The sequence below is a fragment of the Mytilus californianus genome, unplaced genomic scaffold (genome assembly GCF_021869535.1).
Source record: "Mytilus californianus isolate M0D057914Y unplaced genomic scaffold, xbMytCali1.0.p SCAF_3, whole genome shotgun sequence".
Lineage (NCBI taxonomy): Eukaryota > Metazoa > Mollusca > Bivalvia > Mytilida > Mytilidae > Mytilus > Mytilus californianus.
Genome location: NW_026262679.1, coordinates 19744848 through 20026152, shown reverse-complemented (window position 1 = coordinate 20026152; position 281305 = coordinate 19744848). Strand labels below are relative to the sequence as shown.

General features: G+C 32.1%; 8 protein-coding genes and 4 long non-coding RNA genes across 18 annotated transcripts; 8 read left to right on the top strand and 4 right to left on the bottom strand.

Annotated features, from left to right (window-relative positions):
- The first annotated feature begins 28673 nt into the window (after positions 1–28673).
- Positions 28674–33102, top strand: LOC127733410 (uncharacterized). Its single transcript, XM_052242774.1, has 4 exons — positions 28674–28793; positions 29979–30089; positions 31502–31651; positions 32464–33102. Exons 1-4 carry the CDS (start codon positions 28674–28676, stop codon positions 33100–33102), a joined length of 1020 nt encoding a protein of 339 aa, XP_052098734.1.
- Positions 33103–40104: 7002 nt separating this feature from the next.
- LOC127734086 (uncharacterized) lies at positions 40105–41361 on the top strand. 3 transcript variants are annotated; one of them, XR_007997413.1, is made up of 3 exons: positions 40105–40184; positions 40886–40927; positions 41348–41361. It is a non-coding gene; the product is annotated as an uncharacterized LOC127734086 (long non-coding RNA). The 3 variants fall into 3 exon arrangements; XR_007997414.1 differs by lacking the exon at positions 41348–41361 and adding an exon at positions 41068–41081; XR_007997415.1 differs by lacking the exons at positions 40105–40184; positions 41348–41361 and adding exons at positions 40720–40745; positions 41068–41081.
- A 2306-nt stretch (positions 41362–43667) lies between these two features.
- LOC127734072 (sentrin-specific protease 2-like) lies at positions 43668–53868 on the top strand. Its single transcript, XM_052243698.1, has 15 exons — positions 43668–43827; positions 44121–44195; positions 44541–44618; positions 45679–45912; positions 47103–47222; positions 47620–47697; positions 48256–48342; positions 48593–48723; positions 49202–49333; positions 49660–49728; positions 50593–50681; positions 50968–51088; positions 51930–52032; positions 52372–52433; positions 53121–53868. Exons 3-15 carry the CDS (start codon positions 44615–44617, stop codon positions 53244–53246), a joined length of 1356 nt encoding a protein of 451 aa, XP_052099658.1. The 5' UTR covers positions 43668–43827; positions 44121–44195; positions 44541–44614; the 3' UTR covers positions 53247–53868.
- An 8-nt stretch (positions 53869–53876) lies between these two features.
- LOC127734084 (uncharacterized) lies at positions 53877–62788 on the top strand. Its single transcript, XR_007997410.1, has 2 exons — positions 53877–54148; positions 61508–62788. It is a non-coding gene; the product is annotated as an uncharacterized LOC127734084 (long non-coding RNA).
- LOC127734081 (uncharacterized) lies at positions 55321–60444 on the top strand. Of its 5 annotated transcripts, none has more exons than XR_007997405.1 (4): positions 55321–55409; positions 56390–57507; positions 59688–59967; positions 60108–60444. It is a non-coding gene; the product is annotated as an uncharacterized LOC127734081 (long non-coding RNA). The 5 variants fall into 5 exon arrangements; XR_007997407.1 differs by lacking the exon at positions 59688–59967 and adding an exon at positions 58568–58847; XR_007997406.1 differs by lacking the exons at positions 59688–59967; positions 60108–60444 and adding exons at positions 58568–58847; positions 58988–59025.
- Positions 62789–68825: 6037 nt separating the features above from the next.
- On the top strand, positions 68826–134936 carry LOC127734067 (dual oxidase 2-like). Its single transcript, XM_052243693.1, has 31 exons — positions 68826–68937; positions 79786–79872; positions 84389–84550; positions 86361–86548; positions 87095–87329; positions 88079–88266; positions 89891–89984; positions 91523–91619; positions 92792–92906; positions 95338–95431; positions 95883–96055; positions 97496–97692; positions 102688–102833; positions 104726–104911; positions 112751–112861; positions 115377–115594; positions 115952–116137; positions 117526–117751; positions 118274–118367; positions 119080–119261; positions 119714–119810; positions 122374–122573; positions 124365–124595; positions 125472–125565; positions 125924–125973; positions 127013–127294; positions 127805–128037; positions 128466–128627; positions 129110–129265; positions 129998–130126; positions 132538–134936. Exons 1-31 carry the CDS (start codon positions 68889–68891, stop codon positions 132658–132660), a joined length of 4785 nt encoding a protein of 1594 aa, XP_052099653.1. The 5' UTR covers positions 68826–68888; the 3' UTR covers positions 132661–134936.
- A 7012-nt stretch (positions 134937–141948) lies between these two features.
- LOC127734077 (outer dense fiber protein 3-like) lies at positions 141949–147308 on the bottom strand. Its single transcript, XM_052243702.1, has 4 exons — positions 147161–147308; positions 143578–143688; positions 143096–143209; positions 141949–142568 (listed from the first exon to the last, which is right to left on the bottom strand). The coding sequence occupies exons 1-4, from the start codon at positions 147210–147212 to the stop codon at positions 142087–142089; spliced, it is 759 nt and encodes a 252-aa protein (XP_052099662.1). The 5' UTR covers positions 147213–147308; the 3' UTR covers positions 141949–142086.
- A 38-nt stretch (positions 147309–147346) lies between these two features.
- Positions 147347–203045, top strand: LOC127733408 (uncharacterized). The gene is made up of 14 exons (XM_052242773.1): positions 147347–147461; positions 159274–159417; positions 160179–160340; positions 162444–162524; positions 163630–163775; positions 167513–167621; positions 169047–169154; positions 170355–170495; positions 179548–179601; positions 191978–192012; positions 194059–195108; positions 196411–196578; positions 197031–197238; positions 197530–203045. Exons 2-14 carry the CDS (start codon positions 159352–159354, stop codon positions 197785–197787), a joined length of 2586 nt encoding a protein of 861 aa, XP_052098733.1. The 5' UTR covers positions 147347–147461; positions 159274–159351; the 3' UTR covers positions 197788–203045.
- Positions 203046–204468: 1423 nt separating this feature from the next.
- Positions 204469–211197, bottom strand: LOC127734073 (major facilitator superfamily domain-containing protein 3-like). Its single transcript, XM_052243699.1, has 5 exons — positions 211099–211197; positions 209253–210059; positions 207719–207866; positions 206702–206814; positions 204469–204787 (listed from the first exon to the last, which is right to left on the bottom strand). Exons 2-5 carry the CDS (start codon positions 209944–209946, stop codon positions 204474–204476), a joined length of 1269 nt encoding a protein of 422 aa, XP_052099659.1. The 5' UTR covers positions 209947–210059; positions 211099–211197; the 3' UTR covers positions 204469–204473.
- Positions 211198–214172: 2975 nt separating this feature from the next.
- On the bottom strand, positions 214173–218779 carry LOC127734085 (uncharacterized). Its single transcript, XR_007997412.1, has 2 exons — positions 218311–218779; positions 214173–218016 (listed from the first exon to the last, which is right to left on the bottom strand). It is a non-coding gene; the product is annotated as an uncharacterized LOC127734085 (long non-coding RNA).
- Positions 218780–224352: 5573 nt separating this feature from the next.
- Positions 224353–240457, bottom strand: LOC127733407 (ankyrin repeat and LEM domain-containing protein 1-like). Its single transcript, XM_052242772.1, has 10 exons — positions 240375–240457; positions 233567–233710; positions 231200–231305; positions 230771–230906; positions 230088–230273; positions 228591–229334; positions 227760–227954; positions 226765–226886; positions 225887–226016; positions 224353–224610 (listed from the first exon to the last, which is right to left on the bottom strand). Exons 1-10 carry the CDS (start codon positions 240455–240457, stop codon positions 224438–224440), a joined length of 2019 nt encoding a protein of 672 aa, XP_052098732.1. The 3' UTR covers positions 224353–224437.
- A 4111-nt stretch (positions 240458–244568) lies between these two features.
- Positions 244569–265561, top strand: LOC127734070 (lysosomal acid glucosylceramidase-like). The gene is made up of 10 exons (XM_052243696.1): positions 244569–244635; positions 246908–247114; positions 249055–249195; positions 249702–249844; positions 250210–250382; positions 252147–252384; positions 255091–255318; positions 261120–261283; positions 263245–263352; positions 264187–265561. The coding sequence occupies exons 1-10, from the start codon at positions 244569–244571 to the stop codon at positions 264290–264292; spliced, it is 1575 nt and encodes a 524-aa protein (XP_052099656.1). The 3' UTR covers positions 264293–265561.
- The last annotated feature ends 15744 nt before the right edge of the window (positions 265562–281305 follow it).

Here is a 281305-nt window from a genome sequence, read left to right as displayed (position 1 = left end):
GCTCTTCAGTGATGACATGTTATAACAACAGGAGTGGTTCATGTCACAGAGAAAATCACAACAGGGTCACTAAAAGGTTTTCAGTGATGACATGTTATTACACCAGGAGTAGAACATGTAACAGAGAAAATCACAACAGGGTCACTTAAAGCTCTTCAGTGATGACATGTTATAACACCAGGAGTAGAACATGTTACAGAGAATATCACAACTGGGTCACTAAAAGCTCTTCAGTGATGACATGTTATAACACCAGGAGTAGAACATGTCACAGAGAAAATCACAACAACTGGGTCACTAAAAGGTATTCATTGGTGACATGTGAGGTGTTCCGGATAGAAATCGACCTTATGGAAGTGGCTGTATACATTTGCATGTATAAGACTTTCTTTGATTTTAAAACATTCAAATACATAATAGACGAATTTTGGTCTGTTTTATAGGGTTCTTAAATCAACTCAATTTTCAAACAGTTAAAGACTTTGCATAGAGATTTTTCAACCCGAAGTAAGTAAACAGATGTATTGATATTCATTTGTGTAAGGTCGATTTCTATCCGACACAGCTCATATAACATGGAGAGTGGAATACATCACATAGAAAATCACAACAGGGTCACTTAAAGGTCTTCATTGTTGACATTTTATAATGCCAAGAGTGGAACATATCAAACATAAAAAAATCATAGCAGGGTTACTAAAAGGTCTTCAGAGTTTATATTTTAAGATCAAATTTTTTATCGTTCGCCTTTACACATGACTACTAGTCACAACAAATCTGGTGGTCTTCTGTGGGGCATCCACTGGTCCATATAGCTTCTCTTTGAGTGGTGTTTCTGAATGCCATATCTTATCTCTCAGTGCCTGATGGATCTTGCATGACTGTAAGAGGTGTTCAGTATCCTGCTTGCTTCTCCATAAGGACACATTGGAGATGGAACAACTTTCATGACTTTGTATAGATGTTGATTGAGTCTTTGTGTCCTGTCCTGTCAGTCTGAAGATGGAAATTTGTTAAGATCTTGTTAGCTGGTGGTAACTGTCTTGTTGCTGAGGGGTGTTGAACAGAGATTTGATGATAGTCTTCATCTCTGTGTAGCAGACTGGATTTTTTTCTTCTTCTTGTTCGGCACCATGCTTTGCTAATTTATCGTCTTGTTCATTACCCCAAACTCCACAGTGAGAAGGGATCCACTGCAGTACTGTTGTCAGACTTTTGATGGTATATAGGTGTAATACCACCAAATCATAGTACGTCACATCCGGTTGCATACGAAAATAGGTCGAAAAAAAATATTCCCTTGAATTTGACAGTTGTAGGTAATTGATCCTACATTTCATTGCAGTAAAACATTTCTGGGTCATAAAAATATATCTTGGGTATTTCAAAGCACCATTATTTTTTTATTTGGGGTTTCTATAGAATATTTTGGAAACTTGAGGTTACATGGTTACTAAAGCTTGTACACAGGTTAAGAAAGGGGGAAAATTTGATTGGTTAACTTCCAGTGATGGTTATTTTCTTATATGCAATGAAATGTTATGTGAATTTTTTTCTATAGTACTGGACAGGATAAAACTTTACTCATGCCAAGTATTTCTTTATTTGAAACAAAGATAAATTCTGCACAATTTTTTGAAAAGTGCAAATTTAACAAAGACTAATAGGGGAAAATCAATGGTGGTATTACACCTAATATGGGAAGCTGTACATGCACCTTTGACCTTGTGAGTACTCTCATGTGTTAAAATTTCTTGCTATTTAAGTGAAATATTACAAATAATGAAATATTCTGAGTGGATTGAGTCTCCAAAACACATTTTATGAGAAAATTTCCTTGAAATAGGACTTTACCATGAATATTAGTTTACAGAACAAGCCATACTTAGAGTATTGGGGAGTTTTTTCTCCTTATTTCTTATATTCTGCCATACCAGAAAATTTTTCCTAAGAAATACTTTAATAAATATATAGTTTTAAGTAAATGAAATTATTTTAAAAGCAGTAACAACAAATTATTCACCAAAAGAGAAGCTTTTTATGTCCCTCTCTGGAACGCGGCGTAAATTTAAGTTTTACGTAAGGACTTATTGAAACCTCCTTGGAGACAGTAAACTTTTATACGGATAGTTCATTCAGCTTGAATACTTCAATTAATCATTTATTATAACATTTCTATCATAAATGAGTGAAAGTTACCCCAAAATTTTTATTTATTGGCCTAAAAAGTAGAAATTTTGAGGAAATTAGAGGTATAAATGGACCAAAAGAGACCTTATAAGGAAGACAAAGAGGTCCATTAGTAGTATTTATCATCCTCAAGTCATCTTTTGTATCATATTCAACTGTTTGTAGGCAGATGAGATAAATATTTGATCATTTATTGGTCCACACTATATTCTATCATGATGCGGCTTGGTTTGGATTTTTCGAAGAAATTTTGCTCGAATCGCTGTAGATGTCGTCTTACATTATACTAGATTTTTCTCAAACTATTGAACTGATTATGACAAAACTTGACAGGAATGCTTGAAATAACCAGTATTACAAAGGAAAAAAGTCACATTCAGTTTATTTAACAAAAAAGTCTTCTTTTATAAAGCTTGTTCGAGTTGAGGTAGTTTGTCGTTTGTCAAAGCTTATAGCACAGAGAGGGCACCAGTCAGGAATACTACTTGAGTCGTGTTATCGACTTTGTTTTTGGTGGAGTATGCAGCATGAATAAGGGTTTCTTCTTCAGCTTTGTAGTTTGAACACTGTAGGTCTATTGGTATTGCCTCTGATTGTTGATCTCCGTTGGGGTACTTAATGTATATACCAGCCCCTCCTTTTGTTGTGGCATTTATGGCTGACCCGTCTGTATATACTCTTACCCAGGAGTCTGAAGGATACACGTCTTCAAGCATTCTCATTGTCAGTGTTTTCTTAACAGTACATGAGCTAGATCCGTATTCAAGATGTGGGCGTACATTTCCTTGGTAGACAGATTTCAGGATTTTTTCGTTCACACCCCATTTTGTTCCTGCAAGTTTCCTCGTGATGCTTAGTTTTCTCCTAGCCTTAGCTTCAGCTGATGTTATATGTTGCTTCCACGTCATTCTTTTATCAAAAGTTACCCCAAGGTATCATATGTTTGTTGGTCTTCCATTTTAAGTGGAATATCACCCACAATCAGTCTGACAGATTGGGTTTTGGGAGAGAGTGTGAAGAGTGTCCCAGTTGTTTTTTCTCTGTTGATGGTAACACACCATTGCTCAGCCCATGTGACTACCATATCTAAAGCTGTTTCAGTATTTCGCTGTACTTGCATACTCCTCTGAGCACCAGAGTACAAGATCGTCTGCATAAAGTGCTGATTGTACGCCTTCTGGTAGCTCTGGTACTAGGTCGTTCATAAAGAGTATGAAAAGAGTTGGTGGTAATACTCCTCCTTGTGGGACCCCTTGTTTTAAGAGTACTTTCCGTCCACATTGCCCATTTACCAGCAATCTGGCTCTTCTATTGTACAAATATGATTTGGTCCACTTGTACATTCTTCCACTTATGCCATATCGAAGCATTTTTGCAAGGAGTCCTTCTTCCATACCTTATCGAATGCTCTTTGTAGATCTACAAAGACAGCCAGTGTTACTTTCTTTGATTGGAAGGCATCTTCTTTTACTTGCGATAAATGTATTGTCTGGTCTTCTGTGCTTTTGTATTGTCTAAAACCAGCTTGTTCATGTCCAATGATGTTCACTGACTCTAAGTACATGTGCATGCGCTTGTTTATTATACGGTCCATCAATTTACAGCAGCTGCTTGTTAGGCTTATAGGTCGATAACTTGAGGCTTTTGACTTGTTCTTTCCTTTCTTTAGTATTGGCATCACTATGGCTTCCTTCTAGCTTTGTGGGACTTGACCTTGTCTCCAGCTAAGATTGAATATGTCCAGCAAAGTAGTTAGTGCTGAGTTCCCTAGGTGTTGAAGCATCTCATTTGTGATGTTATCTGGACCTGGAGACGTTTTCTTCGTTAGCTTTCTTATTGATTGTTTCATCTCAGACATTGTGATGTCAATCAGCATGATCTCATGTGTTGGTGATTTCTGTCTTTCTCTAATTTCTGTTCTTACTTCTTTTTTACGTGAAGTTGGAATATTAGTATTGCTTTCTGCCTCATAACCTTTTGCAAATGTATTTGCAGCAGCTTTTTCTGCAGTTGTTCTTCCTTCAACTTCCAGAGTTATCTTTTGGCCTTTACTTCCCTCATCATTTAGTGCTTTTGTCAAGTCCCACAGCTTTTTTTTCCTTCTCCATATTCAGAGATGATGTTTTTTTCTCTCCATCCTCTTCTCTGGCACTCGAGCTTTGTTCTGATGTGTTTTGCTTTGCTTTGTTGGAGTTTGATGTTATTCTCCTGGCTGGGGTTTGATTCAGCCTCATCTCTTGCTCTTGTGAGTGCATCATGTGTTTCCTGAATTTCATTGGTATGGCTTGAAGTCATGAGGCTTGTTTAGGGGGGGGTATCAATATCCCATATCCCATTAAGTTTTTGTCCCAATATCCCATATCCCTATAATGTTTACCCCTAATATCCCAATATTTTTTTTTTACAAATATCCTTTATCCCTAAAACTATTTTGAAATATCCCAAAAAATCATTAATTCATTCCCAAACCCATTTTTGTATACAACATTCGTAAATACATGTTGTGCGTTGTAGTATGGATGTCAAGGATGTGGACTTTTTCACAGGGAAAGAAAATTTAATCATTCAGAATTATCCAGAGACCTTTAAATTTTAATCTACATGTCTCTGGAATAACCAATATATAACTAAGCGTTTGTAACAAATAAAAAGTTACTGTAGAGATAAGCGTGAGCCACCAAATGTGAGCTCATCAAAGGCACGTAGCTAAGAGAATCACCCAATGTGAACTCACAGATGACACGTCGTTTTAATAGAAATGCTAAAAAGCAAAAAATCCAGTTCTACAATAAAAAAAAAAAGAACGGAATGAATATAATATGCAGCAAAGAGCTGCACATGCAAAAAAGCATGTAGTTAATCTATTAAAACGCAAATTATCAAATCAGGAATATATCCTGTTGGCGAAAGGCTTGAAATTTATACCAACGCCATCAAGCAAAAATGCAAAAATGTCTATACTAAAAGACTACAGTGAATTTGCTAGACAACTGCGATGTCGATATATGTTCAGTCATGAAGAAAAAAATTGTAAGGGTTCCGCGGAACCCAGTGTCTCGCCTACTTTTTCTGTTATCGCAGGCTCAACAAAAATGAGGAAAAAAATTAATAAAAATATTCCTCTCGATACTATCTTTTGATTGTAAGAAGCTTCTGTCCAAGTTTGGTAAAAATCCAGGATAGTTTATGAATCTAATAAATGTTTTAAAAACTTTAACTGCAGACTGTATGTAATGTTAACTGGAAGAAAAACTAAGTCCATTTATAAGTAAAATACAGAAAAACAGGTACAAAATTTTAACAAAATTTCCTTCTAGATACTAGCTACTAGTATTGATCATAAACACGCTTCTGTCCAAGTTTGGTACAAATCCAGGATAGTTTAAGAAAGTTATTAAAATTTTAAAAACTTTAACCACAGAGTGAATGTTATATTTCCTGGCAGAAAAACTAAGTCCATTTATAAGTAAAATACGGAAAAAAATTGATTTTTTTTTTACTAAATTAACTTCTGGATACTATCTTATGATCATAAACAAGCTTCTGTCCAAGTTTGGTAGAAATCCAGGATAGTTTAGGAAAGTTATTAAAATTTCAAAAACTTTAACCACAGAGTGAATATTTGTGGACACCGCCGCCGCCGCCGCCGCCGACGACGACGACGGAATGTAGGATCGCTATGTCTCGCTTTTTCGACAAAAGTCGAAGGCTCGACAAAAATTACCTTCATCCATTTCATAGCAATACAGGATATAAACCTGCTTCTACGTGCCATACGTCGGAAAATTATATCGATTTAACAAAGTTTGAATTATCTTTTCTAATAAATAAAAAAAAAACAATCTTACTAAGGGCGAAAGAATAGCAAGTACGCAATTTGAAAAATGATGAAACAATAGTAATAAAAAAGGCAGATAACAATTCAAATTGTGTTATTTCAGACAGACTGGACTACATAACAGAAGTCACAAGACAACTAAATACTCAACATTACTGCCAATTAGATTCATTTAAAGAGGCATTGGTTGTAAATTCATGTTCATCGATTTGACTCAAATTCTCATATTTGATTGAAAGCATACTAAAACATATATCCAAATTATAAAAAGTATAAAATAAACAATTTACAAGGCATGAGCTCGATAATATGTTTCATCGTTTCTTGTGTATTTTAGTCTAGACGCCATCTAATTAACTATCGAGTTGACCTCCGAAGACTGCCGACGGTCATATAAGCGATTTATAAACATAAATATAAATATAAATAGATAGCAAACTCGTGAAATAGGATTTTTCTAGGTCTGTTTAATTTTATATTATAGGTTAAAAATATAGGGACGATGGATTCATAATATATGATGGAACATCAGATGAAATTGCAGATTCTTTTCGTCTAGCAAATAATTATAACCCCTTATTGAAGTCCACCTATGAAATCTCAAACGACAAAATGTCGTTCTTAGATGTTCATGTAATTAAAGGTCAAAAATTTACAACACATGGCATTCTTGACCTTGAAATACATTTTAAAGAAACAAATTCTTTTCTCTATCTGCATAGAAATAGCTGTCACTCACAGCATGTATTCCGAGGATTTATTAAAGGTGAAGCAATACGGCAAATTAGAAACACAAATGACCATAACAATTTAATAAACAATCTTAACTAATTTCAAAGTGAAATTATTAGATAGGGGTTATGATAACGTCGAAATAGATGATAGTATTACTGATGCTTTATCAATTGACCGTACTGAATTATAACAGCAAAATAAATCGAAGGAAAAAGAAAATATTCCGTTAGTTTTGATAACTAAATATAACCCATATATATATATACGTAAAATAAAGAAACGGGCATTTATTACAGTTTGACGAAGATTGTGTATAAATATTCAATGCTGCACCAATAGTTGCGTATAGCAAACATAAAAGTGTTCAGTCTTGCATCTAAGCACTTCAGAGTTCATATCTTCTCTCAATTTTTAGTCGTAAATCTGTCGTCTCATGCTGATAACGGGACAGATAATATTACTTAACAAACAGATGTTTAAAACAAAAAAAAGTTAGTTTCTTTTCAGTAGAGATGATAATTCACAATGTGTCCAGTTTCTGGTTTTACCACTCTAGGACAGGAACAATGAAATTAATTGAAATTTTGTTTATTTAAACATTTTTTTTAACAAATCATTGAAATTAAATATTATAAAGGATGAAGGGTGAAGGAAAGTTTGTGATGTTATATTTCCCTACAGATTAAAAAAAATTGAAATTTTAATTTGTCTTCCTATTCATTAACAAACAAACTCATAATTAAAGTGACAAATTTATTTGAAAATTTTGTGTTTTCTAAGTGGTGTATCTGATAAGCTGATTTTCAATCCAACATCATTTTGATGTGATTTCTTGGGCTTAGTTGTAGGACTGTGTTGGAGATATGCTTAGTAGATCAAAGTTGAAGACTTTAACATAAAATTGACAGTTGAACCCCTGATGATGGCAGATCTGTCATAATAACTAGACCTATTGACGAAGAATTAAAATATCAATATATCAATATATACATGAATAATTTTCATATTCGATTATATTAAAATAATGCATCTAAAATTACGATCCCAAGCCAGAGCCTCTAATCCCAAGCTTTAACTGCCGAAACACTAAAATAGTGATCAATAGTACGTGTTTGATCCTATCATGCAATTTGGGATGCGTGGTTGCATGGGTGTTTTATAATAACAAAACTCAATGAAAATCAACAAAGCACTTAAATAACTTTTTCTAGTAAATTTGTTTTGGCAATTTTATCAAGTGAGATGTAAATATTTCTGTACTTAACTTTTAATTTTCACATTTTTTTTTCATTTTTCATTTTCAAAATTCAATATCCCTAAAAATGCCCCAATATCCCATATCCCATTTATTTTTAGAACAAATATCCCATATCCCTAAAATTAAAATGGCAAATATCCCGTATCCCAATATACCCTATACAAGCCTCAGTCATTTCTCACACCCCTTGGTATTTTCTTTTGCCGCTTTTACTATGCTTGCGTTGAATATCGTGACAACATTGTTGATGTTCTTTCCTTCTGTAACTATGTCCTTTGTAAGTTCATTTGCTCTTGTTTTAAATTTTCCCCAGTTTGCCTTCTCGTAATTCCATCTTGGTAATTGAGCATGAGCAGGTGTTTTTGTTCCTCTGATGGATAGTATAACTGGGCGATGGTCGCTGCCTCCTAGCTGGTCACATACCTTTCTACCGATATTCTGGTGTATATCAACAGTACAGAAAGCTAGGTTCTGTGTAGTTGTTGTGTGCCAGCGACGAGAATAGAATGTAGGTGTATCATTTTGATCATTGACAAGAATAAGATGGCGTTCATCTTGCCAATCTTCTATAGTTTCTCCTCTTTTATCTATTGTGTTGTATCCCCAACTATGAGACTGGCTGTTGAAATCTCCTACCATGAGAACGTTACTGTCTGATATCTTTATGGTATTTAGTGAGAGTTTCTTATCATAAGGACAGTAGAAGTTGACAATGTTATAAGAGCTTTGCCCGATGGTAACTTTGATTTCAAGATATTCTGCTTCCTCCATATATTTTTTAATCTCCCTAGCATTTATGTTGTTTCTTACTAGGGTCATGACACCTCCTTTCTTTCTTTCTTTTCTATCACTCCTGAAAACTTGGTATCCTCTGATTTTAAAAGATTTTCCCTCTTGCAAGTGTGTTTCCTCAATACAACAGAGGTTAACATTGTTTTCATGTAGGAAATGCTGCAGTTCTTCTCTCTTGTTAGATACACCTTCTACATTCCAATGCATGATGTTAATGACTGGTTGTTCTTTCAGCTTTGGCTTGGTGTTTTTTTTCGGTCAGTAGCTCTCCTTGTTCGTCCCCTGACTCCACAAGACGAAACAAGGTACCTCCAGTAGCATTTGATGTGCTCCTTCGAGACAGGGAGCCCGGCACTGCACCTGCCTGGTGTGTCCTCACAGGGCAAGCACCATATCGATTGGTTGTGATTTCAAGTGTCATAATGGCTGTTTGTGGGGTTGACGAGCCCCATCTACCCGAGGCTATCTGGTTTTGCGGCACCAGTGGCTCGCCTTCGCCCCTTCTCCAGTCAGTTGAAACAGTTCCACCAGGTTTGCAGATGATAAACCACACGTGAAGGTTGGAGTTGGACTTTGGTTGTCAGAGGCTGTTTGAGACGCATGACGAAGGTAGCATTTGGGAGCCTATTTCCGGGCCAACTCCACCCCTTGGCTTAACAACTTTTAGAACCACATATTTTATGATGCCAAGAGAGGAACATATCACATAGAGAAAATCACAGCAGGGCGACTCAAAGGTCTTAAGTATTGATAATTTATATAATACCAAGAGTGGAACATGTCACAAGAAAAGTGCAACAGGGTAAATTAAAGGTCTTCAGTTAAAAAAACAATTTATAACAAAAACATGGAGTGGTTACACTGTGTATCATCGCCACCGGAAATTGGGTACTAACGAAGCGGAGAGAAATGGAAAAAAAAGTAAACAATGTAAGAATTCATTCAATTTAAAGTATTTCTACTGATTTGACGAGGGTACCGCTTAAAAAATGATTTTCTGATATATAATTCTTTAAATTATTAGGCCGATAAGTACAAAATTAAGACAATATTTTGTGTTATACTCCAAAGCTTGCCACTTAGTACCTGAAAATTTCGAGGTCGATCGTCCTCTGTCGCCCCATTGACAAGATATTCAACTGTTTTTCATTATTTTTCCAGACACGTTTTTAGATTATGATAGTGTGACATCATATTGACTGAAATCTGCTGTCATAAAGATGTTTTTAAAGGATATGGACCAAAACATAGTTTGTTTATTGTACGGCGAATTGCAGGACGTTGTACGGCGAATTGCAAAATAACAACTTTTGTCTGTACGGCGTCTTGCAATATATTGTAATTTAAAGATTAAATTAATCACTGTTTAGATAATATCAAGTGACGATATTTTGGCTGTGTCAAAGTTTTACTGGCTTACAAATATACAAAAAAACTACTTATCAAATATTATAAAATATATGCCATTAATTTCGTTCAGAAGTCGTCGTTGCGTACCTCTATTTGACTTTGTGTTTTTAAAGACAAAAAGGTTTTTTTTTCAACCATATTATCCTAAATACATTCATATATCGTTATAATACTAACGACTGTTGTCTTATTTGTTGTCAGTGTGAAATTTTGTCAGTTCAATAAAAAAAACCGACCATTCATCTTTTGTTGGTGCTGTTTTTTTTTTTTAAATATAAACAGTGGAGATGTTGTATGATTGCAAATAAGATAACTATCCACCAGGGTCAAATAAAGTGTATGTAAGCAATTATATGCTATCGTTTGGCCTTCAACAACGAAAAATCGTACCTTATAGTCGGCTATAAAAAGCTCCGACGTGAAAATTGTGGAAGGATTCAACAAGAAAACTAACGGCCTAACTCATGACAAAACAATTTACGAAAAATAACAAATATGATAGAGATGAACCAACGACAACCACCAAACTATAGGCTCGTGACTTCTGACAGACACATAAAGAATATGCTGTGTTAAATAGATATAGGAAGATGTGGTATGAGTGCCAATGAGACAACTCTCCATCCAAGTCACAATTTATAAAAGTAAACCATTATAGGTCAAGGTACGGTCTTCAACATTGTTTATTGTTTATTTTTTAAATTTCTGAAATGAATAATTTGTTAAAAGAAAAGTGAAGAAAATACTTTGTTTTCATTGAAAATTAGGAAAAACAAATCACGAATTGTGTTTCGAATTAATTTTCTTGTTTCTTATTGAAAATAAGATTGTATTTTTTTTAGTTTAAGTAAATTCAATCAATCTTTTTATTTACAGGGAAAAAATAATAAAAGACTGTTGCTAAGGCTGTTTGGCCTAAACTTAAATGAGTAGATGAAGGGGTAGTGAAAAGGAGTGTATTCGTCCGAATTTTCATTGTTACAGTAGTACATTTTCATGATTACTATGTATAATATTTCTCAGTAAATTTTAATGTGATATTGTGCCAATTAAAATTATATAATTAATACAAGTAAGACTTGCATTTGCCTTAAAAGATATAGCAGTACGTGATTATTTGTTTTCAAACACACCTTCTCTGTTTTGAAACTTATAAAGGTATGGATGTCGGTCTATCTGTTTGATTGGATATAAATGCGAATTCATAGAGTTTCAAACTCAACAGTAAGCCCTATTTTTGTGTGTGTAAATAATCTAATCTTTAGATAGATGCTAAAATTAAAATCATTTTTCTTAATAAGAAGAAAAAAGTGCAACTTAAGCACGCCTGAATGTAAAAAGGTGTACCCGACTTATTCGTTCACGATAAGAATTTACCGATTTCGGTATTTTAACAAAACTGTTTACGAGGGCAAATAAATAAATGAACGCTATCAAATCAACATTTAAATTTACGTGGATTTTTCCAAAAGAATTTATGGGTATTTCAACATGTCCTTATTAGATCACTGTATCTAAACTACCCCGGCGAAAAATGTTTGGACTCAATAGTATCTAATGTCCGGTACGGTGACGGACAATCAACAGACAGAGAAATGTAGAAATTCTGTTTATTTATATGTTGTTTTAATTATATTGAAGAATATACATACACATATAACTATTCTCGATTGCGAGATGTAATATTTTCTACCACCGTTCTAGATTTATGAAGAAATAAGTAAAAATGCACATCAAAATGGTGAATTGAGTGAACCCTGCCTCGAATGTGTTTAATTTCTCCTTAAATTGAGCACATTGTACGGAAAGAAAGGTACGGAAAGAAAGGTATTAACACGGAGATTTCAAGACTTTTCACTATGATCGCCTCAATATTTGCATGTCTGTGCATGGAATGAAAGAAGTGGGTCATGTCAAAATTGAAGCACCCGGTTTTGTCAATGTGTACGACCCGGTTTTGTTCTTAAATTTCACAAAGCAGACCCGGTTTTGTCATAGAAAATAATGCATAATCGCATGACGAAAATTAAAATATGGCGTTCAACAGCAGTTTGAGGGATCGTTGAAAAACATTTTCTTTCAGAGGATAACTTATAACCTTTTTGAATCCGTAAACACTTATATTTCTGCTATATTAGAACAAAGCAAATTTCAATTTTGTTTTGTATAAAAAAAAAGGAAAAATTAAAAAGAAATGAAGGTTTTGAAACGGAATTAGATTTTTTTTATATCATCTATGTAAATTTAAGTGTTCAAACTTAATTAGTGTACGGCCTTGAAAATTTAAGGACGCACATTTGATATGTGATTTTCTGGGACAAGATGGTTATCTTAGTGTTCCGCTCTACTTAAAGGGAAGACAGTATAATCGTTTGAAAATAAATATTCTGAAACTAAACGTTCATTATAAAGCAAGAGAATAAGACAAATGTATGTGCATGCAGAATCGCCAAGAAAAGGAATTTCCAGGCGGCGCAAAGGATCACAATAATAGTGCGTTAAAAATCTGTTTACCCCTCCTTGTTATAATAATACTAAGTATAAATTAGTATAAAAGTCTTAGGCCATCCGGAAATTGCAATAATGATTATTTGATTACTAATTTTTATAAATAAACGATGTTTATCTCTCTCTCTTTTTTTTTTTTTAACATTAACAAATTCTTTAATGCACTAGTATCAAGTTGTTAACAACTGCCCTATATAGTACAACTATTATATATAGGTTTATCTCTTCATTGTATAATGATTATCGTACATTGACAAATGTTCTACAAGTTAAGCAATTTGGTCAAGTTTAAAATTGTCAATATGCAAGGGCGGACCGAGGCCATGATTTTTGAAAGGGGCGTATTCATAAACGGATTTTATACCGCCGAGCGTAGCAAGGGGAACTTTTTTTAACGATTTTATGCTTAATAAAAAATCATATATAAATCGTAAAAAACATGATAAAATAATTATTTCTAGCCACCAAAAAGGGGGGTCGGCGTACTCCCTCCACTCCCCTGGATCCGCCACTGATATAATGTAACATTATAGTATACCATCATAAAATTTAGTAAAAGACGAAAAAACAGAGACAGCCGCCAATCACATATTTACTATAGGGGCTCTGTAATCAAATGAGTTAAGCCTTTTTCACCTCACTGAATTTTATAGTTTGTTTATATGTTGTGCTGTTATACCACTTTTTTTTCCTTTTTTTTTTGGAGGGGGGCGTGGGGGGGGGGGGGGGGCTTACACGTTCAACCTCGCCATTCTGTATGTACCAGTACCGAATTGAGGAACATGTAAATCGGTTGTTGTCTTTTGTTACTATATATCATACATGTATTTGTTTTTCGTTTTTTATTTTGTACATAAATCTAGGTCGTTAGTTTCCACATTAGTTTTTTTTTTACAGTTTTCATTTCGGGGCCTTTTTTTTAGCTTGCTATGCCGTATGGACGTTTCTCATTGTTGGATGCCATACGGTGTTCTATATTTGTTAACTTTTACGTCATTTGGTCTCTGATGGAAAGCTGTTTCATTGTCATTTTTCACGGGCTAAATTGCCAATTAGGTTGTTCTACGAAGACGAAGACGAAGATATTGGACGTTATAATGTTGCAAACCAACTTTTATTTATAAAAAGAAATAATTCTTTCATGCCATGCTCAATGCTCATTTTAATATAGGAAGGCATTATATTTGTTAAAATTTCTAAACCAAGCGTTAGCCAGGTATAAAATATTGACAAATATAATGCCTACCTATGTTAAAATGAGCGTAGAGCATGGCATGATAGAATTATTTTGTTTCTAATGGGGAAGTTTAGAACATGTGTATTTCGAAGCGGACATAAAATACACGTTCGAAAGGCAACCATTTTGATTGAGATATCCAAAACGTTCTAATAGATATAAGAAGATGTGGTATGAGTGCCATCGAGACAACTCTCCATCCATGTCACAATTTGTAAAAGTAAACCATTATAGGTCAAAGTACGGTCCTCAAAACGGAGCTTTTTCTCTCACTGTCCGTCAATGGATGAACGAATGAGTAAATATATTGTAAACATAGCGTATAGTGTAGTAATGCATACTATCCTTACTCTTTTGATAAATTGATATGGTAACACAATCATTCCACATCTTATTTTTACATCATTACAGTAGTATAGAAAACAAACAAACATTTGTGAGATGTATTTCTATTTGTATCCATCTGATGACTTAAGCTTTTTCAACTGATTTTTATAGTTCGTTCTTATGTTTTACTGTTACACCAATTTCCTAGGTTAGGATCCCGCTAAGATGTTTAACCCCGCCACATTCTGTATAAAATTATATTTACCTGTCCCAAGCCAGGAGCCTGTATTTCAGTGGTTGTCGTTTGTTGTTGTGTTACATATTTGTTTTTCGTTCATTTTTTTGTACATAAATTAGGCCGTTAGTTTCCTCGTTTGAATTGTTTTACACCTGTCATTTCGGGGCCTTTTATAGCTGACTATGTTGTATGATCTTTGTTCAATGTTGAAGGCCGTACGGCGACTTATAGTTGTTAATTTCTGTGTCATTTGATCTCTTGTGACGAGTTGTCTCATTGGCAATCACACCACATCTTCTGTTTTCTACCATAAGGAATTAATGTAAGTACATGATATAAAGTATTTATTTCCATTTAAACTTAGTTCGAAGATAAGATCAATAAGGTATACGTATAGCATTCAAAAATGTCTACTCCCTATTTCGAAAAGTTACCGTTTGAAATATATTTTAACACATGTTTGTATTGCAATAACATCTTTATACCATCTTTTTGACTCAAATATTTAATTTCTTCCGATTGGCAATGTCCTGATCCGTGCTAACGTAGCTTTTCATAAATTTGTGGTTTCAAAACAAAACAAAACCGGGTCCTATACTGAGACAAAACAGGGTCCTTGTGTAATAAACAACATTGACGAAACAGGGTCCTTCCATTTTGATATGACCCATTTCTTTCGTTCCATGCACAGAAATGCAAATATTGAGGTGCTCATAGTGACTAGCCATGTAATTTCTGTGTTAATATCTTTCTTTCCGTACTTTTCTTTCCGTAAAATGTGCACAATTTAGAAAGAAATTAAACAAATTCGTAGCAAGATTCACTCAATTCACCATTTTCATGTGCCTTTTTACTTATTTCTCCATTAATCTAGAACGGTTGTAGAAAATATTACATCACACAATCGAAAATAGTAATATGTGTATGTTTATTCTTCAATGTCATTAAAAAACAAATAAATAAACAGAATTTCTACCTTTTCTCTGTCTGTTGATTGTCCGTCACCGTACCGGACATTAGATACTATCGAGTCCAAACATTTTTTGCCGGGGTAGTTTAGACACAGTGTAGATGTTATTTCATTATAATTCTTTAAACTTACAAGTCGAAGATGCTAGCTTTTGTGAATTGTATTAATAAGTATATAATATTAAGATGACAACCAAAAAAACTTCATACAAGGTCATCTTTATTCTCAAGTAGAAATTTTATATAAGTAGTTTATGCCGTAGCCACAGCCGGATTTGTATCCCTTGTATCGGATTCTTCTTTCATTCTTTCCAAAAATGATTAATCTAAGGTTAATATTTTTTTTTTAATTCAAACAGTGTTAGCCACCGAGCTTATTCATTTCTTACTATATAGAGATGAAGTTTTTTTTTAGAAAATTAATGTTCTTTATTCTAATATATTGGCTGTATCTGCCTTTTACAAATAAGACAATAACATTAATTGAAAAAGGAGACGTGGAATGGTTTTCACTGAGAGGACTTTCAAACAAAGTCCAAATAAAATAGATTTGACCAACTATTGGTTACTATACACTTCACAATTAACGAAACCCATAGCGTATCAAAATTGCCTGATTTATGACAAAATCATAAACAAATATGTCAGGCAGCAACTTACGACAGCCGCTATATTACATGTTCCTGACCAGGGACAGACACATATATATTGAGGCGGGGTTAAACATGTTTGTGAGCACTCAAACCTCCCTTAACATGGTGCCGTGGTGTAGCAATACAACATTTTTTTTTGGCAGAGAATGATAATTCATTTATATTTCATTTTATCTGAAAGTTGAAAGAGAATTCATTCACTTAATGGTTCTAAATATTCAATGCGGAAAAATTATCCTGCCATTACCTCCTTCCTTCCCTCCACCCACAACCCATCCCCGAAATGTTCATCACTTATATGCAAATGCTGACTAATGTTGTATGGTTAAAACAATCTAAAGTTTGTGAACAGAAACGACAGCTTTAGCTTTTTTTCATTTACAAAAGGGCATAACTCAAGAACGGTAACAGTGACGCTACCCAATTTATAACTTGATCTGTGTTTTGTGGTGATAAGCATTTCATGTAAGTTTTAAAACATTTGGTTAAGGCATACTAAAGTTAGAGAACGGAAACCAATTATTGGGACTTTCTGGACGGACGGGAGTGACGGGTCGGACGGACATGGGTAACATTTAACGCTACGTCAGGGGCATAACAACAGGTAAGTAAAACAGTGACATGCCTTTCCGAAAGTTACAATATTTGCCAGCTTTTGTATATGCCGTATTCATATTGTATACATCAGGTATGTAAAAGATGTAATAGGACTGTGTTCAAACCTTATATTGTGTATACATCTTAAATGGTGTCAAGAGAATTGTATTTTTATCAAATGCATAATTAGATATTTGAACCTAATACTTTATTTTCTTTAAAAAGACGGCAAATAAATATTTTGAAATTAGCAAGTTGCCATACAGTTGAAAACAAGTTGCCATACAGTAAATTTGTCAACATGAGCAAGTTGCCGTACCCTAGACTTTATTTTTTATGGTCTATATTCTTTAAAAACCATCATTTTGACAACAAATTTCAGTAAACATGATGCCACACTATAATAATCTAAAAAAGTGTCTGGAAAAATAATGAAAAAACAGTTGAATATCTTGCTAATGGGGCGACAGAGGACGATCGACCTCGAAATTTTCAGGTACTAAGTGGCAAGTTTTGGAGTATAACACAAAATCTTGTCTTAATTTTGTACTTATCGGCCTAATAATTTAAAGAATTATATATCAGAAAATCATTTCTTAAGCGGTACCCTCGTCAAATCAGTAGAAATGCTTTAAATTGAATGACTTCTGACCTTGTTTACTTTTTTTTCCATTTCCCTCTCGTTAGTACCCAAATTTCCGGTGGCGATGATACACAGTAGGTTAGTGTCATCGAGAAAATCATAACCGGGTTACTTAAAGGTCTTTAGTGATGCAGTTTAAGTTAAGAAAGGCGTTTGACATTTGTATGATACAGTTGGTTTGTCATAGAAGGTGTTTGGCGTTTTAATGATACACTTGGTTGTTTAAAGAGGGGTTTACCATTTCAATAATACATTTGTTTTTTTGGGGGGGAAAAGATTGCTTTAAAGCAGTCCTAAGACCTATGCTATTGACTAGCCATTAATATCTACTTCTCAAGACTTTCACGTCAACTGTTTTGTGCTTTACATTAAGGAATAACTCAGGTTCTTCGGTTTGTTTTGTTTAAAAGAGTAACTTACTATATAAATCCTTGAACAAACACACATTGAATTTAAACAATTATCTGTTAAGTTTCTTCTCAAAATCCATATGCTTTGATATTTCCTTTTTGTCGAGCCTTCGACTTTTGTCGAAAAAGCGAGACATAGCGATCCTACATTCCGTCGGCGGCGTCGTCGTCGTCGTCGTCGGCGGCGGCGGCGGCGGCGGCGGCGGCGGCGGCGGCGGCGTCCACAAATATTCACTCTGTGGTTAAATTTTTTGAAATTTTAATAACTTTCTTAAACTATCCTGGATTTCTACCAAACTTGGACAGAAGCTTGTTTATTATCATAAGATAATATTCAAAAGTAAATTTTGTAAAAAAAAAAATCCATTTTTTCCGTATTTTACTTATAAATGGACTTAGTTTTTCTGCCAGGAAACATTACATTCACTCTGTGGTTAAAGTTTTTGAAATTTTAATAACTTTCTTAAACTATCTTGGATTTCTACCAAACTTGGAAGGAAGCTTGTGTATGATCATAGAATAGTATCCAGAAATAAATTTTGTAAAAAAAAAATTCCATTTTTTCCGTATTTAACTTATAAATGGACTTAGTTTTTCTGCCAGTTTACATTACATTCACTCTGTGGTTAAAGTTTATTCAATTTTAACAACTTTCTTAAACCATCCTGGATTTGTACCAAACTTGGACAGAAGCTTGTTTATGATTAAAAGATAGTATCTAGAAGGAAATTTTGTTAAAATTTTGTTCCATTTTTTCCGTATTTTACTTATAAATGGACTAGTTTTTCTTCCAGTTAACATTACATACAATCTGCAGTTTAAGTCTTTAAAAAATTTATTAGATTCAAAAACTATCCTGGATTTTTACCAAACTTGGACAGAAGCTACTTACAATCAAAAGATAGTATAGAGAGGAATATTTTTATTGAATTTTTTCCTCATTTTTGTTGAGCCTACGATTAACAGCAAAAGTAGTCGAGACAATGGGTTCCGTGGAACCCTGACGAATTTTTTATATTTCTGTTTATTTTGCTATACGGAAAATCAGTATTCAGCAAAAATGCATAGATTTCTGAACATTCTTTATATTATATCAACGTATCATCGTCCTGACTATAAGTGTAATAATTGCCATTTGAACGTAGAGAAACCATCTAAGTATCAACCAATCTATAGTTTCCTTTATAATATATAGTATTTATAAAACGTTATGAAATGTATGATTATTTAACTATAAATACCTTTCCCAACAAAGACCTGGTATTATTTTTCAGACATAATTACTAGCAGTAATAATTAGAAATTAATCAAAGTACTGAAGTACTGAACATCGGATGACCACAAGTTCTTGAGGATGGTCAAAAGCACTTGTCTCAGAAAAAAAACAACATATCTCTTTACCTAAAACTGAGGTTAATGTACAGAGATATACTTTTTTCTGAGACAAGTTCGTGCGTGGATGATGAATAAATGACAGGAAATTCAACTTCACCGTAATAACTATTATATTGTAGTGATACAAATCAGTATACACTGCCGGAGTTGTTGTTTATATTATATTAAAATAACAGTTACATATATATATGATTTGAATCCATTTGTATATCATTCTATTCTACTATTATAAAAATAGTGCAATGCAAGTGCATGGTGGACACTTTTCTGTAAAAATTCGATTTTTCAAAGATTGGATACGAGTAGGCATTCATATTTTCCCGCAAAATCAATTACAGAGTTACCGGTCCTTGACGGTATTTTCACAAAACGTTCTTTGAGATATTCTTCCGCATGCTTTAACACAATTTTTCGGTACGTGTGCATTGATATTATCAATGATTTTTTACTTATATATATATATCTAACTACAAAACATTTTCATATTATTAATTTATGTTGTACACAAAAATATTTTTATCAGTATTCATTGAAGAGATGTATTTATATCAAACGATAAGGAATGTTATTTTGCACTCGTTTATGTGCGCGTATTTATCATGTTTATAGATCGGTTACAAACCCAAAACTAATTTACATAATGGAAATCTAGGCGATAGCAATACATCGGGATGACCTCAAGGTCATCGCGATGTAAAAATTAACTCAACTCAAGTCTGTATACGGAAGAACAAAGTCACTTGCTAAAACAGGAAAACACTTATCATATTAACTGACCGAACAAACGGGTAATAACTGTTCATAAACCTTATTAAGACACAGAAGAAGGAAAAGTAAATTCAATTAACAGGAAAGTTTAAAGTACATATATAAAACAATTTCCGGGATATAATTTGTAGTAATTTCTACATTTTTGTACAGTTCTGAAGCATATCTTGCACAGAAATGGACCACGGTATACAGCTGTAACCGATAAAAAGTCCACAGTTTTGTCATGAATTGATAAGGCCTGTTAAAACAGGTCGGAGAGTTATTGATTATAGCATATATATAATAGACACATGGTAATCTGCCCGTGTGTTCGCAAGAGTTGTTATTTTCTATTTTCATAAAAAAATATTTTAAACATGTAAAATCTTGTTTTCGATTTATTTTTGCACTCATAAAGCTTGTCTTTATTCCAACTTTTCATTTATTTCAATGGCAATGTCCAAAATGGTAGTGTGGGTTGTTACAGGTATATTTACACACAAAGGGTTTGTCGTATAGTCAGGGGTCTCAACATATAAATTTGGGTATAACCCCACCCCCCATTAAATATATCAGTTTTGCGAAAATCCCTACCCCTTCATATATTTCAAAGGAAAATAACAACCCATTTATATATATTTCACAGCTATCATGTTTATCATGACATCTTATTTAGACGTTAATCATATTGGATCTGGATCGTTCATATTGTAAGATACAAAGATCAGAACACAGTTTTAACCGACATCTTCACAGAAGATGAACATTTACAACGCATTGACATATAAATTTCTACCGCGATTGATATATTATTTCCATAAAATTGCACCCCATTGATATACTCGACTATCCAAAAAAAGTTTCCCATACCACGGCTGCACGTCTGTGTACACCATTATATATATACTATATTGCGTGAACTTTCTTCTTTAAGACGGGAGATACGACATGAACACTGATTTTATGAAATACACTTAATTTACCTGTGTCGCATTCTTTTTTCGTATTTTACTTATAAATCGGGGAGTAGTATACTAACAAAATATTATGTCCAAAGATAAATGTACTGAGTTTTTTTGTTTCCAGTTAACCTTTATATACTCTAAGGTTAATTTTTTTTTCAGACATCAATAAATTGTAGGAATCAATAACTTTTTCATACTTTCATGGAATGTGTATGACATTTGGTTGATACTGGCTTGGTATGTTATAGAAGGTGTTTGACGTTTGGTTGACACACTTGGTTTGTTATAGAAGGTGTTTCACATTTGGTTTATATATTTGGTTTGTTATATAGAAGATGTTTGACATTTGGTTCATATACTTGGTTTGTTAAAGAAAGTGTTTGACATTTGGTTGATACACTTGGTTTGTTATAGAAACTGTTTGACATTTGGTTGATACACTTGGTTTGTTATAGTTTAAAATTTGGTTGATACACTTGCAATTGGTTTATAGGTGTTTGACATTTGTTTGATACACTTTAGGTGTACACTTGGTTTATTATAGAAGGTGTATGACCTATGGTTGATACTGGCTTGGTTTGTTATAGACGGTGACATTTAGTTGATACTCTTGGTTTGAGATACAAGGTGTTTGACATTTGATTGATGCATTAGGTTAGTTAATTACTGTTATAGGTGTATGACTTTTTAATGATACGCTTTATTTTTCATACAAAATGTTTAACGTTTGGTTGATATGTTTGGTATGTTTATATAGAAGTTTTTTTGGCATTTTAATGAGACGTTTTGTTTGCTATAGAAGTTGTTTGACATTTTATAGATACGCTTAAGGTCAAGTTACAGTAAATGAACGCCATCTAGCGGATTCCGCGAAATGTTGCGACGTTTTGTACGAGTTACGTCCCATTGACTAGATTTAGCAATGTTGCAACCGGCGACTTTCCGACGAGACAACGTTAAATTTGATGGAAAGTATGTTACTTCTAGGAGAATGAACTTGTATGCTAAAATTGAAGATGAAGAAATGCTACATAATTTTGAAAATTAATATGAAAATAGTCATGAAGACTATCTTCAAAATGAAAATAGAGAACTTGACTTGCGTCAGGGAGGTAGGGTGGTAACGTTAAAGCTTGGATATCTCGCCGACCAGTTAAAACAGTGTAAAAACTTCTAGCTCACCACTATTTCTACAAAATTGTGATGAGGAAAACCAGTGTGGTCTCGGAAGTATTCTATATGTAGTATGTTAAAAACGTCACTACAGAAACCCTATATTCACTGGGAAAAGACATCGTCCCGCAGAAAATAAGAAGAAGGGGATGCAAGTTGGGACATCAATACTAAACTTTTAGTCTTGGTAAGATATCCCCTATTTTGAAAATTACCACACCAGTCGGAACAAGTAAAAATATTTCCTAATTCAAGAAAAGGGAATGAACCACATAAAATTCTCAGCTGCGTCAGTCAGTCTTGAAACAGATGACACAAAACGATTTTAAATTAACATTAACCTTCTTCACGATTGCAACAATCATTTAATATTTATACATCACAACTTTTAAGACTATAACACATAAATGGTAAACAAAAAGTTATAGAGATTCATCGCTACAGTTTGTTTTCTAACGATTTTTTGTAATGGTGTTTTCTTTCACGTCCGCAATTTTGTGGAAAGTTTCGAAGCTAAAAATAGAACACAAATTCTTAAATAGATACATGTATAAATAGTATATGGTTTGAAGAGTTATACATGGTATATTTTCCTAATAAAAGAACATCCAAACGGATCCTAAACGCATTTTCTTAGTATTGATTAGTATTGTTATTTCCTCAAGGTAATTGATATATCAATGGTTAAAAAAATAACTGGAAACAAATAAAAATTTGTAGCCAGAAAGTTGCATCTCAAATATAGAATAGAACTGTTCTCAATTCTATTTCACTCATACAACTTGAAGATTAAGAACGAGATTCTGTCGATCATGTCGATATCATACTACTAATATATACATGTGTGTGTATCTACTAAAAAAATATGCACACACACTTTCAGTACCCAAAGTAAAATGAAAATCCCGTAATAAGTCAGTACTTCAGTAAGACAGCAACCAGGCAACAACACCAGGCCACAAAAATGGAATAGGAAAAGACATCTGATGTTGCGCATTTGTGCAGATGGAATTTAACAAGTTAATTTAAAAGACAAAATTTTCAGTCATGTTTCAGTCTGTGATCGCTTTTTTTTTTTTTTTTTTTTAGGGTTGATACGCTTTTCAAGAGCTTCATTAATATAAATTGTTTTGTTAAAAATAAGGCCGTTAGTTTTCTTGTTTGAAGTTATTCACATTTTCAAAATCGGGGCTTTTTATAGCCGACTAAACGACATAGGTTTTTTTTGTCTTTTTTAAGTCCGTACGATAGTCTGTAATTGCTTATATCCACCTCATGTGAACTTTGGTGGATAGTTGTTTCATTTGCAATCAGACCACACCACCTTGTTTTTATATTTATTGGTGTCAAATACAGTTGCTCTCTGATGCACATTAATATTATTGTCACATATAATAAGATTTAAAAGGGGTTTGCAGAATAAAAGATAATGGCGAATAAAGAAATTGAATAGAGAAAAAAGAGCCAAAAAAAAAAGAAAAAAAAAGATAGAGAATGATGGTTCGCAAAAGTATAAAGAATAACAATGGAAAATAAAATAATAAGTTAATACAAGTATAGTAGTTAAAGACATGAACCATGTACAGAATAAAGCAATCATGTAATATAAGAAGAATTTTACAATAAAATCATTTATTGAGGATTTTACAGAATAAGCGTGTAATTAAAAATTCAAGAAATTTGCCATTAAAATTAAAGAATACAGAAGTTAAGGACACACTTCATATAGACCCTTAAATTAATCGTTGTATTATCTCGGTGTTGTTGGTAATAAACAAAAAAAACCGGCACTAGTCAAATTATGCCGAGGGTGTTGTATTTGATGCAATATATTCTTATCTTCCCGTTCCTAATGTATCTTCCATTTTTATTGAAGTTTACATTGATCAAAGCCTTAGTTTAATATAGTTTCATGTTATTACTATACCACCCCTCCCCCCCCCCCGCCCCCCCCCCCCCAACCCCCATTTTGTTGCATTTTGTGTATCGTGTACTGGTTCTATATATACTTCGAGCATATACGTGCACATTTTTGGAGTAATCTTTAACGTTTTTATTTATACAATAAATTTTATACAGAACGAAAAGAAATGATCAAAGATGTCAGTTTGTATGCATGTTTTACTTGTTAACTTGCAGATGTATTAATAACCACACGACACTCTTTCAATAATTTGTAGAATCATTGATATAATGTTTGTTGATATATGCGATGTAAAATTCTATTAAACAATTGTATAAGCTTTGTAAAAACAGACGACTGCACAGACATAATACAAATTGCAGCAGCATATGAGCAGTACACTTTCTGTCGTTATATAGTACCAAATCAAGCTATCAAATGTTCAGCTGGTAAAGTTACCGGTTTTTCAAAAAGTGGCCAAATCTTAAACCGGAACGGAGAAATAATGCAAACAGATGACCTGCAAGATAGTCTACGAGATTTTATTAATTGGTTACATGACACAATTCAAAGCTTTTTCATTCGAGAGTTTTAGTTTATTCCATGGAGAATAATTCTTTCTTTGATAGTTTTGAACAAAAATATAAGGGTTTTGTTGACTCGCTATCTTTGCTGAAAACTGTGCTACCAGAGAGGAAACAAACGGGTAAAGGTAATAACCAGGAGTGCCTAGTATTTGACATTCTTGGTGTCAAATACGACGCACATAATGCCGTTGGAGATGTTCAAGCATTACAACAACTAGTAGAACATGTGTCGCTTCCCACTGAGAAAGTTGCACCACACTCATTCTCAGTGGAATATGTTTCACAGTCTTATGAAAGTGAGGGGTCTGATGGTGTTGCCATTCTCCTATCGGAACTTTTTTTTTTGGAAAAGCCAGAGTCACAAAAGATAAAATAATTATATTACATCTTTTTTTTGAGTCAAGACATTGGGATGATTTCTATTTTTATGTTATTACTATTTTTGCGTTCATGTACTTACAAAGTATTTTCGTCTGAATTAGTAATTGTTTTAAACATGTTTATTGATAATGAACATATCATATTTTTTACAACTGTTATAATTTAATTTGAAATACCTGTCCATAAAAGAGGGTCTGACTGGGGTTTACGGAATACAGAATAAAAGGCAAAAACTGCACAATAAAAGGCAAAAAAGAAAAAAAGAGAACAGAGAATGATGAGGTGCTAAAATATAAAGAATAAAGAATACAGTACTGGTAATACAAAATAAAAATTAATAAATGAAGGACCCTCTATCCAGACCCTTATGATAAAAAGAACCTATCAATACAAAACACATAATCATCATGCGTAATCAACACCAAGAACGTTGGAAATTCATACCATGATAGCTTGACGTTATGTAATAAAAATGAAGACGTCACGATTTTTGATGTTTTTTCCCCAAAATGTTGAGGTTGCGTCGTTTCTAGAGGGAAAACGAAGTCGGTGACCATATTTTTTTTTCACATCATCTTATTTGTTAGACAAAGAGGAAGAAATCATCATTTTAAACAAAAATTCTATGGAGTGAATCTCGTGATTTATACAGGAAACTGAAAAGTGTAGAAGAAAAATAAGGATTTTCCCTATATATTCAATGTAATTTAGTACCCTCTCGGACCATTTTGAAAATGGCTTTTTCTCGAAAACGAAGTCGGTGACATATACTTTTTTTTTAATTTTCTGATGTATATTTTCAAAATCTAATTGAATTCTAAATTTTAAACAAATCTATGGACTGGTCATTTACTGATCCTTGACCTTAATTGGTTTGCTATATAGAAGGTGTTTGACATTATTTGTTAAAGAAGTTGTTTGACATTTTAAAGATACACTTGGTTTGCTATATAGAAGGTGTTTGACATTTTATGTATACGGATGGTTTGGTATTGCGTGAACCCCTGTGGGTTCCCGCATATTAATTAGTTAGAAATATAGTCTATGGAGGAATATTCGGAACCCTAATATTTTGGAAGAGACTTTATACTAACCTCGGTAGCCGTACTAATGCGCACGCAATATAATTAAATAAAAATAGATTTTTGAGGGGATTTCTTATTATCACTTCCGGAATCCAAGCTTTCGCGCTGTTTACAAATACTAGAAAATCTTAAGACTTCTTAAGACAATCAAAATGGTTACTTAATCTTTTAATAATAACCATAGTTATTTTAAAAATGACAGAAACGGTTCCATACCCCGATATTAAAGCAGGTAGGCTATACTGAACTGTACACTTACCCAGAGATATTTTCCTTTGCTAATCTCACTAAAGTAGCAAAGACATATCAATCTATGAATATGATATTTTAATATTTTTATTGATGCTTGCAGGTGCGAATCTTGGATTCTAAAGGGGGACTGAAAAACAATTTTAAGAATGGGACTTGTCAAAAGCCTTGAAAAGGCTATGCATTAATACTTGCACTATATACATGTATGTATCTCCATATTAAAATGATAATTGCATTAATACACCTTATCGCTATTTGTCCGCCATTACTGGACATCACACAAGTTCCCGTAAAATTTTGATGTCATAATAGAAAATATCTGACGCCACAATGGAAAAGTGATTGTTGTATGATGCCAAAAGTTGAGCGGGACTGATTCTCGGGTCAAGCGGGATTAGCGATAAGGTGTATGGGGCCCCCAGATTGATTGATTGATTGATAGGTGTTTAACGCCACAGCACTATTGTGCCTAAGAAGATTATGATTCAGATTGTCAATGAGACAACTCTCTGTCGGACACCAATTGACATAGAAGTTAGCTATAGGTCACGGTAAGGCCTTCAACAATGAGTTAAACCCACACTGCATAACAATTTATAGATATTGATTATATATACACTTAACTCACATGTCCAATGCAAAAATCAGTAAAAAATATCCTTTTCAAATATGCTATGAATTGTTCAAGCTTGATCATGATGTTCTATTATATTCTTATTTACTTACCTACAAGGGTTTAAAATAATGAATTCATTACTTCACGATTAAAGGCTTAAATCCTGCATTTAAAAAAAAACATTTAATAAAAAATATACTGGTAACCTAATAAATGAAACACACTCATGCTAAATAAAATATTGGGTATAAGTCGGTTAAGTAGGAGTTGGCGAATGTACAAATTGTTGTTTATCTTCAGTTTATTATTGGTGGAAGATGCTGGATTGCTTTAGTAGGAAAACTGACTATCCTAGTCAATTGAGATTGGAATCCAGCTCACCTGCCATAAGTGAGCCCCCTAGAAACACAAGATTAGGTGTGAGACTTGCATAAAGTCTATGCATTTTAATTGATTATTATGCTACTAAGCTACTGACCCCCCTAAATAGACCACTTTCAAATTCATGCACTTTCTGGTAAATTTCGTGTCTTTATGCTCATGTAATTAAGTTACAGTAAGCACTGATTGTAAGATGATGTGGTTTATGCCGATTGACCTTGGGTCAGCCGGTGTAACTCATTCATATAGTCAATGATTTCTCTTGGAAATTAACTTATTGTTATACATTATTGCTTTTTACCAAGGTGAGCAAGACACAAATCCAATTACAATTTGAGATCCAAAGGCACTTTATAGCTTGTTTGCTGGCTCAAATTTATTTTTGAAGCAAAGAAGGTATTCTTGCTAGCCCAGTATTATATGTAAAATAAAGAACTTGATCACTCTAGTAGTAAGCTGGGCTATCTTTAAGAAAATCAATCTTGCATCATCGTGATCATTCTTAAGTGCAGTTAGCACTTCCATAAATCAATTAAATTTGATTCACAGGTAGTACATGAAGATAAAAATGGAAAACTAGTTCACCATACAATATCCAGACCAAAAATATTTACTCTAAATTCAGGAAATGAATAACGCAATTTACTGTTTATATTAAGGATAAAAGTGGATAAGTTGTCTGCTTACAAGTTACTTTAATAATCCATGTCTTATTTTTATCAAAAGCTACTGATGCAGATCATGTCAAAAACCAATGGGAAGATTTGTTTCTGGATGACACACGTCCTAATGCATATAATGGATTTGTAAATACGAAAGACCAATTTGAAGAACTGAAATGGCACTATGAAGTAGATACAAAGTCAAATTTTGTAGCTGTAAAGACTTCAGTTAATTTTGGCAACACAGGTAAGAATGTAATTTTAACTATGAATTGTTTAAGATGTTTGGTTATAGCTGATAAAAATAATATACAAATGTCTAGTATTTAGTTTTACGGTTAACAAATTAATGTTTTCAGATATATGTATTAACATGATTAACATGATTTAAAGATGATTCATTGATGTTGCTGTTTTATCCCTGAGCAGCCTTTGTTGGGGCAAAGAACATGAGACACATGATAAAAAATGAACATGAATACTTCCTGCTATGAATTAGACTAACATAATGAGCCATTCTAATTAACAAGTTGACAGTTATACAGGAAGACAGGTCACTCTACAGATATGTATTGCAAGTCTTAAAAAAAAGGGTACAGGGTAATCACACAAGAGCACAACATAAAAAAATGCATGAACTAGGTTTTAATTCAGCATGTGTTGATATTTATTGGTCTGTTTTGTAGATATTAAGAAAAAACAGCACAAAATTCAGTGGATGGATTCTGAAAATGATGGACTTCTGCCTGACAATCCATACATTGTTTTATCAGTAGAAAGATATGAGTGTCATCATGGACCTGATAGAAATAAGGCAAAGAAGAACAAACCTGAAGCTGTAATTTAATATTTTCATCGGTTTATAAAAAGCAATATAATTGTATTTTAAAAAAACAACATTATTTATTTATACAAGCTTGAGAAACAGATGCATGTCTTGGCAGACTTTCCAAACCATAATTTATAATGAGTACAAATTTATGTTAAAATGCAATATCATACAGTACATAAAATTTGATTTGGATTTAGCTACAAAAGACAAAATCAATGCGTTTCAATTCTGTTCTGCAGGAAGTTCAGCTGGTTTACTCATAACTTGATTAATACCATTGAAATGTATTGTTTCAGGATACTATTTATATATACATGATGTAAAAAGCAAAGGATTATATGTACACCTTAATATCTAAATACTTTTAAATTTGTAGACCAAAATTTTTTAGCAGGTTTGTCTCCGAGCCAACCATCGTCTGAAGTATTATATAATAATAAATAGTTAGTGTATGTAATGTACTTTAAAACTTCATATAGTAATTGCTTTAATTAGTGTAGCTTAATTAATTAAACCCCAAATAAAGTTCCGTAGCTGGTTCCTTACGTCTACGTTTTGTAAGCAGGCGGAAATGGTTTTGTATTCAATTTTATGACAACTCAGCCCACGGCCATCTCGCACCTTTCAAACACTCTCACTAATTATAACAACTTGCATCACTTTATCAAACTCGCATCACTCAAAAAAAAAAAAAAATATAACAAACTTGAAGAAACTATCAACATAATGCATCAGTGCATAAAAACAGTGTGAGAAACACGAACCCAAGCTGTGTATCACTATAAACATTTCAAGTTATCCTTCAAGCTGCGCTCATGCAGGTTTTTTTCTAGTATGATGTAAATACGCGTATTGCGACTTATTAAAACCATTGTAGTAGAAATGTGTATTGTCAAATTTAACATTATTAAAGTTTTGTACTATAAGTAGCTTCGGATTTGTTTTACTTAAGGCAAAATACTGATTAAAAATTTTTAGAAGATATTTGCTAAAATTTTCTTTTGAAAATGTGAGGAATAAGTATGAGTTGGTTAATTTATGTACAGTTCAAATGTTGGGAATGTAACGTATAAGTGGTGCTCTATCCACATTTAGCACACATACTCTTAACATTTTAAATGTTATATGTGTTTGTGTTAATTTTGTAACTACAATGCAGTTTTAACAGTAAATACTTTTTTTCCAATTTAGGTTCCTGACCATGTTTATGGGAAAAAAAGATTTTTAATTCAGCCAACCAAGAAAATGGATTGTCCTGCAACAATTATTGCTAAAGAAGTTATTTTTTTCACAGACTATAAGGTATAAATCATTTAAATTTCTGTTGGAAACATTGTTATAAGTGTTGATCAGACAATGAGTTAACTTAAATCACACTTTTTGATATATTTATATATATATATATATATATATACTGATAGAAACCTTCATATAAAAAGAAGAACAGATATGGTGTAATCACACATTAGATTAACCAACCAATTCATATAACAATGACAAACACAAAACAAGATTCACCTGTCTGTAGTGGCATTCCGGATGGCATCACCTACACAATAAAGTAAGCTAATGGTGTCCCTTACAAAAAGTGTATTCATTTCAAATGGCTTTGAACTAGCTTTCAGTAACTGCTAGTATTTTGGTGCTTTGTGTCTATTATGTTTATGTTAGTTGTTATTATGCCTTATACCAATCTTTTGAGTTCAGTCAATTGCAACTGATTTTTACAGTTTGTTCTTATTTTGTGATGCAACATGACTGTCCAAGGTTAGGGGAGGGTTGAGCTTAACCCCACCACAAACGTTATGTGCTTGTCCCAAGTCAGATGCCTGTAGTTACATGATTGGTTTTGTTATGAATTAGGCCATTAGTTTTCTCAATTGAATTATTTCAAATTTTTTATGTCGAACCTGTTATAGTGTATATACAGTATGTGTTTTTCTCATTGTTGAAGGCCATATGGTTACCTATGACTGCTAACATCCACTTCAATTGAACTTTAGTGGATAGTTATCCCATAGGCAATCATATCACATCTCATTATTTTTATATTCATTGGTGAATTTTCATCCAACCTTACAAAAATATTGGGTGAGAGAGGATTTGATTTTTGATTATCAAAATGTGATGCAATTCATCCATTCTTTTTTCAGGGAAAGGGGGGGAGGGTATGATTATCTTTGCATTAATTTTGATTGGCCTAACTTTGGCTGTATTATGTTTTTGAATACATTCAATGTAAAAGGTCTTACTGTTTGCAACATTCATTAAAATTCAATTCACATTTCAATGATTAAATGATCATGTGTCCACATGGTCAGCTCCAAAATTGTTGAATGTGGTAGCCTTAGATTCCAGAAATTTTAATTATTTGAAAAAGGGAAAATACTATCCACAAATAAAGACTGGAAAACTGAGGGTGTAAGAAATTGTTCATTTAAATAACATAAACAGTACCAAATTTTGCTGCACCAGATGCGCATTTCAACAATCAATGTCTCTTCAGTGATGCTCGAGACCAAAATATTTGAAAATTCAAAGCTTATTAAAAGGACGAAGAGCTATAAACAAAAAAGGACAAAAAAGTAAAGCCAAAAGCCGGGCAAATAATCAAAGCTTTGCATGAGGGAGATATATTCCTTAATTTAAAACAATAAAGTTTTATTGCAAACTATGGGAGAACAGGTATTAATTTTTATTATCTGTTATTTCAGACATCTGTTTCAAAGTGGCAGCGTGAAAAAATTTCCAAAGACATTAAAACTGGCATGATGGACGACAAAAAGCTTAATCTGAAGATGGACAAAAGATTAGTGATTAAACTGCCAAAAAAAGAAGAACATAAATTCCATTTACAAGGAGAGGTAAGAGTTATTTCATTAAAATTAATTATTATATATTTTTCAATATTCACTAGAATGTGATATTCATCAGTTTTACTTCAAGAAACTTGCGATGTAATAACGTCAACATTCAACATAATGAATTTTGGATGAATGTTTTGTATAGTAAGGCAATTCATAAGATTAAAAAGCTTTACACTGTATTTACAATTCATATATTTTCATTGCCTTTGAATTGTTGTCAAACATAGAAGTTACAAAAACAAATGAACTTTAGTTCTTTTGTATCGAGGAGCTCTATGTATAGGCAAAAATTGCCGTTCCTGTAATTGAACACACTATTGCTATTGACGTAAAAGACAAAGAAAAATGAATTTGTGACATGCTATAACCATTTACAATAACATAATTAGGGTAGGAAGAAGATAAATTATTATGAAAATGTAATTATTGTGTGTGTTTTGTAGGAAAGAAGGAATTATAAATTTCATCTGTATAGTAAATTGATCACTGAACAAATTTAATTTTAAAATTTTACTTTTATTTAAAAAAATTGACTTTCAACAAATTGGAGTCAACATTTGTTTATGTTTCAATACTTTGTCAACTTTTACATTCGTTCATTTTCCTGTACAATGCTTATGCTCAGGTGCTAATCAACATTAACTTAATCACAAGTTATTGACATAAAGTTAAGTTTTCTAATTTAATTTAAAAAGCCTAGTGTTTATAAGCATCATAGTATTATGTTATTGTTTTACCAGTTCTTCTTTAGAAAATTTTTGAAAAAATTTGCATTTACATTGTATAGCAACAGTATATTCATATTTTAGATAGAAGAAATATCTATGCCAGTTGACAAAAGAATAGTTGCCAAAGTTGAGGATTATGTCACTGAGGGATTCATATCAGCTTCATGTATCCGCATGTTGTTGGACACATTCGTTCGAAAAGAACTTTTTGCTGGACAGAGATCACCATCTTGGACAAACAGACGATTTTTTCCCAGCCAGAAAGATGTGTCAAATTTGATATATTCAACCAGGCTAAGGGCAGTCAAGTCAAAATTCGATCAAGAAAATTTAGTTGGATGTGTTGAGGAATGGAGACGGGAAAACCCAGATGACTTGATTGACTTTAGTCCATCAGATGATACATCAAGACTGTTGTTCATCTATCAATCAAGACAACAGAGGAGATTGCTGCAACGTTATGGCAATGAGATCTGCTTCTTAGATGCTACCTATAGGACCACAAAGTACTCTGTTCCTTTATTTTTCCTTTGTGTCAAAACCAACATGGACTATGCTGTTGTTGCTGTTTTTGCCAGCCAATTTGAAGACACCAAAACCATAGCAGCAGCTTTAGGAAAGATAAAGGAATGGAATTCTGAGTGGAATCCACAGTTCTTCATGGTGGACTACTGTGAAGCAGAAATAAATGGTATTGGAACATGTTTCAAAGGTATTTAACATTATGTTGAAGTCATGCATAACAGTTTATCGTTTAATTCTTTGCATTTGGCAAATGAGAAAAAGAAAACAATAATTAACTTTAAACCTACCAAGAAGGAAATCAATTGTAATACAGGAACAAGCTAAAAGATATTTGTCACCATCTAATCCCAAATTGGTGCCAAAAACTCTTCAAATACACTACTTCTTTTCCTATTCTAATGCATAGTAAAAAATTATAATTGCATTTTGCTGTTAAAATGCCATAAAATTCAAATGATATAAAAATCAGCTAAGTAGAAAATGACAAATTTTTTACGTGGAATAATTCAGTATTTTAGATTTCAAGAATTAATTTGACTCATTAAAAGTTTAATCTTTAGAGTTATGGCATATCAACGTTAGATTGGAAGGAAAACATAAGCCAATAAAAAAAGTGAGATACACCAAAATTGCATTAGAATAAGACAGTCATGACAGGTACTTGTACTGTAAACAGAAATTACATTTAACAAATGAAAAATGGCAGTTAAACAGATTAATTTGAATTTCTAAATATTTGAATCAAATTAAAAGTTAATTTAGAATTTACCCTTTTCTCATTTGCACAGTTGTTTTAAGCATGATGTATGATTGATATGGTCTTGAAATGAAGGGATAGAAATAAGCACTCTCATGCTGGCCTGTTGGAAGTAATTAAACAAAGGGTCAGTAAGAAAATAAAGTAATGTGCTTGCTGGGCTAGCTTATGTCATTATTTCAGGATAAATGAAATGCTTGTGTATTATTATTTAGGCCTGTAGATCTGAAGGTCAGCTTGCTAGCTTGTCCAGTTAAATCTTGAGTCTTATTTCTACCTCTTAAACAATAATGAATCAAATTATGAATGAGCAATTAACACTGTTTCAGCCAGTATTAAAAAAGAGGGCATGGTGCATTTATCAAAAGGGGCATTTAAGCATGTAAAATCATTGGGGGGAAAAAGAAATCAGCATGGCCCTCTCAGTTTGTGTGTTTTTCTCAAATTGACAATATCACCATGAATAAAAATATTTTATAAAACTCAAAACCAGAGTTATTGCATAGACAGAAATTGTTTACCTAATGCAATAAGTTTTCTCCATATTATAACTTAAAGTTCTGGAATGTCTGTTTGAAATGCATAAAAAAATATATTTCAATTTCAAAGTAATTAAAATGTGACAGTGAGTTTTGCTGCAATGTGTAGTGTGTTATTTTTATCATCATTATCATGTTTGCATTTTAGTACTGTTACTTTCTTGTTGGGGACTAGTCATCCTTCATGGGGGTGCACTACTGTTTTCGTGACATTTTCTTTATTTGTATTATACTAACTTTGTACTTCCATGGGGTCTCTTGTCAAATTATTTAATATTGGTACAGACATGGCCATATTCATTTCAGCATTCATATAATTGAAAATTGCAGAAACCATACCCATTCATATTTGGATATAAATTATTATGATGCTAATTCAAAACAGTGAATATTTTAGAACATTGTTTATATATATATTTGGCAAGTTTATTTACCAAATATTGTAAACCAACTTGTTTCGGTGTTTAGCCTTTTTTTTAATGGAATTGTGATAATTTATTTTTCATGATTTTCTAACTTAATTGATGTAATTATGAAAAGGAAGATTAAAGTTCACATATTCATGAGGATTTATAAAAGTGTTATCTTCTTCTTTCTGGCCAGTGATGCAAAAAACAGCTGCTTTTAATTTACAGTAATGTATTACACACCTCATAAATTAGATTCATTCCAGTCTCACATCTGTATCTACCTTTTATAGGAAGGTACCCAGTTTGTTAATTTTTTTATATTGCTTTAACTTAAACATGTTTTGCTTGTTTGTTTTAAAAATTATTATTTCATCAGAATAGCTGTAACAAGACTTCAAATTACCATGGTTGGTCAATATGAAACTCGGAACTGTTTCACCTGAAATCACCTGGCACCTGCAAGGTCATTTTGGGAGGATATGTTATGACATGCCAAAAAAATTCCAAGAAATCAACTGGATGTTGATACAGGTATATGTAAGTAACAAATAAGTCTTATTCTTTTCAAGGTTACAAACTTGCCACCTGTTTGTGGTCTTCAAAAATTTGAACAACAAAATTTAATCGAATAAAAATGACAATACAACAATGAAAATGTACTTTACACGCCTTCTACAGTAAAAGATTATGAAATAATTCATATTGGACATCAGAATATAAATTTTTAAATCATCTTATAATTAGTAGGGTGTATGAGATATTAATGATCTTCTATAGAACAAGATAAGTTCAGGGCATCTAATTTTTCTTTTTAGTGTGCAAAAAAACCATAGAAGAAAATTAAAACTATAATATATTACTTGTAGTGGGTTATCATGAACACTTTTAGCATGTTGCTGCAGTAAATCTAAACAATTGTGGTATTAAATTTAACACAATTTTGTGGTTGATTATGGTAATATAAAAATAAAGAATAGAGCATAAACAAACATGAGACCCTACATCTTATACGCCAAAAAAATGCAAGACTTCAAATAGACAGCTGTAATTGTGAATTTAAACAATTTAGAAGTCTAATAAATAATGAATGCTATTTCATTAAAACATATAAGGTACAATTATCAATTGTTATGAATTATCAAAAGGCAGTTGGGATTTTAAATTTTGAAAAACTTGTTCAAGGTTGTGTTCCACTGAAAAAGTCATTTGATTATGGTTATAAGGTTTGTGAATAAATTTGGTATATTACTTTTATAGATGCTCATCAAAATTTTGAAATGATTTCAACTAGATATACTAGATAATATCTCATATGTTTTAATGTCAAATTCTTAGGTATGCATGTCCCAATGCATGCAAGATAGCAATAGACTATTTTACAGCATGTTGAATGTGAAGAATGAATTGTAGTACTTTAAATGTCTTAAATTTATATTGAATATTGCAGCCTTTCCATTATGGATTCAGGCAATCCTTGTAATTTCAGTTGAAATATATACATATATAGAATAAAGGACTTTTGTTTTTGATACTGACTCTATCATGGTAAATTATCAGGTGAGTCCTTTATTGTGTCAAATTACAACAGATCACATTTTCTGTTTAATAAAGTTTGTTTTAAATTTTGTCACAAATGAAGTAAACATGGAGTTCCCTTGCACAAAGAAATGAAAAATTGATCAGTCTTGGATATGTTTCATAATTTCTGCTTTGAACTTGTCTAAAACAATGCAGAAAACATGGTAACATACAAGTAGGTCTAATATCCATAATATTCAACATGTTTTATGACATGTTGAGACCCAAAAAGTGAAAAAGTGAAAAAAAGCCATTTATTTCAACCTAGACCAGGATTATGAAATGTTGAAGGCTCCAGGGTAAACTGTTTGTACTTTAAATAGTTTATAGATAGTTCTTTCATTGACAATCATACCACATAAACTCATTTTTATTTGGTTATCACACAAGCATTATAGAATGCATGTGTATTTCATATTTTTTGCTTTATAGCTTCTCTCATGAGATGGCTGCACCTTTCCAGTTACTATTTATGTGTTGCATCTAAATATGAATTGTAACACTTTATAGTGACTGAAGAGGTTAAACAAATCCTTCTCAAGAAACAGAAAAAGAAGATGCACCAGCTGACTAAACAGTTCTGCTTATAAATGAAAACTCTACAAAAAGAGCTATAGAAAACACCGCATATATCACTGTGAGTACACATCATAGGAAAAATAAACAAAATACCAATAAATATATATATATATATAACGTCCTCCCCAAACGGGACTGGAACCTGTACTTTTCACTTCTAACTTCTACGACAACACCGCCTAGCATTGCACAGACACTTATCCCCTCCTCTATCAGTAGGTGACAAAAATAAGCTTTCATATATAAAATATTAAAAAATATATATTAGTAAAAATGGTCAAGAAATTCGATCATTAGAATTTGATATTTCCTATAGTCATATAAAAGAAATGCTTCACTATTTTTTTCCAAATTTCAGAATGCAAAGTCCTCATCTGTGATTTTCACAGAGAACAGGCCTGGAGTAGGTGGCTGAAGGCTTATAGGCATGGCCTTCAAAACTGTAAAGACGATGTGATAGCTATCCTAAGGAGAGTAGCCAGGGCCAAAAATGAGGATGAATACCAGCTGTCTATGACCAACCTAAAATCCAGCATTTATTGGCAAAATCATAAAGAATTTCGAGATTGGTTTACAAATACATGGCTAAAGAATGTGAAGGTAAAAAGAAATTATTGAATGAATCAAAACATTACAGATTAATTAGAATTTCACATTTAAGTCAACTCATTATGCCCCTTTTATAGTCAGAGCTTTCATAGAGAAAACTTTCAGAGTCTAATATACATAAAAATTTTGCAACCAAATTATATAAAATGACTATTTTTTCCTCACATGTTGGAACTTGTTATCAATATGTTAATTCCTTTGTTATTGCAGATGTGGTCATGGTTGTTTAGACAGGAACGCCTTAATGTAAAAATAAACACAAATAATGGTGTCGAAAGACAGAATCGCACCTTCAAGTATGACTTCCTTACTAGATTCACAGACAGAACACTGACTGGAATGCTGACAACTGTAATCAAGAGATTTTTACCAGATCAATATAGAAGGTAATTAAAATAGACTTTCAAGACATTATAATTATTAGGACTTATAATATGGTTGACTATCTCAGTAACCTGGCAGTAGGTTCTACACTTATATATAACCATACAACACTTGTTCTCAGTAAAACAAAACTCATATAACATGGTTGACTATCTCTCATGTTCACACAGGTTATGGAGGTTAGTATGGACATTAGACTAACTTCAGTAACCTGGCAGTAGGTTCTCCACTGATATATAACTGTACAACACTTGTTCTCAGTAAAACAACACCCATATAATATGGTTTACTATCTCTCATGTATAAACAGGTTATGAAGGTTAGTATAGACATAAGACTAACTTCACTAACCTGGCAGTAGGTTCTACACTGATATATAATCATACAACACTTGTTCTCAGTAAAACATCAATCATATAACATGGTTGACTATCTCTCATGTATAAACAGGTTATTGAGGTTAGTACAGTCATAAGACTAACTTCAGTAACCTGGCAGTAGGTTCTCAACTGATATATTACCATAAAACACTTGTTCTCAGTAAAACAACACTCACATAACATGGTTTACTATCTCTCATGTTCACACAGGTTATATACGATAGTATAGACATTACACTAACTTCAGTTACCTGGCAGTATGTTCTCCACTGATATATAACCATAAAACACTTGTTCTAAGTAAAACAATACTCATATTACATGGTTGACTAACTCTCATATTCAAAAAGGTTATGGAGGTAAGTATGGACATTAGACTAACTTCAGTAACCTGGCAGTAGGTTCTCCACTGATATATAACTGTACAACACTTGTTCTCAGTAAAAAAAACACTCATATAACATGGTTGACTATCTCTCATGTATAAACAGGTTATCGAGGTAAGTACAGACATAAGACTAACTTCAGTAACCTGGCAGTAGGTTCTCCACTGATATATAACTGTACAACACTTGTTCTCAGTAAAACAACACTCTTATAACATGGTTTACTAACTCTCATATTCAAACAAGTTATGGAGGTTTGTATGGACATTCGACTAACTTCGAAACCTGGCAGTAGGTTCTCCACTGATATATAACCACACAACACTTGTTCTCCGTAAAACAACACTCATATAACATGGTTGACTATCTCTCATGTATAAACAGGTTATGGAGGTTAGTATAGACATAAGACTAACTTCAGTAACCTGGCAGTAGGTTCTACACTGATATATAATCATACAACACTTGTTCTCAGTAAAAACATCAATCATATAACATGGTTGACTATCTCTCATGTATAAACAGGTTATTGAGGTTAGTACAGACATAAGACTAACTTCAGTAACCTGGCAGTAGGTTCTCAACTGATATATTACCATAAAACACTTGTTCTCAGTAAAACAACACTCACATAACATGGTTTACTATCTCTCATGTTCACACAGGTTATATAGGATTGTATAGACATTAGACTAACTTCAGTTACCTGGCAGTATGTTCTCCACTGATATATAACCATAAAACACTTGTTCTCCGTAAAACAACACTCATATAACATGGTTGACTATCTCTCATGTATAAACAGGTTATGGGGGTTAGTATAGACATTAGACTAACTTCAGTAACCTGGCATTAGGTTCTCCACTGATTTATAACTGTACAACACTTGTTCTCCGTAAAACATCACTCATATAACATGGTTGACTATCTCTCATGTATAAACAGGTTATGGAGGTTAGTATAGACATAAGACTAACTTCAGTAACCTTGCAGTAGGTTCTCCACTGATATATAACTGTACAACACTTGTTCTCAGTAAAAAAACACTCACCTAACATGGTTTACTTTCTCTCATGTTCACACAGGTTATATAGGTTAGTATAGACATTAGACTAACTTCAGTAACCTGGCAGTAGGTTCTCCACTGATATATAACTGTACAACACTTGTTCTCAGTAAAACAACACTCATATAACATGGTTCACTATCTCTCATGTATAAACAGGTTATCAAGGTTAGTACAGACATAAGACTAACTTCAGTAACCTGGCAGTAGGTTCTCCACTGATATATTACTGTACAACACTTGTTCTCAGTAAAACAACACTCATATAACATGGTTGACTATCTCTCATGTATAAACAGGTTATGGAGGTTAGTATAGACATAAGACTAACTTCAGTAACCTGGCAGTAGGTTCTACACTGATATATAATCATACAACACTTGTTCTCAGTAAAAACATCAATCATATAACATGGTTGACTATCTCTCATGTATAAACAGGTTATCAAGGTTAGTACAGACATAAGACTAACTTCAGTAACCTGGCAGTAGGTTCTCCACTGATATATTACTGTACAACACTTGTTCTCAGTAAAACAACACTCATATAACATGGTTGACTATCTCTCATGTATAAACAGGTTATGGAGGTTAGTATAGACATAAGACTAACTTCAGTAACCTGGCAGTAGGTTCTACACTGATATATAATCATACAACACTTGTTCTCAGTAAAAACATCAATCATATAACATGGTTGACTATCTCTCATGTATAAACAGGTTATTGAGGTTAGTACAGACATAAGACTAACTTCAGTAACCTGGCAGTAGGTTCTCAACTGATATATTACCATAAAACACTTGTTCTCAGTAAAACAACACTCACATAACATGGTTTACTATCTCTCATGTTCACACAGGTTATATAGGATTGTATAGACATTAGACTAACTTCAGTTACCTGGCAGTATGTTCTCCACTGATATATAACCATAAAACACTTGTTCTCCGTAAAACAACACTCATATAACATGGTTGACTATCTCTCATGTATTAATAGGTTATGGGGGTTAGTATAGACATTAGACTAACTTCAGTAACCTGGCATTAGGTTCTCCACTGATTTATAACTGTACAACACTTGTTCTCCGTAAAACATCACTCATATAACATGGTTGACTATCTCTCATGTATAAACAGGTTATGGAGGTTAGTATAGACATAAGACTAACTTCAGTAACCTTGCAGTAGGTTCTCCACTGATATATAACTGTACAACACTTGTTCTCAGTAAAAAAACACTCACCTAACATGGTTTACTTTCTCTCATGTTCACACAGGTTATATAGGTTAGTATAGACATTAGACTAACTTCAGTAACCTGGCAGTAGGTTTTCCACTGATATATAACTGTACAACACTTGTTTTCAGTAAAACAACACTCATATAACATGGTTGACTATCTCTCATGTATAAACAGGTTATCGAGGTTAGTACAGACATAAGACTAACTTCAGTAACCTGGCAGTAGGTTCTCCACTGATAAATTACTGTACAACACTTGTTCTCCGTAAAACAACACTCATATAACATGGTTGACTATCTCTCATGTATAAACAGGTTATCGAGGTTAGTACAGACATAAGACTAACTTCAGTAAACTGGCAGTAGGTTCTCCACTGATATATAACTGTACAACACTTGTTCTCAGTAAAACAACACTCACCTAACATGATTTACTTTCTCTCATGTTCACACAGATTATCGAGGTTAGTACAGACATAAGACTAACTTCAGTAACCTGGCAGTAGGTTCTCCACTGATATATAACCATAAAACACTTGTTCTCAGTAAAACAACACTCTTATAACATGATTTACTAACTCTCATATTCAAACAAGTTATGGAGGTTAGTATGGACATTAGACTAACTTCAGTAACCTGGCAGTAGGTTCTCCACTGATATATAACCATAAAACACTTGTTCTCAGTAAAACAACACTCTTATAACATGATTTACTAACTCTCATATTCAAACAAGTTATGGAGGTTAGTATGGACATTAGACTAACTTCAGTAACCTGGCAGTAGGTTCTCCACTGATATATACTAATAACCACACAACACTTGTTCTCCGTAAAACAACACTCACATAACATGGTTGACTATCTCTCATGTATAAACAGGTTATCGAGGTCAGTATAGACATAAGACTTACTTCAGTAACCTGGCAGTAGGTTCTACACTGATATATAACCATACAACACTTGTTCTCAGTAAAACATCAATCATATAACATGGTTGACTATCTCTCGTGTATAAACTGGTTATCGAGGTTAGTACAGACATAAGACTAACTTCAGTAACCTGGCAGTAGGTTCTCCACTGATATGTAACCATACAACACTTGTTCTCAGTAAAACAACACTTTTCTAACATGGTTGATTATCCCTTATGTATAAACAAGTTATGGAGATTAGTACAGACATTTATGCTCTTTGTCTTGTAATGCATATTTTTTTGTAGTTATATCTCAAGCAACCTGAAGTCATCCAACCAGTTTAAGGCCTACAATGTAGCCTTGCCACATTTCCTTCACAACAGGCCAAAGGATTTCATTGATCATTGTAGATCTCGAATTAGATCACGGGAGGAAGTTGAAGGAAAGATGATAAAAAATGAAACATCATATACAGTAGAAAGTCTTTCAAAGCCGAATGTAAAATACAATATATTTCTTGGGGATGACACTGAAGTCCCATCTTGTCAGTGTCAAGACTGGAATTCAACCCACTGGCCTTGTAAACATATTCTGGCAGTGGTACTGCATCATCCAGATTCATCTTGGGAACACGTGGCTGGGCATTATCGTGAAAACCCACTCTTCACCATTGATGAGCTATGCTACCAAGATGTTGGACTTCACAATTTTAATGAAGTTGTTGATTCAAATGCAGATGATACTGTTTTTGAAAACATTACAAAACAAGAAGTTTCTGATGAAACAGATGTACATGTAGATTGTAAGAATTGGGGAATAGTGATTAGGGAGGAAATTGAAAAAATTAAAACACTTAGTTACATGGATATTCCAAATGGAATTTTGAGGCAAACAGTATCAAATCTTCAAACAATCAGGAAAGAATTAGACCAGGCAGCTCCATCTGAGTGTAACCTGCCTGTGTTACAGAATAATATAAGTGTTAAATCAGCCACTACAGCGCCATTCAGAATAACATCTTCAAAAGCTAAATTGGGTAACTACTTACAAAATTAACGCTTTACTCATCCAATATTGTAAATTGTGTTTTTGATCTTTATCAATCTCTAATGTTATATGTTTCTTTTATTGTGTTTCAAAATTAGTTTCAAAAAGAGCTGAATATATTCTCTCTTTTAATTATGTAATAAAAACATTATTAGAGCACATCAAAGAGGATTTTGACACCTTATAGTTTTCACTTTGTCTTTGAAAAACAAGACGTATTATGGTATACCAATGTCCGTCCGTCTGTCTGTACATCAACACTTCATACCATAACTTGAATTTGCTTTAACCAATTCTGAGTTCTAGAGTTACAGAACTTTAACTGTTACATTTAAGACATTTTTTTCACAATTTACGCACTAACTCCCATATTCTTGAATTTATTTCCTCCAAACTTAATATTATTGCGAGAATTTAATGAAATGAATCTCCCTTTTGATTTCATAAATTTTCTAGTTTGTTGCTCCAGAGTAACAGAACTTTGATTTTAAGATTTTAATATTTTTTTTACATATTGTACCATAACAGGGTATGCTTGGATTGATTTAGTGTAAACTTTACCTACTTTTTTGTGAATTGGTGAACATAACTAACTGTCGTTTATAAGAAAACAGTATCTTCAGGCATGTTTCTCTACAGATCCATTTTATTGGCTTATGATTAAAAGCCTTGGAAATATCCGATTTTATTCTTGCAACAATTTCAATATTCACAATAAGGGCATATCATGTGCTCCTATTGCAGCTGTTTATTGTTATTGTCTATGCCAATTCTAAGATATTCATCCGAGTGGTATGATACTTTTATTACTTTTGATACATTATATAAAGTTGAACATATTGTTTTGTCATGAAAATGAAAAAATAAATATTTCTTTGTTTCTTAATGGAAAATTAAAAATTTGAAAATTGATTTGAAAATTTGCAGGTTTGAGATCTAAAAAAAAACAAACAGTTTTTAAGGAACTGCCTTTGAGAAGAAGAAAGACAGCAAGAAGACCATTTATTGAAAATGACTTGAAAGGTAGGAATTTAACACACTTTATTCAGCAAAAATCAGTTAACAAGTAATTACTTCAAAACATTATTTCAAAATAAGAGTGACCATAAATTTGAAATATGGTTTATACTTAAAATCCTGATTGTGATGGAAAAAACAGTCCTGAGAATATAATGTTACTTGTTATTACTGTTAGCTTTAGAAAACAGCTTTTAAAGACCTGCTGATTTATTACAAAGCAAAAGTTAAGTAAATACAGTATTTCATTTGAAATGTTATTCCAGAGTTCAATATATCATTTCAATTTTTGTTCTCAGATCCACAGCCTTTTAGTAAACAAACTATTGATGAAATTATATCAGGGACTGCGATTCTGGAACAGACTGAAGCTAGTAAGTGAGAAATTATTAATAAAAAATCAATAAACGATGAGGAAATAGTTTTACCTATCTTAAAATGTACACAAATAGTTTACAAAAAGATTGCAAAAATAGATAAATTTTGAAAAAAAAAGGTTTCACATGCTATTTTGTGGAAAATGAAAATTTGTGACACTGCTATGTTTACTTTGTTGTCAATGTTTATTTTTATTCCTGTAAATGATTTAACTAATGCTTCATGTCAGTAGGGAATAAGTATATAGGTAACAATGCTTCAATGAATGCTTGAGTTTATGTATATGAGTTTGTTGAAGTCATCAAAATCAATAACCCCACTTAACTAATAATTTCTTTTAGCATCTGATTTGACAGATCATAGGAAACAAACACCGAAAGCGAAGTTCAAAGTCCTAGACCTGTTAAATATTGTCATGGGTAAGATAGATAAGTTTCAACAGTACATCGACTTATGATTTTATGAAACTGTGTGAAAGGTGATAGTTTTTGTTCATTTTATAAATAGTTTCATTACCTGTATAGCAACAAAAGCCTAGTAATTGCTGTTTTTAAATGTGATCTTTAAAATTGATTATAAGTTGGCTAAAAATGTTGTTGATTAGTTTGGTATGTGCAAACTACAAAACCAAGAATTTAACAATTAATCTAGCAACCAAATAATAAGTACTTAATTAGAAAATATATTCATTGTGGCTAGGTTTAGATGTTTGTATTAAATAATGAAACATTCTAATGTATGCACTTCATATTGTGACTGATATCTGTAAAATCATACTTTCCTGGTCTATAACTTAGTGTTAAAGTCTTATTTCTGTAAAAACAGTGTTGTATTTGAAGAGTGTTTTGTGTGAAATGGGGATTTGTTGGTAACAAATGCAGTTTTGCTGGTGCCATGCAGTGTTGACAGTAAAACCTACGTTTGCTACAGTCATATCACCAATTGACACCAACAACGCTTAAACTAAAGTACTGTTATTCATATTCCAATACATTGCAAAGTAAAATGCTGTTGCGCTCTTCAACTGATATGATATTCAAATAAGATTACAGGCAAGGATATACCTTTGTAAAATTTTGCTTTTTTATGCAATAATGCAAATTTTGTTTATACAATGAACATTTGCAAAGCAGAACTTCAACATGGAAGGTTGTTTTGATACTTCCAGGCTTGAAATATGGATTAAATCTCAATAAAATAATGTATAAAAGGTAGGTAGTGCTCAATGTTGTTGGTTTTTTTTATTGAACATTTAGGATTTGGAGAATAAAATATGGCAGTTCAATAGGAATTAAACCCTTAGTTACAGCAGGTCAACTGTGGATTTGATGGTAAATATTAGCCAATGAAATAACCTTGAATACATCAAAACTGCATATGAATAGTAATTGCCCATCTGTTAAATATGATAATTTTTCAGAAATCTTACTGTAAGAAAAACATAAGAAAAACTTATTTATCTATGAATTATTATTGCAGAGTATCTGAATACTGTTGATGATAAAGTATTTGAAAAATGGGTAAAAGATGCTGTATCTTCAAGTCATGTTACATTGGACTTGAGTTCCAGACTTGGGCCAGCTGTCATAGATCTATACACAAATTCAGAAGATGAGCATGTCCACACCATCAAAAGTTTGTGTGATTTAGCACCAGACCGTTTACACGAAGCAGCAAAATTTAGACTTACAAATCTTATTTTAGGACATTTAGGTAAGTTTATTATTCCCTTTGCAATAAAGGCAACAGTAGTATACCGCTGTTCGAAAACTCATAAATCGATAGAGATAAAAACAAATCCGGGTTACAAACTAAAACTAAGGGAAATGCATCAAATATAAGAGATGAACAACGACACAACAAAAACACAACATTAAAATGTAACACACACAGAAACGAACTATAATATAACAATGGCCATTTTCCTGACTTGGTACAGGACATTTTAAGAAAAAAATGGTGGGTTGAACCTGGTTTTGTGGCATGCCAACCTTGTGAAGGGATATAGTAAAACCTTTGTCTGTTTGTCCATGTGTCTGTCTTGTAGGCACTATAGGGTTGAAGTCTTACATCCAGTCCACACCAAACTTGGTACAATAGTTTCCCATAAGGAAAGGTACACTGACAAATTGAATGTTCAATGGTGTTATTAACCTTATGTATTATGGAGTTAAAAGTAATGTCTAGATTACTGGAAATTCAGAAATTAATGCATGCATTTATTATTTTGAATCACTGACTTCTGGTAAAATGAAATCTACTTAATGCTATTATATAATTTTGCAAATCAAAAACACTACTGAAATTGTAAATGCAAGTTTTTATTATTGCAAACCTGATACTGTTGACCTTTTTCATTAAATTATAAACATTGCAATGATTTCTTATCTCGATTTCAAATATTTATAAAAATTTATATCCCTTTCAGACAGGGCCTCTTGAATCTTTTCGCATCATGTTCTAATGTAATGCAAAGACTAAGTGTGTTCTTTCTAATTATTTATCTGTTCTTATTGTAATTTTTGGTTAGTCCCACATCTATGTCTTCCAGTTCCTGTCTTCAATTACATTTTTAAGATGATTGACATCTAGAATGAATGTGGCTTAAACTGGTTCTAGGAGTTGTCTTGAAATTGCATGGGGTGTGAGTTGTTGCTTGAAGAGTAAAAGGTGACCGCCACAATTATAGCCAATAGTGCTTAAAGTGGTGCTAAACTCCAACAGTCAGCATTGACAGAATACAATCTACAGTTTAAACAATACCTACTTTGTTCCAGAGCCTTTAATAAAAATGAAGTTATTCCTAATGCATATTGATCACATTATAGCAATCAGGACTTGGAGAGACTTTATAAGTGCGATATATAAATGTAATTAATTCAGTAATTAAACACTTTATTTAGTGGAAAAAGGAAATATAACATTGCCAAAAGAAAAAGACCCCAGAGTTCTGCAAGCAGAAATAGACGAAAGCATGAAAGAGCTTATTGCTGGCATTAAAACCCAAGAAGAAATGAAAAATGGTACATGTATTGTATTACAAAATTAATTAGTGATTTCACATTAGTTTCACTGTTTTATTAAAGTTCTTATTAATGAAACTCATTCTCTACCACAAATTTTTATATTTTAATATCATTGCATTGTAATTATGCCAATACTTAATAACTTATAAAATTTCATGAATTCCTTAGAAATTGTGAAATTTGGCTCAAAGACATTGTAGCATTTTATTTGTGAATAACTTGATTCAAATGTACAAATAATGTTTTAATACTTGAATACCTTTACCATCCCATTAAATAATGTGGATTGTATTTTACATAAGGTTGTGGGGTATATTTGGCACTTGTGTAATTATATTGTATTAGGATTTTCTGTGTTTTGTATACGTTCAACCATTTTCATTTAAATTTATAGGTGGACAAGTGTTTAAAAGAAAGATGAAAACATTAAACATTACAAATACTGGAAAAAAGGCAAGAATAGAAACAGAAGGTAAGATTTTATAACACTCCTATAATTCTCCCCCCCCCCCCCCCCCCCCCCCCCCCCCCAAAAAAAAATACTCAAGATTACCTGACCTGTTTACTCAAAAAGAACGATTAGGAAAGAAAATAGTGACAAGAAATTTTATAACAATGTTATATGGTATTGTGAAGTTCTAGTCTGTATGTGGAATTTTGTTTCCATTTGATAACTTTTATTTTAGTCAATTGGTCTCTCAGAAATTTGAACACAATCATTCTTTTCACAAAAGCAAAGTAGGGATTGAAAATATGGGATTTGTAAAAAAGGGGGCCAAATAATATAGTAACAACCATGAACAATATTTTATAATTCACCCTGCTAGTTGACCAGCCAAAAAGAATTGACTACAAACATATGTAATATACAGTCCGTGACCCAGCAAAGCTTTATTATTGATGTTTTTCCTAACAATACAAAAGGTAAAACTATGGGTTCCTGATATCCAGCATATTAAACCAGTTGGGATACAGACCTCTTGAAATGTTTAGTTAATTTTTTGCTGATTATATATCATATGACTTTCAGGAACTTTGGTATCAAAGGCTAGCAAAATTAAATGGATGGATGGTTTTATGACAGACTTGACAGTCACAGAAATTGATAAACAAAAAGGTTTGCCATCTAATATTTCAAATATGATAAAATTTAAGATGTACTGTATGTCATTAAAAACTCGTTTAAGTATCTTTGACACCTTTAAACTTAATTTTCTGCTTTTTTTACAAAACAATCATTAAAAAAGTATATAAATTATATGTACACTACTCTATTCATTCATCAGTATGATAAAGCATAGTTAAAAGAACAGTTGTAAAAAACAAAGTAATACCAATTGAATCTATAAATGCAGTTATTTTTTCAGTTGAAAATAAAGTTGCAAAGATTTGGGACGAAGATATGGCCAACAAATATTTCATTGCCAAGGTTTTTGGTATTGATATAACATATGGAGACATAAACTCTCTCAAAGACTCAAACTGGCTCACAGACAAAGTAAGTCAATGTATTCAACTAATAATCCATACACATAATATTCTCTTCTGTAAAAATCTCTTCAACACTGAGTATTTGTTTTGTTTTTATACATGCATGCTTTCATTGTGAAATTTTTATTATTTCTAAGAACATCCATAAAATACTCTATAAATTACATGACTTCCTAAATATGTCTTAAAGAAGAACCCAAACCAAACTTTAAAATGAATATATGTATTTCTTTAAAAAGAAAACTTTAAGAACTTGATATCATTACTGATTTTTTTCTTTATGGTGACAGCAAAGTAAAATGACCAAGAAACTGCATCATTATTACATTTGATTTATGAATTCAACTGTTGAATTTTCTAAAAGTATGTCATATTTCCATGTCTTCAAATTGTTTTAAGAAAACCAGTTTTTCTTTTGATGAATATGCAATGTGGTATTTCATTGAAATATAACATTGAAGAATGGCATTGTTTTGTCAATTAAGGTCATGGATGCATACCTGACATATATTGCCCAAACTGAGATGGACAAGGGAAACATTAAAGTTAGACACCAGTTGGTCAGCAGCACAAACAACATAATTAATGGAAGATATGTCCCTGGACGACATGAAAAGGTAAACATCCTGTCACCAAAAAAAAAAACATATAAATTAGAAATTTTGCATAAAAGAGTAACATTTCTATGATAGCCATTTTAGAAATTTTCTTAATACTATTAAGGGTAATTGTAAATAATGCTTACTAGGTTCATTCTGAATTGTCAACGTTTAGTACAGGGATAAAAAAATTTACCAGTAGCAAGATAGACCATTTTATTAAAAGCAAATAATAAATATTGTCTAGCCCTGAATTCCATTATGTTTAGGGAAGAAATTCATTTTTTTTACAATTTTAGGAAAGATTAAAATTATTAGTTCTAATAATAACTCTGTAATTTCAGAACAAATTAATCCCATACGACTTTGTCATTGGAGCCTACCATGAGAGAGGAGGTCATTGGGATTTGCTGGTAATCATTGCTATGGTGTATTTATTTTTCGTTTGTATGATTATATTTGTCTAAAAAAAATAATAAAAAAACTTAAACACTGTATGTATTAGTACTTCTTATGAACACCAAAAAGGTGGAAATACAGATTAAATTAACAAAAACATCTTCATTTACCATATTGTAAAAAAAATATATTGTTCTTAAGTTGTCTCATTAAAGACCGTGAACTAAAACATAAACCCAACAACATAATTATTGCATGTATGAATAAAAAATTTCATGAAATTGATTCCATTTCTCATTTTATCACCAACTGTCATCTATCCAATTTGGAATTTTGTTAGTGAATTTTAGCATAACTTCATTTTACCAAACACATGCAAATGTACTTGCAATAATTATTTTCAGAAACAGCTATAATGGAGTTTTGGTCAACAGAGGGCTGTGTATAGGAAAATTGTCCAAAAATTACAATTCCCTCTTATATGAAAATAGAAGATGTATAAACTTCAGCACATCAAATTTTTTTTTGTGAACATATTTAGGAACTTTCCAATTTAACTTGGATGAATCAGATTCACAAAAAGAGGATGCAGCAAGTCCCTTGTTTCCCTGTTCAACTTGTACTTTTCATCTGTGACACCTTTTTCCAAAATGCAACCCTGTCAAAATGATTTTGACAGAGCTAATACAATTGTTACAGTTAATATTTCATAATATTTTCTGAATCAATTTGCTAGTGAATGACAATATTTGCTCAAAGGACCAAAACCAAAAGGGATTGCATTTTGAATGTCATAAGACATGGCAAGACTGTTGTATTAGTTTTGTTGCCTTTACTTCATACCAGAACAATATAATACTTAATACTTTTTTTTTCAGATTGTTGAACCATCAAAGGGAAAGGTTGTTTTTCTCAACCCTTTGGGAGAAACAGCATACCAAAAGAGAACAGTTCTTTTACATTGGAGGTAAGCTAACTTATCCAGTTAGAAATTTTATATTTATAGCAAAGATGATACCTGCTGACTTATCCTGCAATGGAGTGCAAAAGGAGTCAAATCCTAGATATTTAGTGAGTGAACTGTTCACAAAGTTCTTTTATAAATCTGGTACAGTGATTGAAATAAAATATATTACATTGAAATTTATGTCACTGCAAGATTTTATGCTGATATTTATTGGTACATGTCTGTTTTGTGGTGTTTAATGTGTCTGGAATACTTAGCATGTAACTCAAATAATATTTTTTCTCAGAAAATACATAGGACAGATGCTACTTCTTCATCCAGAGAATGGGTACAAAAACTGGACACTGGAAGTACCTGACCATTCCAAACAACTAGATGGATCCAGTTGTGGCATCTACTGTCTCTTGGTAAACATTAAAATTAATGAATTAAGTTTAAACTGAAAACAGATAATAATCCTTACTCCTTGAGAGGTGTCACTCAAGGTAATCTGATAGTTCCTAAGCCAAAAGCTGAGCTATTTAAGAAATCTTTTGTTTATTCTGGATCAGTGTTATGGAATGGACTACCACACAAAATGCGTAAAGCTCAAAACACTTATACTTTTAAACAAAGTATCAAGAAGTACTTTTACACAGTCCTGATAAGATTATGTTTTCTACAATGTATTTGTATATTTTTTATTTTATTTGATTTTTTGACTACATGTACATCTTGAACAGCTTTATATCTTATCATGTTAATAATATTACATTGAACTACTTGACTGAACAATTAACTATGTGTAAATATCTGTTTTTGATTGTATTGTAATTTGTATGTGAGGGCCTCAGGGAAGATTAGTTTATTGTAACTAACTGAGTTTACCCTCTTTAAATAAAGAATTTATTATTATTATTATTATTATTACATAATGGTCATTTCATCAATCAACGAGTGTTACAAAATAACATATAAACACTTCATCTGTGCATTGAGGTAATGGTAATACACAAACATTGTATAAGCTTTAAATGCTTCCACTAAAAAATCCATACAAAACTCTGCAAATATATACTACATAACTTTATTTTTTTAATTACCCCATCATTATTTCCTTTAGCGGGACTTGTACAGATTATTTATTGACACAAAAATGGTGTAACACTATGATCAAAACAACACATGATTGTTGGTCTGATTTATTGTTTGGTAAATTGCTATGAACTTAATGTCACTATTTTTATTTAATGTTTCTAACTATTGCAGTTTGCTGAGAAATATCTTGCTGGAGAATCTCTGCTTGGTATTACCCAAGAAGAAGTAAATAATAAAAGAGCAGATATAGCACACACATTGATGATGTTTGAAGGTAATATAAAAATTAATAACTGTATAAATAAATACTGAACATACTAAGAAATATATTAATTACAATATTTTTACCCTCTCAATTACATATTTAATCCATTAGTGGGATGATTATTCCCATTGTTGAATACCACAACACTGAAAGAGAAATTATGTTTTGCATTTGCGTATTGTGTGAAGATGCATTTGCGTATCAATGTTTCAATTGAGTTTACCACATATATCCTTTCAGTATAACATATTTTTAAGGAGTATCTTAGGTATTATTTTTGATAATAATAATAAGTGCTTGTCATATTTTTTATATCTCACAGATTTTTATAAACTCCTTTCTTTACAGGACACATGGCGGGATGCTGTCCATGCTGTGGATTTCAAACAAATGTTAATGAAGAACAATTGGTAATCATTTATACTCTATATATTCTATTTTGTATTCCTAATCTTGTCTGAGCTTTCAAATTTCTCATGCATAGAGATCAACAGAATCGTGCATTTAAAGGACATGTGACCTGTCCTTGATGTAATTTTTATTGGTATTAACTTATTACGTTTCATACATTATAGGATTAAACACCGCTTTAAAGGAATTTGTTGGTGTATAAACTGGACCTAGTCACAAACAAATAAAAGTCTTTAAGGACTTTTATGATATGTTTGTGAATGACCTAGTCCAGTTCATACAAATGTAGGATTAATTTTCTACAACTGTCAAATTCAAGGGAATATTTTTTAAACCGTTTTTCGTTTGAAACTGGATGTGATGTACTATGATTTGGGGGTAATACACCTGCAAGGCGATATTTGGAAATCCAAATAGGAAAAAAATTGAGCATTGTAATTTTAGAGGTAAAATCTGTTCTGGTAAGCCAATATCAACTGATAAAGGTTTCCAGTACCTGAATGTTAGAATATATATTTTTTTAAATGATTAAATAACTTTCAGAGAAACTATGGCATGTTTTAAATAACAATGCAATGAAAGTGTGATAAATTTTTTTTTTAACAAAAGCTCTTATATACTTTTTTTTTTAAAGACACATTACTTAAAGGCTTTAAATTAAATTACTTGAACTTTATATTTTACAGATTCAATGCACAATATGCAAGAACTGGTTTCACAAAAAAACCCATTGTGTTGGTGAGGCTTTTGCAGCTAAAACCAGTAATGAAGAATTTGTGTGTGAGATAGACAGAACAACTGAAAAAGAATGAGTTAGATGAATGAGTCAATGTCAAATGAAAGCAACTTAATCAAGTTATTTTTTGAAATTTTGTTTTATTTTAATGAGTACACATGTTTGTATGGTTACCATATAAAGTTGTCTTTTATACACAGACTTTTATCTCAGAAGCAAATACTCCAGCCAGGGATGCATATTATACAATAATACGGGCACAAAATGAGATCACCATTTTTTCTTTAAAAAAGTAGAGGGTGCTCTAATTTGTTCAGTTTTTTCTTCTTCAAATCACTGTATTTGAAAGCTGTATCTCTTATTTTTCGACTTTAAATCCTTCAAATATTTAGTTTTTCGATAAATTACATTACCGATTTACTTTAATATAGAACAATGTGTAAAATAGTTCGGGAAATTTTCGTACTTGCACTGAACTTGATTTAGAATTAAACTTATATTTTTTACTTCTTGCTTATTGAAAAATAGGATTTTACATTTGAATAAAGACAAATTTTACTAATTTTCAATACTGGTATTAATGATGAGTTTATTTAACCTTGAAGGATTTTAGAATTTTTTTTTTTACAATTTCTAACAGGTCTGTACAATTTTTTATTCCTGGAAATTTGGCATACAAAATATGCTAGACCTGTAACTACTGGATGTTCAAACAACTAAGAAGAAAAGTCATTTTTCCAGAATTTTTGAGGCAGGATGGGGTTGGCTATAATGTCAATAAATGTGTGTATTGTAAACAATGTTCTATATTCTTAATCAGTGAGGAACCTACTGCCAGGTTACTGAAGTTAGTCTAATGTCTATACTAACCTCCATAACCTGTTTATACATAAGAGATAGTAAACCATGTTATATGAGTGTTGTTTTACTTAGAACAAGTGTTGTGTGGTTATATATCAGTGTAGAACATACTGCCAGGTTACTGAAGTTAGTCTAATGTCTATACTAACCTCCATAACCTGTGTATTCATGAGAGATAGTCAACCATGTTATATGAGTTTTGTTTTTCTGAGAACAAGTGTTTTGTGGTTATATATGAGTGTAGAACCTACTGCCAGGTTACTGAAGTTAGTCTTGTGTCTGTACTAACCCCCCATAACCTATTTATACATGAGAGATAGTCAACCATGTTATATGGGTGTTGTTTTACTGAGAACAAGTGTTGTGTGGTTATATATCAGTGTAGAACGTACTGCCAGGTTACTGAAGTTAGTCTAATGTCTATACTAACCTCCATAACCTGTTTATACATGAGAGATAGTCAACCATGTTTTATGAGTTTTGTTTTTTTGAGAACAAGTGTTTTGTGGTTATATATGAGTGTAGAACCTACTGCCAGGTTACTGAAGTTAGTCTAATGTCTATACTAACCTCCATAACCTGTGTATACATGAGATATAGTCAACCATGTTATATGAGTGTTGTTTTACTAAGAACGTGTGTTGTACAGTTATATATCAGTGAAGAACCTACTGCAAGGTTACTGAAGTTAGTCTAATGTCTATACTAACCTCCATAACCTGTTTATACATGAGAGATAGTCAACCATGTTTTATGAGTTTTGTTTTTTTGAGAACAAGTGTTTTGTGGTTATATATGAGTGTAGAACCTACTGCCAGGTTACTGAAGTTAGTCTAATGTCTATACTAACCTCCATAACCTGTGTATACTTGAGAGATAGTAAACCATGTTATATGAGTGTTGTTTTACTGAGAACAAGTGTTGTACACTTATATATCAGTGAATAACCTACTGCCAGGTTACTGAAGTTAGTATAATGTCTATACTAACCTCCATAACCTGTTTATACATAAGAGATAGTAAACCATGTTATATGAGTTTTGTTTTACTGAAAACAAGTGTTGTTTGGTTATATATCAGTGTAGCACCTACTGCCAGGTTACTGACATTAGTCTTGTGTCTGTACTAACACCCATAAACTGTTTATACATGAGAGATAGTCAACCATGTTATATGAGTGTTGTTGTACTAAGAACAAGTGTTGTGTGGTTATATATCAGTGTAGAACATACTGCCAGGTTACTGAAGTTAGTCTTGTGTCTGTACTAACCTCCATAACCTGTGTATACATGAGAGATAGTCAACCATGTTATATGAGTGTTGTTTTACTAAGAACAAGTGTTGTGTGGTTATATATCAGTGTAGAACATACTGCCAGGTTACTGAAGTTAGTCTAATGTCTATACTAACCTTCATAACCTGTGTATACATGAGAGATAGTCAACCATGTTATATGAGTGCTGTTTTACTGAGAACAAAAGTTGTACAGTTATATATCAGTGGAGAACCTACTGCCAGGTTACTGAAGTTAGTCTTATGTCTATACTAACCCCCATAACCTGTTTATACATGAGAGATAGTCAACCATGTTATATGAGTGATGTTTTACAGAGAACAAGTGTTGTACAGTTATATATCAGTGGAGAACCTACTGCCAGGTTACTGAAGTTAGTCTAATGTCTATACTAACCCCCATAACCTGTTTATACATGAGAGATAGTCAACCATGTTATATGAGTGATGTTTTACGGAGAACAAGTGTTGTACAGTTATATATCAGTGAAGAACCTACTGCCAGGTTACTGAAGTTAGTCTTATGTCTATACTAACCTCCATAACCTGTTTATACATGAGAGATAGTAAACCATGTTATATGAGTGTTGTTTTACTTAGAACAAGTGTTGTGTGGTTATATATCAGTGTAGAACATACTGCCAGGTTACTGAAGTTAGTCTAATGTCTATACTAACCTCCATAACCTGTTTATACATGAGAGATAGTCAACCATGTTGTATGAGTTTTGTTTTACTGAGAACAAGTGTTTTGTGGTTATATATGAGTGTAGAACCTACTGCCAGGTTACTGAAGTTAGTCTAATGTCTATACTAACCTCCATAACCTGTGTATACATGAGAGATAGTCAACCATGTTATATGAGTGTTGTTTTACTAAGAACAAGTGTTGTACAGTTATATATCAGTGAAGAACCTATTGCAAGGTTACTGAAGTTAGTCTAATGTCTATACTAACCTCCATAACCTGTTTATACATGAGAGATAGTCGACCATGTGAAATTAGTTTTGTTTTACTGAGAACAAGTGTTGTATTGTTATATATCAGTGTAGAACATACTACCAGGTTAATGAAGTTAGTCTAATGTCTATACTAACCTCCATAACCTGTGAATACATGAGATAGTAAACCATGTTATATGAGTGTTGTTTTACTGAGAACAAGTGTTTTATGGTTATTAATTAGTGTAGAACCTACTGTCAGGTTACTGAAGTTAGTCTAATGTCCATATTAACCTTCATAACCTGTTTATACATGAGAGATAGTAAACCATATTATATGGGTGTTGTTTTACTGAGAACAAGTGTTGTATGGGTATATATCAGTGTAGAACCTACTGCCAGGTTACTGAAGTTAATATAATGTATATACTAACGGCCATAACCTGTATATACGTGAGGGATAGTCAACCATGTAAAATTAGTTTTGTTTTACTGAGAACAAGTGTTGTATGGTTATATATCAGTGTACATTCTACTGCCAGGTTACTGAAGTTAGTCTTATGTCTATACTAACCTCCATAACCTGTGTATACATGAGAGATAGTCAACTATGTTATATGAGTGTTGTTTTACTGAGAACAAATGTTGTACAGTTATATATCAGTGTAGAACCTACTGCCAGGTTACTGAAGTTAGTCTTATGTCTATACTAACCTCCATAACCTGTTTATACATAAGAGATAGTCAACCATGTTATATGAGTGTTGTTTTACTTAGAACAAGTGTTGTGTGGGTATATATCAGTGTAGAACATACTGCCAGGTTACTGAAGTTAGTCTTGTGTCTGTACTAACCCCCATAACCTGTTTATACATGAGAGATAGTCAACCATGTTATATGAGTGTTGTTTTACTAAGAACAAGTGTTCTGTGGTTATATATCAGTGTAGAACATACTGCCAGGTTACTGAAGTTAGTCTAATGTCTATACTAACCTCCATAACCTGTGTATACATGAGAGATAGTCAACCATGTTATATGAGTGCTGTTTTACTGAGAACAAAAGTTGTACAGTTATATATCAGTGAAGAACCTACTGCCAGGTTACTGAAGTTAGTCTTATGTCTATACTAACCTCCATAACCTGTGTATGCATGAGAGATGGTCAACCATGTTATATGAGTGTTGTTTTACTTAGAACAAGTGTTGTGTGGTTATATATCAGTGTAGAACATACTGCCAGGTTACTGAAGTTAGTCTTGTGTCTGTACTAACCCCCATAACCTGTTTATACATGAGAGATAGTCAACCATGTTATATGAGTGTTTTTTTACTAAGAACAAGTGTTGTGTGGTTATATATGAGTGTAGAACCTACTGCCAGGTTACTGAAGTTAGTCTTGTGTCTGTACTAACCTCCATAACCTGTTTATACATGAGAGATAGTCAACCATGTTATATGGGTGTTGTTTTACTGAGAACAAGTGTTGTGTGGTTATATATCAGTGTAGAACGTACTGCCAGGTTACTGAAGTTAGTCTTGTGTCTGTACTAACCCCCATAACCTGTTTATACATATATATCAGTGTAGAACATACTGCCAGGTTACTGAAGTTAGTCTTATGTCTATACTAACCTCCATAACCTGTGTATACATGAGAGATAGTCAACCATGTTATATGAGTGTTGTTTTACTGAGAACAAATGTTGTACAGATATATATCAGTGTAGAACCTACTGCCAGGTTATTGAAGTTAGTCTTATGTCTATACTAACCTCCATAACCTGTTTATACATAAGAGATAGTCAACCATGTTATATGAGTGTTGTTTTACTTAGAACAAGTGTTGTGTGGGTATATATGAGTGTAGAACCTACTGCCAGGTTACTGAAGTTAGTCTTGTGTCTGTACTAACCCCCATAACCTGTTTATACATGAGAGATAGTCAACCATGTTATATGAGTGTTGTTTTACTAAGAACAAGTGTTGTGTGGTTATATATCAGTGTAGAACATACTGCCAGGTTACTGAAGTTAGTCTAATGTCTATACTAACCTCCAGAACCTGTGTATACATGAGAGATAGTCAACCATGTTATATGAGTGTTGTTTTACTGAGAACAAGTGTTGTACAGTTATATATTAGTGAAGAACCTACTGCCAGGTTACTGAAGTTAGTCTTATGTCTATACTAACCGCCATAACCTGTTTATACATGAGAGATAGTCAACCATGTTGTATGAGTTTTGTTTTACTGAGAACAAGTGTTTTGTGGTTATATATGAGTGTAGAACCTACTGCCAGGTTACTGAAGTTAGTCTAATGTCTATACTAACCTCCATAACCTGTGTATACATGAGAGATAGTCAACCATGTTATATGAGTGTTGTTTTACTGAGAACAAATGTTGTACAGATATATATCAGTGTAGAACCTACTGCCAGGTTATTGAAGTTAGTCTTATGTCTATACTAACCTCCATAACCTGTTTATACATAAGAGATAGTCAACCATGTTATATGAGTGTTGTTTTACTTAGAACAAGTGTTGTGTGGGTATATATGAGTGTAGAACCTACTGCCAGGTTACTGAAGTTAGTCTTGTGTCTGTACTAACCCCCATAACCTGTTTATACATGAGAGATAGTCAACCATGTTATATGAGTGTTGTTTTACTAAGAACAAGTGTTGTGTGGTAATATATCAGTGTAGAACATACTGCCAGGTTACTGAAGTTAGTCTAATGTCTATACTAACCTCCATAACCTGTGTATAGATGAGAGATAGTCAACCATGTTATATGAGTGTTGTTTTACTGAGAACAAGTGTTGTACAGTTATATATCAGTGAAGAACCTACTGCCAGGTTACTGAAGTTAGTCTAATGTCTATACTAACCTCCATAACCTGTTTATACATGAGAGATAGTCAACCATGTTGTATGAGTTTTGTTTTACTGAGAACAAGTGTTTTGTGGTTATATATGAGTGTAGAACCTACTGCCAGGTTACTGAAGTTAGTCTAATGTCTATACTAACCTCCATAACCTGTGTATGCATGAGAGATGGTCAACCATGTTATATGAGTGTTGTTTTACTAAGAACAAGTGTTGTGTGGTTATATATCAGTGTAGAACATACTGCCAGGTTACTGAAGTTAGTCTTATGTCTATACTAACCTCCATAACCTGTGTATACATGAGAGATAGTCAACCATGTTATATGAGTGTTGTTTTACTGAGAACAAGTGTTGTACAGTTATATATCAGTGAAGAACCTACTGCCAGGTTACTGAAGTTAGTCTTATGTCTATACTAACCGCCATAACCTGTTTATACATGAGAGATAGTCAACCATGTTGTATGAGTTTTGTTTTACTGAGAACAAGTGTTTTGTGGTTATATATGAGTGTAGAACCTACTGCCAGGTTACTGAAGTTAGTCTAATGTCTATACTAACCTCCATAACCTGTGTATACATGAGAGATAGTCAACCATGTTATATGAGTGTTGTTTTACTGAGAACAAATGTTGTACAGATATATATCAGTGTAGAACCTACTGCCAGGTTATTGAAGTTAGTCTTATGTCTATACTAACCTCCATAACCTGTTTATACATAAGAGATAGTCAACCATGTTATATGAGTGTTGTTTTACTTAGAACAAGTGTTGTGTGGGTATATATGAGTGTAGAACCTACTGCCAGGTTACTGAAGTTAGTCTTGTGTCTGTACTAACCCCCATAACCTGTTTATACATGAGAGATAGTCAACCATGTTATATGAGTGTTGTTTTACTAAGAACAAGTGTTGTGTGGTTATATATCAGTGTAGAACATACTGCCAGGTTACTGAAGTTAGTCTAATGTCTATACTAACCTCCATAACCTGTGTATACATGAGAGATAGTCAACCATGTTATATGAGTGTTGTTTTACTGAGAACAAGTGTTGTACAGTTATATATCAGTGAAGAACCTACTGCCAGGTTACTGAAGTTAGTCTAATGTCTATACTAACCTCCATAACCTGTTTATACATGAGAGATAGTCAACCATGTTGTATGAGTTTTGTTTTACTGAGAACAAGTGTTTTGTGGTTATATATGAGTGTAGAACCTACTGCCAGGTTACTGAAGTTAGTCTAATGTCTATACTAACCTCCATAACCTGTGTATGCATGAGAGATGGTCAACCATGTTATATGAGTGTTGTGTTACTAAGAACAAGTGTTGTGTGGTTATATATCAGTGTAGAACATACTGCCAGGTTACTGAAGTTAGTCTTATGTCTATACTAACCTCCATAACCTGTGTATACATGAGAGATAGTCAACCATGTTATATGAGTGTTGTTTTACTAAGAACAAGTGTTGTACAGTTATATATGAGTGTAGAACCTACTGCCAGGTTACTGAAGTTAGTCTAATGTCTATACTAACCTCCATAACCTGTGTATACTTGAGAGATAGTCAATCATGCTATATGAGTGTTGTTTTACTGAGAACAAATGTTGTACACTTATATATCAGTGGTGAACCTACTGCCAGGTTACTGAAGTTAGTCTAATGTCTATACTAACCTATATAACCTGTATGAACATGAGAGAAAGTAAACCATGTTAGGTGAGTGTTTTTTTACTGAGAACAAGTGTTGTACAGTTATATATCAGTGGAGAACCTACTGCAAGGTTACTGAAGTTAGTCTTATGTCTATACTAACCTAGATAACCTGTTTATACATGAGAGATAGTCAACCATGTTATATGAGTGTTGTTTTACTAAGAACAAGTGTTGTGTGGTTATATATCAGTGTAGAACATACTGCCAGGTTACTGAAGTTAGTCTTATGTCTATACTAACCTCCATAACCTGTGTATACATGAGAGATAGTCAACCATGTTATATGAGTGTTGTTTTACTGAGAACAAGTGTTGTACAGTTATATATCAGTGAAGAACCTACTGCCAGGTTACTGAAGTTAGTCTAATGTCTATACTAACCTCCATAACCTGTTTATACATGAGAGATAGTCAACCATGTTGTATGATTTTTGTTTTACTGAGAACAAGTGTTTTGTGGTTATATATGAGTGTAGAACCTACTGCCAGGTTACTGAAGTTAGTCTAATGTCTATACTAACCTCCATAACCTGTGTATACATAAGAGATAGTCAACCATGTTATATGAGTGTTGTTTTACTTAGAACAAGTGTTGTGTGGGTATATATCAGTGTAGAACATACTGCCAGGTTACTGAAGTTAGTCTTGTGTCTGTACTAACCCCCATAACCTGTTTATACATGAGAGATAGTCAACCATGTTATATGAGTGTTGTTTTACTAAGAACAAGTGTTGTGTGGTTATATATCAGTGTAGAACATACTGCCAGGTTACTGAAGTTAGTCTAATGTCTATACTAACCTCCATAACCTGTGTATACATGAGAGATAGTCAACCATGTTATATGAGTGTTGTTTTACTGAGAACAAGTGTTGTACAGTTATATATCAGTGAAGAACCTACTGCCAGGTTACTGAAGTTAGTCTAATGTCTATACTAACCTCCATAACCTGTTTATACATGAGAGATAGTCAACCATGTTGTATGAGTTTTGTTTTACTGAGAACAAGTGTTTTGTGGTTATATATGAGTGTAGAACCTACTGCCAGGTTACTGAAGTTAGTCTAATGTCTATACTAACCTCCATAACCTTTTTATACATAAGAGATAGTAAACCATGTTATATGAGTGTTGTTCTACCTAGAACAAGTGTTCTATGGTTATATATCAGTGAAGAACCTACTGCGAGGTTACTGAAGTTAGTCTTATGTCTGTACTAACCCCATAACCTGTTTATACATGAGAGACAGTCAACCATGTTATATGAGTTTTTTTGTAACTGGGAACAAGTGTTTTATGGTTATATATCAGTAGAGAACCTACTGCCAGGTTACTGAAGTTAGTTTAATGTCTATACTAACCTCCATAACCTGTTTATACATGAGAGATAGTCAACCATGTTATATGAGTTTTGTTTTACTTAAAACAAGAGTTGTGTGGTTACATATCAGTGGAGAACCTACTGCCAGGTTACTGAAGTTAGTCTAATGTCTATACTAATCTCCATAACCTGTGTATGCATGAGAGATAGTCAACCATGTTATATGAGTGTTCTTTTACTTAGAACAAGTGTTGTACAGTTATATATCAGTGAAGAACCTACTGCCAGGTTACTGAAGTTAGTCTAATGTCTATACTAACCTATATAACCTGTTTATACATGAGAGATAGTCAATCATGTTATATGAGTGTTGTTTTACTGAGAACAAATATTGTATTGTTATTATATCAGTGTTGAACTTACTGTCTATAGTAGTACCTCCATAACCTTTTTTAACATTTGGGATAGCAGATCGTTAGTATGTTGCTGACTGTCAATTTTATAACATGTATTCATTTATTAAGAATTTTGCATCTATTTCTGATGATTCTTTGCTTTTGATTTAAACAAATATACAAATGATACATGATTTGTTTGATTTATGAGCCTTTTGAACAGACTATATTTTAAAAATGGTCAACATATCCTGAAAATCATTGAATATTTCAAGACATCTTAATGAATCCCTCAAAGAAGAAAGTTGCTAATTCAATTGCTTCTTATAGAAATAAAGGCTAAGCTAAGCACAGCATGATATGATGGCAGCTATTTGAAGAGGGAATATTGCAAAAGTGTACACTATCATGATTGATATAATATTGATCTTCACACAGCAATTTTTTAGACTCAATGGTATATTTGGTACAGTTACGAGCCTGAAGTACTTAAAATATATACAGTTATTCAATTCAGCTATTAGAAATTGTAATGGGAGAAGAAGAACATTGGGTTTACAAAACAAAACACCTTTAAGTCAAAGTAACAATATTATGTTGTTAACCTAAATGGATAAAGATGGAGTGGCCAGGTTTTGTACTCAGTTCTAGTTGCACCATTTATATGTACTTTAATGTACTTCAAAATTTGTCATGACAGTGAAAAAGCAAATAGGACAGTTGATTTCCTTACTTAGTTGACATTGACTGAACAACATGGAATATGCAAACACACAAATTAACATTTATTGACTAGTGATTGCACACTAGTAATGATAATCTATTGGAAAGACCAAACCACCAAAATTTAAAAAAAGCAGTGTTTCAAATTACAAAAAGGAGACTGAATTCTCACTCCAAGGCTTTAAAGGTATTCAGCAATGGACATGAGTGCAATAGAATATATTGATATTCACCAATACAATAGTTATGATAACATTTATGTCGGTCAGATAACTTAAATCTGTTATTCAGATAAGCTTCTGTTAATTCTTCTTAGAAAAATATTGTAAGACAATTCAGAAAATCAGTTTCCCTCCTCATATTTTTGGTGTTATCATATTTGATTAACTAAATTCAAGTTAAATTATTTACATATATTAATACAATTGAATAATTAATAAGACTAGGAAACTAGCTGTTAACTTATATTCATCCGTTTCCTAATACAAATAGGAACATTTCATATGTGTAATACTCAAGAAGTAGAATGTATAAAATAAATTAAATTATGTTACACTAAATGGAAAACAAACAAATTATATGATAATGTTAACGTTGTGAACACAAGAAGAAGAAAAACAAATCAGATATACCAGATTTATAAAAGTAAAGTGCATGTTTCTATAGTATACCGACACAGGTATTTTAGATATGAATATGTACTGTAGACCTGCTAAACAAGATGTTTATATTAGATACACCTTTAGGGTGTTTGCCCGAATGGGTGTACCTAAGTAACACCAAGACATTAGTGTTAATGCAGAATGATAGTTTTCAATAATTTAGGAAGGAGTATTTCAGCGATTTTTTCATATGTTACTGAAAATGCAGGGTATCCAATGTAACATCTTGGAAAACAATTAACAAACAAAAAAAAGAATAACATTATAGATAAAAGATAAATTAACTAAGTAAAAATTGCAATACAAACAGTTAGTAACAACAAAAAATATGTTTACAGGAACAGTATTCCCCACCCCCCACCACACACACACACTAAAAATATACCCATCAAATCACTGATAAATCAGACTGTTAAATTCAAATTTAATTTAGATTAATTATATATGTATTATCGACAATAAATACTACTAGTTGATGCTACAATACTCTTCTAAGCAAATACGGTGTGATCCGGAATTGAAACCTATCCGTATAAAAATTGTTTTACATTTTCGGGAATATCCCAGATATAAATAGATTTATATATGCGCGCGCAATCGACCGGCTACCGAGGTTAGTATAAAGTCTCTTCCTAATTATTGTTCATTCGGAACATTTATATTTCTTATCTGTATTAGCTTCCTGCAATTAAGAGCACCTCCATACGGACCATTTAAGATATCTAAAACTTGGCAATGAAGAACTTTACACAGATCGCTTAACCTCACTTATATGCTATATGGTAATAAAAGATATAGTTGATAATCTATATAGAAAAAAATAGAAATAGATTCCCATACGTATAATTCTTAAAGAATAATAATGATTCAAAACATGGACACATATGTGCCTCAGTCTTTCAAAAATTCATTAAATTCATCTAGAAATAATTAATGAGGCATTGAGTAATGGTCAACTAGTAGGAGACATTAATTAATGTTCCTTACAACAATAAGTGTAACTTTACCACGAGACGCATTGAGAGATTAAATGATCTAATATAAAACCATTTTTGTAGATGCATAACTTTTAAGTTCAAGATACAAAAGATTTCATTAATAAAACACACGAGGTAAAAAGGGAATGCATTCTTATTGCCTATGATGAAACGTAAATGTACACAAATATGATCATTGATAATTTAAAAGAAACAGTTATCAATGCAGAAGAATTAATTGACACAAAAGAATATCCTTTAAAGATTCTCAACAAAAAAGATTAAACTGCATTTGTTTAATTTATTCCAAGAAACAATAAGTTTGAGTTTAATGGAAAGTTATACAAACAAGTTATAGGAGCGCCCCCTCCATAGGTGGTATATTTTCAACATCATACACATATCTGCATCTGTCTGTCCTATTAATAAATATCTTAGATAAGTTCAAATAGAAAGAAAGCATCAAATTACACTGTCAATATAGAGATGACGGTTTTATGGTCTTCACATGCAAAATAGAGCAAGTAGAAGATTTCTTTAACATAGCGAACAAAATTTCCCCTATACTTAAGTTCACATATGAGGTAGTAGTTGGGAGACTTTTGAAAAGGGACCCATGCTTAAAAAGTTAACTTTAAGCAAAAAATCACAGAACACTGTTAAATTTCTGAATTATAGGCAACAAACATAAGTTGGCAAAAACAGTGTAAAGTTTTGAGATTTATTACGTATGTTAATTTAAGGAACCGCATTTCATAATAATCGAACTATCCTGCGACTGATATGATTATATAATATTTGGTAAACTATGCTTGCCAATCGGAGGGACTTTTCAATAAACATGGCGTTGAATGTTGAGTCTTAGCAAGGCGAGCTAAATGACATCAAATTGACCAGTGTTGTACAAGATATAAATCAATTGCAATATCTTTATACCAAAAAAACCCGAAAAACAGACACGATAATAAGCAAACAAAAAAACAGGCTCCGGATTTGGACAGGTATATTAAGTATACATGTATAAGCAGCAAATTGAATGTATTAGCTGGATCCAAACCCATTTCTAAGGTGGAACAGGATTTTACGGCACAAAATAAAATGGTAAGCAAGTAGATTTTGTCTTATTTGGTAGGAATAAAACTTTCACATTTTACGAAACAAAATATCGTACTTGCTCTGAAATATGTATTTTTAAAAGAAAAATATATAAAATTACTGAGGGATTCTAGTTGAAATATTACCTCTACCAATAAACACCCTAGAAGTGTCATCCATTGGTAGTAGTTTGACCTTTCACACTGGTAAAAATGAAAGCTAACACCATCCAGAAATGAACTATTGAAATTAAAACATTCCTTATCTCCCTACTTTATATTTAACACCACTCTCAACATGCCATAATTGTCCTGATTTACAATAAAAAGAAAATATTATCCTCCACACACATGGTAATGAAAATACTGAGATATAATTTACAATTCAGTTGAAATAATAATTAGCATAAAAAAGTTCTAAGGTTCGCGTATTGACTTTTTTTTTTTTTAAAAGCAACTTGTATTGAAGGTGTTTGACGTTATAATGATACGCTTGGTTTGCTATAAATATAGATGGTGTTTGACATTTTGAAGATATGCTTGGTTTGCTATATAGAAAGTGTTTGACATTATAATAATACGCTTGGTTGTTAAAGAAGTTGTTTGACATTTTAAATATACGCTAAGTTTGATATATAGAAGATGTTTGTATTATAATGATACGCTTGGCTGTTGAGGAAGTTGTTTGACATTTTAATGAGACGTTTTGTTTGTTATAGAAGTTGTTTGACATCTTATAGATACGCTTGGTTTGCTATATAAAAAGTGTTTGACATTATGATGATAAGCTTGGTTGTTAAAGAAGTTGTTTGACATTTTAAATATACGTTAATTTTGATATACAGAAGGTGTTTGACACTATAATAATACGTTTGGTTGTTAAAGAAGTTATTTGGCGTTAATTTTGATATATATAAGGAGTTTGCATTATAATGATACGCTTGGTTGCTAAAGAAGTTGTTTGACATTTAAAAGATACGCTTGGTTTGCTATATAGAAGGTGTTCGACATTTTGAAGATACGTTTTGTTTGCTATATAGAAGTTTTTCGACATTTTAAAGATACGTTTTGTTTGCTATATAGAACGTGTTTGACATTTAGTTGATACGCTTGGTTAGTTATATAGGTGTTTGACATTTGAACACTTTGGTTTGCTATAAGATGTTTTAGACCTTTTAAAAGTTATGTGCTTGGTTTGTTATAGATTAGTTGATACTCTTGGTTTGTCATAGGAAGTGTTTGATATCAAGTTAAAATGCTTGATATGGTGATTTTTCTTCTTCTCAATTTAACGTTTTATTTTATGAGTCGAATAGATAAACATATGAACACAAGATCGAGAGAGCTTTCGGATTCAATGGAGACATGTTTTGTTTTCCACTGAAAATGCAAGCCATAAACATGACTCTTCTATCTTATTTGCATTAGTTTGAAATGAGAGACAAATACTATCACAGTTACAGTCTCAGTTTTAAATGAGTTGTTGTCATGGTTGATTTTTTAGTTTTGGGTTCATTTTAGTATATGCAGATTAAAAAATAGCAAAGATTCTATTTCTCCAGGGTAATTTGTTAAACAATGAAAACCTTTGCATATTTAGTCAACAGAAAAAATATCAAGGCAAGATAAAAATGTAGTTTGATTATAGATTTAGAATATTGGCCGCTCCTGACAATTAAATGCTAATTTCTTGAGTTAATGTTTGTCAGTATCACTGAGATTTGCACGTGTCCCGTTAGATTTGCATTGGTACTGTCTCATATGTCTTTGGAACGAGCATTTTCAAGAAAAAGTGCTTGCACAGACCAGTTCATAAATTATGTTGGACATTCATTTGAGATATGCGACATAGTTTGAAAATCCTATTCAAACAAGGATGACGGTGATAGCTTGTTTCATTTTCTATTTTGTCACTATGATAGAGGTTATTCTCTCCTTTTGAATTATAGATTAAAATCATTTGAGTAGTGAAATCACATACACATTAACATGATCTCATTTGAGTATTTTGATGCTAATTAGAAACATGCGTTACCCCTATTTGTTGTCATTCATACGACCAAACAAAGGACCATTGATTTTGAATATTCATCACTGTAAAAAAAAACAGAAACCAGTTCGTCCCATGAAAAACCCATTAAAGTCAAAGACAGGAGCTTGCAATGAAGTACGAATTCTTTCACCATGAAGACTTTCTAACAACCATCAAAACCTCCCCATTACTCGAGGCGAACACGCTACCAGTAAACCATAGCGGCGGTTTTACGTACGAACTCTTACAAAGCATTAAGATTTATTTGTTTAGCGGTTTTTTTTTACCAGATCATCTGTTTTCATATGATAAATGAATATGTGGAAAAACATATTTTTTTTTTAATTTATATAATTACATTTGATATGACACAGCCATTGAAGCCATTTTTTTATTAAATATACATCCGTTATTTTGTAATCTCTAAAATATCTCAAGGATTTGTGTAAGTTAATAAGTTATTAAGTCATATATTAACGCCTGTTTCATCCGCAAGACATCACGCATTAAATGTTAATCTGCTTTATAATAAATTACAACAGAGAGAAAAAAACTTAATTTTCACAAAACTTGCACGCAAATTAATTAATTGGTTATTCATTGAAAGATTTTTGGTTTATGATTTTTTGAAAACTCTTTATAGGCCGATGTAACATAACAATTTATTTGTATGTACAACATCATACTTATACAGACAACGTTTTATAAGCTTGATAAGATGAGTTAAGTGTGTTGTTCCTGTTTGCTGAATCACAAATAGCGGAAAGGGTACTTTTGACATCCCAGTTTAACTCTGATTTTGGCTGATGGATGCTCTAGTTTGCTGGCTCTTACTTCTCTTGGCTTTCCATGTTGGTAAGTTATCAAACAAACTATTACACGAAAGTGATTTATATTCTTTATTAAAAGCTTAAAATACGATTTTTTTTTCAACTGAATAAGTATACTGCATTTCCTGTTATGGGTTCATGAAGTATGTTAGCGTTGTCATATTATGTCAATTATTACAATATAATTTAAAAAAAAAATAAATATGAGATCAGCTTTAACATCTTTACTATTTCCTTCCCTCTTTTTGTCTTTTTTGTTGTTGTTTTACTTTCGAAAATAAAAATCCATAAATCTATTAATAATTAAAAAATTTGACATTGTGTAATATCGATGATATAGTTTACAGACTGAATCATTGACTTAAATCCGAATCGGATGAGGGAAATGCCATTCGGAAATAATTTTCTTTTTCAAAATTTCCCCCTTGATAATCCAAACTAGATAATTAAGGGTTGACAACAAACAACACTTTGCATGCTAGATTCAGCAAAATAAAGTCATACTCGTTTTTATTGTGGAAACACAAAAACATTAAAGTATAATAGACAATGTCATGGAAAGATATGAAAATCTCTATCGTGTACAATAACCAAGAGCATACTATGCATAGATTCAATACATAACATTTAATTAAAAATAATTGAAATATTTAGTTATTGTTTAAACTACATATAAAATGACTGATTACAATCCCAAAAAGTACAAGACATCATGCCAATATAGAAATACTAATCTATTAGGCTGGTGATACCCAGTGATAGTAATAACATTACCAATTTGAATGTACCATGATCCGGTATTAATGTTCAAGTTGTCATCCAAGCACGCAGTTTGAAATATATGTTTTCCATTTACAAAAAGAGCATACTGTTCTATTATATATATAGAGAAAATTAGTGGTAAAACATCATGAAAATAATACCAAGTCCAACCTTATAAGGAGTGAAATTATGTCTTGTAAAAAAAAATCACTCTGATAAAGAAACATTTCCTTGAAATGGCATCATCAGTATACTTGATTTATACAAATATTTAGTCAATTTGGTGCGTGTTTTTCAACAGACAGTCAGCATCCCTATATAAGACATTGTGTACACCTCTTCTAGTCTACTTGCTCTTTTATTCGTATTGATTTATTGATTGTTGCCTGCTTGACGTCCTTTTTATTCTTATTAAGCAGACTTCATGCAAGCTCAAGAAAAATGATAAGAAGCTAACATAATCCTGGCTATAGCTTCAAGTATCGCTGTATGTGTAGAGAATGTCCTCTCATCGAATAATTTAAAGTTTGGTTACTAATATACTTAAAGCTAAACTTTACCAAAAGAGATGATCCAAATATTCTCATTATGAATTTTCCATTTATAAGTATAACTATGCGTATCTATCATACTAATTGAAAAAGATCGCCTTTTGTCGCTTCTCCGTCTTCCAGATCAAACAATCAATATGGGTTTTGGTGTGTCTCTTCTCCGTCTTCCAGATCAAATCAATCAATATGGGTGTTGGTGTGTCGCTTCTCCGTCTTCCAGATCAAATCAATCAATATGGGTGTTGGTGTGTCGCTTCTCCATCTTCCAGATCAAATCAATCAATATGGGTTTTGGTATGTCTCTTCTCCATCTTCCAGATCAAATCAATCATTATGGCTTTTGTGTGTCTCTTCTCCATCTTCCAGATCAAATCAATCAATATGGGTGTTGGTGTGTCGCTTCTCCGTCTTCCAGATCAAATCAATCAATATGGGTTTTGGTGTGTCGCTTCTTCGTCTTCCAGATCAAATCAATCAATATGGGTTTTGGTGTGTCTCTTCTCCATCTTCCAGATCAAATCAATCAGTATGGCTTTTGTGTGTCTCTTCTCAATCTTCCAGATCAAATCAATCAATATGGGTTTTGGTGTGTCTCTTCTCCATCTTCCAGATCAAATCAATCAATATGAATTTTGGTGTGTCGCTTCTCAATCTTCCAGATCAAATCAATCAATATGGGTTTAGGTGTGTCTCTTCTCGGTACTTATACATCTTCGGATTTCAAATGTTTGTCTTTGAGCGTTCCTGATGAAGGTAAATCCAGAAAAGCGCTTCGGACGCAAGAAATTGTTAAACGTGTTGTTTTCAATTTTTTTCTCCATCTTCCAGATCAAATCAATCAATATGAATTTTGGTGTGTCGCTTCTCAATCTTCCAGATCAAATCAACCAATATGGGTTTAGGTGTGTCTCTTCTCCGTCTTCCAGATCAAATCAATCAGTATGGCTTTTGTGTGTCGCTTCTCCGTCTTCCAGATCAAATCAATCAATATGGGTTTTGATGTGTCTCTTCTCTATCTTCCAGATCAAATCAATCAATATGGGTTTTGGTGTGTCGCTTCTCCATCTTCCAGATCAAATCAATCAATATGAGTTTTGGTGTGTCTCTTCTCCATCTTCAAGATCAAATAAATCAATATGACTTTTTGTGTGTCGCTTCTCCGTCTTCAAAATCAAATCATTCAGTATGGCTTTTTGTGTGTCGCTTCTCCGTCTTCCAGATCAAATCAATCGATATGGTTTTGGTATGTCTCTTCTCCATCTTCCAGATCAAATCAACCAATATGGGTTTAGGTGTGTCTCTTCTTTGTCTTACAGATCAAATCAATCAGTATGGCTTTTTGTGTGTCGCTTCTCCGTCCTCCAGATCAAATAAATCAACATGGGTTTTGGTGTGTCTCTTCTCCATCTTCCAGATCAAATCAATCAATATGGGTTTAGGTGTGTCTCTTCTCCGTCTGCCAGATCAAATAAATCAATATGGGATTTGGTGTGTCTTTTCTCCATCTTCCATATCAAATCAATCAGTATGGCTTTTTGTGTGTCGCTTCTCCGTCTTCCAGATCAAATCAATCGATTAATATGGGTTCTTAAAACCATGCTGCTTAATTAATGCATGAAATGTTATGATTATAAATCCTAATATTTGTTCTACAATAAGGTATGATTGCAATGCAATGAGACAACTATCCACCAGAGACCAAATTACGTGGATGTAAGCAACTTTAGGTCAACGCACAGCCATCAACAATGAGCAAAATTAAACTCATACCGTATAATAAGCTATAAAAGACATGACAAAATATGAAACAATACAAACGAGAAAACCAAAAGTCATGATTTGTGCTTAAACAATAATAAAAAAAAAACATGGCAAGTTACCAACGACTATCACTGAATTACAGAAATTTTTGACTTGGGATAGGTATACATAAAGAATGTAAGCGCTCAACCCTCCCCTTACCTGGAACACTGGTGTAACATCACAACATAAAACCAAACTGTAAAAATCAGTTGGAAAGGTCTTGACTGGTCAGATTGGTACGAAGCAAAAAAAAACAACAAAAAACAACGGACAAAATTAGACACACAGATCTAAGAGAACTCGCAGTTACTGAAAGCTAGTTCAAAGCCAATAACAACTAATAAACAAATCATGTTTCCCAGACTAAAATAGCAATCATTACGTGACATCCAACGAATAATCTGAGAAACCATGACCTTGTGCAGTGTCAAAATATAAGAATTGACAGGAAGGGGGACCATAAGTGTTCATAACTGTATAGGCATTAGCAGTATCTATTTCAGGTTTAAATTTATCAAAAACAAAATCAATGTGAATACAAATAAAGTTCAAATAAAATTGAGAATGGAAATGGGGAATGTGTCAAAGAGACAACAACCCGACCATAGAGCAGACAACAGCCGAAGGCCACCAATGGGTCTTCAATGCAGCGAGAAACTCCCGCACCCGGAGGCGTCCTTCAGCTGGCCCCTAAACAAATATGTATACTAGTTCAGTGATAATGGACGTCATACTAAACTCCAAACTATACACAAGAAACTAAAATTAAAAATGATACAAGACTAACAAAGGCCAGAGGCTCCTGACTTGGGACAGGCGCAAAAATGCGGCGGGGTTAAACATGTTTTTTGAGATCTCAACCCTCCCCCTATACCTCTAGCCAATGTAGAAAAAACAAACGTACAACAGTACGCACAGTAAAACTCAGTTTAAGTGAAGTCCGAGTCCGATGTTAGAATAGGAAACAAAAGAAAATAAACAAAATGACAATAATACATAAATAACAACAGACTACTAGCAGTTACTGACATGCCAGCTCCAGACCTCAATTAAACTGATTGAAAGATTATGTCTTCATCATATGAATATCAGGCACAATCCCTCCTGTTAGGGGTTTAGTATTATACCATCATAAAATATATGAGAAGAACATAACCCGTGTCATGCCAACAACTGGTTTTAGAATAAATATGTTTAATTCCGATGCAAAGACCCTATAAGTGAATCAATATTAAAGCCAAAATATGCAATCTTTTATGACCTGATAACAGTATCGTAACTATATCCCTTCTTAATAAGTCTGTTTAAAGGTTTTATTAGCTTATGAGGTGAATACTGACATTTTTGTGCTTTGTAAAAAATATTACCATAAAAGATTGGATGTGAAATACCCGAACGTATAAGATGCCTGCATGTTGAGTTATATTTACGAATGATGTCCTTATACCGATGATAAAATTTAGTAAATGTTTTGACTAGTTTATGATATCGAAAACCCTGCTGTAATAATTTTTCAGTAATACATAAATTTCTCTCGCTAAAATCTAATACGTTGTTACATACACGAGCGAATCGTACAAGTTGAGATATATAAACACCATAAGATGGTGACAAGGGAACGTCACCATCTAAAAATGGATAATTAACGATAGGAAATGAAAAATCATCTCTTTTATCATAAATTTTTGTATTAAGCTTCCCGTTAATGATATAGATATCAAGATCGAGGAAAGGACAGTGGTCATTGTTAGTATTAGCTTTATTTAAAGTAAGTTCAACAGGATAAATTTCTTTAGTATACATACTGAAGTCGTCATTATTGAGAGCCAATATATCATCCAAATATCTAAAAGTATTGTTAAATTTTTGTATCAGATGTTGTTTCGATGGGTCTTTGCTGATTTTAGTCATAAATTGTAACTCATAACAATACAAAAACAGGTCCGCAATAAGTGGTGCACAGTTAGTCCCCATTGGAATTCCGATAACTTGACGATATACGGAATCTCCAAAGCGAACAAAAATGTTATCAAGTAAAAATTCAAGGGCAGCTATAGTATCAAAGCATGTCCAATTGACATAGCTCTTTTGTTTGTTGCTACTAAAAAATGACCTAAAAGAGTTTGAACATATGTATTCGCATTCCGACTTTTTAAATGCCCATTTAATTAGGTGTGTGAATTTTTTCTTAATAAGAATATGAGGCAAAGTGGTATATAGGGTAGAAAAGGCTACTGTCCATATTTACAAAAACAGTATTTTCTTTAACATGTCTATTTTAAAACAACGTTATTTAAGGGAACGATATGTGTAAATACATTACGGAAATTAAGGCTTAAAGTATATGACATCTTAGGTCCGTACCAGTTTAACCTTTGCTTCACAAAAGTAGGAAAATCCAACTTATACTCCATTATGATTCTGCACACATGATAATATGCAAAAAGATTAATTATCTTGGTTATAAGACTTCAGGCTATTCTTTTTTTCACATAGTTGTGGCTAAAAAATATTATATTGTGCGGTCATTATTGTCATAGTTCATTCTAATCTTACTTTTCTTTGTAAGGTCTTGAAGATGATGTTTCTTACTGAATTATAACACAAGCCCTTTGTCGGGCTACAAATGGTAAAATTAATAGGAAAACTTGTCCAGGTCAATGTGGAATTTATTTACAATCTGAGACTACTATTATAGTAAAGTAGTCTCAGGAACAATCGAACAACTTATGCTCCGATGACCGTCTTCTTGAATCGAGGACAAATAAACTGTGTATCTCTCTTGATTGTCAATCAAAACAAAATCATTGGCTTCTTAGTGTTGATTTACTTAAAATTATATATTATTTTATACACTAACATCTTCCTTAAGATTATTATATATTACATAGTTTGTACATATTTTAAATTTTGGATGTATTTACTTTTTGATTTAAGCGTCAAACAAATACTAGTCCTTTTTTTTTCTATAAATGAAAATGTTCTTGTATTCTAATGACATCGTCCCTGGTGTCAACTGCATTCAAGTTACATATGTTGCTACCTTTTATGCTTTTGATAATGGTAGGATATAGATATATAGATATAGCATACCATTCAGTCTTTAACAAATACTCTAGTTCAGGGAAACAATGCGCATGTGCAAGATCGATCGTGATTTTGCGTTATCGACTGATTAGGTACGAGATTTGATGAACTGGGGGCATTATCGGTTTATTGATTTATCAGATCGGCATCGTTATTACTGTAATCAGATTATTTATAAAAAGTGATTGATTACACTGACAGATTAAAACAGACTATTTTGACTGTTATGTTACTTAATCTTAATTACAAAAGAAACGGTTTGATATGTCACCTGACTTTGCGTGTCACCTTCACGCAAAAATGGACAGATTCATGCTGTGAAGTTCACTTAGCAGATATATTCAATAAGTTACGAATGCTATTCATTACCATATCTTAGGTCATAAAAATAAAAGTCAATCAACACCTAGGCCATATGGTATCATGAAGTTTTACCTTAAACTATGTATCTCACCAGGCGACAGTTGGACAAAATTAATATACCCTTAATAATTATAATCATGTTCTGACAGTTACCGTTAAAACATATGTTCAAAATACTAGCCCTGATTGCATGCGTGTATTAAATTTACATAAAGGTATCGTGCTTTATTCAAATGCATCAGATATTGACAATTTTGAAAGGAGTGGGATCTGGGTCGTTCACCATATCTTGTCTTATCGTGAAGCATACGTAATATAGTATGCAGAATATCTAACTAATTTCAATGAGATTTTATAAGATCTTAAACAGAATAAAAGATACTTTTTATATTTTTTTATATCTTCAGAAAGTAAATTTTCACACATATATATAGTTTGGCATTTGTTTACATAATTTTAGTGAACAGTTCTGTTGTATATTTATTTTTGTGTCAGAAAATTCACGTTAATAGGTAGAAAAATGATAATAAATGTGAAAAATATATTGTTATATTACAATTAGTTTAGAAAAAAGTACACCCCCTCCCCCCGAAAAAAAAAACCGATTGTCGTCTTATCGAAAGCAAGGAGATCTTTTGACATACATCCTTCTTTTTGTCAAGCTTGCGAAATTTATTTTGCGAAAGCGAGACTTGGCGATCCTAGATTTTGTCGTCAGCGTTAACGCCGGCTGCGTCAACATTTAGGTTCAGTCTGCGGTTAAGTTTTGTTTTACATCAAAATCTTTGTCAAACATAATGGAATTTCAGGAAATTGGAACAGAAGCTTCTTTATGACCAAAATACAGTATCCAGGACAAAATTTTGCAAATTTTTATTTTCATTTTCCCGTATTTTATTACTAAATGGACTTCGTTTTTCTTTAACAGTTAAATTCAGGTTTTGTCTAAGGTTAAAGTTTTTCATGCATTCATCAACAACCGTTTTGTTTAATCGTCCAGTTGCAAGTTATATGCATATCCATGCAGGTCAAGATCATGATAATGATATATGAATGTTGAAACTGTTTTGCTCTACATTGCGCTGGACTTTTCACTTATTTGTTCAAGATGCAACAGTCCGAGTAAAGACATTGTATAGCTTATTAGTGGGTGTGGCTTTTTTGCTAAGAGTTTAATTCCATACGACGAACTGTACATAGCTGTTTGTTTTTATGGGAACTTTTTTTATTATGGGTTGAACAAGGAACGTATATACTATTTTAAACGATCAGACTATTTATACAATATTGAAAACATAACATTTATGAAGCTAGAGTTATAGGTTATTGAATACTTCGCATAATATCATTCATGATATCGACTAGCTTTGTGTTATGACAAGAAACAACTTTTCAAAAAGCTCCGTTTTACATGACAATCATATGGTTTAAATTGTTAACCTATATCCGACCGACACAAGCCAAAGAGAATAAATTATGTAGTGTCACCGTTGAATGATATACTGTTTTGGCAATTAATGCCATTACGTCAGCATGTATCAGGAAATTATTCTCAATCTCCAAATATGATATTTCTGCACATAAACTTCCTCGAAGTTCTTGGAAGCTTCCAGGGACTTGTAGGCCCTCGTTCCTTCTTTATCATTTCGTTTTGGTTATTTGCAAGGTAAATTTCAAGTTTCTTTCAAATTTCTTTCCCAATTTTCTCCCGTAATTTTCAAACACTATAGGTCTCGAAATTCTACACAATATTTTTTTTTACTTTATTTAACATAAACATAAACCAAAAAACAGATGACACTCAACGACTTCACAGGTAAACGGGAAAGCGGCGGGCATCCTTAACATCGAATATTAATTTGTACATGATGACTGTGCCCCCAGTTCATCCAAATCTCGCATATTCTCGCATGAATTTTAATTAAACGCTTGACCCACTCAGAATTCTAGGTCGCGAACAAGCTTTCCCTGAACTAGAGTATTCAATCTTCATTTTTAGGAGGGTCGTAATGGGTGTACCTTCATGACGAATAACGGTAAAAAATCTTGCCAAATGACGTTAACGGTAATTTTTGGTGCATGACGATAAATTGTACATTTTCTTTATGACGATAAAAAACAAGAGGCTCTCTTCATGAGAGTGTAATAGAGTATTACTTTCTGTTGAGTGGAAATATGAAATAGAAGTCTATACGTTCTTGCTCAATCCTTTGTCGCTTTGAAGGCGTCATACTGGTCATCCTCTGCCTAAACAATGTGTTACTGTAATTTGAATTTCAAAATGACTGAGTGACGTTTCAAACGTACTGATCAACTCCACCGTAGCGAAACACATGACTGACATAATCAATAATATATTACAGTAAATACGAGCGAAAAATATCTTTATAAGTAAAGAATTGTCGCATAAAAATTAAATACACGGCCGGGAAATGGCAAAGTTCACGAAGTCTAGTCTGATTCATCATTTTACAAAAAAAAAAGTTCAAGCAAAAGGGGGGGGGGGGGGGCGTATGCCCTCTACGCCCCCCTCTGGATCCGCCACTGACAAGTGCCTGTGATCCGATCGCAACAGAAAAGAAATAGTTTCCCGCCTTTTTCTTCATTAGTTCAAGCTATTCGGAAACCATCAGTAACTTTCATAAGCAACTATTAACTGGAGGATCATTTGAATAATATTTTTCACTGTAGTCTGTAAGTATTTCGCACATTTGGTGTTCTCACATCGAACATGTACATAAAACAGTACGATATCATAATACTCCCATGGGAGGCCTGTACTATAAAGGAAGAAGAAGGAAATAAGAATTGAATATCCTTATTTTAAAAGTGTTTGTGATGTTACCCTAGTTATGGTTTTTTTCCCTAAAAAAATATTCTGATCCCCAATTTGATGAAAAAAATATATTGTGGTCAAGCAGATGACAAAAAAAAAAATATTCTGAATCCAGATTTTCCCGATACCTTTTAGTGTTAAATTTTGAAAAAAATAATTGATTGATAGCCTCGAAAAAAACTAAAAAAAAATTCTGACTCGGACAAAAAACCATAACCCCCCTTGAAGTTAAAGGTTTCTCCCTTACTGGCCTGAGTTTATCTTATCAGGTTTATTGGGCAAGGGAGATAACCCAAACTGCACAAATATCTAGATTTATTACATTGGTAGCATTGAATTAAATTGATTTCCCGTCAAATAAAAACCGATAATTTCACATGTGAAATAAACGTGGTTATTTCACTCTCTGACGTCATACAACAATAGGCGTTGTCAAGACGTTGATAACATCGGATCAAAACAAATTGTGAATGGGTAGAAAAAGATATAGTTCCTTACATTTTCTACATTAATTTCATTAAAAAAAGCCATTTGCCAATGTAATAAAAAGAATAACTAATCAAAGAATTCAAATATCGAAAAATATTCAACTCGTGACCGAACAACACTGATAATTAACTCATGCGCTACGCGCATTCGTGAATTAATGTGTTGTTCGGTCACTCGTTGAATATTTTTCTCTATTTGAATAAGATTATAGTTATTCTATAAATATATTTTAATTTTCTAACAGAGTTTATGCTATTCTATGGTTTTTCGATAAGATTAATATCAACTGGAACAGAAGAATAAAAGAAAATACACCAAATAAGTGGCCCAGGATGGCATAATATTATTTGTAGCACAATTATATTCAATCTAAACAATAAACATGAAAAAAAAACCAATAAATCAGTCCGTTAGTTTTGTTTGTTGAATTAATTTACATTTGTCATGTCAGGACCTTTTATAACTTGCTATGGTATGGGGTATGGATTTTGCTCATGGTTGAAAGCCGTATGGTGACCTAGTTCACCACATCACCACATCTTATTTTTATGTAGAGCAGTTTATACTTCATTTTGTATATTTTGTAATATTGACTTGATATGTTATGAAACTTAAGGTGAATAAAATAATCGGTGTGTAATAATGCAGATTAAGCATAGAAATGCAAAATATTTGTAACCAATACAGAAATTATTTATCTACAGCATCTTGAAAAATCTGACTGACAATTTCTTATATCTGGATTCTGATCTTTGATATATAATTTCTTCTCTTTTTTAATTGTGCACAACAATATAAATCATTCAAGTCCGTAGAATCATTTGTTATATCAGCTGCTTCAATAGGAAATGCCTTTATTTAAGTAACTACTTAATATAGTCTACAATTTTATAACACTATTCACAAAAATATAAAGATTGAGCAACATCAACCATTTTAAACAATTATAATATAATTTGGGAATTGCCTTGTTTGCTTTCAGATTGCCAGGAGGAAACGCCTGACCCTGAGCTTCATCCGTTAGATGGATGGTATAATAATCTTATTAACCCAGACTGGGGTGCAGTTGGTTAGTATTTTGACTGTAAGATGAATGGCACATAACAATCATATTAATTAGCCCAGGCTGAGTTGCTGACTTATATGAGTTGTACATAAGGGACGACATCAAAAGTTCAATGTACATGTAGGATAAAAAACTTAATTCACATAGATTTTTCACTGACCCCACCCCCCATCTTAAATTAATTTGGGAAAAATTGATTGACCAATATGGGCATATGCTTTTCAGAGTATACTTTTTGTATCATGGGTCCTGTTTTTCCTCAACAATGTATGTTTGTTCTGTATATTGACTTGGACATCACTTTTAAAAAATATTGGAATAAAGTGATGTGTATTTTTAGTATGCATCAAAAAAGGCATTGTTAAATTATAATTTTATAAACACTACAGTCAGTATGGATTCTGCATTTTTCATCCGTCCACTATTGGCATGGGTAAATAGTGGGTTTATGGTTTTGATTGTTTTTGTTTCTTTTCTCAAATGAATATAAAACAGTTCATTGTTTCATATAAAATATATAGCTTTAAACTAAATAGTGGTCCATTGAAAAGTATGGGGATGACAGGGCAGTGCATTTGTGCCAACTGTGGAGAGAGAGAAAAACACAATCCCAAATGAATTTTTATTCAATGTCTGTTGACCACTGTCATATTTCTCTACTATCTCAAGAAATTCTATATACCGGCAACTTCAAATTTGTATTTGAATTTATATTTCAGTTTTCATTTCAATAATTAAATAATTAACACAATTCATAGAAAATTTTATAGTTTGTTTTTGGAATGCCACCATGCCGTGTGGACCAAAACAATCTGTGTTGATCTGTATATGGTTTCATATCATTCGAAATTCATGATCAATAAAGCGTTTGAAGGACATAGATACTATGATTAATTTCGTCCCAATACATTCGGCCAAAAAATTGCTTTCCGGTACGATTTGATGGCATTCATTTGGTTTAAAAGTCCAAACATATGGTAGGGCCGAACTTGAATCCGTATTTTTCAACCCGAAAATCGATGTTGGATAACAAAACTTGCAACGATTTTTACCCCCCACCCCCAAACTATTTGAATTAAGTTTTTTATCCGACATCGATCTTTTGATGTCGTCAGGGACGATCATATTATCTCTGGTGGCTGTGATAAGATGGATTGCACCTAACAATCTTATTACCCAAGTTTTGTTACCAAGGCATCAATCACCTTGGAAGACTATAAGCAGTTCTTTTATAATTCAGAAAATTATTTAAATGCATGGAAGATAAATGTTTGAATATACAATATAAGTGATTAAACAGAAATGTTTTATTGATCCCAAAAGTGACAATATTTACAGATTATCCATGGTTTTTCAAATGAGTTTGAAAAACAATCGATAATCTGTTTATCGCTATTTTGTATATGATGTCGTTGATGTTTACATTGACAATGTCACGTGCACCCTTAGTTTCTAATGAGAACTTTCTATCTCAAGTAAGTAGCACAAAAGAGATTAAGGGAAAAATACACAAAATAGCGATAAATCATTATTATTATAGCGATATCATCATTGTGCTGAAATTCTTTTTGAGCACCCAAAATTCGCAGACTGTTTAATTCTATAGTGACTGCATAAGGCCTTAATTCACACCTGCCACTCTTTAATTTATAATGAAAGTACACTCTTCCATGAGGCAGTCACCAACATAAAGTCATTTCTCCTACAGAAATTATTATTCTTTGTTTTTTGTTAAATTATTAGGTTCATTGCTGATTGTAGATTTTCAATTCTGAAATCTGCCACACTTGTTCATATGACTGATTTCAACAACATTCATTCAGAAACGTAACAATTTTACACCACAAAAGTAAGAGGCCATTTATAGGGTGAACCTTTAAAAAAAGCAGTTTTAAAAATATTGAAAAAAAGAATAATACCGGTACACAAAATGAGTATAAAATTGTTTAAGAATGGATTACAGCAAAGCCTAACATTTTCCAATTTAAAGCATCACTCTTATATCATAAGGTCACATCAGCACTATAATTGTCTATAGTAACCCTAAATCTTACCATTTTTTGGTAAAAAAAAAAGGTGTTTTTCATGAGAACAACATTTTGCTGAATGTATTTCAATAGCCATGCTAGTAGATAAACACCTATGATAAATAATTATAGATTATTTTTGGTTTTTCAAACGAGAGGGTGTTTCTCAGCAACAATCTCAAGGAAGGGCTAAAGCCCTGAGATTAGATGTGGACGAGAAAAAATCCTCGAGTTTGAAAGACCATTGATAATCTGCTATTTTGCCTATGACGTCGTTGATGTTTACATTGACAAAGTAACATGCACCCTTAGTTTCTGACGATCATTTTCTATCTCAAGCTAGTAGCGTGATATGAAAATTTATCACAAAAAAAGATCATAGAAAAAATACGCAAAATTATAAGCAATAATGCATAATAAATGCCAGGTATGTGGTCTGGCCTTATTTCTATCACTGTATTATTGTGAATTTTTATACGACCGCAAAAATTAAAAATTTTTTGGTCGTAAATTGGTATGACGTTGGCGTCGTCGTTGTCGTCGGCGTCGTCCGAAGACACATTGGTTTTCGCACTCTAACTTTAGTTTAAGTGAATGGATCTCCATGAAATTTTACCATAAGGTTCAATACCACGAAAGGAAGGTTGGGATTGATTTTGGGGGTTATGGTACCAACAGTTAAGGAATTAGGGGCCAAAAATAAGCATTTTTGTAACTTCCAGGCAATAACTTGTGTGTAAGTGTATGGATCTCTCTGACATTGTACCACAAGGTTCCATATCACAAAGGGAAGGCTGTAATTGATTTTGGGGGTAATTGCCTCGAAATTTTAGGAATTAGGGGCCAAAAAAGGGGCAAAAAACAAGCATTTTTCTAGTTTCATGACAATAACTTGTGTGTAAGTGTTTGGATATTTCTGAAATTGTACTACAAGGTTCCATATCACAAAGGGAAAGCTTGAATTGAGTTTGGGGGTAATTGCCCAAAACGTTTAGGAATTGGGGGGCCAAAAAGGGGCCAAAAATAAGCATTTTTCTAGTTTCCAGACAATAACTTGTGTTCAAGTGTATGGATCTCTCTGAAATTGTACTGCAAGGTACCATACCACAAAGCGAAGGCTGGGATTGAGTTTGGGGGTGATGAATAATAAGGGGGTTCAAAAAATTTTGGGGGGGGGGATTTTTTTTTTTTTTTTTTTTCTTTTTTTCCTTTTTTTTATCTTTTAAAATTTTCCAATTTAAGTTGGTTATTTCTGATTTATATTTAAAAGCAAATAATAATGATATGGTAGGAGATACACACCAAACAGGATGTGTAAATTATTATATAATGAGTATTGTGCAATAGCAAGAAATTTTCAATTGCACAGTATTGCACAATAGCAAGAAATCTTCAATTGCACAGTATTGCGCAATAGCAAGAAATCTTCAATTGCACAGTATTGCGCAATAGCAAGAAATATCCAATAGCACAATATTGCGCAATAGCAAGAAATTGTCAATTGTACAGTATTGCGCAATAGCAAGAAATATTCAATTGCACAGTATTGTGCAAAAGAAGATACTTTGTATAAATTGCTTATTTCTTGATCAATTTCAATGGGGTTTTATTCTTGAATTCTTGGGGTTCTTTAATATGCTGAATCTAACCGTGTATTAAGTTTTTGGATTTTGGGCCCCGTTTTTAAATTGGTCCACATTGAGGTCCAAAGGGTCCAAAATTTAACTTTGTTTGATTTCATCAAAAATTGAATTATTGGGGTTCTTTGATATGCCGAATCTAACCGTGTATTTAGATTCTTAATTTTTGGTTCCGTTTTCAAATTGGTCTACATTAAGGTCCAAAGGGTCCAAAATTAAACTTAGTTTGATTTTAACAAAAATTTAAATTTTAGGGTTCTTTGATATGCTGAATCTAAACATGTATTTAGATTTTTGATTATGGGCCCAGTTTTCAAGTTGGTCAAAATCGGGGTCCAAAATTAAACTTTGTTTGATTTCAACAAAAATTGAATATATGGGGTTCTTTGATATGCTGAATCTAACCATGTACTTAGATTTTTGATTTTTGGGCCCCGTTATCAACTTTGTCCACATTGAGGTCAAAAGGGTCCAAAATTAAACTTTGTTTGATTTCATCAAAAATTGAATTCTTGGGGTTCTTTGATATGCTGAATCTAACCATGTATTTAGATTTTGGATATTGGACCATAATAGGTGAATGTCCAATTTAAATTTTTTAAGTTCTTAGACCACATTCATTCTGTGTCAGAAACCTATGCTGTTTCAAATATTTAATCACAATCCAAATTCAGAGCTGTATCAAGCTTGAATGTTGTGTCCATACTTGCCCAGGGTTCGACCTTTGCGGTCGTATCAAGCTGCGCCCTGCGGAGCATTTTATTTTTATTTGTTTCAGTAATAAAAAGATTTACAATAGGTAAATTTATCAGTATTACACATGCCCTGCTAAGGTATGCATTATTTTTATAGATACTCATCTGTTACGAAAAAGTAAAGTTGGTTATGCTGATGGAGTATATCACATGGCCGGACCCATGCGGCCAAATCCTTTCGAGATCAGTAGTGCAGCACTTAGAGGACCAATGGGACTTGGATCACCAAGAGGAAGAAATGCTATGATTACTTATTTTGGTAAGATTCTTGTGAGGATTATGTTAGCATATTTATTTAAATGTAGGTTTATTTTATATTCATTTATACCACATTCAAAATAATTAGTTTGTTAAAAAAGATTCACTTTGTTTCTTTTTTGTGAATAATATTATTCATGTATTCCAAGAGAATTTAATATTAAATGATTCAGGATTTTAGTAGAAAATGCATTTGATTCCTCAAGGAATATATATTACTGAATAAAAAGAGATGTCTTGTATAGGTCAATTAGGCTGCAAACCAACAACACAAATGTTTCAACATTCCTGAAAGACAAATAGAGGCCAACATACAGTAATTAACAATAGGTGTTTATGCAATAAAACTCTAAATCTTCTTGAGTCATCAAAAGTTGTTAATACATATGAGTGGTTTTCTTTACTTATTTTACTGCTCTGATATTTGATTTACCTATTGTTAATATATTTGAGTGATATTCTGTACTCATTTTACTGATCTGATATTTGATTTACCTATTGTTAATACATTTGAGTCGAATTCTTTACTCATTTTACTGCTCTGATATTTGATTTACCTATTGTTAATACATTTGAGTCGAATTCTTTACTCATTTTACTGCTCTGATATTTGATTTACCTATTGTTAATACATTTGAGTGATATTCTTTACTCATTTTACTGCTCTGATATTTGATTTACCTATTGTTAATACATTTGAGTCGAATTCTTTACTCATTTTACTGCTCTGATATTTGATTTACCTATTGTTAATACATTTTAGTCGAATTCTTTACTCATTTTACTCAGCTCTGATTATTGATTTACCTATTGTTAATACATTTAGTGGTTTTCTTTACTTATTTTACTGCTCTGATATTTGATTTTCCTATTGTTAATACATTTGAGTGGTATTCTGTACTCATTTTACTGATCTGATATTTGATTTACCTATTGTTAATACATTTGAGTGGTATTCTGTACTAATTTTACTGCTCTGATATTTGATTTACCTATTGTTAATACATTTGAGTGGTATTCTGTACTCATTTTACTGCCCTGATATTTGATTTACCTATTGTTAATACATTTGAGTGGTATTCTGTACTCATTTTACTGCCCTGATATTTGATTTACCTATTGTTAATACATTTAGTGGTTTTCTTTACTTATTTTACTACTCTGATATTTGATTTACCCCTGAAGGGTCATGGTACTCTAAATTTGTGTTCATCTTTTTTAATACCTTTAGTTGAATGATTTGTCTTGCCTGCAGCAAATGTTGTGTAGCAAGAAATGGGTATTACTTCTTTAATGACATCATGGTCATAGTTGTCATCACTTAATGTTGAGTCCATTCCAGAATAAGTACTTAGGATATTTCATTGATATTTTGTGAACAGGAACATCAGCATCTGTGCATCTCATTTGCTTACAGCATATCAGGCGGCATGATCAGTGACTTTAAAAATTTGAGCATAAAATTTTTTGACATGATGATTAGGCATATTTATAGGATGAAGTATTTATGATATAGCATTAAAAAAATGTTGTGCTGTCACACTCTCTGTACAATGCATACAGCAGGGCGTTTACTGTCATTTAATTAGTGATAAGATAACAGCATCATTCCTAACTTGAAAAATTGGGCTTTTTTCTTTAAATGTTACGAAAACAGAACAGCTGAAAACAAGATCTACTTTGGTGAGTTCCAAATTTTATTCATTACTTCTGTCCTGAGCAGTGTACTATATAAAAATAAGGAGATGTGGTATGATTGTTTTTCCAAAAACGTTTTCATGAACAGTTATTATGCTGCTATAAAATTTTAGGTCAGCAAGTTGTAGAAGAAATCATGGATTCTCAGAGACCTGGCTGTCCTAGAGAATTTGAAAATATTGATGTACCTAAGGGTCATGACCTCTTCGATATAGAGGGTAAAGGCAATGTACAGTTACCATTTTTACGGTCTCGATATGACTTCAGAACAGGACAATCACCTAATAACCCTAGACAACAGGTACTTGTATTACTTACTAATGTATGATAATGGGCATCTCCTTCAGTTGTGCCCATTTAAAAGAAATATCTATCAGATGGTTAAATTCTAACTGCTAGTTGATGTATACTTTCATTTTTTATCAGCAGTATAAAGTTCATTGAGCAGTAATTGGCTCCGAGTTGTTTCTGATTACCAAATGTCAGCTGTTCCAATTCTGAAGAAGGTTACACACTTATGGGATGTGGGATATAGGGGATTAAAAAAATGGGGATGTGGGATATATATGTAGGGAAAAAAAGTGGGATCTGGGAAAAAAGGGTGAAAAGTGTGAAAAAAAATTACAAAAAAGTTGGATTTGGGAAATGAGAACCTCTGTCTCACTCCCTTAATTGCTTTTAAAAATTTCATATGAAAAAAAAATAGATAACTTCAAATTTTAATAGACATAATAATGTTTAAAGTTATAATAAAAGTTTTTAAGGGACCAGTTTGCTAATTTAAGTAAATTTTTTGAAGTGATGTTTTTTTAATTTTATGAAACTAACTTGATAGTGATGTTTATAGATATCTGAAATAACACCATATATTGACGGTCAACTAATGTATGGACCAGCAAAAGCATGGACAGATGCTATAAGGGAATTCCGTGGAGGACGACTGAAAGCATTAGATGATAAACCACATCCTATAAGCATGAGCTTACCCGATAGAAATAACATCAGATTACCATACGCCAATCCACCCAATCCTAGAGAAACAACAAGAGAAACTAGACTCAGAGGTGTTAATAGATTTTGGAGTAAGTGTCATTCAAACCTGTTTTCATGATTGTAGAAGTGCTTCTGGTTATACTTTTATATACTGCAAATTCAGAAATTTTTGTAAGGTTTTTATAATTGCTTAAATAGAAAAGAGATATGTTATGCAAAAATACAAACTTTTATTATTTAAAAAAATTTAATTATATCATTAGAAATGGTAGCATTATTTATATGCAGCCTTACCTTAATTACTATAATTAATCTGGCATTTTTGTCCATGGTTCAACATTTGCATTAATAAATGCAAGCAAAAAATTCTGAATTTACAGTCGTTCATTTATTCAAAAGTTGAATTAATGTTTGCATTCCCATTTATGTGAAGATAAAGTAAGTATAAAAACTGGTATTAATTTCGTAGAGTACTGTGGATACATTATAATTTGTGGAATACCAATAATCATGGATCTGTGGTTATAGGTAAACAAAGAAATCAAATATTCAACTAAGTACAAATATTCTATAGGCATGTATGCAGACTTGGGCAAAACCATGAAATCAAATATCCACGAAGATACAATTTTTCCTCAATCCACAAAAATTCTTATCAACAAAAATAAATGAATTCACAGTAATAAATATGTATAAAATATTTGCCACCGAATGTTTAGCAAACAACAACCTTTTAATTGTTCATGCAGATCAAATTGGACACCTTTACCACTATGTATGTATGTAACTCATCCTGATCAGGTATATTATTACTGACAGAGTATTTATAATCTTTCAGGACTTGGTAATCCTAGAGGTTTTGAAAACCCATTTTTGCTGTCATTTGGAGTACTTTGGTTCCGATTACATAACTTCTATGCCAACAAGACTGCCACCAACAATGGATGGACATCAGATGAAGATTTATTTAAATTTGATGAGAGAATATTTAACCAAGCTAGGAAGATGGTTGTTGGTATTTACCAGGTAGGCACCTTGATTACTGTTCTGTTTATTCTCGCATGCAAACCTCTGTTAGTTTGTCCTTTTGTCTGTTCATCCCTTATCAGGTTTACGATTTGATTTAATTAAGGGAGTTTGTGATCACATCAACTTGAAACTTAGTACATTCATTATAATGTGAACTTTTTAAGATATATGCCAAAGAAGGGTTTTGACCAGATTTCACGGTTTACTGAACCTGGAAATGTGATATTGTAAAATCAGTACATTCGTTGGTTTAAAAATCATCTGTTGCAATTACTTGGCATCTGTTATTGCTTTTGTCCATTTAAATTTGAATAACATCGTCTCCTTTTAAACTTACTGGGCCTGTTAGAACTAAACTTTGCCACAATCATCCTTGGGGTATTTAGTTAAAAAAATATGTCATATGATTTTGTCTGCCAACCAACATGACCCCCAATGCTAAAAATAGAACATAAGTGTAAAATGCAAGTAATTTTTTAATTCCTTGAAAACCGTAATCTGGCATACTAAATCAAGATCTACCTGATGTTCTCTTTGAACAAAATTATGCATCTTGTTATAGAAGTTGTTGCCCTTAAATGATGATTTTTTTTTGCGAATTTTTTGCTTTTGGTATATTATTTTCAAAAACTTTAAATACAAAAAGTCATTAGCAAGACAAGATCAGCAAATAAGTTAACATGGCTAAAATCATCAGTCTACTATTATTTGGAGTTAATGCCCTTAAGATATAATTTTAACTAATTTTTGCAACAATGCTATAATCTTGAAAATTATTATGAACAGAGAGAATCTTAAGACAGCAAAAAGGATCAGCTAGACAAGATCTTCAAATAAGTCAATATGGCCAAAATTTTCTGTCAACTTCCTTTAGGAGTTATTGCCCTTGCATGATGTTTTTATCTCTTTTTTCATTTTTGGCAAAGATGATAAAAGGTAGAGAGATACATTAAAACAGCAAACATTATCAGCAAAATAAGATATAACTAGTAATTAAGGACTGAGATTGTCAGTCAATTCCTTAAAGCAGTTAGTGCTCTTCAATGATAATGATTTTTACCCATTGTTTAGGTATTTGGCAAAAACTATTATAGATAGAGAGAAACTGTAAACTCGAAAAGAATCAGATAGACAAGATCTCCAATTAAGTCAATATGATGGAAATAGTCAGTACATCTTGAAGGAGTGATTTCCCTTCAATATAAATTTTGCAAAAATATAATATATAGAAATCAAGAGAAAATGTAAAAAGAAGATAAGTAAGACGATACCTACAAATAAGTCAATAATCTCTAAACCATCAGCCAACCCCAATAAGGAGTTATTGCCCTTTCAATGACAATTTTTACTCATTTTCTGTGTTTAAAAAAGAATTGAAAGTTAACAGGAAAATCTTTCACTTGGAAAGAATGATAAACTGCATGCTATATAAACAGGGTGTTATTTTATGTTTTAAATTTATAAGGAAATTTAGCCTTCCGTCTGTTATTGTTCATCCTGTCAGTATTATGTCAATAAAACCTCCTTTTCAGTACATGTTGATATGTCATCACTCAAATTTCATCTAAAAAAAAAAGTATCCACTATCTTGAGTATATGAATTTTTACTGTTTTTTTGTAGAAAATTGTGTTTTATGATTGGCTACCAAGATGGTTGAAAATAGAAAGTAATAATCAGACATTCTTTGACCTTTCAGCAAGAATACCATATAGAGGTTTGTAATAATAAGTTCATTTTAAGCACCATTTGTAAACAAGCTTTATTGAGGTGTAATACCACCAAATCATAGTACGTCACATCCGGTTGCATACGAAAATAGGTCAAAAAAATATTTCCCTTGAATTTGACAGTTGTAGGTAATTGATCCTACATTTCATTGCAGTAAAACATTTCTGAGTCATAAACATATATCTTGGGTATTTCAAAGCACCATTATTTCTTTATTTGGGGTTTCTATAGAATATTTTGGAAACTTGAGGTTACATGGTTACTAAAGCTTGTACACAGGTTAAAAAAGGGGGGAAATTTGATTGGTTAACTTCCAGTGATGGTTATTTTCTTATATGCAATGAAATGTTATGTGAAATTTTTTCTATAGTACTGGACAGGATAAAACTTTACTCATGCCAAGTATTTGTTTATTTGAAACAAAGATAAATTCTGCACAATTTTTTGAAAAGTGCAAATTTAACAAAGACTAATAGGGGAAAATCAATGGTGGTATTACACCTTGAGGAAATCTTAATTTGAGATATAAAACTTAAAATCATTTAACCTATAAATGTTTGTACACTTTCAGTGGAAGACTAATTTCTGTTTTCAGCGGAGAACCTATAACCAGTGAATATATTTCAGTACATGAATAACTTGCATGTCCCATTACACAAGCATTTCTATCTTTAAACACTGTCAATATACTGATGTTATTCATGCTTTTTGTAGAAATGATTTGTCATAATAAATTTTGTGTTTTTGGCTATGATTTGACTTTATTACCATTGATAAAACATGACTTTGTTAGCTTTGTTGTGACAACCATTGATAACACATGACTTTGTTAGCTTTGTTGAGACAACCATTGATAAAACATGACTAAGTTGTTAGCTTTGTTGAGACAACCATTAATAAATCATGACTTTGTTAGCTTTGTTGTGACAATGTCAAAACTTTGCTTATGATATGACAAATTGTCTGGACATCAACAAATCTGTTTCAGGACGAAATATTTTGAACCATAAGGAAAATTCATTTTCAACCTAATTTTGGTGAAAAATGTGACTTTTCGTTTCAATTTTTTTTTCCATATTTTGTGGCAAATAAAGCAGAATGTGGATGCACAAAAAAAGAATACTATATCACATCATTAACTAATGAAAAATCTAATATGACATGCTATTTTCACTTTGTTAACAACAGCGTGATAAAATTCTAAATATATATAATTAGTGCAGCCTCAGAAATAATCATATTAATGACTATTACAATTTACATCCAAAGTAAATCCACATGTATCGTAACCTATGTGCAAATCGCTCGTGATAGAATTTGAATATAAAGGCTGAAAATGTGGAAATTTTAAAACAAATCTATAGTTTGCATTAGTTATTTCTTAATCTTAAACTTGATTTAATAATGCCCCAAAAGATATTATAATTAATTTTTTTGTTTTAGGATATTTTCTGATTATACTGTCGAGTCTGGCATTGTGTAACTACATATATTGAGTAAGTTATGATTTGTTTTGTGTTGTAGGTTATGATCCAACAGTTCACCCTGGTATAACACATGAATTTCAGACATCAGCAATGAGATTTGGACATACACTAGTGACACCTGGTCTGTGGAGAAGGTAAGCATCAAGGGAATGTACCCTCCACATAGGAGTAAAATATTTTTTAATAGTTCCAAGAAGTGATGGCCAGAGTTCGTTGATGGGTAATCTTTTTAAAAAAATATTCAGATTGAAACAGGTTAATGTGATTTGAACATGAACAGTGTTAACTCGTTTTAGTCAGTAGGAATATGAATAAGATGATACTATTATCATTTAACAGAACTTTGCTGAAGTAAACAATTCTGAATTTGTATAACAGAGCTGCTTGGAAGTAAATGATACTGCTATTATGTAACAGAGCTTCTCTGAATAAAATGATACTTATAGGTTCCATAACAAGGGAGAATTTGAAATCGGTTGATATCAAATGATATTCTATTCACAGGAGTTGTTAAACCTATTTTTATGGCAAAAATTATCTTTATTGTAGAAAATTTCGCAAAAAAGTTGAAGGCTGTACTTTGACCTATAATGGTTTAATTTTACAAATTGTGACTTAGATGGAGAGTTGTCTCATTGGCACTCATACTACATCTTTTTATATCTATTTTGGTCTGTAAACATTTGATGCCATATGTCTGCTTCTGCTGATGTCAAACGTTAACATCAGGCCTTAAACTAGATTTATAAATTTTTTTAGAATAATTATTGTACTCAGACTTTAAAATCAAACTATCAAATACTGGATTTGGTGTTTCAAGAACAAATTATGTACTCTGAGTACTAAATAAAGTTTTATGACTGAAAGGCCAATCTTTTAAAGCTTTTCGTATGCTTCAGAATGGAATAGAATTTTACATGAAAATGATTTTCAGGTAATAAAATGTGAATGTTATGTTAATTATTGAAGAAATCACATATCAATGTTGTCACAGTGGGAAAGAGGTAAAATAGTCCATTGTAACCTTTGAATGTCATCATTGACCTAACATAAATCCAATCGAAATGTGGCAGTTTTGCATCACATTGCAGGATAGGTCAACCATATTAAAGTATTTTTCATATCATTTATTCGTATCACTCTTGATTCAGTGTGATGCAGGAAGTAGATAACAGACCACAACCATAAGAGAATGTCATTGTATAACAGAGCTGCTCTGAATTAGATGTTAATGTTATCATTTACAGACAGTTCACTTATTTTGCTGAAAAGAGGTGCACTTTCTTAAATGATTGTTATTTTATAGAGCTGCTCCAAGTGGTAATGATCAATGTCCTTGGATTCCAAGTAAGGTTAACATAGCTGGTCAACCAGGAGAGGTTCATGCGTTAAGATTGTGCAATGCCTATTGGAACTCTCAGGTCAGTTAACAAGTAATACAAATGAACAATTTATTGTAAGTTGTCGAACTCTCTTCCAATACCTTCAATTTAGTCAGTTTTTATTCATCATAAGGGAATATTGAACCAAAAATTTGAAGCATTTGCACTTCTATCTATAATAGCCTTTATCAAAGTTACAATATGGGGAGAAGGGAAACAGAACTCATAAGTAAACTTTAATACTCTGTTGTTACAAAAGGAGGGGGTACTGTAAATTCAGAAATTATTGCATGCATTTATTATTGCGATTTTGTCATTTTAGACTAAAATGCGATTTTAATTTTTGCGATACTGAGAAAAATCCTGTTTAATTCATATAAAAAATATCAAAATGTGAGTTTAAATTATTGTGATTATAACCCTGTCGCATTTTTCGCAATAATAAAACATCGCAATAATTTCTGAATTTACAGGATGCTTGCTAATGTCTGTTCATCCTTCTATTTGTTCACCCGTCCCATAATATTTTGGTTTTTTTTTCCAGGTTTTTCTACAAATCAGAGCTCCCTGAAATTTTGTATCACACTTCATGGGAGCAGGCTATGTGATTCATTTTCATATTCATCACTCACCCATTCCTGTTAACAGAATACTTATATATTCTAATAAAAAATGTCCATTATTTGTGTTGTAATGCTAGTTATGTTACAATTTTTCCATAATTTATAGCAGCTTTAGCATAATCACTTTGGCAACAACCCCTGAACCTGATTTTTTGTCTGTTTCTAGGGATTCAATATAAACCTTGGCACCTTTTGATTACATATCATTTTAGATCCTAGGTTACAGCAATGGTTTTCTAAAGCTTTTAGATCCTAGGTTACAGCAAGGGTTTTAGATCCTGGGTTACAGCAAGGGTTTTAGATCCAAGGTTACAGCAAGGGTTTTAGATCCTAGGTTACTGGAAGGGTTTTAGATCATGGGTTACAGCGAGGGTTTTAGATCCTGGGTTACAGCGAGGGTTTTAGATCCGGGGTTACAGCAAGGGTTTTAGATCTGGGGTTACAGCAAGGGTTTTAGATCCTGGGTTACAGCAAGGGTTTTTGATCCTGGGTTACAGCAAGGGTTTTAGATCCTAGGTTACAGCAAGGGTTTTAGATCCTGGGTTTCAGCAAGGGTTTTAGATCCTCGGTTACAGCAAGGGTTTTAGATCCTGGGTTACAGCAAGGGTTTTTGATCCTGGGTTACAGCAAGGGTTTTAGATCCTAGGTTACAGCAAGGGTTTTAGATCCTGGGTTACAGCGAGGGTTTAAGATCCTGGGTTACAGCGAGGGCTTTAGATCCTGGGTTGCAGCAAGGGTTTTAGATCCTGGGTTACAGCAAGGGATTAGATCCTGGGTTACAGCAAGGGTTTTAGATCCTGGGTTACAGCATGGGTTTGGGATCCGGGGTTACAGCAAGGGATTTAGATCCTAGGTTACAGCAAGGGTTTTAGATCCTGGGTTACAGCAAGGGTTTTAGATCCTGGGTTACTGCAAGGGTTTCAGATCCTGGGTAACAGCAAGGGTTTTAGATCCTAGGTTACAGCAAGGGTTTTAGATCTAGGTTACAGCAAGAGTTTTAGATCCTGGGTTACAGCAAGGGTTTTAGATCCTGGGTTACAGCAAGGGTTTCAGATCCTGGGTTACAGCAAGGGTTTTAGATCCTAGGTTACAGCAAGGGTTTTAGATCTAGGTTACAGCAAGAGTTTTAGATCCAAGGTTACAGCAAGGGTTTTAGATCCTGGGTTACAGCAAGGGTTTCAGATCCTGGGTTACAGCAAGGGTTTTAGATCCTAGGTTACATCAAGGGTTTTAGATCTAGGTTACAGCAAGGGTTTTAGATCCTAGGTTACAGCAAGGGTTTTCTAAAGCTTTTAAGTCACAAGAATGCAGAAAATTGACGTATTTTGATATCACCAAAATATGCTGACCTTAGTGCTTATGAAGAGATTTGTTTTACCTAACATTAAAGAACAAAATTGTGACCTCTTTGATATTTTATGATAAAGTTGAAATTCGAGGTCATCTTTTGCCAAAAGTGAACCTTAACCTTCGGTTTAGGGCTTCATGTCAGCCAGAATAAAAAAGGATTAAACTTTTAAAAAAAATTATTTTTATTTTGTTTTCTTCTAAAAATTGAAAAAAATGGGTCAGAGAATCTGTAAACTAACAAATACAAAAACTCTTGCTTAACTAACATAAGGTTGATAAGTCTTGTGAACTGTGGTTTTGTGCAGTAAAAATCAAATTTCAATAAATATGTCAATACCAATATTGATTAATTGTCATTGAGGAGAAATGTAAATCATTGTCAGTCAAGGATTGAATGGTGTGAGGGTTAATATTTAGTGATCCCATATGGTTATTTGTTTATGATGAGATTCTAGATTTAAAGATGGTGTATAAAGGATATTTTTTTATGTTGTCAGGAATCTGTAACAGAGGATGTTGATGCTTTGTTTAGAGGGATGGCCTCAACATTGGCAGAACGAGAGGATAATATAATGGTAGCTGATTTGGCAGGTATATATCAGTGATAGTTGCTTCTTAAATGTAGGTTGTTTTATAGTAACACATCCAGTACACATGTTTTGAACAGAGATTCATACATTCCAGGATATGAAAAAATGAGGCTTTTTAGAAGGCATCTTTTATGATAATAAAAAGATGTACTGTCAGTGATTAAAATTTGGTTATCTTGCTATAGTAATAATATTTTATCAGTAAATGTCAGGTCTCAGCTCTTGTATATATAATAGATCATTTTATTGATGTTGAAATGATAGTATGTAGTTTCAAGTTTTATCATTATTATATAGACACTTTACATTTACTTTGCTAGATTTCACGAACTTTTCTGTCCTTCTAGAATTCTTTTTCTTACACATTAGATGATCATTATGATGGATGGATTACATTAATGAAATTTTAAAAAGTACAACTTTTTTTAACAATATTTTAATATTTTTTTAAGGAGATGTATTTGGACCATTAGAATTCTCAAGGCGTGATCTAGGTGCAATAAATATTCAGAGAGCACGAGACCATGGGTTGCCTGATTATCAGTCAGTAAGAGAAGCATTTGGTCTCCCAAGACTGGAGAGTTTTGAAGCAATGCATAATGGCTCTATTGATACAAACCTTAAAGTAAGATATAATTACCTAATTTATTTGTTTGATTGTTCTTTAAACATTCATATATTTATATGATAATCAGTTTCAAGGAAACTTAGTGCCCAGGAAAAACTTAACATAAAATTTAATGGAATCTTAAAGGAGTAGTTCAATGTTGGGCCAAGTTGGTTAAATCAAATGTAGTTCAAACTGTCTCTAATTTGCAGAATAAAATGTTGGATCTACATACTTTGATAAAACATTGTTATTTTGGTTTAAAATAGAAACCATCTTATTACTATGTACTAGTTATGTTTGTGAAAAGCAAGTGAATTGTAAGTAAGCCATCACAATTTTTTCATTGTATGATCAGTCATTATTATCAGATTGAGTGGCATCATAAGCCAGCCCCTGAGACTATACGATGCAGTGCGGTAAATCTGCCCACATAAGGCTTTGATCGTATGTATTTCTCCTTAATTATATACAAATTGTATCAAATTTAATATAAATCGATTCACTAACAAATCAATTTTGAGGAGTTTTTTTTATCATTTCCCAAAGATATCTGAAATAAATTTTAAAATCAACAAATTAAGTGGGTCATCTGTATTTTAAAAAAAAATTGGTTTGTCTGGTAAATCTACCCATACGCTGTAAATATGTATGGAGGGCCAGTTTATTGCATCTCCTTAACAAAAGGGGATCTATTAATAGACCACTTATAAAGGGATTCCAGACAATTGAAAAAAACTAAAATTTCTAGACAGAAATGAGTTTTGAAAGTAATAATATGATTATCGTTAGCTTCAGGAACTGTTTTATATATATCACTAGATATTTTTGTAATAAAGGATTTTTTCTTTAAAATTTGACATGCAGTGATAATAAGTACAGTTCCAGTTCCTATGAATAAAATAGCAGACCAAATATTCACGGAAGTGACAATTACGAAAGTAAATGGGAGTGGGTGGGTTTACCGGACGGGCGGTATTACCGTACACTACTGTATGTAATCAATTATACATAGATATGTCATCAGGTTTTGTTGCATAGCATGCATCTGAGACTAGCATTTATATATACACATAGTCAGAGTAATCAAAACAAATAATTAAAGGAAATATGAGTAATTTTTTTTAAGAAAAGGGATAACATCTGCTCTTAAATTTGTAATATTATGCAAATAGCATGCTATGGAAGTAACAAATAGACTTCTTTCCAACACAGGCAGGAAAAACATAAGTTCGAAGCTCTTTTGATAATCATTTTAGGTTAGAATTATAATTTGTCACCCTGTACTGTCATCTTCAAATTCTAGTATTTCAACAACAAAAAGTATACATGGAGTTGAATCTGTTAAAGGAAAAATCTTCCTCAGAAGGTTCAGTAATTATGTAGGGAAATAGCTCTACAATGTCTGAAACGTGTACAGATACACTCAACATGACACATCTTCAATTTATTTTGTAGGCTATACAGAATCTTAAAAAACTGTATAAAGATGAGGGTCTCAATGACTCAGCTCCAAATGACGTTGATTTATTTGTTGGTGGGTTGATTGAGACCACATTAGATGGACCAGGACCATTGTTTACAGAAATAACTCTAGATCAGTTCCGTAGAATCAGAGATGGAGATAGGTTTTGGTATGAGAATAGGGATAATGGGTAAGTTTTCACATTATGGTATGAGTATAGGAAACAATGGGTAAGTTTTCACATTATGGTATGAGTATAGGAAACAATGGGTAAGTTTTCACATTATGGTATGAGTATAGGAAACAATGGGTAAGTTTTCACATTATGGTATGAGTATAGGAAACAATGGGTAAGTTTTCACATTATGGTATGAGTATAGGAAACAATGGGTAAGTTTTCACATTATGGTATGAGTATATAAAACAATTGGTAAGTTTTCACATTATGGTATGAGTATAGGAAACAAGGGGTAAGTTTTCACATTATGGTATGAGTATAGGAAACAATAAGTAAGTTTCCACTTTATGGTACGAGTATAGGAAACAATGGATAAGTTTTCACATTATGGTATGAGTATAGGAAACAATGGGTAAGTTTTCACATTATGGTATGAGTATAGGAAACAATGGGTAAGTTTTCACATAATAGTATGAGAATAGGAAAAATGGGTAAGTTTTCACATTATGGTATGACAATATGAAAAATGGGTAAGTTTTCACATTATGGTATGAGTATAGGAAACAATGAGTAAGTTTTCACATTATGGTATGAGTATAGGAAACAATGGATAAGTTTTCACATTATGGTATGAGTATAGGAAACAATGGGTAAGTTTTCGCATTATTGTATGAGTATAGGAAACAATAAGTAAGTTTTCACATTATGGTATGAGAATATGAAAAATGGGTAAGTTTTGACATAATGGTATGAGAATATGAAAAATGGGTAAGTTTTCACATAATGGTATGAGAATAGGAAAAATGGGTAAATTTTCACATTATGATATGAGAATAGGGAAAATGGGTAAGTTTTCACATAATGTATGAGAATAGGAAAAATGGGTAAGTTTTCACATTATGGTATGAGAATATGAAAAATGGGTAAGTTTTCACATAATGGTATGAGAATAGGAAAAATGGGTAAATTTTCACATTATGATATGAGAATAGGGAAAATGGGTGTTTTCACATAATGGTATGAGAATAGGAAAAATGGGTAAGTTTTCACATTATGGTATGAGTATAGGAAACAATGGGTAAGTTTTCACATTATGGTATGAGTATAGGAAACAATGGGTAAGTTTTCACATTATGGTATGAGTATAGGAAACAATGGGTAAGTTTTCACATTATGGTATGAGTATAGGAAACAATGGATAAGTTTTCACATTATGGTATGAGTATAGGAAACAATGGGTAAGTTTTCGCATTATTGTATGAGAATATGAAAAATGGGTAAGTTTTGACATAATGGTATGAGAATATGAAAAATGGGTAAGTTTTCACATAATGGTATGAGAATAGGAAAAATGGGTAAATTTTCACATTATGATATGAGAATAGGGAAAATGGGTAAGTTTTCACATAATGGTATGAGAATAGGAAAAATGGGTAAGTTTTCACATAATGGTATGAGAATAGGAAAAATTGGTAAATTTTTACATTATGATATGAGAATAGGGAAAATGGGTAAGTTTTCACATAATGGTATGAGAATAGGAAAAATGGGTAAGTTTTCACATTATGGTATGAGAATAGGAAAAATGGGTAAGTTTTCACATTATGGTGTGAGAAAACAAAAACTGGGTAAGTTTTTACATTATTGTATGAGAATTCAAAAAATGGGTAAGTTTTCACATTATGGTATAAGAATATGAAAATGGATAAGTTTTCACATTATGGTATGAGAATAGGAAAAATGGGTAAGTTTTCACATAATGGTATGAGAATAGGAAAAATTGGTAATTTTTGACATTATGGTATGAGAATAGGAAAAATGGGTAAGTTTTCACATTATGGTATGAGAATAGGAAAAATGGGTAATTTTTCACTTTATGGTATGAAAATAGGAAAAATGGGTAAGTTTTCACATTATCAGTATGGTGTGAGAATAGGGAAAATGGGTAACTTTTCACATTATGGTATGAAAATAGGAAAAATGGGAAAGTTTTCACTTTATGGTATGAGAATAGGAAAAGTTTTAAATTTTTAGTGTGAGTATAGAGAAAATGGATAAGTTGTCAAAAAATAGAAGTTCCTTTATGATATAACTTCCAAGGGGAAGAAATATTCTGTAGTACTATTTCAGATGGAACAAACATTACAATATTTGTTTTTAACAGAATAAAGGGTATAGAATGTTTGTTCTAACAGGAACAGATATTATGGCATTGTTTATAACAAAGTTTCCACAGAACTTCTGTTTGGACGGAACAAACATCATAACATTGACAAAGTTTTCACATTTGAAAATAAATTGTGTGAAAGTAATAAATTGGGATTAACCTGTTACATATATTTCATGTGATGGAGTTTTGTTTTCAGTAGTAAAGCATATAGACTTTGCTATATCTATATGTCAAATAGATGAGCAGGGATGTGAACTTGGCTCAGTTCACATATTTTTCTAGAATTCTTAAAAGAGAAAAAAACTGGAAAATTAATTGGGTAATTAACTCTGAATTTCTCATAAAATGTTGGCTATCTCCATTTAATTAATAGCTTCTTTGCAACTTTGTCCCAAGTTTTAATTCCTTGTCATCAGCATTTCACTTGTGTTTGTTTGTCTGTTCTGGTTTATTTTTGTTTTAAGGTACAGATCTTAAACAGCTTCAAATCAAATAGAAATGATTTTTTCATTTAGTAGACATGTTATGGATTATAATGAGGTCCATTCAAACAATTGATCACTAAGTTTTTTTTTTGGCTTACATGGGTACAGATACGCAATTCATTTCAGGTAGGCGATAATGGTAGCCTTTTCCTCAATTCCTCTGATCATATCATAAACTTGGATTTGTATGATGGCTTGTTTTGAAGCTGAGACATTTTCACATCTGTGGTTAAATTTTCTGGGTATGAAGTGAGATTCGTTTTTCCCTAATTTAGCAAACCCCGAAAAGTCTTTTGTGATGCGGCTTCTCGAGGTAAAAAATCCCTCTTTCACTCAATATATAAAGTTCTTTGAAAATGTAGTTCTAATGCATACATTTAATAACTCCATAGTTTTTGTCGAGCCTGCGACTTTTGTCGCAGAAAGCTCGACATGGGGATAGTGATCCGGTGGCAGCATTAACTAACTTCTTAAAAGCTTAATATTTCAGAAGGTAGAAGACCTGAATGCTTCATATGTTAAATAAGATGCCTTATGATATGAAGTTTCCGTCTGTTATATGTCCACTGTCCTTGACCTCATTTTCATGGTTCAGTGACTACTTGAAAAAGATTTTTTGTAATGTTAATTTCTCTCTTATTATGAGTAATAGGATAACTGTATTTGGTATGTGCGTACCTTGCAAGGTCCTCATTCCTGTCAGACAGTTTTCACTTGACCTCGACCTCATTTCATGGATCAGTGAACAAGGTTAAGTTTTCATGGTCAAGTCCATATCTCAGATACTATAAGCAATAGGTCTACTATATTTGGTCTATGTAATGATTGTAAGGTGTACATGTCCAACTGGCAGGTGTCATCTGACCTTGACCTCATTTTCATGGTTCAGTGGTCATAGTTTAGTTTTTGTGTTTAATCTGTTTTTCTAATACTGTATGCAGTAGGTCATCTATATTTGGTATATGGAAATATTTTACGATGTACATGTCAGTCTTGCAGGTTTTATTTGACCTTGACCTCATTTTCACGGTTCATTGCTCAATGTTAAGTTTTTGTGTTTTGGTCTGTTTTTCTAATACTGTATGCAGTAGGTGAATTATATTTGGTGTATGGAAATATTTTACAATGTACATGTCAGTCTGGCAGGTTTTATTTGACCTTGACCTTGACCTCATTTTCACGGTTCATTGCTCAATGTTAAGTTTTTGTGTTTTGGTCTGTTTTTCTAATACTGTATGCAGTAGGTCAACTATATTTGGTGTATGGAAATATTTTACGATGTACATGTCAGTCTGGCAGGTTTTATTTGACCTTGACCTTGACCTCATTTTCACGGTTCATTGCTCAATGTTAAGTTTTTGTGGTTTGGTCTGTTTTTCTAATACTGCATGCAGTAGGTCAACTATATTTGGTGTATGGAAATATTTTACGATGTACATGTCAGTCTGGCAGGTTTTATTTGACCTTGACCTCATTTTCATGGTTCATTTCTTATGTTAAGTTTTTGTGTTTTGGTCTGTTTTTCTTAAACTTTAAGCAATAGGTCAACTATATTTGGTGTATGGAATGATTGTAAGGTGTATATGTCTGTCTGGCAGGTATCATCTGACCTTGACCTCATTTCCATGGTTGATTGGTCAATGTTCAGTTTTCCTGGTTAACTTTGTTTCTTAGATACTTTAAGCAATATGTCAACTATATTTGATGCATGGAATGATTTTAAAGTTTACATGTCTGTCTGGCAGGGTTCATCTGACCTTGACTTCATTTTCATGGTTCATTGGTCAGTATAGAATTTCCATGGTTTGGTCTGTTTCTTTTATACTATAAGCAATAGGTCATCTATATTCTGTGTATGGAATGATTGTATTAAAGGTGTACATGTATTTCCGGCTTGGTTTATCTGACCTTGACCTCATTTTCTTGGATCATAAATGTTAATGTGATACTTGTAGAAAACATTTATATGAAGGACTATCAACATAAAATCAATGGTCAGTATAGTAGGCAAGACATTTCAGTGTGTGCACTCTTGTTACACCTTTATGCTATGATCCTCTGCTCTCCAAATCAGCACAAATAGTTCAGCTCAGTCACTTGTTAAGAATTGAAACATGTCCAATATCACTACACCAAGATTTTTTGTTTACGCACAACTTTTGAGGCGCATTAGGGATATTGACCCAGTTGCAATTGACGGGACATACTTGATAGTTAGCACTGAGTTACATTGGCATTAGCATCAAGGTTATAGAATCTTCTTCTCTAAGATACTTATATTTTTCATTTTTTACATGTTTATATTACTGGTAGTTAAAGCATGTTAAAATACTTTTTCCATTTTGTTTTCAGTTTGTTCAGTGATACTGAATTGAATGAGCTAAATTCCATGACATTGGGTGGAGTAATTGCTTTAGTGACAAATGTCAAGGTCGATGGTCAGTCAGGCGTCAATGTCAATAACAGAGAAGTTCAGCAGGATGTCTTTATACACAGCGGTACTGTGGTTTAGACTCATTTTTAGCTCACCTTTCCAAAGGAAATGTGAGCTTTTGCCATCACTTTGCGTCCGTCGTCGTCGTTGTCATCCGTCCGGTGTAAACTATTTCAAACATCTTCTCCTCTTAAACTACAGAACCAATTCCAACCAAACTTAAGATGAATTATCCTTAGGGTATCTAGAATATACTTTGTGTGTTATTTTCTGTTTCGTCAAAAAACATGGCCGCCATGGCTAAAAATAGACCATAGGGGTTAAATGCAGTTTTTGGCTTTTATCTCTGAAACCAAAGCATTTAGAGCAAATCTGACATGGGATTAAAATGTTCATCAGGCGAAGATCTATCCCTGACGAATTTTCAGATGCATCAGACAACCCGTTGGAGGGTTGCTGCCCCTGAATTTGTAATTTTAAGGAAATTTTGCAGTTTTTGGTTATTATCTTGAATATTATTATAGATAGAGATAAACTGTAAACAACAATAATGTTCAGCAAAGTAAGATCTACAAATAAGTTAAACATGACCAAAATTGTCAATTGACCCCTTAAGGAGTTATTGCTCTTTAAAGTCAATTTTTAACAATTTTTCCTAAATTTTTGTGATCTTTTTCAAAAATCTCCTCCCCTTTTAACTACTGAGACAAATTTTACCAATCTTGGCCACAATCATCATTAGGGTATCTTGTTTAAAAAATATGTCCGATGACCCCGCCTACCAACCAACATGGCCAACATGGCTAAATAAAGGCAACAGTAGTACACCGCTGTTCGAAACTCATAAATCGATAGAGATAAAAACAAATCCGGGTTACAAACTAAAACTGAGGGAAACGCATCAAATATAAGAGGAGATTAACGACACAACAAAAACACAACATTAAAATGTAACACACACAGAAACAACTATAATATAACAATGGCCATTTTCCTGACTTGGAAAAATAGAACATAGGGGTAAAAAGCAGTTTTTGGCTTTTAGCTCTGAAACCAGAGCATTTAGAGCAAATCTGACAGGGGTAAAAATGTTCATCAGGGTTAAGGTCTACCTGCATTGGAATTTTCAGACGAATCAGACAACCAGTTGTTGGGTTGCTGCCCTGAATTGGTAATTTTAAGGAAATTTTGCAGTTTTTGGTTATTTTGAATATTATTTTAGATAGAGATAAACTGTAAACAGCAATATGTTCAGCAAAGTAAGATCTACAAATAAGTCAACATGACCAAAATTGTCAATTGACATTTTATTGGAGTTATTGTCCTTTAAAGTCATTTTCTGCAATTTTTTGGTAATTTTTGTAAACTTTTTTCAAAAATCTTCTGCTTTTAATTAAACTACTGGGCCAAATTAAACCAAACTTAGGGTATCTAATACTTTTTATTATGATTTAAACCTTATTTTACATGATTTCCAAAAACACAGTAGATACAGGTGAGCGACACAGGCTCTTGAGAGCCTCTAGTTTTATTTTTTTCAAATCTCAATATTTTAATTATTTTATGAATTGTAAACTCCTCCCTTGGTTCTGTAAATATTTAAGTTCTTCAGAAGAAATCATATCTACCCTTTCATAAATTACAGTTTGTGGAAACTTTCTATTAATTGCATCTTTTCATTAACTGTTATATAATACAGATACTGTAAATTTAGAAAATATTGCGATTGTTTTATTAATGCGAATAATGCGACTGGGTGAGTATTGCAATAATAAGAACTTGCATTCTGATACATATAGCTGAATGCAGATTTTCCTGACAATGCAATAATTAATCTGGCATTTTTGTCCATGCATTAAATGCACACAATAATTCTGAATTTACAGTAAAACAACAGTTCTGCAACACCCACTCCCTTAAGCAATGAAATATCTTTAAAAATAAATTTAATTGCAGGAAACAGTGATCCATGTCCACAACCTGCTCAGTTAAATATAAATACTGCAGTATCTGTTCCACTAAACAATGGTATTAACCGTACAATCATTGAGAACTGTGTACCTTGGCAGACATATGACTATTTCTCTGGCAGTGAAATTTGGTTTCCTTTGACATTCACAGTTCTAGCTCTGTTTATTCCAGGTAAGAAATTTTCTTAGTTCTTACTCTTGTGTCCCAGCCAATTTTTGTCGAGCCTTCGACTTTTGTCGAAAAAGCGAGACATAGCGATCCTACATTCCGTCGGCGTCGTCGTCGTCGTCGTCGTCGTCGGCGGCGGCGTCCACAAATATTCACTGTGTGGTTAAAGTTTTTGAAATTTTAATAACTTTCTTAAACTATCCTGGATTTCTACCAAACTTGGACAGAAGCTTGTTTATGATCATAAGATAATATTCAAAAGTAAATTTTGTAAAAAAAAAATTCCATTTTTTCCGTATTTTACTTATAAGTGGACTTAGTTTTTCTGCCAGGAAACATTACATTCACTCTGTGGTTAAAGTTTTTGAAATTTTAATAACTTTCTTAAACTATCCTGGATTTCTACCAAACTTGGACAGAAGCTTGTTTATGATCATAAGATTATATTCAAAAGTAAATTTTGTAAAAAAAAAATTCCATTTTTTCCGTATTTTACTTATAAGTGGACTTAGTTTTTCTGCCAGGAAACATTACATTCACTCTGTGGTTAAAGTTTTTGAAATTTTAATAACTTCCTTAAACTATCCTGGATTTCTACCAAACTTGGAAAGAAGCTTGTTTATGATCATAAGATAGTATCCAAAGTAAATTTTGTAAAAAAAAAATTCCATTTTTTCCGTATTTTACTTATAAATGGACTTAGTTTTTCTGCCAGTTAACATTACATTCACTCTGTGGTTAAAGTTTTTAAAATTTTAACAACTTTCTTAAACTATCCTGGATTTGTACCACACTTGGACAGAAGCTTGTTTATGATCAAAAGCTAGTATCTAGAAGGAAATTTTGATAAAATTTTGTTCCATTTTTTCTGTATTTTACTTATAAATGGACTTAGTTTTTCTTCCAGTCAACAGTACATACATTCTGCAGTTTAAGTTTTTAAAACATTTATTAGATTGATAAACTATCCTGGATTTTTACCAAACTTGGACAGAAGCTTCTTACAATCAAAAGATAGTATCGAGAGGAATATTTTTATCAATTTTTTTCCTCATTTTTGTTGAGCCTACGATTAACACCAAAAGTAGGCGAGACACTGGGTTCCGCGGAACCCTTACAAATTTTTTATGTTTACTGTTAATTTGGTAAGCAATAAAGTAAAAGTTCAGGCTGTCTGCATGGTAATCATAACATAGTAATTTAGTTAACCAGTATAGAGTTCTTACTGTGCAAGTTTCTGAGAATTACATAGTTCTAGGTGTGTTCCAGTTAATCATTACAGTTCGGACTGTTACAGTTAATCATTACATAGTTCTGGCTGTGTTCCTTATTGAGTAATCATTACTTAGTTCTTGCTGTGTTCAAGGAAATTATTGCATAGTGCCAGCTGTGTTCCAGGTAAACATTAATTAGTTCTGACTGTGTACTAGGTAATCCTTGCATAGTGCCAGCTGTGTTCCAGGTAATAATTACTTAGTTCTGACTTTGTAGTAGGTAATCCTTGCATAGTGCCAGCTGTGTTCCAGGTAAACATTAATAAGTTCTGACTGTGTACTAGGTAATCCTTGCATAGTGCCAGCTGTGTTCCAGGTAATAATTACTTAGTTCTGACTTTGTAGTAGGTAATCCTTGCATAGTGCCAGCTGTGTTACAAGTAAACATTAATTAGTTCTGACTGTGTACTAGGTAATCCTTGCATAGTGCCAGCTGTGTTCCAAGTAATCATTACTTAGTTCTGACTGTGTACTAGGTAATCCTTGCATAGTGCCAGCTGTGTTCCAGGTAATAATTACTTAGTTCTGACTTTGTAGTAGGTAATCCTTGCATAGTGCCAGCTGTGTTCCAGGTAATAATTACTTAGTTCTGACTTTGTAGTAGGTAATCCTTGCATAGTGCCAGCTGTGTTCCAGGTAAACATTAATTAGTTCTGACTGTGTACTAGGTAATCCTTGCATAGTGCCAGCTGTGTTCCAGGTAAACATTAATTAGTTCTGACTGTGTACTAGGTAATCCTTGCATAGTGCCAGCTGTGTTCCAGGTAATAATTACTTAGTTCTGACTTTGTAGTAGGTAATCCTTGCATAGTGCCAGCTGTGTTCCAGGTAAACATTAATTAGTTCTGACTGTGTACTAGGTAATCCTTGCATAGTGCCAGCTGTGTTCCAGGTAATAATTACTTAGTTCTGACTTTGTAGTAGGTAATCCTTGCATAGTGCCAGCTGTGTTCCAGGTAATAATTACTTAGTTCTGACTTTGTAGTAGGTAATCCTTGCATAGTGCCAGCTGTGTTCCAGGTAAACATTAATTAGTTCTGACTGTGTACTAGGTAATCCTTGCATAGTGCCAGCTGTGTTCCAGGTAATAATTACTTAGTTCTGACTTTGTAGTAGGTAATCCTTGCATAGTGCCAGCTGTGTTCCAGGTAAACATTAATTAGTTCTGACTGTGTACTAGGTAATCCTTGCATAGTGCCAGCTGTGTTCCAGGTAATAATTACTTAGTTCTGACTTTGTAGTAGGTAATCCTTGCATAGTGCCAGCTGTGTTCCAGGTAAACATTAATTAGTTCTGACTGTGTACTAGGTAATCCTTGCATAGTGCCAGCTGTGTTCCAGGTAATAATTACTTAGTTCTGACTTTGTAGTAGGTAATCCTTGCATAGTGCCAGCTGTGTTCCAGGTAAACATTAATTAGTTCTGACTGTGTACTAGGTAATCCTTGCATAGTGCCAGCTGTGTTCCAGGTAATAATTACTTAGTTCTGACTTTGTAGTAGGTAATCCTTGCATAGTGCCAGCTGTGTTCCAGGTAATAATTACTTAGTTCTGACTTTGTAGTAGGTAATCCTTGCATAGTGCCAGCTGTGTTCCAGGTAAACATTAATTAGTTCTGACTGTGTACTAGGTAATCCTTGCATAGTGCCAGCTGTGTTCCAGGTAATAATTACTTAGTTCTGACTTTGTAGTAGGTAATCCTTGCATAGTGCCAGCTGTGTTCCAGGTAAACATTAATTAGTTCTGACTGTGTACTAGGTAATCCTTGCATAGTGCCAGCTGTGTTCCAGGTAATAATTACTTAGTTCTGACTTTGTAGTAGGTAATCCTTGCATAGTGCCAGCTGTGTTCCAGGTAAACATTAATTAGTTCTGACTGTGTACTAGGTAATCCTTGCATAGTGCCAGCTGTGTTCCAGGTAATAATTACTTAGTTCTGACTTTGTAGTAGGTAATCCTTGCATAGTGCCAGCTGTGTTCCAGGTAATTATTACTTAGTTCTGACTTTGTAGTAGGTAATCCTTGCATAGTGCCAGCTGTGTTCCAGGTAATTATTAATTAGTTCCGACTGTGTACTAGGTAATCCTTGCATAGTGCCAGCTGTGTTCCAGGTAATAATTACTTAGTTCTGACTTTGTAGTAGGTAATCCTTGCATAGTGCCAGCTGTGTTCCAGGTAATTATTACTTAGTTCTGACTGTGTACTAGGTAATCCTTGCATAGTGCCAGCTGTGTTCCAGGTAAACATTAATTAGTTCTGACTGTGTACTAGGTAATCCTTGCATAGTGCCAGCTGTGTTCCAGGTAATAATTACTTAGTTCTGACTTTGTAGTAGGTAATCCTTGCATAGTGCCAGCTGTGTTCCAGGTAATTATTACTTAGTTCTGACTGTGTACTAGGTAATCCTTGCATAGTGCCAGCTGTGTTCCAGGTAAACATTAATTAGTTCTGACTGTGTACTATGTAATCCTTGCATAGTGCCAGCTGTGTTCCAGGTAATTATTACTTAGTTCTGACTGTGTACTAGGTAATCCTTGCATAGTGCCAGCTGTGTTCCATGTAAACATTAGTTAGTTCTGACTGTATTAGGTAATCCTTGCATAGTGCTAGCTGTGTTCCAGGTAAATCATAATTATTTCTGACTGTGTACTAGGTAATCCTTGCATAGTGCCAGCTGTGTTACAAGTAAACATTACTTAGTTCTGACTGTGTACTAGGTAATCCTTGCATAGTGCCAGCTGTGTTCCATGTAAACATTAGTTAGTTCTGACTGTATTAGGTAATCCTTGCATAGTGCTAGCTGTGTTCCAGGTAAATCATAATTATTTCTGACTGTGTACTAGGTAATCCTTGCATAGTGCCAGCTGTGTTACAAGTAAACATTACTTAGTTCTGACTGTGTACTAGGTAATCCTTGCATAGTGCTAGCTGTGTTACAAGTAAACATTACTTAGTTCTGACTGTGTACTAGGTAATCCTTGCATAGTGCTAGCTGTGTTCCAGGTAAATCATAATTATTTCTGACTGTGTACTAGGTAATCCTTGCATAGTGCCAGCTGTGTTACAAGTAAACATTACTTAGTTCTGACTGTGTACTAGGTAATCCTTGCATAGTGCTAGCTGTGTTACAAGTAAACATTACTTAGTTCTGACTGTATTAGGTAATCCTTGCATAGTGCTAGCTGTGTTCCAGGTAATTATTACTTAGTTCTGACTGTGTACTAGGTAATCCTTGCATAGTGCCAGCTGTGTTCCATGTAAACATTAGTTAGTTCTGACTGTATTAGGTAATCCTTGCATAGTGCTAGCTGTGTTCCAGGTAAATCATAATTATTTCTGACTGTGTACTAGGTAATCCTTGCATAGTGCCAGCTGTGTTACAAGTAAACATTACTTAGTTCTGACTGTGTACTAGGTAATCCTTGCATAGTGCTAGCTGTGTTACAAGTAAACATTACTTAGTTCTGACTGTGTACTAGGTAATCCTTGCATAGTGCTAGCTGTGTTCCAGGTAAATCATAATTATTTCTGACTGTGTACTAGGTAATCCTTGCATAGTGCCAGCTGTGTTACAAGTAAACATTACTTAGTTCTGACTGTGTACTAGGTAATCCTTGCATAGTGCTAGCTGTGTTACAAGTAAACATTACTTAGTTCTGACTGTGTACTAGGTAATCCTTGCATAGTGCTAGCTGTGTTCCAGGTAAATCATAATTATTTCTGACTGTGTACTAGGTACATACATATGAACCTCCCGACGGGAGTACAATAATCCCGTTTTCAGGGGTCTTCTCCCTTCCTCCCGTTGAAGAGAAAAATATCCTGTGTATGAAATATTTCATGAGTGAAAAATTTCAGCCGCCATTTTTGATCATTTCTTACTACGATGTTTATTATTATAGAGGTAAAAACCCGAGAGTACTGAACATATCCGGTGTAACTGACATTACCTGAAGTTATATTTGACCTGAAAATCAAAGAACATGCATAATTATATGGCTTCACTTGCCAGCTTGGGTGTCAAACATACTGGTAATCTACGATTTTTACCTCAGGCTAACTGCCGTTGTGTAATAAAAACTTTGTGTATTTAAAAATAATTGAAATAAATTTTGGGTTACTTCCCTTGTTTCATCCTGTTTTAAGTTACTTTCCTTTAAATAATGTAAATTGTTCAAAGAATATAAATGAAATATAAATTGAACAAATAATCATATAAGGATGGTAATTAAATGGTTTTTAAATGTTATAGGAAAAATAAAAAAATTATAATTTGGAAATTATTTGAGGGTTCTAAACTTCTTTTCAAGGCTAAAATTGAAATTTAAATAAAAAGTATGACCTTTACTTCAGTTAGTATATGATTTCTAGCATGAAGGAATGGTCAATTTGCAGTAAAGATAAAAAAAAATATGTTCTAATTGCAGTGATAGTTTCCTTGAATAAAGATAAAAAGAATAAAACAAAAAGAAATTAAAGAATAATCTAAAAAAAAAAAAAGAATGTTAGATTGAATAAAGATAAAGAAAATTTATAAATATAAGGGTACTATAAACATATTACATTCAGATGGAAAGTTGAAGAAAAAACACTTTAAAAGACAATTTCTACATCACACGGTTACATTTACGACAAAATTTATGTCGATAAAAAACCTCCTGATCTGAGTCCTAATCTCCTGACCAAAATTTCCAAATCTCCTGATCTGAGTTTCACAGTCCATCACATGTATGTAGGTAATCCTTGCATAGTGCCAGCTGTGTTCCAGGTAAACATTACTTAGATCTGACTGTGTACTAGGTAATCCTTGCATAGTGCCAGCTGTGTTCCAAGTAATCATTACTTAGTTCTGACTGTGTACTAGGTAATCCTTGCATAGTGCCAGCTGTGTTCCATGTAAACATTGGTTAGTTCTGACTGTGTACTATGTAATCCTTGCATAGTGCCAGCTGTGTTCCAGTTAACATTACTTAGTTCTGACTGTATTAGGTAATCCATGCATAGTGCCAGCTGTGTTCCAAGTAAACATTAATTATACCCCCGCTTTAAAAAAAGTGGGGGTATACTTTTTTACCTCTGTCTGTCCATCCGTCCGTTCATCCATCTGTCCGTCTATCCATCGGTCCGTCAGTCCGTCCGTCCGTCCCATGAATATTTTTTGTCGCAACTTTCTCAAGAACTACACTACAAGGATTTCTGAAATTTGGTTTCAGGGTTTATATAAGTCAGCTATACCGTGTGATGCGTTTTCAGATTCATCCCTCAACAACTTCCTGTTTACCGTCAAGTATTTGGGCAGAGGTATCATCAGTGAGCTACTGCTCACAGTTTCACTTGTTAGTTCTGACTGTGTTCTAGGTAATCCTTGCATATTGCCAGCTGTGTTCCAGGTATAATTACTTAGTTCTGACTGTGTACTAGGTAATCCTTGCATAGTACCAGCTGTGTTCCATGTAAACATTAGTTAGTTCTGACTGTGTACTAGGTAATCCTAGCATAGTGCCAGCTGTGTTCCAGGTAATCATTAATTAGATCTGACTGTGTACTAGGTAATCCTTGCATAGTGCCAGCTGTGTTCCAAGTATTCATTACTTAGATCTGACTGTGTACTAGGTAATCCTTGCATAGTGCCAGCTGTGTTCCAGGTAATCATTAATTAGATCTGACTGTGTTCTGTATATAAATCCTTACTTATTGTTGACCAAGTGCTTTAGGTAGTTTATCTACATCGATTACTAGCCTGTCAACTCTAAGGTTGTGAGTTTGAACCCTGCCCTTGGGGAGATGTGATCTTAAATGACAATGATTGCCATGTGATATAGCCTTGGTTACTGAACGTGGAGTTAAACACTAACAAACAAACAAACAAAAATCTGGTTATGTTCCAGGTAAGTGTTACTTAGTTATGACTAATGCAGGCAATCATTTCTAAGTTTGTACTGTGTTTTTTCATATTACTGATTTCTGACACTGTGTGCTCCAGACCTAGGTAAAAAAATCAAGATCTGTGTTCTGTGTGTTGTATTTTAAGATAAGCAATACATTCTTGTGTTACTGTGTAAGTTCTATAAGTTACACGTAAGTCAAAAACTCTTGGTTCATAATGTGTTCCATGACTAAAGGTTAACAATGAGATTTAACATTTCAGACTATTTGTGTTTTAGACTGAGGTAAACATTGAATTCTTATTACAAATTCTACTTGTTTCTAATAAGCAATATAGTCTTAGCTCTGTGTTCAAGGTCAGGATTGGTTAGTTTTGTTACTGGGATCTAGGTCTAGGTAAACACAATGTTTCTAGTTGGTTACCATGAGATCCAGGTAGGTAAGCATTGAATTCCTTGATTGATTAATTGCTTGGTGAAAGATTCTTGCCAGTGGATATATATACTGTTTGATCAATGTCAATTTCAAATTATTTTTTTTCTTCATCAATTTTAGCATACCGTATATATATATATAGGTAGAGCAGTATAAATTTAACATGATGAATCAAATTTTGTCAGAATGATTTATTTAAAAATTTGCCTTTGAAATTACACAAAATTGAATAATGGTATGTATTTTATAGCTACTATAGGACTGATGATATGTATGGCTAAAATCAGAGAAAAGAAGTTGGTTAAAGCAAGGCAAAGAATTGTCAAGAGAGAAAAGACCAAAGAACCACACACATATCTAGGTTTGTTATTATAAATCAGGTTAAAAATAGGAATGTCATAAAAAAAAATCACCTGAATGCTGTCAGAGTAGGCAAAACTAGCCTTAAATAATTTCTCCATATGCATACAAAACTCATTAAAGATACCAGACTTGTAACTTTGTATGCCAGACATGCCTTTCCTCTACAAAAGACTCACCAATGACGCATGAATCTGAGTTTGAATTGATAATATATAACTTAATGGTTAGGCAAAAAAAAAAAAAGGTATGTGTGAAGGGTGTTTTGACCGACCCTTATTATTTAAAACATTTTTATAAATATTTTTTCAAAAACTTTTCACAAACATATATGTTGTTGTAATCACTTACTTATATTATAAAAATATGCAACAGAATTGATAAAAAATATGATAAAACTTCACCACTCTGTTCATTCACTAAAACATTACTTAGTTGTAATACTTGTGTTTGATCCATTTGTCATTTTGAACAATAAATTATACTAAATTAATTGACTAATTGCTAATGGCAGAAGTTCTGATAAAGAGCAAACATTCTAGCTATGCCAAAAGAGAGTAGCAGTTCAGTCAAGATTTGCTGATTGGTTTAAGTGGTATGTAACATACCAAAACCAGACATCGTGAAAATTTATATTTTCCAGATTGCAACTATAAAAAAAAAAACAGACGTACCAACCCTATAATTAATAGGAATTGAGGAAACCCTTAACACATATATATTGTATGGCTCTACAGCAGTACTGTACTTTTATTTATCATACACATTTATGAAAAAAGGAAAGCAAGTTTTCTATTGTTTAGCTTAATTATTTCATGTATATCTTAATAAACTCTACACTTTTCAATAAAAAGTCTGATGGAGTTGTCATTTTTACTTTGAATACTCCTGCTATTTGAGTGATACTATAATACTCCATTACTAGCTTACATTCCTAGTTCTGTTACATGAATGATACAGTACAGTACTTGATTACTTGTTGATGTTGCTAGAGAGTGATACTCAACTTGATTACTTGTTGATGTTGCTAGAGAGGGGTACTCTACTTGATTACTTGTTGATGTTGCTAGAGAGGGGTACTCTACTTGATTACTTGTTGATGTTGCTAGAGAGCGATACTCTACTTGATTACTTGTTGATGTTGCTAGAGAGCGATACTCTACTTGATTACTTGTTGATGTTGCCAGAGAGTGATACTCTACTTGATTACTTGTTGATGTTGCTAGAGAGTGATACTCTACTTGATTACTTGTTGATGTTGCTAGAGAGCGATACTCTACTTGATTACTTGTCGATGTTGCTAGAGAGTGATACTCTACTTGATTACTTGTTGATGTTGCCAGAGAGAGTTACTCTACTTGATTACTTGTTGATGTTGCCAGAGAGTGATACTCTACTTGATTACTTGTTGATGTTGCTAGAGAGAGTTACTCTACTTGATTACTTGTTGATGTTGCCAGAGAGTGATACTCTACTTGATTACTTGTTGATGTTGCTAGAGAGTGATACTCTACTTGATTACTAGTTACAAAAAAAAAGAATTGAGTTTCATGGTAACAGAATGTTTACATATTTTCAACAATTACAATCTTGCATATATACTGTGGATTCATTTATTTTTGTGGGTACCAATTTTCGTGGATTGATGAAAAATTATATTTTGGTTGAAATTTGATTTCATGGTTAAGCAGAAGTTTGTTTACAAGCCTACTATAGACATTTAATACTTCATTGTACATTTGAATCAAGGTTTCCCTATATGCACAAAATCAACGAAAATAAGTATCCAAAGAATAATAATTTGTAAGGGTTCCATTGAACCCAGTGTCTCGCCTACTTTTGCTGCTAGTCACAGGCTCAACAAAAATGGGGAAAAAATTATTAAAAATTTTCCTATAGATAGTATCTTTTGATTGTAAGAAGCTTCTGTCCAAGTTTGGTAAAAATCCAGAATGGTTTATCAATCTAATAAATGTTTTAAAAACTTTTAACTACAGACTGTATGTAATGTTAACTGGAAGAAAAACTAAGTCCATTTATAAGTTATAGACGGAAAAACAGGAAATAAATTTTTACAAAATTTCCTTCTAGATACTAGCTTTTGATCATAAACAAGCTTCTGTCCAAGTTTGGTACAAATCCAGGATAGTTTAAGAAAGTTATTAAAATTTCAAAAACTTTTAACCACAGAGTGAATATTTTTGGACGCCGCCACTGACGACGGAATGTATGATCACTATGTCTCGCTTTTGCGACAAAAGTCGCAGGCTCGACAAAAATGAATCCACAATATGTCAAATATTTGATAGTTTGAAACCATGTTGAAAATGGAGTGTGAATTTTTCTTAGTGTGTCTGATTTGTTTATTTACACAAGATATGCCATAGAGAGGTATAAATTGGTCCTTTTCAGATGTATTTCCTGTCAATGCAAATATTATAGTAGAATTTCGATCCTTTCACAATGGAATCGTTGGAACTAAGTAATGGCTATATCTTTAATAATTCTTTTCACAGCAATAGAATGGGTAGGACCAAATGATGGTGAAAGACACATCAAGATAAAATTTGATGAAAATAGAAAAAAAATTCATGTCAGTGATCGTCGTGGGAAACCTTTAAGGATGATAGATCTTAGAAGTCATGGGAGTAAACAAATAGACAAATTACATATTTGGGTATCAGAAGATACAGGAACAGTAATGTCAGTCAGAACTGAGGGTGAAATTGACTTGGTAAGTCATATCTATTAAGAATGCCAAAAGCTACCAAATTTATAAGATGATCCCTGTTAAGTTGAAGGGATATTGACTTGGAAAGTGATGAATGTTAAAATGAATGATTTGATGCATTCTAAATAGGTCCATGAAGTAATAATTTTAATGTTTTCATGTTAGTTTATTTTTGTTACATTATATAGTCATCCAACTTTTTTTATCAGAAGGATAGCAACATTATGCATTTGAAAATTTGAAAATTCTCAAGCTTTTTTCCTGAAGGAACATTGTATGAAAATGGTAGAAAAATTAACACTTCAAGTTCATCATATCATTCTATATGTTTGATTGAATTGTTCTCCGTTCTTTTTATAGGTACTGAAATTTAGTGATGCTATGGACAGACAGGAGTTTATACAGAAGCTAGAACCTTTCCTCCGAGGCATTGGATTATCACTGCAGAAAATTAACTTCAAAGAGGAAGTCATCAAGAAAAATGCCACAACAAAGGAACAAAGACAAAAATTACTAGATAAATTCTTCAGGATAATTTGCCTACAGGTAGGAAGCAATAACTATTAATGGCATACCTACCAGTGTCATGGGGGGATAATAACATTCACATTATTTTTGGTTACTGTGAAAGTACTTTTCATTCGTGGGGTACCAATTTTTGTGGTTTTCGTGAATGGCTTTATCCACGGATTTAAGTGTCCAACGAAATATAACAACTGTTGTCCAAATCAAGACATGGAAAATTATCTCCTCATGAAAGGTTTTACTACATAGAAACGGGCGTATCTTCTAGTGAATATCAGCAAACACACTATGAACTATATATACAACTTATATTTAATCTTTAAAAAAAAACAAAACTGTATGACTCTTAACCTTTTAATTCTTATGAAAAAACAGTTTTTATTGATGAGAGCCAGACTTCCGGTGATGATATGCGATGATGAAGTGGGCATTTTATCTCCTCATAATCCTCATATGAAAAAAAAAAAATTTCATATAGAGCTTGTTTTTATATTTCATAAGAATTAATTCTGCAATTCAAAGTACATTTGGAGTATTTTGTTATGTAACTGTTTTCCTTAAGTGACATGTTTATGGTCCAATTAATGCCTTTGATGATCGTTAATCTGTTGTTCATTCGATCTTGGGTTAATTATTGTCATCAATTCTGATTACATGTGTCCATCAATTAAAACGTTTACTTTGCAATTTCCTTCAATCGAGACAATTTGTAAGCATAGATGAATCAGCTTATATCAAAATCAATATAAAACAATATATGATTATTTTCAAGAATCTTCGATTCTGATGGCTCCAAATTCTTCACTTCTTTTTTTCATCTTCAGAAATCTAAAATCCAAGAATTTAAGAACCCCAGGAACATGTAACTTTTGCTAAAACCACGAAATTTGATACCCACGAATAAAAGTACTTTTACAGTATGTTTTCCCAAATTAGACAAAAACAAACATAGTTCTGTTTCCTGTCTCCCTACCTACCCTAAGTTTTAATGCCTACCCTTAGACATTTAATAGACATTTAAAGCACTGTGAACTGTCCATAACACTACCTACATAATCAATGTTAAAATCATCTTTACTTACCAACCTGTCCTATTTTTTCTGTAAGGAGGATATATATTTTTTAGGGGCCTGATGACAAAATTAGTCTGATTTGTCTAATACCCAAACATAAATATGGTGATGTTACAATGTCTTTCCTTTTGCCATGCAGTCACTGTTGGAATAGTATTAATTTTGCTGTAATATCCTATTTACCTAGAAAAGACTTCAGGGAATAATATATTTTTTTAGTGTTTTATTATTTTATATTTTTCTCTGTATAATGTATCAGTTTTTGAAATAATTTAAGATGTGGGAAGTACTTCAAGTCTTGTTAATGCCTCTACATGAATTTTCCTTTATTTTTAGGCTTTCAAACATACCAACATGGATGCTATGGATTTAGGTGTCCTTGACATTGAAACATCCAAGCAGATAGCTGATATTCAGCTGACTAGAACAGAATTTGCAGAGGCTCTTCAACTTAAACCAACATCACTCTTTGTTCGTAATATGTTTGTATTGGTGGATGCTGACAAGACTGGATTTATTAGCTTTAAAGAATTCTTGGATTTCTTTGTTGTTTTGTCTTCAGGTTATTAAAAATTCCTATTCTCCAATCCCTGTGTACTGTACTATGATTTATTTTTCATTTCACATTTTCACGATTCATTTTCAATATAAATACCAATATCAGATTTATTTCACCTAATTAGTTTGTTGACATCTGTTGTCCCATTGTGCTATGAATGAATGGATTCAACTGATTACTATTTAACTTATATGATAATCTAAAATTGTAAGTGCCTTCTTGGCATATTAGACAAAATATGGTAATTTTTTAGCAACTAGGATCTTGTAACTGATATTTTCTGTATCACCAAACTGCTTTTGTGATCATCAGACTTAGCTATAATATTAAAGTGACGTTAGATTGAATATGACCGGTAAACAGAAACAGCAAGTTTTGAAGGTCACTACAAAAATCTTAGCTCATCCTCTGGCACTCACTGTTATAAATATATATATTTGTTATAATTTCTATCTTGACCTTCAAAGCCACTTTTATGTTATGTTTTCAGCATTTTGTCTAATATGATTTATTTGATTATTGTAGATGATGGTGAAGGTAAAGTAGAGTTGATGTTCAGAATGTATGATACATCCAAACGTGGTGTGTTGACACAAAAACAGTTTGCATTGATGATCAAGTAAGTCAAAAAAGATAAAACAGTCTTGTCAACTTTGGTTTAGTGTATAATTGTTCAATTGGCTTTCAAACCACATTTTCTCAGTTCTTTTTTTGTTACTCTCACTTTACCTTGACCTCAGTTTCAGGCTAAAATAGTAAGGTTAAGTTATAAGGATGAGGTCTGTTCTTTGGTAACTACACATGATAAAGGTCACCAATATTTGACATGTATATATTTTCATGCTCCAGTTTTCAGGATGAGGTCCATTCCTCAGTAACTGTACATGGTAGGTTAACAATATCTGACATGTTAATTGGTTGTGAGAAGTATGTGTCTGCCTGACACATGTCTCATAACTTTTACCTTATTTTCCATGTTCCAGTTTTCAAGATAAGGTATATTCCTCAGTGAATATACATTGTGGCAAGTCCACAATATTTGGTACTGTGGTATCCTTTATTTTCGTGGTATCCAATTTTCGTTGATTTAGGAAACCTGGCATTTTCATGGATATTCGTTTTCCTGGTTTTGTCAATACATTAAATAGAAAATTTATAATTTGTTGAACATTTAAATTTGTGGTTCCCCTGTACCCACAAAATCCAAGAAAATTGATATCCAATGAATAATAATGAATCTACAGTATTTGAATTGGTTGCGAAGAGTGTCATATTTTAGTCATAATATAACATTGATATCTTGTTTTTCAATATATTAACCTCTATTGTAGGTCACTATTAGAACTGTCTGATTCTTCTTTGGAACAGAGACAGCTAGATCAATTAGTAACATCAATGTATCGGACAGCAGGAGTACAAGAGGGAAGTGACATGACATTAGACAACTTTAAGAAGATATTTGCCTCAAAGGAATATGCTCATACGCTAGACAAAGCCACTTTAAATCTTGATGGTGAATAAGTTTGCATTGAAATTTCTTATGGTCATATTGAAGTTATCAAAGCTTTTTTTTTAAATTCTGTGTCAAGAGTTTTAGATTTTTAAAAATGACTATATTAGGTATATGTATGCTTGTGATATTGTGGAAGATAGTTTTTGTTTTAACCAACTTTTCTTTTTTTTATTTAAATCATTTAAGTTTAAGAGAAAATAGAAAGGAGAGTCAGTATTTTATTTACATTGGAAAATTTGAGTTTGCTTAAGGTTTGTACATCCTCAATAGAACAATTGAAAAGACATCAGAAAAATGTCAGTGCAAATCTAAATGTGTGTTTCTTAACAAATAGTTACAACCTCATGTTATAAAATCGGTAGGGTTTTTTTCTGCACAAATTTGTCTTAAAGTATCCTCACCTTATTTAACAAGAAAGATTTGTCATTCTTATTTTCTATATGTCTCTATAGGAATTAGTATGCCAACAAAAGAAGAGGGAACTAGATCTGGGACAAGACAGACATTGAAAGCTAGAGGATCTACTATAGTTAGAGGGTACAATACCATGTAAGTTTTTTTATTTACATCTTCTCATTAATGAATTATACCTGAAAGAAAAATGAAGTTCCTGAAGACACTGCAGTAATGTGCATTTTAAAAAAAGAATTGAATAGCTTCTATTACCCTTTTTAAGTCTTTCAAATTCATTGTGAAGGAAATAAAACCTCTTCCCCAGAAACAGTTGGTGTTTACCTGGCCATTTTAGTTATTTCTGGGGAAAGGTTTTATTTGCTTTGCAATAAATGAATTTCAGTTTCCCTTTAAAAAAGCACTTTAAGGCAGAAGTATCTGGGACAAGGCTAATTACTTTACAATTGAGAGACAAATAATACTGTTCAAATTTGCTCAACTTCACTGTTTACAAAGTATTGACATGTTCTGGTTACATTATACAAAAAATTGAGTACATGGTCTGAGCTTCATATAATGCACCTAATGTTAAAACATTTTGCTTTGCTTAAAATGATAGGATTGTAGTCAAGATGAAACTGTTGACTCTGATGCAGTCCTTGAATTATCAAAAATGGATAAACTGTAACTGTTTTGTGCCTTTAAGAGAATTGTGTATTTCCTGTTTATATACAAATAAGGGGATGTGGTATTATTGCCAATGAGACAACTACCCGGTATCCACCAGAGATCAAAGGTTGGAGGATGTAAACAACTATAGGTCACTATAAGGCCTTCAACAATGAGCAAAACCCATACCATAAGGTGAGCTATAAAAGGCCCTTACATGACCAAAATGTGAAAAAATTCAAAAGAGAAAAACAACGGCCTGATTATGCTAAAAATAAAATAAACCAAAAACAAATGTGGCAGACAACAACCAACAACAATCGTTTTTGCTTAATTTACACAGGAATAATGGAAGGTAGAGACAATTTTCTTTATTGTATGACATTATTTAATTGTACATGATTTCATTTATGATATGTATGTATATATATATATATTGCAAAGTATATTGCATTTATGATATGTATGTATATATATATATATATTGCCAAGTATATTTCATTTTTGATATTTATAACATGTATATATATTGCAAAGTATATTAAATAAATGTGTTCTCAGTCCTACCCATTTTGTCTGCTTTTAATTTAAATATTAAATCCAAACAGAGATATCTACCTAATTGGAAAATAGATTCTATGAAATTGTCTCGCAATAAGAAAATTTTGAATTAATAATATTCTCCAATGTATTATCATGTAGATTTAGTAATTGGCTGTTTCAGAATCTATGCATACTGAATAATATTTTCAAACATGTACTACAAAACAGTGTGATTGGTTAACAAAGTCATGCATAATCAATGGATATGCAACCAATGGCATGATGTGGTTTTTATTTTTGTGTACAAATAATGAAATTACATTCAATTCTTTAGATTCTGAAATGGTGAATTCCTATCATTTTATATATATAATTGTCCAGTGTGTATTCATCAGGTATCACTTCTTGTTTTAGTTTTCTTCTGTAAACAATATACAAAATGGGTATGCTAGAATATTTAATATATCAATTTTATTTATCGAAACCTTATCTAGCTGTAATCTGGAGACAGGTTATTTACCATATGCATATACATCTAAAAAGTTTACAACAATAATATTAAGTAAAAAAAGGATTATTGAATAAATGATGATTATTGTCTCGCCTGCGACAAAAGTTGCAGTATACGAGACATAGGGATTACTATCCAGTGGCGGCACATAACCCCACTCGTTATTGAAAGTATTGGAAAACAGAAAGTAGGTGTCAGACAGATAAAAAAAGTGCAATGCATTGCAACTCATCACATAGTGTCCATATTCCATCAATAGGTAGTATGATAAGGTCTGATTTGTGGTTGCTTTCATTTAATGAAATGTTTTGTGAGAAGCCTGATAAAACAGATCTGCCAACGTTCCTGATTTATGGCAGATTTCCCCGATGAGAGGTGGTGAACCAACATTATAGAAACTAAATGCCTGAAAACAGGCTTTAAAAGGAGTTAAAAAATACATCTTAGCCCATTGTAATCATTTGATACCTTAGAAATTTAGATTAAAAACACTTCTGAGAGAAGAGATGCATTAGGTCCACTTGTGCATAAAATCTCCCATAGAAATTATGAAAAGATTGGGAGGAATGATAAAGTACAATATTGTGATTTGAACACTATGATGCAAATATATGAACAAGTTGAGAAAAGCAAATTTTTCAATCCTAGGAAATGATGTTAATGATTTCCTAATTATATATTATGATGGCATCATCCATAGGTTGAATTGATAGAATAGATAAATATTGTCATATCAGAATTCCAGGCAAAGAAGTTATGTTTTAATTTTAGTTTGAAAAATTCAGAGAAGGGGATTTAATGTAAGGTCAGTTAGTGTTATTATATTTTCTTCTGCATTTTTCAAGAAATATTTAAAGTTAACAATGCAATACCGTGAACATTGCTCACAAGTAGATGTTAGCTACAGCTTTGTTGTTATTTTGCATTGATAATAAAATATTTACAGAAACCCATTGATAACTGTATAAAAACCTTTATATATATTATGCTATTCAGGAAACCTGGAACAAAGAATATTAGTATGAAGAGACAACAGAGTGTGAGTGCTCCAACCAATTTTGCTGTGTATCCTAGGACAGCAGTTGGACAGAAATGGTATGCCTTCTCACAATGGGTGGCTACCTACCAATTACAGATCTTTTGGTTAACACTCTACACACTTGTATTACTTGGAATATTTTTAGAAAGAGCATTTTGTAAGTTTTCTATGTTTTTACCATCTGCATGATTTATTTGTGTAAAGTCATAAATAACAATGAAAACTACAACAATGTTTATATCCCCTTGAAAAGAAGGGTATATAATTAGGCTAATCTGGGTTCTTGGAGTATGTTTATTCAGTCATACAATGGGTAGCCAACACTGGGTCCTTGATGTGTGTTTATTAAGTCCTTCTGCTAGGAGGGGCCTTGGTGGCCTTTCATCTACTGTATCACTAGCCTGTCAACACTGACATGGCAGGTGCATTTCACTGCAATCTTAATTGACTAGGATTGCAACCAGGAAAAAGCCAATATGGCTGAATGTGGTGTTAAACACCAAAAAATCAATCAATCGTTGTGTGTTTATTCAGTGTCTCTGCTAAGTAACAGACACTTTGTTGTTGTTGTGTTTGTTCAGTCCTTCTGTTAGTTAATCAACACTGGGTCCTTGGAGTGCTTTTTCAGTCCTGCGATGGGTAGTCAACACTTGGTCCTTGGAGTGTGTTTATTCAATCCTGCTGCTAGGTAACCAACAGTGTGTTTATTAGCTCACCTAGCAATGTGAGCAATTTTGCTGTTATTTTGAAAACTGTAGGAGTTAGGTTAAAAGTGTATGCAAAAATGATCAGCATGACAAGATCTATCAACTCTGAAAACTTTTCTGGAGTTATTTCCCCTGAAATGTTGATTTTTGTCCCCCGCGTAATGCGTTGCGGGGGACATGGAAATACCTGGCGTGTGTCTGTCCGTCCGTCCTGTCTTGTTAGCGCTCTCACAGGTACGAATTCTTGCCAGATTTTTATAAAACTTATACTATAAGTTAATATCAGCAATATCAAAGTTTTTTAAAAGAGTTATGCCCCTTGGAAATATAAAATATGTGCAACATGGGGACATCGGAACGTGCATTACGTTAATGTTTTTACATTTTGTTTTGTTGGGGCCTTTTAAAGCTTGCTATGCAATATGGGTTTTGATCATTGTTGAAGACTGTATAGTTACCTATAGTTTCTAACTTCTATGTCATTTGATAAATGGTGGAAAGTTGTTTCATTGGCAATCATACCACATCTTCTTATTTTTATATCAATCAATAATGACTCCGGGAAACTTAACTGAAGGGTATATAGTAGGGGTACTATGGTTCCATGGCATGAGTCTGTTCAGTCCTTCATAAACATTGCTTTGTAACTACGATTCAGATGGAATGAATGAATTAGGTAAGAAAAAAGTGGTCAATAGACAACTGTTAGGAAATGGAGTGTACGCATTCTGTCCATTGATATGGTAATAGACAATGTTATAAGACTGTGTCTGTTCAGTCCTACAATTATATAACACATGATGAGGTATTGATGTAATAGATTGGGCTGTATGTTGCTTCCTACGTGGCAGGTGCGCTCGACTTCAATCTTAATTGACTAGGATTGTCAGTTTTCCTACCGAATGTCGGTGGTTCTCTCTGGGCACCCCGGCTTCCTCCACTAATAAAAACTTACCACCACGAAATAGCACAATAGTGCTGAAAGTGGCATTACCAATCAATCAATCAATCAATCAACCTATATAAAATGTATACTTGGTTGAACATTTAAATTTGTGGTTAACCTTTACTGATGAAATCCAAGAAAAATAGGTACTCAAATGATATTGATTGATTCACAGTACATTAATGTTTGTATACTAACTTGGAAATGTAAGAACTTGTGTACAAGAAGTATTATTTTAGCAATATAATTTGAATAGAAAATTGTCTAATTTATCAACATATATAAATATTTGCAGACTATGCCTTTGAGAGAGAACATGCTGGACTGAGAAGACTTGCTGGTGATGGAGTTACTACAACTAGAGGAGCAGCTAGTGCTATGATGTTTACCTACTCAACTTTACTCATCACAATGAGTCGCAACATGATCACGTTTTTCAGAGAGACATTTTTACACAGGTTCTTCCCATGGGATTCTATGCATTTTTTCCACAAATATATTGCTGCTTTGGCTTTAATTTTTACAAGTAAGTGGCTATTCTATCAGTTCATCATATATTCTTCACTGGAAACAAATTATATGTAAAAGTGATGTTATTTAAAATAAAATTAAGTTATCTTAGATTTTGTCTTGCCTCAACAAAGTCCTGGAAACGATACTTTGGCAAGCTGTTAACGGAGGCATCAACAATTTGTAAAAGTTTGATTTTAAGTCAGTTTAAGGGGAACAGCTAATGGTTAATTAATGATATTTGGTATGCAGTTGTATTAGTATTGACACATCTCATGTCCATGGAGATTATATGGCCCCACCCCTCAGTCATGGTCTACCATCTTTGAAACTTTTGCATAATTTACATGTTAAAGTTTGTTATAAGCTAGGTCAGTTAAAGGGGAACCACTTACAAAAGTCAATGATATTTAGTATGCAGTTGTATTGGCATTGACATATTTCATTTCAACTGAGATTATTTGGTCTTACCCCCTCAGACAGGCTTCACTGGCTTTGAAAGTGTTGCCCCGTTTTAATTTCAGCATTTACAATAGATATGCTCTTGTCATTCACAGAAATAAGATGGTTGAATTGATCTATCAACATATATATATATATATCAAGTTTATTACTGGTTGAAGGTTGATGTTTCCCTAATACACAGACTTCCTTTTCCCATAAAAATAATGACCCCAATGAAATTGTTAATGTAAGAAAAGTAACATTATACTTCATTAAAACAAAGATAAAGATCAATTATGATCTATTGATTTAAAAAAAATTACCCCAAATTTGAATGGCATACTGTACTAAATACTATGATTTTTACATCGTGCAGCATATTTCTGTATCTTCTTTGGAAACCTTTCCATAGCAAATTTGTATAGCTTTTAAGATTATTTCTTTACAGTTTTACATTGTATTGGTCATGGGTTCAATTTATACCATATCTCCACGCAAGCTTCTGGCGATCTCAACTGTTATTTCACCGAATACTTCAGAGCGTAAGTATATGATAGTCTTCTTTTAAAAAAGTAATGTTTGTCCTCAAAAGAAAATCTAGAGCTTACTACCTACAAATAGTTTGTCTCAGAAATGTCGTCAGACGAGTAATAAGCAACAAACAAACAAAATTTAAAGAAGATAAATGTTTGAATATACCATAAACTTGAAATCTATTTCTCTAAATGAAAATAAATGCAAAATAATAATTGTCTTACTGAACAGGCATATTGGCTTTTAAAATATCTCTCTATATGAAAATTGACACTTTGAACTAAATCCCATTTAGATCTGTTTGAATTCCTTGAGTGTGGTAACTTTCATAAGTCAAACAATATGTATAACCTGTTTCTTTTGTAGTACTGATGTATTAGCCTCATTCCAATATTGGACTTACAATACAATAACAGGTAAAATTCTCAACTAATCAATTAAGAAAGTAGAGTTTAAAATTTTTAATACATTTTTCAGATTTCTTTTTTTGGTATTTTAGCTTCAATGTGTTATATTTGCTATTACCACTGCTTGTTTTAATCTTCTGAATGACATGACATGATGATGAAGTAGTATGAAAAGAGATGCTGAATGAACGTTCATAGTATAGAACCTACACAAACTACTGTGGATTCGTTAAATGGGTGCCAGTTGCCAATGTCAATCATTGAACATTTAAATTCGTGGTTAATCTGTACCCACAAATCCACTAAATTTAGTATCCAACAAATAATAATGAATCCACAGTAATAGATAGAAATGCATATTATCCAATACATTACCTTTGAATACAAAGATCAGCATAAACAAAAAAAGATCCCAAAGAATAGAGACAATGTCATGTACAAAGAAAACAAAAAAGTAAAAAGGCCTGCACAAACAAATGGTGAAGAAATTTTTTTAACCATGTCAAGTGGCAAATATTTCATGAAATTTATTTGTATTTAGGACAAATCAAACTATAAGTACCATAAAACCTCCTAGCAAAGGAAAAGTCACAATAGAAATTTGCAGAAATACAGCAGTTTCATTTAGAATTGAAACTTCTTTTTTGGTACTTTTTTTGGGGGGGTTTAAAAGCATTGACAGAAGCACATTTTGTATGAAACACTGAAGAGCTTCATGCTGAAAATGTGCACACAATCAACGATTTTAAAACACTTTAAAAGTACAAAAAGAAGCATTCACTTTCCTTTAATGACATTTATATTCCACAACCTTATATTACAAGTTAAATCAAGTTTTTCTTTTCGTTTTCAAATGCATTGTTGTGATGTTGTCATGAGAAGCATGTGCAGTCATCAATGTTGCATTTTATTGAGAAATAAAATATAAATCTGAAATACCTGGTGATTGTGGTCAGCTACTGAAAAGTATGGATACTTATGAAACATACATGTAATGTAATTATTTTAATATTAGACAGTTAAATTACTGTCTTATTTACTATTTCAGGTTTTACTGGTGTCCTAGCAACGATTGTTGTTATCATCATGTATGTGTTTGCTATGCCTTATGCTAGAGCTCATGCATTCAAAGCATTCTGGATAACCCATTCTTTTTACATCATCCTGTATATTTTGATGATACTCCATGGTACAGGAAGACTTGTCCAGCCTCCTTTGTTCCAGTGGTACTTTATTCCTCCGATGATAATCTTTATCATAGACAAATTGATCAGCTTGAGTAGAAATAACATTGAAATTACTGTTAAAAAGGCAGAGTTACTTCCCTCTGGTAAGTGATACACTATATGAAGAAAAGGAGACGTGTGGTATGTGTCAATGAGACAACAACCTAACAACATAAAAATGACAAAACTTCGTCATTAAATGACTGATGTTTCACCAAGGAATAACAGTCAACATGATTGAAAAATGCACACTTGTTATTATTAACCAAATTTAAGCTAATTTCTTTGTTTTAAAAGTCATTTATGAAGGAAATGAATCCTAGAATTAATTAAAGGGAGATAAGTCATGATCTTACTGCAGAAAATAATTGTATGGAAATCCAAGAACAAATCCTAATCCAGTGGAGACAGCCATGTTTTTTTTCTATTTGGCATATTTAATACATGTAAAAACAGCCTCACATAACCATTTGTTCTATCCAGTACTATTTTTATTGGAAAACTCTCATCTAAAGTAGATTACTTGATCTTTTTTTCATTGAACTTGTTTGAAATTACTTAAAATCCAGTACATGAAATGATTGTAAATTAGTTAAAAGTTTGACTTATTGTAGATGTAACTGCCCTAATTTTCAAGAGACCTGCCAACTTTGAATACAAATCTGGTCAGTGGGTGAGAATTTCCTGTTTAAACCTTGGATCTAATGAGTACCATCCATTCACCCTTACATCAGCTCCACACGAAGAGAACTTGAGCTTACACATCAGAGCTGTCGGACCATGGACCACAAATCTAAGAGCTGAATATGATGCGAACAACCTGGAAACTGGACAAGAAATACCTAAAGTAAATTATATTGCATGAAATTGTGTTTTTTGTTTGAAAGAATGGGAATATATATATTTTAGGATGATTATAACTAGTTGATAAATCTAAGATGAAAGAGAAGTAGGTGCTTACTTATGCCAATCATCTTTAGGATCATTAAATATAGCATTTTGTTTTTACTCAGACTTCAGTATGCTCACATTTTGTATGACGTGTCAACTTTACAGTGCAATTTTTTTATTTTTAACACACTATTAAAGTTAAGATTCATTATTATTTATGATGAATTTCAAGCCAACTGAAACAAAGATAAATTCTGATACTTGATATAAAGTCCATTAACTTTAATTTCTTTGCTTGAATTGGACAGACATTTTCTGTTTTAGCTTTATTTAGACAGACAATTTGTGTTTTAGCTTTAATTTGACAGACAATTTGTGTTTTAGCTTTATCTAGATGGCCCCTATGGAGAAGGTCACCAGGATTGGTACAGATACAAAGTGGCCATATTGGTTGGTGGTGGTATAGGAGTTACACCATTTGCTTCCATTCTCAAGGACATCGTTAACAAATCAAAAATTGATGAAATGAGATTCCCTTGCAAGAAAGTAAGTTATATTAGTTTTCTATGTAAAAAACTATAATATTAACTAGGATTCCTTAAAAGTGAGCTCAGCAGTTGTGTGCATTCCTCAGCAAAATCTGATGTCAACCATCAGGAAAAAGACTTATATATTCAGAAACCCTCAATTTGGTTACATAATGTTCCTTATTTTACTAATGGGAAATTGCAATATAAATTTGTTTGTGGAGTCAAACGGATAATTTTTTACTTAAAAGGAAATTTTATGTGTTTGTTTTGTTTTTTATTACGCTTACATTTAAACCTTCAAAATAACAAAAATCAATTACTCCAGTTATGGCACAGTGGTTGTACTTTCTTAAGGTAACTAGACAAAACATTTTATATGGTCTTATAATGCTCAGTATGTAAGAACTTCTTTCTTAAAGTAACCGGAAAACAGAAACATTTGAACTGATAAAAGACATCACATCAGAATAATACTAAAGGATTTGTTTGGTATTGTAGGTATATTTTCTTTGGGTAACAAGAACACAGAAACAATTTGAATGGATGACAGATATTATAAGAGAAGTGGAACAGAATGATGCTAATGGATTTGTGGACACACATATATTCATTACGCAGTTTCAGCAGAAATACGACATCAGGACAACCATGCTGGTATGTTTTAGAAGAAGTATTGAATAATTAAACTCCAATCATCATTAAATATCTAAGGTCATCAACCCTCAATATATGTTAAAATCCCTCTTAATTTCATGCTCTAAATAGGTTAGATTTTGAAAATAATTATCCTGGCCTGATAAGAACTGAAAATAAATAGTCCTACTTAAGACTGGATGGCAATTAATATTCTACAACACACAATGCAGGGAATAATTCTGTACAAAAGTGAAAACAAATTTTCTCGCAGCAAAAAAATAAGCATGCTAAGTAAGCCATCAAATGAAAACAAATATTCAATCTGCAAAAAATTCTCCTGCCTCCCTTTCGAATATCAAATGGTGGTCCCCTAATGTTTGATATATATGTGTTCATCCTTTTCATTTAGAGATCTAATATTATAAAATTATTGTTTTCAAAGCATACTATGGACTCACTGTTCTTCGTGGGGTACCAATTTTTATGGACTTCTTTAATACAGGTAAACCATAAATTTAAATGTTCAATGAATTGCAAATTGTCTATAGGCTTGTATGTCCATTTTGGCAAATCCACGAAATCAAATATCCATAAAAAATGTAAATTTTCATCAATCCACGAAATTTGGTACCCACGAAAATAAGTGAGTCCACAGTATATAGAATTTGGCTTTTTTGGCTCTTTTTGACAATATACAATTATGTTATAATAATATGTATATTTAAAAATTATATTCAACTTTCATTCCAGTACATTTGTGAGAGACATTTCCAGAAAGTAGCTGGCAGGAGTTTGTTCACCGGGTTGAGTGCTGTTACACATTTTGGCAGACCTAAAATGACAGATATATTGAGAAATATCAAGTTGGAACATCAAAATGTAAGGCTATGTAGACTGACAAGATATTTAATGCATTTAAAGTGAATTGTATAATAACAGGTTAACAGGTGGATTGAGGAATATGGGTTAGATGGGACCTTCTATTGGACCCTTTGCATTAGAAAATATCACATATTTGTGATATTTTACACCGATCTTAGAACTTAATCTGTGTACCATAGTAAAGAAATATGGAAATGGACTGTTTGATGCACATTTATATAAAAGTTTTGAAAGTCAATGATATTGTAAACATCTTTTTGCTGATACTTTTTGAGCAATAAACTTGTCTCTTTATGGCATTACAGAGATTTATTTTTACAATTTTCTATTTCCACGTAAATAAATTGCTCTTGACAATTGGTTGATTTACACTTATGAAACTAAAAGTGGTTAAAAAAGAAAGCCAAAGTAGTCTTTGGTCAACACTGCCATAGGATTTTGGAACAATATAGAAATAAGAACATGTGGTATTATAGCCAAACGACAACTATCCGTATATATTTTTTTGTAAAAAATACAATAAATATATATATATATATAATAAAAACTATAACACAATTTTCCATACGTTTCGGCCATTACGGCCTTCTTCATTGGAATAAATTACAACATTGAAACAACAATTACATTGCTTGGATACATTACGTTATAATAACTACATAATATATATAAAACGTCTAGATATTAGTCAATGATCTTTCTTACGAGGGCTGGATCGTTACGAGTAGCGATACCTGCACACAATAAATAAAGTGTACAAAACAACACCAATTTAAAAAAAAAGGAAACATTAAATGTAAGTATCTATAAATATTTTGGATAATCAGATACCGTAAATTGGGAAATTTTGGCGTCAGGATATTTTGGCAGTTTTCACTCGAAAGGCATGTGTTTTATTTTGGTGTGTGTAATTTTGGTGCTTCGTCCAATTGATGTGTTTAATTTTGGAACAAGAGAAGTGTGCGAGCACATTCATATTTGCCCTTATTTACCCGTTTACGTTTATTGACAAAATATCAATGACCTACACAAACTAGAAACACGACAATGTTAACTAAATGAAGGAATCGGATACGAATGCAATTGCAAATAATTCTGTATCTCGGTGTGGAAAGCCAAAAAAAAAGTGATTTTAAATAGGTTATTTATTTTTTACAAAAATCATATGAAATAAATTTTAATCATTATCTCTATTGCAGTACATGTTAATGATTGACTATCAAGGATTTAAATTTTAATCCTTATGCCTCTGGCAGTACATATTAATTAATAGAAGATAAAATAATACAAGGAGTTTTGATATTCTAATTACCAATAACGGCTTCAAATCAGCAAAAGCCTGGCATATTTATGACATGTGTGAATACAACTTCATATTGTGTTTTCTTAACAATTTCAGAAAATTGACAATTAAGTAAAAATTATATAGTGTTGTCAAATTATACCAGGTATTTATTTGCAGATTTGGCTATGTATAGAATTATAGGAAATATACGAATGATCTAATTGCATAAGATATTTTCTACAACAATTAACATTACGATATTGTCGTACCGGTCCGTGATTTTGGCGTTTCAATTTTTAGTGTTTGCTTTATTTTTGTGTGTTTAATTTTGGCACTTTCATTGGAGGCACCAAATAAACCAAAATAACCCAACTTACGGTATCCTTCATTAGTATGTTTATGATGTAAAATGAATCATATCAATCTATTCTGATTTAACTATAACAATCTTTAAATTTATACAATTAAAACCGAACAATGCTTGTACAATTCTAAAATTTCAAAAATGACATAGGTTAGGTATTTACAACAGAGACTGCATAGATATGCTTCTAACAAAAATAGTAATGTGCGATATGAAATGGTACATTTCTAAAATTTCAAAGGTGACCAAAGTTGAGTTATTACAACAAAGACTGCGTAGAAATACATTCCCAATAAATAGGACTGACCCATTTGAGCTGGTATAATACTCAAATTTCAAATTTGACGAAGGTAAAGTAATTACAAAGTTTGTCCATATCGAATTAGATTTGTAAGATCATAGTTATATTTGGTATGATAGTCTGTTAACATGGTACATCGTTGTGCTGCATATGTTGAGCAATGGAGTACAAAATGAGTCATCTTCAACCGAGCCTGACTTGCATATCTTACATAAGCGTCTTTCTGCAGAAATTCCTCGATTTCTAACGGGAACACTCTGCATCTTAGTGGAGCAATCACCGATCTTTCTTGTCGAGAGATGTTCATTTTCACACAAGGTTGCACCCTAGAATTTCAGAGTTGACAAAGGTAAAGGAATAGCAACAGAGACTGCGTAGTAATATGTAATATAACAAAATACATCTTTACATCTATACTATAGGTCACAATGTATGACAATTATTTGTTGTTATTACAGGTGAATGTATTTGGTGTATTTAGCTGTGGACCTGCTCCTCTAACCAGAGGTCTAGACAGAGCATGTGCTGATATGAATAAAATTGAAGGAGCTGTTTTCCATCATCACTTTGAGAACTTTTAATGAAATGACATCTAAGTTTAATCATCCAATAAAATGAGTGCTTTTTATTAATTTCTTTATTAGCTCTGTTGAACAGAACTAAGCATAAGGAACTAATGAATATATTAAAAGTTCAGTGTTATATTCAAACTACCTGTATGCTATAATGTTTTTGACAAATGAAGGTGTTTAATGATTTTATTTCATTAAGTTAAAAATGGGGATTTGATAAAGATTTTTATATGTGATTTAACTCATAATTATTAACACATTTTGCTATAAACATTAAAAAATTGTGTTTTTTGATAAACATGTAATGTCTAGTACAATATATAAAAATTTCCTATTTTGGGGAAATCTGGGAATTTTTATCTCATCTAAGTCATTTATCATAAAATTATGGTAATAATGCCATTGCAAAAGAAGTAAGTGTATAAAGCAGCTTTCTTAATTTTTATCACTATATTTTTTGTCAAATATGTTTCATATTTCTGGACATGGTTTATAATATGGTGAGCTGCCAGTTTATTGATCTGCCAATCAAATTGGCTTCAGACATTTTCATTCTAACTTGTACAGTTAAAACTGACTAAACAGGACCCAACAAGTCCTAAAAAATCAAATGAGTTTACATTTTTTGAGTGTGTTTTCTGGTGCATAGGTTTAGTTTAAACAGTTGTTATTGTTAATAAAGGTACTTATATAATTTTTTTGACATATCTTAAGTATACTTTTTATGCATAATTATATATATATATATAACTTTTTATATATTTTTTGTCTCTTTTTTAAAAAGATTATTTGTTAACTTTTAGGAACAAAGCAAATATACATGCATAAAGCTCACTGGCATGTCACAGAGATATTTTTCAAAATGAACCATCTAAAGACAAGGAAAAAATATTTTATCCAAAAGAAGAAGGTATAATAAGGCCACAATTTTGGCCCACCTGAATAGGAAAATCAAAATAGTATAATATATATATATATATATATTGAGAAGCTACCCCTCTACATTGGGGGCAAACACCAGCTGGTTATAAAGGTTTGCGTCATACAAACTATACAATATATACAGTGTATGTAAAAAAATCACATCACTGTAAAATTAAAAATGTCAATATAATCTTAAAGTACAATAAATCTGCTAAATAACGTCCTTTAGATGTCCATAAGACATTAGACTGTCAATCATCAGTATCTTACATGTTTGCATTTTGGCTTCAAATAATTTGCATTTAGTGCAAAACTGCCAAAATGGCCAGATTTTAAGGTCTTGTTTTTATTGAAATATTATTTAGATATTAGCCAAGGCTTTACCCAAAATTATATTTTGTTACAAGATGTGTTTTACAAAGATGCTAATGTGTGTAAAATATCTTTTTGGATATTAGGCCTTTGCTCATATTTACTTTGACCAAAAACTACATGCAAAAATAACAATTTCAACATGTTTATGATGTCATATTCACATCACAAGGGACCTTTCTGTGCTTAAATATCCAGATAATATCAATAACCAATATTAACATTAACTATAATTTACCAATTAAAGGAACATAAGCTTAAAAGCCTTGAATAATTGTATATTTTTTGCAATTTCAGAGCAAAAAATAATGGCCTTCTCCTTTATACATTATATAATTGTATTTCAATGAAACTTTAGCCTCCTAAATTATGATTAAATGTGTTTTGAAAGAAAATTAATTGTACAAGTAAAAGGTTAGATAGTATTACTGAAAAAGGGTGTGTCACATTTATTGACTTCACTTGTGTAGAAAAAATCCTCTACAATTATAGACTGGTGGTTGATTTGTTTAGTTTTGTATGGTTGGATCACTAACTACAATAATGTCTATCATAGAAACCATTTTTTAATTAATTGTGGAAATATTTTCTTTATTTTTGGGTTGCTCTTAACAAATTATGCTAAATAGGTTTTTGGAATGGTCATTCAATTTCTGCAAGATTCCTGTTACTTTTGTACTGATTTCAATAAATTTTAGGAACGTTTTATTTCAATATTGATTTAAAAAGTATAATGTTGATGGCTTGTCAGCTTATTCAAGGTTTTTTTGTCTCAAAGATATGGAAATTGAGTAGTAAGTGTGGAGCTTATACTCCGAAATGTTACTTAAAATAAAAAATACATATTTTTTATATTTCTTTCCGTACTTCCAAATATATATAAATATATGCAGGAATGTACAAATGTACATTGAATTATTTGTTGTTCATTGTTCATATTGCTTTATTGTTATACTCTCTCAAAATAAAGTTTATTATAATGTTGAGAAGTGTTGGTGTTCTATGAATATGTAAGGCTATATATTCTTCACCTGTCCGTCCATACCTTTGTCACTTTGTTGTCAAGTTTCCATAGTGATTTATTTTGCCCCTAAAATTTTAAAGTGTAATAAAACACGATTCCATAACGGTTTTATTTCCATAACTAGTTTTTTTTTTTTTTACATCTCTTATTCTTTTATGTCCCTGTTTACCAAACCAGGGATATTATGGTGAAACTGCCTTTTTGTTCATGGGTACTCTCTTTTTATCACCAACTCCTACAAAACTGATGGGCAGATTTATATAAACTCAGAGAATCCTTAGTTTCTATGACATGGTGCACATGTTATTTATTTAATTTAAACTATTCTTTGGATGTTCAATTGTAAAACATTTAGATAGCCATATTTATAAAAGTGTGGACCAGGTATGAATTTATGAGCCCTGCTAAAAATATTCCTTTTTGTGGCCTCCTTATTTCCCCAGATTTTTACTTGAACATGCCCTGATATTCCAAATCTTTCTTTTTTTTTTATATATATAATGAATTGATTTATACATTAACTTTTTATTAATTTACTTTGCAGTGCTTGAGATGTCTGTATCTATTCTTTAAGTATGTGATGGGGCCCATATTTGGCCCAAACTGAGAGCCAATTTATAAGTTGCCATACATGATCTTAAATTTGCCTACACATGACTTCTGTAAAAGATGTTCGCAATTTTCCCTTGTATCAACATTTGAGCATATTTGGATTGGAATAGAATGGATGTACCAAAATAACAGCTGTATATTTTTTGAGATTATGAAAATAGCTATGAGAAAGATTTTGTAAATTTCTTTTCCTTTAGATTATTTGGACAAAAAATGGCATTAAAACAGCATTTTGCATTATCATTTAATGCATTTCACCATGTTATGAAAAAAAATGATGTGGTTCTAAAAAGCTTCAATTCCTTAAGCCAAAATGGGTGTTTATACTCCACCTCCGTTATGGATTAATATTAGGGCATCTGAAAGGCAACATGAGCTGTTGTCCTCATTTGACTTCGTTTTAATAAATATATTTTAATCTTATTAAGTTATTTGAGCCATTTGGAGCAAACTAGGCAGCAATGGTAGGTTGTAATTTTTCAGATATGATCAAGATAATCCTGCCTGTCATCCAAGGTGGCAGCATTTACTCAAATAATAAGTTCTACAAAAAAATCAACATGAAGAATCCTGAAATGTCTTATAAAGAGTCAACTGCTACTAAACTTAAGGTAACAGTAATGGCTTGAGGAACTATATTATAACAACTACAGTCAGTTTAAAAATTTGAACAAAATCCGGTTGATCATGACATCATATGCCTTTCATGACTTCTCCAATGAACCCCCAACTCCCTTTTTTCCAAATAAAAACAAGAGGCTCTCAAGAGCCTGAATCGCTTACCTGTATTTCAGAGGAGAAGATTTTTAAATGTTTGCAAACTTGATGAACAAATTGTGTAAAATTGTCTTTAAAGGGCAATAACTCCTTAAGGGGTCAATTGACAATTTTGGTCATATTAACTTTTTTGTAGATCTTACTTTGATGAACATTATTGCTGCTTACAGTTTACATATATCTATAGTAATATTCAAAATAATAACAAAAAACTGCAAACTTTTGTTAAAACTACCAATTCGGTGGCAGCAACCCAACAATGGGTTGTTCGATTGGTCTGATAATTTCAGGGCCGATAGATCTTGATCAATTAAACAAATTTACCCCATGTCACATTTGCTCTAAAAGATTTAGTTTTTGAGATATAAGCCAAAAACTGCATTTGACCCTTATGTTCTATTTTTAGCCATGGCGGCCATGTTTGTCGATGGATACAAACTTCGGATACAATTTATAAACAAGATACCCTAAGGAACATTTAGTTAAAGTTTGAAGGTAATTGGCCCAGTAGTTTCAGAGGAGAAGATTTTTAAATGTTAGCAAACTTGATGAACAAATTGTGTAAAATTGTCTTAAAGGGCAATAACTCCTTAAGGGGTCAATTGACAATTATGGTCATATTAACTTTTTTGTAGATCTTACTTTGCTGAACATTTTTGCTGCTTACAGTTTATATATATCTATAATAATATTCAAAATAATAACAAAAAACTGCAAAATTTTGTTAAAACTACCAATTCGGTGGCAGCAACCCAACAATGGGTTGTTCGATTCGTCTGAAAATTTCAGAGCTGATAGATCTTGACCAATTGAACAATTTAACCCATTGTCAGATTTGCTCTAAAAGCTTTAGTTTTTGAGATATAAGCCAAAAACTGCATTTGACCCTATGTTCTATTTTTAGCTATGGCGGCCATGTTTGTCGATGGATCAAAACTTCGGATACAATTTATAAACTAGATACCCTAAGGAACATTTAGTTAAAGTTTGAAGGTATTTGGCCCAGTAGTTTCAGAGGAGAAGATTTTTAAAATAGTTTACGACGACAGACGACGGACGACGACGGACGCCAAGTGATGGCATAAGCTCACATGGGGCCCTTCGGGCACCGGTGAGCTAAAAACCCCAAAAAACAACCCATCCTTTTTTCACGAACCAATGACACTGGAATCAATTGATCTAAATCAGTTACCGTGACATACAATTGCAATTCTCTACTGCACTCTACATTTTGAAATTGGAGAAACATGCTAAAAACTAGTTCAATGTGATTGTCCCAAGTCGGTGGTTGTTAATAGAAGTGAGAATGGAAACGGGGAATGTGTCAAAGAGACAACAACCCGACTAAAGAGCAGAAAGTATTATATATCTTGGAATTCGTTTCTATGCATTTAAAAAGAAGACAGTGTTACAAGAACCATTAATTGGTCCCTGAAATTGCAAATAAATTAAAAATTGCATTCCTTTCAAAAGTATGTAAATTATATTGACAACTGAACAGGATAATATTCTGTGGACTCATTTAAGTAGCTAAATTGTTGTATATATCATGTTGATAAAGTTTGATATTGGTGCAACTTGAATATAAGATATATATTCACACTTTACAAAATAGACTGGTTGTGTCTCTTAATATTTCTGTACTAAACATGAACTTTGACACCTAGTCAACTAAAACTTCCTAATCAACAGTTCCACTGCAGTCTAGCACTAATAGTTTTGGTTCAATACATTTCTCTTCCATATTAGATTGTTGTATAAGGTCGATGATCTTGATGCTTTACCACTTTCTTTCTATATCAACATTTTGTGATGTTGGATTTATCCGTTTGATTGGTTTAGTTCTCATTTTTAGACGGGAATGTCAAAAAGTTTGATTACAACTCTTTCTTATTGCTTTAGAGGGCGAATCATTTCTATCTTACATACACTTTATATATACCACGAATACCCAACATCTTCTTTTCCCGATCTCTCTGAATCTTTCTGTGATGTGTGAACACTGTAGAGGGTGGAACGCTACCAGCTAGCCCATCACTGAAGTTAAATGTTTCCATGGTTTTGCTTTTTTTGACTGAAAGAATGAAAGCCTGTGAGAGAGTGATTCACTTGACACTGTTATATAAATTGTAATAATGGAAAAAGAATAACTCGGTGTGACAAGCTTTATTATTCGTTTTCTTATTAATTGTTTAGCAAATGCGGAGAGAAAATTATATTTCGAACGAGTTTAATGGTCAAGGTCGAATTGTATCTTAGACTGGTTTAGAATATAATGGTATATGAATAATCCTAATAATAATATATATGTCAAGAAAGTTAGGTGACAACCATAAGATTTTCTTTGATGTTTTTTTTTTTTTTTTTTAGGCGAATGGAATAATAATTTTTATCTGTTTCTAGTATACCTGGGACTATTATACTAACGCAAGGACGTATAACTAACATACCATACGTCCTTGACTAACGTTACGACTTATTTATTTTCGTTCTTGTAAACAGCTATTTCATGCGTTATCCTGCACTTGGTAGGACAGAATATTCATTTTCATCCTCTCTTGGGAAAAGGTATTCAATTCAAAGCAGTTATTACCAGGCCAGAGTATTCATTTCCCAAATCCTCCTTCCAGCAAAGAACGTTAAATGGTCGTCTCATGTTGCGAATCATTGTCGATGTTCAGTCAGATAAGTCGCTTGAAAATTATTTGGTAAATGTAATTCTCCGTAGATTTAATTTTCTGTTCATTGTTGTTAAGATCCTAGCTGGTATATATAGGGGCATAGGTATTCACATTAACGGAAAGGAATTATGTAAACCAATTTAACATTATATTCAACAAGTTTAGACCATGCGCGTAGCTACGTTTACGTCAAAACGCCCGGGCGTGCACATAAATTCTGAAGAAAAAAATATTTTAACCCAAATAAATTAAAAGAACTGATTATAAAAGCACACGAGCCTTGAAATTCTTTCTTCAATGACTTGTAATTGAAGATAAAAGATAAAGTGACGAAATTTACTTTTTAATCAAATTGTGTCATATTATTTTGTTAGGTACTTTTTGTTCATATAGTTCTGCAACTGTTTCAGTTGTTATACATCCTCGGCTTTCAAATATTCGGTTCTGAGCGTTCCTGATGAAGGTAAATCCAGAAAAGCGCTTCATACGCATGACATTAATAACGAGTTGTTTTCATTTTTTACAGCACTGGGTCGATACCTCTGCTGGTGGACTATCAGTCCCCGAGGGTATCATCAGCTCAGCAGTCAGTACTTCGGTACTGTCATGATTTATATCGAACATTTCTAAAACTGTCCGTTTATAAATTTTGAAATTATAAAAAAAACTAAGCTGTCAACTCCCTCAGGCAAAGTTGACCTTAGATGAATTTGGTTGTTTTTAGGTACTTTTTGGTCAGATAGCTCTGCATGCAAATGTTTCGGTTCTTATACAGAAAGTAAATCCAGAAAAGCGCTTCGGACGCATGAAATTTATAACATGTCGTTTTCATATTTTATATTATATATTTGTTCATTTTCTGTAAAAGCCTGAATCTACTGTAAATTCTACTTGCTTAAAGCAATTCATTATCTGCTGAGATACGATGTGGCTTGCATTTTTATGTTACAGTTCGATCAATATTTATTTTTATGTTACACTTGACCATCTATTAAAATTAATTAGGACATGTGTCCATTAACGAAACTTGAGTGTAAAAAGGTGAGTGAATAAGATAAAGTAAAAAAAAAATTAATAGAACTACAACATTAAAAGGGAGACTTGCTTTTTTACTATCTCTATAAAGTTTAGAATTTTTGTCGATTGATTGTTTACCCCACATCTCCTGATTTAAACATATTTTTAAGCAACTGGTTTGGACATTTTTCTCTTAAATAAATGACCATTAGATTTCAAATCAATACAATACATAAATTTAAACATATCATTAAAAAAATAGACTCTAAAAGCGAGGCGAAAGATACCAAAGGGATATTCAAACTCATCAGTTGAAAACAAACTGACAATTCCATGGCAAAAAAAAAACGAAAAACTACGAAAAGGCAAACAACAGTATACAAAACATGACATAGAAACAAAAGACTGAGCAACACGTACCCCACCAAAAACTTGGGGTGATCTCAGGTCATCCGGAAGTGTAAGCAAATTCTGCTCCACGTGTGGCACCCTTCGTGTTACTGATGTGAGTACAAACCCAATGATAAGTCTAATTCGGTAGGTCACATTCGAGGGAAAGAGGACGGGATTGTGGTAATATCAACAATTGGAACATATCCGTCATTTAATAACAATCTGTGAAACATATATTCCATAACGTTCAACCTACTCGTGATGTCGACCGTTAAACTTTCGAAGGGATGATTTCAACTTCACCACTTGGAACTCTTGGTTCAGTAGCTTCCTTGTAAGCAGCAACCATCTATCAAGGAAATGATGATAGGAAATGCAAGCTCTGGAATATCTTATCAACTGGGAGGGTATATACTTTATATATACTGGTGCTGCTGGAATGTTGCTACATAGAAAAGAAAAGTTCACAACTGGAAGCTGAAATCATCTCTTTTGTCGTAAAGTTTTGTTCCTAACCGACCAAGTTTGTTGCTATTGATGAGTTTTAATGACAGATATTGGTCTCTTTCTCAATAACGTGTGAACCTCCGGGGGTTTCGCCCACAACCAGGAGGTCTTCTGCACTGGATCAGCTTAAACTAGGGAACTCAAACCCCTCGATGAGGTTCGGGCGTACACTTAAAAATGACATAGCTACGCCATTGTAGACAGGGTTCATGATCAGGTTGGCTCAGTGATTATGCATAGCATGCCAACAATATTTAGTATGATTTTTTGGGGGTAACAAATGCCATCAACAATATATGCTATATTGTCGTGCCAAACTTTCCTGTCAGTTTACATTGGATCAGGATTACAGTCGGTACTGGGCGGGTAACTTTGTATGCCATGCATGTCAAAAATCTTTTGTTTTAGTGTTCATTATAAAAACTTCATGTCTGTCTGTTATTGAGTTTTTAGGACTTTTTTTAATTTTCACTCTCAACTGGTCATTTGAAAATACTGTCTGCATCTCATAAATTGGTATGTAATATGGGTTATAGTACGATCACCCTGAGGTCCACAATAGACACAACAGAACTGGATTGTATCAGTTTAGTGGTGAAAAAAAAGACGACATACAATGCAAAAACCGAATTTAGCATTGATTCAGATCTTGATTTGCTTCTGTTGAATTCATTCATAAAATTGATCCTTAGATATACCCACACATCCTTGATCGTCATTTTATTCCCATAGCTTTGTCAGACTTTGAGCGATTTGAAGCTTGCTTATGATTTGTACTATTATTTGTTGATAGTCCTATAGATGTATGATATTTGTAGTGTGTGTTGGGTTGTTTCATTTATCAGGACGTTTACCACAAGTCTCCTGTAATTCATGTCTTTCATACAAGTGATACACGGGATCGTGTGGGACAATATTCCGTGTATTAGATTGACACTGCTTTCAGTACTCTTAAATTTTCAATGGACTAAAGAAATAAGTATACTTAAAGAGCATTCACAACTTTTATTTGACTTTTTATATCAAATACATATATACAAGAAATAAAATTCTACAGACATGAAAAGATATATGTATATAAAAGTTCTATAATTCCAAAGATATCACAAATGATTATTAAAAACCTCTTTAACTGTCAAAGCCAATTATGAGAGGACACACATATTCTGTGTGACGTATGCCTAGCGAGTGTTTGGGAGGTATTGCTTTGTTAATGTAGACGTTTTCAGGGTGGTGTGCCCCTGGCCCTGGTTTCATAACCGCATCTGTTGGCATATAACAACGGTATCTTAAAGAGTATTGTGGTGGCTTGACCATTGTATTATCTGGGGGTATAGCATTATATCTTCCGGGTCCAGGAGCACTTGCTAGGTCCTCCAGGTATGAACCAAGAGTTTGACGACTGACCATGGAATAAGCTGGAGATGCCACTTTGTATGACTGGTGGCTACCGAGGACAGGCGGCAGCTGGTACTTGCTAGGGGCAGGGTTAGCATCACGTTTCCTATAACGAGTTCTACCGCCCATTGAGTATCTAGGAGCATGTTTTTCGCCTTGTGGATGTACTTTCTCGGGTGAATATTTTCCAGGCGATGGTGTTTTGAACGTGTCTGCAAAATATAATATCTAACTGTATTTAAAGTGAAACAAATATGTTCTATACAAAAAAGGATGCTTTCTATTTTACGGGAGCTGATCTGTTATAGCCATGTCTTTCCGCGAATTTAGTGAAAATAAGAATAGAAGGGCTGCATATCTAACCAACTGTTATCGTAATGTCGTATGAATAAGAGCAAGCACATATTTTAAAGTTAGTGAAACTAAGTTGAAAATTATGGAATAATTAATTAAAAAAAAAATTAAAAAAAAAAGGAATGGAAAAAGGCGGATACACGCCCCCAAATGCCTGTGCCTTGCCTTGCTAACATAGGATTTAAAGGTATATACTTACTTGGATTCCTCTGTCTGGCTAGCATGGAATATATAGGCATACTTACTCGGATCCCTCTGTATGGCTGGCATGGAATATATATATGTGTACTTACTTGGATCCCTCTGCCTGGCTAGCATGGAATACACCGGTATACTTACTCGGATCCCCCTGTCTGGCTAGCATGGAATATATAGGTATACTTACTCGGATCCCTCTGTCTGGCTAGCATGGAATATATAGGTGTACCATCAGCACCAGTTTTTGTAATCCTCGGATCAATATAGTAAGCAGGACCGGGATTGATATCTCTCTTGCGAACTACAAAAAGAATAGGAGGATACGAGTACATGTATTGAATTTGGTCATTTATGTACCGGTGTAAAGAAGAGCAGTCCATGCATCTAGATATTGTTGAAATATAAAACTCTTTGAGTCATAAAAATTCCAATAATTATCTAGTCATTTTAGATATTCAAAACATTATATCTAATATTATATTTTATTTATTTTTCATTTTTGTAGATGTCCCTAACACAATAATTGAAACATATTTGATGCCAGAAGAAAATTGATGTTTGAATTATCATCTAGAGTGTATTAAATCAAACTTCGTCAACATTGCAATAACATCAGAGACATTTTGATTGAAATGTTTATCTTCAAAGGTTTATCATAGTATTTCTTACCATCACCATATAACCGTCTGCCAAAGGAATAAGCTGGTTTGAGTAGTTTGGTACAATCATGATCCACGAATCCTGTACATGACGGTAGCGCATATCTGCCTGGACCTGGACCTGAGAATAGAAAAAATAAAAAAATTCAATCTTGATTCATAGATCAATACCATCAGAGGATTAGGATATGAATGTGTATAAGGGGAATAGTTTTTTTGTCTCATCAAAATGCTGAAAATGAAATGTCTAGAATGTCATCTGTAGGCCACCTGGACTATACATGTGTCATGAATATTTTGGCAAGAATAGTGACTGCGGTGAATATTTGTCTCATTGCAATCAGACCACGTTTCCTTATTTGTATATTAAGATAGATAAGGTTTAAATTTAAATCTTTTGCTAAAATGTAATGTATGTCATGCTTTTTTCAAAAATATAATAAGTATGAGTCACGTTTTTTTTTCAAGCTACTGAATGTGCAATGTTAATTGTCAGATTGTGTACATATAATACATGGAAAACCCACTTGTGTCTGAATAGAATGAAAACTGATCATAGATTATAATTGAGATATAAGGAGATATCTCTTACAATATGCTTTCAAAACACAAAAACAAAAATGGGGTCATCGTACTCGTTTTCTTGGTACACAACAATATAATAAATCCACTGTACATTCCTTAGGAATTTAAAATATCTGAGTTATTTCCCATTATATTGTTAAGTACCAGTCAATAAATATTCTGTATTTGTAAAAACAGTCGTCAAAATAAGATAATCACATAATTTTCTTCATTTAGATAAAAGTGTTAAAAATGAACTACCGTATTCCTATCTCAAAATTTTCATTAAAGAGAGGCGAAAGATACCAAAGGGACATTGAAACTCATAAATCGAAAACAAACTGACAACGCCATGGCAAAAAACGGAAAACGACCAAAAGACAAACAAACGTATGCAAAACACAACATAGAAAACTAAAAACTGAGCAACACAAACCCTACAAAAAACCGGGAACGATCTCAGGTGCTTCGTAATGGTAAGCAGATTCTGCTCCACATGTGGCACCCGGCGTATTGCTCATGTAAGTATAAAACCGGTTATAAGTCTTATCCGGTATGTCACATTCGAGGAGAAGAGGATGGGACTTTGTTTACGATGATTGGAACATATCCGTCGTCATCTGTGAAAGAGATATTTCATAACGGTCAATCAACTCGTGATGGCGTCCTTAAAATTTTCGAAGGGATGATTTCAACTTCACCACTTGGAACTCTTGGTTTAATAGCTTCCTTGTGAGCAGCAACCCTCTATCAAGTAAATCTTGATAGGAAGTGCAAGCTCTGGATTATCAACTGGGAGATATACTCCATATGCAGGCGCTGCTGGAATGTTGCTACATAGAAATGGAAAGTTAAACAAACGGGAAGTTGAAATCATATCTCTTTTGTCGTAAAGTTTTGTTCTCAAGCTACCCTCATTGTCAATTTCTAGATTATGTCAAGATACGAGGCAGACTTAACTGTATCTGTAGTATCCTTTATTTCAAGGTCGATCGGATAGATGCGTCCAACATATCCACCAATCTCTGAATTATTTAGTGAAAGGACATCATCTATATAGCGGAAAGTGAAGTTAAAGGATAATCCTAGCTATTATTATTCTTAAAAAGCTCCTGTATGAAGTCAGCCTCATATGAACAAAGGAACAAGTCGACAAGAAGAGGAGCACAATTGGTTCACATGGGAATGCCGATTGTTTGTTGAAAAATACGAGCTCCAAACGTGACAAATATGTTGTCAATCATGAAATCAAGCACCTTGATAACGTCAGTTTCAGAGAATTTTTTGTTTGAATCGGAGAACGTGAATCAGTGATTTTTTTTACAAAGTACGATTTATCCCTCCCCAAGACAAAATACTTGTAACTGCGTTGACCATTCTGTTTTATGAAACAAAACAGGACCAATTCTTTCAATTTTTCTTTTAGTTTGGAATAGGGAATACATGTGTAAAGGGTAGAAAAGTAAAATGTTTTGATACTATTGCAAGATGAAAGAGACTTATATTGTATGCACTCTAATAGATCCTTGATTTTTTTTTAGTATCCACGTCTGATTCACGCCAACCCAAGAATGGGTAATTTCACAATAACTTTTAAGCCCGGCTTTGATTGCTGATAAAGTTGATGTCAACAAGTTAGAAAGAGGTTTCGTTGAGCACTTGGAAGACACAGCAATATAACATGATTCATAAAAATTGTTTTTCTGCTATATCACAGTCAAAGATTGCAGGAGACTCACTCCTATTTCAATGGACTTAAATTTGCGTTATAGTCGCATACGATTTTGCCCTTTCTTCTTTTTGGCTATAGCATTTTCTATCTTACATCGACTTATGTGTTTTTATTCCCAACTTGCTATCTCATGAACTCTAGCTACCTTTTTATTCATTCAAAAAAATCCGTTTTACCTTTTTAAGATAAAGGCTTCAACGTGTGTTAATTAATCGTAACATATACAAAAAGAATTATGCATACGATATATATGTACTACAGTTTGAACAAGAAAAGTTAATTTTGACCCATTTTCGAAATTCGGTTGCAGAATTTTAGCACATCAATCAAAATTAACAACAAAAATGCAAAAAACGTGATAATTTATAATATTATGTGCTTATCGCCCAATATTTCTTATAACTTGAATAGATTATTTTGCGTTTATAAATCTGTATAACTGAAGCACACGATTTTCTTTCCGAATTCACCACTTGACCACTGAGAATCGACCCCTGCCACAGTAACAAAAAGCTTTATCAATTAAGCTACAGAAGGGTTTATAGATATTCTTATAAAAAAAATAGAAGTAGTATAATTCCATTGAGACAGCAGTTATTATCAACCAGAGACCAAATGGCGTAGAGAAGCAACTATAGGTCACCATACGGCATTTAACAAGTAGCAACACCCATACCGTATAATAAGCAATTATAGGCCCCGACATGACAAAAAAAAGGTAAAACTATTATTTCTTTTTTTTTATAAAACTGGAGGAGGTAGTTGTGTCAACGTATATTTGTTCCTCTGGAAAGTTAGTTATAAACAATGCTACGACATCCGTTCCTTTTATTCTGAACAAATATGGCCTATTTACCCTTTATCATCCATCAGGAACAAATAGTCACGGTAATATTTCTTCCGGCGGAAAGCTTATTCCAGAATATTTGTTCCGTTTTGAACTAACTAATATTATTGAGGAACTTTTATTCCATGACAGTTGTCTCCTCCGCCTTTATGTAATCGGCTACCACCGTGCCAGTAAAAATGATATTGTAAAAAATATTTATCTTAATATATATTCTGGTGACTGACATATTGTGAAATGAAATACGAATATGAAATATGTTGCCTTATTAATATTATAAAGCTTGAAAAGTCATATGTTACTGAAAACACACAGTTCTAAAACATAAAATTCTGTTAAAATATTAAGTAAAAAATACTCCCCCCCCCCCCCCCCCCCAAAAAAAAAAACACACACACACACATCGGGAGAAATGTATAACTTAAATCATTTCATCAATTAACTACTCACCTCTTTCTCGAGCTGCTATCAAAATGGGGTTCTTTGCCTTTTCCACTGTCATTTTTTCTAATGTTTTCTTTCCCCACTAAAAAAACGGCGAAATCTTCCCGCGAAAAATACTTTCGCCGTCTCTAACGGTTACTATTATTACGGAATCATGTGACTGCACTGCATCATTTTTAGACTTCCGGTCAAATGATAACTAACTTCCGGGTTAAAGTTTTGCAAACATGAAAGTAGAGATACTGCCAGATAACTGCTTAACTATTTAAAAAAAGAAGGTGCACGGGAGAGAAATTAGAACATAAAGGTTAACACACAATATTGTGTTTAACAACGAAAAGAAAGAACGTTAAATATTTATATTGTTTGGGAAAGAGGCAAAAATATGATATAATTCGTAGTCTCAGTTAACTAATTAATGGGGCAATAGATCTGCGACAAAGCATATCACTCATTCTCAGGAAATCAGGTCCAATACGTGATTTGTTATCCCTGTAGATATTTGAAGCCTCGTCTGCTTTAAAATGTCTAAACAAATATGTTTTTGAAAGTCCAGGAAGATATCTAGCTAAAACTAACACAATTGCGAATTCTAGACAGTTCGGTACCCAGACAAATCGGCATCCGGACAAATCGGCACCCGAGAAAGACACTTCGGCACCCAGACAAATCGGCATCTAGACAAATCGGCATCTAACATAGACAAATCGGCACCTTATAAAGATAAAATCAATTATTTTATCCTTGATCAAAATATAGTGAACCAAACATTAAAGTTACCTGGCACTGATATATGTATGTGGGTATGAACTCAATTTACAAGTTTAGTGTTAATATAGCGATTATGTTTGACTGTTTTTACAAATTACCAATTTAATTCCTGCACTATTTATGACATTATTGTCAATATTGTATATGGTATCTTCGAAGAAGTATCTTATTCTTTTTGGTTTTTTTTATTTGTGAAGACTGTATTGCAGCTTAGTCATTTGGATAGCTGTCTTGTCAACTTATTCGTAGATCTAATTTTGTTGAAAATTTTTGTCACTTAAAGTTTCCCTTCATCTATTATACTTTCTTAAAAATAACTTGAAAATTTAATTTAAAAAAAAATGCCTTTCAAGCCAATAACTCCTATAAGGGATAAATTTACAATTTCGGTCAGTTAACTTAGTTAACTTAGTTGTAGATAACTTAGTTAACTTAGTTGTAGATCTCAACTTGCTGTTCAAAATTTCTCTTTATCAGCATTTAAGATAATAATAAAAAAAAAAAAAAAAAAAAAACAGAGATATTTCGTAAAATTTATAATTCCAGATGCAATAACTGCAAATAGGGTTGTCCAATTGGTTTGAAAAATTACGTGGCAGATAAATCTTAACATGCTTATCATTTTTATCCTTATAAAAATAAGGAGATGAGGTATGATTGCCAATGAGGCAACTATCCACCAAAGTTAAAATAAAGTGGATGTAAGCAATTATAGGCAAGCCTTCAACAATGTAAATGTATTAGCAGCCATGCTCAGTTAATTGTAGATATTAAATCAGATACCTCGTGTAGGGAGAATGTAGCAATTCACTCTTTCATGGTGCCATCAGTTGTATTATGGAAGGCAACATTTTTTTTAAATTTCCGCAACTTTTATTTAAAACGGCCTCTATTACATAACGGAGATTGCAGTAGTTTCTAACTGAAGTCATTAAAAAAATCGGTCTTCACACGCTCTTATTTTTTTAGATTACAATCCCAACTAGTGTTAATCCCGAATAACCGCAACAATTTAGGCCCAATCCTAAATTCCCGGTATGATAATAGAATCTATATACAGTATTTATTGTTAACATGATTTCGTTCAAATAATGCATGAAATATTTGGCACTGGATGTTATTTCTCTTGTTCGTGTGTCTTTAGTGATGCTCGAAACCTAAAATTTGTTAGAAACCCGGAAAACCAGTTTTTGATTTGAAGAGCTTTTAAAATATCAGAACTGTTGAAAAAAAGGGAAGTCAATTCTGCTGAAAGCCTGCCTTCTGATTAATATAAAAGGCATCATCGGAGTTTATTAGCAACTCATAATTTACTTAGTAAACGATTAATTATACTGCACTAGAATTATATGTATGTTCGCTCTTAATGAGCATGAAATACTTGCAACTGGACAATAAGCAAATTCAGTCAAAAGTTAATTCATATGACATATAATCATGTGACTGCACTGCATCATTTTTAGACTTCCGGTCAAATGATAACTAACTTCCGGGTTAAAGTTTTGCAAACATGAAAGTAGAGATACTGCCAGATAACTGCTTAACTATTTAAAAAAAGAAGGTGCACGGGAGAGAAATTAGAACATAAAGGTTAACACACAATATTGTGTTTAACAACGAAAAGAAAGAACGTTAAATATTTATATTGTTTGGGAAAGAGGCAAAAATATGATATAATTCGTAGTCTCAGTTAACTAATTAATGGGGCAATAGATCTGCGACAAAGCATATCACTCATTCTCAGGAAATCAGGTCCAATACGTGATTTGTTATCCCTGTAGATATTTGAAGCCTCGTCTGCTTTAAAATGTCTAAACAAATATGTTTTTGAAAGTCCAGGAAGATATCTAGCTAAAACTAACACAATTGCGAATTCTAGACAGTTCGGTACCCAGACAAATCGGCATCCGGACAAATCGGCACCCGAGAAAGACACTTCGGCACCCAGACAAATCGGCATCTAGACAAATCGGCATCTAACATAGACAAATCGGCACCTTATAAAGATAAAATCAATTATTTTATCCTTGATCAAAATATAGTGAACCAAACATTAAAGTTACCTGGCACTGATATATGTATGTGGGTATGAACTCAATTTACAAGTTTAGTGTTAATATAGCGATTATGTTTGACTGATTTTACAAATTACCAATTTAATTCCTGCACTATTTATGACATTATTGTCAATATTGTATATGGTATCTTCGAAGAAGTATCTTATTCTTTTTGGTTTTTTTTATTTGTGAAGACTGTATTGCAGCTTAGTCATTTGGATAGCTGTCTTGTCAACTTATTCGTAGATCTAATTTTGTTGAAAATTTTTGTCACTTAAAGTTTCCCTTCATCTATTATACTTTCTTAAAAATAACTTGAAAATTTAATTTAAAAAAAAATGCCTTTCAAGCCAATAACTCCTATAAGGGATAAATTTACAATTTCGGTCAGTTAACTTAGTTAACTTAGTTGTAGATAACTTAGTTAACTTAGTTGTAGATCTCAACTTGCTGTTCAAAATTTCTCTTTATCAGCATTTAAGATAATAATAAAAAAAAAAAAAAAAAAAAAAAAAAAACAGAGATATTTCGTAAAATTTATAATTCCAGATGCAATAACTGCAAATAGGGTTGTCCAATTGGTTTGAAAAATTACGTGGCAGATAAATCTTAACATGCTTATCATTTTTATCCTTATAAAAATAAGGAGATGAGGTATGATTGCCAATGAGGCAACTATCCACCAAAGTTAAAATAAAGTGGATGTAAGCAATTATAGGCAAGCCTTCAACAATGTAAATGTATTAGCAGCCATGCTCAGTTAATTGTAGATATTAAATCAGATACCTCGTGTAGGGAGAATGTAGCAATTCACTCTTTCATGGTGCCATCAGTTGTATTATGGAAGGCAACATTTTTTTTAAATTTCCGCAACTTTTATTTAAAACGGCCTCTATTACATAACGGAGATTGCAGTAGTTTCTAACTGAAGTCATTAAAAAAATCGGTCTTCACACGCTCTTATTTTTTTAGATTACAATCCCAACTAGTGTTAATCCCGAATAACCGCAACAATTTAGGCCCAATCCTAAATTCCCGGTATGATAATAGAACCTATATACAGTATTTATTGTTAACATGATTTCGTTCAAATAATGCATGAAATATTTGGCACTGGATGTTATTTCTCTTGTTCGTGTGTCTTTAGTGATGCTCGAAACCTAAAATTTGTTAGAAACCCGGAAAACCAGTTTTTGATTTGAAGAGCTTTTAAAATATCAGAACTGTTGTAAAAAAGGGAAGTCAATTCTGCTGAAAGCCTGCCTTCGGATTAATATAAAAGGCATCATCGGAGTTTATTAGCAACTCATAATTTACTTAGTAAACGATTAATTATACTGCACTAGAATTATATGTATGTTCGCTCTTAATGAGCATGAAATACTTGCAACTGGACAATAAGCAAATTCAGTCAAAAGTTAATTCATATGTTACATATTAAATTTGCAATTATGATAATCATTAATAACCGGCATTGAACAAACTAATGCTTATAAATTACTACCTCATCAACTGTTTCCCTATCATAGAATTGCCGTAAACGTTATTGATTTTATTTAGGACATACATGTATTGGCGCTAAAAGACGTGAGACATTATGGCGTTTAACAGTGGACACGTTTTGGCGAATAACAATTATCGGACACGTTTGGGCCATATTGAATATTACGGACACGTTTGGGGAGAATAGACACGTTTGGGGGAATCGGACACGTTTGGGGGGGATGGACACGTTTGGGAGTGTTACATATGTTTCAGGGTTTTTACTCATTATGGCTTGCATGCGCTTTTATGTTTATGGGTTTTAATATTAAAACAATAAAATATAGTTTTCAGGTATTGGGTTGTCTTAACAGATGTAAGAATCAAACGAGAACACAAGCTGAAACACAAGCTATACACTTTTGATTACTCATTTGTCTCTATTGAGAAATTATCAGATTTATACATAAAATACTGATTAATGCATAACTACAATTAATTATGATTTTATTTTAATTAAATGATGTTTATTCAAACACCGTCATATCTAACAATCAATTATGATTTAATTAAATGATGTTTTACTATTCATACACAATCATTTAGGATTTAATTAAATGATGATTTCAAATTTTGTTATTGCATATTTTATCAACGGATTATAACATTACGGTAACAATTCTTTTCTTTTTCCTAATATATATATTTAAAAAAATGAGGTGCCGAATTGTCTTGGTCCCGAAATGTCCGGATCCCGAACTGTCCAAAATGGATGCCGAAATGTCTTCGGACTTGGGTGCCGATTTGTCTGGGTGCCGAAATGTCTTGTTACCCACAATTGCTACGTAGAAGAATATTAAAATTACTCCAGCCTTACACTAAAACGTATTATTTTGAGTAAAACGAATGTCCCTGATGGTATAGATATTTTTTCTGTTGCTAACTTAAGAAGCTTGTAAAACATGTACCTGTGTTGCCTTTTCAGATCTATCACCATTTAGCCAATACAAATTTATGTCATTTTAAGTAGTTTGTCATAAAATAAAACCAACACAGTTTTGAGAATATATGTCACTATTTCTTTGACCAGATACGTTACTAAATTTTAATTAGACTCTATATTTATCTAAAGGTCAATTGAAAGAATGATTATGTTGCTTTTGAAGTGTTAGTCCATAGTTATAACCAAAACAAAATTATATGATGTGTATCTATAATGGTTTAGAAAATTGATAAGCTCCAAAACTAGGAAATGGCGTTTGTACGTTACTATGGAATCATTTGAACACACATTAACCACTTGCATGGGATCTATTTATCTGAATAAATATGTTTTTACATATTTGATCTTACTTTTCAAGTGAAAAATGTCCTGGAATCAGAAACATATTTGAAATAATGGACCACGAACAATTTGTTAAACAGATACGGTACCAACAGATACGTTACTATGTTTCGGTTAACGATGAAATATCGATATTATTTCGGAATTCAGACATATGAGATATCTGCCTTAATACATTTTTGTTTTGTTTATTAATGATCAATCAATAATATCATCAGTACAACAAGTTATCAGATGCAACTTGCGAAGACATATGAAAGAACAACGTCAATTTTAGCAATTGTACTGATTTTAACTTGAAATTTTGATATATTTTTCGCTAATATATTAATTTAGATATTTTATCACATAGATACAAGTTAGACATCTTAATTTTGTACCTACAGGATAAAAATAGTTTTAAAGTATTGTAATTCAGGGTGCAAACATTAAGTAACGTATTTGTTTCCTATAGTAACGTATTTATTTGTTGCATGCCTTGAACAGATACGTTACATCGTATATCCTATTGTTTCATTCGAGTTTGAAGTGTTACGCTCACTTCTTTGATTTCAAATATTATATAAAGTTAATTTATAATTAATAGTTCCAGAACCGATATAATAGAGATTTTAATATAAAAATTGTCTTCTCAACAGATACGTGATATGTTCATTTCCAAGTTGAAAAAAAGATAATATATATAAACATTTGAAAAAATATATGAAATTATTATGAGCAGTTGTTGATAAATGATATTTAAACATATTTTGAGTAATATTTGATACATATTTTATCAAAAACAACTAATTGTTATGTATTTTGTCTTCAAAGTTGTATTTTATCAAGATATGGATTCAAGAACAATTCATTAACTTTTCAGCGTCTATTACTTAGGATTTATGACTATTAATAGCATCTAAGGTACCTCTAGAATAGTTTTGGAGGAAAAATCTAAGCAATGACACTTTGTATGAAAATTTGTTTGCTAAGGAAATAAAACATGACGGTTACGTATCTGTTATGTGGAAAACAGTGACCCATAGTCCTGACCACGATATTATTTTCACAGTAAGAGCTAAGATCAACCCCTTTGGAAACTTTCAAATCATATATATACGAATCATTTGAGCATTATTAAAAGTTGGTTCACAGAAATTTATTTTCCAAGTATAATTTTGGCAAATGGTCCCAATTTGCTGAGAATCAGTGATATACAAATGTACGAGGTTTGGTTAGGTGAACATTTTAATAATCCTTCAGGACTAGCAGTTAATTACATGCCGAAAGAAATTGATTACATATCAATTACATTCCAATTTCTTCAGTTAAATTACAATTGCATGAAATTAGAAATGTAATTAAATACATAATCACATGGTGTCGAAGAGACAACAGCCCAAAGGCCGCCAATAAGTCTTCAATGCAGTTGGCCCCTAAACAATAATGTATGCTAGTTGGGAAATGGACACACAAGAACAAAGGCTATAGGTTCCTGATTTGGGAAAGGTGCAAGGCAGTAGAGATCTTAACCCCTTCTCTATACCTTTAGCCAATATGGAATAAACAAACACATAGCAATACAGGAAGCAAGACAACTCGCCCCACTGCCAAATTGCCCCACTTTTCCACCAACTTGCCCCACTTTCCACCATCAAGCCCCACTCTTGTTTACCAACTCGTCCCACTTATGATATGGGTAAAATCCTGATGAATAAATCTGCCAACTCGCCCCACTTATGATAAAATAGTAATATCCCGATGTCAGGTATTTATTTGGGGTCATAAACCATGGACTACTAGGGAGGTAAAATATTGCTACCTGCTGGGCAAATGAACAGTGGCTCTTTTCACAAAAAATCGTAAGAGTAAAAATACTTGTTAGTCATACACGTTTCAGTATGACTTGCAATCAATTTTAATCGTGAGATTTTTTGTGAAATGAGTCGCAGGTGTTCATCCAAGTATGTAAATTTACTGCCACAGGTTGACAATTTTGTTTCATATTTTGTACATGCAACAAATGTGCAAAGGTTCATGTTTACCTTTGTTTAACAGTTGAAATTTTGATAGAAAAAATCAATCTTTGGATAGAAAAATCAATAAAACTGGAAATGAAAATAATATATAATTATAGAATATACATGTATTGATTAATTGTACATTTTAATAAAATTATATGATCTGAATCATATGTAAATGCTATCTTTATTTATTACAATCAACATGATCAAAATTATTATAAATTCAATTATATTCATTTTGTAGCATGTTTCAAATAAAAGTGCTAAGGTTAAAGGTTATAAGAAAAATAGCCAAATGTCATAAAATAAAGTCAAATAAAAAAAATGCTGTTGTCTGTTGTACAATGTGGAAAATTGGCAATTCCTGTTATCCTTTTTTATTTAAAAATTTATTAAATCACATAACATGCATAACAAATGATAACATTGGAAGTCAAGTTTTAGATACATTATTCAATATTTTATTTACTGCTTTTTCTTCGCTAATCTTTACACTACTATTTAACAAACGTAGGACAGACAGGCACAAGACAAAAACTCAATCTCTGTTTTGAGATAATTTTTCTTTGATAAACAAAAAATGTATGTTCCAAATTTATTTTTTTTGTACTTTTCTTGAATAAACTTTGTTAACAAGGTGTCTTCCCGATTGTCCCACTTTTTAAAATTACAGGTAAAAAAGTCATGAAATTTTGTGGGACAATCGGGAATATGTTTGTGGGACAATTGGGAAGCTTAAATGTGGGACAATCGGGAATTGTTTTGATAGTGATTAATTTGTTTGTATAGGGTGTAGAAGGAATAGTTACAGGTAAACAATCAGTGTACAATTGAAGTATCATCAATCATAGAATATAATATTAAGTAAAAAAACATCACATATCAATTTTTCATCCTGTCTTGTGCAAAGTCATTTATTTTCAGTTAATACCAGGCCAAGTTATTCATTTTCAAAATCCTCCTCCCCTCCCCCTTTCGAAATCAAATGGTCGTCCCCTTATTGAAAGCTAATGTAAGGACGTCATCAATAGTCTTAGAAAAGTATGATCATAAACATCGTTACCGTAAAAACTAGGATTCTACTATTACAGCATGTTTTACTTACTTACTGTATTTTGTAGAAAGTCTTTGAAAAAAGGATTATACATTCTGTATATGCCTGTCCCAAGTCAGTATCGTGCCGGTATTTGAGTGGTTGTCGTTGGTTCATGTTTGTCATAATTTTTTGGTAAATTGTTAAGTTATTTTGGCTGTTAGTTTTCTCAAATGAATTATATAAAATTTTCCATATCGGGGCATTTTATAGCCGACCATACTGTATGGGCTTTCTCATTGTTGAAGGCCATACGGTTGCCTATAAATGCTTACTTCCACATCTCCTTATTTTTATATTATACAACTAGTACTACATAAAATTAACATTATCAATGTTCCATGTAAATGAGGTAAGGTCAGATTAACTCTGTCACAAAGACATGTACACCCTGCTACCATTCCATACACCACGTATTTGACCCACTACTTATAGCATCTGAGATACGGCCTTGGCCATTGAAACTTAACCTTGTTCATAGATCCATAAAATGAGGTCGAGGTCATGTGAACGAAGATGTCTGACGGACATGTAGGCATTGCAAGGATACCATATATTAGACTAGTAGCCAAGTATAGTTATCCTAGAACCTATGATAAACGAGACATTCACATGACGAAAACAAGCTATACAGTTTTTAGCAGTCTTCAAACCATGATCATGAAGTCAAGGACAATGATTATATGACAGACGGGAACTTCGTAACACAATGGATCTATATACAAAATATGAGCCATCCGATTCCTCTACCCCCTGAAATATAAAGCTTTACAAATAGTTAACGGTGTTGCCGTCACCACCATCAGATTGTATTCTGTATGATAAAGAATCTTGTGTAAATGGCATCTGACTTCACTGGTAAAAGTGCAAAGACTAGTGGAAACATCTCTCCATCAACTAGTGCTTTATAGTGTACAGCGTAATTAAGTTTTAAGTTACACTTTTCTTTAAATTGAATGGATTATATCTTAATTCCTTTTAAAAACTTTCGAAAAAAAATTTAAATTAAAATCACAGTATTGATATTTGTTTTATATAAATAAACGTAAGCTTATAAATATAATTCATAAATGTTATATTATTTACTCAAAAGTGCATTAATCTGATGATATACCAAAAAAATCATATCTTATGCTTTTATAAAATTTATATTAAATAAAAGTTTGAACAAGCAATAATTAATTCTTGTTTATCTAGCAAAACAAACAATATATTCCTTGTTTATTTAAGAACATTTTACTTCATAAAATAATGTGGGACAATCAGAACTTTTCATGTGGGACAATCAGAACTCTAAAATTTTAAAAAGTGGGACAATCGGGAATAAACCGTTAACAAAATTTATTAAAAAATTATTATAATGATCATATTATAATTGTTATGAAAACAGACTGTCTTAAAATACTGGCTTCTTGATGCCGATAGATATTAAATTTTGATAGTTATTCATTTAGAGTAATAATGATATTAAATAAGCGATTTCCTTCAATATACTTTTTTCATAAAAAGATATTATTTCAAGCATTTCCTCTGTCATGTCAACATGTTCAAACAATAGTAAACCAATTAACTGTGACTATTGTCCTATCCAAAACTGTAGTTTAATTAAAATAATGAATTCTTTGTATAAATTGAAAACATGTCTATGGATTTTATGGCAAAAGTCCCTTTCAATATAATATATAAATCATGTAAATGCAGTATGATTTTTACATTCACACACTATATATCACTGTTGAACTATTTCAAATATTAAGAAAGTTTGATTAATAGAATTTTTTTATACCAAGTATACTACAAAAGATAATAAAATATAAATTCTTACAATGTAAAGTTAGAAAAATAAAATCTAAAAATCACATTTAGTACTAAATCATAGAAAATATTGGATTTTCATTCACTAAATTAAAAGAATCTCACTATACATGTGAAACTTAAGAGGCACTGCTTATATATGTATAATATAAAGTATATTAATTAACAGAAAATAGTCTAAAGTAAAAAAATAATTATGATTAAAAATACAAAGCTTACCAAAAATTATTATAACTGATATATATATAACCATTTGTATACATTGTGCAAATTTAGATGTGGTAGTCACCGATTGCCAGTTGAGACGGGAAGATGGCATGGCCTTTAAAGAGACGATAGAGTATGCCACCTTTGTGACTCAACTGACATTGGTGATGAATACCACTACATCATGACTTGAGAAACACTAAAAGCAGATAGAACAAAATTCTTATCTAATTATTTTTGGAAAAATCCAAATACATACAAATTTAATATTTTACTCAATTCTACAAATACTGTACAATTAGAAAAGCTGTGTAAATTTATTAAAATTATTAATGTGAAAGTATGTCTTTCTAGTTAAAATATGTAACTTACATGTAGTAATTCACACATGCATGTAGTAAGTCTATTTATGTCTATTTATGTATATGTTGTGTACAAATTGTAATTTAATTATAATTTGTACAGTATTTTTGTAAAAGTTATCAGTATTTTGTGAATCTCTTTACATAATTACATAAAATAAGCACAGTGTCTTTGGTTAAGCATATCACTGTTTTATTTCCACAACTACAATGTACATGCTACAGTCTTGCACATACATTTAGCACTGACACAAAGTTTATATGAAAACACTAAAATATATTTTGTGGACATAGAATTTGGTATTAGTCAAAAAATAAAAATATAATCTAAACCAATCAGGTGTCTTTATTTGTAGTTTTATGACATAGAGGACAGTGGTTAATGTTAGGTTGATGTATATAAATTTGTGAGTAAAACAATGAACTGGATAATTATTGAAGATAAACTTGTATCACTTGGTGAAAGAAGGTGTTTGTCAAAATACTGATAACTTGTACAAAAACCCTGTACAAATTATAATGTGTACGAAATTACAACTTGTACACAACATATATATATGTAGCATTCTCTGTAATTTGTATTTAGTTTATGAGAATAAAACATTCATTCATATATTTCACTTGTTTAAAATTCATTTAGATTTTTACCTGTAATTATTAAATAGTAGTTTGTCCATTTTATTATTGGTTTGCAATTTCACTGATATATACCCCAAGTCTCTTTTTACTCATATCCTAGATATCGTAGGTGATAAACACCAAATGTGGTACAATTGAATATGATATATTTTATATTTTTCATCTACAAAGATGCCATAAGGTAACTTTAAAGGGATAGCAAATATTTGTATTCTGTACATATTCACGAACATACATGACATTTAAAGGGTATACAATATTATTCATATTTGAATTCAGGGTAGGTGGAAAAGAAATAAAATATTTAGCACATTTGTATGTTTAAATTTTATATTCTTTTTGTAGATTGTTTAGAAGTTTTGTGTTACAGTTTACTCTCTCAGTATTGTTAAGCAGAGCTTTGGATAATGCACCAACACTAAAATGTCTGGTGAAATTGCTCAGTCAAATGAGTATCAAAGTTTCCGTAGTTCTGTGTCACAGAGAAAGGTGAGTCAGAATTAGCTCAATTCAATAAGCATAAAAGTTTTTTTAATTGTTTTGTTCCAAGAGGATCCTAAGTCATGGCTGTGTTGCAATATTTAAACAGATGGTTAAAGTGAATATTGAAACCTTCAGGTATCAATAGAAAAATATAATGAAAAATGGTCGGTGGCAATGGTGGGGGATAAATTTTAAATGTTAATGTAAAAAAAATCAATACAAGGAAAATAAGAATACACCAAGTCTGCTATCAAAACTATTGAGTCAGGGAAGGACATAACACCATGGCCAAAACTACTTAAAATATATTGATGGGTTTTGCCCTTTGCTTTTTATAATATATTAATTACTTGAATAGATTTGTAGTTGCTGAATATAACAGTATGCCTATTAAAATAACACTGATTTTTAATATCAGAGTATGGCCTAACTCTTGGCATTTTTGGTCTACTTATAAGATGTATGCTTTTATAAATTTCCATCAAATGTTACGATAAAGAACAGCAATGGAAGAGCTGTTCCTTTGATATATTGCTTCATTAGTATTTATGAGAATGTTGTCTCATGTACAGCCACCAAGTATCTTTTACGATTGTATAAAGGATAGTAATTAGCTGATCAAGTGTCTTACCAACAAAATAAAAAAAGTAAAAAAAAAACGCTATAAGGTTGGATTTAAAAAACAATTAGTTAAAATTTTAATTTAATATAGTTTTTACAAAACATAGTCAATAAAACCAATTAATATTACAAGTGTTGTTTTACAGTTTGTTGTTGATGAAGATGAGTCAAAGGAATGGAAGGTGTATGACGCTGGTCCCCGGTCAGTTAAATGTCCGTTAATTTGTTTTCCTCCTGCCAGTGGTACAGCTGATGTGTTCTTTAGACAGATATTGGCTCTCACTGCTGTAGGGTATAGAGTTATTTCTGTAAGTACAGCTGATGTGTTCTTTAGACAGATATTGGCTCTCACTGCTGTAGGGTATAGAGTTATTTCTGTAAGTACAGCTGATGTGTTCTTTAGACAGATATTGGCTCTCACTGCTGTAGGGTATAGAGTTATTTCTGTAAGTAAAGCTGATGTGTTCTTTAGACAGATATTGGCTCTCACTGCTGTAGGGTATAGAGTTATTTCTGTAAGTACAGCTGATGTGTTCTTTAGACAGATATTGTCTCTCACTGCTGTAGGGTACAGAGTTATTGCTGTAAGTACAGCTGATGTGTTCTTCAGACAGATAATGGCTCTCACTGCTGTAGGGTATAGAGTTATTTCTGTTAGTACAGCTGATGTGTTCTTTAGACAGATATTGGCTCTCACTGCTGTAGGGTATAGAGTTAATTCTGTAAGTACAGCTGATGTGTTCTTTAGACAGATATTGGCTCTCACTGCTGTAGGGTATAGAGTTATTTCTGTAAGTAAAGCTGATGTGTTCTTTAGACAGATATTGGCTCTCACTGCTGTAGGGTATAGAGTTATTTCTGTAAGTACAGCTGATGTGTTCTTTAGACAGATATTGGCTCTCACTGCTGTAGGGTACAGAGTTATTTCTGTGAGTACAGCTGATGTGTTCTTCAGACAGATAATGGCTCTCACTGCTGTAGGGTATAGAGTTATTTCTGTTAGTACAGCTGATGTGTTCTTTAGACAGATATTGGCTCTCACTGCTGTAGGGTATAGAGTTATTTCTGTAAGTACAGCTGATGTGTTCTTTAGACAGATATTGGCTCTCACTGCTGTAGGGTATAGATTTATTTCTGTAACTACAGCTGATGTGTTCTTTAGACAGATATTGGCTCTCACTGCTGTAGGGTATAGAGTTATTTCTGTAAGTACAGCTGATGTGTTCTTTAGACAGATATTGGCTCTCACTGCTGTAGGGTATAGAGTTATTTCTGTAAGTACAGCTGATGTGTTCTTTAGACAGATATTGGCTCTCACTGCTGTAGGGTATAGAGTTATTTCTGTAAGTACAGCTGATGTGTTCTTTAGACAGATATTGGCTCTCACTGCTGTAGGGTATAGATTTATTTCTGTAAGTAAAGCTGATGTGTTCTTTAGACAGATATTGGCTCTCAGTGCTGTAGGGTATAGAGTTATTTCTGTAAGTACAGCTGATGTGTTCTTTAAACAGATATTGGCTATCACTGCTGTAGGGTATAGAGTTATTTCTGTAAGTAAATTTTTCTGGTATTTAAAAAAAATTATTTTACTTAGGGTTAGATATTCTTGGGGAAAATACTACAGCATGGAAACAGATTTGAACTAGGAACACTGGAATAATTTATGCTTTATAAGGTCTTGTCAAACATGTCAAATAACACAATATTGTATGCTAGTACATTTTATTGTCTAATTCTGAAAGCCAAAAATAATGCCTGAATGGGTTGTATATTTATTTCAAAAAAACATTGTATATACATGTATGTACTAGCATAGCAAATAACAATTGACCATAACCTAACTTTTTGCATACATTAGTATGACAAACATTGCATGATCATAGACTGTCTTTATGCCATTCAGTAAATAGTGCACAGTTTATGAACTCTATTTGAAATAGTCATTTGTAGGCTTTATTTAGAGCAAATTTGTGATAATTTACATTACAGAGACAGATTTTTTTTTGGGGGGGGGGGGGGGTGGGGTCATGGGAGCCTGGCCCCCTTATCGAGCTACATATATAGTTAATGCATAGACTTTTTACATGTCCCACTCCAAATTTTGTCTAGTATGGGGTGGGACAATGCATATGAGTTTGAACCGAAAGATTGGTCAATGTTTACCAAAAACATATCTCCCAGATTTGTCACTTATGTTCACAGCTATAACAAGATATCTTAGTCATTAATTATGCCTCAACTCTTAAGTGGGGGCTATATATTTTGAACTTCTTGTTCATCCATCTTTATCAAATTTTTTGTAAAGAGATGTCATTATTGTGTTTGTCACATGCCAGTTCATTACTGATTTAACTTTTGGGCTACAGGTGGGACAGTGTGGATGTTTGTCACTTATAACTTTTCTCTTACAGGTTGAATATCCAACATATTGGAAAATTGTTGAATTCTGTGAAGGATTTAGAAGACTAATAGACCATTTACAATTAGATAAAGTATGTATTTTACAAAATAGACTATTTACATATATATGAATTATATGAGATATAGGACATCCTTCAATAAGACTGTAGCTGAACCAGACAAAAAAATCAAAAGACATCAGATCTAGAGGTCAACTTTCTTTCTTCAACAACAGACAGTTGACTATACAGTATGTCAAACTCTAAATCGTCTAGAGTGTGTAACTAAATTTAATAGAGACTATCTAAGATTTATTATTAGTACTATTAACCTAAGTAATCTATAGCCAAATACAGCAACATTGTCTTGTTATAAATCTGAATTGACTCTTAAATTACATTTAATACCAGGTACTCTCTGTCAAGAAGTACTGGTTTGCTGCAATTCAGAGCTACCTTAAGTGAATAATCAATATTTTAATCCTTTTATAAATTTCATATCTAGCTTCATTTAAGCAGCCATTGTGACACCCTAGAAATAGCATGAGTCACATTCATCAGTTATTTAAGAGTCAATTCACGTTTCAGGAAGTTACTTATTAACAAGAGCTGTGTATGATGAATATGTACATTTTGTATTATCAACTGATAATTTTATTTGAAAGTATCCCCTTGAATGATCTCAATCATGCTTTAAGCAGAAAGTCCTTAGGAAACACCTGAACAAAGAATATTGATTAATTTACATTAGACAACAATACACTATATACTTTGCATTAAATGGGTACACAAAAACAGACCTTAAATGTCTGCTTTATTTTTTTAAACAATAAGTTGAAGACAGCAAGACTTTTATTCAATAATTAACGAGGCCATTGATTAAAACATTATCAATGATCAAGCTGTCTCAGAAGAGATACATCATTTTCCTGTCAGATACATACTAAATTGAAATAGTGGAATTCATACATGTAATTCTTGAATATCCAATTATGAAATTTGAAAAATTTAGTGAACTTTTAATGAAATTGTAGTGACATTTGAACATTAAACCATATAAAACAATATTAAACATGTATTTCATGGAAGATTTTTTAGAATTCATACAATCAAATACTTAGAAAAAGTTTAAATTTTAAAAACTTTACAAGTGCATGCATTAAAATAGTTGGAAATATGTATTTTTTTCTCATTGTAGGTACATTTATTTGGGGCATCATTAGGGGGATTTTTAGCACAGAAGTTTGCTGAATATACATACAGATCACCTAGAGTAGCATCACTTATATTATGCAATTCATTTTACGACACAACAATATTTAACCAAACTAATTCTGCGCCAACGTAAGTATACATTCTCAATTAGACGATTAAATTCAGTTACTTATCTTTCTGAAACTCACAGGTATTAGTAAGGATACTTTAGAGCTTGTTTGATTGTGATGCTGCTGTATAATTGTTTGTCGTGACTTTTTTCTCACTTGTTTTGTTTACCATAAATCAAATATGTATTATTTGTGATGCCTTTCTCAGAAAATGTAACTCTTACTCAAGTTAGTTTTGAGCACCCCTCGATTACTGCGAAGGTACAGTGGAATCCATGTACATTCCCTAACAGGATTAATGGATTTGTGTAACTAACTTATATACAACCCACCACCAGGACAATCCCCAACCCAACACAGAGGGTGTGTTAGGAGACACAGGGAAGTCTGTTATTATGGTGGAGGAAGTTGAAGTACTCGGAGAGAACCACCAGGTTTCTCGGCGGGAACAGACAAACCGAAGAGATTTCTATAGATTGATCTCCAGGTCAAAGTCGGGGGCCACTTTGACCAACCGAGGCCCCCAAAGTACCCATTCTAGTTTAATCTTTGGTCTAGGTACCAGAGATGTGTGTGGGAGGGTGAAAATCACCCTACTAATGTACTGAAATTTCCAGCGCCCAGAGTCAGGATCAAACCCCGGACCTTCAGCACTGTAGCCATCAGTTTTAACCACTAGGCCACGAACCCACACAATTATGATGTCACAAATAAAGTTGACCATACTTTACGGTGTCTGACAGAAAGAAGCCCTTTTTTGCAGATTATAGAAAAAGTTCTTTATACTTTGCCAGTTTATCATCTACAAACCTTAGATCGACATATTCCACAACAGTATCTTGTGTTATACAATATTTTTCTCCTCTTGATACTGGTTGAATTTGAGATATTTTGAAATGCTTGGCAAACCATATGTTTTAAAAATTTAGAATTGAACTATTTCAAGCTGATGATTATCATAGCTAATTCCCTAAAGTTGTAGTGTATATATTTGTCAGATATTTGTAACATTATAACAGACGGAGGTTTAGAGCTATTTCTAATGCTTGTAGTTTAAAGGTTTGGTTGGCTTGCTTGCTTTGTTTGTACAAATGTTTGTTCAAGCATTGTAATTAAGATTGACATCTGCAATCAATAGATAGGCAGGGCTTCAGCTTGTATACATTATACTCTGCATTATACTTAACATTCAATAACATTTAAGTATAACGTATACAAGCTGAAGCCCCGCCTTTCTATTGATTGCAGATGTCAATCTTGATTACAATGCTTGAGCAAACATTTATACAAACAAAGCAAGCAAGTTAACCAACCCTTTAGATTACAAGCATCAGGAAAAGAGCTCTTAAAGAAAAAAAAGAAAGTAAAAGAAATAGCTATTATCAATTTAAATAAAGATAGGCAGGTATTTTGTTTGATTGATCTTTATAACATACAATTAACAAAGTGCATATATAACTAATCAGCAAAATAATGAATTAAATTAATGATTGTCCTTAACATGCATAAAATATTTGCCACTGAACATTAAGCAAACATCAATTAATCAATGAATCTACAGTAACATATATTCTGGCAACTAAGTAATATTAACAAACCGTAATATATTTTTTGATGCCCCCGCCGTAGCCGTGGGGGCATTAAGTTTTACCCTTGTCTGTCTATGTACGTACGTCCATCCGTCAGTACGTCCCAAAATTGGTTTCCGTTCTCTAACTTGAGTTTGCCTCAACCAAATGTTATTTAACTTATACACAATGCTTATTACCACAAAACACAGATCAAGTATGAATATTGGTGGCGTCACTTTAACTGTTCTAGAGTTATGCCCTTTAAAAATGGAAAAATTGCAAAATGTTTAGTTTCCGTTCTCTAACTTAAGTTTGCCTCAACCAAATGTTATGAAACTTATACTCAATGCTTATTACCACAAAACACAGATCAAGGGTGAATTTTGGTGGCGTCACTTTAACCGTTCTAGAGTTATGCCCCTTTATAAATGGAAAAATTGCAAAGTTTTCATTTTCTTCTAAATATCAAGTAATTTTTAAAATTGGAGTTATCTTCCTTTGTCCATGATTATAGTTGAATCAACTACAATCAATGCTTTATACAATGCAATGTTTAATTTTGACTTTCACTGATAAAACACAGATCATGTTGAATTTGGGTAGTGTCAGTTTAACCATTATTGAGTTATGCCCCTTTATAAATCAAAAGAATGCAACATGTTTAGTTTCCATTCTGTAACTTAAGTTTGCCCTAACCAAACATTATGAAACCTATACACAATATTCATTACCACAAAACTAAGATCAAGTACAAATTTTTTGTTTCCGTTTTGAACTTTAGTTTGCCTCAACCAAATGTTATGAAACTTATACACAATGCTTATTACCACAAAACACAGATCAAGTATGAATTTTGGTGGCGTCACTTTAACTGTTCTAGAGTAATGCCCCTTTAAAAATGGAAAAATTGCTAAATTTTTAGTTTCAGTTCTCTAACTTAAGTTTGCCTCAACCAAATGTTATGAAACTTATACACAATGCTTATTACCACAAAACACAGATCAAGTTTGAATTTTGGTGGCATCACTTTAACCGTTCTAGAGTTATGCCCCTTTATAAATGGAAAAATTGCAAAATTTTTAGTTTCCATTCTCTAACTTAAGTTTGCAACAACCAAATGTTATGAAACTTATACACAATGCTTATTACCACAAAACACAGATCAAGTTTGAATTTTGGTGGCGTCACTCTAACTGTTCTAGAGTTATGCCCCTTTATAAATGGAAAAATTGCAAAATTTTCATTTTCTTCTAAATATCAAGTAATTTTTAAAATTGGAGTTATCTTCCTTTGTCCATGATTATAGTTGAATCAACTACAATCAATGCTTTATACAATGCAATGTTTAATTTTGACTTTCACTGATAAAACACAGATCATGTTGAATTTGGGTAGTGTCACTTTAACCATTATTGAGTTATGCCCCTTTATAAATCAAAAGAATGCAACATGTTTAGTTTCCATTCTGTAACTTAAGTTTGCCCTAACCAAACGTTATGAAACCTATACACAATATTCATTACCACAAAACTAAGATCAAGTACAAATTTTTTGTTTCCGTTTTGAACTTTAGTTTGCCTCAACCAAATGTTATCAAACTTATACACAATGCTTATTACTACATAATACAGATTAAGTACGAAATTTGGTGGCAACACTTTTACCATTCTTGAGTTATGTCCGTTTATAAACATAAAAATTGCTGAGTTTTTCCACATTTAGTTTGTCTCAACCAAATGTTATAAAACTTATACACAACCGTTCTAGAGTTACGCGTGTTTACAAATAGAAAAATTGCTGAATTTTTAGTTTCTGTTCTCTACTTAAGTTAGCCTCAACCAAATGTTATGAGACTTACACACAATGCTTATTACCACAAAACTCAGATCAAGTTCAAATTTGGGTAGCGTCACTTTTACCATTCTTCAGTTATGTCCCTTTATAACTATATGATATGCAAGCGGGGGCATCATCTGTGTCCACATGTGGACACTATCCACATTTATTTCAATTTTGTTAATTGGTTAGTTAATGTTATTACTGCAATGAGATCTATTTATCATCAGCCAGTGTAAACTATTTTTTCGGGAATCTACTTAATAAAAAGAGGTAGATACAAAATAATTTGTATACTTATCATTTCATATATTAAATGTTGTCATAAACTGTACGTTTTGAATTGAAGATTTTGGATGATGCCATCATTAGTACTTAAGAAAATGGTGATGGGAAACTTTGATAAGGGACCAGTAGATCCAAGTATCTGTGATTCAATAGATTTTTTAGTAGAAAAGGTAATTATGTTTATATCTAGATTGGAGTATAAATTCTATATATAAGTTATATCATAGATAATTTATATGTAGGAGTGTGTACATTGAGCTGTACCCTTTCATTTATTTCATGTCCTCAAATTTGTTGTAACCCAGCTAGCTAGCTTTCAGTAGGAAATCTACTCAGTGCATTGGTTGATATAATGGTGGAGGGTTGTTTCTATCAGTTACTGTATTGGTTGATATAATGGTGGAGGGTTGTTTCTACCAGTTACTGTATTGGTTGATATAATGGTGGAGGGTTGTTTCTATCAGTTACTGTATTGGTTGATGTAATGGAGGAGGGTTGTTTCTATCAGTTACTGTATTGGTTGATATGATGGTGGAGGGTTGTTTCTATCAGTTACTGTATTGGTTGATGTAATGGTGGAGGGTTGTTTCTGTCAGTTACTGTATTGGTTGATATAATGGTGAAGGGTTGTTTCTATCAGTTACTGTATTGGTTGATATAATGGTGAAGGGTTGTTTCTATCAGTTACTGTATTGGTTGATATAATGGTGGAGGGTTGTTTCTATCAGTTACTGTATTGGTTGATGTAATGGTGGAGGGTTGTTTCTATCAGTTACTGTATTGGTTGATATAATGGTGGAGGGTTGTTTGTATCAGTTACTGAATTAGTTGATAAAATGGTGGAGGGTTGTTTGTATCAGTTACTGTTTTGGTTGATGTAATGGTGGTGGGTTGTTTCTATCAGTTACTGTATTGGTTGATATGATGGTGGAGGGTTGTTTCTTTCAGTTACTGTATTGGTTGATGTAATGGTGGAGGGTTGTTTCTATCAGTTACTGTATTGGTTGATGTAATGGTGGAGGGTTGTTTCTATCAGTTACTGTTTTGGTTGATGTAATGGTGGAGGGTTGTTTCTATCAGTTACTGTATTGGTTGATGTAATGGTGGAGGATTGTTTCTATCAGTTACTGTATTGGTTGATATAATGGTGGAGGGTTGTTTCTATCAGTTACTGTTTTGGTTGATGTAATGGTGGAGGGTTGTTTCTATCAGTTACTGTATTGGTTGATATAATGGTGGAGGGTTGTTTCTATCAGTTACTGTATTGGTTGATATAATGGTGGAGGGTTGTTTCTATCAGTTACTGTATTGGTTGATGTAATGGTGGAGGGTTGTTTCTATCAGTTACTGTATTGGTTGATATAATGGTGGTGGGTTGTTTCTATCAGTTACTGTATTGGTTGATATAATGGTGGAGGGTTGTTTCTATCAGTTACTGTAAACATCTGGTGCTATTTGTTCAAGAATCATTGTCTCAAAATTTCTGATCATTGCAATTAATATTACAAAAAAAATAAAGTTTAATTTTTGTTATCATAAATGTATGTGGTGGAGTTTGTTTATTTGAAAGGCAATACTTTGTTGTATAATTTCAGTTGGATGGATTAACTCAAGCTGAGCTAGCATCAAGACTTACACTAAATTGTATGAATTGTTATGTAGAACCACAAAAAATTCAACAGATACCTATTACTATTTTGGATGTGAGTATATAATTATTTCCTATCATTATGATAATTATCGGATGATCTTAATGGTAAATTTATATCAGGTAGCTACATTCAGGCTAATTGCATTTCTGCTTGCAATACAGAAATTTGATCTTGAATGCTTAAAACTTTTAAGAGCTACTAAATGCCTTATTTGAATTGCACACAGATGTTTTGATAAGAAAAAATGATTATCAGGTAGGCAAATACTTTAAGTCCCATTTTGAGCAGATATGAAAATAAGATTACGGTAGAAGCAGTAATACAATTTAGATATTTTCAAATCTAAATATATTATTTTAAGGTTTTAGAAAAAGGTGAGAAAAAAAAAACCATGATCAAAATTGAATGAAAAAATAAATAGAGATATTTGAGTGAAAAAGTCAAGAATTTTACAGCTCTTTTCATAATGCTAGCAAGACAAAGGTTTGTTTGGCTTGCTTGCTTTGTTTGTATCAATGTTTGCTCAAGCATTGTAATTAAGATTGACATCTGCAAACAATATAAGTAGGCGGAGTTAAATCTGTGTAAAGGTAAATTTGATTATTTGATAATGTCCAATCAAATTTAAATATAATGTATACAAGTTTAAATCCTCCTTTTTTGTGTTGTTTTCAGGTGTCAATCTTAATTACAATGCTTGAGCAAACATTGTAACAAACAAAGCAAGCAAGTCAAACAAACCTTTGCCTTGCTAGCATTATGAAAAGAGCTGTAAGTCTTTACCAATCTGAAGACTTTTTGGAATCATTGTTATAATATTTCATATATAGAGCTCGTTCTTTATGACTAAGTAACTATAAGTAAGACTATATGCATCATGCTGAATGTAGTTTCAGTATAAAAAGACAAATGATTTACATGCTATGTATTATAGCCATGCATTTTGTTTCTTTTTCCTTAAACAGGAAATTTTGCATCAGTTGTGTTTGCCTTGTTTTTGTTTTTACTATTTTTATATGGGAAACAGAAGTTGTGCAACTTTATTTCCATTATTTTTATAATTTAAAAGTTAAATAGAAAGCATTTTCATATATATTTAAATGTGTTTATGTTTGGAAAACATTGCATATATATATATGACCATTAAGCAGGCCATCAACAGCCAAATGTATTTATTTTGATTTGATGTTTTAAATTCCTTTATTAGTCAAAGAAATTGAGTGTCATATAATTATCATTGTTTTATTATAGGTATTTGATGATTGTGCTTTATCTCATTCTGTGAGAGAGGAACTATATAAATGTTATCCTGAAGCTAAACGTGCACATTTAAAATCAGGAGGTAACTTTCCATATCTCAGTAGATGTGATGAAGTTGATATTTTCATTAAGGTAACTAATTATATTTTATAGCACATATTTCTATAATAGCAGTAATAAACAGTTTAAACATAAATACTGATGGTATAAAATTTGTTTTGGTTTGATATATGAGCATTGTTTTCTCATGGAGATCCAACATTAAATGACAATATCTGTGTTGTTAGAAGTTTGGGATTAAAGAGTGTAAAAGAAAAAACAATGGATATGGGGTATCCATCCATGACACAAAATCGGTACATGCACAGCAGAAAACACACAAAAAACAAAGGAACATCGCTTTTATTGCTGATCTTTATCTCAAAGTCAACAGTATGGTGGATAAGATTTTAAAATGAAAATCCATATTATTTAGTGACATCCTATTTAAAAAGAATAAAACTTATGAGGATATTGACCATTTCATATATAAAAATGGCAAAATGTTGCTTGTTTTACTTTGACATGTATTTTGAAGTCTATAATTTATTATGGCTAGAGATACCATTCTCTATTAATCATTAGAATGTTAAATTCCAGTGAGGAAATTTATTTAAGACAACAAAATGCTCCACTTATTGAGTCTTCTACAAAGGTTATTTTTACTTGATGTAGTTTTAGCTCTTATTTTTTATGCTCTTAGCCCTATCTATATATAACTAAATGAGAGCACTGTTTTCTTTTTCTAGGTCTGCATATTTATGATCTCAATGGTCAAGTGGTTGCCATTTTGATAGTCTGTAAGAAGTCCTAATACTGTTACCGATAACATAAACACATTGCTTTATTAAATGGTTTCATTGACAGATTGGCAAAGAGAATCCTATGAACCAACTTTCCCGATTGTAAACAATTGGTTTTAAAAATCTACTTCCGTTGTAATTCAGATTTATTTCAGAGTTATTTTCTCCAAGTTTTATTTTTATCATCAATTTCCAAGGAAGAAGTAAAAAACATTGTAATCATTTTCTCATTGTTACAGAAGAGGCTTTAAAGGGAAACTTCGCAAAAAAATGAAAAACTGATATTATGTCCATTCTGTATAAAAAAGCTCAAATTCATAAATATTAAAATTTTATTCTGCTAGATTTAAATTTAGAGTATCAATTCTCTGCGTGCGGCCATTTTGACATCTTCTCGGTTTAGAAACCACGTTATATCTATAAACCACAAAGCACCAAAACCAGCAGTAACCTAATGTAGTCGTAATTGCGTGTTGATATCTTGTCAATCGTACGGTTGTTTTATCCGACTAACTAACTTGATACGGAAAATGTAATAATTTGTTAAATAACTATGGTCTGTCGGTTTTTAAACTGTTTATATGGGAATTAGTTAAAAAGTCAAAGTTCAAAGTCATAAATAAGTGTTCCGTGTAAAATTGTTTTCGAAAATCTAATTTGTTCATAATTCTTTTATGTAATAAACTTATTTAAATAAATTTGGACCTTCCCTTATCTGATCACCAGCATGGCTAAAGGTATTACTCCCAAAGGTATTGTGAGGTGACACGTTCAGGTATTCAAGCGATTTCCTGTCGGGCTTAAAAACTCTTATTACACAATTACATAAAGCAAGTTCATGCATCGTCTCACTTCTGAGAGTATTGATCAGTGTACACGGCCGATAACTTGTAACTTTCCATTTTGAAACTATCAGGTGTATAATATACATCTCTGTCTTGCGTGCCGATAGTGATATACTAGTCATTACCAGAGACATCTCTGTCATTACTAAACTCGTACACTTGTTTATAGATAACATTTCTGGTGTAAAGAATACTATTTATGAAAATCTAAATAATTCCAAAAAAAGATTTGATAAAATAAAAATCTATTTACAAATTTGTTTCCAAGGGTAAATTGGGGAAAATGTAAGTATATACTCGTTGCCAATAATGATGGACATTTTGAAACATACAAGAAATATTGATTTAACAAAAATGTACGCACTTGTCGATCATTGGTTTATACGCCTGGATAGAAAGTTACGGAACTATAGATAGTCGCAATTTTAAATATATACATGTATATTGAATATAAGAAAGAAACATCGAGAACAATTTGATTTAAATACAGGTTGATATCTAACTTGCTTTGGTTCATCGAAGTTATGGACATAGTAAAATCACAGATTTATATTTCAATTAGATTGTTCTCGAACAGTTGAAGTTATGGACATAGTAAAATCACAGATTTATATTTCATTTAGATTGTTCTCGAACAGTTGAAGAAATTCATCATCATCACTATTGTTGGGTATAATCATGGAAGTAATATTTAATATTACTTCCATTGAATGTATAAGGTGAACATGGTTCTGAAAGTACCTTATGTCAATTTTCCTGTTCCGACATGCATGTAATATATGCCACTGGACGTACACTAATGATCCCAAAAAGTCTATTTGAAGAAATAAAGAAACTTCACTTTGGATAGACTGATAGTAGTTGTACAAAAATAAATTAACGAATACCGTATTAACGTCTGACCAGCAAGAGGGTTGATTAATTTATTAAGTTAGATTGTGGGTGAATAAACCATTCCCAATATTGCACTTAGTATGCATAAAATATTAAATAAGAACATAGATATAATAGCCAGCTATTATATCTATGATAAGAGTAACATGAGAAAAAATATAAATACGAAAAGTCGCATATCTGGTAAAAAAAGTCTAACCATCTATAGGATTTCACGTACAATTGTTATTCTTAATCGAAATAACGGACAGTCATTTTCATGAATGACGGTACGCTACGATAAAAAGGGGTGCCGCTTGTTATTCATCATCAATCTATTTTTTCAAGTTTATACTTTCCTGTTATTCTTATCAGTTAACGCAGAGACATGTCACTATGCATCTCTAGTTAACGACAATCAACTATATAAATATCTGAATCTGATGTGAAATACCGTTCATCTCTTTCTTTCTTTTTTCTTTTTTGGGGGGGATTTGGGCAGGGACATAAACATTGTTAGATGTACTTAGGGTTCCCAGGTTGTTGTTTTTTTTTGGGGGGGGGGGGGAGGGGGCGTGTTGGAGGTCAAATCTATCGAAAGTTACAAAATAAGAGCGTTTTATTTATGAATTTACAAGAAGAATTCTGTTCTTGGACGTACTTTTCTCTTTTTTTTTAGTTCAGTGATTTAAATTGAGAAAAAAATCTAGTCAGAATTTAAATCATTTCGGCAATCCCCCATCTAAGACTCCTCTAAAATCATGAATGGCAATGCTTCACAATCATCAGAATTTTCTTTGCATTGGTACATTGTGTATCGGTAGTGATTAACCATGACATTTCCGGGCATAACAGAGCTTCTTGTATATTACCTGTATGTGGTTAGGTGTCGTCCTATGAGGTCTTGCGTATACAGGTTCACATTTATAATGGTTTGTGATATAACAAGGTTTTATGACATTCACACTTCTGCATGTTCTGTATACCACATTCTTATCTTATTTTCAGACCGAAAGAGGAAATGAATAATTTCCAGGAAAAATATTGAGTATCAAAGTATCAAATTAATTTCGGGATTTTTTTCTTTCTTGGTATTAAATAACAGAAATTTAAAGAATAAACTGCTTTTCCGCTTTAGGGGTATTCTTGTCAGTTAAAACAGACATATAATTATATATGTGTATATATGTCTCTGGTATAGACATGGTCTGTGAATGAATTATAAGTCTTGCAAAGGTACAAGATATAAAGCACATTGAAAATTGATTTCGCCAGTCTGTCTCCATTCAAAAAAAAGGAAGGTTGACGTTAGATTGATTCTGTCATTTTTTTTTAAACATCGTTGGTCAAATAGCTAAAGTATTATACGTTGTGAGACTTAGAATATTTCAATAAGGACATTCCTGATTAGGTATCCTTTTTTTTATGTTTTTCACACCTGAAAAGAATATTTTTTCGTAATTATTTGATTCCATTCCATTCCAAGAATTTCCTGTCAAATTTTTAAACATCTTTTTTCAAATAGCTGAAGTATTTATACGTTGTGACAGAGACAGATTTAAAATATTTTGATGAGAACATTAATTCATGAATATGTAAATAAAGATCGCTTTGGACAGACCAAATTATATAATTACAATTGGTAATTATCTATTTTAAATAATACATTTAATAAAGGTTACCGATTCTAATTTGAAATAGTACAATTTTTAGTTCATACACTCGTGTTTAGAAGGCCATTATTATTTATAAATCTATTAAATTAAATCAATTCAGTATTTCATGGTTACAAAAACAGTGACAGCGGTCATAATTCATTTTAAACTGAGCTTACGCAAAATATAAAAATATACCACGACTATCCATGTAATTGTGCAACCTTATTACTCCCCCAAAATAATTATATTTCTTTTTTATATTTTCTGAGTCTAAAACTATCACTCCCGTTTATCATTCATACAAAATGTTGTTCACACCTGGAACAGTGAACCGTGACGGCTAAGATTCACTGAGTGAAGATCAAAAGATTAGAATTACAGAATGCTAATATTTTAATTACCTTGAGTTTAACCACGCATTCAACATTCAACAGTCACAAAGTGTCACAGTACAATACACATTGTATTTACACAGTACTAGCTGGAAATGTTTGCTAGACTTAAGTAAAAGGTCAGAATACAGACATGCATTTTTAATACATTATCAATCATGTCAGTTATATATGTTTGTTCAAAATATTCGTCTGAAAAAATATCATAAAAATGTTCTATTGTATGATTTACTTTTATTACTATAATCATATCAGAAATCCTTAAAACGTAAATCCTACAATTTAATTTTACTGATCACTTTACTTTCTTAATTTTTAGTTGGTTAATAGCTACACCAAAAGTCGTCGATGCGCTTTAAATCGCGTTATTAGATGGTTAAGGAACAAGACTTAAATGAGATTAATTCCACTCCCGGCATGCAAAAAGACTTAAACTACGTCACAGAAGTCAGGAAGTTTGAATAAATAAAAATAATAATTCCCAATTTTCTTCTTTATCAGTTTTTATATCCAAATAAAACTTGGTGAATATGTTTTTTATGGTATTATGAACATAATAAGATGATAAGTAAAAAATCAGGAATTTTCCCTTTAATATTAATATATTTTTATCATCTTATCTAACTTTAAATAGATGACTTTCAAATTCATGCACTTTCCCGTAAATTTCCTATGTCACAATGTTATTATGTCACAGTTAGAACTGATTGTTCGATGACATCGTTAACGCCATTTGACCTCAGGTCAACTAGTGTAACTTATTAAAAAAAAAAACCAACTCAATATTGGTGTATTGGAACCAAAAGGAATATAGTCACATTTAATAAGAGATAGTTGATTTTGAAGTTAACAACTTGAAGAAAGATTAAGGTCTGGTGTAGTCCTAATTAGAGTGAAATGCAAGTAACATGTTTTTGGTTAAATCAAGAAGCTTACTTGGATTTAAACAAAAACTTAAAACTTAAAATTTATCTGGGTATTAGGTGTCTTTTTGTCTTTGTTATTGTTCCTCTTAGCAGTGTGTTTTAGGAAGAAGTTGAGCTGTGGTATATGTAAGCTCACTCACTCAGATTCTTTGATTAGTCGGAAGCCTTCCATCTAATATTTGACCATCATATTTTGTGGAGGGTGAGGGAGTATTTATTTTGTTCAGGAAAATTTAATTATGGTTAGTTCTTTTATATGTGTGAGTTTGAGGACAAATTACAACAGTTCAATAATTTTGTTTGTAAAAAGTCTGAAAATAATCATTATTTTGAATGAGTTTTCAGCAGGAAGAAGCTCCTTAAATAATTGTTCAGGCTTTCTTGTATCTTGTTATTTCATCGATTTATAAAAAGGGAGGCAGTTGGAATTTTCGAATAAGTTTTTGTTTATCCTTCCACATATTAATTTAGTCAGGAACCTCATAATTTTTTTTTTATATGCTTAAAAAGAAGTTGATGTTAATGGAAGATATTTGGTGATATGGTTAGGTTTATTCACACCTTGGATGGTCATTGATGAATTATCCTACTGCTTATTTTGATGCTATTTAGTTGGTACTTGCACTTTTACACATGAGTTATTGTTGATTGTTTATAATTATTTTTAATAGCAAAAGTTATTGCTATTGGGTTTCAAATATCTAAAAGACTTTAAAATTGGTATTTGCTGATTGGAACATATCAAAATTCGAATTTAAATTGTAGTATATGAAACCTAGCCGAGGTCATAATATATTTTAAGTTCAACAAAAATATTTTAGTACTACCTAACATCTTGTCAGTATTAGCTTTATTGAATTCATTGCTGTTTGTTTAACATACTATGACATAGAAAACCAAAATATCTAATAAATAAACATTTTGGTATACAATTTAAAAATCAAGCAAGAATAAGGGGAAGTAACTTTTGTCAATAAAAACAAATCATATACAGTGCAAATATACTTTCAATATATTATCAGTTTTATTATCTTCTGATTTGTTTAACTATGGTATAACATTCAAATAAATGTATCTGTGTCATCTTTAGACTTTAGTTATTATGGTTATTGTAATATAATGTTCATGATGATATAAACTATAATTTAAGTTCAATAATGAAATGTTAAAAATTCTCTTCCTTCAAAACTATTCGAAGCAGAAGTGAATAATGGCAAACATTTCTAACATGTCAGAGGAAATGATAAATAATTTTGAATAAGGTGTATGTTAAGTCTTTTCAATTTAATAGTGTACTCAGCTAATGGGTACCAAGAATGTCTTATCTACTAATCCTAAGCAAGAGACATATTTTGCATATATCTGAAATTCTGTTAGTTAAGATAGCAAAGAAAATAACTTTGCTTACAAAATCAACATTATGTTCAGGAGCAAATTTGGGACTTACATAAATGGGTTACCAAAAAAAAAGGGGGGGGGGGGGGGCTGCAAAAGCATGAATTTTCTTTCATAAATGGTGATTATGACCCTCAGCTAGTCCCCTGGTCTATTCCTGGTATTTGTAATCCATTTTTCTTGTTAATAAAAATATCACATTAATCCACATCACTTTGAAACGGCCCCACCCATTTCCCTCCCCCCTGTGTATGTGTATAGTGTGTATGTGTATATATGCTGTTGGAATCTAGACCAGTCTCAGATCAGATGCATGTCAATGTCTAACTCTGATCGGAATCCAGTCAGGAAACCTGTGAATCCAGATGGTTACTAGTGTAAAACAAAGACACGTTTGGGAAAAGAACCACAGTTTAATGCTTAAATTTCATATTAATAAAACACAAACAACAGTACAGTTTGAAAACAATACACAAATTAATTAATTAATAATCTGTGGTATTCCAAACTTCCCAAACATGTGTGGTGTAACCAGTAGAAGGTAGGTTAAATGGTTTATTATTTCCCCAGGGCAATTGCAAATTTGTTCATGACTTCCTGTCTGTGTGCAAAAGAAGGATCCAAGTATGATTTGTATGCATTAGATTTCCAATCACCCTGTAATTGTATGAGATCAGCTGGAACCCCACATTCTAAGGCAAAGGAGGCCCCTCCTCTTCGAAAACTATGTCCCGAATATTTGCTGCTGTCATAACCCAACCTAGATAAGTTCTGTTTTAGCATCTTTACAAAGGCTGTATATGTAAGAGGGGTAACCTTGCCTCGTACTAAATACAGGAAGACAGGTGAGGGGGCTGACTCTGCTGGCACCTGTTTAAAATTTAAAAGAAGCGCCTTAGAGGGACATAAATGAGAATTCTTCACTCTAGGAAGGGGAATTTCTAATATACGCTCTGAAAATTGAATTGTTTTGGTTTTGCGTACTTTTAAACAGACACCATCTGAGTGAAAATGGATTTCCTCACGAGTAAAATGTCGCAAAGGATCAAAAGCTGAAATTGAAGGGGCAAACAAATTTGACTTCCTTAAAAAGGAGAAAAAAGCCACTAAGCAGGCTGCCCAAAAACACAAGTCCTTACTACTGCTGACTGACAGTAAAGTAAATATCTCATTCAAAATTTTTGGTGCAATAGGCAATTTTCTATGTATGGCAGCACCTAACACACGTTTAGCACCCTTGAGTACTGACTCCATAAAAAAGGAATCTATCGGAGATGCAACTCCTGATTCTAAATGTAGCAACCGCACAATTGACAAATAATTTGTTATGGAATTAAATTGTAACCTTGAAGATAAATAGGCTACATATCTGGCTAAATTCATAGGACTTAATGGAACAAGGGTAATATTTAATCTTCTACAAAATTCTGAGTATGACTTGAAATAGTTTAAATATGTCTTTTTGGTAGATTCAGCATAAGTATGACATCTAATGTTAGCAACAATACTATTCAGTGATCTCACCTCCCTCGATACCAGTGAGCCTAAATAAATGAAAACAAAGGGCATAACTAGACATGTGCCTAACAAGATCCTGTAAATACAGTGGCGGTCGAACATAATCACGCAAAAATTGTTCACAGAAAGGTAGATCATGCATCCGTGAAATACAGTCTGCTAGTATATTCGTTTTGCCTGGAACATGCTTAGCTATCAAGTGAAAATTATATGTTGCTGATAACCAAAAGAGCTCACGCAAAAAGGACATAAAAATAGCATTTTTTGATGTACCTTTATTAATGCAACTTACAGTTACTGCATTATCGCAATGAACTATAATACGCTGACCACGCCAATATGGGGCCCATCGCTTTACTGCTAACGCCACTGAGAAAGCCTCTAATTCATTTATGTGAAGTTTCAAAGCAAAGGGGTGATCTTCTGCCCAATTTACATAAAACTGGGACTATTACACTAGTATAATATAATTGTCCCAGGTTTAAATGAGAAGTTCAGAACTGAATTATTTGTTAGATTTAATAACTTAAGATGATAGGATAAATTTTATCTTAATTGGAAAGAATATCTCATCTACATCCAATATTGTTTAGAAAAAAATAGCATAATATATTGTTTTCATACACCAACATACAACACGGGTTGGGGGAAATTAAACTTTTGAATATGGGTTATTGATGCTTTCAGTGAACTGTTTCAGTTAAATCTACAAAGCACAAATTTTTCTCCTTTCAGATTCATCTCCAACCATTTGACAACAAAAAATACAGTGCCAAAGAATATGTAAAGGCTGAAGAGGATTAATTTGTACCTTAACTGTTGTTATTTTTACAGGTTGAAAGTTACTACATGTATCATGTATTTTATTCATTCAACTTATTGTAACCAATTATTCTCGTTTCTTGCCAAGAAGGGATGTAAGGCCACATAGATTAAAATCTTTTCTTATTATTTTTCTTATGTTTCATATTTTATTGTACATTTTAAAATATTTCTTCCAAACCAAGAAATAAAAAAAAAAAAATGCCCTACAAATATTTTTGTTGAGAGAGGAGGAGAATAAAAAGGTTGATTTCCCATCCATTAAGTAGTGTGGCCAAACAAGATCTCCACTAACAGATACAGGTATTGCATTGCTTAGAGTTACTCCTAATTTTCATTTATAATGTCATATGTCTTTTTTCCAAATTGGATGGAAGTTTGAAAAACTTGATTTAAGAGATAAATGTGTTTAAAAACTCCCATCAAGAAACTAATATAGACCACTTTCGAGTTTGTTGCATTTCTGTCAAAAAATTTGGTTTTAGTGTTCAAACATCATTCGTGCATTTAGGGGCATCGTCATTTCCTTCCCATGTTGAGCCAGCGGTTGAAAAAATATGATGCTATATTGCACGAATTATTCAGCAAATTAAATTCTTATAATTGAAAATCAGCACTGCTGTCATTAGGGAATTAATTGTGATTAAGTACCTACGGAACAAACATTATTTCTAGTTTATCTTGCATAATGAAGATCACGAAGACGCTTGATGAACTTTAATAGTGCAGGGATACAGGCGATCCCCTCTATCTGGTAAATGACATCATAATGGCGTGCATTATTGACGAACTTTTCCGGTGAAAGACATAACTCGAAAGTGGTCTATTAACTCCAAGTGCAGAAGTTATTTTATTTTCAAAATACAAAACATAAGGTCTTGCAAACAGCTGCCTTGCATATTATGTTTGAATTTCTTTTGGAACTTGAGTGCAAAAGAAAGTTGAACATTGAAAATTTGGATTGGAATTATCACCAAAATAAACTACCATTTGCAATTTTTAATTAATTTTGCCTTTCCTATGGACAAAATTAATACAACCCCAAAGACTTGTACACAAGAAAAGTTTATGCATATATACAATTGCCTTAATCTTTCTTTTCCCATGAGGCATAAATAATTGATATACATAAATGTATATTTATGTTAGAAAGAAAAATCATTCTTCCTAAAAGGTGTAGGATTTTTTAACTTATTTTTTCATAGCAGTCTAAGAAGGGACCAAATCAATCAAATTTTATTGGGATTTTGTACACCAAAAAATAGAAATAGAGTTGTCTCCCTGTACATGTAAACTGTGTTATGTGTATTGAAATAATGTGTTCTGTACAAACAGAGACTTAGTGACCTTAAATAACCATCTTTGTAAACCATTTTATAAGAGTCAACTTTTTGAATTCAGATATTTTAGTGTTCTTTTGGAAAGACATGTCTATTTTACAACCAAATCCATTCATGTGTTAATAAATGATTTTCTTGTGAGCCAGGTTAAATTTATTGAGAATATTACAGAAGAATTAAGGAAAAAAAATCATTTATTCAAACCTCAAATGCTCAAATTGACCCGAGGCAAATCTTAAGTGAAGACCGGTGAATTAAGATGTTTCAATTGAGAAGTTTTGTTTTCAAACAATTTTTTGTGAGTGCATTTTTACAAGACTCTGTGTATACTAGCTGACTGCCTTAGCATTGACATTCTAAAGTAATTTTTATGCTATTGCCAAAAGTATTTAAAGTTGCTTTCTTTTAATTAAATTTTTTTATGCATCGATTGCTCAGTCAATTTAGTATTTGCTATGTACTTTTATTATTGCAAATCTGTGTAACTAGTGAAAACAATGAAAAATTAATTTATTTTATGTATGCAGTTTCACAACATGTAGTATAATATTAGCAGCAAACATGTAAAAGCAAGGTTTAATCACTGCAATGTTTATCCTGCTGCAATTTTAGCATTAATAATGCATTACATTAGCTTATGAATTTTCAAGTTTAATTTTTGAATACATAAGATGAATGTAAAACAAATGATATAATATGGGTTTTAGAATAAGCTTCATTTGTGTAATCTGAAATTTTATTATTGTTTATGTATAAATGAAAAAAAAAATGCTGATCCAATTTTTAGCTTACCAGTTATTCAGACACCAAAGAACTATATAATATCAGTTTTAAACTAATAAATTTGCAGTGAGAATGCAAAAAAAATAAAATGGAAGATTTAAGTGTTGTTGTCAGCCAAAGGGTTCAAATTATTGTCAAATTACAACATATTGTACTATAGCATTCAAACAATGTAAAATCTTTAAATTCACAATATGAAATGTATACATGTATGTATGATCTAAACAATAAACACAGTGCAACCTAATAGCAAATTACAGTTATTTCTAGTATATAGAAACACTTGAATTGAGAGTTGCCTCCCCTATAACTGGTTGTTGACTTTGGCTGTTTTTAGTTTACATGAATCTAATTTTATTTTATTATTTTATGATATTAATATCTGTATATATATATAACAATAACCAATATAAAAAAATTATTTCTAATTCAGCAGAGAAATAAAGTACTGTATTCAATAAACCCTATGTTTACTATGTCTGGTGAAAATCTGTTTAGTATCATGTCTTAATAAATATATTTACAATACTTATATATTATTTATCAGTTAAATCATGTTACAAAGTATATTAATATAGTTTTTAAGATTTTATAGAAATATTGGTTTCATAGTACAAAACCATCTTGTTCCAAAAAGTCTGGTCATGCTTTCAGTTTAAGATGACAAAAAATAATTCAGAAGATACCAAGAATTAAGATTCAAGTTTTAAGACAGAAAACAACATAGCAAAAAAATATGAAAAAACAAACAAGACCTCTACAAAATACAACACAGAAACCTAAAGATTGAGCATAATAAAACCTAGATAAATGCATATAAACTTTGGAAGGGTAAAGTAGTACCTGTTAAGGAAAAGTAGAGATATGTGTATTAATTCATGACACAAAATCCCTATACATGCTCATCAAAAACTGAAGCAAAGGAACCAGGCTTTTGTTGCTTCATCTGAAAGTCATTGATAGGTCTTCAAACATGCAGCAAGAACTTGCACCTCACTGCTCCACTAGTGACACCAGTGACAAGCTGGATGCTGTGATAATATTCCATTCATTACAATTGCTGTTCTTTATGTCAAAGTCACAGTGAGGCCTTCAAACACAGAGCAAAAACTTGCACCTCACTGCTCCCCTAGTGACACCAGTGACAAGATGGATGCTGTGATCATAATCCATTCATTACAATTGCTGTTATTCATGTAAAAGTCACAGTAAGGCCTTCAAACACTGAGCAAAAACTTGCACCTCACTGCTCCCCTAGTGACACCAGTGACAAGATGGATGCTGTGATCATAATCCATTCATTACAATTGCTGTTATTCATGTAAAAGTCACTGCTTCACTAGTGACATCTGTGACAAGATGGATGCCATTTGATTAGGGACTTTCCGTTTTGAATTTTCCACGGAGTTCAGTATTTTTGTGATTTTACTTTTTTGTATATTTGTTTTCAGTCAAGTTTGAACTGATGGTTTTTCTAGGAGAAATTCAAAGTTCCAATTGAATGAACTCCACAAAGTACAAACATCATTGTATTTATTCAATGGGACGGTTCACCTTCTAAGAATTTGAATACCCTGACCAACATCAACAGATTCTCATGAAAGATTTCATTTCCTCTGCAATAAAATATATATTTTTGGTAAATAGGTATTCATTACTAGAATCCTTTCCTGTACCATAGTTACTACTATACATGCTATAGACATGTTGACAATGCTTGACTGATAGATGGAGTTACATATTTAAAAAAAAATTATCCAAAACGGGTCAAAAAGATATGGTGTTGATCTACACGAGACAAAAATAATCTGAGATACTGGGAAATAATGTATTCCATTGCTGACCTTCATCTTGACTGTAGCTGGTGGTCTTTATAAAATAAATTTATAAACCAAAATGTGTTTTTTTTTCAAATATAATAAGGGGCCCATCTTTGTTAGCATGAAAAATATGAAGACACCAAATTCTTTACCTTGATCATAGTGTTGACCTTCAAGTTGGAATATATCATTGCTATGTAAAGACTTATCCAGATGATTTTTTAAGATGCCATTTAATAGTGTGGGTGATGTCTCAATGATATATATTCTTATCATTCTAATTATAAGCTTCATAGGATGCAGGAAGAAAATATGGCCTCTAAATTTTCTCTAAATGCAATCAAGACTGCATTCCACAATATTTGCTACACATCTAATTTAAAATTTAGACCAAAAATTTCATGTATCTGATTGATTTCTACAGAAAACTCACAAATTTTTTTAGTATTCAAATTTTCAGATGATAAGACCATTGAACATACTCCACAAAATATGATTAAAGAGTCATTGCAGATGTTGATGAACATGACGAGACAAGTGATGGTTAGTTAAGAGGAATAATTACCAGTAGTACAGTAATAATAAATGGGATTTAAGTAAATTTAATCTGCTGGTCCGTGTCGCCTGAAAATTACAATATCTTAACAAAATCAAATGAAGGGTGAATAAAGAAAAGATCTATAACCTCTGCTGGCCAAGGAAACATTTGTAATACAACTTATATTCTTGTTACCATTCAATAGAAAGAAAAGCAAGTTATGAACAAGAATTTTATTTCCATTATACATAACATCAAACTTTCTTCCAAGTTTTCACTTGTGGCTGATATGGATAAAATCTATACAGTCCTTTCTTCAAAGTTGGTAGTTGCATTTGGTCCTTTTTACTCTTAGGAGGATAATTCATAAGTCTTGGAACAATAAATAGTCGTTTTCTGCCTTTTAGAATTTTTCTCCAAACAGCTTCCTTTAATCCTTGGTTAGCGAGCACAGTTTCTAGTCCATGTTTGTGAGCCCTCTTCCAGGCACTGGCTTTAAAAGTTTCCCCACCTTTATATTTTCTGAAGCGAACACTCTGATGATTGGTGGTATTAATGTTATTCTGTAACAGTCTACAACCATTTTGCATTTGTAAATTTGATGACTGACATATATTCCAACTATTTCTTAAATTTGGTGTTACTCCTTCACTTGCTATTTGTTGTGTTGCTAAAGAATGATAAGAGCAACTGAAAAACCTGTAAATAAAAAAAAAAAACCTGTTGAAACACTTTTTACTATCAATACAAAATTATATTTATATAAAGAAATATGGTATGATGCCAGTGAGAACTCGATCTACCAAAGGATAAAAAAGTGATTATCTAGTGAGAAAAGTAACAGCATTTAACAATGGGTAGGCTAGGGTAGCTAACAGTCAAACTTTTGTTAATGACATGTATGAGATATAATTATAAGAGAACTGGACTAAAAATTTCTTGCTTTTAAAGAATGTAGCATGATAAATCAAAAAACATTTCTGAGCACTCAATCCTCACCTAATGTTAAATGAAAAATGTCTGTCATATTTTTCTTCCCATAAATTGTTTTGTTATAAATTAGGCTGTTACTATTCTTGTTTGAATTGTTTCACATGTTTCATTTCCATTCATAGTCGACTCTACCGTATGGGTTTTTCTCATCGTTGAAGGCTGTACAGAGGTGTATAATTGCTTACTATCACTTCATTTTAACTTTAAAGGATAATTGTCTCATTGGCAATCATACTACATCTCATCATTTTTATATATAATCTTTTCAATGGTCCAAGGGAGGTAACCACTAGTGAAAACCTCAGCTGTGAAAGCAAATGCTTATTACTGGACAGTCATATGTTTCACCAAGGATTTGTATAGTTAGACATAGTTAACTATACAAATCCTTGATTTTACCTATTAATATTTATTATTGATTTTTCTTCAAAATATCCCCACAATGTGTGTTGCTCCTGAGTTTTAATTGATGATAGTGCAATATTTGGACTTTGGTTCAAATAAAAATATTTGATTTGATTTTGTGTTGCATCAAACAAAGCCAGTTAGAACCAGTTGGAGTTATTTTAATCCCCCAAGTTAGAACAAGTGACTTCACGAAGTTGATAAACTGAAAATGTTTTTTTTTAGTACGAATAGTCCAATAAAGATGATAAATAGCATTTAGGCCAGAATCTTTGATTTCATTTTTTAATCTGTTCAGGGTGTTTTCACTGTGGGTATAAATCTAGGAGACAAATTACTGACAGAATATCCGTTTACGTAAATCCTGTTTACTTTGCAGTTTGTATTTGGCATTGTGTGTGTTACTTATTATCTACATTATGTTTCTACTTTTATATCAAGTTTCTATGTTTAAAATATATAAATTAATGGTCTATATAATTGTCTGCATAAATGTTCTATGAGTATAACAATTTTGTAAAGTATAACTAAAACTTTAGACAATACACACTCATATATAGTCAAATAATATATTTACACACAAGTTCAACAAGACAACAACGTTAAATACCATTCAGAACGAACAGGTATTAGGGCGAACATGAATCAGGGCAAATGCACCAGGATTCGTGATTGCCACAGTGAAGATTAAGTTTTGTATAAGTATTGACCAAAGGCTCTTGTTTTTAATTCATAAATGTTTTTTAAATAAAATTTTGCTGACAATGTTAATGATATCACATAAGAATGTTTTCTTCTTCTTCCGAATATGGGAGTACACTCCTAGGTAGGAGTGTTCAACTTCCCGGAACTTGTGTGCTATGTACATATGGACTTAATTAAATTTACTATAACTATTAAATTAAAATAGTGTATTGAATAACATATATACATTATGTACAGTGGCTTTGGTGGTTTAATAAGTTGGTGTGGGTCCTTCAAATGTTAGAGTGGATATGCCACTTTTGAAGGTTTCCAGGGTTTCAGACATACCTATTGCTTCAGGTAGTGAATTCAAGTCAGAGATGGTGTTTGGAAATAATAAAAGATTTGTCAAATGACAACTTAGTTGACATGATCATCGTGGCAGAAACCAAACTCGATGACACCTTTATTGACTTTAAAAACGGCAAATGTTTTATTGACAATTATCACCTTTGGAGAGCAAACCGGACAGCGAAAGGCTGAAGCCTACTTGTTTATATCCGCTCAGATTTAGCATTTAACAGAAAAATCAAGCTTGAGTGTAAAAATATTGAATCAATCTTTACTGAAATAAACTTTAAAGACAGAAAGTGGTTGATATGTGGTCTTTACAGACCCCCATCCCTCAATGATAATTTATTTATTGAAGACTTTAATAAAACATTTCATAAAATATCTGAAAAATATGACAATGTTATAATTATTGGTGATCTAAATTACAATTGTTTACAAGAAGAGAAGTGTATACCTCTAATTAATATGTGTGATGTTTTCGATTTTACAAACATAGTAAAAAATGCTACATGTTTTACAAAAAATGCATTACCAACTTTACTTGATGTGATGTTATCCTGACAAACAAACCAAATTTTTGTCAAATATATCTATTTTAATAGTGGTCTCAATGATTGTCACAACATAATTTCATTTCAATTTAAAGGTTTTGTGCCTAAAATTAAAAAGGAATTTATTCAATACAGAAGTTTTAAAAGTTTTGATCAGGAAAAATTCCTACAATACATGAACTAAATTGTGTAAATTTTGATAATTTGTTGTCAGTTGATGACGTCAATGAAGCATATTCAAATTTTCAATCTGAATTTGTTAACATAATTGACAAGCATATACCAATGAAAAAAAGAAGGTCAAAAGTATCACCTGCACCCTATATGAATAAAGATCTTAGAAGAGCAATTTACAAAAAAAAATTGTACCATAACAGGTTTCTTCAAAACAAAAGTGATTATGATACCAACTGGGAGTTGTACAGAAGACAGAGAAATATTGTTACAAAAGGTTAAAAGAGCTCTGACAATCAAAACATATTTTTATGAAAGAACTGCTGGTGGTCCAAAATCAACAACTTTTTATTCCACTATTAAACCATTTTTATCTAATAAAAGCATTTAATCAAACAATAGCATCATTTTATATGAAAATGATAAAATCTCAGTGATCCTAAAGAGGTATCAGAATTTTTCAATAAATTTTTCATAAGTGTAGCTAAATATATAGAAGACAAAATCATTATAAAGATAGACAGAAACCACCCAAGTGTAATAAAAATCGAAGAAAATAAAACTGATAATAATGAATTGAATTTTAAACCTGTAACAGAAGAGTTTGTAAGGTAAACAAATAAATAGATTAAATATAAGAAAAGCTACTGGATATAACAATATTTCCCCAAAAATTATAAAAATGGCACAACCAGTAATATCTTATCCTATTAAAATTTGAGTTAATAAATCAATTGAAAGACAAAGTTCAATTTTTCCAGATATCTTAAAGCTGTTCAGGTATCCCCACTGTTTAAAAAGAATAACTCTCTAGATAAAGAAAACTATAGATCTGTAAGTGTGTTACCTTGTATCTCCAAAATTTATGAAAGAGCTATACATAATCAATTAATGGAATTTTTAAATAAACATTTTCATCATCTACTTTCGGCATTCAGGTCAGGTTTTGGTTGCCAAACAGCACTTATTAAGATAATACAAGACTGGGAAAGAGCTCTGGACAACAACAAATTTAATGCTGCAATTCTGATGGATCTATTTAAAGCATTTGATTGTATACCGCATGATTTACTTTAACTAAAATTGGAAGCATATGGTCTGTCAAAAAATTCTCTACAAAGTTATTTAGAAAACAGAAAACAACGTATTAAAATTGGAAGTTCTTGCAGTGAATGGGATCATATGTTTAAAGATATACCACAAATGTCAATTCTTGGTCCAGTTCTTTTCAATGTCTTCATAAATGACATATTTCATTTTGTACAAAATAGCACCATTTATAATTATGCTGTCAGATGATAATACTGTATCATATAGTGATAATGATATAGATAAAGTTGTTAAGTTTAGAAACTGACAGTTTAAACCTAATAAACTGGTTTTCGATAAATTTAATGAGGGCTAATCCTGACAAATTCCAGACTATAGCTATTGGAAAAAAACAAACATAATTTGACATTCAATTTAAATGGAAACAAAATTTTGTGTGAAGAAAATGTTAAACTTCTTGGAATAACTATAGATTTGGGCTTAAACTTTAACAATCATATATCTGAAATATGTAAAAAGGCATCAAGACAATTAAATATTCTAATATGAATGGGTAAATATTTAAACAGGCTAGGTAGGTTAACAGCATACTTTTCATTCATTCTTTCTAATTTTAACTATTGTCCAGAAATTTGGCACTACTGTAGCGAGAAAAAAAATTCTTTGAAAATGGAAAAAAATTCAAGAAAGAGCTCTTACAAATGTCTTAGCTTCATCTATGAAAAACTACTAGAAAAGTCAAAATTACCTTCTTTAAAAACAAGAAGAATAAAAACTATTGCAACAGAAACATTTAAAATAATTCACAAAAAAAGTACAAGTTATCTTCATGATTTTAGTAGATATTAAAATTCAATAGTATAATTTTTTATCACAGGAAACAGCAGTACTCCTGAGAGTCAGAACTACCAGGTATGGTTTGAGATGGTTTTGCAATAATGCTGCACAAATATGGAATGAGCTGCCTAACCATTGTCGAATGGACACATCTTTTGACCAATTAAATTGGTACAAACATGGGATCCAAATAACAGCTCATGCCAGTGCAGTGCATGCATATTGTGCTTTTATGATATGCTTTTTTATTTTTCATTTTGTTTGACTGTATGATTTGTTTAGCTTTTTTAGTTGTTATTATCTGCCGTGCTTATTATTCTAACTTGTGTTTATATGTTTTAAGATATCCTTTATTTTGCATACTATGCTTTTAAACTTTTATATGTCATCTATGGTATCTTACCATGCACTGTATGTTTTAAAATTGTGTTGTTTTCATGACTTTTGAATGCGTGTACATGTATATATTTTGTTGTTCAGTTGATTTGAAAAGCTCACTAGACATGCTAGAGCTTGTGTTTATGTTAGGGGGGGGGGGGGGGGGGCAAGGGGGGATCCAATAACAGCAAAACAGCAAATTGATTTGGCTTAAAACAGATAACAAGGAATTGAAAGGGCATAAAAACAGATAACAGTGAATAAGAATTGTTTGAATCTAATATTTATGTATTGGGATACAGGGAATATTATCCCCATATACATGACATATGTAAAAATTCGTAAGGGAACCCAGTGTCTCGCCTACTTTTGCTATTAGTCGCAGCGGGCTCAACGAAAATGGGGAAAAAAATTATGAAAAATTTAAGCACAGAGTGAATGTAATGTAAACTGGCAGAAAAACTAAGTCCATTTATAAGTAAAATACGGATAAACAGGATTTTTTTTCACAAAATTTTACTTCTGGATACTATCTTATGATTATAAACAAGCTTCTGTCCAAGTTATTAAAATATTTAAAACTTTAACCGACAGAGTGAATGTAATGTTAACTGGCAGAAAAACTAAGTCCATTTATAAGTAAAATACGGATAAACAGGATTTTTTTTCACAAAATTTTACTTCTGGATACTACATTGTATCTTATGATTATAAACAAGCTTCTGTCCAAGTTATTAACATATTTAAAACTTTAACCGACAGAGTGAATGTAATGTTAACTGGCAGAAAAACTAAGTCCATTTATAAGTAAAATACGGAAAAACAGGATTTTTTTTCACAAAATTTTACTTCTGGATACTACATTGTATCTTATGATTATAAACAAGCTTCTGTCCAAGTTATTAAAATATTTAAAACTTTAACCGACAGAGTGAATGTAATGTTAACTGGCAGAAAAACTAAGTCCATTTATAAGTAAAATACGGATAAACAGGATTTTTTTTCACAAAATTTTACTTCTGGATACTACATTGTATCTTATGATTATAAACAAGCTTCTGTCCAAGTTATTAAAATATTTAAACTTTAACCACAGAGTGTCACTGTGAATGTAATGTTAACTGGCAGAAAAATATGTCATTTTCATAAGTAAAATACGGATAAACAAGATTTTTTTTACAAAATGTCCTTCTAGATACTATCTTATGATCATAAACAAGCTTCTGTCCAAGTTTGGTAGAAATCCAGGATAGTTTAAGAAAGTTATTAAAATTTCAAAAACTTTAACCACAGAGTGGATATTTGTGGACACCGCAGCCGTTGGAATGTAGGATCGCTATGTCTCGCTTTCGCGACAAAAGTAGCAGGCTCGACAAAAATCAAATTCGAACAATTCTTAATATTACAAAAAGGAAAACAGGGATACCTGATGAGGATAGGCCTAGGTCCATACGAACTTAACCGAAACACCTTTTATGTAATAAAGAACACAGACTCAGCTCTGTGATTCTTTTTTAAGAATATGCACACTATTCAAATTACAAGCACGCTGTATGAGTTTTTTTCAAATGTTCCCCAATAATTGCTGAAAACAGTATTCCATAGCATAAAATTATCATCATACATTGAGTTAAAGAAAATGAATTTATCACAAAGGATTATAATAAGATATACTGGAATAGTCCTGGACACGACTGATTTTAATATGTTTAAGTGATGGTCTGTGATGTGTACATTATTGGAATGCTTCTAAGAATAAGGGACCACCATATTACCAGTTGTAAGACCCCAATATACAATGATTTTCATTTTCTACTGAAGATTGGCTGTCAAAAAGCTAACATTCCAATTTTCAATAACAGTTAACAGCAAATACATTCTCACAATAACAGATAGCAAAAAAGATAATAGTCCTATAACAGCTAACAAGGAATATTACAATAACAGCTAACAGCAAATACAATTTCAGAATAACAGATAACAAAGAATTAAATTGTAGTTTATTGAATATCGACTTTAAATGAAACTTTGAATGAATGGGTAAAAAGAATATTTATAGAAGTCTTTATTAGTTGCAATTTCTCTAAGAAATTTGCGAATAATGTAAATTTCATATTTTTTCTATTGATTTACTTATGAGTTACCCTAAGTAAATTCTAACATGATCACCTTGAAAGTTTAGGTATAAATCTTGAGAACATGTTGAAGAAATGCAAGTGCTTTCTGCTAGCTCCACTTCCGGTGGTATTATTCCGCTACTTTCATTTTCGAAATTTAAACTGCAATCATAAAATATTCGGAATTACGAGCTCAAACATTAATTTATCCATAACAATTAAGAAATGAATTATTCCAATGAATCCAACTTAATCAAATACAAGTCTCCCAACTAGTTCGAAAAACTTTAAACTATTTTATTACGCGTTTTCATAAAACCGGGAAACTGTTGTCAGGCTGTCTCCTGGAAAAAAGTAAACAATTTTTTATTGTGACCGAGGGAATATTTAGATGTATTTAACAATCTTGCCCCCTCCTTCTTATCCATAATCACCAAATTGAAGTTGTTTGGTTTTTTTTCAAACTAAAGCATATCTCTTAATTTGTTTTCATTTATTGTGTTTACTACTGTTTTTGAATTGAGAAACATAATTTTAGAACAGTGTAGAAAAAATTCATCCAATTCTTCTTCTTCTTCTTCTTCCATATACTGCCCACATTCAACTTTCTGAATATACTGGCAAATTGCGATTTTCCATGCTAACAAATTTGTACGCCAGACGCGCGTTTTGTCTATATAAGACTCATCAGTGGCGTTCGAATTAAATAGTTGGAAAGCCAAAGTTATCATGAAATAGAAGTTCCTTCATAATATAAATTCCAAATTGAAGAAATATTCTTGAATATTATTCCCAATGGCAATGGAACATTACACTGTCAATACACCTTATCATGTTTATTCCAATCCAGATAAGTTCTGAATTTACACAACTTTTAATGGCGTCAAAAAATAGTTGAAGCTATCTGGGGTCCTGTGTAAACATTTGTTGTCTGTCCTTCCTTCCATCAACTTTCCACATTTCACATATGAGTGTCTTGCAAGAAGCAGGGCCTGATTACCCTTCTGAAGCACCTGAGGTTGCTTTGTTTTTTTCAGGGTTCATATTTCTCATTTGTTTTAGTTTTCAGTGTTGACTGTCTATTGCTTGTCATTGCCTTTTGTGCTTTGATTGTCCTTCTACATGTATTTGAACAACGCTCAGGTTGTCTACTCTTCCTTTCTTCTAAAAGACCACAGAACCAAATCTGAACCAAACTTGTTAGCAATGTTCCTGGGAAGATTATGTATAATAGATTAAAAAAAAATACTAAATTAATTTATTTTGAAAGTTTATATACATGTATTGCATGATCAATTTTGCAACAGTGAAAGAAGCAGTCTTTAATACATGGATTTGGTACAAACCCTAAAACTTTTACCAGTATGTCCATACATGTATGTAGAAGTGCAGGTATTATCATCTTTCATCTGCTGATGGGTCTTCTAGTTTATATGGATTGTTCATAGACCAACCAATAGTTGGATATCAGTAAAAAAGTTAATATACATTTGTAGTTGCATAGTATTTTTACAACGTGTACAAACATCACACAGCTAACATCTCACAAAAAAATGGAACTACCTACCTACCTACTCTATTTTTTTAAAGGATTTTATATGTAACCTTAATAGACATATTTTTTTTTGCCTCAAACAGATCATCAATTGTGTTGAAGATGAACTATTTTTTTTTCTAGAATTTGCAATTAAATAAGGTACTGTCCATGGCCCAATCTTATTTTAATACCACATTGATAACTTACCAGAGGCAGTATCATCTCAAGTTCACTTAAATGCTGACAACTGCATCTTACATGTATACTGTCAAATATGAAACAACCAAGATCTCATAACTCAAAATGATCTATACAAATGTGAAAACTGGGCAACAGCATGGGAATGTGTTTTAATGTGACCAAGTGTTAAATCATCAGTGTAAAGAAAACAACTTACTTCTATGAGCATAACAAAACTGTTCTCAAAGAAGTGGAAAACAACCCCTTCCTCAGTCTATATATCTAGCAACCTAAATTAAAATGGACAAACCATAAAAATAATTGTGTAAAAAAACATATATACTGGGTTTTATCCTTGCAAACCCAGCCTTAAGGGTGTAGAACAGCTTTTATTTCACTGGTTAGATCAACACTTGAATACTGTGTCATCATATGGGATCCATACAATCAGCTGTTGATAACATAGAAAAGGCTCAACGTAAAGCGATTAAATTTATTAATGGGGACTATAAATCCAACAGGGTTGCGTCACACAGATGCTGAGTAAACTTGGATAACCTCTATCGCAGGAGAGAAGGGGAAAAAGTCCACAAAACCTGATCAAAGTTTATTGACTTTACATTGATATTCTTTTATTGTTTTCCTTGTTAACATGGTTAATAAAATTTTTGCTGTTATTGTAGAAAGATGGCAGAGAAGTCTGATGGATGTTGTTGCACCAGAAAAAGAAGAATGAGAGTCGCTCCTACAGAGGAGGGTTTATCAGAACTTATAGAAGTCAGACCTCATAGACACATACGAATAAAACATGTCAATCCAAGACCTAGGGAAGAAGTTTTTCAGACAGAATTGAAAGTATACCTTGATAATTTAAAAATTGCATTAACAACTCCAAGAGTTGTAACTGTGCCAAGATTAAATGCTAATAGGAATATTGAATTGTCAAAAGATATGAACAGTAGAAGGTCTGAAACAAATCATCATACTGAACAGTTACCAAACATGACAACACATTCTAATAATAATAGCAATGGTACCTGTATATCAAATGAATTATCTGTGAATAATGTCAATGTAAATGCTGAAGAACTGACACCTGGAAAGAGACCATTAAGTAATAAAGAAACTTCAGATCTCCATAGTGAGTCACGTGCATCAGTTTTATCTCATGGAGAGAGAAGTGTAATGTCTTCTTCAGGTATTCATGTTTCCATGGATACAAACAAACAAAAACTGGAGAAACCATCAACAGCACATAGTGTGATTGCTGAAACTGAGGAACCATTAAGTTCAAGGTCAAGCCATAGTATAGCTATGCATAATGGATTACCACTGTCACTTTATAGCCCTCGTCGTCAAAGTAGTCATAATGTTCATAAAGACAAATCTACTGCTAATATTCCAAAATCCTTTATGTCTCCAAGAAAATCAAATGTTTCAAGAACTCATGAGGAGCATATAAATTATAATGTTGCTAAACCAGTAAAAGACAAAGAATTAGTGATATTTTTCATACATGGAGTTGGTGGGTCATCAGATATATGGAACGCACAGCTCAATTATTTTGAAAAGTTGAACTGTGAAATAATATCTCTTGATTTAATAGGTCATGGTCTTAGTGATGCTCCTGATAAAAAGTCTGCTTATACATTTGATCAGATTCTCATCGACATAACTGAAATCTTTGATAAATTCTGTAAAAGGAGGAATGTAGTTGTTGCACATTCATACGGGTGGGTATCTTCAATAATTGAAAGAAGTTATATATATTCTGTATATTACACATGTTACATGTACATGTATAAAAATAAGGAGATGTGGTATGATTGCAAATAAGACAACTATCTACCAGAGTCAAATAAAGTGGATGTAAGCATTTATACTGTTATAGGAAACAGTATGGCCTTCAACAAAGAGAAAAACCCATACTGTATAGTCAACTTTGAAAGGCCCCAACATGAAAAATGTGAAACAATTAAAACAAGAAAACCAATGGCCTGTAGGTCATGTAGGTTATGATGATAAAGTTTAGTTTGTCAATATTATGGAAACTTAGTTGTAAAATTTAACATGAACAGTACAGCTACCAACAATTTGATCACTCTTGTGAAAAAAATTAATATGAGAGCATCACATAATTTAGAAAACATTGTAAAAATAATGATAAGGTATGATCAGGCAGGGATTCAAACTAAGACTGAGCAAACATGCCCTTGAAATATACATTTGTGTGAGAAGCAAAAAAATCTTCTTCATAAAAAAAAAAAAAAACCCCAAAAAATATCTTCCTTCATTAAGCACTTGAATCCTATCATGTTTCCTAAAATCTCCAGTATTTTTAATCAGGAAATGTCAAAAGAACCATTTGTAATGAAAATTTTTTACTTTTACATCTATAATGCTGAATGAGTTAGTCAATATATCACATGTAGCCTTTATTAATTGAAAGAAGTTATATATATTTTGTAAAAATTTGTAATCAAAACATGAACCAACATTTGATGTATACTTAAGTTATGATAATAAAATTGTTATTCTTTGGCCTGTACAAAATGTTAATAAATTGTTCTTAGATTTTACTAAAACAGTAACAATTGCTGCCTTTGAGATGCCGTATGCATGTTTTAGCAAGGCATATGCCATGTATGCTAGTTTATGTACTCTTAACATAATTAATTCTAACTGACTACATGTACATGATTAGTTATTTGAGTGTTGTTTGGTTGGCTATTTAAGTACTTGAGTACTAACATTTGACAAATGACATTCCTAATGATTTGTCAATGTTTTAGTAATGTTTACAACATTATAGTAATTGCAGTAACCATGGTAACCTGATAACTAAGCTAACATTGCAGATTTCAATGACAGATATATATGAATTTTTTTCTTCTTCATTAAATTGCTTGTACATATATATAGTCAACTGTCAGAAATAATCGTAGTTTCTTGTAAATGTTGATACTTGTTGTACAAAGCTTGTATATATTTTTTTGTTGATACCTATATGATAATGTGCATTTAATTTATTGTAGTTGTGCATTTGCATCAGTCATTGCAAGAGAAAGAAGGAAATGGGTATCCAAGTTAGTTCTTGTAAGTGGTGGAGGGCCAACTCCATTAGCTCCTCAGCCTGGTGTCTTCTCATTGCCTTTATGCCTACTTGCCTGTTGTAGACCCTGCCTAAATAGGGGATTTCAGAGGTAAAAAAACCCAGAGATAAAATAAATTATAACTGCAATATTTCTCCAAGGAAGAATTTGATCATGAATTGATATATACATGTGTAGGCTGATATTCCAAATTGTTTGCAGGTGCCAAAAATAATATGTGGTAAAATCTTACTTTTTGTTAAAAATCACAAATTTTGAGAAAACATCTTTTTATGTCAGGATTTCAACAACAATTTGATATGAGCTAGTGCCAATGAGACAACTCTCCATCCAAGTCACAATGTGTAAAAAGTAAACAATTATAGGTCAAAGTACGTCCTTCAAGACGGAGCCTTGGCTCACACCGAACAGCTCACACATTTGTCAGTTATTGTACATATTCGTTAAATATTGGGACTACATGCATTTCTAAGGAACCCTTAATTGTTTTCAAGAGAACTGTAATGAGGTAGACCAGCTAGTTAATTAGTTTTTCTTTGCAGAGGTGCATTTCATCCAAGGTTCAAGAAATCATCTGACCGAGAGAAAGCATTTGATGTGCCAACCTATGTCCTTAGTTATGTAATGAATGGACAACACTGGCCTGATGGAGATGATTTATACCATAGCTGGATTAATGTTCCAACATTACTGGTATATGGACAACAAGATGGACTGGTAGACAAAGAAGAGGAAGAAGAAATGACAAAGGTTAGCAGCACAAAAATACTTTAGAGCATCCCATACATACTGCAAGATATCAAAATCTTACAAAAAATTCTCTTTCTTTATTTTCAAAGTATCCTAAAAATTTAGGTGATGGGAGACAAATGGCTACAAAATAGCAATTCTAAAAAAAAAAAGAAAGAAAAGTATATGTTTGGTAAAAATTATGAGACAGCAAACTAACACACACATGTTCATCAAAACTATCGAAACATCTTTTTTCCATGTTGAAAATTTCAATAAATAATAATGATTTTTTTTTCAATTTTATTTCAGACAATTTACGACTCTCACTTAGAGGTTGTAGAAGATGCAGGACATATGGTTATGATGGAAGCTCCTGGCAAGTTTAACCAGCTTCTATATAACTTCATCACAGATCAGCCACTATCGACCTCAGCTATAGAACCTGATACACACAGAATAGATACAGATGATGATAGACACATGGCTAGAAGTCAAGTCTCACTACATTCTATACGATCATCTAAATCTATGCCTCATGGATTATTATCAAGTTCTCTTAATTTATAATATTTTTTATTATTTACATTTCTTACTTTTATATCAAGTTTTACAGTGAGGAGGATGACACAGGGATGCTCATTTCCCCAAACCTGGTTTTTTTGTAATTATTTCCCACTTCCCACTTTTTCCCCAGATTCTACTTATTTTCAACTATATCCCACATCCCCACCTTTTTTACCCCTATATCCCACATCTCTACTTATTTTTACCTCCTATTTCCCACATCCCACTTATTTTTATGCCCCACCTAGGGGCATTATGTTTTTCTGTCTGTGCATCCGTCCGTCTGTCCCGCTTCAGGTTAAAGTTTTTGGTCAAGGTAGTTTTTGATGAAGTTGAAGTCCAATCAACTTGAAACTCTGTACACATGTTCTCTATGATATGATCTTTCTAATTTTAATGCCAAATTAGAGTTTTGACCCCAATTTCACAGTCCACTGAACAAAGAAAATGATAGTGCGAGTTGGGCAACCGTCTTATGGACACATTCTTGTTACTCCCTATATCCCACATTCCTATTTTTTTTATGCCCCCGCCGTAGCGGAGGGGGCATTAAGTTTTACCCTTGTCCGTCTATACGTACGTACGTACGTACGTACCTACGTCCGTCCGTACGTCCCGAAATTGGTTTCCGTTCTCTAACTTAAGTTTGCCTCAACCAATTGTTATGAAACTTATACACAATGCTCATTACCACAAAACACAGATCAAGTTTGAATTTTGGTGGCGTCACTTTAACCGATCTAGAGTTATGCCCCTTTATAAAAGGAAAAATTGGAAAATTTTTAGTTTCCGTTCTCTAACTTAAGATTGCCTCAACCAAATGTTATGAAACTGATTCACAATGCTTATTACCACAAAACACAGATCAAGTTTGAATTTTGGTGGCATCACTTTAACTGTTCTAGAGTTATGTCTCTTTATAAATAGAAAAATTGCAAAATATTTATTTTCTTCTAAATATCAAGTTTATAATATATTTTAAAATTGGAGTTATCTTCCTTTGACCATGATTATAGTTGAATCAACTACAAACAATGCTTTATACAATGCAATGTTTAATTTTGACTTCCACTGATAAAACACAGATCAAGTTGAATTTGGGTAGTGTCACTTTAACCATTATTGAGTTATGCCCCTTTATAAATTGAAAGATTGCAAAATTTTTAGTTTCCATTCTGTAACTGAAGTTATCCCCAGCCAAACATTATGAAACCTATACACAATATTCATTACCACAAAATTCAGTTAAGATCAAGTACAATTTTTTTGTTTCCGTTCTCTAACTTGAGTTTGCCTCAACCAAATGTTATGAAACTTATACACAATGCTTATTACTACATAATACAGATTAAGTACGAAATTAAGTGGCAACACTTTTACCATTCTTGAGTTATGTCCCTTTATAAACATAAAAATTGCTGAATTTTTTAGTTTGTCTCAACTAAATGTTGTAAAACTTATACACAACCGTTCTAGAGTTATGCATGTTTACAAATAGAAAAATTGCTGAATTTTTAGTTTCTTTTCTCTACTTAAGTTAGCCTCAACCAAATGTTATGAGACTTACACACAATGCTTATTACCACAAAACTCAGATCAAGTTCAAATTTGGGTAGCGTCACTTTTAATGTTCTTCAGTTATGTCCCTTTATAACTATATGATATGCAAGCGGGGGCATCATCTGTGTCCACGTGTGGACACTATCCACATTTATTACCTCCTATATCCCACATTTCCACATATTTTATCCCCTTTATCCCACATCCCAAAATCATGTCATCCATATCTACAGGTTTTTTAGTCGTATCATGACATAAATGAAGAAGTTTGATTGAGTAAAGCTGCTGTTAATTTTTTTTTAATGGTTGTAATTATATCACAATGTTAATTTTAGTCTACAGACTACCTTGCAAGATTTATATAGTGTGATTCTCTACAATAATAACACTTCAAAATCACCCCTCTTTGATTAGTACTACAAGAGTTGTAATTCTTGGAAGTACTCTATCTCAGTCAATAGAATTATGTATTGCCTTTTTTCAATTAATTTCTGTGGCTCAGGAAAAAATATTTTTAAAAAGTATTGAGAAATTGCACAAAAATTCTGAGAGTCAGGACTTAGAAATGATTTTTGAAAAATGAAATAGGTAAAATGTTTTAAAAATTATGTTTATGTTCAAAAGGGAGATAATTTGTATAAAACTTTTGGAATGAAACATACAATGCACTTTATTATTGAGAGCCCTTTTAAAATTTTTGAATGAAGATTAATGATATGACCCGTATTCCTATCAGAGTTAATAGCTACATGTAGTTCACAAATAGGTTTGTGGAAATACATTTAACTACCACTAATCTAAATATGTTTTTGAATTAAAATAAACCTGAATAAAATGTAATCTTCATTTTATCATTCAATGTGAAATTTGTAAAACAAGGGTAGTCTCTTTTACCCATTTCATTTTGAAGTGCCTTTCAAAAAGATTTTCTTATACTAAATTTAAATATATACCTTAATTATTCTTTTTAATAATAATTAGAAATAAATTTTTAAACATTTATAAAGGGAGTGTATACCCAGATAAATGATAGAGAGTTAAATGCTTTTTCATCAGAAGCAAACCATGAAAGATTTCATGATATGTAACATTATTTTAAATGCTTAAAAGAGTAGAAAAATTTTTATTACTCCGTCCGGAAAGATCATACATTTTTGTCCTCAACAGATATAATGCTGCTGTATTTTTTAAACGACGTTCCTCATCCGTCATTGTTATAATGAATGTTTATGACATCATTACAGGGCACAATAACCAGTTAATGTCCTGGGCAGGAATATGACTAGGGCAAATCTGTGGTTATTGCATATGCAAAACCCAATGTTTTCGTAACAAATATGTGATAAATCATCCTATTGGCTATGGGTTTTAAAGTATATGGTTTACTAACAATAACAAGGCACAACATTTGTTTGATTGTTGTTGATCTTTGTTACCTTTGGTTATACATGTTCCTTGCTAGTCAAAACTGGATGATTTGTTATATTGTTGTATGTTATCAAGTGTTATATAAATGCAATGTTATGAAAGTTTTATTATATATTGAAAGCCAGTTTTTCTGGATTTTCTGGTTGTATTAATATTCAGTCAAATGATAAATTGATAAATTCTTTGAATACTATTTTATTCTAATTCTAACCCTATTTATGCTGTCCCTGACTGGTTTGATTTTTTTTTTTAATTCATGTAGTTAAATGTAAAAGAAAGGATATGGCATACCAATTCATGACACAAAATCACTCTACATGCGCATGAAGAAAAAAAAAAGCATAAGCAAAGGAACAGAGCTCTTCTTACTGTTCTTTATCTCAGTCACATTGAATCAAATACTCTCACCTCACTGTTAGAACAAGACAGACCCTAGCCAGTCTCAATTTGCCATGAATAAGATGACAATGTCTACTAGAAAAAACACAATAATTTTGCAGATCCTTTAAAAAGAATGCCAACATTTTGTAAAAAAATCAGTAGAGAAACAAATTCCACTACCATATCTTGTGTGATATGATGTATCTCAACTCTGGACACATTTTAAATATCTAAAGCCTTCTATTTAAAAATTGATTGCCTGAAGTTGAGAAATATAGTATCACACAAAATGCAGTGGTAGAAATGTATATACCTGTATATGTGGGCCCTGCTGATCATCCTAACAAATACATGTATATGTATATTATTATTTACATGTATTTAATAACGCTTAATGATCATTGTTATATGTACAGTCAGTAGTTATGTACTCCACATGTTTATGTATCCATCTGATTTCAGTAGTTATTTTTATGCCCATCCGTACGTCCATACATATGTCCCAAAATTGGTTTCCGTTCTCTAACTTTAGTTTGCCACAACCAAATGTTATGAGACTTACACAGAATACTTATTACCACAAAACAAATATCAAGTTCGAATTTGGGTGACGTCACTTTTACTGTTCTCAAGTTATGCCCCTTTATAATGTTATATGCAAGCGGGGGCATCATCTGTGTCCCACGGACACATTCTCCATTTATTTTGTTTCTACGTTTTCTATCTGTTTACTGTCTAATAATGACATATGTTAGCTTTAAGGAAATTTTCATCCCTTATAACTCGGGGGAAATGAAAACTCCTGTGGAAATTCCTTCTGTCCATTTGTCCTTCCATATGTGCACCCTACATTATTTAATTTTAGATTTAATGGTATAAAATTTATAGGTTTCTATTAACCAAAAAACAATTTCTCTGTTGTAAAATATAGGCTAATTGATTCACAAATGAGTTGGGAAATAATTTTAAGAAATTGTGTTTAAAACTAATATTGCTTTTATTGCTTGTAGTTTAAAAGTGTTATTTACCTAGCATGCCTAGTGCCTTATATTGTTATTGTGATGTTTTTTTAAAACTTTGATACCAAAACTCAGCAGATTTTATAATTAAGAAAGATATTTATTCTATAATTTATAGAATAATATTTAGATTGTGTAATTATATCATATCCATCTCCATGACAACACTTTTTGTAGCCATGGTATTTTAAGTGATAGAAAATTGTAAGATGTGATCGTCATTTATAAGCAAAAGTCCAGTATCTGGTGTAATGGACAAGATTTATAAAAATAATATGCAATTCTTTTATATTGACATTCTAATGTATAGTTAAATTATCAGCAATTGTTGGTTCACATGGTAAATTTTCTTAATATTTATTTAAGACCATTTACCATTCAAAACAGCTGTAGAAATTTTATGTGAAGGATGATGACCATCTTGATTCTCATAAGTTATGACACTAGCCTGTCAACACTTAGGTTGTGAATTCAAATCCCACATGTAGCAGATGTGTTCAGCTCCATTCTTAATTGACGAGGATTGTCAGTTTTCCTACGGATAGTCGGGGATTTACTCCAATTGTGCTGAAAGTGGTGTAAAACACCAATGAATAAATCAATTAATTATAGTTATGAATAAAGATCACATTCAATATTGTATGTATTCATCATCTATGACGTTTAAACAAAGCACCCACCTAGAGTTTGTGTTGTCCACCTAGCCCCCATGTCTTTCAACACACCAAACATTCCTTCCGTTGTTTAGATATATTATTATGTTGATAGCGACATTTAAATTTGTACACCAAATTGTTTATTTTTGATAATGTCTTTGTACACCCTTTAAAGTTTGTTAATTGTTGAATATCAATAAATTTTATTGTAAAACAGCATTGGATTTCTTCTTATTTATAATGACAGCTCAATCTGTCTTGAGATATCTTTCAGTTGTGCAAAATGCTTTTAAGAAGTATGCTTTTTTAAGCCACTATTATTCACAATTCATATACATTTTTACAGAAATATCATTACAAATTAAATGTACAATGTATCTACAGATTTTGAAGATTGATGATTTATTAAATGGCATACATGTATTGTGAAGAATATTGTCTTATTGAAGTACCAAACAGTATAATAAACAGCTGTGCCATGAGCACATGATACGCCCGTCGTCTTGTGTGTGAATTTTTATACAATAAGCATAAATAGTTTCTGACATACGGCGTGACATGCGAAAACCCCCTTTTTTTTTACAAAAAACTCAATATCTCTAAAATAAAATTTTGAATCAAAACCAAAAAGTATAAATTAAGAAGTGTGTAAAATTTTAAGCAATAATCATAAATCGTTTTTGAGATACAGCGCGACATGTGAAAACCCCCCTTTTAAAAAAAAAAATCAATATCTCAAAAATAAAATTTTGAATCAAAACCAAAAAGTATACAGATCTTTAGATTAATATAACTAAGATGTGTGTAAAATTTTAAGCAATAATAATTTGTGAAAAAAAACACACACCTGTTTTAGTTACTAAGTCCCGTAACTCAAAAAGTTTTAATCTTATTTTCACCAAAAAGTATACAGATCGTTTGACCATCATAAGAAACAACTATGTTATGTTTCATGAAATTTGGATAAGTCATTCTCAAGTTACGGTGCGACATGTTTACGCCAGACAGACGGACAGACAGACGGACACCGGACATTTGTATACCATAATACATCCCGTTTATTAGTTGTAATTGGCTTTGAACTAGCTTTCAGTAAATGCAAGTACTCTTATTGCGGTGTTTTGTGTCTATTGTTTTAATGTTAAATATTTTTGTGCCTCATACCCATCTTTTAAGTTGAGCCCATTGCAACTGATTTTGTTCTCATGTTTTGCTGTTTAACACCACTGTCTTAGGATATGAGAGGGGGGAGTGCTCACAAACATGTTTAACCCTGCCACATTCTTTATGTGCCTGTCCCAAGTCAGGAGCCTGTAATTTAGTGGGTGTCATTGGTTCATGTCTGTCATATTTGTTTTTCGTAAATGGTTTTGTTATAAATTAGGCTGTTAGTTTTCTCAATGGAATTGCTTCACATTTTTCATGTCAGGGCCTTTTATAGCCAACTTTATGGTATGGGTTGTTCTCATTTGAACTTTGGTGGCTAGTTGTCTCATTGGCAATCCTACCACATCTCCTTATTTTCATAATTAACATAAATGTCAGGACAAAAATCAAACCTCCTTGGATGGGTTAAAAATATATGTTTGATTTCTTTTTAAGTTTTAAGATATTTTCACCTAAAATTTAAGAATACTAGATGTTATTAACTATTTTTATTTGTAACTATAGTTTCAGAAATTGACAAATATGGAAACTTTTGAAACATGAGCAAAACTATTGAAGTCAGTATTATAAATAATACAAAAATAAAGTTATATCCTAATAGTTCTGTTAATGGTCCTATCATGACAGAAAATGTCAATTTTCCCATTACTTCTAGAGTTGCTAGCACTGTATAATGTGTGGACTGAACTGTAGGTGGTGCCCTCTGGGAACACTGCATCATCAAAGTAAATGTTGCTGTGGTAACAGTTCCACTGATAAACAACATGGCTGACATAGCAAATACAGACAGCACTGAAATAAAATTTATGACAAAAAATGTAATAATCTAGTGCATAATAATAAGCCACTAACAACAAAACAATAACCAGTCAAATTTAACATTGCTGCACAATATGGTTATTTGTCCATGTTGAATGTGTATATGTATGATAACCAATAGATGTATATGAACATGTGCTGTTTGGTTACTGTTTCATTTTTATACGACCGTATATTGGTATGACGTTGGCGTTGTCGTCGTTATTGTCGTCCGAAGACACATTGGTTTTCGCACAATAACTTTAGTTTAAGTGCATGGATCTCTATGAAATTTTACCATAAGGTTCAATACCACAAAAGGAAGGTTGGGATTGATTTTGGGGTTATGGTACCAACAGTTAAGGAATAAGGGGCCAAAAATAAGCATTTTTGTAACTTCCAGACAATAACTTGTGTGTTAGTGTATGGATCTCTCTGACATTGTACCACAAGGTTCCATATCACAAAGGGAATGCTGGGATTGATTTTGGGGGTAATTGCCTCAAAATTTGAGGAATTATGGGCCAAAAAAGGGGCAAAAACAAGCATTTTTCTAGTTTCATGACAATAACTTGTGTGTAAGTGTATGGATCTTTCTGAAATTGTACTACAAGGTTCCATATCACAAAGGGAAAGCTAGAATTGAGTTTGGGGGTAATTGCCCTAAACGTTTTGGAATTTGGGGCCAAAAATAAGCATTTTTACAGTTACCAGACAATAACTTGTGTTCAAGTGTATGGATCTCTCTGAAATTGTACTGCAAGGTACCATACCACAAAGGGAAGGCTGGGATTGAGTTTGGGGGTGATGAATCATAAGGGGGTTCAAAAAATTGGAGGGGGGGGTTCCTTTTTTTTTTCTTTAAAATTTTCCATTTTAAGTTGGTTATTTTTGATTTATATATAAAAGCAAATAATAATGATATGGTTTGATTTCATCAAAAATTGAAATATTGGGGTTCTTTGATATGCTGAATCTAACCGTGTTTTTCGATTCTTAATTTTTGGTCCCGTTTTCAAATTGGTCTACATTAAGGTCCAAAGGGTCCAAAATTAAACTTAGTTTGATTTTAACAAAAATTGAATTCTTGGGGTTCTTTGATATGCTGAATCTAACCGTGTATGTATTTAGATTTTGGATATTGGACCATAATAGGTAAATTAAATTTTTTAAGTTCTTAGACCACATTTATTCTGTGTCAGAAACCTATGCTGTGTCAAATATTTAATCACAATCCAAATTCAGAGCTGTATCAAGCTTGAATGTTGTGTCCATACTTGCCCCAACTGTTCAGGGTTCGACCTCTGCGGTCGTATCAAGATGCACCCAGCGGAGCATTTTATTCTAACTTGCATCTTTTTTCCAGGGGTGGGGAGATTAAAGCCCTTTTGAGTTTTTAACAGTTAGATACACATAACTCTTGATGAAGAACATAAAAGTTGTCAATAATCGAAAGGGTGAAGAACAAAACATTGCATTTAAACATAATCACCAACGTGATATTTCAAGATGTAGTGGAGTGGATAAACAGAAATGTTATACCATAATAATTACTTTACATATAATGTTTCATAAGAATACATACTTTTCATTGGCTGACAACAATCTCGAGGTATTCCAAAATTACATTTTATCTCTCAATGAAATGCAACATTCATGACCACGGTTTCCTTGACAACATCACTTACCCAAGATGTGAAATAGCCCATAGGAATGCATAGGAAAACAAACAAAAAACTTGATATTATGTTGTAAAAGCATAGATCTTGCTCAACTTTTTGGTATGAAATGCAGAATGCTATAAACGCTTTTACACCCAGTTTAAATTTTCAAAAAGAAGCATTAAATCCACCATTGATGGGCATATCAAAATAATCATCTATTGTTTTAGGAAAGCTGAGAACTTACAAGAAGAGAATGAGCTAATGTCTTCTGACCATGTCCATACTACAAGTAACTGTAGAGAAAGTGGGATCACTCTCAGAATACAAGTTAACTTCAGTGTCTTTGCTGTAGTGTATCTAAAATGGACAGGAAAAAAGATTATGACTATTCACAATGTTTGTTTATTTTATTTCACCTGTGTATGCCAATACAGTGAAATATTTTTTCATTGTGGTCAATTAATTATTTGAGCACCAATCTTATTAATCATTTAAATCATCAATATTTGCTGAGTAAATTGCAGACATCATATTTGTTTAAGTGACTTTTAAAAACAGAAGATATTAACCAAATCTATGTACTAAGACCACTCTGGTATTGAGGGTCAGAATGGTCACTAATACTGTATGGTAATTAATGGCTTCATGAAGTTTTCATTATAATTTCACTAAGGTCACTTTAGGTGTAAGGTTGAGTTCATTGTCCACAGACCATTCAGTGATTCATGAAATAGTTAGAAGTATTTGTTCAGTTAATCTGCTTTCATATTTTTTTTTTATTTTTTTTTTATTTGTTATGATTATGTCACTTGAGCATCTTTTTCCTTTTTATTTCTATTTTAATTTCATTTTTTTATTGATATTTCATAAAAAAAAAACAAAACAAAAAAAAAATCTACTGACATATATTTTGTGTACCGGTACATGTAACAGATGTATGAATGATTTGAACGTTGTAACATTGTATTCAATAATGTAAAGGTCTTAGATAATTTACAAGTAGTGAAGGGTTATGATAATGTCTTAGGGATAGAAAAGAAACATTTACTTATGATGCCTTTTCACTGGTTATTGTTCAACAGATTTTAGCAGTAATGGCAGCAACTGTCACCATGGTCAATGGAGCAAAGACTGCTTTCTGGTAGACACAAGATCAATTTATGGTTTCTTGTTGCACCATTGTTATTTTCTCACTTATTGAGCAATGTGGCTTACAAAACATTTTGAAAAAATTAGTGTGCAAAATAACTTACAAACTTACCCAAGATGAGAAATTGCCCATCCCCCTAATACAGATCCAAAGATAGATACACCTTGACCCACCATTCCGGTCCAGAACCCTACCCAAGAAGCAGGAATCTTCTTGTCAATCAGAAACAATGGTACCATATTCAATGCTCCTTGTTCCCCTAAAAAAGAGTGATTAGTTCTATAAATATCGATATACATTATATACTCTATGTCTTTCTCTTGTTGCAAGATAATTGACTTATTTAATATTTATAACTCCATGTGGTGAACCAACGCCGTTGTGTTTCCTTTCGATAGAGTCTCCTGAAGTGGATACCTAGTTATGCAGGGTTGTTAATTAATGCAAACTACTGCAAAACTTAAAATACCAATATATGACACCACTTCATAGAGTCTGCAATTTTATTAAACTTGGTCTACATGTTTCGCCTGCCAGGCAGACGTCCTCAGGACAATTTACTTACAGAAATTAAGAACTGAAGTACAAAGCTTGGTACATTAAGTTTTAACGTCACAATGTGTGTTACTATCAGTGATAGAAATTTGATATTTGATTCTTTAATTCCTGAAAAGTGAGAAGTTTTACCTTCAGTGTACAGGCTAGGCCTTAATGAAATTAGCAAGAAAAATGCAACAATAGTACTATACCTGTAAAATATGGTGACTTCCAAAGTGCCATGAGATAGAAGCATGTCTTTAATAAGGAAATCCCAAACTTCTTTTTTAAAGTCACTTTTTTTTTATCTCCTGTGGATTTATTGAATGATTGGCTACTAACTTTCATGCTTTTATTGGATAGCAGGGAAACATGAATTTAAATAGTTGACAAAATATAAATTTTTAGTTACTTTGACAGGACTACAGTATAAGTTGCCCTCAAAATATTGCTAATGTTTCTCCAACCCAGAGAGATGTGATACCAGCAAAAAGGAACAAAACTACAGTTCTCTCAATTTTTTCAATATTTTGGATTTTATTGTTATCTTATAAACTAATTGTCAAATGTGCAGATCTGTGAAATTTCACATTTTGAATTAATCCAGTAAAGACGCATAAAAAAGTATGAAATTTTTTATAGAAAAAAGATTTTTCTTTTGCAAAAGGATTAAAATTGAGGTATTGAAAGTAAATTAATTAGCCAAGAAATTAAGAAATGACATGTACATGAGATTACAATGTGCAGTATAATTGGTGACTTATAATCAATCAAAACTCAAATTACCTCTTATGCACCACCTTCCTATGACTGACTCTGTATTTCAATATGCATCATAGGCATTGCATATTAATTTGATTGAAAGATGTGTGGTATGCAATGAGAATTAAGGTAAAAATGTCATAAAACTGCCGAAAGACATCCAGTGAGAAATTTAATAACATTGAAAAACAATTCACCAAAGTTTCATGCTAATTGGTTAAAGTGTTTTTGAGTTAATGTCCGACATGTTGACGACGGACGAACGGACGGACAGACGGACAACGGTATGCCATAATACATCTCGTAAACGAGCGTATAATAAAATTACACTAGTATGAAAACTTACCAAGTTTATATATAATTACAAACATCATAATCCATAATGTACCAGGAGTGTTATAAATTTGCTGAAATGTTGATTTTATACCAGGCAGTAATTTTCTTTCCATGGAACCATGTTCTTTTTCCCCTTCATCCATTTCTGATTTTAATTGTTGTGGTGGATGGACAAAAATTTGAACAAATATTAAAGAAAATACATAAACTAATGCTAAACATATAAACAGTACGGTCCATTCCACATAGTCACTAAGCCATGACAACACTCCTCCTCCAAAAATAGCTCCAAATTTATATCCTACAACCTGAGCTATGTTTCCATAGGCTAACTCGGAGGAAGTTAAAACTTGAATAGCTATTCCATCAACTGCTATGTCCTGTGTTGAAGTAATCAGATTGAACAAAAACATGACAACACCAAGTTCTACAATATGATCTGGTGATGTGAATGAGCCTAGGAAACATGTAAAAATAAGGCCAACCATACTCCAAGTCAGCCATAACTTCTTGGTACCATAGGTGTCAACAAACGGAGCCCACAATGCTTTACACATCCATGGAATCAATAGAAGTTTAAACATACTGATATCTGTAAGTGACATGCCATGTGTTCTGAAGTAGATTGGTAAAAACCGTGACTGTAATCCATACGGTAATCCTTGTATGAAATATAGGAAAGCAAGAAACAATAAACTCTTCATGTTGTCAAGATTTTTGTATCGTCCACAGATCTATAACATGTATAACATGGCAAAGTTTTATAATAAGAAATTACAAATACTCCTATCGTTGTTTTTCAGTCATCTGTGCAGACCTAAAACAAAAATTACAGTAAGTGTCTTAAATTCTTGTGAATTTTAGAGTTTTACCCAGGAATCTTGAGTATTCTATTTAAGGTAATGATTAAAATGACCTTTATGTCCACTACTTCCATATAAATTAGCTTCTTTTCTTGAATGATTATCATGTTAGAAATTGATCGATCTGTTCAGGACACATATATTTTTCTATGAAATTTATTTCACTTTTCTATACCACCAAAAACATTTAAGGGGATCAGATATATTCAGGGGAGATAACAGATAATGCAATAATGAATGTGACCATGTACCATTGAAATCTGTTTTATTTTTACTTCTTAATATTGAAATCTAATCACAGGAATAAATTATTTAAAAAAAAAAACATTGTGTAAAATGGCTCATCGAATGAGTTACAGTAGTATAGAAATGTTACTTTGTTTTCAATAGAAAAAAATGGCAAATATTTGTATCTAAATTGTCAGGGTAATTGCTTACATTTGCATTAATTTGATTTAAAATTTTGTGGGAGATTTCAATTAACTTTTCATATCTTAAATTAGTCAGTGGATTTCCTATATAACATGTATAATATGCAGTGATAAACAGAGGCAAATATACATCCAATTCTGCGTAATGCATGAAAATATGTGATGAGATATGCATTTGTTTTTTTTTTATTTACTTCTAATTCTGAACCATTAATAAATTTCAGAAAGACATCCAGATGCATTGATGACATAACATAATAGAATTTTAAACATTTATGTACATATAATAAATTAAAATTATAAATAATATGTAAAAATGCTGTAAATTGGTTTATTTTTCCCAATGCTTTAATTAAGAGAAACCTGTTAAGTTTTTTGTTGTTTTAGATTATGATCTCCCATATTATCAAATTTTGTTATTTGCCAAATTAGCAATTATATAAACCCCTGGCAAAAAAATATTTTCACTTGGGAAAAACTATTCATTGCTATTGACACAAATTTTATCTTAATGTTTATATCAAATGGATATCAAGGGGCATTTTTATCTTTAGAAGCTAACCAAACTTCAAAAAGTTGGCCAAAGGACTTTAACATGTACTTGAAGGAGTACTGTAATAATACTGTTAGCTTGCATAGGTTTGTTTACATTTAACAGGATACACAAAGTTTTAACCATGGGAGATAACTCAAATTTTATTGAGTGGGAAATTTAAATTAAAAAAAAATGTAACAATTTTATATTCATGTAAATTAACCTTATAAAGTTTCATATTCAGACAGGAGACATAACAGTGTGGACAAGAAAAATAATTATGTGACTAAAATCAAAACAAAAAAGTTACTTTTTATGTGAGACTACAGACTAAAAAGTTTGGGAGGCAATGAGATGGAATTGTTACTCTCTTCACACAAAACATTTTGACCATAAATTATATGGAAATGTTTATGATTATGACTTATGAATATTTATAATTGTGAGATTGTTGGTGAAAATAGTTATCAAAGGTACCAGGATTATAATTAAATACGCCAGACGCGCGTTTCGTCTACATAAGACTCATCAGTGACGCTCAGATCAAAATAGTTATAAAGCCAAACAAGTACAAAGTTGAAGAGCATTGAGGACCCAAAATTCCAAAAAGTTGTGCCAAATACGGCTAAGGTAATCTATTCCTGGGATAAGAAAATCCTTAGTTTTCCGAAAAATTCAAAGTTTTGTAACATGAAATTTATAAAAATGACCATATAATTGATATTCATATCAACACCGAAGTGCTGACTACAAATATCCTATAGTGTTTTTTCCATGGAAGTATCTTCAAAGTTCTCTCACTCAAGCATACTATATATTTCATAGAGACAAAACCTCAATGTGTGGTTTTAGATGGTTGTAGTGAGTGAATACAGATATAAGATATAATATAAGATTTTTAAGCAAAAATAAGCCAAGTTACTCAACTGAGAGGTGTCAATCATAGTATCCAAATTGTTTTAGAAAAATATTATACTATATATAAGAGATTTTTTTTTTAATTTAATCTTGTATGTTCCTGAGATAAAAACTTATAAACAAAAAGGAGAAGGTGGCATAATGGCTTTATTTGGCTTTAAAATTGAAGTACAAAATCATATGATTTTTGCATGAAAAAAATTGATAGGTTTGTGTAAATGTAAACTGTAAGGTCTTTCAAATAGAATGAACATTCATTTAGAAATTAAAAAAAATCTTCGAAAAAACTGCACAATTTTGACTTATTTATCAGTGGCAAATCTTGAACCCATGCAAGTACCAGATAAATATATTTACTTGAGAGTTTTTGTTCATATGGACAAACAGTGGTAAATTAATTAGTAGGTGCTTTCTATTGGTAGATCCAAAAAATTGACCAAAATCTATTTTTCTTCATCAAAGCCTGTAGAAAACATGTTTTTTTTATGACTTATAACATCATAACTGCATTTTGTGTGTCATGTGCATCCTTTGTTACTTATTTTTAGGTTTGTATTACCTCAACTTGACAATACACAAATAGTGAATGTAAATCTTAAATTAAAAGTTCAAAGGAGAAGGCCCAAGACCACAGTTATTTGGAAGTGCATTTCTTTTAGACAATAAATGAAAATTAAAAAAATCCCACCTGCACTTTCTCAATAGTATTTTTAGTGTGGTGTACTACTTTTGGGACAAATTATATCAAAATTATAGAAAACTTCATCAGCTCTAACACAAAATATGGACAATTTATGTTAAGGGGGTCTTGAATTCTTTTGACAGCTTCAGACATACTAATTTTTAACCTTTTTCAGCTGGACCAAATCACTATTTTACTTTAAAATTTATTAGTGTAATTTCATCCCCCTACTTGCTATTTGAGGCAAAAACATGAAGACATAAATTTGGAAGGGGTATGAAAAAAATTGCGACTAATACACTGTTCACAATAGGGACTATATTTGTAGACAACGAAAATCAAAAGACGATAACTGTGTTCTCGGACTAGAAGGTATGATGAGGTCTCTTTTTTGGCACCTTGAATTAGGAAATCAAAAAGTATCATAAATCTACAAATTAACATCCTTCAGGTGTTCATAAGTCTGTCAGACAACAATATTTATAATTTTGAATTTTTTCTTGCATATTTGCATTAACAGAGGTTCAAACTTCTTAAAATTAGTGACAAAATAGCCTATAACTTTGAGATCTTGCAATGAATATTTTGATATGAGCAACAGGTTTACCCAAAAACATATTTTGCTACAGATGTTAATGTGGGTAAAATACCTTTTTGGGTAAGGCTGTTGCCCACATCTATTTTGTCCCAAAACTATGTTTAAAATCATCAGTTTAAGTCAAATACATGTTTGTCAATTTCAAAATGTTTATGTCATCAAGTAACACAAGTGACTTTCTGCACTAAAGTATCCAGATTATATTACTTTTTATTTATCAATAAAACTAACATAATTTTGAAAGGCTTGAGTAATCTTACTATGTTTGCAGTTACAGGTGCCAAATAATCATACCTCCTCCTTTCATAGAAAAATAAGTCCACACCCTCTACTTATGATATTAAATGAAAAGATGACATTTGTGAAATATAATGGACACGTCATAAGCCACTATATATGTTCCATAACACAGTAATTACAAAAGTGAAAGTTATCTACATGTACATGTATTGGTATACATCACTTCAAATCACCATTCCTCATAATTTGGTCAAGTTTGAAGTAGAACAATCAGAGCATACTTGAATAAGGTGTTTTCTTGTAAAAAAATAGCTTATTTTTCTAAGATTGAAGTCCTGAAACACTGAAACAATTAAAAAATTAAGTATGCAGGTATGGATACCTTATACCTGCATACTTAATAATTTTGTAACGTTTATGTTGGTGCTTTTTATAGCTGAATATACGGTATGGATCTTGCTTATTGTTGAAGGCCATATAGTGTCCTATAATTGCTTAAATCCACATCATTTTGGACTCTGTTGGATAGTTGTCTAATTGGCAATCATACTACATCTCCTTATTTTACATTGAGTTACTGGGTGACATATTCATGCTGGACGGACAACAGTATACCATAAAAGTTTGTTATTGCAAGGGAATCACAAAAAGAAATCAATAGAATTTTTAGCTAACTGTAATTTTATTTTCTGTATCTTGAGCTTAATATAATGCACATCAATATTTGTACAACAAATAAAAAATACAACAACAAAAAATTATTCACAACAAAACAACAATATAATAAGCAGTAATAAAAACTAATTTTAAACTACATAACAAAGTAACTTTTCTCCTTGTTAGTTGTTTTTTTATAGCTGCCATTTACTAACTTGTAATCATATAAAGAACATTAAAACTGCATTTGTAGGAAAAACAGCGACAGTGGTTAAACATAGCAGAATCCAAATAATTAAAAATATTTTTTTCTGGTTGTTTAACAGAATTTATATTACCCACTAAATATTATTAACTTTCTATCAAATATTTTCACACTTTATGAGTTTATCACTAACTACAGGTAAAATATTTTGGAAAAACTTCCATATGGCACCACCTCACCCTACAAAATAAGTACTATAACACCATAAAATTTATCAAGGAAGGTGCCATTTGGAATTCTTTCCAATTTGTTTAAGCTGAAATGAAAGGACATAAAACAAAAAAACAAAAAATATGTGGATCCATAACTATTTATTTAATTTTTACAGATATGTAATTAAAGAATTCATTGAAAGGCATTTTTTATTTAGAAAAGGAGCACTTTTATCATTTGAAAATCATCAAAAAATAACAAATAATCACAGAATATGAGACAACTTAACATGGAATGCTGTTCCTCCTCTGTAGTACATGATAATATTGTGCATGATAAAACACCTTTGAGTTTCAATTATAATTAGACAAAAAACATTAATTATATTTCACAAACTTCAACTGAAACTTTATTATATAATCGTACAATTGTATTTGGATCCAATTTTGATGTTTATTATATATTCTGCCATGATTATACAGAAGCTGCATATTAATGACTTGTCAGATTTAAAATCTGTGAAAGTGAATATTTTGAAAACTTGAAATACAATGTACAATAAATTTAGCTAACTTTATCATACACTCCAATTGGGGGACTGATCCACTGAAAAATGAAATTGTGTTGGTAAAAACATCCCAATAATATCTAATTCATATAGCCAAAAACGAAAAAAAAAAAATGCCATTAAACAACTAAAATATTCCTTACGAAGAAAAATATAGTTATATCAGATGTGATGTAACTGTACAGCCAATCTTTTGCAAGCTTTGGTACATATAACAACTAAAAACAAGAATGTGTCCATAGTACACGGATGCCCCACTCGCACTATCATTTTCTATGTTCAGTGGAACGTGAAATTGGGGTCATAACTCTAATTTGGCATTAAAATTAGAAAGATCACATCATTGGAAACATGTGTACTAAGTTTCAAGTTGATTGGACTTCAACTTCATCAAAAAACTACCTTGACCAAAAACTTTAACCTGAAGCGGGACAGACGAACGGACGAATGGACAAGGGAACAAATGGACACACAGACCGAAAAAACATAATGCCCCTAGGTGGGGCATAAAAAAGCAACAAAAGTAACAAACTAAAAATAAAATTATGCAAATAATAGATTTTGTAAGCATGCAGTACATATATGAAAATAAATTCTTTTTCTATCATTCTACATAGGTACAAACTCCGAATACAATCCTTATAAAAATTAAACAATTACTGCCACTACCTTTTTTAATTGAAAATGACTTCATTTTTTTTCTGGTATGTCATCTATTGGTATCAAATTATGTTCACTGAATAAAAATGACATACAAATAAAATGTAAAAAAATCTTACAATATTCTATACAGAGATAAAGAGTTATAATTTGAGAAGTAAAATGTTAACCCCACCTTCGCCAATTAAAAAAATGTTGGATTTTCAACTAGATATATTACAGATTGAAATTGTAAATCTTTTGAATATCAGGATTTTCAATGAATAAGGGTTATCTAAGGTATCTACCATTGACACTATATTTTGGAATGACAACTTGAAAATTAAATGGTTTCTTCACAACTAATTCAAAACATAACAAACATTATACAAAATTATTCACTGATTGAACTAATGTAGCAAAACAAAAACAAATGTTTATGTACATTCCAACACAGATCCTCAAATAACCTTTTGTTTTTAGTACGAGTTGACTTACAAGTTGACCTATAGCTTACATCTGTCACATTCCATAGTATACAATTATACTATTTATATACACCAAGATTTCATCAAATGTAATTGGATATCCTGCATTTATCATACTTTTAAACTGAGTGTTACTGTGCGTATTGCTGTGTGTTTGTTTATTCTACATTGGCTAGAGGAATAGGGGATGGGTTGAGCTCTCACAAAACATGTTTAACCCTGCCGCATTTTATCGCCTGTCCAAAATCAGGAGCCTCTGGCCTTTGTTAGTCTTGTATGTTTTTTAATTTTAGTTCATTTATATGTTTTGGAGTTTAGTATGTCGTCCATTTTCACTGAACTAGTACACATTTTTGTTTAGGGGCCAGCTGAAGCCCGCCTCTGGGTACGTGATTTTCTCGCTGTGTTGAAGACCCACTGGTGGCCTTCGGCTGTTTTCTGCTCTTTGGTCAGGTTGTTGTCTCTTTGACACATTCCCCATTTCCATTCTCAATTTTATTGACCATAAAATAAGATCAAATTGCTAAAAGACCCCCTCTTTATTAATTGAAATCTATCATTTTGCATTTACCATAATATCTTTGTGTTAATTCATACACCCAATTGGCCTAACATCGTTACATGAGTGTATTTACAGTAATACATCTAGAAATAAGAATTACAATATGTACTTCACATCAAGGTAGTATCATAAATTACAGAAAACACTTATTGATTAATGATTGATTGCTAAGTGTACAGTAGAAAATATTACATGAAAAGAGAGAAACAATTAGGTAGTCTCCAAAGTGTGTTGGGGATGAAGGGCAGGAAACTTGATTGCCAATTGAAAATGAGAATTTGTTAGACAGAGGCAGAAATTGAAACATGCAACAGGCCACCTACAAAGTCCTCTTGGAGTTGTATCAAGAGTTCCTTAACATGCAAGAACGGTGGTACTCTACCTACACATAGTATCAGTCCCATATTCAAATGGAGGTGGCTACTTTATATATACGTAACAAGAGTGCACACGCTGAAATGTCTCGCCCACTATACTGACCATTGATTTTATGTTGATAGTCCTTAGATATAAGAAGATGTGGTATGAGTGCCAATGAGACAACTTTCCATCCAAGTCAAAATTTATAAAAGTAAACCATTATAGGTCAAAGTACGGTCTTCAACACAGATCTACATATAAAGTTTTACTACAAGTATCACATTTACATTTATGATCCAAGAAAATGAGGTAAAGGTGGAAGCAGGAATACATGTACACCTTTAATCAATCATTCCACAATCAGAATATAGATACCTATTGCTTATAGTATAAAAGAAACAAACCAAACCATGGAAATTCTATATTGACCAATGAACCATGAAAATGAAGTAAAGGTCAGATGAACCCTGCCAGACAGACATGTACACCTTAAAATCATTCCATGCAAAAATTATAGTTGACCTATTGCTTAAAGTTTAAGAAAAACAGACCAAAACATAAAAATTTAACATAAGCAATGAACCATGAAAATGAGGTCAAGGTCAAATAAAACCTGCTAGACTGACATGTACATCGTAAAATATTTCCATACACCAAATATAGTTGACCTATTGCATACAGTATTAGAAAAACAGACCAAAACACAAAAACTTAACATTGAGCAATGAACCATGAAAATGAGGTCAAGGTCAAATAAAACCTGCAAGTCTGACATGTACATCGTAAAATATTTCCATACACCAAATATAGTTGACCTATTGCATACAGTATTAGAAAAACAGACCAAAAAACAAAAACTTTACATTGAGCAATGAACTGTGAAAATGAGGTCAAGGTCAAATAAAACCTGCCAGACTGACATGTACATCGTAAAATATTTCCAAACACCAAATATAGTTGACCTTTTGCATACAGTATTAGAAAAACAGACCAAAACACAAAAACTTAACATTGAGCAATGAACCGTAAAAATGAGGTCAAGGTCAAATAAAACCTGCCAGACTGACATGTACATAGTAAAATATTTCCATACACCAAATATAGTTAACCTATTGCATACAGTTTTAGAAAAACAGACCAAAACACAAAAACTAAACTATTAGCACTGAACCATGAAAATGAAGTTTAAGGTCAGATGACACCTGCCAGTTGGACATGTACACCTTACAATCATTACACCAAATATAGTAGACCTATTGCTTATAGTACCTGAGATATGGACTTGACCACGAAAACTTAACCTTGTTCACTGATCCATGAAATGAGGTCGAGGTCAAGTGGAAACTGTCTGACAGGCATGAGGACCTTGCAAGGTACGCACATACCAAATATAGTTATCCTATTACTCATAATAAGAGAGAAATCAACATTACAAAAAATCTGATTTTTTTTTTCAAGTAGTCACTGAACCATGAAAATGAGGTCAAGGAAAATGGACATATGAATGACGGAAACTTCACATCATAAGGCATCTATATACAAAGTATGAAGCATCCAGGTCTTCTACCTTCTGAAATATTAAGCTTTAAGAAGTTAGTTAACACGCCGCCGCTGGATCACTATCCCTATATCGAGCTTTCTGCGACAAAAGTCGCAGGCTCCACAAAAATAGAAGCCCCCTTTAACATGGCTTTTTTAATGCCAGAGGGAAGAACATAAAGGTGACCATACTTCTATTCCCAGCAAGCCATTTGGCCTATTATCAACGGATATATTTTTGTGATTAAGAGTCATATTGCATTATTAAGAACTACAGCTAAAATTTTGACAGCATTATTAGTACACAGTATTTCCTAAAAATTGAATGAGTTGATATCTTATTTTTTTCTGTTAATAAACAATTGCAATGATTTTTGATTTGACATTAAATGAAAAATGTCTATCGTAGTCCATATTTAATAGTAACATCTTCCATGTGTTTGTGGCAGTATCAAGTAGGTTGTCTGGTGCTGAACACCCTATATTAAATGCTTCTACGTACATGTATCATGTTCTTTACTTCATAATTTAAGATTTTGTACTTGAATGACTTCATATGAAAAAAATTACTTTAAAAAAACTACAAGTACATATTTGAAAATGCCAATAGTTTCTTCAGATAAATAATGTACTGATTGACTATTGAATTATTTTAAATCTAACATGATTTATTGTATATCAGTACATTTATTTGTAATAGCCATATGTTTCAAATATCTTTAAATAAAATAGCAAACCTTCTTCAGTTTTACACTCATGTTGAAATTCTTAGTTGTGATCCAAACATGAAGTCATTAGTACTAGTAATCTGTATTATCTTGTGTTTGTCTCTCATTAGTGAAGTTTGTGGAAAAAGTAAGTGTTATTAATATTTTCTTCAAGTAGTAAAAAATAAATAAATTTGATACTTTTGCAAATGTGTATTTTGAAATTAAATTTACAATTAAAAAAAAGTACAAGTACTTCCATAACTAGATGTTTCTTTTTGGTAAACTGGTTTGCTTTTAAATAAAATTTATGAATTCTATTCTCAATAGAAATATTTATTTCTTTTGTGATATTCCATAATAAGGTTTAACTTTTGCTTGAAAACAATTCTATGGCCTAAATATGACAGCTACTGTCATTATTTTTTAAAAATATATCATGTTGCAAAAATAAAGCACATCACGGTCACTTTCATACAGACATATTAATTCAATGGATTATAATTCATTTTTGTTTATTCAATTCAGACAGACTTGTGTCTAGCTATCTCTTGTTAAAGATACAATGTCTTCAAAGATCCTATCAAAGAAACATATTAATTCCATATTCCAATGTCAATAAACTGTGACCGAGCTATATATCTTGCATGTATGTAATTTTGATATTGTTATGCAAATGTCGAAATTAAATAAATACACTTTTAACATGTAAAATGGGCAAAAATTTCAGTCAATAAACCATGACTGAGAAGGCAGGGCAAAATAAAACTCAACAGAAATAAGACATATAACAGATACAACTGCATACCAAATATCATTGACTTTATATCCTAAGTGGTTCTTCTTGAAAACTATTTACTAAGGGGTAGGGTCAAATTATCTCCATGGAAATGGGAAATGTCAAAACTTATACAACTGCATTCCCAAAAATCTTTGACTTACCATTAGAAGGATAGTTTACCTAAACCTGAACTTATCACAAACTTTCATTGTTAACACACACTCAGCCAGAAACTAAATTCCAAAGTCTTCTTCTGCAACTTAATCACAGGCCAGACAAAAACAAATTCTGTCAGTTATACATTCTAACATACTAGTATATTGGATTTGAGTCATATCAATTTCAAGAAATTCTACAGATTATATACACCATCATTTATATGATTGAAGGCATCCAAGACTTGCAACAGCGAAAGAAAAAATATAGCTGTGGAAAAGATTTACTAATACTCTAATAACATATCTAGGACAATTTTTGTTGTGATGAATAGAATTTATTTATGTATAGTGAATGATAAACTATTCTTGACAACACCTTAACTAACTTCAGTGACACAGACAACAGACAAGCAGTATGGAGTCCCACATGATATTAAAAGAGCCTTGCAATTAAATATTATATAGTGAAGAAAAAAGTCAAAACAATCTTTAAATATTCTCAGAGTTATAATTTATAGCTTAAATAGAAACTAAGTGTCCTAAGATTCAAAATGCAAGATTTGACTACTTCAAATACACAACTCCAGAAACGATGAAATCATCAAAATTTCAAAGTACCAGTAGTTAATTGATACAGAACTTTGATAAAAAAAAATCAGTGACCATAACAACCTTGATTTGTTTACAAAAAGCCAAATCCTATAAAAACATTAACTTTTGCTTGCTTAATGTTCAATGTCAAAATCTTCATGCATATTTGCCTAGAAAATAAACTGCCTTTGGAAAGCATGTTCAGTTTGGAAGTCTAAGAATACATGTTCATCATATACACATAATTTATAATTGAACTTTTCATTTCAGGGAAAAATAGAAGAAAACATATATCTCTTACAAATCAGCCCATTGAAGATACCAACCAAGATAAAATTATCTTATGTACCCTCAAAATTAATCCATCCATGGGCAATATTCGTTGGAAACGAAACATACATTTACTGGTAAATAGGAAGAAGATGGTTTTAGAAGATAATTCTCTGATTTAAAAAAAGGGTTTGAAGAATTAACTTGATGCAGACAAAGGAAGAGTATACTGAGCAATCTACTGAAGACATCCAATTAAACGATTCGTTGTAAAAGATTATAGTACTTGTTGTCTTTTCAGAAAAAAGGGAATTACAGTGTCCTGAATTTAACACCTTCATAAAATTGAGATGTTACTTAGTTTTTACATTTGAAAAAAAAACTTAACACACAAAATACACATACACATCTAACAACACATACAATTTTTGGTAATGACAGTTTTCATTGCAGGAACACTACAATTATTCAAAAACCAAAATAATACAAGGCAAATTGAAAACTGTCAAAAATTAAAACTTGTAACAGAACTATACTTCAGTTTTATTTAATGAAAAAAACTGAGCAAAATATAATTTTTTAAGAAAAATCTATAGATTTGTAATCAGAAATTTGATGATTCTAAGACAAATTCAAGAAGGTTAGTCTTAGATTTTATGTACTTTCTATACAAATGTTCACCTACTGTGAATTTATTATAATTTGTTGCATACCAATTTTGGTGGATATCGTGGGTCCAGGTGAACCACAAATTTAAATGTTCAACCAAGTACACATTTTCTATAGGCTTGTATGTAGACTTATGACTTTTGTTAAACCATGAAATCTAATTTCCACAAAAATGCAATTGATCCTGAATCCTGGAAAATTTGTATCCAGGAAAATAAATCAATCTACTGTATTTGGAAAGATTTCATTCTGTAATATTACTTATTGGACTTACAACTTAATCAATTGCGGGTTTCTGTTGAAGGATATCAAAGTTGTTCAATAAGTACCACTCATATTATTTCACCCAAACTAAAATCAATGAAAAAAAAAAAAAAAAAGGAAAAGATTTTTAAAATACAGAAAATTTGCAGAAAGACAATCAGCACAAAGAGTGATTCTCATTGTATATTATTTTTGTTATTATCATTATCATAAATATAAAATGGACCATTCATACATAGTGGTACCAATATTAAAAGAAAATTCAGCAATTTTTCCATTTGTAAAGGGGCATAACTCTAGAACGTTAAAAGTGACACCACCCAAATTCAAACCTGATCTGTGTTTTGTGGTATTAAATAAGCATTGTGTATAAGTTTCATAACATTTTAGGCAAAATAAGTTAGAGAACGGATACTAATTTTGGGACGTACATACATACAGACGGACATACAGACAGACAAGGGTAGCACTTAATGGCTCCTCAGCTGTGGCGGGGGCATAAAAACCTCTAGTTGAAATGATCCATCTTTTTTTTTAAATATACAATTTATTGCAATGCACATAAAAAGAGAGATACATGAATTAACCTGTTAAATGAACATCTTTTGGTGATAGTAAATGTTTCATCTGACTAAGTTGAAGCTGCCAATGCTTTCAAAGTAAATTGATAGGACACAACAATCTGATATTGAGTTCTTTATGTTTTTCTCTTATTAACTGTATATAAAGATAAACTGTTGACAAAGAGATATGTCTCGCCTATCGGCATGAAATTCAGAAAAAGACAATCTGATGGACAGCAACATTGCTTATTAATTCAATCACTGGACCATGATCTAGTGGGCAGGGCCTGAAAATGGTCGACAAACTGAGATGTACAGACAATAATGTAACTTTATAGAAAATATCGTTGTTTATTGTAAGTAGTTCCTATCAATCTAACTTAAGCAGGAAAACTTAACATTGAAAATTGCTAATTAATTCAAAGTCACTGGACCATGACCTAGGGGGCAGGGCATAAAAATACTTGTCAAACTGATATGTACTGATAGTAATGCAACTTCATACAAAATATCAATGATCTATCACAAGTAGTTCCTAGAAAACTTAACAATTGTTGACCTAGGAGCCGGAGCTGGAGCCTTTCGCAGGAAAAGCATCTCGCTTTCCGTGACGTTCGTCGCAGGCGATACAAAAAAACATTTCTGCTACATCATAGACTTTTATATAATTCATGACTAAAATCTCTTTTTTGTTGATCTTTTTGCTGTTGAGTTTCTTACTATCTACTATAGTTTTTTTTTAACCTAAATAAAAATATCATTTAAAGACAATAACTTCTACAGGAAATGGACTTACAATTTTGGCAACATTGTCCTGTTTTTAGATCTTAAATAGGCAAAAACAAAAGCAAAATGGTAAAAATAATCATTTAGGGGAAGAAACTCCTAAGAAGAGACTGACAATTTTGGCCATGCTGTCATAGATCTTGTCTTGCTACTCCTTTTTGCTTCAAAAAGTTTTGTCTTTCTATATCATTTTTCAAAAAAACAAGTAAAAAAAAAGAGGTAAAACTTATCATTTAAGGACAAAAACTCCTATAAAGAGTTGTTTGACAATGTTGATCAAAGTTGACATTATTTAGATCTGAACATATATATATACCCCTCAGATTTTCTCTATATATAAGTTTTCAAAATGAAATTACTGCTATGTTCTATTTTTAGCATTGGTAATCAGACATATTTTTATACCCCAAGGATGATTTCTGACCAAGTTTTGACCTAACTGGCTCAGTATTTTCAGAAAAGAATTTTGTAAAAGTTAATGAAGGATGGATGTCTGCAAGGGATGCCAAGTAATGAGAAAAGCTTACTTGGGCCTTTGGCAAGATGTACTTAAAAGGGAGTATTCTTAGGTCAGGAAGTGGGACACTTAAGGACGAGAAAATTCTGACAATAAAGCATGGGATTCTAAAGAAAGGTTGCTAAATGATATTACAAAATATTTTATGAATTTGGTTTCCAGAAACACAAGAGACATCAATTTCAGGGGAGATAACTTATGCATTGTTGCTGCAAATTATTTTCATTTTATAATAAAAATTCTTAAAAGACATACAGATCTAACAAAACAACTATTTTACCATCATGTGTTAATCAACTTATCACTTCAAAGCTGCATGATTAACTGAGTGTAGTTTTGTTCTATGTAAACGGATTCATGTCTGATAAATAACACTTAGTTACAAATAATTCTACTGGCCAACTTTTATGTCCATAGGGAGGATTTGTCTCTCTCCTTCCCCTTGAAATATCTGTAAAGCTTTCTTTAGGAAGAACACACCCATTCTTCTTTTCTCTTTCATAGACCATGTACTGCTAATTCCATAGTAGTCTCCCCTTTTTTTATTAGTTAACCTGGACAATGCTGAAAATAGAAATATGAGATATATCATTACAAAAGCTAAACAGATTTTGGCAGTTGTGAAGTAACAGGTGAATTATATTTGGAAATTGATGCCTTTAGTTAAAACTTTGGAGACAGATTAAAATAAGCAATGTTGTTTGATTCTGAATCCAATTAATTCTAATGTATCATCTTATATATATTATCATGATTTGAATTATGAATAAATATTGTTTAAACCAAAGTTTTGTTAAGTAAAAATTAAGTAACAAGTGATAACATGTTGAAATGTCTTGCCTGCTTAAGTAATAATAACTGTGTTATATGTATCAAATAATGTATAGTTATAAGTATGTAAGAAACTGACTTAAAATGAAAATACACTTTATGAAATCGGTGCTTCCAAAGTGCTTTGCTGGATTTACCTTCATCAGAAACCCTCAAACCCAACATTGAAAGCCAAGGATGTATAAATACTTTACATTTTAGGACCTTTTTAGGACCAAATAGCCAAATCCACCTTTGATGATCATTTGCATTTTTTTCCTAAAAATTTCTTAGTTCATCAAAGGAACATTGAGAAAGTCATGTTATAGATCATGTCAGTTTCAAGCACTGACTAATGAGGTGATTATGCATGAAAACACAAATTTATTTGTTAGGAGTCAGTCAGTAAACCATTCTGCCTAGAACAGAAACTTCAGATCATAAGCATTCAACACAGATGATTTTTCTCATCCGAAAATAAAATTAGAAAAGGATGTATTTAAAGCCAAAAATTATGTATTATAAAAATGTGTAAATGACAATTCCTTATTACCAATACATGTAGCAGAAATCTGCTTTAAGCAGAATAGCATTATCTCTGCATTTACATAAAAAAAAAGATTGTCTAGGGCTTTAACTTTCAGAAATGTAAAGCGTCATCGTATTTAGTAAACAATATACCAGTCCCTAAGTCTTGCTTTTTGACTCAGTCAAGGTGATACAATATAACTAACATGTCTAAAGGTCTGTTGCATTTTCTAATCCAACTATAACTAATATGCTTCTAGAAGCATTGTGACACAAGTCATGTCAAATATAAAACTTTCAAATCAAACTGTTTTAAGTATTTATTGCATTATCCAGGAATTATTAAAACTTAGATAATCATTCATAATGATTATGTTGTTTAGGGTATGTAAGATTGTGTGTGATACATTGTTAGTGGAGTGTGAGGTCCTCTAGAGAGTACAGTGATAGTACTAATTGAGCTTACCCTTTTGTAATAAAGATTATTATTTTAATTACTTACAAACAGAATCCACCATGCATGCCTCTCTGGTATAGGCCTCTACAGGTATCACATTTTGAAAGCAATGCAATGAAACAACACCTAAGTTATCATTCCATATTTCAAGGATATGCTTCACTTTATCACACACCTAAAACCAAGCAATTATTTATCATTTTTTTAGGAAATATATGCTTCACTGTATCACACCTGAAAAATGCAGTACTATATCAAATAAATTCTTTAACTCTATTCAGTTTATATTTTGTTATATTTCTAATAGTTTAAACTAATAGTTCACTGTGGCAATGACTGAAGAACTATCTAGCAAATATTTATGCAAGATTAATCAAAATGAGTTTTACTTTAACTCAGTGTCAGTTTTTTTATGAGAGAAAAAACATAAGATATCTTCATCTAGTGCTATTATGAAAATGAAGCTGAAAGTTTCTATACATATTGTTATTGTAAAGATTGATTCAAAAAGGTGAGAGGTAGTAATTTTTGAATTGCTAAATAACAATTGGGTTTTCTGTTGTACTCCATGGTCCAGTATGAAAGGTTGATTACACAAAAGAATTAAAGATAAATTCGTCAGATCGATATAATTGGATGAATCTCCAACATGTCTATACACCCTTCTTACATAACAAATATACATTTGAATCTTAATTGTACAAGTAAGGGTGAATCTACCTTAATGGACTAAAAATCTTATCTTCACAACTCTGATGTTTGATTATTTCTTTCATCCGTTAATACTGGTCATTTTTGTTAATCAAGGTAAATGAAGACTTAAAGGTAAAAAAAAAAAACCCAACCAACATTTTATGTCTAGCCATAACCACTTATAAATATTCCTTATAATTCACAGACAACTGAAATGTTAAACACTATACCTGTGGCTTTGGTTTCTCCATGTGTCTAATGGCCTCATATAGATGACAATAAGGTCTGGATCTTTTACCCTTTCCAATATAAAAAATAGAGGCAGCAAAAATCTTGAATGACTCTTTTTCACCTAAAAAAAAGAAATGTAGACAAAGATGAAAACAAGATAGTTAGTCTGTAATATAAAGATCACAGAAACAATTCATTACTTTTAAAAAGAATTTTTTTTAAATAAAATTTAGAATTTATTACATCATTCAAGCAGATGAAATCAGTTTTCTAAATTGGTGGCATTGCTCATAGTGAAGTACTAGAACTGTGAGTTAACTCACAAAAGAATAGCCTCTGCCACGTAAAGCTAGTGATATATTGAAGAAGGTAAATTTGATTGCCTCAACTTTAACATGCTGTCCCTAATGCACATCCTCAGGTAGTGTTCTTCAACTGTGTAAAGTTTTATCAATATCTGTCTAACTACTTAGGAAGAGTAGCACTTAAAAATTATTACCACATATTGAAATAGTGAAGTAATTAATTTCATTTATCTCCCCTTTAACCTTATAAATCAAAATGTAATTGGATATATCTTTTATGTATTTGTAATTGATCACTGTATCCTCTTAAAGATTCAGGCCAGTATTTCATATTACCCAGTATAACCCAGTTAATTGGTTGAAGTCATTTGTTGTTGAACATCTAGCCTTAAAATTAGATTGAATATCTTGAAATTGATGCTAAATCTAATTTGTCATATTGACTCAAATGCTGCTGAACAGTATAGGAATGAATTGTTATGATATAAACCCAGTATGGGAATGAAATGCTATAAAATAAACCAAAACACAAAACTTACACAGATTGGTCATTTAATTTTTATGGATAGATGTATTAGAAATCACGCCACATCTCCTTATTTTTATATACAAGCAGACCCATTTGTGGAAGAGAATAAAAATACTGCAAGTATATCATTACTTTGTTTATATATATATTTTATACTTGCCTAATGCATGCATCCTGTTGGGTAAATTCTTGGTTACTCTTGGGTCAAGAAGTAAATAATTGAAAGAGGACTTTAAAGTTCCTTCTCGCCAACAGCGGTCCGTATTGCAAAAAGAAGAAATCAGTTTTTCTTCTAATGCATTCAGTCCTGTTGGATCCCAATCAATGAAAGCTTGGCATAATTCTGGTGAATAACCTGGAAGGAAAATCTTTATATGATAATGTAATCACATGCAACTTGTTGGCTTTCTTTTATCTGATTCATGTATTGTTTACTGAATTTAAGATTTTTTTCATCCCGTTTTGAAAATACTTTAAACAGTATGCATTTCCTCCAAAGCATTTAAATACATGATAAACTCAGTGTTTTCAATGTAGTGGAGTTTATGATGGATAATTTTGTATTTTTAGTAATCATGTCAGGCCAACTATAGTTTGCTTTGTGTATGGGTTTTGCTCATTGTTGAAGGCCATACAGTGACCCATTGTTGCTAAAATCTACATCATCTGGTTTCTGATAGATAGTTTTCTCATTTAAAATCATACCACATTTTCCTATTTTAATATGATGTTTTTCAGTTGAATAAATTATAGAGTGAGCCATAAACTGAACTAAATCACAATCTTGTATCTAAATAATATAAAATACTCCAGAAATGTTTGCACATCATTCTCAAAAGGAGCAGAAACAATTTTTTGTCATATGTCATGTGAAATTCAAGGAATGCAATTTTTGCTCCTTTTTTTCTTACCAATATCATAAAGTACAATTTAAAGTCAATCTAATCCTATAAATCTGTAAATTCTACATATGATATCCTCAAATACAAACCTGGCTGTTTTGCACACAGCTTCAAATATCCGGGGTCTTCATTCATTTTGCTTAATCTAACAAGATAAAGTTGTCGTGTGTTGTCTGTAATTGGTCCTGGTTTATCTCCTTTTTCGATAAGCTGTTCTCTTATTTGTTGGTTACTTAATTTCGTAACCAGCATAGGCACTTGTGATGATTTAGGATCCTCAGAACATGTAGATGTATCAGAAAAGGCTTTCCAATCATATAAAATTGTCTGTTGTGAATCTACGGTGTTCAAACTACCAAAACTACACACACTGTCCAAGGACTGTCTACCACTACTTCCCTGTAGACTTGGTAGGTGGCGTTCAATAAATTGTATACCCTTCTCTTTGTCGGTATAAATATAATCAATTGTAGAAGCATCACTTATCATACTTGATGTACTATCTAAAGAATTTCGCTGCATACAAAAGCTATTATTGAGTACATCATTATCCCCCGTTGATACTGATGACATCTTAGAGCTTATTGAGGATAATGACTCTTTCAGCCTACACATTAAAAAAGCTTTATCAACTTCTTGGTTGACAACAAAAGTTTTATCATTTTGACATGGTGTGGCTATTTTCTCTGCAAAACTGACCCGTTTCTTTTTACCCACGCTATTTTCTGTAAGTATTGAGTCAAATTCGGCAAAGTCATAATTTACAAACACATCGCTGTTATTATTATCTTCTTTCGTGTTAGTACATTTGTGTCTCTCTATAAAACTGGCATCTGATGACAGAAGAGAATCATTAATTGACAGATGTGATGGCTCCCAAGTCTTTTTTGTCTGTCTAGCAAATCTTTTGTCTAATTCACTACCTTGCCTACTAGTTCTGACCTTTCGTGTACAATGGTTGTTGTTGTTGCCAAGAAAATTCGAATTTTGATAGTTTGATGTTCTGTTTTCTGCTACAGTATTGTTGTATACTGTTGATATAGATTCTTTTGTATCCTTACTGTTAGTTTGTTCAAATATACTAGAGGTGAAGAATTTGTGAGGTTGATTTTGTTCATCACCAGAACAAGTAATAAATGTATCAGATAGAGATGAATTACTTTCAGACAGAGGTATATATGGTAATGTCTGTGTTAGTTTGTCTGCCCATACAACATGTCGTGAAGGCTCCTCTGGACTGGTACATGAAGAAGATTTACAATTAATGATTGGATGATCTGAAAAATAAAAATAACATGTTATTTTGTTATTCCTCTATCATGTAACATGTGTAAATAGACCTATAAAATTTTATTTTAAGCTGACAATTCCATGATATTATTGAATTATGAGTGTTTCACTTGCAAAGATTTCTGGATATGACACTAAGATGACACTCAGATTAGGTTCTGATCTGTACATTCAAAAGAAAGCCGGTTAAAAATGATTTAAAAACAGTTTAGAACAAGAGATTTAAGAGAATTCATGATTCAATCGATCAAGCAAGTCTTAGCAGAAAATTTGACTTCAATGTAGAATTTATATACCTGGAGATGTGACATTTAAACAAACATTACTCCCAACACTATCCTGATGTTTCACTTTGTCTAAATGCTTTTGAAATTCATGCTGGAAGAAGTTCTCCTTTAAAGTAGATTTGTTAAAATCCTGCAGAAACAAGTCCGTTTGATCTAAGTCATATAGCTGTTTTCTATTGTTATTGATGTTACCTTCTGGAAAAGAGCAATTCAAATATCTTAAATTGTGCACAGTAGCTTGTTATGAAAATATAATCATTAAATCTTAATGTTTTGTTTGTATTCAGCATACCTGTGCTTTAAAAACTATCAACCACTTAAAACTGACAGCATTAATGTTGATGGTTGATTCACATATTGTTTTACCTTTTGTCATTCCTGGGCCCTTTATAGATTACTTTAGGGTATGGGTTTTGCTAAATGTTGAATTATGGTGACCAATAGGCCTTGTCTTTTGGTTCAGTGTATGGTTGTCTTGTTGGTAATTATACAACAGCTCCATTTTCTAAATATGTGAATATTGTTATTCAAAAGAAACGCTTGTATTTTAGAAACACTTGCTTTTGAAAAAATATGTGTTTTGTCACATTTTAATGGTTAGAATAAGCAAAATGGTCACTTATAAATATGCAAGTTGAAAATGCGAGATATTCATTGTGTCCATTATGATTACAAACCTAAGTTAAACTTACTGAATTCATAAGTATATTTTGGCATGTTTGACAGTGTGTCTTCATCTGGATTCAGTAATAAACAATAAACTTCAAGGAGTTTTACACAGTCATCATGTTTATACTTGTGTGCAGTCTCAAAAACACTGATCCCTTCCTGAAATAAAAGAATATTTCAGTAATTCATTATATAAAGCAACAGGTATGATACAAGATCTAGAGCTAGTATTTACATGATATTTCAGCCCTGACATTGCAAGAATAGTAAAATTATTCAGTCCCTTCAAAAAATGCAATTTTTTTGGATAAATGAAATTTTAAGATACACTGAGATCAGTTAAGTAAAATATGTCACTTGTGATGTCTCTTTTATGCCATAAACATGTACAAATTGACATATCTTATCTAAAATTTGAATATAAATTTTGGTAATACTTAGCTCTGTCTTACCCTATCTCTTATGTATGGATTTCCACCATTTTGAAGTAGCAGACGTAGAACATCACGATCTCCCCAGCTAGCTGCTACATGCAGGGGTGTTGTTCCATCTGCAGATCTAAAGAAAATATACGTTATATGCCTATGTTCCAACACTGTCTTCCATAGATATGTGGACAAACCATACAGTTATACATTATGTTTGTACAGATGTATATATTACCTGTTCATGTCTGTATTCAGTATATAGTTTGACCACATAAATTACCAGTATACGTCTGATAAGAGATTCAAAAGTTCTGTGGTAAAATTGGACTTAATGTGAATTCAGAATCAAGGATGTAATACTATTTATATGTATCTTTGACAACACAATAATGTAACATCAATAAATACCATTCTTGTAAAAGTTTATTTCAAATATTAACAATAATCAAAATGCAAGTTTCAACTAGAAAACTGACATGTGATGGGCTACAATTGCACATTTTTGTGTGAGGAACAGAAACAAATAATTGACATCAGGAAATAAATAAGGATATGTTCTTTGTCAGTCAAGGGTGTAACTTGAATAAGTTATTAGAGAAAAATAACATACATGTGTTATTACGAATACTTTCTCTTAATCTGTAGTAACATATGTTTGTTATCAGTTAAATGTACCATAAAAAAAATTATTTTCAGTGGGCACTTGGGAATTCTTGAAACTTGCGCAGTAAATTAATACATAACCTTGAAAACTAATTTTCCAATTCAATTAATACATTTTTGATCAACCATGGTAAATCAATGAGACAAGGCTTTTAAGTGATAACTTAGCTGTAATAACAAGGCTTAGTTATTACAGGCATTTAACTTATTACATGAGACACTTGGGAATGACTAGGAAGCTTGCGCAGAACCTCATTACATGCTCTTATTATTTATTACAATAAATTAAAATACATTGTGATATATGTAGGAGAAAAGGCTTTGAAGAGATGTAGAGAAGCTGTAATAACACCCTTTAGTTATTACAGGCATTTTTTCTGTAATAACATGGGTATGTTATGCATGATTGGCAAACTATGGGCTGTTATATCTTTCTAAAGTTTAATATACATAAAGACAATTATAATATCAATAGAACTAGTACACAATTTAACAAAATAAAGGATGTATAATGCCCCTTTGAAACATGTAACATACATATGTTATCACAGATTTTTGTTTTTTTAGCCCTCAATAACAAATGTATGTTATTTTTCTCTAATAACTTATTTAAGTTAGACCCTTGACTGTTTGTAAAAACAAAATTTTAGTTAAAATGAGGACTATGAATATTTCATGTATTTTCGCAGCCATTTGGAAAATGGTGACCAACAGATAATTTTAGACACAGGGAATCAATTTTGAATAGCATAGTGTATCTAAATATCAAAATATATTTAAGTCCAATTACTCTGAAGAACCAAATGTGAAATCTACTCACATAAAAGATCCTCAGATTATCAGTAATAATTTGATAAAGTTTAAAGTAAATTGTTTAAGGCATACTAGATTTATTGACCAACACAAGTTACCATACTGTTAACCATTGGAACAAAATTGCATGTGTTTTCATGCAAAGCATATATACTCTGACTTATATTTCAAGTATTGGAATGCAGGAGGTAGTTGTCTGACAGTTAAAAAAAAGCATTCTTAGGTTACACAGCACTGTCAAGCTGCTGACCAAATATTAAGTCATTCTGTTCAATAGTTCTTTTTAGAAAATATACCTTTTTCTTCAACATGTTGGAAAATTCAAGGTATTGACAAACAGGAATTCAAGGAGCTATAGGAGCCCTCAGATCCAAAAATGTTCATAACCTTACAATTCCACATGGTTAAGATGGTGACCAAATAAGATGCACTTCTGTTAAGAATTACTAGAGAAATGTGTGACAAATTTTAAAAGTTCATTCAACTAATTGAAATATGTAAAGTATTAGCAAACAGGAAGAAGGTGTTTAACAGATCTTAAAATGTTAAAACTCATCACTGCCAGGCAGATGACAAATATGAAGTCCTTCTGTTTAGTGGTGCCTAAGAAACGAGTAACTAAAATATTTGTTGGACCAACATGCAGACAAGGGGATTGCAATTATAGCCCCCACTTTTAGAGTGAGGGTTTATATACATGTATAACTCTGGTATGTCTGTAATGTTAAATACTTATATAGATTGAGTTATTATCATACATGAATTATATGTGGTGACTGGTATACTTTTGTACATGTAGTCCATTTTTTACAAAAAATAATTTTCAATTAAATATGAGAGTCAGATAAAAATAAACACATTTCTTAAACATGTTTAATAATACTTGACATTTCAAAACAATTTGCATAACAATACCTTAAATTTGGATCCCCACCATAAGCCAACAACAGCTTGACTGCTTCCTCTCCCAGTCCTGCTCCTATATGCATGGGAGCCACCCCCTCTACTGCTAGAACTTCATTAGGGTCTGCACCCCTCCTCAACAGTATATCTGCAAGTCTGTAAAGTAGAAAATAGGAATAAAATGAGTACATTTTTTTTATAATCATTAGTGGATCACTGAACCTTGAAAACATAGACTAATTGGTTGTTTGGGGTTCATCCTTCTGATGATTGATCTGTAACTCTTAGAGTTTTATATACTATGAGAACTAAACTAGAGGCTCTAAAGAGCCTGTGTCACTCACCAGGATCTATGTGCATTTCCAATATTAGACTAGAATAAAATTCATGACTAAATGTCTTTTTGTGGATCTTGCATTTCTGATTATTTTTACTGGTTAGTTTCTCTCTAGCTATCTACTTTTTTGTCCAAAATAAAAGAACAGAGTTCCAATGTCCCCCACGTTGCACATATTTTATATTTCCAAGGGGCATAACTCTTTTTAAAAAAGTCGATAGTCCACCATTATAGAAATTGTCCGAGATATTGCTGATATTAACCTATAGTATAAGTTTTATAAAAATCTGGCAAGAATTGTACCCGTGAGAGCGTTAACGAGGCCATTTTCCATAGATTTAATATTTCCAAGGGGCATAACTCTTTAAAAAAAAGTCCCTGTAAGACAGGACGGACGGCCGAACACACGGAAGCCCGTTATTTCCATGTCCCCCGCAACGCGTTACGCAGGGGACAATAAAAGAAATGGTGAAATTCATTATTCAAGGGTAATAACTTCTATAATAAGCAGACTGACAATTTCAGATTTTTTGTACGAACAATCCTTTTTGTTGCTTTAAGTTTCTCTTAAAGTTTATATAGTTTAAAAGGGGTAAAAATTAAGAAATAATCCATGGGGGCTTGAATTAATTCTGATTTTACCATTGGTTGGCCCTTTATACTAAATATTTTACCACGAGCAATAGCGAGGGGTAAAATATCGGCATAAAGGGCAAACCCGTGGTAAAATCAGTATACATTCAAGCCCACATGAATTATTTCTATTCTAATAGGACAAATACAGCAATTCTTTTGGATCGAAGCGCTCTAGGTGAAGGCAAATATTTGCCGTTCCCGTAAATAAACACACTATTATATTGACGTAAAAGAAGGGAGCAAACTGAACTAGTGACATGCTTAAACTATTTACAATAACGTATTTAGATAGGTTTGGATGAATTAAATGATCATCTTATTTATATGTAAAAAAATGGCTTATAACACATTTTATCATCGTTTGTTTATGTTTCCTTGTTTTGATGACTTTCAGTTTCACAATCGTGCATTTTCCCGTAAAATGCTTATATTCTTACGTCATTGTTCAATGACGTCGGGTAGATCATTCATAAGCATACGAAGTGGGAGTATGATCGGAACAGCCCAAACGATATATTCATATTTAACCACAGGTGTGTACTCAAAGCGTTTGAAGAACGTCATATTAGAATCCTCATTTAACCACAATAACTCCAATAAGGAGTTGACTGACAATTTTGGCTATTTTGACCTATTAGAAGATCTTGTCTTGATGATCATTTTTGCAATTTAAAGTTTCTCTTTATCTTATCATGCTTATAGTTTTCATTAACAAACACTAAAATTGGTAAAAATAGACATTACGGGTCAATATTGATAACTCTATCAACTATATCAGCTATGTTAAATTATTTGTAGATCTTGTCTTGCTTATCCCTTTTTCTATTTAATATTTCTCTCTATTCATTGTATTTTTCAAGATAATATGCAAAAATGATAAAAATTGGTAAAAGTCAAAATTTAAGGGCAACAACTCCTATAAGGAGTCGTCTAACAGTTTTGGTGTTGAAAGACAATAGGCAATCTCAACAATATATACAAATATGCCCATTCAGATTTTATATATCTATTAACATGATTAATAGCAGTTACAGCTATACATTGTAGTTATATTATATAGCCAAAGACAATGAAGGATTCTGCGTGTAGGTAAAACTCATTAAACAACACACTAAAAACAGTTTGTGTCTGAACCAGGTCAGGCTATCTTGACCATGTCTTTTTTCGCAGTTGCTTGTTTTTTTATTTTATTTCAAAGGAGACAGATGTTAGTGTGTTTTGTTGAGCTGTCCATTATTTTTGGTGATTTCTGTTTCCATAATTTTTATGTACAAAATAAACAGGGTCTGTGTATTAGCTCAATCAGGCTATATCAAGTTATTTCCCTTTATATTTTTTGATTGAAATTTCAGATTTACACTTATCATTTGGAGCTTTACAGACATAACAAAAAAGTTCTTTTAACATGTCTTAATACAATTTTGTAACAAAATTTTTACTTTTTTCAAAAAATTCCCTAAAAGATCATCATGAACATGATGAAAGTTAAAAATATTCAGCTCATTTCTTTATTATACATACATGTAAAGTTTTCGACTGCACTTCCAAGTATAATTACTTTAATTGAACTAGATGCTCTCAAGAGCCTGTGTCGCACACATGTATCTACTGTGGTTTTGGAAATCATGTAAAATAAGGTTAAAATCATAATAAATAGAATAAGATACCCCACTAATAATTGAGACCAAGTTTGGTTTAATTTGGCCCAGTAGTTAAATTAAAAGCAGGTCATCCCATTGTAGTCTTACAATAGTTACTGAAGACCCCTTATCGTTATTTAAATTAGTTTTCAAGTTAAGACCATTTGAAATTGTTTCTTTACAATTTTCCCATAGACTTCTATAGTCAACCCCTATGTTCTATTTTTAGCCATGGCAGCAATCTTTGTTGATGGGCGGGGTCATCGGATACATTTTTTAAAACTAGATACCCTAAGGATGATTTAGGCCAAGTTTGGTTTAATTTGGTCCAGTAGTTTCAGAGGAGATTTTTGTAAAAGATTACAAAAATTTACGATAAAATTGTGAAAAATTGACTTTAAAGGGCAATAACTCCTTATGGGGATGTAAACAAATGTTACATTTTTTTCTTTTTTTTACATCAAACCAGGGAAGTAGAAGGATATCATGTTTACTGGATGTGGTGTAGACTAAATGAAGACAGCAAACATAAAGTAGAAAAAGTATTTTTGACTTCAAAGTTTCATCTTGTTCATAGCTTTTTAATCTTTGTGGCACTTTTCCCCCATTAAATCAGTCAAATGACAGCATCACATTGACATACATTATGATAATTACTACAGACCTGATATGTACATTTGTACATCAAATTTCGAAGTAGCATTTTATTTCAAAAAAATTAAAGGTCATATGGAGCAGTCAATTATTGTTCAAAAGACATTATTTATTAGCACAAACACAAATATATATTGTAATAATTTATAAAGGCTGAAACCTGAGTAAGCTCAAACTATAAATATACCAAACCTGATGAAATAAGTTAAAAACTTATACCTGATGAGCTTTCAAAGGTTACAGGTGCATGTTTGTATTTTTTTCATCATACTTTTTCAGTAAATCAGGTAAAACATTTGCTGGAAATCTTCTGCATCATTTAGCATGTTTAGATCTCTAAAGAAAATTCCCAAAAGGAACACAAAATCAGATAAGGTTTTATTGACTGCCATGTTGTTGACTGTCGTAGAACATGCTAGTGGTACAATGTACATGTGACCTAAATTTTGGGATTCTGTGTCCACAACAATTGTCTTATTTGGCATTCTGAGAGTGGCCAAATAAAAAAATACTCTGTACACATGATCCCAAAAGGGATTATATGTGACACAATCTATATAAATATATACATGTAGCTATGCTTTTATACAATTTATGATTCCCATACAGCTAAAGAGGTATACGTAAACTTGCAAGTTTAAAGTTTTAATGAGCTAACCTTGGAGGATCGGGTCGATGTTTTTGGGTTCAAACTATTTATACAGACAGTGGTCAAGTTAACAGTGACGTTGTATAAAATGTGTCAAAAATACCGAATTGGTGTGCAGCATTAGATAATAATCAGTATATAGCTGCGGTTCTAATGGACCTTTCAAAGACTTTTGATAGCCCACCACATGAAATTCTGCTTGTAGATAAGCTTTTCATGTATATTTTTTTAGTTCTAGGGCTAAATGTTTGCATGTGTGCTTTATTTTTTATTTGTACTTTATTTTTAGTAATAGTTGTGCTTTAATTTTAGTTATGCTTCAGTTTTAACATGTTTAGATGTGAAGTTTACATGTAGTAGTGCTTTGCATGTATTTCAATATGCCTGTGTTGTACAGTATCTTTGCATTGTAATATATGCTGCTTATATATCTTATTTGCATGCTCTCTGTTTTAATGTTATGTATATGTTATTTTTATTCGGTAAAAAGCTCTCAGGTTTGTACAAATACAAATACAAATATTTTATTGGCACAAACACAATTACAATAATTGGCAAAGGCCCATATTTCAGTACATTATAACAATGAATACAGCATAATAAAATAATATGTTATAATTAAGAAGCTAAAATCTCATTTCTATATACCAGACATTTATGTATATAAGAACTTGTCACTTTCAAGACTTTTAAAGAGTTGCTATTAATGCAACGTTTCATATTTAGCTGACTCTCACTAGAACTTGTAGGAAGTATATTTAATATAATAGTTTTAAAGTTTATTCTGTATTTAGAAAAATTTTCACAATTCAGCAGAAAGTGATTTTCATCTTCTACCTCACCCGATTTACATACATTACAAACTCGTTCATTGGTGGGTAAACCTAAATGTCGCCCTTTTTCTATAGCAAGATTGTGTGCACTCAATCTTATTTTACACAGAGATGACCTTTCTAATTTATTACTTAGAACATCAACATAAGAACTACGCTGATTTGAATTATGAAATTGTTGATAAAATTTTAGTTTGGATGAATTGTAAATTTTTGATGATTGATCCTGCGTGCACTGATCAATCACTCGTTGTTTAATACTTTGTAGATATTGTTTAATAGAAAAGTTTCCCCCAGCTAGGTTTGAAAATCCTAGATTGTTTAAAATAGAATAAAAGTTTCTTTGTCCAGGGGTTATTTTTTTCAGTTGCCAGAAAAATTTTGGATACAAGTGTGTTTTCAGACCTTAAAATATGTTCAAAAAATTTAATAGAAGAAAATGAGATTTTTGACCACAATGGTAGCCTGCCAAGTTCAGCTCTACAAGCAGCATTAATTGCTTTGCAATGAACACCTAGAATTTCTTTTATGAACTTCATATGGAATTTTTCCAAAATGGAATTGTCTCCCGAATTATCAAAAACACCCCAAACCTCACTACAATACAGCAAGATGGGACTTACTAATGAATCAAAATGTATTGTTATGATGTGAACTGAATCAAAATAAAACTTTCATATTCATATTAGAAATAATTTGTGTAAAATAAAACAAAACAAAACTAAAAAAAAAACAAAAACATCTACATTGTACGTAGTCCAAATTATTATGACGTCTTGAACTGTTGAAAGGCTATTGTAAATTTTTTCTGTGACACCTTTGATAATTATTTGGACTACATCAGTCAGGGGACTTATTGAAATAAGTGATTTGTAAATCACTTATTTAAGTAGCAATTTTGAAGTTTTGTCACAAATTGTGATTTTGTAGTTTTACCAAAATTTTAAACACATAGGTTTAGATATTATCTTTTCATTAGTAAAATTGAAAAAAAATGATTTGTTTGCTTCTTTTAAGCAGCAAGGTTTATGCCTTTGATGCAATCATTTAGCTGCAAATTCTATTTTAGTTGAAAAAATGCTATAAAAATGGCTTTACATAATGAACTGATACTTTCTTAACAGATTTTCCCCAGCAGTGGGAGTATTTTTCCTGTAAAATTCAAGGTTTCATCTTATAGATTATGTAATAAAATTCTACTGTTCGCCATCAAAATTTCACTGTTCGGGGGTGTTGAAATTAGTGGGGGTTATTAAAATAATGATACTTAAAGAAGTGATTTTTTGGAAGGAAATTGAGGTATGATACTTAAACAAGTGATTTTTATGTCATTATTCTAGATTTAGTGCAAGGTCAGCACCTGACATGACCCGGTCATCCTATCAACACAGATGTTGGTTCTGATAATTTTAGCAACATAATTAGTCCCTGGATCATTAGTATTCTATATTTAAAGCTACAATAAAATTAAATCACTTAGTCTAGTGATTAATTTGTACTACTTAAATAGGTGATTATTAAAGAAAGACAACTCTTACTTCCAACCTTTATGGACACAATGTTACTTGAATCAGTGATTTAGAAAATCACTCATTTAAGTAAGTCACCTGACTGTACATTGTACCTTTAACTGTCAATCCTGACAAACACTGAACAGTTCTGATGGGTACAAGAAAAAGAGTATACATATATTTTTGGTTTTATCTTAGAAATTACTCTTTTTCTGGATGGAGAGTTGCATTGTCTCATTGGCACTCATACCACATCTTCTTATATCTATATAAACTGTTACTATCTAGGTCATCTTTATATGAGAACTGTTTCCATAATATCGTCACTTGTGTGCTTTACACTTTACTGTAAACATATATATAGTTTAGATTAGAATAAAACTTATAACCAGTCTTATGTATATATAACATAAGTATGATAGGAAATAATAAAGAAAAATAAATAAAGAAAGGGGGGACTCATTTAACTTCTCACAAAAATAAACTGTGATTATCAAAAAGTATTTAAATGTGTATATATAAAATAAGAAGTATTTTGGCTTGAAAATATATGTGTTTACTCTGTATTGTCGCCATTTAAGGCTTCGAAAAGTGCTTTTCCACTTTCTTGTTGTCTTTTGAAAACAATCAAATTTTCCGCCATTTGTCACATGATTAATTATGGGGTTGCACTAATGACAGGACGATTGCCCGGATAGTGACAGGACGATTGACCGGATGAGATATAAATAGTCATAACTTTTTTGTTTTTCGGTAGATTTTTTTAATATTTGTAGACCTTAGAGATATTAAACTATACTTTAAGAAAATAAAACAAAAAAAATGAAAAAAAATATTTTTGAGCAAATAAAGTTGACCGGACGGATTTCACACTCGCCGATACACGCTATACATATATTCAATTGGTCGAAAACAAGTGTTAATATCTTTTTTGTTTTACAATATTTGTCGATGAAATTAAGGAATCTGTGAGAATAATAAATATATAATACGAAAATATAAACTTTATAGTAAACAAAAATGTGTTTCTGCAAAAAAAGTTGAACTAAGAAATCTACGAGATCAATAAATATATGATATGAAAATATAAACTTTATAGTAAAAAACATTGTTTTTCTTCAAAATAAGTTGACCGGACGGAACTAACATTCGACCGATATTTGCTTTAGATATATTGAACTGATCGACACAAGTGTTAATATCTCTTCTTTTTTTTACAATATTTTTAATAAATATATTATATGAAAATATAAACTTTATAGTAAATAGTTTATATTACTATAGAACAAATGGAATTGTATATTTGTTCAAATGGTAAAAATTGCGGCAACAAATTATTAGCCGACCCCTTCGGTCTGCCAGAATTATTCTGCCCCCTGCTCACCAACGGGGAGGTGGAAGTGGGAATTTCGAGCAGGATATACCTTTTATTTCAAAATTACATCGTTATAAGGGTGGTTCATTCACAAAGTTCATATAGGAAACAAAACTTTTAAATACATTCAGCACTATCACAAATAAAATAGCACAAACAAAACATAAAACTGTTTACATTTGAATTCAATAAAACACTTTTAAACTGTTATACACGATGAGATGAACACTATTAATCCAAACACATATTTAATTCAGTTCAACAAAAACAAATTAGACAGTTGAACGGTGTTCATCACAGAGCCAGTCCCCTAAAACATTTGAACAACTCTGGTGAACCCACTTGCTGCAAGTGACACGGCCTCGTTTGCCTTCACATCCAAACATATTTTCCAATATATCAGGCTTACCACAAACACAGCTACATTCAATCTTTCTAGTGTGCATCTTGACTGAATCAGCACAAGAATTAAGTGATTGAGGGAATTTAGAAAAGTATCCCAGTTCAAGGCATTTAATCAAATGGCCTCTCATACTAGTTTGTTCAAAAGCCGTTTTTTGTTTGAAGTTAAATGTACCCCCATTAAAGCAAAATTCAAGCAAATTTGCTATGGAGTAAAGCCCACAATCATAACCATTTGGTTGTTGTTGAACTTCAGGGAGTTTAATTGAAATGTGCTTTTTGCCGTGACCATAAATAGCAGCAAGCTGAATGTCAAGAGATGGCGTAAGAGTGAAAGTCTTACTGAAGCTATCCAGAACATAGATGCACTGGTCATTCACTGATTGAAATGAAGTGACCCAGTGAGATTTGCCAGTATGATGTATTTGTACAGTTGGGCATCCCTTTTCTACAAAGCTACCAAATTTTTCTGACCAAGACTTGGTTTCGTCATCAAAGACAGGTGAAAGTCCTGTTGGCTGAAATCCGGATACGTTCGGAAATTGTCTTGAAATAATTGTGCAACAGGCATTAATAATTTCTGAACATAACCATTCATTATTTTCTAGAATTTGCTTATGGTCTGAATTGAGACCATTAATCCATGCAATTGGGATAGGCTTGTTCATAATAAGTTTTGCTTTCTTTACTGGAGGTGGACTATCAGTAACAAGTATCTGATGATCTTGACTGTCATCATTATCAGCAAACCTCAATCTCTTAGTAGATTTCGGTGTTGACACAGCCTTCTGTTTTGATGGTGTATTTAACTTGGCTGGTGTTTTCGACTTGGCTGATGTCTTTAATTTGGATGGTGTTTTGGGTGTTTTTGGAGACGGAGGTTCCAGGGGACACTCAATTAATTGTGCCTCCTCAGAATCTGGAGCTGGTAGTATCTCTATATCACCATCATTGGGTCTTGGTTTTTTCCTACCAGACTTTTTATCATTTTTCTTTAAGTTTCTCTTCGAAAGCATTCGAAGGTTGACTACTCTAGGTTTCGTTTCTACTGTATCCCCAATATATTGTTTGGCAGCAAGGATGTGGTAGCATTGTGAACTTGCTGGACACTGGCAAGTTTCTTTAGGAAGGAGGGTTACAGCATAAACCTTTCCTTGCATGCCTGTGACCATAAATGCCTTGTGTTGTTCAATAAACGACACTTGGCCATTATCCACAGTCAACTTGGCCAGCGATTTCTGGGACAAGTTTTTATCTGATTTTTGAATGGACATTGTGGAGCTTTCTGTCCCATCTGAAGTATCAGATGCTAATGGCAATATATTTGTCCCCTCTATTTGGGAAGGCGCTGTGAAATTTTCAACAGCAAAGGGAATGGACATGGTTGAGCTTTCCGTCCCATCTGAAGTATCAGATACTAATGGCAATATATTTGTCCCCTCTATTTGGGAAGGCGCTGTGAAATTTTCTTCAGCAATGGGCATAGACATGGTGGAGTTTTCCGTCCCATCTGAAGTATATGATACTAATGGCAATATATTTGCACCCTCTATTTTGGAAGACTCTGTCTCTACTGAGATATGATCTTTCGAGCATGTGTCTCGAACATTATCTATTTCTGACATAACATGCTTTACAATGCCAACTGATTATATAAGGTAATTCAATTAAATGTATTTGATGTCACAGGTGTGAAAACTTTAATGACATGTGATTTGGCTTGATTAGTGATTACTACAAGTGTCAAAATTAGATTAATCTAATTAAATATAAGTACTTCTAGTGTGCCGTGGTGAACTCGCTCAAATCAACATTCAAAGTTTTTACTATAAAGTTTTTATTTTCGTATAATATATTTATTAATCTCACAGATTCATTTATTTCATGGACAGATATTATAGAAAAAAGAAGAGATATTAACACTTGTGTCGATCAGTTCAATATATTTAAAGCATATATCGGCGAATATTAATTCCGTCCGATCAACTTATTTTGCAGAAAACATTTTTTTTTTACTATAAAGATTAAAATTTCGTATAATATATTTATTAATTTCACAGATTCATTTATTTCATGGACAGATATTGTAAAAAAAGAAGAGATATTAACACTTGTGTCGATCAGTTCAATATATTCAAAGTATATATCGGCGAATGTTAGTTCCGTCCGGTCAACTTATTTTGAAGAAAAACAATGTTTTTTACTATAAAGTTTATATTTTCATATCATATATTTATTGATCTCGTAGATTTCTTAGTTTCATGTAATAATATTGTAAAACAAAAAAAATATAAACACTTTTTGTCGATCAGTTCAATATAATCAACGCGTACATCGGCGAATGTCAATACCGTCCGGTCAACTTTTTTTGCAGAAACATATTTTTGTTTACTATAAAGTTTATATTTTCGTATTATATATTTATTATTTTCACAGATTCCTTAATTTCATCGACAAATATTGTAAAACAAAAAAGATATTAACACTTGTTTTCGACCAATTGAATATATGTATAGCGTGTATCGGCGAGTGTGAAATCCGTCCGGTCAACTTTAATTGCTCAAAAATATTTTTTTTCACTTATTTTGTTTTATTTTCATAAAATATAGTTTAATATCTCTAAGGTCTACAAATATAAAAAAAATCTACCGAATAACAAAAAAGTTATGACTATTTATATCTCATCCGGTCAATCGTCCTGTCACTATCCGGGCAATCGTCCTGTCATTAGTGCTTCCCTTAATTATGCCTAAAACATGTCCTTTTTATCTGGCCCACATTTTACTTTTGATATTATTTTTTTAAAATCATTTATAAAAAAATAAAATATATGGAATGACCAAAATAATAGTTCTTATTAATGGGAAATTGAAAAATGGATTTTCCTATACTGAACTACATAAATCTTTCATAATCGATCACAGTCATTTCAGAGATAAGTTGTACTTAATTTGACATGTTTTAGCAGAAGACAAAAATGGGTGGCCAAGAACTTGAAGAAAAACTGATTGCCTTTGTCATTCTTTCAAGCATTTTATGCCTAGGTAACAGTGTTTATTGTAGACATAGATATATGTATATATATTTTGCTTCATCATAAATTAGTGTCAACGGAATTTTCGCCTTTTAAAGTCATTTACAAGTACTTAGTTCAGATCACAGGCACTTGATTCTATGCAGTTGACCTTCCCATGGATAGAAACAAGTGCCTGTGGTTCTGACTTAAAATTATGAATAAAGTCTAGTAGAGAAAGTACTCTCCATGTAACTGTACATTTGTTCCTCTTAATATATGTTCCACATGGAACAAATGGTATGTATATATATATAACAAAAGTTCTTGAGAACTAAAATTATATAATATTTATTCATTCTTCATAAAATAATTACCTTAGGATGACAGGTGTCAACATATATTTGTTCTACATAACAGTAGTTTCGCTGGAAACTTTGTTATAAACATTTCAATAATATCTGTTCCATTATTCTATACCCTTTCTTTTCCACTTGGAACTTTATGAAGGAACTTCTATTACATGACACTGGATAACTTTATTTGTTTTTTGTAATGAAAATTGAAAACATAAACTTCATAAATTACTAAAGAAATTGGCATGAATATTAGTAGAAGCAGATGTAATGACACCATCTACTTTACAGTTTGACAATTTGAATTCGTAAAAATATCGAAAAATGAATTCAATATCAGAAGGCTATATATTTTTTTTCAAAAATCATTAAATGATGTGGTTCCTAATTATTCATATGATAAGAAAAATTTCTCTATGCTGATAATCAAAACTATAATTTAAATTCAGACGATAAAGATCTTAATTATTATCCGATGCCAAAGTCTATTTAAAAAAAAAAAAACAAAAACATTTATTTATACTGGTCTCAAATATGGAAGACTTAGTCTTTATCTTTTGAGATAAAGATTTGCTAGACTCTGGTATCTTTTAAAGAAAACTGTTTTGATTTTTTGTTGTAGAATGTGGGTGACAGTTCAATCTCAGTTATCCAAAATGTAGAACAGTTGACATTTATGTATTATAAAAATAGGGAAATGTTACTGTGTATAAGGCCAAAAATAAAATTTAAATTGTTTGATGTTGCTTACCTACCCTACTAAAAAGCAGCCTACCCGAAAAATTTTAGGACACAAATTGTTTCAAATTTTTTTTTCAAAGATTTTTTCTTGCTCAAAAACGTCATATTCTTGTATAAAACATGATACTTGTGCTGTTGGCCAAGAAAATAATAAAATTCTTACCTACCTACCCAACCTCACATAAAGCATGGGTAGGCAACATCAAAGAATTTTTTAAGGGTGGCCTAAGCATGATAAGAGATATATCCACAAAAATGTTATATGCTGTCATTGCAGCTTCTTTTTCTAAAAGGATGGACAATTTGACCCTGTAGAGTTTTCATACGACCGCAAAAAAACTCCTTGTCGTCGTCGTCAGCGTCGTCCGAAGACATTTGGTTTCCGGACAATAACTATATAGAAATCTATGAAATTTAAATACAAGGTTTATAACCACAAAAGGAAGGTTGGGATTGATTTTGGGGGTTATAGTCCTAACAGTTTAGGAATTAGGGGCTAAAAAGGGGCCCAAAATAAGCATTTTTCTAGTTTCAAGACAATAACTTGTGGAATGGTGTATGGATCTCTCTGAATTTATACCACAAGTTTCCATACCACAAAGGGATGGTTAGGATTGGCTTTGGGGGGTTATGGCTCAAACCGTTTGGGAATTAGGGGCAAAAAAAGGGGAAAAACAAGGGTTTCCTGGATAATGGACAATTAAAAAAAAGTACAATAATGTTTGGATTACCTCCCTTACACTGCTTTTAAATTATGTATAAAGAAATGTTGTATTGTCTTGAGGTGATTAGCTGTCAATTTATTTTTAGAAGTTACTATTTAAAAATGCTGATTAAGGAATATTAATTTTAGCCATGATTTTGTTTGTCATTTTCTATTTTAAGACTTTTATTCTTTTTTTTTTGGGGGGGGGGGGGGTCAATTCGCAACAGTGTATTGCACAAAAGCAAGAAATTGAATATAAATTCAAATCATATAACCAATTCTAAGTTCTTTGACTACAGTTATTCTCTGTCAGAAACCTATTATGTCAAATATTTAATTACAATCCAAATTCAGACCTGTATCAAGTGCGAATATTGTGTCCATTTTTGCCCCAACTGTTCAGGGTTGGACCTCTGCGGTCGTATCCAGCTGCGCTCGGCAAAGCAATTTATTCTGTATTGTCTGTAATGCTGTAATGCTGTCATATGTTTATTTTTAAGGTTATACATTACCAACATTTTGCAATCAAAGAAGTTTTGGTGGTAATTCCTTCGTGTGTGTGTGTAATGCTTCTTACTGTGATTATCCAGAAGGTGTATATAAACGTGGCAAGGGTGTCTACGCACAATACCAGTCTGCAGCTCAGGGAGGACGACTCACACAAATTATTTATTACTTTGAACAGATGGCAGCAATCCAGTCAAATTGTTAGTATTTCCCTTCAACATCAATTGTGAAAAGTATCATAGTTATATTATTTGTAAATTAAATTTATTATGTTATTTAATTTGTTCCTAAGGATATTCCAAAGGCTTTGTCAAATCACAATACCAATTTGCTGAAATGTTTGACCAATTTGTAGTTTGAATTCCTCACTACAAACAGCTCAACTGGTAAAATATTTTAGCTCATTGCTAGTGCAGGTTGTTCATAGGCCTGTGCCACTTTTTAATAAATTGGATAAATATCATTGAATACTATTTCAGCAAAAAAAGTATTTTTATGGCCCCGCCGACTTTGGTCGGGGCCATATAGTTTTACTCTTAGGTAGCAATACACAGTTAAGAGTGGAGTTTCGCATTTTGGCCATGGTGGATTTTTCAAATATGAAAGTTATTGTGCAATAAAATTTATTTTTAGACAGCTGATGACTAATTTAGCCTTTAAACTTGGTTTATAAGAACATCAAGATTATTTTTTACATGTTTTATGGGCTATTTTCTGTGTGACTGTCCGTATTTTCATAGACAGACCGTTCATAGGTCCAGAAATTATTGTAATGTTTACAAACACTTTTTTTTCTCACGACCTTTTTGATGCAATTTACAAAAAAATGAGACGAAAGACATATGATTTTTATTTGATCCCTTGATAGATATATGTAAACAGTTTCAGAAAAGGTATCACTCCAAGGGATTCAAATTCTACTTTTGGACAAATTTTGGGGAAATGTACATGTGACATCTTTACCCCCCTTTTTGCAATATTTTATAGCTATTAAATGCAGATTGTTGCCATGGATACACCAAAAAGAAATTTTATTTAATAACCATTTTAACTACTGGAAATCAAATCTTTGGAAGATACTGATTACATACATATGCACATATATGACACAAACAGTAGGCTTACTTTGTAGGAAAGCAAGGAAAAAGGGATGGTAAAATTTATTAGGGTAAATTTTAATTTTTTTTCTAACTGTATATTGCTACCTTATCCGTCATTCCGTCATTCTGTCATTCCATCATTCTGTCATTCTGTCATTCCAAAAAGAACAGTTATGCAGACTTTTTTTCCCTTCACATATTGAGCTGATTTTTAGTATGTGAGTCTTCTATGATGAGTTACAGATCAAGTTTATGTTTGGTTCAGCTCTGCTGATGTATGTGAGTCTACAATGATGAGGTACAGAAGAAGTTTACTTTTGGTTCTGCTCCGCTGATTTTTGCCAAAATTACAGGCTTTAAACTTTGAAAATTTCCACTCCTAAAAATGGCTTCAAGCTTTTTTTGGGAGCACAGCCATTCATGTCATTTCGACACATCTAGTTTAATTATGAGAGCTAATTATTTCGATAATAATTATATAAATATAGATTCTACCACTGCATCAAGTGTGATATTTGAGACAGTTAATTTTTTAAAATTAAAAATGCAAGGCTTGTCAAGTTTTTAAATATTTAAAATTTAAATGTCGAGAGTGGAGAGATATATAGTATTGCACCAGATAATGAATTTTAAACGATTTGTAGACAAACTTTATCTTTCTTTTTAAATGATCTGAAAAAAGATGTGTACTTTCTATGTGACTTAATCAGACATGGTCACCTTTTTCGTGACGTCACAATAGGTATTTCAGAAGAAAGCAAAAAAAGTTGATTTTTATAATTGAATTTTGACCGATGAAGAACTGAGATCAAACGACCACAAATTGATTATAAAAAAAATTATCAACCGGGTGGTAAAGGTATAAAAAGGGTAAAAATTGGAGAACAGATTTTCCATTATAAGTCAATAAAATATGTACAGAATGGCCTACCTACAAACCCTTATTTTTTATCCTGTAGCAAGATGGTAATAAATCCCTTTATTAAGGTCTGTCTCATTTGTTTGACATCATTTTAATATTATTCTTTTTCTGTCATCAGTCATCAAAATAAACAAGAATGTGACCTATCAGAAGATATTTGGGTTTGGTGGTGCCATGACAGATTCTGCTGGTATCAACATAGCAAGCCTATCTAATCAGACAGGAGACAATATCCTCAAAGCATACTTCTCGAAAGATGGTAAGCAATTAAGATAACAAATTTATCTAATCAGACAGGAGACAGTATCCTCATGGCATTTGTCTCAAAGATGGTGAAGTATTAAATAAGCATAATTTATTTGTGGTATGATGGCCAGGGAGACCACTCCCAACTAGAGACCAAAGGACAGGGATGTCAACTACTATAGGTCACTGTACACCTTCAAAAGGCCTTGAGATGACAAAATGTGAAAAATAGACCTGATTAATACTAAAAAATAGACAAAAAACTATTGTTGCAGATAGCAACCAACAACAACCACTGAATGAGAAGCTCATTACTCTCTTATCACATTGCTGATCATTTGCATCTCTGAGGAAATAAATTAAAAGAATACTTTCAAAATACCAGAAAAAAACTGTTGTATGCCAACTTATGCTGAGAATATTTTGGGAATAGCAGACCATCTGTTATAGAAAACCACTGATCTGCCCCTATCCTCCATGCTCATAAAATAATATTGATCATGTGATTTTACATTACAGGAATTGAGTATAATATAGCCAGAATACCTATGGCCAGTTGTGATTTCTCAACACATCCATACTCTTACAATGATAATAACGATAGTCCACCAGATTACAATCAAACAAAATTTTCATTGGCCAAGGAAGATCTAAAGTACAAGGTATTTCACTTTTCAAAATTCTGAATTATATTTGCTGTACATACTGTATTTCAAATTTAAAGATGAAGCTTCTCTAAATAAATTCTGAAGAATTAATTGCCCAATGAAAATTTTGTAATATTTCTTTCAGTAATTACAAATCAGGTCTTCCTGAAATTTTTGAGTGGATGTAGATCAAATATTTTGTTCTAGAGAGCTAAATTTGCTACAAATTTCTGTAGCATTGCTTCTTCTGTCATGTGACACATATCCCAACAAATTTTCTTCTGCAAGCTTTTATAAACATATCTGTAAAGTGTTATGGCTAACTGATTACGAGGGACTCAAGATTTAGATAACATTATTATCATGATTATTGTATTTAGGTTCCATATCTTAAGAGAGCTAAAGAATTAAGTAACAGGACCTTACTGATATTTGGTAGTCCATGGAGTGCACCAGCTTGGATGAAGACAAATAATAATATGACTGGACAAGGGACCTTGAAAGGTCAACCTGGTGGTTCTTATTATAAATCATGGGCACAATACTTTGTTAAGTAAGTTTATTTTCAATTTAGTAAGAAGTATTTATAAAGGTTTTTGTTACAGTGTATCATTTATAATGCAAAAAATAAATAAAAAGGTTGAATGGTATATAGAGACAGCAGCCTAATTACACAAAAAGAACAAATATATCTAAGAGGTCAACATACAGTCTTAAACAAGTCTCTGTTTAGCTCTGATCTGAATTACACAAGACTAGACAAGTATTGAAATGATTTATCAAAGTCCTTCCATCCATACAAATATTCCCATATAAGGAAAAAAACATATTTAGGTTACTTAACAAAATTGATAATTTGACAAATTAAATGTTAGCTGATTTACTATCTACTAATACCTGAAAAATTAAATAGTGTGCTTTTAAATAGAATTAAAGTAAATCTCTTTTTTGAGAGGAATAATGACTTCAACTTCATACAACTGATATTCTACATTTATATGCTTATGTTTGAAGTTAATAGAAACAGCGTCTAAACCTAGAGTCATTTTGGGACAAAATCAATTGGCTATCCTTTACGCTGGAGTCCCTGTGGCAGTTTTGAATGCCTTACATCAGTCTGCACAATGAAAAAAAAATAAAATCAGAAGAATTGTATGACTGGTTCAAAATAATTTTGTTTGTAACGCCTTTAAGAGTGACAATTCAATCTCAGTTTTCCATCCAAAATGAAGAACATTTAGCTTTCATGATGTGAAAATAAGGAAATGTGGTATGATTGCCAATTAGACAACTATCTGCAAGAGTGAGTGTACTTAAGGTAGCTGGGGTTTCTAAATGTTGGATGATAGATTTTTCTTAAACATCTATAAAAAGACTTCTGAGTCAATGTACTTTCAAATTTCAATGTAAAAGCTGGGAGTCACATTGAAATTAACAAAATCACAGTTATTATATATTGGTTATATAGGGGAAACTTAATTTTTCCTTATTTAGGAAATATTAAACAATAGAATTGGTTAAAATTCAATGAGAGAATTGCTTTTCATAAGTACTTTCGAAATAATATATAAAAATATGGGTCACAGGCCTTATTTTTTGACAAATAAAAAAAACATAAATTGTCTTATCAAATTCAATTTAATTATCTGCCCTCAATTTTAGAGGAATTTTTCAGAAAATTTTAATTTCACTTAAAGAGACTTGATTTTTTGATAGTTTAATCTTTAAATTTCAAGTTTTAGATGTTTCTGTTGTATATTGAATGATACTTAGTAAAATATTTTTACAACATAAAGGGATGCCCAGAAAAAGACACCCTATTTACCTTAACTGTTGTATATGCTTTATTTTAATAACAAAACTGCTAGAATAATATCTAAAAAAGTAAGAGACATTTTAACAAAGTCACACAAATATCCTATTCGATAATTTGTCAAAGAGCTTTCAACAACAGCTTTTAACAAATTATTTGCAAAGAAATGACTAAATGTAATTTATAATTTACATGCAATTGATGTTCAACAGTCAGATTGGCTGGCTCACACCACCAACAGTGCTTTGATTATTGAAAAAAGTACTACAAGGTTATTGTCCATCATAAGAATTTACAAATGTTACAAAATTTTTCTGTTTTCTCTTCTATTTTTAGATTTTTAGATTTTCTCTACTATTTATAGGTTTTTAGATTTTCTCAACTATTTATAGGTTTTTAGATTTTCTCTACTATTTATAGGTTTTTAGATTTTCTCAACTATTTATAGGTTTTTAGATTTTCTCTACTATTTATAGGTTTTTAGATTTTCTCTACTCTTTATAGGTTTTTAGAAGCATATGCAGAACAAGGTCTAAAGTTATGGGGACTAACTGCACAGAATGAACCAACAGATGGTAACATTGCAAATTTCACATTTCAAGCAATGGGCTGGACTCCACAACAACAGAGGGATTTCATTAAGTTAGACCTAGGTCCTGCCTTACACCAGGCTGGGTTCAAAGATGTTAAACTTATGGTACTAGATGATCAGAGACTGTTGCTACCATACTGGGCTGATATTGTAAGACTTTTGTTTAATTTATATTAAATGTCCATAACATGTCTGATTATAGCCATATTTGACATAGTGAATTTCAGTTTCAACACTTTAGGTGAAAACCACAACATACCTCAAACCATCCTCCCCCTAAAAAATCGCAAGATTGATCATGATATGATATCTTTTCCACTGGTTTGTCTATGACATTGTAAATTGACACTCAGCTACACAGCAAGGCTTCCAAAACGGTCATATATGCCGGACATTTGTATAATGTCCGGTAAAAGTCCGGCTGGGCAAAGCATGAAACGGTCATCTACTTTTTAGTTTTCAAGGCTTTAAGAGACGGTCATTTTAACATAATTCGCGATCTTTTTGACCCAACGTTTTGCCTTTAACAGCCACACATTTCCGGTCATAAAAGTGACATGATCATTAAGTACTATCAAAACAACCCCTACTTTAATACCTTCTCATTTTAATCAAGGCTAATTAGTTGTCAAACAGCAGAAATTTACCTGTTCAGGTGACAGGTAAACTATTTTGAACCGGACATTGATCGGTCTATTCAAAGTTATTTTCTTACATTTCAGCGGTTTGCATCTAATTAATTTAGCCAAAAAGATTTAAATTATCAGAAATACATTAACAAATATGATTTGATGAAAAAATTCAAAAGGTGAAAATGAAAAATCGTCATAACCACGTTGTTTGAACCTAGAGACATGTCTCTGTTTGAACTAGTACACGTGTGCACATGTGCGCAGGTGTGAAATTTAATTATGCATCCTAATTTCTTTAAAAAATGCTTAAATTGTCATTGATACCTTTATCTCACGTTTATTTCGAATATTTTCTTGAAGAAATAACGTAGAAAGAGCTACTTCCACTCATTCATGCTTTGCAAACGTACACGGAATTTACGTATCCGTCTCTGGTCCATGTTTTACCATTGTCAAGATAACATCCGGTATAAAAACGAAAGTAAAGTTTTTGACAACGTTATTTTGCACAAATAAAGAGTCTAAGGCAGATATAAGTACGCTGATGTTGCACACTTCGAATGATGCACTGCCAATTTAACAGTTTACGTCAGAACTTCGAATTTGAATCAAAGAAAGTTTAATATCGTTTTTTTTAATGTCAATCATTGGGATGGCCAACTCTGCAACTGATTACCATAATTGCCTTTTGTTCATTTAGTCTTAAGGGATTAAAATCGGGATAATATATAAAATGTCCGGCTGGCTAAAAATAATTTTGGAAGCCCTGCTACACAGCCTTATAAAAAAGTTACTGTGTGATGAACAATCTCATAAAAAGGTATTTTAATGAAAATTTCTGTACAAAAAATAAACAGAAGTGAAGAAATATACTGTACCTTTATTTATATACAAAATTACTTTAATGGATCAGGACAAATTGATTGACATATATATTTTTATACCCCACGCAACGAGTTGCGGAGGGTATAATGTTTTTGACCCGTCCGTCCGTCCGTCCGTCTGTCTGTCTGTCTGTCCGTCCGTCCATCAGCCTGTCAGTCCGTCAGTCCTGTTTCTTGTCATCGCAACTCCTCTCAAACCACACAACAGAATTTCACGAAACCTTTTTAGATAATAAGGACATACTATGTAGTTGTGCATGTCGACAGGAAATTACAATTCAATTCTTTTTCTAGGAGTTACGCTCCTTTGAACTTATTTACTTTAATGTACTACTGCAACAGTTTGTCATCATAACTCCTCAACTCCTGTCAAACCACACAACAGAATTTCATGAAACCTTTTCAGATAATAAGGACATACTACGTAGATGTGCATATCGACAGGAAATTACGATTAAATTTTTTTTCCAGGAGTAACACCCCTTTGAACTTATTTGCCAAATATACTACTGCAACCTTTTGTCATCGCAACTCCTCTCAAACCACACAACAGAATTTCATGAAACCTTTTTAGATAATAAGGACATACTACGTAGATGTGCATATCGACAGGAAATTACGATTCAATTTTTTTTCCAGGAGTTACGCCCCTTTGAACTTATTTGCCCAATATACTACTGCAACCTTTTGTCATCGCAACTCCTCTCAAACCACATACATAATTTCATGAAACTGTGTAGATAATAAGGACATACTATGTAGATGTGCATATTGACAGGAAATTATGATTCAATTTTTTTTTCTGATACAGTTTTTTTTTCTTACACTTATTTTATTTCTCCAATGACAATGTGGGGACGTGGGGTATGTGAGGGGGCTCACTAAGGTTCTTTCATAAATACATAAAGTTTACTCATAAGTATAAATTCATCTCCCACAAAAAAATCATTTAATGGTGAAAACAACTATGCTGTAAACATCAATCACTGGTATTTAAAAGATGATAGTAAGGTATGTTAAAACTAGAACCATTGAACTTTATATCAATAGATAAATATTAACACAAATAATACAAGTTTTTACACATGAAAAAAATGGACCAAACCAATAATTTTTTCATAAGTTTATAATACTTCCCTTTTTGTGTTCTTTTTGAGAAATTAAAGTGATCATCAAAACAATCTGTACAATATCTACCTTTAAGGGTAAGAAAAATATGTCAAAATATTTTGTAAAATAACTGGGAAACTGGGAATGGACTCATTAATATGCTCTGACATGATATTATTCAGTTTTATTATTTCCATCCATCTTTATTTACAAATCAGTATAATTTTCAGGTATTAAATGATCCTGGTGCGAGGCAGTACATATCTGGTGTTGCTGTCCATTGGTATTTAGATGCATTGGCTCCAGTTGCATCATTAGATATCACACATAAAAATAATCCAGACTTCTTTTTATTTGGCACTGAAGCCTGTGCAGAACATATACCTTTGTTACCGATCCCTCCTGTTTTGTTAGGAGATTGGGCACGAGCACAGAGATATGCTCATGATATAATTCAGGTTGGTGAGATTTATTTAAGCAAGGCTTGACAACAATAATACTTTAAGCAAATAATGCTTATCAGCACAATGACATGTAAAATATATATACAAATACAATAAATGATAAATTAATACATAATACATAGGGGAAATTCGCCTAATTGCGGACACTTTTTCAAATCCGGAAGTTTGGATACCGTCGAGGCCAATTGCGAACAAACAGGTGGTTGCATTTGACAGGAGAGGATAGAGGGGTATCAAATGAACTATATCCCGCATTTTCAGGTCTCCTCTCTTGACTGGTAGATTGCAAACTCTTAAAACCCGCGGAAATGCCGAGTCGCGTAAATGCGGACAGGGGGAGTTAAAATACGGACACCTTGTCGTCAAATTGCGGACACTTATTTTTAAACAGTTCTTGCTATTCAAATCGCAGGTATAATGCATATAACATTAGCTCTCATGAATACCCCTCAGGAATACCTTTTCAGTGCACCTTGAAGCATGTTTGAGAATGGTTTTCTCGCATGAACTAGTAATACATGTGGAAAGGTAAGAAAAATAAGATTAAAAAATTTCATTAAATATCTTATACCACACCAATTATTAAATGATATAAGATGTAGAAACTTTTTTGTACTGACAACTTCCATCGGGATATTGTCTTCCAAGATGCATGCATGCATATATAAGAGATATAGTTGTGATAACTTTCAATTTCAAATTGTATGGCATTCATTGCAATGTGTTTTAATGTTCTAATCACTTAAAAATCCGTAGCCTTCACTCAAGAGCATAAGATGCCTTGAGGCGAGATTTTTTTTTTGCATTTCCCGATACTTATAAGATAATTTTATTTATCCTCGGGTTTCTATGTACTCTTTGACAAACACGATTTTTTGCGGCCAATCCAACACCATGAAGATCTAAAAACAGTTTATGGAATGGGTGAAAAGGCTTAATTTTTAAGAATTGGGAAATCAAAAATGGGAAAACGCAAGGTGTGAGGGAACATGCAAATTTTGTAAATTGGAATGTTAAAAAAAAAAATAAAATAAGAATATGGAAAAATGGACATCAAAAATTTTAGGGAATTATGGAAAATTCAGTATTATGTTTAGTTTTATATGTATTGTCTAACATTTGTTGTTTCTAATGTATTGGTCTTTTGTTGGGCAATGTATGACAAATTTATTTGAAAAACCTAGCCCGTAATTATAAATTACACAACAACGAGGTTCGACTGTATGTAATTCATTGACCGCTGCCTACATATGTAACTTCAAAGCATATTGTAGTTTCGATCGATGTCTTTCAAAATTACTGCTTTTTTCTTGTATCCCTGGTGCTTTCGACTGGAGAACCGTCGCACACAAGCATCGCACAAGTTGGTACTCCGAGGCGGGTAGGGATCAAGAAGGTGAACTTTGGTTTATTTTTATCAATAGTACCGCTTAAGTCGACGCTAGGGGCCGTCTTGACCTTGTAGGATATGAATGATTCTTTCATTGTTGAAGACCCTACATCAACTGTCAAGATGAAGAACAGGAATAAAAGCCCTGTTCATTGATAATTTTTTTTCTTTTCTATGTATTGTGTGCGATTTTGTCCCATGTACATAATTTTACTCCATATCCTTTTATTTTCTCTTATGAATACTGACCCATGTCACTCCTCCATGAAGGGTCTTGCTGGCCTAAGTCCAATATCTCGAAAATGAAAAGTAAAAAAAAATGAAAGGGAGCTTCCTCTAATGTTACTAAATGTGCTAAAATTTCTTTTAAAATCTGTCGGAGTAAATTTGAGTTATCCTTCGACATAGAAAGTGTAGACGGACGGATGAATAGACGGGCAGAGTGATTACTATAATAGGGCACCCGCAAAAAGTCGACAGGCCATAATAAAGACGTAGTGCTGGAGATTGTGGTCACGCATAATGATACGCTATTGGAGTTCGTTGCATTTTGTCACATATATACTTTTTTCTATATAATGCCCGTTCTCTGACCAATAATGGCATCGGATTTTATCCGACTGGCGAAAGGATACCAGCGTGTGCAGAACATGCATACATAGTTCTGTGCCTTAGATGAAATGTCCAAAACACAACAGGTTAACGAAAGGAGCAAAGGATGATTAATTATTAACATTCATTCGTCCATGCAGGTAAAAAAAAAAACGTGAGGCATACGTCGTTCACATGAGAAAATTATCGAACCAAATATGGAAGATGCAGGTGATACAGTTTCACCCGAGGAGAAGGATGAGGACGACGAAGAGCTTATCAACTATTAGATAGTTTACATTTGAATTGTTATATGATTACAAAGCTTTTAGTTTATGATTATTTGATAACTAAAGAAAATAAGTTTTTGATTACCAAAGCAAATATTTAATGATTATGTGATTATGTTGGCAAAAATTTGGTGATTATGCGATTACTGGTACCTCCCAATGTGGGGCCTCGTTTGTTTTTCGATTTGTCACAGACGGATGGACAAACAGACAGACAGACGACTGGATGCACAAAGTCGTTACTGTTGGACGCTCACAAAAGTCTAAAGAGGTCTTTAAAACCCATGTATTGGTTACATTATTTCTATCATGTTTTGAAAAGTTTTTATAAAAACATTTCTTTCAAAAGAATATTCGTGATATCAATAATTTCATCTGCCTCTTCCGCAGTAAGAATGTCCAATTCTTTACCTCTTCTACTTGATTTTGTAGCAATAAACACAATGCTGCTGAATTCATTTTCCTTATCACTTTCAATATTTTCGCATATATAGTAGTGTTGATACATATTCATGTTTTGATAAACGTTTAAATTTCATAAATAAATAGCCAATAACATCATCGTCAAATAGCCACTCGTCTACGAGACATTGTTGCAATTTTATTCGGGCAATTGTTTTCTGTACATTTTATTTCATTCCATTTTCTCAGTTCGCAAAAAGTCCTAAACCTGTAGACATTGTGTAAAGAAAGAGAAATAGATTGGCTTGCCATCCTGGGGATGACGTTTTCAGTTTTTGACCTATTGAAGATGTGTGCAAGTTGCCAACTGGAGTGGAAATCAGACTTGTAAACGCATTATGTTCGTAATATGCAAAACGAAAGCAAAACAAATAAACCCAAATCAACACTTTATTGATATAAATGTATCGGATTGAAACTAATGAATGCTAGATTATAAGAGTTTTGTTTATTTCCGTCATCATGGTATTGACATATGCACCACTGCACGTGTTAGTTGTTCAAAATATTTTGTGTCCGCATTTCGGCTATCATATTATTTTCGGTGGTGAAAATGCGGACACTTGCTTATTCCTATTTTGTAATCAAAATTTAGACAAATCAGTAAAAATAATTAAAAGAAATGTTTCCTTGCATAAAGTACGCAATGCCTATTGCTTTTCAACACATAAATTGCCATTCTTACATGAACAAATGTGTATTCAATTTGACACGCTGACTTTGGACCTTTTTCAAAATTTCCTGGTTTTCAAACTTGTTGACATAAGCTATTTATAGCATGCAATTTCAATCACATGACACAAAAGTGAATCGTAAGCAATAGACATGATAACCTTATTGCAACAAAATAGAGATTCAATAGTAAACAAAACACCTTATTTCTTATATCTATTTTATTTCAATTTTTCATAATTTTATTGAAAAGTGAGATATTCGTTTTCCGTCCGCATATCGGCGCTGTCCGCAAATACGCGATTTTCCCCTAACTGATAAATGAAAAAAGATAGATTACAAGTTATAACATTTAGAACGTTTTTTTCCTTTATTCACGTATTCTTGACACTATATGCTTCATCTCATAGAGACATAACTTTGGAATGTTACCAGTATAAATACACATGGATAGCGGCCAAATTGAATTCTGAGGAAGACCCAAATTGAAGGGAGGGGTAATACAAAATTTTAGTATAAGTTTAAACTCTTAGAAGTTCGAGGCATATAAATGTTGAAAATATGCCGCACAGCCCTATGCTTTGACCTTTGGAAAAAAAGTAGTGCATATGAACTTTCCATTCTAGGATATAATTTTTACGAAACTTCATAGTACAAGTGGCACAGTCTTAGCCGTAAAAGGAGTTCCTATGGGAAATTGCATTGTCTATATTTACAGAAGTGCAACCTAGAATGTTTTCACTAAGATAATTCTTCATTTTGAAAAAAATACATTCCCTCTCAAAATTTAAAGGCAACAAAAACCAATTTTAACCATTATTCTTAGGAAAACTAAAGTGTTAGATTTATATTTCATTTTCTCACTAACTTAAAGGGAGATTAATTAATGTGATTTCAAATAATGCAATATCATTTTTTTGAAATTGCAACTTTTTACAAATGCAATGTTTATTCTGTCACTTTGAACATTATTACAACATCACAAAAATATATGAATTTACAGTATTGTGACCAGTATTTAAATTTTTGGCTGTAATTTTTTGAAAATAACTTCCTTTCAAAATTAAATAATTCTGAACAAATAGGAACTTATTTTGTATTAGACAGCAATCTAAAAATGAAAGAGAGACAATCCAACCAAAAAAAGTTCTGAAGGTTACCAAGTGACACTTTGTTGATATGATGGTCAACAGGGATGGTTTGAATCTTAAAGGGTTCAATATGGTGACATGTTGCTTGGTTTTCTTTTTCAAAGGTCTATAGTATTAATGTTTTTGTTGAAAATTACACATCATCAAATTTATGAATTATTTCTATCTTTGTAGTCTTTTGAATTGAAGTGACAGTTATAGAAACTAAATACATTCTTAATGGTTTAGTACACTAAACTTTTACTTGAAGATGTCATATTTAACAAAATATAATATCAATAATCACAGATTTCATGGCTGTGTAGAAAATTGACAAGTAAAAATTACATACACTATGTAAAAAGATGGACACATAAACTATTGATTTATCTCCCTTTGTATACAAAGCTTAATGTTATGAAACTCAATTTTTGATACAGGCCGGTAAACCAATAGTTGTAATGAAAATATGTCTTTACTTCTAGTTCATGTACATGGTTATGATACCTGGTTTTAGCTAGTTTTAATTTGACTATTTAACACACTTCTGAAAAAGCACAATGCTCAGATGGACAAAACAAGCTAGGTTCAGTGTTTTCAATTGAACCTGATGACAATTGATATTTTTTACCACAATTGCTTTCAGTCCTTCATGTACTGGTAACTGCAATATTGCTCTTACAAAATGGCTATTTCTTATTGTTAGACTACTATTTCAAAATGAATCGAAAGCTTGAAATGTGTTCTAAAGATTCACAAAGCTGTTAACCGGTAAAATAAGTGAATGTACAATCAAATATTCAAAAGGCAGATACTATTGTAAATTTGTATATGCTAACTATTTTATGGTTATGTCAAATTCATTACTATGTTCAGGGATTGATATAAGATGGTTTGTCCAAATGACCAAGGGGGCAAGTTCCTTCTCAAGTTTACTTACCCTCAAAGATACTTACTTGCCATTAATGAAATTTACTTGCCTTTATTGAATTTACTTGCCCTTCAAATTGCCTAAATAAATGAAAGTTGTGTTACGCTTGCTCTGTATAAGATAAATCTGCTTGCCAGGCTTAACAGGAGACCCCTACTTTGACCCCTGAACTGTTACTGTTTAAGTACTTTTAAAGAATTCATGCTACAGATTTATTTTGATATATTTACAAGCTGTTTCTGAGATAGTAAATTGAAATTCCTGCTCCAGGTGTCCAAAAGAAAGAGTGTAAGTTTTATAATGAATTAATGTTTTTTTCTTTGTTACAGGATTTGAATCATTGGGTTACAGGATGGACAGATTGGAATATAGCTTTAGATATGAAAGGTGGACCAAACTGGGTGAAGAATTATGTTGACAGTCCAATCATTGTTAATGCTGCCAAAGATGAGTTTTATAAACAACCCATGTTTTATGCAATGGGTCATTTTAGGTTAGTATTTTGAAACAAAAGTTTCAACAAATAACAATCCAATGAAAAACATGTAATTGTGAATGAATGTTTCAGATTATAAAAACAAGCTTTTACATTGGTAAAAAAAACGTTTTAGAATGGCCTTTATTAGTATATGGGATCCAGGCAATGTCTTTTTTTTTTAATTAAGTACACATCAGGTGATGCCTCTAGTGATCATTTGAAATTAAGAATTAAAGTATGTGTTATATATTTGTTCAATACTGGAAAGCAAAGTATTGTCAGTTGTGGACCAAACATTTGTCAGATTCTAACAAATTTGTAAGAACACAAGTTTTAAAGTATATTACTGAGGATTCATTGTTATTCGTGGGATACTAGTTTTCGTGGAATTTGTAGGTATTGGTAAACCAAGAATTTAGATTTTCAACAAAGTACAAATTTCGATATTCAGCGTTTGGCAAAATCACAAATTCAGATATCCACCATTTAGTAGAAGTTATCCTCAATTCATGAACATTGATACCCACGAAAATAAATGAATCTACAGTCCATTTAAAAAATATATAGAGAGAACTCCTGAAAGCATTTGAAATTACATTGGTACAGTCAATTCCACTTAATTGCATACCGCTTAATAGCATAATTCAGTTAAATGAATAGTTTTCTCCTGCACAAAACCATTTTCCATTCATCTAATGTTAAATTGTCCGGTTATATGCATAGCTCTACAAGTGGCCTTTCGGTTTATTGCATAGAAAATAATCGCCATCTAGATATGCTTAGTTAGAACTGACGAGATTTTTGACCGGAAACGGCAATTTGGTGAGTATATTTTTCTTGAATGCATCATTATTTTCGTTATTATTTCATATTTACTTTTGTGTTATTTAAATAAAGTTTTAAAACAGTTTCTTTCGTGTTTATATAATGGAATTTGATTTAAAAATAAACCTCGATGTCTACACAGGTAAAGTTTCCCATGTTCTATTTTAAGCCTCGAGGTCATAAAAATGTAAAACAGGTAATTGTTGTAAAAACACTGACCATTCTATCTCAAAAGGTGTTAATAATTGATTGGATTTCAAACATTGTCCAAAGGTTACATTTGGGGTGAATTTTAAAAACAATAACGCCTGCTAATTATTGATCATTATCCAATGTGAACTCTCGTAATTGGGCTTTGGGTGATCTGCATTTATGTTAAATATTACAGGGTATTTATATATGGTTAAAGAATGTTATACATCAATCATTTATTTTAAATATTTTATGAAAAGAGCATTTACTTCTAATTATTATATTTTCTCACTTTAAACACTCGTGTCCAGCAAATTACCCGTACAGGGCCCCATTACTGCTTTGCATATATGAAACTAACGAGATTAAATGAACAGTGTTACATCACTGTGCAAGCTGTAAATACTGCATATCAAAGGCAGTTCATTACACATCTATTGTTAAAATGATTATAAACTGTTTAGTATTGTTATACAGTTTATTTTAATCAAAGCGTAACAATGTACATTGTACATACCGGTCATAGAAACAAATCTATTTTTAGAACAATTTGTTTTATTTTCGTATCCCAGGTAAAGGAAACGTCGGTACGCAAATAAACTAAAACAAAATGTGTTTATAATCTTTATTGAAAGTATACAAAATAAAAAAAACATGTATGACACTAGACATATAACTTTTATTAGAATAAATCAACATTCAATATGTTGTAAGTGATTATAGACTTTCATCTTTCTTCAGGGAATTCCTTTACTCATCTGTTCTAACGATGTTTTTTGACCCCGTAATTTGGCATTTCGGATATAAGCATACTCTGCTTTATTGCATAATTTTGTCTGACAAATAGGCTATGCAAATAACCGGAATCGACTGTATTCACTTACGGTCCCTGGTTTATACATGTAATGTTAACATTGAGTGCATTGTGGGCTTCAAACATAATTGCTTGTTTTTTTCAGTAAATTTATACCTGAAGGGTCAGTAAGAATAGATGCATCTTGTGGAACATTAGAATGTGTTGCTGTTCAGCGTCCTGATAATGGTATTGTTGTGGTAGTATTAAACAGGTATTGACAATTTTCATAATTTTTAAGTTCTATATGTTGATCTAAGATGTTAACTTTCATGTCCTGTGATTAGTCAGTGGTGTATATGTAAGCATATGTTCATTCCACTGAGTAGAATTTCTGTTGCACTATAGTGTTTTTCTTCTTCACACCAATATATTTATATCTGGGAGATGGAACCTTACTGAAAATCCATCATTGAATTAGTACACAAGTGTATTTTTTCAAAAAGGAAAAAGTTCACTGCTAGAAAAGAAAGAAACCCTGGGGGTTGGGGGGTGGGGGTTACCTACTATGTAATAAGTGGTAGGGATGAGGAGCTGGAATAGGTAACTATTTTGAGCTTCATTATATATAATAAGGGGGAGAAAAATAGAATGAATATATATGATAAGGTTTTTGATGATATCATAAGTATCTGAAACTGAACTGGAGATCATGTATTGACCCCAACCTATTCCATGGTGTAAATATAAAAAAATATTAGGCATGAAGAAAATCTTATGTTACCAGGACTAACCACCTTAAAAGGCACAAATCATACTACAAATTTAGCAATCATACCAATGAAGAATTCATGCACCTTTTCAAATTTAGCCATTGAAAATTGTTTATATTACATTGCTAACTGCAAACCTCATCATTGATTTTAGAAAACTATATGATTGCAGCATTTGATTTGGAAAATGTCTTCCTAGGAGAAGGCATAAACAGTGCAAATAAATATATATGTTGTAATCTGAGCCAGAGTTTAAATCTTTTCATACTTTTTGACCTGATGAATATGTGTGAAATGATATTCAACGATGTAACTATTTATTTTGTTTATTACAGGGATTATAAAGAGGCGATGATGACAATTGCTGATGAAGATAATGGTTATATTAATCAGAAAATTCCTCCATTTTCTATTCAGACATATTTGTATTGGTCTGAATAGACACTTCAATTAGAAAAGTCCCTTGTTTTCAATTCAGACATACAGTCAAACCTGTGATAAAGGTCACCTCTATTAAGTGAAAACCTGTTTGTCAGGTCACCCTCTTCTTCTCCCGCTGTAGTAATACCTATACATTTTGAACCTCAGTTTAAATGTTGCCTCTCTGATAAAGTGAGTTTTGTCTTGTCTCAAGGTTGACCTTTATATGCAGGTTTGATTGTATTCATATTTATTTGAATGAACTGGAAATTAAGAAATTTCTCCATTTTGAATTAGACTTTGGTTTAATATTTCAGAATAAGAAAAATTACATGATTAAAAGAAATATGCAAAAGTATAAAAAAAATCAATTTGTCTATCAAAGGAGGATAATGCTCCAAAATCTAATTGATTTGGGGAATAGAATATAATGAAACAAAGGATAGGTGCAAGGAAGACATAAATTTGGTCCAAAAATTTCAATTACAAAGGCTTTGTAAAGGTGATTCATGAAAACAGATCAAAATCCATCTTTAATAGAAGTTTTCATATAAACGGAATATACATGTGCATGATTGCAAGACCTTTGCTTGATAATATAAGTGAATACTGTTTTCTAGAGCAAAAAATATTTAGAATTTGGTTTTAATAGGACAAGATAAATATTTTGCTCATCTAAATGAAATACAGTAATGTCTTCAGGAATTCTATGTGCCAGAATATGTTAATTTGTATTTTTCAGGGATTGTTACACATTTTGTATAACCTTTATGTAGTTTTACAAAAATTGCTACACTGAAATTTTATAGAATATATGTGTCATGTAAGATGACCTTTTGTGAACAACTTCATTTTGTCAAGGGAAAATCAAAATGTATTGAGATACATGAATTATGTACAATTTTCAGTAAAAGTTAATGAATGTAATGATGTTTATTTCAATGTTCTTTTAAGAATGTTGCTAACTCTGTAGTATTGTAAAATGATTAAAATCATAAAAAGATATCCCACAAGTTTAAGGACACAGGGGACCAATCAAACAATATACGGTTAAATGCCAAAACAACAATCGTAAATCCTATTATATTTTTAGAATCAGTTATTGGCAGTTATGCTTCAAGATAAAATGTAACCTTTTGTGCAATATTTTAGGCATACATGGATATTGATATTCATATTCTTAGACTAAAGTGCAATATTTTATATGTAGAATATATTTTATACGTTAATTTACATGATTTTGATAATTTGTTGCTGTTAATTATAATGATGTTGAATAAAAAACAAAATCAAAAACCTCTTGTCGTACCCTTGTACCTTATCAGCTCAGTAGTCAGTGCTTCAACACTGACATGATTTATAACATACATTTTAAATACTCAATTGATTAAATTATGAAGAAAGTAAGGTTCCAAGTGCCTCGAGCAAAGTTGATCATACAGCTCCTCTAGTATTTATACATACCTGGCTTTCAATTTTTGGTTTTGAGCATTTTTAATGAAGTTAAAACCCGAAAAAGAACTTTGGACACACCAAATTAAAAAGGGATAATCTCAATTTGTAAGATTCTGACGTCAATTGAGTCTTCTGCTGAAGTCAGTGTCTCTTAAATGTTTATTGAGAATTTAGTGTTGGTGTCAGATATTTGTTTTTCTCTGCCAAAGACTATGTTATGATTGGTAATTACCCCACATCTACTTTAAGTTATATAAGAGATGCGTTAAAGTATATAAAAGTATAATATTTATACAACATTTAAGTGGGGCCAGGCAATAACGAATATTACAGACTTAAGCACACCTTTTATCAAGAATGCAATATACACAAAATGCAGACACAAAAATATGACTTGCTAGTTTATTACTCAAAACAGTCAATTTTTAAAAGAAATAACCAAAAGGAGATTTAAAAAAGCTTAATTGATTTATGAATAATCTACATTTTTTTTTAAATTCTAGATTTACTTTAAACATGCTTTTTACATGAAGAAACAATTTTATGCAATGAATAAGCAATTCAGACAAAAGATATGTACATAACTCAAAACTGTTTGAAAAGGATCCTTTTTTGATTCTTTGAAAATTTTTTGTTTGTAATCAAGTATGGCTCATTGCTATGAGAGCTTTGACAGTTTGGAATCATACATATGACTCCTACAAGTGTGATGCTTTCTGAATATTAAAAGTGCCTTTAATTAACGAAGACTGAACTTTTAATTGACTTTTATTCACTGATCATTGTAGTAATGACATAGTTGCCATTGTTTATGGGTTCTGATTATTGAAAAGAGATAGAAGAAACCAAAAGGATAGTCATACTCATGAGCAGAAAAAGAACTAACAATGCCTTGGCAAAAACGAAAAACGACCAAAAGACAAATAGTCCATAAAACGCAACATAGAAAACTAAAGACTGAGCAACAGGAACCCCACCAAAAAACAGGGGGTAATCTTAACATTCCATTTCAGTACACTTAGACATTAGCAGATTAATTTGCATAAGCCTAAAATGATGATCCATTATTAAAAATGAGCATAATTCTCTGATGTTTATCAAAAGCTGTGCAAGCACACAACCTGCATATGTGGAATAATAAATGATTTAGACGAAGTAAATTAATGGTTAAGTATTATGACTGAACACCTTTTAAACTTACAAACACATAATCATAAGGTAGTGTGAAGAAATATGTACGTGTATTTTAAACTATTCCATACTACAGATATACTGAGGACTGAGGATAAACAAATATTAGAAATCTTATACCTGAACCAGGGGTATAAATTAATTGTTGTGTCGTTCATTCGTCTTCAGTTTGTGTGGTCAACGTTCTTACCCCCTGAATGAACTCCAATGGGCCTTTCATTCCGATATCATGACTTGGGATCTCCATTCTTCTAGTTCGTACTTAAAGGAATGAAACACAAATGTATTATTTCTTCTTCAAAGACCAAAATGTTGCTAAAACTTGTTTTACTTCTATGACAAATGTGTTGTCTCAGCAGACAAAGCCCATAAAGATCGGTGGTTTTCCACTGATATGTAAATTTACCAATTGTAAAAAATTTTGACTGAGTATTGATTCACATGTAGGATCGTCCATGCATACGCTTTTTGGTTTTTACCTTGATTTATGCCTGAATGAATTTATCAGATTTGAATAATGGTAATCTACAGTTTTTTCTAATTTGTGTTGAGATCACATTATAAAACTGCTTGATAAGGAAGTTTGGTACTGACAATCCTGTATTCAACCGTACCTACTAAAGAGGAAATCATATCCAATCATAGGTCTGTTCTTTTGGAATTTCAAGCAAAGAGGAAGATCTGGATCGTCTTTTGCTCTTCTGGATATACTCAAATTATATTTATCCTTGCACATAATGTTGTATTGCCGAGTTTGCCAAATTCTCCTCGAAGCCAATTCACATCTTTTATGTCAGCTCTCAATACCGGGCTTCAGAGTTACTGTACAACTTCCTAATCTAGGAATAGTTTGATTTAGATATGAATGCTTTAAGATTCCAACAATCAATTTGAGTACATTATGTAAGCTCCTCTCCTCTTCCAAGAGTATAAACCATTGATATTAATTTACCCTACAAACATTTTCTTGATTCGTACTTAAGATACGGGAGCACCTGCGTTCACTCTCTGTTTTCGATGGGATTCGTGTTGCTTATTGAAGTTTTCTTTGTAATGTTTTTAAGGCGTTGCTTTTCTATTCGTCTATCTTGTTTTACCATCGAGTTGTCTGTCTTTCTTTGATTTATGGTTTAGCATGTCACTTTGTATCTTCTCAATTTAGCGATGGATAACCGTAGTTATCTTCTTGTCTACTTTACCCTGTGTTCACACAAGACAAACTCTTAAAAACACGTAGCGATATTCTGATTTTATAACCTCATGTCCGACATAAAGGTTGTTTTCTTTGACTGAATAATTAAAAGTTTAGTAAATATGGTTGAGTTTTAAAAAACAAGGATACGCATTATAGAGCTCGGTTTTCTTAGTATCATGATTCACGACAGGGCAAAGAGCCCTTTGTCAACTTTTCATTTCTATGTAGAACTATCCAGCAACTTCTGCATTCAAAGTATTTATCTCCCAGTTGAAATAAAAATGTGAAAATAGGATTAAAACAATGAGAAAGCCATTATTTCACAAATTGAAGAGGAGTTTGAATAGAGTACAACATTTCAAATCCCTTATATGATTCGTGTATTAAACACAATAACTCCTGTCACCCCTTCGCATATTAATGTTAAACACAATGGTCCGAGGTCATCCACTTTGTCTAGGATAAGTACATATAATACTTGTGGAACGACATGAGTCATATGGGAGGAGTTTCACAACGGTAAACAAGAATGCAAATTCTTCTATAATGATAAACATAGGGGCATTCTCTCAGGACATTGTGTTATACTAATCCAATTCAACAAATGGAAATATTGTTTTCGACACTTATCGGAAAAGCAGCACTTTTTACAAAGGAGACTGGCCTAAGGTTTTTGTGTTTTATACAATGTCATGAATCGTATTAGGTATTTATTATTTTATACTAATTTTAGACTATTACTTTTCAACTTTTTTTCGAAATCCTTTTCCCACTCCCCTAACAACGATTGTTGCAGTTTTTCATAATCATCTATATATTTTTATCAAACCGTTATCACGCCATTCTGTGTATTAAGATCTCTTGAATATTTGTGGCTATAAAACGATAGTAGTATTGTCATGCGTATTTCGTCCAAAAAACATGACATATGACGTAAATTTTTCGGTGATAATACTAGTATCATGGGATCATGGATGGCGTGCACTTCTGACATGAGGTCCGTCCATTCTTTCGGGTCGTTTTGAGAATGTGCTTTCCGCATAACCGACTCTCTATGTCACTTTCTAGATATGACAAACCGTTCTGTTTTTGCAGTATCATTTATTTCAGTTCAATGACATGGATGCGATCAACACAGACAGCAATCTTTGAATTATTCTAGGACATCACAAGAGTTGTGGAGTGTGAATTAAAGGGTAAATCAGGCGTTTTTTCATAAGTTTTGAAGTCTGTCTCAATGAATGAACTATTTCCAATTGCGAACCATACAAAGACATTGAGAAATGAGTGCATGACGTAGTTAGTTTAATTGAAAGGAGATGTAGGGTGGTCAATGAAACAGCAATCACACAAAGCAAAATAAAGATTTTTAATTTCTAAAGAGAAATGGTAATACTCACGCTTTGCTAGAGTATCTTACGCTACATTTATACTGTATGTAAAATATTATCAGGTACTAATACTTAAAATTTAAATCCTTTTATTGGAATACAAGTAGAGATAGGTGTCATCCCGAAAGATCAACGATTGGACAAAGAGGCATTATTATATTTCAGATACTATGAGAAAACACATTTTGAAACAGAATGAATGTGTAAACACAGAACAATCGTAATCAATGAATTTAACAAGATCTGTATTTAGTTGACATTAATTCAGTTTTATTGGTTTTGCCGTATAAAAAAATAAAAATAATTGGCAATTAAGAAGAAATAAGTGACTTTATTCCGTTCGTTGAAATGCCTGCACGGCATTTCCCGATTCGTATTTGTCTAAATTTCTATGAGTAACCGAAAGTCAATTGACATGAAGTACTTAACAATAAGTGCATACAAACGTTGATAAAACCTTTATGTTCAGCTTGAGGATATGTTTTACATCAACCTCACGTATTTTTCAGACGATAGAAAGGCGAACATTTAATTACGCGACCAAAACCAGTCGAAATAATTGTTTGGTTTATAGAAAATGGCTAATAATTTGATTCAGTATAACTAGTCGTCACTTAAGTTTGCTCTAAACACCAAATCGGATTGATCATCCAATCTATATAAAAAAAATAAGTAACACGTATAACAGGGGGAAATTAAACCTACACTGATTGTTGTGGAAACTTTCGTAAAAAGAAATCACAACTTTTACATTAACTAACAATACATCTTGAAATTATACGAATTATACAAATTCAATTTAAAGTCCATTCTTGTAAATGATTCATGAATACTACTATAACATTCTTACACATTATTTATGCCAATGAGACTACTTTCTACCAGAAACCAAATGACGTAGAAGTTAACAAGTATGGGTCACCGTAAGGCCTTCAACAATGAGCAAACCCATACCGCATAGTTAGCTATAAAAGGTCAAGAAAAAACAAATGTAATACAATTCAAACGAGAAAACTAACGGCCTGATTTATGTACAAAACTAAAAACGAAAAACAAATATGATATACAGAAGAAAACGACAACCACTGAATTACAGGCTCTGGACTTGGCACAGACACATACAGTACGTGGCGGGGTTAAACGCCACGGCTGGTGGACTTCTTTTCCCCGAGGGTATCACCAGCCCAGTAGTCAGAACTTCTGTGTTGACATGAATTATCATTTATATAGTTATTATTGTAAATTAAAATGTTTATAAAACTATGATTTATTCGAAAAACTAAGGATTTTCCAACCCAGGAGTAGATTACTTTAGCTGTATTTGGCAAAACTTTTAGGAATTTTGGGTCCTCAATGCGCTTCAGCTTCTTACTTTATTTGGTCATTTTAACTCTTTTGATTCGAGCGTCACTGATGAGTCTTTTTTAGACGAATCGCGCGTCTGGCGTACAAAATGTCAATCCTGGTATCTATGATGAGATTATTTAAACATGTTTGGCTGCCGGCTCCAAACCCTTCCCTTAACCTGGGACTGTGGTGTAACAGTACAACATAAGAACACACTACAAACAATCATTTGAAAAGGGCTTAACTTATCAGATCGATACAAAGCACACAGAAAAACACAAAAAAACCCACAAAAACACAAAATAAAACACAAAGTACAGACCTTAGAGTATGCGCAGTAAAGTAAAGCTAGCCCAAAGCCAATAACAACTACTAAAAAATCATGTATCTAAGACTAAAATATCTATCAGTTTACATCCAACAACCAATGAATTTTGTGTAAAGACGTCATTAACAGTAAGAGAAAAAACATGACCTTATGCATTGCCAAAATATAGGTATCGATGATATGTAGGATCGTGAAAGTACATATGTGTATAACACAAATATTAAGTTGTGTTTTAATTTATTATTGATTGTATTTAAATTTACGGACACGGTAAACAACATCACCGTAAAAATTAGGATGTGCTATCCCGTTTGTAATATGTTTCTACAGGTACAGCCAAACTTCCAAACCAAATCTTTATATATATGAAAGAATCTAGTAAAGGTTTAATTTAATTAATCTAAAGTAATTTATGTTAACGAAATCTTTGACTTATTAATTTATTAGTAATATATAGATTACGTTCTTTGGATCCAAAACGTCACTACAGACCCATGCATAGCAAACGATTTGGGATATAAAAACACCGTTAGATGTCTAGAATCATGAGAGTATGGTAGGTTGTTATAAGGAAAATGTCATGTATCTTAAAGTGATGTGTTACTAAAAGGAAAATACATTTTCACTCGTTTCGCTTTATGCAGGTCAGAAAAGAGTTAAGGATGTTCGCTCCTTTTGTTTTTGATTTTTTTGCCAGATATTCGGAATCCTCTGGTTTTATCCATGTAGTGCCATTAAAAATTTTGCCCGCTAACACCTGCTTTTCTTTTCATAATTTTATTACATATAGTTTAGAAAGCCATAATTGAAAATCTTATAAAATCTTTGTTATTTTTTCATTGTTTTTGAAAGAAAAAATGTGCCAATGTTAAATGTATGAAGAGTCTAGAGAGAATCATTTCCCGCCAAATTTTCAATTGCTTATATCTTGAAAACAAGCACACGGACCCTTCATTTTTTTCTGCTTTTTTAGTTCCTTCATTTATATACTATCAATTTATAATAGTCTTTTAAAAAGCTTGTTATTTTGAAACAGAGTAGCGAACATCCTTAACATCGTATTTAGTTAAGCAGATAAATAATCATACTTTGTACGATTTTATTCAGTGCTTTAGAAAAAGTTTAGCAAATTTCGATTATTCAGAAACTCATTTAGATTATTTGGGTATCTATGTAAAAATATAGAATAAACTGAAGCGTCCATTATTTTGGCTTCAATGCTCTTCAACTTCGAGTTTGAGTTGGCCATCCAGCCTTTTTGATACGAGCGCCACTGATGAGTCTTATATAGACGAAACACGCGTGTTGCGTAACAAATTGTAAATCTTGTATCTTTGATGATTTTATAAAATTTAATCAGAAAATTCTGAAAACAAAATCCTCAACAAAACAAACTTACAAAAAAAACTTGTTAAAAATGGTGGCCTGATTTGGGTTTCATAGATAGTAAAAGTTGACAATAGGAAAATTGAAATCATATATTTTGTAATAGAGTATCAATCTACCTATACTGCATGTTTTCTTTAAAAGAGAATTGTTGCAAACAAGGAAGCTACCGAACCAAGGGTTGTGAACAGTAAATGTGAAATATCTCATTGAAGGTTTTATGATACCAGAATAGTCACCTGACCTGAAAATTTACCGATTGCGTCCTATTCCCTATCATGACAATTTATTTTACACGTTATTCGGTTGATGCATTCTCATTTTATCATACTGGGGGAGACCATAGTTGTTTACATCCTCATCCTAGGGTTTTTGGAGGATTGTGGTCTCATTGACATTCTTACCACATCTCTTTATTTGTATAGCATGTCGACGCAACCTGCCTCGATAGGGGGTTGCAGTTCCTTCGATTTCCTTAGTTGTTTTCGTTGGTGTGTATATTCAAAATGGATAACTTAGGTTAGAACATCGGTAAAATACTGTTGCCTCCTATTTACGGACGCCATTATGACTTAGTTGGCTTATGTGTCTACGGCTTTGTTTGTAGTTGAAGGCTTTATTATATTCTCGTTTATGACTATCACCCTAGTTTCTTAGTACTGTAAATGGAGAAATTATTGCGTTCATTTATTATTGCGATTATTCAAGAATGGACAAAAATGCGAGTTTATTTATTGCTATTTTTGTGATTTCGAAAAAATCTTTATAAAGGTCTATGTTCCAGTTAAACTGAAAAACTCTCTATTGTGTCTCTATTAGCGATTACGGTATGGTTTTCAAGTCTGCAAATATAAATTTGCATATATAAACCTGAATTATAGTTAAAATATAACGTTTAACAAATGCGTTGCCTAAATTGAGAAATAATAATAGTTCTTACTGTGAATTAATGTACTAAGCAGTTAGAGCTATATATGAATTTCACATTAAGAATTTCAATTATCAAACCTTTAAAAGGGACAGATATGTGATATCTTTGACGTAATTGTCTGGGATGTTTTGCATCGACCTAAATGTACCAGAAAAAAACCCAGATCGATACATTGGATTGAACATTCGCTGTAATAAAATGATATCAATGAAATTAGTTAATACCAAATAATTACTGTTTATAATTTTATCTCAAAAGAAAGCCACACAATTTTGAGACTAGACAAATATTGAGAAAATATTGGCTTCAATAAATCAGACCGTCAGAGAATCATAAGTCAGATTAATTGGATTGAAAATATTTAGATTTAGCCAAAAAGTATAAGGTTTTGAGATATCATAAAGTGCTGGCGATGGCAGAACCTGATTTTTCACAACGTTTTTATGATTTTTGGATTTGATTGCTGGTCAACTTCGTTATTATTGATTTGGCCTTTCTTTTTTATTTATTTGCGAGCCACTGTTGAGTCTTATTTAGACACAACACGCATATGATGTAGTACGTTATAAATATAAAAATAAGAAGATGTGGTATAATTGTCAATGAGACAACTCTCCACAAGAGACCAAATGACACAGAAATTAACAACTATAGGTCACCGTACGGCCTTCAACAATGAGCAAAGCCCATACCACAGAGTCAGCTATAAAAGGCCTTGAAATGACAAATGTAAAACAAACGAGAAAACTAACGGCCTAATTTATGTAAAAAATAATGAACGAAAAACAAATATGTTACACAGCAACAAACGACAACCACTGAATTACCTGTATCTTTGATGAATTTTTCTATTTAAAGAAACAGCATGACCACCAAACCGAATTTTAACTTTAAAGTATATCAGAATAGAATACTGTGTCAAAGATTTTAATTTATGATACTTTTATTTTAAGGGAGACGGATCTTAAATAAAAAAAATACGAAAGACATTAGAACACTTCGCCAAAATGTAGTCAACGTCATGGTGCTTTCAAAGATATGTTAAAAAAAGTAAAATTACAAAAATACTGAACTCCGAGGAAAATTCAAAACGGAAAGTCCCTAATCAAATGGCAAAATCAAAAGCTCAAACACATCAAACGAATGGACAACAACTGTCATATTCCTGACTTGGTACAGGCATTTTCTTATGTAGAAAATGGTGGATTAAACCTGGTTTTATAGCTAACTAAACCTCTCACTTGTATGACAGTCGCATAAAATTCCATTATATTGACAACGATGTGTGAACAAAACAAGCAGTCTGCTATTTACAATCCAAGATGGCGGAAGACCCCCAATCTACCTTAAATGTTGCAACACAGAAATGAAAAGTTCATATGTAATATCATCTTCGCTCGCCAAGGGTTCTTCTTCTCCATCCTTGGAAGATTAAGCCAACAATTGTGATTACAATGCTGCGCCATCTAACGGTAGATAAAAGTCACGCCCATTCCGACTACATCATTCTTGTCCAATGCCATCCCTTGAACTCTCTTCAGTGTGGAAGTGTTAAAATGGTTGTGTCTAGTGTTTACAAATTTCGTAAAGTAAGAACCGAAAATATATATTGGCATTCCAATATTTCCAATAGAAACATACACAGGAACTCCCATTAGTTGATAAAGAGCTTTTAAATTGTCACTAAATATCGTCTTATGTCTTGAGGGGAAATACATGTTGCACAATCAGCACGTGGCAATTGTTTATTTGCTTTTTCTACATTTACAAGTGGTCATCTTAAAGGCACTTTTTGATTGGATGCAGCCATTTATAACTGCGACCAATGGAAATTATTACCTAGTGTGTAAAGATTGTTCTCAATCTTTCTTACAATACCTTTAGTCTGTAGATATTTATTCTATTCAATAGCTTTTCGAAATACATTAGCCAGGTTTTCTAAATAAAATAACAACTAAACTACTATTTCAAGAAATAGAAATTATTATTATTACTATAAATTACTACAAAGAATGAAAGTACAATATGTTTAACGGTTTTCTGTGATTTTCGTGCGTGAAGTATTTACCTATTAAGTTTCTGTAAAAATGAGTTCAAATTCGTTTTGCTATTCGGAAAATCCCCTTTTTATAATCCTTAGCACGCCTTATCCTTGCGCGTAAGAAAATAGGTCGCTACTGGTCAAGGTTAATCATATAAATCAATGTCAATACATACGTAAGTATTGGATTATAAAGAAAGCAATCACGATTTCATACGTCTTGACACCGATTTATCAATATAAAGCATATAAACACAAGTAACTAAAGAAATGTAGGATTAATAACAAGTTAGAAAACAAAGATGTTATTCGAATGCCACATGTTGGCGGAATTTCGTAACGCTAAATCGGCAACTGCCAATTTTGCCGGGAACGACGTTACGTTAACACAAAGGTAAAACCGCGTTAATGAATGTTCACAACACTGCCCTCCGTCAAAATAGAATTTCGTCTCGAAATTTAAATAATTGCGAAATATTAAATCATTAGATACAATTAAACAAAATCTAAACAAGCACCTGCTATCTCAATAGAATATTAAAATTAAGAAAATTTGTTTTTGTCAATGTTGACTAGATCACGAATATATCACATTTCTTGACACGTATAATAATAAAAGTGTACCAATGATATATAAAACAATATACATATAAATAATGTCAACAATTTTGTAGTTTTGTGTCTTTCAATATAATAAATAAACTGTTTATAAAATTTTCAATGTTTTCTTTGTCCAACAACTTCACTGTATTATTGGTTCGTCTCTTTTTGTCTTTCTTTCTGTATCCTCTTCTGTTTTTTTTTTCTTTATGTGTCCTCTTCTGTTCTTTTCTCTTTCTGTGTCCTCTTCTGCTCTTTTCTTCCTTTTTCTCCAATCTTTTTGTGTGTCTTGAGTTACCTGTTTTTCATTCTCATGTTCTTTCTTAGTTTGGTCTAAATCTGTTTTACGGAAACTTTCTTTCAGTTGACTTATTTTTTCCACCTGACAGAAAAAGTTTCCATCCTCTTTTTTAACTGAAACATTTACAATTTCTTCCGTAACTGGAATATTTTGATTTTCTTCTGTTACTGGAACATTCACAATTTCTTCTGTAACATTTACATTTTCTTCTGTAACATTTACAGTTTCTTCTGTAAAATTTATATTTTCCTCTGTAACATTTTCATTTTTTTCTGTAACATTAACGTTTTCTTCTGTAACATTAACAATTTCTTCTGTAACATTAACATTTTCTCCTGTAACATTTACATTTTCTTCTTTAACATTTACATTTTCTTTCGTAATATTAACGTTTTCTTCTGTAACATTTACATTTTCTTCTGTAACATTAACATTTTCTTCTGTAACATCAACGTTTTCTTCCGTAACATTTACATTTTCTCCTTTAACATTTACATTTTCTTCTGTAACATTTACATTTTCTTCTGTAATATTAACATTTTCTTCTGTAACATTTACATTTTCTTCTTGCAAGAGCTCAGGCAACATCTGGACATCGACCTTGTCCGTCTGTGTACCCTTATAACTTGTACTGGTAATATTTCCTATATGTACATGCATGTCCTGCGTACTTGCTACCATGGGTTTTCTGTCATCGGCCATTACCGGCACTACCATTGAATCTCTGATTGACAGGAACTCACTTCTTTCCGCTTCTTTGTCAATGATAAGCCCAGAATTGGTGTCCTTTACTCCGACTCTGGCTTCTCTATCAGTTTGTCTCTTAGTCTCACATTCAATCCGCTGACCATTAAACTGTAAGCCTTGCATAGGATTGATTGTGATATTCATTTCATCAATTAGGTCACAACCTAATAACATGTTATCTCCAATGGGTGCTACATAAACTGGCCATTTGAAGGTTTCACTTCCCAGATTAACTTCCACCTCTGTAATCCCTCTTGTTGTCAAGTTCTTACCGGCCTCAGCAACTACCAAATTTCTTGCTGCTCTCCTTAGTTTTGGCCGTTTACTCCCAGGAATCTGATTATACAACTTCTCACTTAGAACCGTCACCTCTGCTCCAGTGTCAATAACTGAATTCGTCACAATCTTGTTAATGACCACTGGAACTGTAATGCTAGCTGCTGTCACCCGAGCAATGATAATATTTCCTTCTATCCCGTTGATCGGTTCTGCACTACCCATTACCTCCTTTGGTGTGTTCTCTGGTGTGTTCTGTTGTATCTCCTTAGACTCCTCAAACAACATCTCTAGGCTTAAATCTAGGTCCCGTATATCTAGGCTATCTTCTTCAAATGATCTCTTTATATAAGCTGTATTCACTGATTTTTTCGGTTCAACCAAATGCTCTTTCATTTGGCAATGTTTCTCTTCATATTTCAAATTATTCTCTTTAACTTTTTCTTTACAATGTTTAGGGGCTGACACTTGGTCGATAGTCTCAACCCTTAGCAGTTTAAAGACTCTTCATTTTGGTTTTGACTCCTTTCATTATTCCTTATAAAACCACCTCTATTTTCTTTATGATTATGATAGGGGTTTCTCTTTTCTTTTGGACAATCTCGTATGTAATGGCCTTCCTCATTACAGTTAAAGCATCTGGAGTTCTTCATCTTGGTCGTATGGTCTCTATACACTTGCTTATTTTGCCATGGACTACTGTCATAATCCTGTTGTGTATAATACTTTGCCATTTCTCTTTTAATGGTTGTCTCTAGTGACTCCGAAATTCCTCTTTCAAACTGAGTCAATCTTTCCTCTGTTACAAATCTTTTTCCTCCTACTTTTCTGACCTCTATATCTTCGGACCCACAATTATTTCTATAACTGTCCTCTGTTGTACCAAGCTGACGGATGTTTCTGTCTCTTGAACCTCTCTTGTAAGTCTCATATAGCGTTACTTGGTGTATTGCCTCTGTTATGCTAGTAATCCTTTTTGTCAGTAGCTCAATAGCAATACTCTGGTCCGGCAATCCTCTAAGCATATACTCCACACTGAGTGTACTGTGTGTTGCTGTGTCAATTGTGGGGAAAGACTTCCTGACCAACATCTCGACCCTTGAAGCATACTCCTGAATTGTTTCTCTATCATACTTTTTCAGAGTATGAAGCTCTTGTCTGTATGTTTCCGGGTACCCATGACCTCCAAATCTATTTGACATGGCTGCACAAAGTGCTGAAAATGATCTTTTTGTCTCTGGTGTAAGAAATGAGGCATATACCATTGCTTCATCTTTGAGGGCTGTAACCAGTTCTATGGCTTTGGTTGATGGAGTCCAATTGTTCATTTCCGCAATCAGTTCAAATTGCATCACATATGCGTTCCATGGATCCTTTCCGTTATAGAATGGCACTCTTGTTCTGCGTCCATTATCATTAAATCTTGGAACTTCTGATGTATTGATATACTGTGGTCCACTGGGATGCTGCATTGGTAACAAGTCTGGCTCTGTGATTGGTTGATACTGTTGGAAATTTCTATTTTGAACTGGATATTGTGAAAAATTACTGTTCGGGGCTTGATTTTGTATATATCGGCTATTCTGTACTGTATTTTGCGAATAGTTACTTCTTTGTATTGTATTATAAGGATAGGTGTTGCTCACAAATTGACTCTGAGTATACAAGTCCTTGTTAAGAACTGGATTCTGTGAAATGCTGCTGCTAACAATATCCTGGTTTACATGGCTATGGGTACCAGCATATACATTCGGCTCTATATACTCTGTTGACTGGGTAATTGTGTTGACCAGATTTTGATTAGGGTTTGTTTGACTTGAACTTGGTATCTGAAAGCTGTTTTGTTTGGCTGTTCTCTTTAATTCAAAATTTTCATTCTTTAAGGCATCTAATTGTCTTCTTAATTGTACGAGCTCATCACTATCAGAATTGGTTGATCTTGAAATTAAAGCGCTATCACTTCGACTTTGAGTTGGAACAAGGAACGGATTAGTGTTATTCTCAATTTCTTTACTTATAGCAGGTAAGTTGATAGTATGATCCATGGTACAAGGATTTTCATCAGTCAAATGAGTTATCTCCCTTTCTCCTTCATTAATTGAAGTAGGCAATATATTTGGATACTTATTTATTGTCTCCCCATTACTGAATTCAGGGATATTAAACCTTGCATTAAAATAATCATGAGAGTTTCTAGATTCCCCTGAAAAATGGGCCTCCATATTCCCAGATGATATGGCATGGTTGGGAATGGCTAAACTACTTGGTGGGTTTATTCCAGATCCCCTTCCTCTTCCCCTTCCTAAAGACATTGATCCCGTAGACATACTAGGTTGTCTATTTCTCAAATTATACATCCTACTTTTGACTGCTAAATGGAATCAAGAGTTTCAATTTACTAATCAACTTGGATTAAATTTTATCCTTGTTGAAATTGATAAAGAATTTCCTATGCCTTACTTTTAGAACACAATTTGGATTATGAATCTATCCTTACTTTGTGAAATAGACTATATACATTACAAACTTGAAATAGACTATAGACGTTCAACTTTGACCTTAATGAAATATAACTACAACTTAGATTTATATTTATCCTTGTTGTAAAACTTATTTTATGAAATGTACTATTTAATTTACAACTTCGAAATAGACTATAATTTTTTTTTTTTAAACTTCGACTCTATCGAAAAATTATTATAACTACAACTTGGATTTATATTTATCCTTGTTGTAAAAAATAAGCTTATGAAATGGACTATTTAATTTACAACTTTGAAATAGACTATAAATTTTACAACTGGACCCTATTGAAAAAATTATGGTTTTAATATTATTATTCAACTTGGATTCAGATTTATTCCTGTTAAAAATATACTCCTAACTTTAAAACTCAACTTGGATTAAAGTTTATCCTTATTGAATATGGTATTCAATATTAATCTAGCTCAACTTGGATTTTATTTTATCCTTGTTGAAATTTGACTTAAAATTTTTTATCTTTTAACATTCAACTTAGATTAGAATTTATCTTTGTTGATGTATACCCCTTAACTATTTTATTTCAACTTATAGATTCATATTTATCCTTGTTGATATATACTCAAATTTAATAATTATAACCTTTTCAACTTGGATTAGAATTTATCCTTGTTGACATAGATTTTGATTAACTATATTATTTCTTTTCAACTTTGATTTATATTTATCCTTGTTGAATTTAAAACTACTGAAAGATATACTATAAGCTTAATTAATCTCACCAACTGTACTTTTCTTTTCTTTCACCTTTTGTTGAAGTGTCCTTTTTTATTATGTTCAGTTTTTTTTTTTTAAGTGTAAACAAATATGGACAGTAACAATTTAAAATATTTTTACTTATCAATTGCGTGCCTAATAAAATATTCACGTAGATTCTTAAAATTTTCTTTAAAAAGAAAACTAAATTCGCTGCCACCAGTGTAAAGATTGTTCTCAATCTTTCTTACAATACCTTTAGTCTGTAGATATTTATTCTATTCAATAGCTTTTCGAAATACATTAGCCAGGTTTTCTAAATAAAATAACAACTAAACTACTATTTCAAGAAATAGAAATTATTATTATTACTATAAATTACTACAAAGAATGAAAGTACAATATGTTTAACGGTTTTCTGTGATTTTCGTGCGTGAAGTATTTACCTATTAAGTTTCTGTAAAAATGAGTTCAAATTCGTTTTGCTATTCGGAAAATCCCCTTTTTATAATCCTTAGCACGCCTTATCCTTGCGCGTAAGAAAATAGGTCGCTACTGGTCAAGGTTAATCATATAAATCAATGTCAATACATACGTAAGTATTGGAT

Excerpts from the sequence above, each read along its gene's own strand:
- LOC127733410 (XM_052242774.1), top strand. The coding sequence starts at position 28,674 with ATGGATTCTGAAAATGATGGACTTCTGCCTGACAATCCATACATTGTT. Across the intron at positions 28,794-29,978 it reads AGAAGAACAAACCTGAAGCT|GTTCCTGACCATGTTTATGG; the intron begins GTAATTTAATAT and ends TTTCCAATTTAG. Across the intron at positions 30,090-31,501 it reads TTTTTTTCACAGACTATAAG|ACATCTGTTTCAAAGTGGCA; the intron begins GTATAAATCATT and ends CTGTTATTTCAG.
- LOC127734067 (XM_052243693.1), top strand. The coding sequence starts at position 68,889 with ATGGATGCTCTAGTTTGCTGGCTCTTACTTCTCTTGGCTTTCCATGTT. Across the intron at positions 87,330-88,078 it reads AGGTGTTAATAGATTTTGGA|GACTTGGTAATCCTAGAGGT; the intron begins GTAAGTGTCATT and ends ATAATCTTTCAG. Across the intron at positions 89,985-91,522 it reads AGCAAGAATACCATATAGAG|GTTATGATCCAACAGTTCAC; the intron begins GTTTGTAATAAT and ends TTTGTGTTGTAG.
- LOC127733407 (XM_052242772.1), bottom strand. The coding sequence starts at position 240,457 with ATGGCGGAAAATTTGATTGTTTTCAAAAGACAACAAGAAAGTGGAAAA. Across the intron at positions 233,711-240,374 it reads TTAAATGGCGACAATACAGA|ACTTGCAGATATACTGTTGA; the intron begins GTAAACACATAT and ends TCTACTTTACAG. Across the intron at positions 226,017-226,764 it reads TGGAGAAACCAAAGCCACAG|GTGTGTGATAAAGTGAAGCA; the intron begins GTATAGTGTTTA and ends GCTTGGTTTTAG.
- LOC127734073 (XM_052243699.1), bottom strand. The coding sequence starts at position 209,946 with ATGAAGAGTTTATTGTTTCTTGCTTTCCTATATTTCATACAAGGATTA. Across the intron at positions 206,815-207,718 it reads TGGGCAATTTCTCATCTTGG|ATACACTACAGCAAAGACAC; the intron begins GTAAGTTTGTAA and ends TGTCCATTTTAG. Across the intron at positions 204,788-206,701 it reads CATTAGCTCATTCTCTTCTT|TGCTGTCTGTATTTGCTATG; the intron begins GTAAGTTCTCAG and ends ATTTTATTTCAG.
- LOC127734077 (XM_052243702.1), bottom strand. The coding sequence starts at position 147,212 with ATGACAGTGGAAAAGGCAAAGAACCCCATTTTGATAGCAGCTCGAGAA. Across the intron at positions 143,689-147,160 it reads GATAGCAGCTCGAGAAAGAG|GTCCAGGTCCAGGCAGATAT; the intron begins GTGAGTAGTTAA and ends TTCTATTCTCAG. Across the intron at positions 142,569-143,095 it reads AGCCAGACAGAGGGATCCGA|ACACGTTCAAAACACCATCG; the intron begins GTAAGTATACCT and ends TATATTTTGCAG.
- LOC127734070 (XM_052243696.1), top strand. The coding sequence starts at position 244,569 with ATGGGTGGCCAAGAACTTGAAGAAAAACTGATTGCCTTTGTCATTCTT. Across the intron at positions 249,196-249,701 it reads AGCATACTTCTCGAAAGATG|GAATTGAGTATAATATAGCC; the intron begins GTAAGCAATTAA and ends TTTACATTACAG. Across the intron at positions 249,845-250,209 it reads AGGAAGATCTAAAGTACAAG|GTTCCATATCTTAAGAGAGC; the intron begins GTATTTCACTTT and ends TATTGTATTTAG.
- LOC127734072 (XM_052243698.1), top strand. Across the intron at positions 47,698-48,255 it reads GGCAAGAATAGAAACAGAAG|GAACTTTGGTATCAAAGGCT; the intron begins GTAAGATTTTAT and ends TATGACTTTCAG. Across the intron at positions 50,682-50,967 it reads ACAGTTCTTTTACATTGGAG|AAAATACATAGGACAGATGC; the intron begins GTAAGCTAACTT and ends ATTTTTTCTCAG.
- LOC127733408 (XM_052242773.1), top strand. The coding sequence starts at position 159,352 with ATGTCTGGTGAAATTGCTCAGTCAAATGAGTATCAAAGTTTCCGTAGT. Across the intron at positions 159,418-160,178 it reads GTTCTGTGTCACAGAGAAAG|TTTGTTGTTGATGAAGATGA; the intron begins GTGAGTCAGAAT and ends GTTGTTTTACAG. Across the intron at positions 195,109-196,410 it reads GTTGTTGCACATTCATACGG|TTGTGCATTTGCATCAGTCA; the intron begins GTGGGTATCTTC and ends AATTTATTGTAG.